Raw genomic sequence first — 288,358 nt, forward strand, 5'->3', positions numbered from 1 at the left:
TTGCTGCAGTTTCTTAGAAGTTTGTTTACGGTTAAGCCAAGGCTGTGCTTCGGAGCGCACTGTGGCCACGTCAGCCAGCGGGGACACGCCACACGCTTCATCAACAGTGCACAGAGGTTGTATTTCCCTGACATTGCCCCGTGGCTCTATTTGCGCTCCAGTGGTGTGAGAAATTTCAAAAGACTGAGCGATGGATAGGACGTCATCTAGAGTCGGATTTGCCAACTGAAGGGCACGTTGCCTAACTTCTTTGTCGGGCGCTGACCGGATAATAGCATCCCGTACCATGGAATCGGTGTAGGATTCTTTGTGAACTTCAGTAACAAATTGAAACTTTCTACTGAGGCCGTGAAGTTCAGCAGCCCAAGCACGATAGGATTGATTCGGTTGTTTTTGACAACGATAAAGGCAACACAAGTGGCTACCACATGCATATGCTTTTGAAAATAGACGGACAGAAGTGAGCACATTTCAGCAAAGGACAAAGATGCAAGATCTTTCAAAGGAGCCAATTGTGACAACAGCCAATAAATCTGAGGTGAAATCCATGAAAGGAACAGACACATACATGTTTGGTCATCCGCGACATGAAGTGCCAAGAAGTGCTGTCGAAGACGTTTTTTGTAATCAGACCAGTCTTCCGCCATCTTGTCGTAAGGAGGAAAAGGAGGCAGAGACAACGACGAGAGATGCCCTGCATTTGATGCTGCAACAAAATCACGAATTGCATTTGTGAGAAGCATTTGCTGTTCTATGAGACCTTGCAATAGTTGCTCTAAAGTAGCCATGGAAACACGTGGGCCAACGATGAAAAAGAAAAATTCACTACCTCATCGCCAGTTGTTATAACTTCAAGTTGAACAAATATATTTCAAGGATGACGCAATACGTGAAAGTCACAGATCAAGTAAACAGAGTAAGACGTGTGTCACTTTAACAGTCAAATCATCACTGAGTCCGAGTCTAGCGGCCACTGGCTGGCTGGCTGCTTAGGTGGCACTGCTGCTGCATGGCTGGCAGACAGCACCACATGTAGAGGATGCGCATAACTGTGTGGCAGCACTTTGAAAGATTGGCTAGTCACAACACTCAAGTTTATGAAACATTTCTGAAAAACAAATATGCATTCTGTAACCCATAGTGAGGATAGCCTCAAGCTTATGGAACATTTCAGTAAAACAAATCTGCATTTGCATATTTACAAAAGAACTAATATGCTAATGTGTCTTCCAGACCCATTTCTTAGAAAAAATAATTGAAAAGAAAGGATCAATTATTTCGTGATATGGTTTGTCTAAAAGTAAGAAATAAAACGGATTAGAGAAACATTTGATACACTTTGTCTCCTTCACATGACTTTGGGCATCATTTTAAGGCATGTCAAATATTTCTTTAATCTGTTTTATTTATTACCTTGAAACAAATCATTTCACAAAACTTTTTATAATTTTTTATTTCTATTTTCAACTTTTATACAAAAAGCATGATCTTATTGGCATCTCATTTGTTTTCCTAGTGTCATATATTCTTGAAATGTTCTGAATTTAGTACTCTGAAGGAAACCATTTTGGCAGTTAAATATCACACCTGTGTAATTTTTTATGTGTAAAGTAGCTAGGCTTCCAGAAAAACTTTTTGGCACTTCATTTGCATTGTTAACAGCAACTGTTTGATACATTTCAGTCTCCCTTTAAATCACTAATTTAGTTTTTCTTAATTGCTGTGATTACTTTAAAGCAATTAAGTGTTTTTTTTACAAAAAAAAAAAGAAAAAAAGAAGAAGAAGAAGAAGAACTCTTATGGGTCAATTTAATGGTCCCATTTATCCTATGAAAATTCAGACAAAAACCGATTGTGTAATTTATAGAGAATCTTGTTTGTGCTCTGCTCAAACATTTGACCAAAAACATCTAGTTTATTTCCTAAATTAAATTTCAGAATATTTTCTATGCAGTTGGAGATAATTCATTCTCTTATTTTTAGAGAATGCTTAATGCATTATAGGGAAGAGGCTGAGGGGTTTATGGCCATTGCAGATATGAAACAATTACAGGATGTCCAAGTTTGAACAATTGTCTTCCTTTACTGGCAGTCTATAAATAATTTTGGGAGTTCCTTTTTCATTGCTTCCATTCTTACTCAAACAATTTCTACTAAAACGCTACCACCACCAGGTGTTGTTCCTTTTCACACTCCATACGTCATTATCCTATCTACATACATGATTGACTGATCAGGCTTTGTAACACTAAACAAAATGGCCTTGCTGTGCTGGTACTGCAAACTACTGAAAGCAAGGGGAAACTACAGCCGTAATTTTAACAAGGGCATGCAGCTTTACTGTATGGTTGAATGATGATGGCATCCTCTTGGGTAAAATATTCTGGAGGTAAAATAGTCCCCCATTCGGAACCATGGGCGGGGACTGCTCAGGAGGATATCATTATCAGGAGAAAGAAAACTGGCGTTCTACGGATCGGAGCGTGGAATGTCAGAACCCTTAATTGGGCAGGTAGGTTAGAAAATTTATGATGGGAAATGGACAGGTTAAAGTTAGATATAGTGGGAATTACTGAAGTTTGGTGACAGGAGGAACAACACTTCTGGTCAGGTGAATACAGGGTTATAAATACAAATTCAAATAGGGGTAATGCAGGAGTAGGTTTAATAATGAATAAAAATGTAGGAGGGCAGGTAAGCTACTGCAAACAGCATAGTGAATGCATTATTGTGGCCAAGATAGACACGAAGCCCGCACTTACCACAGTAGTAGTTCATATCCCTACTAGCTCCGCAGATGACGATGAGATTGAAGAAATGTGCGATGAGATATAAGAAATTATTCATATAGTGAAGGGAGACAAAAACTTAATAGTCATGGGTGACTGGAATTCAATAGTAGGAAAAGGAAGAGAAGGAAATGTAGTCGGTGAATAGGGAATAGGGGTAAGGAATGAAAGAGGAAGCCGCCTGGTAGAACTTTGCACAGAGCATAACTTAATCATAGCTAACACTTGGTTCAAGAATCATGAAAGAAGGTTATCTACATGGAAGAGGCCTGGAGATACTAGAAGGTTTCAGATAGATTATATAATGGTAAGACAGAGCTTTAGGAACCAGGTTTTAAATTGTAAGACATTTCCAGGGGCAGATGTGGACTCTGACCACAATCTGTCAGTTAGAACTGTAGATTAAGACTGAAGAAACTGCAAAACGGTGGGAACTTAAGGAGATAGGACCTGGATAAACTGAATAAACCAGAGGTTGTACAGAGTTTCAAGGAGAGCATAAGGGAACAATTGACAGAAATGGGGGAAAGAAATACAGTAGAAGAAGAATGGGTAGCTTTGAGGGATGAAATAGTGAAGGCAGCAAAGGATCAAGTAGGTAAAAAGATGAGGGCTAGTAGAAATCCTTGGGTAACAGAAGAAATATCGAATTTAATTGATGAAAGGAGAAAATATAAAAATGCAGTAAATGAAGCAGGCAAAAAGGAATAGAAATGTCTCAAAAATGAGATCGACAGGAAGTGCAAAATGGCTAAGCCAGGATGGCTAGAGGACAAATGTAAGGATGTAGAGGCATATATCACTAGGGGTAAGATAGATACTGCCTACAGGAAAATTAAAGAGACCTTTGGAGAACAGAGAACCACTTGTATGAATATCAAAAGTTCAGATGGAAACCCAGTTCTAAGCAAAGAAGGGAAAGCAAAACGGTGGAAGGAGTATATAGAGGGTCTATACAAGGGCAATGTACTTGAGGACAATATTGTGGAAATGAAAGAGGATGTAGATGAAGATGAAATGGGAGATATGATACTGCGTGAAGAGTTTGACAGAGCCCTGAAAGACAAAAGTCGAAACAAGACCCCAGGAGTAGACAACATTCTATTTAGAACTACTGATAGCCTTGGGAGAACCAGCCCTGACAAAACTCTACCATCTGGTGAGCAAGATGTATGAGACAGACAAAATACCCTCAGACTTCAAGAAGAATATAATAATTCCAATCCCAAAGAAAGCAGTTGTTGACTGGTGTGAAAATTAACGAACTATCAGTTTAATAAGTCATGGCCGCAAAATACAAAATGTAGACTGGCAATGGCAACACTCCATACAAATACTTTCAGAAATGACTTCCTGACACTTAAATCTATACTCGATGTTAACAAATTTCTCTTCTTCAGAAACGCTTTCCTTGCCATTGCCAGTCTACATTTTATATCCTCTCTACTTCGACCTTCTGATCTTCCCCGAGGTCGGATTCTACCAGTTTTTCCATTCGTCTGTAAAGAATTTGTGTTAGTATTTTGCAGCTGTGTCTTATTAAACTGATTGTTCGGTAATTTTCACATCTGTCAACACCTGCTTTCTTTGGGATTGGAATTATTATATTCTTCTTGAAGTCTGAGGATATTTCGCCTGTTTCATACATCTTTACAGACGAATGGAAAAACTGGTAGAAGCCGACCTCGGGGAAGATCAGTTTGGATTCTGTAAAAATATTGGAACACATGAGGCAATACTGATCCTATGATGTATCTTAGAAGATAGATTAAGGAAAGGGAAACCTAAGTTTCTAGCATTTGTAGACTTTTGACAATGTTGACTGCAATACTCTCTTTCAAATTCTGAAGGTGGCAGGAGTAAAATACAGGGAGCGAAAGGCTATTTACAATTTGTACAGAAACCAGATGGCAGTTATAAGAGTCAAGGGACATGAAAGGCAAGCAGTGGTTGGAAATGGAGTAAGGCAGGGCTGTAGCCTATCCCCGATGTTATTCAATCTGTATATTGAGCAAGCAGTAAAGGAAACAAAAGAAAAATTCAGATTAGGAATTAAAATCCATGGAGAAGAAATAAAAACTTTGAGGTTTGCTGATGACATTTTAATTCAGAGACAGCAAAAGATCTGGAAGAGCAGTTGAACAGAATGGACAGTGTCTTGAAAGGAGGATACAAGATGAACATCAACAAAAGCAAAACGAGGATAATGGAATGTAGTCAAATTAAATCAGGTGATGCTGAGGGAATTACATTAGGAAATGAGACATTTAAAGTAGTAAAGGAGTTTTGCTATTTGTGGAGCAAAATAACTGATGATGGTCGAAGTAGAGAGGATATAAAATGTAGACTGGCAATGGCAAGGAAAGCGTTTCTGAAGAAGAGAAATTTGTTAACATTGAGTATAGATTTAAATGTCAGGAAGTCGTTTCTGAAAGTATTTGTATGGTGTGTAGCCATATATGAAACTGAAACATGGATGATAAATAGTTTAGACAAGAAGAGAATAGAAGCTTTCGAAATGTGATGCTACAGAAGAATGCTGAAGATGAGATGGGTAGATAACATAACTAATGAGGAGGTATTGAATAGAATTGGTGAGTAGAGAACTTCATGGCACAACTTGACTAGAAGAAGGGATTGGTTGGTAGGACATGTTCTGAGGCATCAAAGGTTCACCAATTTAGTATTTGAGGGCAGCGTGGAGGGTAAAAATTGTAGAGAGAGACCAAGAGATGAATACACTAAGCAGATTCAGAAGGATGTAGGTTGCAGTAGGTACTGGGGGATGAAGAACCTTGCTCAGGATAGAGTAGCATGGAGAGCTGCATCAAACCAGTCTCAGGACTGAAGACCACAACAACAACACATCTACATTTCTGATTCAATTTTTAAACTATGAAAACCTTTGAAGTAATATCCGGTGTACTTTGTCTCCACAATGTACCGGGTGATCAAAAAGTCAGTATAAATTTGAAAACTTAATAAACCATGGAATAATGTAGATAGAGGGGTAAAAATTGACACACAAGCTTGGAATGACATGGGGTTTTATTAGGGGGGGGGGGGGGGGGAAGAGAGAGAAAAAGAGAGAGAGAGAGAGAAAAGAAAAGAAAAAAAAAACAAAAAAAACCAAACAAACAAAGTTCACAAAATGTCCGACAGATGGCGCTGGACAGCAAAACGTCAGTGACTGTGCATGACAATCATGTATAAAAGGAGCTGTAATGAGAGAGAGAATCAGATGCACCAACAGTCATAGCATGTTGACATTACCTGAAAAGGCACTTTTAGTGAAGCTGTATTATCAAAATGGGGAATGTGCTAGTTCAGTGTTGTGATCCTATCGCTGTAGGAAGGGGTTCGAACAGGTAATGGTCCATTGACAAATGCAGCTGTGGCGAGAAAGATTTCGAAGTTTGAAGCCATGGGTTCTTTAGACGATAGTCCCCATAGTGGCTGACCGAGCACAAGGCATAATGCTGCTGAGACAGTTCATGAATAAATGGAGACTGTGGCGGCTTCATCTATGTACGGGGAAGACAGCGCTCATGCAGTCGCACATCGCACCGGCATTCCATACACTACTGTTGGGTTGGCACTTAGGCGTAGCCTTCGATGCTATCCATACAAAATCCATCCCCATCATGAACAGTTACCTGGTGATTTAGTGAAGCGGAGGGCAACTGCGGTGTGGGCGTTTCAAGAGATGGTGGAAAATGACGATTGGTTGAGTAACATGTTGTGGACTGACAAAGCTCATTTCACGCTCCGAGGGTCTGTCAACGCCCACAACTGCAGAATTTGGGGTACCGAAAATCCTAGAACTGTTGTGGAAACTCCATGTACCGTTATCGGGCCTTTTTTCTTCAAGGAAATGCGTGATTCTGGTTTTGTAACTGCTACTGTGATGGGTGAGAGGTACACCGATATGTTACAAAATCACATCATCCCCAGCCTGGCTGATAAACACCTGCTGGAACGTAGGATGTTTATGCAGGATGGCGCTCCACCCCAATTGCTAGATGCGTGAAAGATCTCTTGCGTGCATCGTTTGGTGATGATCATGTGCTCAACCGCCACTTTTGTCATGCTTGGCCTCCCAGGCTCCAGACCTCAGTCCATGCGATTATTGGCCTTGGGGTTACCTGAAGTCGCAAGTGTATCATGATCGACCGACATCTCTAGGGATGCTGAAAGACAACATCCGACGCCAATGCCTCACCATAACTCTGGACATGCTTTACAGTGTTGTTCACAACATTATTCCTCGACTGCAGCTATTGTTGAGGAATGGTGGTGGACATATTGAGCATCTCCTGTAAAGTACTTCATCTTTGCTTTGTCTTACTTTGTTATGCTAATTATTGCTATTGTGATCAGATGAAGTGCCATCTGTCGGACATTTTTTGAACTTTTGTATTTTTTTTTTTTTTTTTTGTTCTAATAAAACCCCATGTCATTCCAAGCGTGTGTGTTAATTTTTACCTCTCTATCTACATTATTCCATGATTTATTCAGTTTTCAAATTTATAGTGAGTTTTTGATCACCTGGTATTTGGTTTTGAATCCTGTGGCTATTAGTGTGGCTGGCTGTGTCAGCCAGTGTGAAATAGGATCAATTCACTATGTGGCTGCCCTTGCTGAAGTTCTCAGTGACAGATATTGGTCTGTCTCTTGAAACAAGACAACAGATAATTTCTTGCCCCAACCTTGTTCAGTCTAAGCTAGCGGTCTCTATCAAAAGACATAAACATTGGCTGTATGAGGAACTCACTTTCCTTCTTGAGGTGGGGACAAATGATTCCAAATTTTGTGTTGTATGAATAATAATAATTACACTATAGTGACAATAACTGGCAGTTGAGTGAACAAACCACAAGTGTTCGTATCAACAGTTTCCAAGAATTTTTTTTTAACAACAATTACTTCCTACAAAAATACTTAAGATAGAAGTACTATTAAGAACAATTTTTTTAAACAGTGCTCAGAAGCATACAAGTAACTGTTGGTACTTTGAGATCTGTAGGATTGGGCAACAAACACAATGTTCATTATGTGTATTGACTGTCAACATTACCAATTTACCTACACAATATTTATTGATACACATTACACGGACATATACAACTTAAACACTTGGCATCTCAAACACTTTGCCCGAGGTCCAGAGATGCTGTTTTTTGTACCGATACTCTTGGGGTGGAAGTCAGTAGAGCTTGTGTCCCCACAGGTCTGCCCCCTCCTCAAGACACAGAGTGCTAAAGATGTATTGTTGTTTGGTTCAGGTCATCTCTAGAGATGCTGTCTATCTTGTACGCATCTAGATGTCTTGGTCGGTGCAGCGGTCTGCCTGTTCACAATGTTGATAGCATCTGAGTATGTGGTACTGGAAGTGCCATCGTTACATCGTCCACTGGCAGTTGTACATGATCCTGTGGTGGGGGTGTAGGCTGATCCTGTGTCCTGTTTTCTGTGTTGTGGTGTGGGGTTGACACATATAAGAAGCTGTCCCTGGATAGCATAGATAACAGTGCAGCGTGCTTTGCCGACCTGTCGGTTTTCATACGAGGCAGATACCACATTCGTCATGTCATGTAGGGACAATGTGATATCTTCTGGAAGGTAGTGTTTGACGTTGACTGTGAAAGAAAAGGGAGTTGTGTCATGGCAAGAGGTCAAAGGGCAGTATTGTTCCCCGGCATCTCCACAAAAGTCCTTGCTGGCTTCAGTCTATTGACAGACACAGTAGTGGGTTTGCTGGCTAGCATGATTTCAAATGTGTTGGGTCCCCATCTTAGTACTTTATACAGTCCACTGTAAGCTGGGTGCAGCACTGGCTTGATGTCATCTGTGCATAGCATTATGCACTTGCAAGTCAAGTCTGTAGGTTTTTGTGCACAAATACAGTGGGTGTTGTGTGGTGCGATGGCAGTGGGATTCTGATGCTGGTATCCATTCTGTGACCCATCACATGAGGTCTTGGAGGGCCTTGTTGCCTTTGTACATTGTCTGTGTGACAAATTCAGCCGAGAGTCTAATCACTTCACTGTAGAGGATCTCCACTAGTGAGGCATCAAGGTCCTCTTTGTGGGCCGTTCTGATACCCAGCAGCAGAATAGGACCTCTGACCATTCATTATTGTGGCACATCAGTGTTATTTTCAGTGTGTGGTGCCACCGTTCCACTAGGCCGTTTGACTGTGGATTATAGGCTGTGGTATGGAATCAGTGGCAGCCACAGAGGCGGCACAGTTCTGTAAACAGAGTTGATTCAAATTGTCTGTCCTGATCAGTTGTTAGCAACTCAGGGCAGCCAAATCTCACTATCCATAGGTCAATGAATGATCTCGCCACAGTCTATGCTGATATGTCCCTGAGCAAAGCAGCCTCCACCCACTGAGTCGTTCAGTCGATGACCATTAGGATATAATGAAATCCATTACATTCAGGTAGTGGCCCCACTAAATCTATATGAGTGTGGCAAAAACAGCCCTTCAGGACAGAGAAGCTCCCTAACAGTGGCTGGTTGTGTCGTCCTGTCTTAGCCCTCTGGCAAGGAATGCACGCTCGTGTCCAAGTGGCACAATCCCTCTTCATACTTGGCCACACATAATGCTCCGAAACTAGTTTCGTGATGGGGTGCTCTCTGGGATGAGCTAAGTTATGAGTAAGTTGAATATTATTCAGTAATTGTTGGCAACAATGAAAGGTCATTTCCTTCCTGTCATGTTGCACCAAACTAGTTTGTCGGTTCCAGGCACTGGGCATTGTCATAGTTGTAATCCATGTCGCCACCTGACAAGAATCGTTCCAGGTCTGGCATTGTCAAAGCTTCACCCTGCATTGCCGGTGGTGAACTGGAGCCGAACTCGCGGCCACAGACTATATGTACCTGGCTCGCCCCATACCTGCTGCATGTGCATTCGCAAGGTTATCGAAATCCAGTTGAGTTGTCATGGCCGCTATGCAGGACAGGTAGTTCGCAACCATATTGTCTATTCCATGCGTATGGTGAATGTCTGTTGTGAACTGTGAGATGTGGTCCAAGTGCCTAAACCTGCGTGATGTGGCTTTGGCAAACAGATTCTTTACTGTGTCAGCTAATGATCGATGATCTGTATAGATAGTAAGTGGTCTCCATCCAATATTGTTGTGGAAGTAGCGCATCACTTCATACATGGCCAGTAGTTCATGGTCAGACCACTTCCTTTGAGACTCTGTCAGTTTCCTTGGGAAAAGACAGTGTCAATCCTGGCACTTCCTCTGTAATACTGCACCTATAATTTGATCGCTCACGTCTTATGTAATGATGAGATGAGCACGCAGTGAAGGTAATGTGAGTGTGATGGTGTAGGCTAGATGAGCTTTAATGTTGTCAAATGCAGTTTGCACCTTGGCTGTCCATGTTAGCTTCCTCTTCTCCAATACATTTTTCCCCCTTAGAGCTTCTGTGATGGGGAGTAGAATTTCAGGTGCATGGGGTAGGTGTCATCAGTAGAAACTCACAATGCTGAGAAATTTATGTAGTGCTTGGTAAGTTGTGGGAGCGGACCAGTTAGTAATGGGCTCAATTTTGTCCTGTGTGAGCCATATGTCTGTTGCATTGACTAGTTGGCTGATGAAAGTGATGCAAGACTGTCACAGTTGTCATTTGTCCTAATTTCCATCCTGTATTGTGACAGCTTGTCATATATTCCATGCAGGTGTCATTCATTCTCCTCTGTGGATTTTGAGAATATAATTAAATTGCCTAAATAGTAGTAACAGTGTGGAACATTGAAAACTGCCTAAATCAGATACATATGAACCCCACTTGTGATGGAAATATATTGGATCTAATGGCAATAAATGGACCTGACCTCTTTGAGGCATCAGTGACGATGACACAGTTGTGGAACAATGATTACCAAAGTACAAAGGACAATAAAAACAAGGAGAAAGATATATATTTTCAGTAAACTAGATGAAAAATCAGTAGTGTCATATCTCAATGAGGAACTTGAAACTTTCAGCACAGGGCAGGAGCACTCTGGCTCAAGTTTAAAAGAATAGTGGCGACTCACTGGATAGATAAGTACCCACTAGAACAGCTCTCATCACAGGAGGAAACCTCCATGATGTACAGTCACTGTAAAGATATTACTAAAGAAACAGAGGTTACTGCATAATAGGTGTAAAACAAAGTGTAGGGCTATAGATAGAGATGTGAATGAAATGCATTTGGCTGTCAAGAGAGCAATGCATGATGCCTTCAATTACTATTGTAGCTGAATACTGTCAATTGAGCTTTCACAGAACCCAAAGAAATTCTGGTCATTTATGAAGACTATTAGTGGCACTAAATTTAATGTCCAGTTGCTAGCAAATGAGACAGGAACTGCAATTGAGGGCAGCAAAGCAAAAGCTGAAATGCTTAACTTCATTTTTAAATGATCCTTTACAAAGGAAAACTTAGGAGAATTGCCCCGATTTAACGTCTTACTACTGAAAAGGTGAATGAAATAAGTATTAATGAGAATAGAATGAAATAAGTATTAATGAGAAACAGCTGAAATTGTTAAAACTGACCAAAGCTATAGGCCTTCATGGAATCCCTGTCAGATTCTATACTGAATTTATGGATGAGTTAGCCCCTCTTGTAACTATAATCTATCACAGATCCCTCAAACAAAAAACCGTGCCCAGTTCGTGGAAAAAGTCACAGGTCACACTTGTCTGTAAGATGGATAGTATAAGTGATTCACAAAACTACCATCCAATATCCTTGACATCAATTTGTTGTAAAATCTTAAAATATGTTCTGAGCCCAAACATAATGAGGCACTGGTATCTTGAACAGAATGACCTTGTCAGTGCCAACCAGCATGTATTTCGAAAACATTGATCATGTGAAACCGAACTTGCACTTTTCTCACATGATATACTGAAAACTTTGGATCAAGGCAATCAGGTAGATGCGATATTTATTTATTTCCATAAAGCATTTGACTCAGTACCATACCTATGCTTACTGTCAAAAGTACACTCATATGGAGTATCAAGCGAAATTAGTGACAGGATTGAGGACATTTTGGTAGGGGGGACATACCATGTTATCTTGAAAGGAGAGTCATTGACAGATGTAGACATAACTTCAGGTGTGCCCCAGGAAAGTGTGTTCGTACCCTTGCTGTTCATGTTGTATATTAATGACCTTGTGGACAATATTAATAGTAAAATCGGGCTTATTGCAGATGTTGCAGTTATCTATGACGAAGTGCTGTCTGAAAGAAGCTGCATAAATATTCAGTCAGATCTTGATAAGATTTCAACATGGTGCAGAGATTGACAACTTGCCCTACATGTTCAGGGATGTAAAATTGTGCACCTCAAAAAATGAAAAAATGTAGTATTCTATGATTATAATATCAATGAGTCACTGTTGGAATTGGTCAACTCATACAAATATCTGGTTGTAACACTTTGTAGGGATATGAAATGGAATGTTCACATAGGTTCAGTCATGAATTTATTGGTAGAATACTGGGGAAGTGCAATCAGTCTACAAAGGAGATTGCTTACAAATCACTCATGTGACTGTTTCTAGAATATTGCTCAAGTGTGTGGGTTCTGTGCCAGATAGAACTAACAGGGGATATTGAATGTATAGAGAGAAGGGCAGCATGAATGGTCACAGGCTTGTTTAACCCATGGGAGAGTGTCACAGAGTTACTGAAGGAACTGGATTGGTAGACCTTTGAAGATAGACATAAACTATCCTGAGAAAGTCTAGGGACACCCCCCCCCCTTATGTATCACTCACATACAGATTGTGAGGATAAGATTAGGATAATTACTGCAAGCACAGAGGCATTCAAACATATGTGAAAGGAACAGGAAGAAGCCCTCTTAACGGGTACAGTTGGAGATACTCTCTACCATGCACTTCATGATGGTTTACAGAGTTTAGATGTAGATGGAGGTCTTAAAGCCTAGGTTCAACCTGAATAATGTGATAACAATACTGTCTTCAGATCCCTTAGCTATCTATGAGTGTGTTCTTTCCTTTGAAAATATATCTTAGTTAGCCTATTAATTTTTTGACTTCTTTAGTACACATCTTCTCTCAGATTAATGCACATTGTTTGAAGCAATGTACCTGTAAATGAATTTTTTTAATAAAATCTGTTAATTATGTATTTCATAAGCCTTTTAGTATGTATTTTCTCTCAGATTAATACCTGTGGAGCAATGTACAGTACCTCTTAAATGTAACCATTACAGCACTGCATCATCTACCATCATATTTCCACTCTGACTTACCCACTATAGTGAGGTTCTTTCTGTATTATGTCCCATCTAAAGGCCCAGTGAAAATACAATACCAAGTTTCTACATGGTGTTTGTGAATGAAAACATGTATGACACCTTACAAACTGCTTCACCCTTTAATGAAACAGCTTTGTGACAGCAAGGTGTGAAATGTGCTGACTGGGGAGAAACCATGTGTGGGGTTCCCCAAGGCTCAGTCTTAGGTCCACTATTGTTCCTCATATATGTAAATGCTCTTCCGTGTAGTATGCTACGAGCAGAAATAGTTATTTTTGCAGATGACACTATAATTGTAATCCATCCAAGCACACATACAGAAACGGAGGAAATGGTGAACAGTATTCTTAAAAGTATCATTGAGTTGTTTTCTGTGAATGGTCTTACTCTCAGTTTTACACAACATATTCAGTTCTGCATATCTAGGGTTACTACACCATTGGTAAGTGTAATACATAGTAAAGAAATGGTAAATAGGGTTGAAAATCCAAAATTCTTAAATGTCCATGTTGAAGAGAATTTAAACTGGAAAAAGCACATTTTTCAATTTCTAAAACAACTTAGATCATTGACATTTGCACTTAGAATTCTTAGAAATTCTGGGGAGAGACAAATCTCTATGTTGACATGTTTTGCATATTTTCATTCAGTAATGACATATGGATTAATGTTCTGGAGTAACTCATATTTAAGAAAGAAAGCCTTCATTCCACAAAATATGGTGCTCAACCGTGATCATCTTGTAGGTATCTGTTTAAGGATTGGGCATTCAGACTACTGCTTCATAGTATATTTATTCCCTCACAAAATTTGTTGTAGGTAATCCACTACAGTTCTAAAGGTACAATGCTGTAAATAATTACAATATCAGAAGGAAAAATGACAGCCAGTATTCCACATTAAGGTTGTCCTTTAGCACAAAGAGGGATACACAATGCTACAAGAAAATTTTTCGTCATTTATCCAGTAATATAAAATGTCTGACAGACAGCAAAGTAAAATTTGGAAACAAACTGAACAAGTTTCTCCTTGTCACCTCATTCTATTCTGTAGATGAAGTTCTGTTATTGTAATATATAAAAGGCTGTGGGTAGGAATTACTAAGTAAAAATATAATAAATAAATAAATAATTATGGCATTTAGCTATATTTACTCCATAATTATTGATTTGGTATGTGAATGTAAAATGACTTATTCCACATCATTATGATTTATGGTACAAAATGATCCGTGGAACACGAAACTAATGACTGCTAAGAAACTCATTGACAATCTAAGCATAGAAATAAAATGCCTGTCAGAAAGCAAAAGTATTTTCATATGTAGTATAGAAATATTTAACCTTAACATCTTCTTCCCCCCCCCCCCCCCCCCCTCCCATGAACCATGGACTTGGTCATTGGTGGGGAGGCTTGCATGCCTCAACGATACACATAGCACCTCACCGTAGGTGCAACCACAACGGAAAGGTATCTGTTGAGAGGCCAGACAAATATGTGGTTCCTGAAGAGAGGTGGCAGCCTTTTCAGTAGTTGCAGAGGCAACAGTCTGGATGATTGACTGATCTCTGATCTGGCCTTATAACACTAACCAACACAGCCTTGCTGTGCTGGTACTGCAAACAGCTGAAAGCAAGGGGAAACTACAGCCATAAATTTTCTCGAGGGCATGCAGCTTTAGTGTATGGTTAAATGAATACGGCATCCTCTTGAGTAAAATATTCCGGAGTTAAAACAGTCCCCCATTTGGATCTCCGGGCGGGGACTACTCAAGAGGACGTTGCTATCAGGAGAAAGAAAACTGGCGTTCTACGGATCGGACTGCGGAATGTCAGATCCATTAATTGGACAGGTAGGTTAGAAAATTTAAAAAGAGAAATAGATAGGTTAAAGTTAGATATAGTGCGAATTACTGAATTTCGGTGGCAGGAGGAACAAGACTTTTGGTCAGGTGAATACAGGGTTATAAATACAAAATCAAATAGGGGTAATGCAGGAGTAGGTTTAATAATGAATTAAAAAGTAGGAGTGAGGATAAGCTACTACAAACAGCACAGTGAACGCATTATTGTGGTCAAAATAGACACGAAACCCAAGCCTACTACAATAGTACAAGTTTATATGCCAACTAGCTCTGCAGATGACGAAGAAATTGATGAAATGTATGATGAGATTAAAAAAAATAATTCAGATAGTGAAGGGAGACAAAATTTAAAAGTGAAGGGTGACTGCAATTTGATAGTAGGAAAAGGGAGAGAAGGAAACATACAAGGTGAATATGGATTGGGGGGGACAAATGAAAGAGGAAGCCTCCTGTAAGAATTTTGCACAGAGCATAACTTAATCATAGCTAACATTTGGTTCAGGAATCATGAAAGAAGGTTGTATACGTGAAAGAGGCATGGAGATACTAGAAGATATAAGATAGATTATATAATGGTAAGACAGAGATTTAGGTTTAAAATTGCAAGACATTTCCAGAGGCAGATGTGGAGTCTGACCACAATCTATCAGTTATGAACTGTAGATTAAAACTGAAGAAACTGCAAAAAGGTGGGAACTTAAGGAGATGGGACCTGGATAAACTGAATAAACCAGAGGTTGTACAGAGCTTCAAGGAGAGCATAAGGGAACAATTGACAGGAATAGGGGAAAGAAATACAGTAGAAGAAGAATGGGTAGCTTTGAGGAATGAAATAGTGAAGGCAGCAGAGGATCAAGTAGGTAAAAAGATGAGGACTAGTAGAAATCCTTGGGCAACAGAAGAAATATTGAATTTAATTGATGAAAGGAGAAAGTATAAAAATGCAGTAAATGAAGCAGGCAAAAAGGAATAGAAACTCTCAAAAATGAGATCGGCAGGAAGTGCAAAATGGCTAAGCTAGGATGGCTAGAGGACAAATGTAAGGATGTAGAGGCATATATCACTAGGGGTAAGATAGATACTGCCTACAGGAAAATTAAAGAGACCTTTGGAGAACAGAACCACTTGCATGAATATCAAGATCTCAGATGGAAACTCAGTTCTAAGCAAAGAAAGGAAAGCAGAAAGGTGGAAGGAGTATATGGAGGGTCTATACAAGAGCAATGTACTTGAGGACAATATTATGGAAGTGGAAGAGGATGTAGATGAAGATGAAATGGGAGATATGATATTGCATGACGAGTTTGACAGAGCACTGAAAGACCTGAGTCGAAACAAGGCCCTGGGAGTAGACAACATTCCATTAGAACTACTGATAGCCTTGGGAGAGCCAGTCCTGACGAAACTCTACCATCTGGTGAGCAAGATGTATGAGACAGGCGAAATACCCTCAGACTTCAAGAAGAATATAATAATTCCAATCCCAAAGAAAGCAGGTGTTGGCAGTTGTGAAAATTACCGAACTATCAGTTTAATAAGTCACAGCTGCAAAAAAATAACGCGAATTCTTTACAGACGAATGGAAAAACTAGTAGAACCCGACCTCAGGGAAGATCAGTTTGGATTCTGTAGAAATATTGGAACACATGAGGCAATACTGACCCTTCAACTTATCTTAGAAGATAGATTAAGGAAAGGTAAACCTATGTTTCTAGCATTTGTAGACTTAGAGAAAGCTTTTGACAATGTTGACTGGAATACTCTCTTTCAAATTCTAAAGGTGGCAGGGGTAAAATACAGGGAGCGAAAGGCTATTTACAATTTGTACAGAAACCAGATGGCAGTTATAAGAGGCGAGGGGCATGAAGGGGAAGCAGTGGTCGGGAAGGGAGTGAGACAGGTTTGTAGCATCTCCCTGATGTTATTCAATCTGTATATTGAACAAGCACTAAAGGAAACAAGAGAAAAATTCAGAATATGTGTTAAAATCCATGGAGAAGAAATAAAAACTTTGAGGTTCACCAATGAGATTGTAATTCTGTCAGAGACAGCAAAGGACTTGTAAGAGCAGTTGAACGGAATGGACAGTGTCTTGAAAGGAGGATGTAAGATGAACGTCAACAAAAGCAAAACGAGGATAATGGAATGTGGTCGAATTAAGTCGGGAAACGCTGAGGGAATTAGATTAGGAAATGAGACACTTAAAGTAGTAAATGAGTTTTGCTATTTGGGAAGCAAAAAACTGATGATGGTCAAAGTAGAGAGGATATAAAATGTAGACTGGCAATGGCAAGGAAAGCGTTTTTGAAGATGAGAAATTTGTTAACATCGAGTATAGGAAGGAAGTCATTCCTGAAAGTATTTGTATGGAATGTAGCCATGTATTGAAGTGAAACATGGGCGATAAATAGTTTTGACAAACAGAGAATAGAAGCTTTCAAAATGTGGTGCTACAGAAGAATGCTGAAGATTAGATGGGTAGATCACATAAATAATGAGGAGGTATTAAATAGAATTGATGAGAAGAGGAGTTTGTGGCACAACTTGACTAGAAGAAGGGATTGGTTGGTAGGACATGTTCTGAGGCATCAAGGGATCACCAATTTAGTATTGGAGTGCAGTGTGGAGGGTAAAAATCGTAGAGGGAGACCAAGAGATGAATACACTGAGCAAATTCAGAAGGATGTAGGTTGCAGTAGGTACTGGGAGATGAAGAAGCTTCCACAGGATAGAGTAGCATGGAGAGCTGCATCAAACCAGTCTCAGGACTGAAGACCACAACAACTTCTTCTGTACAACAGAGGAATTCATGAGCGGAGATAGCCAGTTTCCAAGAACAAAAACTATAAACGGGAAGCTTGTATCCATACAAATATTCTCTTTTATTTGTATTTGTACAGTGCAAGTGTGGTATGTTTTGTCTGTTGACACGTTTCAGTAACATTTGCCATGAATTTTGTCTATGGAGCAAGGAATTAATTTAATATTGCTTTATAATGATAATTTATTTTCGTCTCAAAGATGTGAAATTTATTAGCAAAGCATCCCTCTGTCATGTAATGTGTTTTGCCACATGTGTACTCTGAATCTGTAACAACTGTAGTTGTCAGCTATAGAAGTACTCAGCATACTGTTGGATTATAGTGCTGTTCTGGAAACAAGGTGCATTGATCATCCAAGGTGTGTATCAGTACATATTTCTTTTTGATTATATGTGAGGAGTGTACACTGGTTTTATTCATTTCATGGAGAATAATGAAACGCTTCTGGGCATCAAACATAAATATCTAAATCTTTCTTGTTAATTTGTATATCAAGGGCTGTTATATAATACCGACTGATGTTCGGCACATACATTATTTAGACACCATGGAATAAACTGTACTACTTTTGAAATTCGGTTTTATTTATTGCCTGTTATCGAATTTCACTTTCATATGGGCGTAACAGTATCGACTACTGGGCGTGGTTTAGAATACTCTGAATTGGTCGCCTCTATTCCAGTTTATTGACAACTCTTCAGCATCTCCAACCAATCCAAACTCGAGTTATTTATACACATAAAGTAACAATCAATAGTCAAACTACAACAAGATACATATGTTCGTAGTTTGACAGTGAAAATTAATAATTACATTCACTGGACCATTAAATAAATTAACAGCTTTGGCTGAATAATGAAATGTAAATACTGCTACGAGAAGTGAAATCTAAAACTATTCAGAACTATGAGAAATGACGCTCATATGACTGGGTATCCCATTGTTTATAATTTTGCAAGAGATCGCGCTGTTGAAATTGAGGAAGTCGTTGAAGTCTTTTTTTATGACATTATATGTAATAGAGTTTCTATCTCGAATAGCTATAGTGATTTTTAAATAAAATATTATTTTTAGACAAATCTAGCCTTGTATTGAAATTTAAAAATATGTATATTTCCCTAATAACATCATTTGATTAACGTGGAAGTAACGCCGAGCCGGGTGACTTCCATTTCCTTCCGCTTGGGTATTGGTGATACGAAGTGCGTTTGGTTCTGATTTAACGATTTGTTAAGTGGAAATTGTCACGGAAGTAAGTAATTTTTCGATAGTGCAGTTTTTTGGGATTTATTAAATGTGGTATAACAGTGTGAAAACGATGTAGTAGTGTATACTTATAACGAAATTGTCGTTTTCCGCTTTATTGGATGATATATGGATTGTGTGTGCCTCATCTGTTAAGTCTTACGAAAATATTTTTAAGAGGAATATATATTACCAAACGTTTAAGCTAGTTTTTTTTTTTTAATAAATAAATATTTGTTGGTTTGTTTGCACCTGGAAATGATTGAAATAGTACAAATGTCTCAGCAGGAAGATTATCAATTTACATTATTGTGAGAATAAAATCGATATTACATGACTTATATTTGTCGAAAAAGTAAATGAATTAGGGCATTATTCTGAATTTGGAAGTGTGTATGTTGCAAAGAGTGACGAGTAGCCGGCATTTGCAATTTGTTTTCAGAGCTCATCGTATGAAATATTTACTGCCAAAAGAGGATAAAAAACGGAACAACGCAACACTTCATTAATGATTCTCATAAGGTCAATAACGTGTAAATAAAAAATAAAATGGAAGGTATTAAGCAGTGTTGCTTCGATAACTAAGTACTTGTAGAACTGTAGCAGAAATAGGGCGTGACATTTGTTATTCATTTATTTTTATATGAATATATTATTCTACATGAAACGTAGTGAAAAGCAGATAAATTGTAATGCATGCAGTTGCACACTAGATTTACACGTTCTGAAACTACTAACATTGATAGTACATCAGCTGATAGCGCTCAGCCTATGCCTAATTGCAGTAGAACAAAGAACATAATTCTGTTGTCAGTAATTTGCGGGAGTGGCAAAAGTATGATTTTTGGGTGAAAATTACGAGTAAAGGCAATGCTGCTATTTGTGTGTTTGGTGAAACAGTGTTGGCAGCCCTTGCCTTGGGTTATGACAACATTGCTAGGCTACTGGTTTTAAGTAGCAGGTGAAAGAAAAACAGGCACATGGCATGTCGCTTAGCAATGAATTGGAACTAGTCTGTCATGTCCTAATCAGATCATGAGCTTGTGTAATATTACAGCTAAGAAGCAATGCATTTAGTTAAGCGATACGAATGTTGACAGTGCTTGCTATGAGGTCATTTGGGGATGTAAGAGGGTGTGTCAGCAGTGAGTTGCAGGTAGTCAGTGAGGTCATACTAATGTGATAACTTACTTGACTTGTGTCCAATCACTGTCTTACGAATAACACTTGGATTGTTTAGGAAACGTAGCACAACTGCTTGTCGTAGTAACACATATGTTGATTTCACCAACTTGAAACAGGTTATCACTTTTTAACCTAACCTCAGGTGATGCTATCAGCAAGTCTGCCAACATGGTGTTTATTATAAACAAATAGTACCCGAAAAATATCAAAGCTGTGGTTTGAAAATCTAAGGAAACTGCAATTAGTTTGTGAGGAACATTGAATGATTTTAATTTTGGCATTCAAAATACATTCTCTCTTCCCCACAACTGCATAAAATGGATGTGTTGTCATTCTTTGTGCTGTTTAGGAGAAGTGTCTTGGCTGGCACTACCACTGTTTTCAACTTCAGCTGATTTCTATTGTGCCCATATTTACACTTTGTGCCTTTTTTATGTTTTGACTGTATTCCTGATTTGGTAAATAGTCTGATGTAGCCAATAATGTTACACACACACTGATTTTCATTGAGTAGAGTGTGCACTGGATCTTTGTGGTTTTATAAGATTCATTTAACTTACCTTGCTACCCATTTATTATTCATTCTGGGTAATCTTTTAATACTGTACTGTCTCTTCCCCCCCCCCCCCCCCCTGCCCCCCTCTCTCCCGGGAGTATAATAGCAATTGGTGTCGCCAAGATAATGAAACATGCAGTTTCCCACAATGTGACAGGATACATTATTATTTGGGTTGGGTTCACATTATGCTGGGTTACACTCTGCTACAAAATATGAAGTTTTGTGTATGCAGAGGACATTTGCTGCTTTTGAACATTCATTTTTCCTTCTCCATGTGTTACTGGTCATAGGCAGTACTAGAATTAGAAAAGTTGAGTGTTACCTGTGATGTTAAATTTTTAGTTTCCAATGCTGTTGTTTATTATCAACATTTTATCAGATGTAAACAGACTTAACTATTTTGGGTTTTATTTATTATGACTCAGCAAAACTTGCAGGATGCCTCTTAATTTTTACAGATTGGCCATGTTGCATTAAAATAGCTTCATATAATTTTGGTGAAACATTTTATGTCTCATTCAGTAAAAAGTTTTTCCTCTTCAAATGCATAAATTTCTTTTATTTCCAGGTTGAAGGTTGGCTAATTATTAGAGCGCCTCAGAGTGGCAGAAGTGATTGAATAAAGTGCTGCAGACAGTATTGTTGGATTGTGGTGTTCTGTGCATTTGAGAACTAATTGGTGCACTCATGCCGTCTCGTTCACCGTCACGGCAGCCCAGTGCAAGCACATCACGTGCTTCACGCCGCTCACCTAGCTCTTTTCGAAGTCGAGGTACAGGTCGCTCATCTCCATCCGAAAAACGACGGCGTGTTGAGCCACAGCCGGGAAGCTCCCGTCATGGGGTATCTCCACCCACATCTCGTTCCCGGGAACGCAGGGAGTTCAGACCATCTCCTGAGCTTGGGCACAGGTAAAACTATTGTTCAGTTTTGTCTCAATTCTCTGCTGAATGTTTCGCTAATTGATGATAACTATTTCTCTGTTCTCAATCCATTGTCACTTAGTGTACAGAATATGGTTGTGCAATCATTTCCATATCAAAATTGGATGTGTGGTGAAGGAAACATTATTTATAACTATATGTGGACTGAAAATAGTTATTACCAGTTAAAATTTGTCCATAAAACTGAAATGTCTAGCCTGTTTAACAAATAGAATTGGAAATGATGAATTACTTCTGCACAAGAAGTAAATACAGGTGTCAGTCCATTTGAAATAAGCCAGTGGTTTGGGTTTTTTATATCTCAGATTTTGATAATTTTTTGTACATCTGTAGTAATAGTTTGCATGGAAAAAATTTTTTTGGTGTTTAATTTTAGAGTTATTGGTTTTTAAAATTTCCAAAATTTTTGTTACAGTTTGAAACCCTAGTCACTGTAACTCAGTTTATATCAGTGCTGCATTTTTCCAGATTAAATTATTTTTTAATTTTGAAAAATCGGAATTTCTGTTGGTTTTGAGAAAATAATAAATAAATGTTATGTTGTACGTTATTTGTTAACCCTTAACTGTCCGAATTTTTCAGAATTGGATATTTAAATTTATTTTCAATTTTTTGACTTCTTGTGCATCTAAGTAGTGCATATAAGCTATTATTTGACTTTTCTCTGTCTTAGTTTGTCTGTAACATAATGTGTCCATATGGACATGCTGGGCACTCAAATGCATATTTGAAATATTTTCTGTGATATGTTTTATTAATCAGATTTTTAATACAAGTAAGTCAAAATTTGAACAAAATAATTCTTACAAACCAATTTATAACAGCAGACACAAAATAATTCACAATCATTTGTTCTACTGACTTCAAAGCATTCTAGACACAGTCCATCACATTTCCCACATTTTGAGTGAACAGCGGATGATTTCTGTTTGCAGTGCAAACCTACACATCTTCTCTTCCTCTCAGTTTTCTTGATGTAGTGCTTTATACCATCATATCTGATATCACTTGGAACATGCGATTTGTATCCACACATAGGACTGATAGACGGCCGGCCTGCTTCTTTTACGGTATTCATATATCTTTTTAGGTAAACTTGTACAATTTCTCTTCTGAATTCAGGTTGAGTAGTCCTAGCTCCCGTTCCTTTCTTCAGCTGCCATGCATTATGTACAGATACGTCAATCAGCCAAGAAAGTAAAGCCCAGTACCACTTCTTGTTTCGAATGTTTATTCTGCGCATGGCAATGTTTTCATCCATCCTATCCACTCCTCCCATGTGTTTATTATAGGCTGTGATAATTTGAGGATGTTGTACTTGAACTGCCTTCTTCTCCTTTGTGGAATATCATTTTTACAAATGATACACGTTCAACTCCTTCACAGGTAGAAGCTACGGTAACCACTGAATTGTCCACCCATTTTGTGACTATAACACCATCATCCTTGCAAAGTGAGGATTCAGAATACCCCCTTTCCTTTTTAACTAGCGCTTTCTCTGAGGAAATTGGGCACGATTTCGGAACTTTTTCTCTGATAGTGTCTGTTGCTCCATAGGTATGACAGAACAGAAGAGCCTGTAAATGGGTTGTCAAAGAAAAAGTGGAATGGCAGTAACTATACATCCAGTGTCAAATCATCTATCATCTGAATGAGTGGGGCAGTAGCCTTACCAAACTGTCCTTCATATACTGTATTTGGATTGGGTGATTTTCCTTGATAAAAGGAAAAATTTACCCCATATCCAGAAGTAGTGCATTAACACCATGCTTTATATCCAAATCGTATTGGTTTCCCCCTGATAAATTGCTTTCAAGAGTGTCTCCCAAAATATTTTATCATTGATTCATCGTAAGACAGATGTTGCTGAGGAACAAACAGCTTATTACATTTGTCTCTTAGTATTTCAATAAAGGGTCGAATTTTCCACATCTTGTCCTTTTCATCAAATTTGTTATGGTCGTTAAAGTGCAGAAATCTAAGAATTTGTTCAAAACAATTTCTCTTCATGGCATTGCATACAAAATCGTTTCGTGTGTCTAAATTTGAATCCCAGTATAACTTCTTATTAGGGAGAGGGTTATAACTACTTAGAATGAGGATCCCCAGAAAACACCTCCTTTCTTCACAAGTTATATTAGGATTTGGAAAGTTCTTGAAAAGTGCGTAGTTGTTTGACTCATCAACTAGGAATTGTATCAGATCGTCATCAAAGAATAATTCGAAAATTTCCACTGCATACTTATCAACATACATTTCAAAGCATGGATCAAGAAAAGACTTCATATTTGAAATTACGGCACCAGGAACCCAGGTTTTTTGCATATTTCTGTTCCTGTAATCTATATTTCTGAAATCTGTTTCTGTGTGTGTGTGTGTGTGTGTGTGTGTCTGTTAATCTTATTTCAGCTTCAGCCTGGAGTTGTCTAGGATTGAGATTATCTGCTATTCCTCCTTCATCCTCATCACCCGAATCCTTATCCGTGAGGACTGCTGGATCAGGGGGCGTGATGTAAATTCCATCAGCCTGAGGAGCATTTGAATCCTCAAACAGGCTGTCTAAAACATCCTGCACAGTCAAACCAGGCTCTAAAGATTCTGCCAGACCTCTGTTATGATATAAAAAGAGAAAAAGAAACGAAATCATTTTTGACCCTGCAACTGCCCAGCATGTCCATATGGACACGGCTGAAATAATCACTTCATAAACAGAAAGTGAATCGATGGATAACAACTTTCCTCAAATGAAAATCTCTATAAACACATTTAGATATACTGCAAACAGTTTCACATGCCAGAATGAAGAAGTTCTTTATGAAACATTACTTACATTACATCAACATGCTCCATTGTGGACGTCAAAGCACTCCCTGAAATACAGGCTGTCACAATCACAGTGTAAGTGTTAACACAATGTACATAAAATTCAAACCCTCCCTGAAAACAATATGTAACCGCCAATGCTAAACATAGTTGTAAGCCAACAATGAAGTAAAAACAAAACTAGTCAACAATTGTGTCCATATGGACATGCTGGGAAGTTATGGGTTAATGCATGTACCAGATTTCGTGGTGCTGTCCAAGTGGGAATTAGTCCATAGGGTTTCAGGCTTGTTACTAAGTTGTAATATGTCAGAAACCAAGTAAGGCTGTTAAGTTGTTTACTTTTATTTAGTGACAATGAGTTTATTATATTAGTAGAATTATACACTTTAAGTTTGCACTTGACTTTCCAATGTTAACTGTGAATATATTTTAACATACACAATTACTACACATTCTCAAAGAAGACTACGAATAATGTTCTTAATTATACCTTGATTTTTACCAATGCAATAATGTTAATAAAAAGGGTGTAACTGTTATTTAACAATGTTATTTGAGTGCCTTGCGAAGAGAAACTTTTTGCTCATCCCCAATAAGAAAGATGTTATGGTGATCAACAATCAGTTTTATGAGAGTCAAAGATTTTGTATTGCAGTTTCCTTTCAAATTACATAACCTAATTCTCCCAAGCAGTAACACCAGATTACTGGTGTAACAACATGTTGTTTTCCAATATAATATGAGGCTGTTCAGACCCCTCTGTCTGCTAGTATCTCTGTTCTTCCAGTGGCAGTTGTGGGGTTCAATTTACAAAGTATTGAGGTTTTGCTGCTGTCAGTTTATATGGTCTTATTGGTTATGAGAGAGAGAGCTGGTGCACAGGGATGCGTGAATAAAAGCTTTACTTCTTTTTCATTTGTTGCTGGTTCATATCGAACTACCATTTCTGCCATAGGAATAAACTAAAAGTCCTTTAATCAGTTCAAAGTATTCAACATTTGGATTCACTTGAATTTTATGAACATCAGAGTACTTAAAACAAGAAACAATTTTTGTTTTACCTTTGGCTTACACTGGTCATCAACAAATGACGGCTGATCCTTTCATGTCAGAAATATCCATATACAAGCCCTTTTTTGGGCTGCACGGCCTTCAGTCAACATAGAACGAATAACATCAACCAAAGAAGAACTGTTACAAGAACTTAGCAGACAGCACCAATGTCATGTACTATGCATGCAGGAAACACACAGGAGCTGCGACATGTGTAGACTGAAGACAAACGGAATGTGCCTTGCCATCAAAAGACCAAATGATTAATATGGCAGCACTATCTTCGTTTATCAGGATATCAATATTCTATACAAAGCACTTACAGAGGGAAATATCGAAATTCTTACTATAGAAGAGGTAAATCACCATTTTGTCTCTCTACAAACCACCTGGTGAAAAATTCACAGTTAATAAACCAACAAATTACCAAACTAAACATGTGCAGATTGTTATTGGCAATTTCAACAGCCTTAGTAACATCTGGAGCTGTGGTAATGAAGATGAAAATGGGGCAGTAATACTAGAGTGGGCAGAAATGAATCACCTTACCCTTATCCACAATGTAAAACTACCTGCAAAATTCAACAGTGGAAAGTGGAGGCGAGGGTGCAATTCCCATCTCATATTCGACACCAACAGTGTTAGCCAACAGTATATAAAATCTGTCTGTTCTCTAATTCCAAATTCACAACATAGACCAATCTGCCAGATATTTGCTGCTGTTAGCCCTCAGAAAATCGGAGGAGGTTTAACTTTAGAAAAGCTGACTGGTTGAGATTTGCAGCAGAAAATCCCATTTCGGAGTAGGTTTAACTTTAGAAAGGCTGACTGGTTGAGATTTGCAAATTTATTGCATGCCAAAGTGTCTTCTGTAGGACTAACACCAGAATGGTATGACACTTTCACCACGGACATAAAGAGATGTTCCAAAATACCTACCACTCATGGCTGTTGGAACATCTTACACCCCTGGGCTCACATCAGACTAGGCAGCCTTATTTTCAGAATATAGCAACTTATTTGGAGAAAGCCCTTTCAGTGAAACAACTGTAGAACAGGAAACAAACTCATTTCCTCTGTAAGAGTGTCAAAAAGGGGGAAATGATCAAAACAATATAAAACCTGGATCTGAAAAAAGACAGTCATAAAACTTGAGACTTATGCAACACCTGTGCAATGCTCCAGTTATGACCACTTCACACCAAAATATCACTGCCAACCAAATGGCACATCAGTTACTGCTAATTAGGAAGCCCAGCCATAAATCCAAAAAAACTAAACTATGAAGAACTGAGCAAGAGGAGAACAACAACGTTTCACTCCCATTCACAGTTGATGAGTTACAGAAGGCTATTAAACAGAGTAAAGCTGGTAAGTAGGCTGGCTTTGACGATGTACGGACTGAGGAAATTGAGCACTTTGGATTAGCACCAAAGGAATGGATCCACCAACTCTTAGAGAAGGCTGATATTACACTATCATATTTCTTTGACAAGGATTTAATCAAAGATCTGATCAAATATTCGTCAAATTTGTTCGACAAAGATATTTGATGTGGTGCTAAAAGGGGTGTTATACTGTCGTCATATTTTTCATCAAAGTTCAAGATGGCTGACAACAACAACTTGTTAACAGCAGTTGCATGTACCTCATTGTACATAAATTACTTAAGAATGGATGAGCAAATATTTCAGCCGTGCGGGATTAGCCGGTCTAAGGCGCTGCAGTCATGGACTGTGCAGCTGGTCCCAGCGGAGGTTTGAGTCCTCCCTTGGGTATGGGTGTGTGTCTTTGTCCTTAGGATAATTTAGGTTAAGTAGTGTGTAAGCTTAGAGACTGATGACCTTAGCAGTTAAGTCCCATAAGATTTCACACACATTTGAACAAATATTTCAGTATTTGCTCAGTGGAGTCTCATGCCATATCACAAAACACAATACTCACTTAAGCACTCAAATACCACAGTTCACATTAACTAAAATAATACCTGAAACATGTGAAGCAATTTATAAAGCACTAAAGGACCAATATCTGAAAGCAAATAAATGTTCAATACACTGTATGTGCATTAAGAACTATTTTTATTGTAGATCAAAGTAACAATTACTTTTTTTGTCCCACAACTACAAAATTAATAGACGAAGCGGATGAGGCGCTTTACAATGTGAGGCTTCCTGAGTACAAAAATAGATTAAGAAGACTGGAGAGGTCATGGAAAGAAACATTCCACATGGGAAAAATATATTTAAAAAAAAGATGCTGTGGCTTACCAAACGGGAAAGTGCTGGTTGATAGACACAATAAAAGCGCGCGCGCACACACACACACACACACACACACACACACACACACACACACACACACACACACACACACACAGACAGATCAAGCTTTCGCAACCCACGCTTGCTTCATCAGGAAAGGGTAAGGAGAGGGAAAGACGAAAGGATGTGGGTTTTAAGGGAGAGGGTAAGGAGTCATTCCAATCCCGGGGGCAGAAAGACTTACCTTAGGGGGAAAAAGGGACAGGTATACACTCGTGCGCGCACGCATCCATCCGCACAGTGAAATACATATGTCGATACATATGTTTGCTTTCTCGTGAGAGTAGCTTTAGCGGAGGGAATTAGTTTTCTTTTTTATGTCGTCAGATTTGCACCTGGGCGATATCTCATGGCTAACGAGCTCCGCAATTTTTTTGTACTCAGGGTGCCTTACCTTGTAAAGTGCCTCCTCAGCTTCAAACACTTCTGTTAATTTGGTAGTTGTTAGCAAACAGAATTAAACTTCGCAGCCATGTACACACACACACACACACACACACACACACACACACACACACTACTAGTGACAGAACGCTGCAGTGATGCTAGCACTCCTAGTGGTAGCAGTTCACATTGCAACGAACATAAGACAAGCTACTTTTATGAGCAAATCTACTGCGAGGCCCTAGATTTGATCATATTTATTTGATGACAGGTGAGATTTGACAAATTCCTCTATTACACCATAATATTTCTTTGACATAAATACTTGACATATCAACTATGGCAGAGGACTATGGTCGTGTAATACCAGCCTAAACATATTGATCAATGTCAGATTCCAAAGATATGGCACAAGAGCCGAGTAATTGCTGTACTGAAACCTGGCAAAGAAACAGTCCAAAGAATTGTAGACCAATCACACTACTGTATCTTCTTTACAAACTTCTAGAGAGAATGATAACCATCTCTCACATGTTATTGATCCCTTGCTTTTACCTCAGCAAGGTGGATTCTGTCCTAGTAAAATGTGTACAGAACAATTACTCAGTCTTACATAGTTCATAGAAGATAAATTTGAAGCCTGTAAGGTGATAGGAGTGGTATTCGTGGACTTGCCATCAGCGTATCCGTCAGCCACCAGTTACTATTAAACAAGATCTACAACCTAACCAAGGATTTCAGTCTCATCATGTTAACGCACATTCAGGAGGACGAAAGTTCAAACCCGCGTCCAGCCAACTTGATTTTGGTTTTCCATGATTTTCCTAAATCGCTTCAGGCAAATGCTGGGATTTGACGGATCATGGCCACCCCCCGTTTTTTATTTCCGCTCTGGCAATCCAAAGCACAAACTTTGATTCAATAGAAATCGCCCCAAGGATTGCTCTTGAAGATTTGTCAAAAAGCTACAGAATAAACCAGATTAAATCAAACCCATCAAAGACAAAGTGTGTGCTTTCCATCTGAGAAATAGGGAAACCACCAGCAAGTTAAAGATAGAACAGTCAGGGGTTAAATTGGGACACAGTGACACTCCAAGATACACTTCACAGACCTCTAACAATAAAAAAAAAGCATGAATTTTAGATCAAAAGTATCTGCCAGGAACAACCTACTGAGAAAAGTGGCCAGATCACAGTGGGGCAGTCAAGCTGAAACCATTCGAACTTCTGCAATGGCATTATGCTACTCTGCTGCAGAGATTGTCTGTCCTGTTTGGCAAAAGTCAACACATGCCAAACAGGTGGATATTGTCCTAAACGACACATGCAGAATTATAACAGGCTGCTTGAAGTCAACTCAAGTCGAGTGGTTCTATCACCTTGCAGGAATTGCACCTCCTCCTGTTTGAAGAGAAATAGCAGCAAACAAGGAGTGAACAAAACTGGAGCAGGAAAAAATGCACCACATGCATGGCCAACAACCCTACCCATCATGACTAAGGCAAAATAAAAGTTTCCTCAGAACATTGGAGAAACTAACACCTATTGATGAAGTAGTCACGCTGCTACTTTGGAGGGGTGAGATATACCACCCTTCCAGTTGGAAAAGATGTTCAGATTCTTAACCCTCTGGTCATGATTAGAATTGGCCAATCTGAAAATTCTTGAATAGGCTGAGAGGTCAGGAGTGGGCAGATTAAGAGTTAACCTGGCAAAAAAGGGGATAAAACAAAACCCACTGTGGCTGCAGGGAAGAACAAACTTTCATCATATGCTTCTTGCAAACCAAGTGCAGTTGAGGTACTGTTGGCATACACATAGCAGTAAAATAAAATTTATTTTCATATGTTCCCTTTAGAATTTTCAACAGTCAAACTGCAAATATTTTAAAGGCTATATAAACTTATTAAAATAGTACAAATTTCAGGTCTGTATGTCAAATACCCTTTGAGATATGGCAGGCTGTGGCTAAGCCATGTCTCCACAATATCCTTTCTTTCAGGAGTGCTAGTTTTCTTTCAGGAGTGCTAGTTCTACAAGGTTCGCAGGAGAGCTTCTGTAAAGTTTGGAATGTAGGAGACGAGGTACTGGCAGAAGTAAAGCTGTGAGGACGGGTCGTGAGTTGTGCTTGGGTAGCTCAGTTGGTAGAGCACTTGCCCGCGAAAGGCAAAGGTCCCGAGTTCGAGTCTCAGTCCGGCACACAGTTTTAATCTGCCAGGCAGTTTCATAAGTGTTATTTATTAAAAAAAAAGGATAAAATTGACATTATGTTCTGAAGAATTATTTTTACAAATACTTGAACAAAATTATTTGTAAGATGGCCAAATAAAAAGACCGACACCTAGATTGAAATGTAGAAGAAAAATATATTAGCATTATTTTGGAAAAAAAATTGATTCTGTTTCCCATTGTGTAACAGTGAACCATGGGTGTCCCCCCCCCCCTCCCCTCAAGAATGAAATACAATAATTTAAGTATAATTTCTTTTCATGTTTTGATGAGTTCACTTATAGGTATTGAGTTATTTTGTTAAGAGTATGTAACCACATATTTCACACAGGTTGCATAATAAATGAAATCATAGCAGTTTGTCAAAATATTAGTAACATTTTATTCCACAATAGTGTTAAAAATGTCATATCATATACAAGGGTAGGAATATGTTAATGACCTGCCCTCAGTTCTAAGTGATGACATACGGTGAGCGAGCATGTGTGTTTATGGTCTGATAGTTGTATTTTAACAGTATGTTTTCAGGGAGACTGTGTTAACTGTTTCCAGTTCTGAATGCTTAAGTGACTGCTAATGTATGAAAGATTCAGGGAGAGAAAATGTGGTCATAAGTAGCTTTTGACATGTCTGAATTTTATATATTTTACATATTCAGCTCATCAAATATTTCTTAGTCCTCTAAACCAGCAAGTAACAAGTGATGCTTCAGTGCAGATAATTGAGATCTGGTGTTTGGAATGTGTTAAAAATCCTACATCCAACAAATTGGCTGGTAAGTGGTTTGATTAGAACCAGTTGTCCCTCAAAATCTGTCATCTTGTGGCTCTGAGATGTAAAATGGTAGCAAAGGAATTTGGAACGTTTGAGATGAAAAGTGAAGAACACTGCCTTGAAAATATAGAACAACTTTTAGCTGGAGAACAGTGAAATTAAGAGTGTTTTTTTCATCTGTTAATAGTTTCCTATGATGAGTCCTCAGTGTTATCACAGCTCTGCAGTTGACTATTGTTTTCATCTGCAGCTATTAATAGCTTCAGAGTAAGCTTGTCAAAACACTGCCAGCTGTCACTGCCTCTAGGATAGTGTCTTTCCTACTCTTCTCACTGTCTGCGTTTCATATTGTGGTCTTCCCCCTTGCTTAAATTGGTACACCCACCTGCCCTTCCATTTTAGTTAGGTTTACACTTCTGTGAACCCTTGTTCTAACTGCTAACTCAGTGCTCTCCCTCCATCTTTTTCCCTAACCTTTCTCAACATTCACCGTCCCATGTATCCACTTAAATCTTACGCCTGTATTTGTGTGTGTCATTTATGATTGCAGAATCCATCTGTTGGGTTGCAAAATGTTGTGCGGAAATTAGCAGCTCAACTTTCATCTTCTGTAGATTCCGTAAAACTTGCTGTGATTGGTTCTCAGGGTATGTACAACCCGGGGCAACCGGGAGATCCGGGAAAAATGCAGGAATTTTTTCATTCGGGCGAAAACTGGGAATTTTTTAGAATTCCGGGAATTTATCGTTATTTTAGTTTTCAGTTACATTTTTGTGGTGGTAAGAACCAATATCTAACAAAGAATATTACTGTATCTCGCTACTGCAGAATAATACTGCAGCAATAAAAAATGAACGAGAGGAAAGAAACAAAAGTAACACTTCAGTTGCAAAGGAAATGCACCATATACAAGAACAAAACACAGTGCTCATACAAGCATCTGCCAACCGCAAAATGTGCCAAAGGCTTTAGGAAGACTGCAATGTTTCATAACACCAAATTGCCTCCAATGAGCGTGATGTCACAACTGTTTATATTAGATTTGTTTGAGCGGTTGCGAGTGAGCTTATGCACATGTGCAGTTGAGTTTCTTATGAGTTTTACCTTCTCCCGCTTCTGGCTACTAGTTAGCTATATACCGTTAGCAATAGCAGCAAGAAGCCAGATGCCAGATTTTACTGGTGCGCATAAGCTGCCAGGTTAACGTGTGCGCAACAGTCCTGGAACTAGGCAGGGGCAAACCGAGGTATCTGCCCCGGGTGGCATTTTCAGGGAGGGGAGGGTAAATTCATATTATTGAGGAAAAGACATTGTTTCACAAAGCACCTATCAATTACCCATATGATTTTGAACAGATTCTAAGTTGGTTTCTGAATGAATCATAAGTTGATTTTTGAATGCGTGCGTAGTGTCTCTGTCGAGAATCCCTGTCGCATCTAGAAACAAACTTTCCTGCAGACACAAGGGGGCGGGTCTATATGAGCTTAGCGGAATAAAGCCGAGCGGGTGAATGCCAATCACTGTTTATGTGGGACTGGTTTTGCAGATGATCAGCTAACGACTAACAGGAATAACAGGCAACAAAGATTTATGTATTGTGTTCTCCGTGTAGCCAAGAAAATGAAATTTTGACAGAAAATTTTTGGCCAGACCACTACACTAAGTTCAATTCTGGGAGTAGTGCAGAAAACGCATTGTACGAACACGTAATAACACCTAACCAGAGAATAAATGCGGGATAACTAAACCGGTGATTGTGGCAGGGCTAGTGAAGTCAACCAGAGAATAAGTTTTGACACTGGCAGGAATAGTTACACAATTAGTGATGATGACAAGATTTTGTTAGAACAAGGAAGGAGAAGAATTGGGGACTTTCACAAATTATGGAATAATATGACGATTCCAAACTTATATAAACATTTTGTACTACTACTTTTCAATCTCGTGCTTCAAAAGTTAGAGTGTATGAATGAAATGTGAAACTATTTGCTAACATAAAACCTTCTGCTTGTAGTAGGCCTTATAGGCGTTTGTATTGGTACTTTGTGAATTTTATTCCATTGTGCTATAAAAATGATCATTTTTGCTAAAACAGTCTCGTTTATTTGGTGTGTGTAACAATTGCTGCAATATTAGGCAGGCCTGTTTTGTTTTGTCTAGCAGACGGTGACAAAGTACATGTAATCATATTGAGAAACCACAACAGTCTTCGGTACAATTTGTATTAACAACTTCTGTAGTATTAGACGACATTTCTTTTTTTCATGTAGCAAAACATTGACGAACTTTGATGAGGTAATAGATCCTTTCCCTGAAAGGAAAGTACACCACATAAAGCTGTGGCAAGATAAGAGAGAGAGAGAAAAAAAAGCTAGGAATTAAGGATTGAAAAATGTGTTCTGTCTTGCTTGTCTCTTGTCTTTACTTGTTTTATGTATCCTATATTTAATTTTATGTCACACAAAACAGCTAGTTATTAGCTAATAGGCAGTAAAGACTGCAAATTTTCTGAAGATGTCATGTTCTGCCGGTTACAAATAATCTCATCCAGTATTAATTGTGAGATTTTTTTTAAAGAGGGACAGGATGTCAAACTGGCCAACTGGGAGCAAGAGAGGCACCACAAGACATGTTAATTTCCACTGGCCTGAATATAATTTGATGGCACACGTTTGAATTCCACAGAGCACAAAACAGAGACGTGTGATGGAAGAGTGCTGTGTGAAGAGTTGAGGCACTGCACGTTGGCACACTGAAGACCAAATAACATGTCTTACGTTCCCTTGAACATGTATTTTTGAAAAGTTGATTTTTTAAATTTTTGGCGTCCTACCTCAAACGCTTGAGGGAGGGGGAGCACCACAATCTAATATTGGCGTGGTTCAGAAATATCATAGATCCGGACCTGATGCACAGAGCAGTCTGAGTTGTAGTGGGAAGGTGGATAGTCTCCATGTGGCCCATGTTTACGTTAAGTGATTTTGCTGTTTGCTCTTCGTTTATTGCGCTCATGTCAAATGAAAAGAAAATGGATTTCTGTGGCTGGGAGCTATCAAGTGAATTAAAATACATTCACATAATTATGGAAGGCTAAAATATGTAATTGGTTCCAGATTTTATTTTATTTCCACCTTTCTGACAGTCGAGGACGACTGTTCAATCCCGCGTCCGGCCATCCTGATTTAGGTTTACCGTGATTTCCCTAAATCGCTCCAGGCAAATGCCGGGATGGTTCCTTTCAAAGGGCACGGCCGACTTCCTTCCCCATCCTTCCCTAATCCGATGAGACCGATGACCTCGCTGTCTGGTCTCCTTCCCCGAAACAACCAACCATCTGACAGTCGAGCGTAATCACCTTGCAGAACAATGAAGTTATTTTTGTTGGTTTGTTAAAGAAATTTGACTTTTATTAATCTTTTCTGCTGAGGCAGTCAATTTATTTGAAACAAAGTGTTTAATTCCACACTATTGGTTAGTTTCAACTGTTCGCTCCATTTAAAGTTCATGTTTTCATCTTATTGCACCTGTGGCATTATGCAATAATAGAGAACCAAACATGAATAATACAGTACTGTTACTCCAAGAAAATTTAAATCTAAATCTGGACATATGAATGTGCACTTTAAGCCGAATTATGCATTTTAGTATCGTTCACAAAATTCCAATGCTCTTGGAGTATCCTCTAGTTTGTTTTATGACATAATATAAGATATTTTAATGTTTTGCTCGTATGAATGTACGGGCTTCCTGCGTCATCGTAGCTGCGCAAGCGCGGCGACGCATGTTATCTGGCGCTCTCTGTGGCAACTGCTGAAACGAATCCATTTCTAACAGGTCACAGGAAAATATTCCGAATGGTTGTTTAAAAAGCGTTACTTTCAAAGTAAATTTCCTTTACGCAAGATGAACTCTATGTGCGAATGTCCGATGAATTTGTTAAATCACAGAGCGTTTGACTCTCATTCAAAAATCAAATCTTTGGGGACGACCATTTAGAATATTTTTGAGCCCACAAGATCAGACGTTTCTGTCGTTCTTAAAAATTTTACTGGCACATTTGTGTGTAACAAACTCGAAAAAGATCAACTTCATGAGTGACAGCTTAGCTTCTCTTGCAGCTTATTAATCTTAGAGACCAATATTATATGTGAAAGATTTTCTTTTCATGTAGCGACACTATATATATTAATTTAAACCATTACCTTTTCCTATGTGTGTATTTGTGGTAATTAACAGTGATGCTATTGGATGACTACATCACATGTCCTACACCCTGAATATTCGCTGTCATCGGCTGCCGAGATCGCTTGACGTGAGCTAGGCTTACAAAAGCACATCGTGATCTCGATTTCAATCCTTCGGAAAGTAACATGTGGTGTTTGGTGGAATTCGAATTTATACTTTCGTAATACGAAAATATGCTGTGTAAATGTTGCTGCACATCAGACATCTTTCCAAAACGTCTCTTTTCCCCTGAATTTTGTTTTCTAAAGTGCTGGGAAATTCTATGGTGGTGTATAAAACCACAACTATTGAAAGGGTTGATAAGTCTTATAGTTCCAAGGAAACTGTTACTTAACATGGAAAAAGTGTATTTTCATCTGGGAGAAATTGTAGTTTTAACTGGGAAATCCGTGAAAAACCCGGATCAGTGTGAGAGTGGAGTAGGTTGAACAGCAGTAAAATCCTTACTGTCTGCCTTAGTTTGATACTTCATTTGTGTTACAGGAGTCTGAAAGTATATTTAGTATTGTGCTATTATTTGGTCTAGCAGCGTAATGAAGGTTTGCCTGGCAGTTTATTGTTATGCGAAAGGAAAAATTTCAACACCAAGATGTCGTGTACACTCCACATCTGTAACCCCACAGCTGTGTCTACTTGGGACACACTTGCATTCTCCAGTTCAAAATTTCTGTGTATGGTGGATTTCCAAAGAGGGAGTTGAACACAGTCCAACATCACACTGCATTGCTAATGCGATTATTGTCATCTCCTCTGTGTGCTGTGCATCAGTATAGACGATTGTCAGTGTCATATTTGATGTAATGTGTCGTGTTTGAGTATTACATTCTCCCGCTTCTGGCCACATGAATGTGGCTGTTGGATGTGCAAGCAGTCGCAGCAAGCAGTTACATGATACCGGGAAAAGGGGGCGCCAAAATCATATTCTTCAGGGGAAAAAAACTTGTTTCACAAAGCGCCTAGCATCCAGCGCAAGTTGGTCTATCGATTATTCATATGCTTTTGAAACACATCCCTGTTGGTTTTTGACTACATATTTTAGGTTGATGGTGAAGGCCCATACTCTTTGACAGAGTGTAGGGAACGATGCCGGAGACTCGCACCGCCCTACTAGGCAAGGTCGTAGTGGATGTGGTTTGCCATTGCCTTCCTCTGACCATAATGCAGATGAATGATGATGAAGATGACACAACACCTAGTTGCCTGGAGGCAGGTGGAAAATTTCTGACCCCGCCAGGAATCGAACCCGGGATCCCGTGCTTGGATAGCGAGAATGCTACCATGAGACCACAAGCTGATTTCTGAATGAATCATAAGTTGATTTTGAGTGCGTGTATAGTGTATGTGATGTCAGGAGTATTGTCGTCGCGTCCAGAAATAAACTTTCCACAGACAAAAGAGGACAGGGCTATACGAGCTGAGAGGAGTAAAGCCAAATGGATGAATGCCAATCACTGTCTATGTGGTTGATTGGGTTTGCAAATGATCAGTGTTGTTATGATTACTAGCGAAATCACGGAAATAAACGACTAACAGGAATAACAGGTGAGAAAGATTACGTATTATCTTCTCCGTGTATCCAAGAAAATGAAATTTTGTCAGAACATTTTTGGCCACATTGCTACACTAGCAGCCGCTTGAGCTCTATTCTGGAAGTAACATGGAAAACGTGTTGTATGAACATGTAACAATGCCTAACCGGAGAATAATCGCAGGATAACTAAACTGGTGATCTGGCAGGGTTGGTGAAGTTAATCGGCGGACAAATTTTGACAATTGCAGGAATAGCTACAGAATTGGTGATGACAAGATTGTTTGTTAGAACAAGGAAGGAGAAGAAACGGAGACATCACACAAATAATGGAAGAATAAGATGATTCCAAATTTATATAAAAATTTCATAATACTACTTTTCAATCTCATGTTTGAAAAACTGGTGCGTATGTATGAAATGTGAAACTATTTCCTAACACAAAGCTTTTTGCTTGTAGTAGGTCTAATAGGCATTTGATATTTATATTTCGTGAATTATATTCCGTTGTGTTATAAAAATGACCATTTGTGCCAAAACAGTCTTGTGTATTTGGTGTGTGTTACAAAATTTCTGCAATATCAGCAAGGCCTATTTTGTTTCATCTAGCAGATAGTGACAAAATAGACATAATCAGATCGAGAAACCACACCAGTCTTCGGTTTTGTTTGTGTTAACTGCTTTTTCAGTACTAGATAATGACATTTCGATTTTTCATGTAGCAAAACGTTTGACGAACTTTGGTGAGGTAATAGATTCTTTCGCAGAAAGGAAAGCACGCCATTTGAAGCTGTAGCAAGATTAGAGATAAAAAAGTGCTAGGAGTTAAGGATTGAAGAAATGTGTGCTTGTCTGTTGTCTTTATTGGTCTTATGTATCCTATGTTGAATTTTATGTCACACAAAACAGCAAGTTATTAGCTAATAGGCAATAAAGAGTGCAAATTTTCCGACAAATTTTCCGAAGTGTTCTTGTTCTCCCGATTACAAATGATCCCATCCGCTATTAATTGCGATAGAGGGGCAGGCTTTCAAACCGGCCGACTGGGAGCAGGAGAGGCACAACAGGACATTTCAATTTCCACTGTCCTGAATATAGTTTGATGGCATCCATCACAAAATATACACGTTTCAATTCCACAGAGCGAAATACAGTGATGTGCAGTAGAAGAATGCTTTATGAAGAGGGGAGGCACTGCACTTTGGCACACTTAAGACCAAATAACATGCCTTACATTTCCTTGAACGCATATGTTTTATGTTCTAGATTTTCCAAGAGGATGTGCGCTACAAGATTAACATACTTTCGAAAATTTGATTTTATTTTTTAAATATTGACCCGGTTAGCAAATATCGTAGATTGGGGGCTGATGCGCAGAGCAGTCAGAGTTATAGTGGGAACTCTCCTTGTGACCCAAGTTTACATTCAGTGATTTTGCTGTTCGCCCTTCGTTTACTCTTGCGCCAAATGAAAACAAATTGGATATCTGTGGCTGGGAGCTATCAAGTTAATTAAAATGTATTCACATAATTACGGAAGGCTAAAATATGTTATTAGTTTCAGATTTTATTTTATTTCCACAGTCAAGCATTAATCGCCTTGCAGAACAATGAAGTTAATTTTGTCTGTTTGCTAAAGAAATTTGAATTTTATTAACCTTTTCCGCAGAGGCAGTGAATGTATTTGTAACGACATGTTTAATTCCACAGTACTGGCTAGTTTCAACAGTTCGCTGCATTTCAAGTGCACGTTTTCATTTTCTAGCACGTATGGCACTATACCATAATAAAGAAACAAACATGATATAATACAGTACTGGTGCTCCAAGAAAATTTACATCCCTAAAACCACACTAAAATGCTTAATATCAGGTCGACGTCTACTTCATGGGGAATCTGGACGTATGAATGTGCACATTTTAGTATGGTTCATGAAATTCTGATGCCCTTGGAACATCCTCTGATGTCTCGTTTATTTTATGACATAATGTATGATCTTTCAACGTTTTACCTCGTCATGGTAGCTGTGCCAGTGCGGTGTCGCCTGTTATCTGAGCTCTTTGGCAACTGCTGAAATGAACCTATTTCTAACAGATCGCAAGAAATTATTGCGAATGGTGGTTTGAAAAGTGTTACTTGTAAAGTAAATAGCCTTTTATGTAAGTTGAACTATGTGCGAGGATGTACCATGAATTTCTTAAATCACAGAGCGTTTCACTCTCATTTAAAATAAACTCTTTGATGATGAGCCATTTAGAAGAATTTCGAACCCTGAAGATCAGATGTTTGTCATTATTAAAAATTTTACTGACACATTTGTGTGATATATCTTAAAGTGTAACATGCGCCAAAAAAAATCAACATTAGATGCGAAAACTTAACTTCTCTTGCAACTCATTATATGTGAAAGCTTTTCTTTTCTTGTAGCAACACTATGTATTTTACTTTAAACTATTAACTTTCCCTGCTTCTGTGGTCGTGCTACTTAAGTTACGTTTCCGTTGGTTGACTGCATCATGTGTCCTATGCTTTGAACATCCACCGTCATCGGCTGGCGAGATCACGTGACATGAGATATGACTGGCTTACAAAAGCACATCGCAATCTCGATTTCAATTATTCGAAAAGTAACATGCGGTGTTTGGTGGAATTCCAATGTATACTTTCGTGATATGAAAATATGCAGCTACATGTTGCTGCATATCAAAGATATTTCCAAAATGTGTGTTTTTTTCCCCTGAGTTTAGTTTTCTAAAGTGCTGGAAAATTCCTCACCCATGTATAAAACCATAACCATTCAAAGGATTGATAAGTTTTGTAGTTCCGAGGGAAAATATACGGTCACTTAACACGAAAAAAGTGTGTTTTCACCCTGGAGAAAGGGTATTATTAACTGGGAAATCCGGGAATAATCCGGAATTTTTTTTTTCATGTCCATCTATACACTGTGAGGCTTCCCTCAGATAATCCATAAGGCACGCATACTTATGTGCCAAGATTTACTTAAGCAAGCAAATAGCTTTGCTTGTTGACCCTGTTGCTGTGGTCAACTAACCTCCTCTGTCCAACTCTCTATAATATAACGTGTCTTTATTCAGTCTCAATCACCTTACTGTTTGACCATTATAATGTGGAGATTTTGCCAATGCTATCAGAAGCGAAGAAAATCAGCACTACTAGAAAGATATTCTTTTGTCTCAGAGTGTAGCAAACGTGAAGTTGCCCCTAGACACGAAGTATTATGAAAGGCTTGTATCCACTAGTTGTAACTTCTGTAAGCACTTGCTGAGGTGTTTATATTAGAACGAAAACTTACTCAGGTTGATTTCTTAAAGTCATTGGGACAAGTTTATTTCAGGAGCTTGCTGCAGAAGTGCAGTTACTCTTAAAAACCAGAACAGTAGCCAGTGTTGTTGCATTTTTATTGATCAATAAAAATCACAATGAAACACAAAATTAAAAAAATAAAAATAAATGTTAGTAAGTACGTATTGATGTTACCAACAAACACTATTCATTTAACTAAAATCAGAGGACTTCACTTAGATCAAATACTTAGAGGACATTGTCTGCAAATTTTCAACATCTCTCAGAGCATCGAGTAACATTATACTGAGTGCACTACCCGGAAATTACCTCGAGAAATTAAACAGGTAACCGACTCGTGGAGATAACATCTTGGACCTACTGATAACAAACAGGATAACAAACAGACCCGAACTTTTCGACTCTGTAAGTGCAGAACAGGGAATCAGTGATCATAAGGCCGTTGCAGCATCCCTGAATATGGAAGTAAATAGGAATATAAAAAAAGGGAGGAAGGTTTATCTGTTTAGCAAGAGTAATAGAAGGCAGATTTCAGACTACCTAACAGATCAAAACAAAAATTTCTGTTCTGACACTGACAATGTTGAGTGTTTATGGAAAAAGTTCAAGGCAATCGTAAAACGCGTTTTAGACAGGTACGTGCCGAGTAAAACTGTGAGGGACGGGAAAAACCCACCGTGGTTCAACAACAAAGTTAGGAAACGACTGCGAAAGCAAAGAGAGCTTCACTCCAAGTTTAAACGTAGCCAAAACCTCTCAGACAAACAGAAGCTAAACAATGTCAAAGTTAGAGTAGGAGGGCTATGCGTGAAGCGTCCAGTGAGTTCGAAAGTACAATTCTATGTACCAACTTGACAGAATATCCTAGGAGATTCTGGTCTTACGTTAAATCAGTAAGTGGATCGAAACAGCATATCCAGACACTCCAGGATGATGATGGCATTGAAACAGAGGATGACACGCGTCAAGCTGAAATACTAAACACCTTTTTCCAAAGCGGTTTCACAGAGGAAGACCGCACTGCAGTTCCTTCTCTAAATCCTTGTACATACGAAAAAATGGCTGACATCGAAATAAGTGCCCAAGGAATAGAAAAGCAACTGGAATCACTCAACAGAGGACAGCCCACTGGACCTGACGGGATACCAATTCGATTCTACACAGAGTACGTGAAAGAACTTGCCCTCCTTCTAACAGCCTTGTACCGCAAGTCTCTAGAGGAACGGAAGGTTCCAAATGATTGGAAAAGAGCACAGGTAGTCCCAGTCTTCAAGAAGGGTCGTCGAGCAGATGCGCAAAACTATAGACATCGATCTGTAGAATTTTAGAACATGTTTTTTGCTCGCTTATCATGTCGTTTCTGGAAACCCAGAATCTACTATGTAGGAATCAACAGGGATTCCGGAAACAGTGATCGTGTGAGACCCAACTCGCTTTATTTGTTCATGAGACCCAGAAAATATTAGGTACAGGCTCCCAGGTGGATGCCATTTTCCTTGTCTTCCGGAAGGCATTCGACAGTTCCGCACTGTCGCCTGATAAACAAAGTAAGAGCCTACTGAATATCAGACCAGCTGTGTGGCTGGATTGAAGAGCTTTTAGCAAACACAACACAGCATGTTGTTCTCAATGGAGAGACGTCTACAGACGATAAAGTAACCTCTGGCATGCCACAGGGGAGTGTTATGGGACCATTGCTTTTCACAATATATACAAATGACCTAGTAGGTAGTGTAGGAAGTTCCATGCGGCTTTTCGCGGATGGTGCTGTAGTATACAGAGAAGTTGCGGAATTAGAAAATTGCAGCGAAATGGAGGAAGATCTGCAGTGCATAGGCACTTGGTGCAGGGAGTAACAACTGACTCTTAACATAAACAAATGTAATGTATGCGAATACATAGAAAGAAGGATCCTTTATTGGTTATGATTATATGATAGCGGAACAAACACTGTTAGCAATTACTTCTGTAAAATATCTGTGAATATGCGTGCGGAACAATTTGAAGTGGAATGAACATATAAAATTAATTGTTGGTCAGGCGGGTACAAGGTTGAGATTCATTGGGAGAGTCCTTAGAAAATGTAGTCCATCAACAAAGGAGGTGGCTTACAAAACACTCGTTCGACCTATACTTGAATATTGCTCATCAGTGTGGGGTCCGTAACAGGTCGGGTTGATGGAGGAGATAGAGAAGATCCAAAGAAGAGTGGCACGTTTCGTCACAGGGTTATTTGGTAAGCATGATAGCGTTATGGAGATGTTTAGCAAACTCAAGTGGCAGACTCTGCAAGAGAGGCGCTCTGCATCGCGGTGTAGCTTGCTGTCCAGGTTTCGAGAGGGTGCGTTTCTGGATGAGGTATCGAATATATTGCTTCCCCCTACTTATACCTCCCGAGGAGATCACGAATGTAAAATTAGAGAAATTCGAGCACGCACGGAGGCTTTCCGGCAGTTGTTCTTCCCGCGAACCATACGTGACTGGAACAGAAAAGGGAGGTAATGACAGTGGCATGTAAAGCGCCCTCCACCACACACCGTCGGGTGGCTTGCGGAGTATAAATGTAGATGTAGATGTAGATCTGTTGTATAATCAAGTATTCGATAACAGATTTAATATTTTACCAACAGACTATGCTTTAGTTACTCTTTGAGTTTTGCAACCAATATTTACTACGTCTTTCACAAACTGAAGGCATTTATTTTTATGGTAACATTAAAAATTAGTTAAAATTTAAAGATATCTCTACTGCCATTCAGCTTTCTCTTACGGTGAAACAAATTTATTGGTAAACACATTTCCTTGAATGGTGGTGCCAGTTATGCGTGTTTACAGGTTCCAGTGGTACATTTGTTTTGGCGCATCAGTCTTTTTGTTGTTCTCCTCTTTGACACCGATATTTTCACACCAGCACTGAACACCCACCACGTCTGTAAATCTGAGGAAAAACTTCCATGAAATGGCAAAAGCAGCAATTACTTGCAGGAAGATGCAAGAAATTCAAACAAATTTTCACCCTGCAGCAGAATGTGCATTGATTTGAGGCTTCCAGACATCAAAAATGTGTGCCGGATAGGGATTCGGACTTGCAAACCCAGTCACACAGTTTTGTCAGGAAGTTTCATGAAAGAAACTATTTCCACCAACTTGTGAACTTCTTGAAGTTGACGAAACTAGTAACGTTGGCGCGAGGGGGGGTTTGCAGGTAATGGTAGCTCCTAATATTTCACGCAATTCTCTAAATGTATGGATAGTGCACCATACCACAGGAGGAAGTTCAACAGGGGCTGTCTAATAAACCAAATGTGAAAGTGTATGTCATGAATAAAATCAGTGAGAGCAGAGGCCACAAAGTAGTCCATAATGGCGGCTTGCACAGCCATTCCTAACAGCCACCACATCAATCGTCAACTTGTCATGGACAAACAGTACAGTTGTTTATTGTTAAATATTTAATTAAATTTAGACTACACTGCTACATGTGTGTGATTATATCATCTCTGTTATCGATTTTGTGTTGCTCTGGGCAACTGTGATTTAAATCCAATAGAATTGGCATTGGCCAAAATAAAACACAATTTCAAGGAGAACAGCGTCGCTGATGACATGTCAAAGGAAAGATTCAAAATCTTGTCATGCTGCTTTCCTTTTAATTGCTGCATAGGACTGGCAAGGTCACTGCAGAAATTTTACCAGACAATAGATAACATACACATTAAAATAGACAATCCACCAAACATAACAGACATGGAACACTTCTGGAGCAACATATGGTCACTCGGTACAACATAACAGGCATGCACGGTGGATACAAGCAGAAACAGATACATACAAGATGATACCACAAATGCCTGAAGTGATAATTTTGCAACATGAAGTCACCCAAGCAATTAATTCTACTCACAATTGGAAAGCCCCTGGAAAAGATAAAATAGCAAATTTCTGGCTAAAGAAGTTCACCTCAACACATTCACATCTAACTAAATTATTTAACAGTTACATTGCAGACCCATACACATTCCCTGATACACTTACACATGGAATAACTTATCTGAAACCTAAAGATCAAGCACACACTGCAAACCCAGTCAAATATCGCCCCATAACATGCCTACCAACAATATACAAAATATTAACTTCAGTCATTACACAGAAATTAATGACACATACAACACAGACCAAAATGATAAATGAAGAACAAAAAGGCTGTTGCAAAGGAGCACGAGGATGTAAAGAGCAACTGATAATAGATGCAGAGGTGATATATCAAGCTAAAACTAAACAAAGATCGCTACACTACGCATACATTGATTACCAAAAAGCTTTTGATAGTGTACCCCACTCATGGTTACTACAAATATTGGAAATATACAAAGTAGATCCTAAATTGATACAGTTCCTAAACATAGTAATGAAAAATTGGAAAACCACACTTAATATCCAAACAAATTCAAATAATATCACATCACAGCCAATACAGATTAAGCGTGGAATATACCAAGGAGACTCATTAAGTCCTTTCTGGTTCTGCCTTGCTCTGAACCCACTATCCAACATGCTAAATAATGCAAATTATGGATACAATATTACTGGAACATACCCACACAAAATCACACATTTGCTATACATGGATGATCTAAAACTACTGGCAGCAACAAATCAACAACTCAACCAATTACTAAAGATAACAGAAGTATTCAGCAATGATATAAATATGGCTTTTGGAACAGACAAATGTAAGAAAAATAGCATAGTCAAGGGAAAACACAGTAAACAAGAAGATTACATATTGGATAACCACAGTGACTGCATAGAAGCGATGGAAAAAACAGATGCCTATAAATATCTAGGATGCAGACAAAAAATAGGAATAGATAATACAAATATTAAAGAAGAACTAAAAGAAAAATATAGACAAAGACTAACAAAAATACTGAAAACAGAATTGACAGCAAGAAACAAGACAAAAGCTATAAATACTTATGCTATACCAATATTGACCTACTCATTTGGAGTAGTGAAATGGAGTAACACAGACCTAGAAGCACTCAATACACTTACATGATCGCAATGCCACAAATATAGAATACATCACATACATTCAGCAAGAGAAAGATTCACATTAAGCAAGGAGGAAGGGGATTTATCGACATAAAAAATCTACATTATGGACAGGTAGACATTTTAAGGAAATTCTTTCTAGAACGAGCAGAAACTAGCAAAATACACAAAGCAGTCACTCATATAAATACATCGGCTACACCACTGCAATTTCATAACCACTTCTACAACCCTTTAGATCACATAACATCAACAGATACGAAGAAAGTAAATTGGAAAAAGAAAACACTACATGGCAAGCACCCGTATCATCTAACACAGCCACACATCGATCAAGACGCATCCAACACGTGGCTAAGAAAAGGCAATATACACAGTGAGACGGAAGGATTCATGATTACAATACAGGATCAAACAATAAACACCAGATATTACAGTAAGCATATTATTAAAGATCCCAATACCACAACAGATAGAAACAGTAGATCACATCACAAGCGGGTGTACAGTACTAGCAAATACAGAATACCCCAGAAGACATGACAATGTAGCAAAAATAATATATCAACAGCTTGCCTTACAACATAAACTTATAAAACAACACGTTCCCACATACAAGTATGCACCACAAAATGCACTGGAGAATGATGAATTCAAATTATACTGGAACAGAACCATTATAACAGATAAAACAACACCACATAACAAACCTGACATCATACTCACCAATAAAAAGAAGAAATTAAGTATGCACCACAAAATGCACTGGAGAATGATGAATTCAAATTATACTGGAACAGAACCATTATAACAGATAAAACAACACCACATAACAAACCTGACATCATACTCACCAATAAAAAGAAGAAATTAACACAACTAATCGAAATATCCATACCCAATACAACAAATATACAAAAGAAAACGGAGAAAAAATTGAAAAATACATCCAACTGGCTGAGAAAGTCAAGGACATGTGGCATCAGGATAAAGTTGACATTATACCAATTATACTAATTATACTATCAACTACAGGAGTCATACCACACAATATTCACCAGTACATCAATGCAATACAGCCACATCCAAACTTATATATACAACTACAGAAATCCGTGATTATTGATACATGTTCAATTACCCGAAAGTTTCTAAATGCAATATAACATATACCGTACAGTTAAAAGGAAGTCACACTTGATCAAGGTCCGCGTGACTTTCCATTTTTGACCAGACATAACGCCTGAGAAAAGAAAGAATTATTTTTTTATTATTATTTTGAGCTTTTCCTCATTACAGAGGCTTATCTCCAACATAATAATTTACTTGGAAATTACAATACAAACAATAAACGTTGTTAAACTATACTCTCAAAATATTTCTCCAGGTGTTTCGATCTTGCATGTCCTCTTCCTCTGCGCCCATTCTCCTCATTGTGTGCTGTACATTTTGGAGCCAGGTGGTTACAGGTCGTCCTCTTCTTCTTCTCCCCTCCGGTTCCCACTCCAGTATCAATTTTGGTATTCTGGCTTCCTCCATTCGTCGTACATGCCCGTACCACTGTAATTTCTTCCTATCCATTACGTCATATATTCTTTCTTTTATTTCCATTCTCCTTATTACTTCGGTGTTCCTTATCTTTTCTTTCCTGGAGATTCTTGCCGATCTTCTCCAAAAGTCCATCTCTAGAGCTTGTAATTTTTTAATGTGCTTCATGTTAATTGTCCAGGTCTCCGTTCCATACAGAACCACACTCTCTAATATGGATTTGTATATTAATTTTTTAGTTCTGCTCATTACATTCCTGCTCCATAAGACTGAGTTAAGCATCCCAATGACCCTCCGTCCGCTACTAATTCTTTTATTGATTTCTGACTCTGATTTTCCCTCGATTTCTAAAATGGATCCCAAATAACAGAAAGTGTTTATCTTTTTGATTTTCTTTCCTTCAATGTATAGCTCATCTGAATCATTAGTCAAGTATTCTGTTTTTTGGTAATTAATCTTCAAACCCCAAGTTTTGTATGCTACTGCTAGTGGATTGCACATATAGTTAGCATCCTCCCCATCTTGTGCTACGACTACTTGATCATCAGCAAATAATAAATGATGTATGTAAACTCCATCTCTTATTTCTAATCCCATACTATTACATTTACGAGACCATGTTCTAAGGCTAATATCTATATAGATTTTAAATAATGATGGTGACATGGGACAGCCCTGTAAAAGGCCTTTGCTTGTTCTAAATTTCTGTGAAAGTTTATTACCAACTTTCACTTGGCAAATGTTATCTTTATACATCTGTTGTATTATTTTAATCAAGGAAGGGTTTATGTTTGCCATATGTAGTGCTCTCCAAAGTAATTTTCTTGGAACAGTATCATACGCTTTTTCTAGATCTATGAAAATTAATCCTATACTTTTTGATTTTTCCCTATGTTTCTCCAAAATCTGTCGTAATGTGAAAATATGGTCTATACATGATCTCCCAGCCGTGAATCCACATTGTTCTTCTTGGGTTCTAAAATTTTTTTCCAGTTTGTTTTTAATTACTTTCGCGAAAATTCTCATCAATGTGTTTGTAACACAAATTCCTCGATAGTTTGAACAAATTTTGCGATCCCCTTTCTTAAATATTGTATTGATGTAACCTAGCTTCATTTCGTTGGGTATTGAATCTCCATGTATCATTTTGTTGAAGAGCTGTGTTATCAGTTTCACAATTTTGTCACCACCATATTTCAGACACTCCAGATTGATATTGCCTGGTCCCGGTGATTTACCATTCTTTCCTGTTTTCAATGCCTGAAGTACTTCACTTTCTAAAATATGGATCTCATCTTCATGTCCTTTATCTTCCCCTGTTCCTTCTTCTAGATTTTCTTCTCTGTCCTCATTTAATAATTTTTGGAAATACTCCTCCCATTCCTTTTGTGTTATCAGTTGGAGATTAGTTTTGCTTTTTGTATCCCGTCGAAGCCCTTTCAATACTGACCATGCTTCTTTTGCTCTCCCAAATCCTAATTTGCTATTCAACTTGGCACATGTTCTTTCCCATGCGCTTCATTTTTTGCCATCCTTATTTTTTTCATCACTTCATTCTTCTTTTCCTTGTATATTGACCTTGTTTCCTCTGATTTATCATTCAACCACTGAAGGAACGCATTTCGTTTTTCTCTAACGAGGACCTCTAGTTCCTCTGACCACCACTCTGCTGCACGTTTGTGGTTGCTATCTTTTTTACCCAACACCTCTGTTGCTATGATTTTCACATTAGCTTTTATATAGTCATATATTTCCTCTGTACTTCCTTCAAATGATTCAACCAGTTTCCTTTCCGTCCTGGCCGCAAAGAGTGTTCTGATACTTTCGTCTTGTAGGCTGTCAATATTAAAAGGTAAATTTTCATCTTTCTCAGTCTGGTTCGTTTTATTTATGTTAATAAGAATAATAATAATGTTCCCATTTATGTGCACCTTTGGCTCATGTCCTGATCTAGGGCGCCAAAATGGAGTGTAACTGGAATTTGTAGGTTTGCACTCCAGTATGATCTGTCACCCGATTGCATGTGTGTGCCAACTTTATCTTACGAAATACCTGTGGTTGCCTTTTTGAAGTTAACTGGTTCCCTTTTTGAAGTTAACTGGTTCCCTTTTTGAAGTTAACTGGTTCCCTTTTTGAAGTTAACTGGTTGCCTTTTTGAAGTTAACTGGTTGCCTTTTTGAAGTTAACTGCTTGATTGGATATGCTATGCAGTGCCACTAGACCATGCAGTGAGATAGATGCTAGAAGGGATGTCCAATCTGTTCAAGTTACTGTTTTAAATAAACCATTTTGCCACAACTCTTCTATATACAGTTACTTTTACAAACCCTGGTGATACAGATTGCTAATGTTTTGTTGCTAACGATAGATTGTAACATGTTATGTATAATGCTTTGATATTAGAGAGCGAAACACGGTTCTGAAGTTGTCCTCATTTATTTGGGCATTGACATTCATGCTTACATCTTTTTCTTTGTGACTTCCAAGCACTGTCAGGCTGTGATGCTAAAGCATAAATGGGCCTCCACAGTAATTGGAGATGAGCACTTTCCGATATGCCTTTTCGATGCCCTGAGCTGTTGGTGCACACAGTGGGATTCCATACTTACAAAGCACCTAAACACCATTTTGGGTTTCCATAAACATCTTTCGTTGGCCTAAGACTGAGGTCGCAGTGGCACCGATATCTGTGGATTCTGCCAACGACCGACATTGGCCGAAGACAGTCAGTCTTTTCAGATCAGTATGCCACTGTGTGTGCAGTCAAAATGTAGCTGTTCTTATCGCCAGAATGTACATATTTCGGATGACAGTCTGCAAAATTCCAATCAATTTGTTCTCTTTGGTCAATTGGCCGAAACAGCACGAAACATGGACTCTGAGAAACTGTTAAGGTTGGTTAGAAAAAGGGTTTGTAATTTAGAATCTGTGGACTGAAATTGCAGGTTTATTGGAAACCAAAATTAGGTAAAAATCTTTTAATTTTAATTGTGAAATCAAAAAATAATTTGTTCAAATAAGGAGGATGGCATATCTTACGCTTGAAGTTAGTGTAGTGGATCATTTTTGGATTATGGTAGGTGGACATCAGCTATCTAAAAATTATTGTTACTGTGTGTCGACATTTTTAGCCAGTAGGGTGGTAATTATGGTACATGAAATGTTTTGCAAATATAGTGTGTGTGTGTGTGTTAACTTTTCAGTGCTTCAGGTTTTTTCTGGTATTTTGGTCAATGCAAAAAGTACAAATTTAAAGTTTTTGAGCAGCAACTGTCACCTTAATTTGGAGAAATTTAATACCTTGGATAGCAACTTGTAGAAACTGAGTCATTGAAACCACACACACAATTCTCAAAAAGAAATTGTTTGCACAGTAGAATTTGGAGAGATGGTTTTGGATCATGATGAACCAACATCTACTTTTCTATCAACAAGTGTGGGTTGTATCAGAGCATTGTTTGTAAAGTGCCATTCATACAAATTTCATTGAAACTGGGTCAAAAGTGTTCTCAAAATATATTTATTTCAGGCAAATTGGTAATTGATACTCATTGCTCAACTCTTAGATTTTTTTAACAAAATACAAATAGTCCAGTGGTCTATATCCATTTCTAAATCCAGTTTGTTCTTTTGCGTAATGAAAAATCCATGTTTTTTTCCCTACATATTTGATGACAATTGCAGCATCATCTGTATAATGGAGAGGAAGCTGATAGGTGTAAGTTCCTGTTTTATCTCCCTCCTTGCTTGTGACCTAGAACAAGTAGAATAAGTAGTTTTTGAAAGTTCCTTTCATATTTTTTTCTCTCCAATGAAGTGTTTATGTTGCAACAGCATCACCACCTTCAGGCATATTTTCTTTCCACATACCTTGAATAACTTCACACTTCTCATCTGGCTTTAAATCTAGATTATCATTTGAAAAATTTTTTATGATAAAGTAATTTCCAGACTTAATGATTTCTACACAGATACGTTGAATGGAAAGAAAGAAAGAAAGGGAGGGCATGAAGAACCATTGTTCACTTGAGTACAGAATATCTGATCTTTCTTAGCTACCCTAAACACAAAGCGAAAAGTGAACTTCTCTTTACCTCCTTAAATACTATTTTGTGAGGCGGCATGGTTGTTATCACACCAAACCTGACTGTGGGAGGAATCAGTTGCAAATATCTGCTGGACCATTCTGATTTAGGATTGCCATGGATTGTCTACTATAGATTAACACGATTTCCTTCGAAAAGGATATTGCAGTTTTCTTTCTCCTCCCCCTTTTCCCTTTTCTTGTCCTATCATAACTTATTCTCAGTCCCTGATCGTTTTTTTCATGAGACATTCAACTGCTATATTTCTTCCTTCAGTAATAATCATACTTTTGAGCTACTCTTCTTTTTTAACCAAACAAAGGATTGTACATCAACTCAAACAAAAATATGAATGGTTATATGCAATACTTTTACCGGGACTCGTTGTGGTTCAAATCTGTATGAACCTTATTTGCATTTAGTTTGGTGTGGCTGAGCGGTCCTAGGCGCTTCAGTCCGGAACTGCACAGCTGCGCTACGGTCGTAGGTACGAATCCTGCCTCGGGCATGGATATGTGTGCTGTCCTTAGGTTATTCTAAGTCTATGGGACTGATGACCTCAGATGTTAAGTCCCATAGTGCTTAGAGCCATTTGAACCGTTTGAACCTTATTTGCCAATTCTCACTTAAACAACTCCAAAATACGAAATAATAAATGTGATGAAATCAGTATGTACAATGTAGATTATTTATTTTTAAGACCTTGGTAATTGCTATTTGAGTGTGTAGTGTTAATTCTGTGTTCCTCTTAATGACTGTAGAGTTGAAGAAGATATTTAATTTTTCACTAGCAGGGTATTTCAAAAGTTTTAAGATGACATTTTACAGTATCACGTTTTTTCTCCATTTTTATTTTGGCTCGCCTTCATCTGCATTTCGTAGTTGCACTTAAGCATCCACAGTTATTTGAGATGCATATTTCAGTCTGTCTTCCACTACAGTTTTTACCCTTTATGGCTCCCTGTTATACCACAGAAGTTATTTGCTAATTTCATAGCACATGTGTGACCTTTCTTTTTCACATGTTCCTTTCCTTGTCAATTCTACAGAGAACCGTCTCAACCCCCCCCCCCCCCCCTCCTCCAATTTCTTATTCATCAGTCCACTTTATTTTCAGAAGATTCAGTAATAACACTCCTCAATACTTTTTATTGTTTGTCTGGTTTTCTCACAGTACATTTTTCATTTTCATACAATGTGGTACACCAGACATACATTCTTGAAAATTTATTTATAAAATTAATGCCTTTTTTATATTAGTAAATTTCTTTTCAGGATGAATGCTCTCATTGCCTGTTCTGCCATGCTACTGGCATTTGTGAAGATATCTAGTGCGTTCAAATTCATGTCTATGGAAATATTTGTCTGTTTCTTAATATTTTGTGTGAGATGTTCACAGCTTTTGATTTCTTTGCTAGTTATTGGAGGAAAATTACTGTGTGTGTTGCTTTGTTTGTGTGTTTGTCAATTAAGTTGTCACAGCTCATTAATTGAATAATGAAATAAATTCAAATGAGAGAACCACTGCCTGTTGCAGTTCATTAGTTCCATTTGATTCAGTATTGCAATTAAGAGTACTTCCACAGTGTTTGACTATGGCGTAAGAAACTGTCCATCTGTGTGCCTCAGGTATCAGTGTGTTTTTCCTCTTTCACAGAAGATTAAAGTTGTGTCCTATATAGAAACCAAAAAATTCAATTTTGCATGACTGAAACAGTTATCCTTTAACCTGGAGCATTGTATGTGGGGAGCTATTTGTGCTGACCACATGCCTCTCAGAGATTATAGCTTTGAGTTACGCAAATCCCCCCTGTGGATCCGGGGGTTAGAATAGGCCCGAGGTGTTCCTGCCTGTCGTAAGAGGCGACTGAAAGGACTCTCTCACGTTTAGGCCTTTATGTTATGGTCCCCTGTAGGGTTTGACCTCCATTTTTCAAAATTTTCCCAAAGAGCAAGCCGATTGAGGAAGGGCACCTTACATGGTGCATCATGTTCATCGTGCATTGAGATCTTTAGCCCACTTTCTTGTCGTTGCATTTCAGTCTCGCTCATTCTCCATCTCTTGGGCGAGAACACCTTCTTGGGTGCATTTTCCATGATGCGCTATGCAGTGTCGCTATCTGCGTCGATGATGACCATGGACTTATATGCACCTGATATCTAGGACGGTAGCCAGTCCGTTGTGATGGGGCTGCCATGTACCCCGTTGGTTGTAGCCGCCCTGACCACACGGGGATCACTCTGCTGATGCCTGCGCCGTCAACTCCCCACATATTCCACGGGGTAGATGCCCATCGCCCTGGGGCATCGGGACTCCCGCAATGGCCATTCTGCCAGGTGGCCTTTGCTGCAGCTGGGTGACACCCGTGGGGAGGCCCCCTTGTCGGAGAGGGTGGCATCAGGACGGATGACACGCAATGAAGCTTAGTCCATCATCTCTTCCTGGTGGTGAACCACCAACAGTCTCTAAGCGTTCTGAGCTCAATTCAAGACATAGAAGTACGACCCCAAATCGTTCCCCTCCCTGGCCACACCATGGGAGGAACGTCAGGTTAAGGGTGGCAGCAGATCTTATTCGCCCTGGTACCTTGTATGCCCCCCCCCCCCCCCCCCCCCCCATGAACCATGGACCTTGTCATTGGTGGGGAGGCTTGTGTGCCTCAGCGATACAGATAGCCGTACCGTAGGTACAACCACAACGGAGGGGTATCTGTTGAGAGGCCAGACAAAGGTGTGGTTCCTGAAGAGGGGCAGCAGCCTTTTCAGTAGTTGCAAGGGCAACAGTCTGGATGATTGACTGATCTGGCCTTGTAACAATAACCAAAACGGCCTTGCTGTGCTGGTACTGCGAACGGCTGAAAGCAAGGGGAAACTACGGCCGTAATTTTTCCCGAGGGCATGCAGCTTTACTGTATGATTAAATGATGATGCCTTCCTCTTGGGTAAAATATTCCGGAGGTAAAATAGTCCCCCATTCGGATCTCCGGGCGGGGACTACTCAAGAGGATGTCGTTATCAGGAGAAAGAAAACTGGCGTTCTACGGATTGGAGCGTGGAATGTCAGATCCCTTAATCGGGCAGGTAGGTTAGAAAATTTAAAAAGGGAAATGGATAGGTTAAAGTTAGATATAGTGGGAATTAGTGAAGTTCGGTGGCAGGAGGAACAAGACTTCTGGTCAGGTGACTACAGGGTTATAAACACAAAGTCAAATAGGGGTAATGCAGGAGTAGGTTTAATAATGAATAGGAAAATAGGAATGCGGGTAAGCTACTACAAACAGCATAGTGAACACATTATTGTGGCCAAGATAGATACGAAGCCCACACCTACTACAGTAGTACAAGTTTATATGCCAACTAGCTCTGCAGATGACGAAGAAATTGAAGAAATGTATGATGAAATAAAAGAAATTATTCAGATAGTGAAGGGAGACGAAAATTTAATAGTCATGGGTGACTGGAATTCGAGTGTAGGAAAAGCGAGAGAAGGAAACGTAGTAGGTGAATATGGATTGGGGCTAAGAAATGAAAGAGGAAGCCGCCTGGTAGAATTTTGCACAGAGCACAACTTAATCATAGCTAACACTTGGTTTAAGAATCATGATAGAAGGTTGTATACATGGAAGAACCCTGGAGATACTAAAAGGTATCAGATAGATTATATAATGGTAAGACAGAGATTTAGGAACAAGGTTTTAAATTGTAAGACATTTTCAGGGGGCAGATGTGGACTCTGTCCACAATTTATTGGTTATGACCTGTAGATTAAAACTGAAGAAACTGCAAAAAGGTGGGAATTTAAGGAGATGGGACCTGGATAAACTGAAAGAACCAGAGGTTGTAGAGAGTTTCAGGGAGAGCATAAGGGAACAATTGACAGGAATGGGGGAAAGAAATACAGTAGAAAAAGAATGGGTAGCTTTGAGGGATGAAGTAGTGAAGGCAGCAAAGGATCAAGTAGGTAAAAAGAAGAGGGCTAATAGAAATCCTTGGGTAACAGAATAAATATTGAATTTAATTGATGAAAGGAGAGAATATAAAAATGCAGTAAGTGAAGCAGGCAAAAAGGAATACAAACGTCTCAAAAATGAGATCGACAGGAAGTGCAAAATGGCTAAGCAGGCATGGCTAGAGGACAAATGTAAGGAAGTGGAGGCTTATCTCACTAGGGGTAAGATAGATACTGCTTACAGGAAAATTAAAGAGAACTTTGGAGATAAGAGAACCACTTGTATGAACATCAAGAGCTCAGATGGCAACCCAGTTCTAACCAAAGAAGGGAAAGCAGAAAGGTGGAAGGAGTATATAGAGGGTCTATACAAGGGCGATGCACTTGAGGACAATATTATGGAAATGGAAGAGGATGTAGATGAAGATGAAATGGGAGATACGATACTGCGTGAAGAGTTTGACAGAGCACTGAAAGACCTGAGTCGAAACAAGGCCCCCGGAGTAGACAACATTCCATTGGAACTACTGACGGCCTTGGGAGAGCCAGTCCTGACAAAACTCTACCATCTGGTGAGCAAGATGTATGAAACAGGCGAAATACCCTCAGACTTCAAGAAGAATATAATAATTCCAATCCCAAAGAAAGCAGGTGTTGACAGATGTGAAAATTACCGAACAATCAGTTTAATAAGCCACAGCTGCAAAATACTACCACGAATTCTTTACAGACGAATGGAAAAACTGGTGGAAGCCAACCTCGGGGAAGATCAGTTTGGATTCCGTAGAAATACTGGAACACGTGAGGCAATACTGACCTTACGACTTATCTTAGAAGAAAGATTAAGGAAAGGCAAACCTACGTTCCTAGCATTTGTAGACTTAGAGAAAGCTTTTGACAATGTTGACTGGAATACTCTCTTTCAAATTCTAAAGGTGGCAGGGGTAAAATACAGGGAGCGAAAGGCTATTTACAATTTGCACAGAAACCAGATGGCAGTTATAAGAATCGAGGGGCATGAAAGAGAAGCAGTGGTTGGGAATGGAGTAAGACAGGGTTGTAGCCTCTCTCCGATGCTATTCAATCTGTATATTGAGCAAGCAGTAAAGGAAACAAAAGAAAAATTCGGAGTAGGTATTAAAACCCATGGAGAAGAAATAAAAACTTTGAGGTTCGCCGATGACATTGTAATTCTGTCAGAGACAGCAAAGGACTTGGAAGAGCAGTTGAACGGAATGGACAGTGTCTTGAAAGGAGGATATAAGATGAACATCAACAAAAGCAAAACGAGGATAATGGAATGTAGTCGAATTAAGTCGGGTGATGTTGAGGGTATTAGATTAGGAAATGAGACACTTAAAGTAGTAAAGGAGTTTTGCTATTTGGGGAGCAAAATAACTGATGATGGTCGAAGTAGAGAGGATATAAAATGTAGACTGGCAATGGCAAGGAAAGCGTTTCTGAAGAAGAGAAATTTGTTAACATCGAGTATAGATTTAAGTGTCAGGAAGTCATTTCTGAAAGTATTTGTATGGAGTGTAGCCATGTATGGAAGTGAAACATGGACGGTAAATAGTTTGGACAAGAAGAAAATAGAAGCTTTTGAAATGTGGTGCCACAGAAGAATGCTGAAGGTTAGATGGGTAGATCACATAACTAATGAGGAAGTATTGAATAGGATTGGGGAGAAGAGAAGTTTGTGGCACGACTTGACCAGAAGAAGGGAACGGTTGGTAGGACATGTTCTGAGGCATCAAGGGATCACCAATTTAGTATTGGAGGGCAGCGTGGAGGGTAAAAATCGTAGGGGGAGACCAAGAGATGAATACACTAAGCAGATTCAGAAAGATGTAGGTTGCAGTAGGTACTGGGAGATGAAGAAGCTTGCACACGATAGAGTAGCATGGAGAGCTGCATCAAACCAGTCTCAGGACTGAAGACCACAACAACAACAACCTTGTGTGTTCGAGAGCTGATAGGAAATCTTTCAAGACGATGAAGCCTCAGTTTTTTGTTGAACATTTAGAGGACAATTTTGGGGAGGTGGGGGGATTGTCCAAAATGAGATCTGGGTCAGTCTTGATCAAAACAGCATCCTCTACCCAGTTACTGACGTTACTCACTTGTGACAAGCTGGGCGATGTTTCTGTAAACATCACACCCCATAAGAGCTAAAATATGGTCCAGGGACCTTTATGCAGTTCGACGATATGCGGTGCGCCAATTTAGAGCGGCGAGGTGTACATTTTGTCTGGCATGTCTACCAGGGTCCGAAGGATAATCAGGATGCCACTGGTGCCTTCATCTTGGTCTTTTAGGGTGATACATTGCCTGAGAAGGTGAAGGTGATGGTCTGCCACTGTGATGTAAAGCCCTATATCCCTCTCCTGATGCTGTGCTGTAAGTTCAACCATATGTCTTCCTGCTGTACTTCCAGCATCACATGTTGAGAATGCGGACGCTCATCACATCCCAATACTCCATGTGTCCCACCTCCCAATGTGTCAGCTGTGGAGAGCACCATTCGCCTTGCTAGCCAGACTGCAGTATTCTCCAGAAAGAAAGGAAAATCATGGAGTACAAGACCCTGGACCGACTGACCTAAGAGAAAATTTGAATGCCTGCCTCCTGTATGTATGACATCGCCTCACGCTGCCGCTACAACAGACCTGGCACCATCGGCTCCACCAAACCCAGTCACCTCTCAGAGCTGGAAGACTACACCTGCCCCCTTGAGTGGGGGGGGGGGGGGGGGAGGAGCATTTCTCTTCCTGTTGCTCCCGCACCACCTACTTCGGGAGCAACACCCCCTCAACCATCTGGGACGCCCATCCCCACTTCTAAGCCAGAGAAGCGTAAATCTTCTTTGGCTTCTCTCGCAAGGAAGGAGTCCCTTTGGGTCACTCCCTTCCCAGGTTTCTGCTAGTGGGAAAGAAGACACTCGCCAGTGGCTGAAAAGCTCAAAAGCAGCTGGTAGTAGGGCTTCACGCTCATCCTCAGTCCCGGAGACCGAGCCAGTGAAGTCCTCCCAACCAGGGAAACCAAAGGAGCAGTGAGACAAATCAAAAAAAAAAAAAAGACCCATAAGACCAAGGAAATTGCGGTGGCACCCACACCACTGCTACCTACAAGCTCTGCTTCTGAGGATGGGGTGGAGATTCTGGTATCCGCTGAGGACCTAGATCTCTCCAGACCCTCAGACACATTGGATATAGTCTGCTCAGGCAATAAGTCGGTGGCAGCAGGTGACTTTGAGGCGTAAACTGCCTCATTGAATGTTCCATGCCTTCCCAGTCTCATGATGTCATCCTCCAGTGGAATTGCGGTGCTTTTTTCCACCACCTGGCTGAGCTACGGCAACTGTTAAGCTTTTCACGTGCTATCTGCATTGCCCTTCAGGAAACCTGGTTCCCGGCAATGCGGGCACCTGCCCTCCGCAGCTATAAGGGATATTACGGGAACCGTAGCGACTATAATCGAGTGTCAGGTGGAGTTAGCGTTAATGTCCTAAACTCAGTCTGTAGTGAACCTGTCCCCCTTCAAACCCCTCTTCAAGCTGTGGCTGTCAGAATAATGATGATGCAGGAAATAACTGTCTGCAATGTGTATCTTCCTCCAGATGGTGCTGTACCCCTGAATGTATTAGCTGCAATGATTGATCAGCTCCCTAAACCTTACCTACTTTTGGGAGATTTAATGCCCATAACCCCTTGTGGGGTTGCACTGTGCTTACTGGCTGAAGCAGAGATGCCGAAACTTTACTGTCTCAGTTCGACCTATGCCTCTTAAATACTGGGGCCACCATACATTTCATTGTGGTTCATGGTAGCTACTCGGCCATTGATTTATCAATTTGCAGCCCAGGACTTTCCCCATCTATCCACTGGAGAGCACATGACGACCTGTGTGGTAGTGACCACTTCCCCATCTTCCTGTCACTGCCCCAGTGTCAGGCCCATGGACGTCTGCCCAGGTGGGCTTTAAAACAAGGTGGACAGGAAAACTTTCTGTCACCGTTGAATCTCTGCCACAAGGTAACATCGATGTGATGATTGAGCAGGTGACCACAACAGTTATTTCTGTGGCAGAAAATGTGATCCCTTGCTCTTTATTGTGCCCAAGGCATAAGGCAGTCCATTGGTGGTCTCCGTGACGAGTAACCAATGGCACCGCACACCGTCACGCCGGGTGATACGCCAGTATGTCGATGACGAATACATGCTTCCAATGTGCGTTCACCGCAGTGTCGCCAAACATGGATGCGACCATTGTGATGCTGTAAACAGACCCTGGATTCATCCGAAAAAATGACGTTTTTCCATTCGTGCACCCAGGTTCGTCGTTGAGTACACCATCGCAGGTGCTCCTGTCTGTGATGCAGTGTCAAGAGTAACCGCAGCCATGGTCTCCGAGCTGATTGCAAATGTAGTCTAACTGTTCGTGCAGATGGTTGTTGTCTTGCAAATGTCCCCATCTGTTGACTCAGGGATCGAGACGTGGCTGCATGATCCGTTACAGCCATGCGGATAAGATGCCTGTCATCTCGACTGCTAGTGATACGAGGCCGTTGGGATCCAAAACGGCATTCTGTATTACCCACCTGAACCCACCGATTCCATATTCTGCTAACAACCATTGGATCTCGACCACCGCGAGCAGCAATGTCGCGATATGATAAACCACAATCATGATAGGCTACAATCCGACCTTTATCAAAGTCGGAAACGTGATGGTATGCATTTCTCCTCCTTACACGAGGCATCACAGCAACGTTTCACCAGGCAACACCGGTCAACTGCTGTTTGTATATGAGAAATCGGTTGGAAACTTTCCTCATGTCAGCACTTTGTAGGTGTCACCACCAGCGCCAACCTTGTGTGAATGCTCTGAAAACCTAATCATTTGCATATCACAGCATCTTCTTCCTGTCGGCTAAATTTCGCGTCTGTAGCACGTCATCTTCTTGGTGTAGCAATTTTAATGGCTAGTAGTGTATGAGTGGGGTGTCCGGAGCCCACTCCTGATTTTTATCCGGGTCAATCCATTTCAAATCACCCAGGCGATGTTGCTCAACATTTTTGATTTTCTTGATTTTTTTTAATCACGACTTCCCTATATACAGACATTCACAAAACACTGTTTTAAAAATTTTTTTGTCATAGTTTTTTTCTGCAGCTGTTTTTACAATGGCAGTTGGGCAAATTTTAGTGGAAATCGACATTTGCGGAAAGTTATATTGCCAAGTTATTTTGAAAGATATCAGAATAATTCAAAAACCAGTGTGCTCAGCATGAAATGAACTTCAGGCATAATTTTTTAAAATTTTTCTATCATGCAAGAGAGTCACTCAAACTCTTTCTATAAAGACTCTGGAAAAATTTATCAATCTTCACTTTTTAATGCCTTCAATTTTCATGAAGGAAGAGAGACTCACTAATAATATGTTATCTCTGTGTTGTGTACTTACATAACTACCTGCAGTAAAAGTTGCAGTCCTGAGAATGCACTCCTGTTTTTTCTAGTGCTTTTCAAAAATGGCCAAAACCCTTCTAACGTCAATTTTCACAGGTCAGTATCTAAAAAGGGACTGAATGAAAACAAGTGAACATTTTACAGAATGTTCATTATTCTCATGGGAATATCTCACAAAAAAAATATGACTGAGACTCAACTACATTGAGAGTAATAGAGCAGCAAATTTCAGTAAAAACGCTACCCCTCTACATGCTCGTGCAGTGCCTAGTTAGCAAACAAGGGCTTGAAATTATTACTGTTGACATTGGTCAAATGATGTTTAAATCATTACATACAATAAATGATCAAATATTTCTAATTTAAATAACAATGGGCAGAGATAACAATTGGTAAGAGTTCTAATTCTTAAAATTAATGGTACATTTGTTGTACTACACTTGCATACAGTATACACATAATAATGTTTCTCCATGTATGCAGATTTAAAACTTCAGTTGTAACTGCTTGCCAGCTGCAATTTTCATTAGGGAGTTAAACAAACATGATATTGCATTGCATAGTTTATCAGTTATGTTGTGTGTTCTACCAGACACTGTTGTGAGTTCCAGTGGAGTCAGCTTTCGTACTATTTTATTTGCAGGCGCCCAAGCGGTGTCATTTTTGGAAAGTTGAAAGGCAGTTCTTGGACCAGAAGGGTGAAAGAAATGCACACAACATAACCATCCGACCGCTGTGTCATCCTCGGTGGAGGATCGGGATAGGAGGGGCGTGGGGTCAGCACACCGCTCTCCTGGTCATAAGATGGTATTCTTGACCAAAGCTGCTACTATTCGGTCGAGTAGCTCCTCAATTGTCATCATGAGGCTGAGTGCACCCTGAAAAATGGCAACAGTGCATGGCTGCCTGGATGGTCACCCATCCACGTGCCGACCACGCCCGACAACGCTTAACTTCAGTGATCTCACGGGAACCGGTGTATCCACTGTGGCAAGGCTGTTGCCGTAGTGGAAGACGGAGATTGGAATACATCAAATAAATAATTGAGGAGTATATTGGGTGTGAGTGCTACTTTGGGATGAAGAGGATGGCAGGGGAGAGCAATTTGTGGTGGATCTCATTAAACCACTCCGAAGACTAACAAAATAAACAAATATCTAGCAATTTTTCTTGTTTTCTTCTTTGGACAAAGTGTGGGCTGACACTATTTTCTCTTCCTGCTGTATAATCGGTCTTTATGTTGTACTAAGTGCAGTTGCACTCAGATTGTTTGAGCGTGTAGCTGTGTTACATATGCCGGTGCAGATACTGTTTCACTTTTGCTTGATTTTTTTGTCTGTCAGTATAAGCTTAGACACACAGAGGGCATGATCATGACATAATGGAATGCTGAAACTTGTTGCCCCTGGAAAAAAATTAGGCATGAAAATACAGCTGTTGGTTTATTTATTGCAAGTTATATATTTTATAATAATTTTCACCTGTTTGATATTTTGAAAGATGTGAGAAACTTTCAGTTGATTGGATAGATTTTGGCAAAATTTAGATAGTCAGAAATTGAGATGCAGCTTTCGGCAGTGTTCAGCATCATGAAGTAGGAGGTACTATGAAAAAGGCACCTCTGTGTGAATTATTTGATGGAGGGGTTGGGAGCGGTATACTTCAGTGCACCCTTCATTGATGTACATAATGAGGAATTACTTTCTAGGTATTTGAATACAAATGACATTATGAAAAGAAACAAAGTATATTTGGGTGATGTTCACTGTGTTGTTAATTGGAATATAAGAGACAGCAAAACTTTTCTCACATTTAATTTGTTATTTCTCATTACATTTCCTGTGAGGAACAAATGTAGGTACGCAAAATCAAATGTACAGTAGCTGTTTTGCACTTCTCAGAATAATAGGGTAAAGTCAGGTACCTCAGACTTAGGAAACTGTATTTGAAATGAGATGGATGTTCTGTAGCATGCACATAATTGAAATAGGAGAAACTGAAAAACAAAAGGGGTGAGGGAGGAATACAGCAGAAATGAAACGATGGGTTATATGAATAGACTGAAAAAGGGTGATATCAAGAAATTCAGGTGAAATTTTGTGTTACTGCAAGAAAAGTATAAAACAATTGGCTAAGAAAACAGAGTGCATAAAAGGTTAGCATTGTGGTGTGACTGACAACAAATAACATAGTAGCAGCTAGGGGGAAAACTGTAGTGGTTGATTGTGCTTTATTCTGACTGTAGTGAACTCAGGATATTGAATTAACAACCAATATATATTAACTATATGTGTTGACATTTGGAAATGGAAAGTTGGATAAAATCTGAGACAAATTTGTTTGAATCAGATTTTGATGGCTTTGGCGTGAAGTGTTGCCAGACTTGCCCATCAAAGACAGAGATCCCTCATTTAGCAATGTTTCGGTACAATGCTTTAAAGTAACAGAAAATGTTTGTCATAATGTTAAGCTGTGTAAAACCAGTCTAGGGAATGAGGAAAAAAACGACGGCAACAACACTGTTGATTAATAGCATTGTTAGATGAAACTTCTTGGCAGATTGAAACTTCGTTCCGGACCGGGCCTCGAGCTCGGGACATTGCCTTTCGCAGCGAGTGCTCTACCAACTGAGCTACTCATGCACAGCTTATGACCTGTCCTCACAGTTTCAAGTCAGTGCACACACCACTGCTGAGCAAAAATTTCATTCTGGAAACGTCTCCCAGGCTGTGGTTGAGCCATGTCTCTGCAATATCTTTTCTTCCAGGATTACTAGTCTCGGAAGTTTTGCTGGAGACCTGCAAGTTTGGCAGGTGAGGTACTGGCAGAAATAAGCTATGAGGACACGTTGCGACTTGTGCTTGGGTAGCTCAGTTGGTAGAGCACTTGCCTGCATAAGGCAAAGTGTGCTTGGGTAGCTCAGTTGGTAGAGCACTTGCCTGCATAAGGCAAAGTTTTGAGTTCGAGTCTCGGTCCAGCGCACAGGTTTAATCTGCGAGGAAGTTTTGTATCAGCACACACTTCTCTGCAGAATGAAAATTTCATTCTAGCATTGTTAGATTTCTGTTAACTATTTGTGCCTAGTTTCAGTGGGAGTGGAAGGAGGAGGTGTATCACCGAATGTTCTTGATTATAATTAAATTTTTGTGTATTTGATGATAATTTTACTAAGCATTAAATAAGGTAAATACAAGATAATCTAATTAAAAACACAGTTGATCTTTAGTTTGAAAACATGTCTTGAACTTGCTCAACATGTAGCCATATTTTTCACTGAAAAAGTGTATTATATTTGTAAACCAGTTGACATACATCACACCATAGTAAGAAGTCATAATTTTGACTAACCAACCAGTGAAGAGTGAACGTAATGTAATTCATTTGACTGTCACCAATTGCTTGAATTTCAGTAGCGAAGTCCCAGAGTTTCCCATGAGACATCGGAGTCGCTCTCCACCAATGCGTGGATCCAAAGTGCGTTCATTCTCTCCAGTGCCACCATCAAAGAGAAAAATGTCTCCTTCATCCAAGAGGGAGCGTGTACCTCGAGATGTAGACAGAGAGCGTTCTGGTCGTATGCCCTCAAGGAAACGTACTAGGTAAAAAAAATTAATTTTAATGTATGGCGTGGAATAATTTTAAGATATTGTTCAGCTTCTTAGCGATGTGAGCAACTTCATAGAAGCATACCATTATTAAAGTTCATTCTTGGTCTACCAATATCGCATGTATGTATGAAAGCTTCGTTCTCGAAGCACCAGAAAGGTAACTAAGTGACATAATGAAGAAGGCCGCTGTGGGGTTTGGAGAATAAGGGAGAAGTACAGCCAGAATTCAAGCTGTCAGGATGGGTTGCTCATGCCTGGGTAGTGCAGTTGGTAAGAAAGTTAGCCACTATAGACAATGTTCTGGGTCCAAGATATTATCGGTTTTCTAATATGCCACAGTTGGATCATCCTGGCAGTCATACACAATATTTCAGCTAGAGACTGATTTCTCATTAGTGAGATGTTTTGGGATGATTTTCAGAGTTCGGAGCACGCTCATTTTATCCCTGTTAGTGTTTTTCTCTTCACCATGGGTTTGCAGTCTTTGTGTTGTGCTGTCTTTTATTGAAGTGTACCAACTCTCTCAGACCTTGTATGTAATGTTGAACATTGTGTTCTGGATATGGCCTTCACCGTTATTTAAGTCCATGCTGAGGTAATATGTAGTATTTAGGTTGATGAGGTTCTTTCCGGTTATGATTTTGATGGATTATCTCAGGGCTGCCCTTTGCAGGAGAGAGCTCTGTAGAGCAGAGGAATATTGCTCTTGGTCTGGGAAGCAGGAGTGCTCATTGCTAGAAGACGCTTCATACAGTGACGTGTTGTCAGCTGCATCATTTGGTGCACAGTGGGCTGAAACTCATTATGTTGCTGGTAGTAAATTCGAGACAACTGCAGTTTAATTACTAGTAAATGTTCTGGTGACCAATTAAAGATCTGGAAACCTAAAGCAAAAGGTCAGAAGAACTGATCACACACATTCAACATTTAATGAAGAAGATAATTACAGTGAACTTTATTAGAAATCAGTTAAAATGAAAAACAAACAACTGCGAGTAAAGAAAACTAGGAAAAATAAATTAACAACTACCAAAATGAATTAACTAATCTACAAGGGTGAGTCAAATGAAAACCTTAAATATTTTTTTAAACATAGTTTATTGTGCAGAAGTGGTAGAAAGCTGTACCACTTTTCAACATAATATCCCCTACACTCAATGCAAGTTCTCCAGCACTTAATAAGTGCATAAATTCCTTTAGAAAAAAATTATTTTGGTAGTCCACGCAACCACTCGTGCACTGTGTGGTGTACCTCATCATCAGACCGCAACTTATTTCCTCCGATTGCGTCTTTGAGTGGTCCAAACATATGGAAATCACTTGGGGCAAGGTCTGGTGAGTATGGTGGATGAGGAAGACGCTCAAAACGCAGATCTGTGATTGTTGCAACTGTTGTACGGGCAGTTGTGGGGCCTTCCATTGTGATGTTGCAAAAGGACACCTGCTGACAGCAATCCATGTCGCTTTGATTTGATTGCAGGCCGCAGATGGTGTTTTAGGAGATCTTGTGTATGATGCACTGGTGACAGTGGTCCCTCTAGGCATGTAATGCTCCAAAATGATGCCTTTTTCGTCCCAAAAGAGAGTCGGCATAACGTTCCCTGCTGATGGTTCTGTTTGAAACTTCTTTGGTTTTGGTGATGAAGAATGGCACCATTCCTTGCTTGCTCTCTTCATTTCTGGTTGGTGGAAGTGAACCCAGCTTTCGTTCCCAGTAACCATTCTTGCAAGGAGGCCATCACCTTCTCATTCAAAGTGCCGAAGAAGTTCTTCACAAGCATCAACACATCGTTCTCTCATTTCAGGAGTCGGCTGCCATGGCACCCATCTTGCAGACACTTTGTGGAACTTGAGTATATCATGCACAGTGTGGTGTGCTGACCAATGACTAATCTGTAAACATGCTTCAATGTCACTCAGTGTCACTCGGCGGTTTTCCTTCACTATGGCTTCAACTGATGCAATATTCCGTGGAGTCACAACTAGTTGTGCCTGACCTGGACGAGGAGCATCGTCCACTGAAGTCACACCATTTGCGAACTTCCTACTCCATTCGTAGACTTCCTGCTGTGACAAACAAGCATCACTGTACTGAACCTTCATTCATCGATGAATTTCAATAGGTTTCACACCTTCACTACGCAAAAACTGAATAACAGAATGCTGTTCTTCCCTGGTGCAAGTCAGAAGTGGGACGTCCATCTTTATACTGAAACTGCAATGGTGTGTGTGCATCTGCACTGTGCTGCCACCTACAGGCCATTCTGCACACTGTTTGTAGCACGCTTACCAACTTACAGGATAATGGTGTGAAATTTCGATTTGTTATTACAAATTTAAGGTTTTCATTTGACTCACTTTTGTATGATCATTTTATCCAGCAATGAACTAACTGCTATGCAATACTAAGGAATCATTCAGGCAAACTGCAAGGTATCGTTCTTCAATTCCACCAATACGTCAAACAGCACTAATGCTACAATGTTTGTTTATGAAACAAACCCTGATGAAATTATGAACATAATAAAATTGTTATGCAATAAAATCTCTAGTGGCTATGATGAAGTACCTGACCTCATATTAAAGGTGTGGGCTCCCCATATAGTAAAGCCATTATCAACCATCTACAACCAATCATTAAAAACTGGCATTTTTCCAGATGCTCTCAAAATAGCTAAAGTCTCACAATTACTAAAGAAAGGTTCCTCTGATTTAGTATCCAATTATAGACCATTATCCATATTAAGCATCTTTTCAAAAATCCTGGAAAAACTTTTTTATGACAGGCTTATAAATTTCATAAAAAACCACGCACCAATCAGCATTCAACAACATGGTTTAACACCCAGACAGCAATTTTTGAACTGTTGGACCACATACTGAAATCAGTTGACCAACATAATATAGCTGCAGGTATCTTCTTAGATCTCTCTAAAGCCTTTGACGTACTAGATCATAAAATACTGCTTGCTAAATTGGAAAGAAGAGGAATAAGAGGTGAGGCTCACAACTGGCTATGCTCTTACCTACAAAACCGCAGACAGAAGGTATCACTTCAATACGATATTAATGTACAGAATAAAATAAATAACACAGTTTTCCTCTCGGAGGAAAGAACAATAAGATATGGTGTTCCCCAGGGTTCTGTTCTAGGGCCATTACTTTTCCTCATTTACATAGATGATCTTGTTGAACGTATGAGCCCACAAAAAACTATCCTGTTTGCTGATGATATAAGCATAGTGTTGACTGGATCTAGCCCTGAATCCCTTCAGACAATATCTGATAACTCTATGAAAAAACTTTCTGAGTGGTTTAACAAAAATGGCCTAATTGTTAATAGTGGGAAAACTGTATGTATCAACTTCCATCTAATTCCCAAATCCAGTCAAAAAACTATCCAAGTGAAGTTAAATAATGGTAAAATTGAAAATGTAAATGCAACAAAATTTTTGGGTCTATGGGTCCAACAAAATTTAAAATGGGACACACATATAAACAACTTATCAAAGAAACTCTCATCATTGTGCTATGGACTAAGAATACTAAAATCTACTACAAGTAAATCCACACTAATGCAAGCATACCATGCGCAGTTCCACTCATTGCTCCGCTATGGAATCATCTTTTGGGGAAATTCAACTCACAGTACAAATATATTTAAACTACAAAAAAGAGCACTGAGGATAATCTGTGGCCTCAAAAAGCTGGAATCCTGTGAATGTCAATTTATAAAACTTAATGTTCTAAGCATCCCATCCCTATTCATTCAAGAAACAATCATATTCACCAGGGAATACCTCTCAAGAACAGGAAAATTAATCCAAAACAATGATATACACGCTCATTATACCAGAGGGCAATCTAATATCCATCAAATTTTTTCAAGGACATCATCATACCAAAAATGTATAACTCATCTGGGTGTCGTATTACACAATAAAATTCCAGAACAAATAAAAACTGCTCCAGATCCAATATTTAAAAATAAACTAAAGGCATTTCTGAAAAGCACTATTTCTATTCAGTACAAGAATTCCTGGAAATTAAAAATTATAAAGTTCCTTTGTAAAATACTGTGATTAGAGTAAAACATTCTGTAGGCAAAATAATAACCTAATTTCTACTATACACAACTATGTTTCAGTTTCACTTCCCAAAATTTTTCAACTCGCTTTTTGAATGTACAAGTACACATTCTATTAGTATTAAAACTTAATTCTCTGTGAAATCTCAATGTTAATTTCATGTTTAATGTAGTTTTTAAATGACATTGTCCTTCTGTTGTGTTTCCAGTTGACATTTTCACTATTCTCTAATCTCAGTGATTATTTGTGTAAATTTAAAGTAGCACTACATTGCTTACATGTTTCTTAGTTCCCCATGTAAATTGTTTGTATTCTCTGTATGTGAAGTTGCTATATTCATCAATGAACAATTTTGTGTACATTTTTTAAAATGATATTTGTTAAGAAAAATGACTTGTCCTATGTCATGTGTACTTTGTACAATATGTGATCCACAGTGAAATACGGCAAATGTTATCCCGGCTGACTCCCACAGTTGAAATGCGGCAAATGTTATCCCGGGCGAGACACAAATTGAAAATATGCTCACTATTTTTTATTTACTTAAATTTGCCATATTTCGTGACAGTACCTTTTCCATTAGACGTTTACACGGCGATATAGTCTTGGCTTCAGTTGTCCAAGTATGATTCCACAATGCATCTTTGTTGGTTGCAGAATTGCCGTGGTTCAACGTGTTTCTCTCATTTTGGTGTTTCAAATACAGTTTCTTCAAATGTAGTTTCTTCTTTTTTTTAGTTAATACAAAAATAATAATAACATACTTCAAAATTATTTATGACGGCGACCTTCACATTGTTCTTCCGTCAACACCATGGTCAACACACACCAAGAGTTAGCTGCCGACTGACTACAGTCAAAGACGACTCTAGCGTCAAAGATATTTTACACCACACACAATCTTCCAGTTGTAATCAGTCTCTTTGCTATTCTTCGATACATTTTCTAATAGTAATCAATATGCTTTTACTCTCAAAAACAGAAGTAAATTAACATATAATAAGACAAATTATAATAAATCCTGACAAAAATATAAGAAAACATTTACAATTCGGTATCGACAAATACGGTAAAAAAAAATAACATCTCCCAGATCCATTACAACAGGACAAATAAATAAATACAAATACAATACAAATACAAAAAGTAGGGCATGGAAAATCTTTGGAGAATAGTTTGCTGTTATCGTCTCCTCAATTTCTTTGCTTTTGCTTGGTTAGGACTCTGTGTTTAGAATGATTTTATTGTGAACAATTCAGCCTTGGAACACATTTAGGATGATTATCAGATATGTTTCATCTTTCTTATGTTCTACACCTTTGCACAAGAAAATGAATTGCTCGTAGTTGTACATGGATTTGAAAAAATGTGTGCTGTATGTCTTTGAAGTTTCAGGAAATGTTAACTATGATTGATATCACTTAGTCCTTCTCATCTGATACTTGTCTTTTAATTTGTTCCCACACTGCAGTTCAGTTATTTCCATTATAAATTTCGTTTACTTCAGGTCTATGGTCACAAATTTTTATGTCATCAGACTACTGGTTTCGGTCTATAATGACCATCTTCCGATCTGCAGCAAAATTTGAGTGTGGGGAAGGGGGGGGGGGGGGGGACAAATACAACTAGCAGGTAGTCTACAGCTTAAAACAATAAAATAGACCATGATGAAAAGTATTACTGACACATGTGCAAATGTGCACTTTAAATATGATGAGGCATATCTGTTTTAATAAAAACATGCTCTAATATACTGGAGCCGTAGTGGCATCATCAAATGCTAAACACAAAATCAGCGCCAGGATTGTCAAACGTATATAAATAATAGTATACACAAGTCATCTTATCAGGAGCTCTGCTATTCAAAACAAACTACTGTACAGTAACCACAAAATGTTTATGTTGCAAGTTTCATCAGATGTTGCTACTGTAATTATATACTTGTATTCTTCAACGATAATTATATGGTGTAAAATAAAGGAGATACAATCAGTTAAGTCTGTAATGGGCTGGTAATGCATAAGAGGCATTACAGTAATAAAAAGCAGTGAAATGAAACAGGACAAAAGTTAGATTGTTAAAATGGAAAGAGTTAACAAACAGTAATTGACATATGCTCATATGGTGATATTCTAGGTAATGACGTAAATAATAAACAGCTTTCTGAGTACACAGAATAATATAAAAATTAACGTATAAGTCCATTGCAGACTTTACTGATCGTATCCCCCTTCATTTTACATGGTACAATTATCACTGAAGAATATTTGTACACCTACAGTAACGACTTCTAGCGAACTTGAAACAAACATTTTGTGGCTACTGTACAGCAGTTTGTTTTGAACAGTAGTGCTGCTGGCAAGATGGCACTTCTGTATACTATTATTTATATGTTTGACAATGCTGGCACTGATGTTTTTATAAAATAGGTATGCCTCATCATACTTAAAGCGCACAAATGGACTTGTAGGTCAGTAATACCTTTAATCATGGTCTGTTTTATTATTTTAAGCCATAGACAATCTGCTAGTTGTATTTGAGTTTCTTCCCATATATTGCTGCAGATGTGGAGATAGTCATTATAGACCAAATCGGTTAGTCGGATGACAAAAAAAAATTGTGACCTTAGACATGAAGTAAAGGAAATTTCTTCTATTTTTGGGTCGCTGTTAAATTCGTGACCATGTCACAGCTTGTGAGATTTCCATTATCTTTGTGTGATTTACACAATCAATGTCCACATGGTGAAAAAAATTCCTCTGTGCTCCCTGGTGCAATATAACGTCAAACCTTGTTTCAAATTTGGTTAGCACCTTTTGAAGAATGTCTATATACTCTCCAAGCAGAATGTCCTAATGGTACAGTGGTTATCATCCTTTTACTAATGAGATGTAGGTTGGAGTCAGATTCTCATTGATTTCTGTTGATTTTTTTCTGGTGGGAAGGTCTGGTAGCAGATCCACTCATCCTTGTAAGGCCAAATGAGAAACTACTTAAATATAAAGTTGATGAAGGTGACCTATAACTCAATGAAGATGTGAAGATGTGTCACATTGAAAGCCCTGAACCAGACTGGGTCACCATAAATGGTATTATGGCAGTGGAAGGTGAACCATTTTCTTTCAAAATCTTGTCATTTGAATAAGCAGGAGGAGGCTAGTGCTACTTAATTAATGCCAGAAGTTTGGCTTTCCTTATCTCTACACTTTTTAAAAATCATCTTTTGACCATTTATAGTCTTAAGTTTTGCAGAAATGAACACAGAACAAAATTTGTACCACTTGATGCCTGCATTGATGGCAATGAAATGTTGGCCAAACACTTCTGTTTGGCAATACTTCTAGCACACTGTCAAAATGTCGGTATTTATTCACAGTGCAGTGTGTATGAACCCAATGACAACTATAATTCTGATGCTTCATTTCTTTCTGAAATCTAATTTATTGTGCTGTCTTAGCATGTACAGTATATCCTTTCATTCGCATAAGACGAGCTGTCTATTCTGGCACCTTTTGAAACTAAATCCAGTAAACGGAACAGTGTTTTCAGAGTTTATTAGCTAGTCTGGAAGTGCACTTCTATGCAACAAAAGCTGAAGTTTCTGCAAAAATTGTATTTCTGTATATTGTGATATCACCACACCATTGACTTGCTGATCCTTGTGTTTGTCAGCATTTCCTTGCAAACTCCGTTGCCTTCTCAGTCAGAACTATCTCATCATTCTTCTTCTCATTGTCGGTGATGTTAACATCAAGTGTGTGTCCCATCTGTAAACCACCCCCTTCTCTCTCTCTCTCTCTCTCTCTCTCTCTCTCTCTCTACCCCTCTCCCCTTTATCCCAGCTGACTACTTTGTGCCAGCACCGCAGTCTAGAACCTTCGTGGCAAATTAACTGTGAGCTGAAATGGGACTTGAACAGTTTCAAGTAGTGTAATCATCACAGCATCTTGCACTGCCCAGTATTGAGTGACAAAAGGCAGTTTATGAGGAACCATCCGTCTTAGAAACAGTTCAGATGTACTGAGAGCATTAAGGAACTAGCAGTAATAGTAGTTGCTTTTAGTAATGACAAAATTCATGGTGGGTGTTTTGACATAGTTCATTATTAATTCTGCTTACTGCATGGAGTTCATAATCAATTCTGCTTACTGCATGGAGTTCATAATCAATTCTGCTTACTGCATGGAGTTCATAATCAATTCTGCTTACTGCATGGAGTTCATAATCAATTCTGCTTACTGCATGGAGTTCATAATCAATTCTGCTTACTGCATGGAGTTCATAATCAATTCTGCTTACTGCATGGAGTTCATAATTAATTCTGCTTACTGCATGGAGTTCATAATTAATTCTGCTTACTGCATGGAGTTCATAATTAATTCTGCTTACTGCATGGAGTTCATAATTAATTCTGCTTACTGCATGGAGTTCATAATTAATTCTGCTTACTGCATGGAAACAAAAGAATAAAAATAATGTTATAGAAACACTAATACCTCATAATATTAACATTTATTTCCTTGAGAAAATATGGAGAACAAGGAATGAGTTTTTCTATGTTAATAGGGCTGGCTATTTTGATGTTGCAATTTTCATAAAAGTGATTTTGAGGACTTCTATTTGTCCTCTTGTTTATGCATGCTATAGGCCTTTTTGTCTTTACATTGCAAAATGTAAATTATATTTTGCATCCAAACCGTGGAATATCCAGGATGGAATAACAACTATATGGAAAGGATACATTGCTACTTAACACACAGAGGAGGCATTGACTCGCAGACATGCACAGCAAAAGGGAATAATATAAATATTTCAGCTCAGAAATAAAAAAAACCCTGTCACATTCACACAAAAGTGGTGCACATACCCATAGTCAATGTCTCCGGGCACTAAGACCATCAGGCCTTGTTGTTTTGTAATATTGGCACAGGAGAACATTCTTAGGAGAACTATGAACTGCTCATTCAGTCTTGGCAAAGTGTTACAATATCAGTTACAGGCTGATGAGTGACAAAATTACAGAAACCATTAACATTACCTGGTAAACTCGGTAAGTACAGTCTATTGTCAGAACAGCAGGGTTGTTTATCAATCACTGTGTTTAGGTGCGTTCTCAAATATGGTTTTCTATAAATCAGTTTCTCAATTCCACTTCTGATTGACAATGTCTCCAGTTCAATACCGATTCTGAAAACTCATTTCTGGTTGCTGTATTTCAGCTTCCACAATTGGTTTTCATTCCACGTAAACATTACACTCCATTAAAGTTGTGATTAGAGTGTCAGGTAGGCACTTGCATTTGAAAATGTTGCTTAATACGGATGAAATCATTCTTGTTGAGAAGTGAAAGAAAAAAGAAAGAAAGAAATATTGTTCAGACCATGAAATTATTAATTTTCTGCATTTAATGGATGAGAAGCACTATTTGCACTTATTAAATATAAAGGTACACACACATGCTGCTATATTTATGGACTTAGAAAAAATGAATTTAATATTCTGCTTAGCTTGCTGATTTTAAAGTTGCTGTACTCGTGGTGGCAAAGGTTGTCGTACACACTCAGTGGCTGGTGACATAGTACATGCTTATTCCGTCTGCAGGATTAGGGATGTATCTGTACTCAATAGGAAATGTTTTAGCCTCTCCATGTCTCCAAAATATTTCATAAGTGATCACTTTAAACTTTTCTCCACAACATATATGGTCATCTGGGTGGGTGTAATATGTTAATTGACATGAATAAGATTTTTAATTCCCCCCTCCCCGAACACTCTCATCATTCTTTTCCTTAAGAGTGTGTATGTTGTACTTTGGTCTACTGACCTAACTTGGCGAACGTTAGGTTTTCTCTTTGTTTTCATTTTTGACAGTTTTTAGTTTACTTTCCATTGTCAAGGTGTATTTTCGAAATCGTACAAATAAAATTGGTTTATTTGATTACGTACATGTTATTGAATTATTACTGCTTGTATTATGGAAGACTCCTATACATTGGTTACCCTGGGAGTATGAAGGACTCAGAAACGCCAGTCAGTGTGTAAGGTCAAACAGTGAATTTGCATCAAGACTTCAAATAACTACAGATGGAAAGACAGCTTTTATGAATGCGAAACGAAGTGAAAAAGCAGTTTAGTGACCTCCGTGCTCAAAATGCTACATATGACATTAAGTTCTTCCCACAAGTGGCGAGACAGACTGCAAATATGACAGACAATTCACCTGCCGAAACCAGTGTAATTTCCATGCTATGAATGCAAGTGCAAATTCTGAAATGCCTACCGGAGAAACCAGACTGTGTTTTACTATCTTAGAATTGGTGTTTACAGGAACCTACATTACTATTAATACCACAAAATTTGCTGCGGCACTGCAAAAGCCACCATTAAGCTAATGACAGAAATTTGTGGGGCCCAGCATTAAAATTAGACTGTTGCCAAGGTTGAGAATTAGTGGAGTATGTCAACAGTGCAAAGTTGGCAGACATGAATACGAACTAGTGGGAGGACTTCCAGAAGCAATAGGCCGTTTCTCTCGGGTACACAGAGATCTTGTGGGCCATTTCCACTATCAGAGGGGTACACACACACACACACACACACACACACACACACACACACACACACACACTGATAAAAAAAAGTTGCAGCACTAAAAAATAATTAATGTAGGAATGAAATTTCGGAAATACATTTATCTAGATAACATGTTGTTGTTGTTGTGGTCTTCAGTTCTGAGACTGGTTTGATGCAGCTCTCCATGCCACCTTATCCTGTGCAAGCTTCTTCATCTCCCAGTACCTACTGCAACCTACATCCTTCTGAATCTGCTTAGTGTATTCATCTCTTGGTCTCCCTCTACGATTTTTACCCTCCACGCTGCCCTCCAATACTAAATTGGTGATCCCTTGATGCCTCAGAACATGTCCTACCGACCGATCCCTTCTTCTGGTCAAGTTGTGCCACAAACTTCTCTTCTCCCCAATCCTATTCAGTACTTCCTCATTAGTTATGTGAGCTACCCATCTAATCTTAAGCATTCTTCTGTAGCACCACATTTTGAAAGCTTCTATTCTCCTCTTGTCTAAACTAGTTATTGTCCATGTTTCACTTCCATACATGGCTACACTCCATACAAATACTTTCAGAAATGACTTCCTGACACTTAAATCTATACTCGATGTTAACAAATTTTTCTTCTTCAGAAACGCTTTCCTTGCCATTGCCAGTCTACATTTTATATCCTCTCTACTTCGACCATCATCAGTTATTTTGCTCCCCAAATAGCAAAACTCCTTTACTACTTTAAGTGTCTCATTTCCTAATCTAATTCCCTCAGCATCACCCGACTTAATTCGACTACATTCCATTATCCTCGTTTTGCTTTTGTTGATGTTCATCTTATATCCTCCTTTCAAGACACTGTCCATTCCGTTCAACTGCTCTTCCAAGTCCTTTGCTGTCTCTGACAGAATTACAATGTCATCGGCGAACCTCAAAGTTTTTATTTCTTCTCCATGGATTTTAATACCTACTCCGAATTTTTCTTTTGTTTCCTTTACTGCTTGCTCAATATACAGATTGAATAACATCGGGGAGAGGCTACAACCCTGTCTTACTCCCTTCCCAACAACTGCTTCCCTTTCATGCCCCTCGACTCTTATAACTGCCATCTGGTTTCTGTACAAATTGTAAATAGCCTTTTGCTCCCTGTATTTTACACCTGCCACCTTTAGAATTTGAAAGAGAGTATTCCAGTCAACATTGTCAAAAGCATTTCTCTAAGTCTACAAATGCTAGAAATGTAGGTTTGCCTTTCCTTAATCTTTCTTCTAAGATAAGTCGTAAGGTCAGTATTGCCTCAGGTGTTCCAGTGTTTCTACGGAATCCAAACTGATCTTCCCCGAGGTTGGCTTCCACCAGTTTTTCCATTCGTCTGTAAAGAATTCGTGTTAGTATTTTGCAGCTGTGGCTTATTAAACTGATTGTTCGGTAATTTTCACATCTGTCAACACCTGCTTTCTTTGGGATTGGAATTATTATATTCTTCTTGAAGTCTGAGGGCATTTCGCCTGTTTCATACATCTTGCTCACCAGATGGTAGAGTTTTGACAGGGCTGGCTCTCCCAAGGTCGTCAGTAGTTCCAATGGAATGTTGTCTACTCCGGGGGCCTTGTTCCGACTCAGGTCTTTCAGTGCTCTGTCAAACTCTTCACGCAGTATCATATCTCCCATTTCATCTTCATCTACATCCTCTTCCATTTCCATAATATTGTCCTCAAGTACATCGCCCTTGTATAGACCCTCTAGATACTCCTTCCACCTTTCTGCTTTCCCTTCTTTGCTTAGAACTGGGTTTCCATCTGAGCTCTTGATGTTCATACAAGTGGTTCTCTTATCTCCAAATGTCTCTTTTAATTTTCCTGTAGGCAGTATCTATCTTACCCCTAGTGAGATAAGCCTCTCATCCTTACATTTGTCCTCTAGCCATCCCTGCTTAGCCATTTTGCACATCCTGTTGATCTCATTTTTGAGACGTTTGTATTCCTTTTAGCCTGCCTCATTTACTGCATTTTTATATTTTCTCCTTTCATCAATTAAATTCAATATTTATTCTGTTACCCAAGGATTTCTACTAGCCCTCGTCTTTTTACCTACTTGATCCTCTGCTGCCTTCACTACTTCATCCCTCAAAGCTACCCATTCTTCTTCTACTGTATTTCTTTCCCCCATTCCTGTCAATCGTTCCCTTATGCTCTCCCTGAAACTCTGTACATCATCTGGTTCTTTCAGTTTATCCAGGTCCCATCTCCTTAAATTCCCACCGTTTTGCAGTTTCTTCAGTTTTAATCTACAGCTCATAACCAATAGATTGTGGTCAGAGTCCACATCTGCCCCTGGAAATGTTTTACAATTTAAAACCTGGTTCCTAAATCTCTGTCTTACCATTATATAATCTATCTGAAACCTGTCAGTATCTCCAGGCTTCTTCCATGTATTCACCCTTCTTTTATGATTCTTAAACCAAGTGTTAGCTATGATTATGTTGTGCTCTGTGCAAAATTCTACCAGGTGGCTTCCTCTTTCATTTCTTAGCCCCAATCCATATTCACCTACTACGTTTCCTTCTCTCGCTTTTCCTACACTCGAATTCCAGTCACCCATGACTATTAAATTTTCGTCTCCCTTCACTATCTGAATAATTTCTTTTATTTCATCATACATTTCTTCAATTTCTTCGTCATCTGCAGAGCTAGTTGGCATATAAACTTGTACTTCTGTAGTAAGTGTGGGTTTCGTATCTATCTTGGCCACAACAGTGCGTTCGCTGTGCTGTTCGCAGTAGCTTACCCGCATTCCTATTTTCCTATTCATTATTAAACCTACTCCTGCATTACCCCTATTTGATTTTGTGTTTATAACCCTGTAGTCACTTTGACCAGAAGTCTTGTTCCTCCTGCCACCGAACTTCACTAATTCCCACTATATCTAACTTTAACCTATCCATTTCCCTTTTTAAATTTTCTAACCTACCTGCCCGATTAAGGGATTTGACATTCCACGCTCCGATCCGTAGCATGCCAGTTTTCTTTCTCCTGATAACGACATCCTCTTTAGTAGTCCCCGCCCGGAGATCCGAATGGGGGACTATTTTACCTCCGGAATATTTTACCCAAGAGGACGCCATCATCATTTAATCATACAGTAAAGCTGCATGACCTCGGGAAAAATTACGGCTGTAGTTTCCCCTTGCTTTCAGCCGTTCGCAGTACCAGCACAGCAAGGCCGTTTTGGTTATTGTTACAAGGCCAGATCAGTCAACCAGCCAGACTGTTGCCCCTGCAACTACTGAAAAGGCTGCTGCCCCTCTTCAGGAACCACACGTTTGTCTGGCCTCTCAACAGATACCCCTCCGTTGTGGTTGTACCTACGGTACGGGTATCTGTATCGCTGAGGCACGCAAGCCTCCCCACCAATGGCAAGGTCCATGGTTCATGGGGGGGGGGCTAGGCTAGATAACATATTTAAGTGATTAACATTGCAAGATAACAGGTTATTGTAAGTGTGTGATAAGCCATTGCATATGTGAAATGCTGGTATATTAATAACCGATGTAACCACCAGAATGTTGAAATCAAGCATGCAAATGTGCATGCATTGTGCTGTACAGATGCCGAACCTACATCTTCATCTACATCGATACTCTGCAAGCCACCATACAGTGCGGGGCGGAGAGTATCCTGCACCACTGCTTGTCATTTTCTTTCCTGTTCCATTCGCAAATAGTGGGAGGGAAAAACTTGTCTATTCGTGTGTGTATGAGCCCTAATTTCTTTTATCTTATCTTCGTGGTCCTTAAGCACAATGTATTGTGGCGGCAGTAAAATCGTTCAGCAGTCAGCTTCAGATGCTGATTCTCTAAATTTTCTCAATAGTGTTTCTCGAAAAGAATGTTGCCTTGCCTCCAGGGATTCCCATTTGAGTTCCCGAAGCATCTCTTACGTTTTGTTCGAACCTACTGGTTACAAATGTAGCAGCTTGCCTCTGAACTGCTCTGATGTCTTCCTTCAATCCAACCTGGTATGGGTCCTAAATATTCAAGCAATACTCAAGAGTAGGTCGCACCAGCTTTCTACAGGCAGTCTTCTTTACAGGTGAACCACACTTTCAAAAATTCTGCCAGTAAACTGAGGTTGAACATTCACCTTCTTTACTGCAGATCTCACTTGCTCTTTCCACCCCACACCGCTTTGCAGCTTTACAGCTGGATATTTAAATGACTTGACTGTGTCAAGCAGGATGCTAGTTATAAGGTAACAAAACATTACAGATTTTTCCTATGCATCCACATGAGCTTACATTTTTATACAATTAGGGCTTAACTGCCATTCATCACATTGACTGGAAATTTTGTCTAAGTCATCTTGTATCTTCCTACTATTTGTAACAGTTTGTAGCGTCACTATGGTGCCAACTACTGCTCAAATTGCTGCTGCAGATGCAATACAGTGCACCATAGCCATATGCTGAATATGATGGTCTCTCCCTTCTCGGTAGTGCCATGTGGCTGGCTGCACACTGATTTTCTCACCATACATTCTCGTGACCACCACTGCTAGCAGTCATGTATAATTCTACATCTACATGATTACTCTGCAATTCACATTTAAGTGCTTGGCAGAGGGTTCATCAAACCACAGTCATACTATCTCCCTAACATTCCACTCCCGAACAGCGCGCGGGAAAAAGAACACCTAAACCTTTCTGTTCGAGCTCTGATTTCTCCTATTTTATTTTGATGATCATTCCTACCTATGTAGGTTGGGCTCAACAACATATTTTCGCATTCAGAAGAGAAAGTTGGTGACTGAAATTTCGTAAATAGATCTTGCCGCGACGAAAAACGTCTTTGCTTTAAACATTCCTGTTAAGTATTTCTGCAATATTATAGAAGGAGCATCCAGTTCCTTGTAGCCCTATTGCATGACCTAATTCAAACTCAGTGAGGTGCTGTTAATAGTGTCTTTGTTGCGTTAAAGAGATTCTTGAGTAACATCAACTCACCACGCCCAATCTCAAAGGTAACTGTCACAACCATTGCAGTATGTATTTAAACTAAACCTGATTTGCATCCTGCTTGCATGTGATGTTAAGGAAAGACGCAGCGTGTACCCACTGTAAAAACTGCCATACTGTGAACCTTTCCAAACACTAAAAAGTACAGATCATATGGCACAAGTAATGTGCAATCGCAAACAACTAATGGTGTCATTGGATTTGGTCAAGCCAGCATATTTGCTGACACCAGATGCTCCTTTACACAGGCAGGAAATCTGAGACTCCATTTTCAATGTGGGAGCTGAACAACGCGTACAGTCCCAGTTTACCCGATACTGTGCTACAAAGCCTTTTTCTGTCCATGCGAAAGAACATCTTGAGCAAATTGGTGTTGCAGATATCCAGTTGTTGAACAGAGATGGAGCAAATATTCTCCCTGGAAGAATGGCAGGCTTATTCTGAACTTGGACATGGCAGAGTACAACAAGCATTTAGTTTTAAAATGAGGTTTTAGTGACAGCTTATCAGAGTATCTGGATCACATGTTGGTTTTAACCAATGGATTGAAGCAAGGGGACAATGTTGGGTGTTCCCACATTTTCTCACTAAACTCCCCATTCCAAGCCACTTCTCAGTGTACTATGCTGTGGGCAGTCAAAAATGCACTTGAGCACAGGACACTTGTTGGTAGAGAGAAGTTTCTTGTCTGCACTGACGCTCTTAGTGCTCTGCAGGCTGTTCAGCAAATTTTCCCAGCAGGTAGGATAGTTCTGATGGTCCATGACACTATCCACCTTCTGCATAGACAGAAGAAACAGTTGACCTTCCACTGGGTCCCTGGACACACGGGAATTGAAGAGAATGAAGTAGTTGAGAGACCAATGAAAGCAGCCTGCCAGAAAAATGCCACACCTTAACTTTACATCCCCCTGCAGTCTGTTGTGTCATGTGTGACGAAGTGGGTGTTGGCTGAGAGAGAGATGTAAACACAGTAGTGAATGTCCGTGTTTGCCTTCCGTAAGTTGCTTCATCTAATCTTGGTAAATCTGATATGTGATGCCACTCTCTCGTTAAGAAAACAATTTTTTTTCCAGAGAATATACTATGTGATGAGCTGTCCTATCAGTGGTTGATGTTGGTGCAACATTTCAAAAACATTGTGAAATGTTTTGACCTGATGTTGTATAATGTCCACTGTGAATTGCTCTTAACAATTTGTGAGGTACCTATTTGATAAACATCATAGTTTGAGAGAGATTACACACAAACTCCCGTGTGACTCACTGCAAGTAAACATTTTTTTTACTGTGTGAAAGGCTATTTTTAATACTTTAGTAACATTTTTTTTACAGTGCATCATTATAATTTGTTCACTTTTCGCTACACTTTCACCTAATAAAGATTGCAGTTATAAGAATTTGAGAAATTATGCCACATATGGAATTGTTCAAGTTATTATTCTTCCCACACAGCATTTATGGTTTGAATGGAGAGGTGGGGCAGGGGGACAAGAGTAATGTTGATTAGCAATCTCCACCATAAATGACAGTTTGATTCTTGGTCTATGGCTGCAGCTGTGGATGTGAACAATATACAGCTATTTCCAACAGTGAGCCATTATTTATGTGCACATTACAAAAACAAGAGATTCATATTTTTGTATTCTGAGTCAGGATAAAACTTTGCTAGTTCGGTTTTGAATCTTTGGAAGATGAGTTGTTCAAAGTTGATGACCTAAGCCTTGAATTCCAAAACGTTACTTGAAACTCATCCTTTGTAGATGGAGCAACGCCTTGTAGAGAATCAGTCGTGATACATACATATGTGAAATCAGGCCTGCTTTCTATTTGTAGCAAAAGATTTTTACTTTAGTCAGTTGTTAGCCATTCGGTTATGAAGAAAGTGAGTCTTTTACCAAATGAAGGGTAAAGGGGAATGTGACAAGTGAAAAGTGCTCAGCTGCAGTAAGCCAGAACAGTTGTGTAGAGTATTTGCTGTATTAATTGCCACTGGTCATGTTTGTGCTGTATTAGTTTCAACCTATATTTATGTCACGTAATCAACAACAACTGTACAGTTGCTCAGATTAATGTATGGTTGATGTCCTGTGTGTACCAAACCAAGCGGTGTTCGGCATTGTTTTCTATTGCAGGTCAAAGAGTCCTACAGCAGCTAGTGGTTCCCACACAAGTGCTACACGCATGGTGTCTCCTGCATATGCTGAAGAAGTATCTCCACCACAGTATGCTGGTCCTTCAGACCCGTACGGTGTTGCAGCTGGTGTAGATGTGGAACATGTGACTAGAAATGTTGGTGAAAGGTATGTGTAATATAATACAAATTTTAAGTAAAGAACGACTTTTTTAATCATCAAAGTTGTTGCTTGCCATGTCATATGTTTCTTCGGCATTTGTTGCTGCCTCTCCATAAAATGAAATATTTTATATAATTGAGTATTTATATAGCTTGAAAGTCCCAGAAGGGCTGCATTTATATTAACTGTTGTAGCCAGCTGTTGCCTGTATATCTTGGCTTGACTCTTGGGATTGCTCAGATTCCACCACAGAAGAACTTATTTGTATCAATGGCACTAGGTTCCCAGGTGCGACCTACTGTTAGGTATCATGGACATCGTCTTGTGTTCCTTTCTGTTTCTTAGATAAATGTGAACAAAATGTAATGCTTGGGAAATGAAACTTATTAAGTGGTCATTCTACAACATTAGCCTCTATACTGCTTTAATAAACTTACGAGGTCTCTCATCTGTGGTTAACACTGGTTGATCTTGTTTAAAGAGTAATCATAGCCATTGAAACTCGTGTGATATGTGAATAGCATTTTAGAATTGTCAGGTGATATGGAGAAAGCTATCCCCATGATAAGCAGAGCCTGCCACTCGATGTCAGTTCATAGTGGTGGCAAAGAGCTGACTGGCTTTGGTATTGGATTATTTAGTATAGACCTTCCCAGCATGGCTGTGGAAAATATTTATTGCAATTACAATTCAGAAATTTTGTCATTTTCAAGCATATTGGGATGAAACATTACCACCATATGAAATGCACTGGCATTAAAAATAAATTAACAGGTTGTTAAAATTGAAAAAGGAGTGCTTCCTTGAGATGTTAAAGGGCATAGTTTCCAACAATCTGAGTGTGAATATGTAGAACATAATTTCCAACAGTCTGAATGTGAATATGTATTTTAGGCTAAGTATACTCACGATTCCCCTCACCGTGTGAGCTTTTCACATGGTGGCTACAAAAACAGGTTCCCACTTTTATGTCAATTTGATTCATAATATTCACAGGAATGAATTGCTCATACAGTGAGTAGTTTGTGGAATGCAACATTGAACTTGGGAGTACGAAGATACTAGTATGTAGAGACAGTATCATATGGTTTGCCAGATGTGCATTCAGAATTAAGTGAACAAAGGCAGTTTTCTGCAAAATTACATAAGCACAGTACAACTGATGAGATTGAGATTGTCTCAGAAAGGAAAAAAGAGGTCAAAACTAAATCCCTTCATCCTAAAGTGTTTCTGTGTCTGACAGAATAACTACACAGTTCTGGAATACCAAAGTATGAATCCGCTACTGCACTTAAATTACATTAGGTAAGATCGTATGACATAGTATCAGAGATATCAAACAATTCATGTATTTAGTTATAATAGAAGGAAACATTCCATGTAGGAAAAATATACCTAAAAACAAAGATGATGTGACTTACCAAATGAAAGTGCTGGCAGGTCGACAGACACACAAACGAACACAAACATACACACAAAATTCAAGCTTTTGCAACAAACTGTTGCCTCATCAGGAAAGAGGGAAGGAGAGGGAAAGACGAAAGGATGTGGGTTTTAAGGGAGAGGGTAAGGAGTCATTCCAGTCCCGGGAGCGGAAAGACTTACCTTAGGGGGAAAAAGGGACGGGTATACACTCGCGCGCGCGCGCGCACACACACACACACACCCATCCACACATATACAGACACAAGCAGACATATTTAAAGACAAAGAGTTTGGGCAGAGATGTCAGTCGAGACAGAAGTGCAGAGGCAAAGATGTTGTTGAATGACAGGTGAGGTATGAGTGGCGCAACTTGAAATTAGCGGAGATTGAGGCCTGTATTTAGCTGTTTAAAAATGAACTGTGCAGAGTACTAAAAAACAAACAGGTAGAAGTTTTACCATTAGATTTGGGGAACACTTTAACATCTCCGACAATTGTAGATCTTCATTTGGGAACCGTCTTCAGACTACCAAACAAGACTACTGCAAACTTAAAAATTCCTTAGAAATTCTTCATAGGAGTGGGAATAAAGAGGCAGTTTGATTAATTAGAAGAGATCGAGATTTTGTAGTGCATTTGAGACCAGCCAGAACATATCTTGAATGAACAGACTAACACAAAAAATAGCATATCCTTAAAATTGTTTCTGGAATATCTTATAGGACGATGATGGGGATTTTTGATGTAAGTGGAATTTTGTGCACTAGATACCACCACAAGTCACACTCAATTTTTGTTATCGACCAGTTTCGTTCAATTTTGCAAGAGCATCGTCACAAGTGATGGAATTTACTCTTCAGAGTAATTGGCCGATTACATTGCCAATCTCTGATGTCGGCAACTACTTTGAACTTTGAGTTCCACAGTTTTTGATAATTCTCTTCTTGAACTGAGCGAAACTGGACCATAAAAAATATTGAGTTGCAACTTGTGGCTGCCCTGAAAACTTAATTTCAACAGTCTGAATAAAAAATAATAAAAAAGACTGTTACGTTATGTTGTGACCTTCATACACTGGTTCCCGTTTGTTACCAGTAATCTTTAAAACTGACTTTCCAGTGCCTCACTTGCTCTTAAGTTATCTGTATTTCGATTACTTCCTGCTAGATGGCACAAATCTGTTTTCGTGGCTGCCTCAGCATGTTAGCAGTTCAGTCTGACGGTAGCGGCTATATTATGCCGCTCTTGGTCCTAAGCGACCTTGCGGTTGTCTTTATATTCCATGGAGAATTTTATCTGGTTGGCAATTGTGTTATACTTTGACACTTTAGTTTTTATTCCTATGACATTTCTGTTAGACAAGAGCACTTTTCCTCAGACGTTTTAAACCATGGTGTGATTACATGTAAGTACATTCTGTTTGTATGTAATTTATGGAAGTAATCCTATTAAGTGTATATTATTTCAATCTACGTCATATTTTTTGTTGTTCCACATAACTTTTTATGCTGATGAAGATTGCTCTAGTGCTATCGAAACCATGGTCAATTGACAAAATTCTGTGCAACTGAAGTGGCTGTATATACATTCTGTAATTAAATAGCATACGGTTGCTGGATCACAGCCAATATCATGTTTAAAATTTCAAGAAAATAAAAGTTAGTTCTGAAGTGGAGATTAGTGGCGCTCTAAAATTTTTTAGATATGGATATCAGAAGTGAAAATGGGAAGTATGTATGTGGGATTTTTTGGAAAGATGCTTGTCCTGATGGATTGTAAATATTCATTCAAACTAACCAAGTCAGCATAAAGCACTCCGTCTTCAGGCCACAAGTGGCCCATTGGGACCATCTGACCGCTGGTGTCATCCTCAGTTGAGGATGCGGATAGGAGGGGCGTGTGGTCAGCACACCACTCTCCCGGTCGTTATGATGGTTTTCTTTGACTGGAGCCGCTACTATTTGGTTGAGTAGCTCCTCAATTGGCATCACGAGGCTGAGTGCACCCCAACCAAGTCAGCATGAAAAGCCTTTTTTAATTCTGTTATCAGTTTCTTATTTAAGCTTCCATTATCACAGGCTGAGCAGGAATTAAATACCATTAAATACATTGCAAAGCTGAATAATTATCCACTGTATCATGTAAGTAATAATTACAATATGATTGAAATTATAAGACTATGAGAAGCTATACCTATTGTGAGCAATAAATTAGAAAACAATAGTGTCAGATATGTCTGTTTACTGTATTAAGGTTAAATAAGTACAAGAGTGGCATCAGTTTTTAAAATATTTTCGACCTTGAATAACCTTGGTCGCATTTTAGTAGTGTTGACTGAAGAAATGTTTATTATAAATCAAGAATGGATTGGAATGTTCAGACTGTGATGCCTGTTGTTGGGCAGATGGGACGGCGACTAGTTAGGTACAGTGAACATGAAGCATTGTTAAAGGAAGGATATAGGTGAAAAATGTAACATTGCTGTCCACTTAATTGAAAGTGGAAACAGTGTTGCATCTTTGGCCTTGCATTTGAGGATACTACATAGAGGTTTAGAGGGCTCATTTATGGACCTCCTGGAGGAGATAGAGATTTTTTTCCATCTGAGATATGGCAGTGCTCTGCTCACTGAGCAGATGGCAGTGAGATACACTTGCTTTTTGGAAACTTTTTAAACCCCACCTTCCTGGTGGCAGAGGTAGTTACAATCCAGGAGGCACATGTTTTGCCTAGCATATTCATCTCTATTTAATGCCACTTGATAGCTTATCAAATGAGAACAAAATTTGTGGTTGCAAAATTATTTTGCTTATCCTGTAACTAATGGCATTATCTTGGATAATATTGTTTTTAGTGTAGGTCATCATATGAGAGAGATCTTTGTCACTTTTTCACAACAGCCATGACTCTGTAATTCATGTCTTATCGTGGCTGGTGTTAACGTGTAGTTTTTTGTGTTTTGTACAAGGGAATGCACAATAAAATAAAAATAATAATTGTGACCTACTTATATCAAGCTATAATCATGGTTGGTTATAATAGAAGGAAACATTCCACGAAGGAAAAATATACCTAAAAACAAAGATGATGTGACTTACCAAAAGAAAGTGCTGGCAGGTCGACAGACACACAAACACACACACAAAATTCAAGCTTTCGCAACAAACTGTTGCCTCATCAGGAAAGAGGGAAGGAGAGGGAAAGACGAAAGGATGTGGGTTTTAAGGGAGAGGGTAAGGAGTCATTCCAGTCTCGGGAGCGGAAAGACTTACCTTAGGGGGAAAAAAGGACGGGTATACACTCGCGCGCGCACACACACACATATCCATCCACACATATACAGACACAAGCAGACATATTTAAAGACAAGAGTTGGGGCAGAGATGTCAGTCGAGGCAGAAGTGCAGAGGCAAAGATGTTGTTGAATGACAGGTGAGGTATGAGTGGCGGCAACTTGAAATTAGCGGAGATTGAGGCCTGGTGGATAACGGGAAGAGAGGATATATTGAAGAGCAAGTTCCCATCTCCGGAGTTCGGATAGGTTGGTGTTAGTAGGAAGTATCCAGATAACCCGGACGGTGTAACACTGCGCCAAGATGTGCTGGTCATGCACCAAGGCATGTTTAGCCACAGGGTGATCCTCATTACCAACAAACACTGTCTGCCTGTGTCCATTCATGCGAATGGACAGTTTGTTGCTGGTCATTCCCACATAGAATGCATCACAGTGTAGGCTGGTCAGTTGGTAGATCACGTGGGTGCTTTCACACGTGGCTCTGCCTTTGATTGTGTACACCTTCCGGGTTACAGGACTGGAGTAGGTGGTGGTGGGAGGGTGCATGGGACAGGTTTTACACCGGGGGCGGTTACAAGGGTAGGAGCCAGAGGGTAGGGGAGGGGGTTTGGGGATTTCATAGGGATGAACTAAGAGGTTACGTAGGTTAGGTGGACGGCGGAAAGACACTCTTGGTGGAGTGGGGAGGATTTCATGAAGGATGGATCTCATTTCAGGACAGGATTTGAGGAAGTCGTATCCCTGCTGGAGAGCCACATTCAGAATCTGATCCAGTCCCGGAAAGTATCCTGTCACAAGTGGGGCACTTTTGTGGTTCTTCTGTGGGAGGTTCTGGGTTTGAGAGGATGAGGAAGTGGCTCTGGTTATTTGCTTCTGTACCAGGTCGGGAGGGTAGTTGCGGGATGCGAAAGCTGTTGTCAGGTTGTTGGTGTAATGCTTCAGGGATTCCGGACTGGAGCAGATTCGTTTGCCACGAAGACCTAGGCTGTAGGGAAGGGACCGTTTGATGTGGAATGGGTGGCAGCTGTACAAGCAACAGTACCTCCATTACGACAGCTGCCACCCATTCCACATCAAACGGTCCCTTCCCTACAGCCTAGGTCTTCGTGGCAAACGAATCTGCTCCAGTCCGGAATCCCTGAAGCATTACACCAACAACCTGACAACAGCTTTCGCATCCCGCAACTACCCTCCCAACCTGGTACAGAAGCAAATAACCAGAGCCACTTCCTCATCCTCTCAAACCCAGAACCTCCCACAGAAGAACCACAAAAGTGCCCCACTTTTGACAGGATACTTTCCGGGACTGGATCAGATTCTGAATGTGGCTCTCCAGCAGGGATACGACTTCCTCAAATCCTGCCCTGAAATGAGATCCATCCTTCATGAAATCCTCCCCACTCCACCAAGAGTGTCTTTCCGCCATCCACCTAACCTACGTAACCTCTTAGTTCATCCCTATGAAATCCCCAAACCCCCTCCCCTACCCTCTGGCTCCTACCCTTGTAACTGCCCCCGGTGTAAAACCTGTCCCATGCACCCTCCCACCACCACCTACTCCAGTCCTGTAACCCGGAAGGTGTACACAATCAAAGGCAGAGCCACGTGTGAAAGCACCCACGTGATCTACCAATTGACCTGCCTACACTGTGATGCATTCTATGTGGGAATGACCAGCAACAAACTGTCCATTCTCATGAATGGACACAGGCAGACAGTGTTTGTTGGTAATGAGGATCACCCTGTGGCTAAACATGCCTTGGTGCACGACCAGCACATCTTGGCGCAGTGTTACACCGTCCGGGTTATCTGGATACTTCCTGCTAACACCAACCTATCCGAACTCCGGAGATGGGAACTTGCTCTTCAATATATCCTCTCTTCCCGTTATCCACCAGGCCTCAATCTCCGCTAATTTCAAGTTGCTGCCACTCATACCTCACCTGTCATTCAACAACATCTTTGCCTCTGCACTTCTGCCTCGACTGACATCTCTGCCCAAACTCTTGTCTTTAAATATGTCTGCTTGTGTCTGTATATGTGTGTGTGTGTGTGTGTGTGTGTGTGTGTGTGTGTGTGTGTGTGTGCGCGTGAGTGTATACCCGTCCTTTTTTCCCCCTATGGTAAGTCTTTCCGCTCCCAGGACTGGAATGACTCCTTACCCTCTCCCTTAAAACCCACATCCTTTCGTCTTTCCCTCTCCTTCCCTCTTTCCTGATGAGGCAACAGTTTGTTGCGAAAGCTTGAATTTCGTGTGTATGTTTGTGTGTCTGTCGACCTGCCAGCACTTTCATTTGGTAAGTCACATCATCTTTGTTTTTAGGTATATAATCATGGTTGTGTGTGTGTGTGTGTGTGTGTGTGTGTGTATATATATATATATATATATATCTAAAAACAAAGATGATGTGACTTACCAAATGAAAGTGCTGGCAGGTCGACAGACACACAAACGAACACAAACATACACACAAAATTCAAGCTTTCGCAACAAACTGTTGCCTCATCAGGAAAGAGGGAAGGAGAGGGAAAGACGAAAGGATGTGGGTTTTAAGGGAGAGGGTAAGGAGTCATTCCAGTCCCGGGAGCGGAAAGACTTACCTTAGGGGGAAAAAAGGACGGGTACACACTCGCGCACACACACACATATCCATCCACACATATACAGACACATTGAGCATAAATGTTAAGTCATGTTTCACACCAGGAGCAGTGGGTTCTTCCACTAAGTCATTATATCATTCATACTTTACCTTGTAACCTGTTTTATGCAAAACTGCTGTTTTATTATAATTGCTATTTGTCTAATTTTATTTTAATACAGAAGTTGTTTGAACTACTAGTCATACACAGATATCACCCTCTATGACGTATTCTGTGGCTGATTGTAGAGATCTGTAAACAGCAGCCTCAGTTTTGAATTAAACTGTGTACGTGCTAAGGCCAGGTAATAATGTACATTTACAAGCTTGTTGAGTCTGTACCACTGACTTCATACAGCATGGAGTCTCCAGTCCTCTATAATTGTGGTGTAGATTTCGTATTATGCCTTCCATTGTCGGAGTCCTTTCTATTTCTTAGCACTGATGATAGCACTATTGTAGCTGAAATCTAGATCTGCAATCAAGTGCAGTATTGTAACTGATTGCTAAGTGTTAGCCACATGGCTCATGCTTAAATAGTGTGTGGCGATAATGTATACTTATCACAACATACATATTTCGTTCAGACTTCTGGAAACTATGTTCCAGCATGCCACAACGTAACGTTGGAAAGAGTTCTTAAACATCCCAAGGAAGTACAGTAGACTCACTATATGTGAACATTACACTATGTGATCAAAGGCATCGGGACACCTGGCTCAAAATGACTTAAAAGTTTGTGGCACCCTCCATCGGTAATACTGGAATTCAGTATAGTGTTGGCCCACCCTTAGCCTTGATGATAGCTTCCACTCTTTCAGGCATACCGTCACTCAGGTGCTGGAAGGTTTCTGGCAGAGTGGTAGCCCATTCTTCATGGAGTGCTGCACTGAGGAGAGGTAATGTCGGTCTGTGAGGCCTGGCACGAAGTTGCCATGCAAAACATGACCACACCATAACACCACCACCTCCGAATTTTACTGTTGGCACTACACACACTGGCAGATGACATTTAGCGGGCATTCGCCATACCCACACCCTGCCATCGGATTGCCACATTGTGTGCTGTGATTCATCACTCCACACAACGTCTTTCCACTGTTCCATTCTCCAATGTTTACACTCCTTACACCAAGTGAGGCTTCGTTTGGCATTTACCGGTGTGATGTGTGGCTTCTGAGCAGCCACTCGACCATGAAATCCAAGGTTTCTCACCTCCCGCGTAACTGTCATAGTACTTGCAGTGGATTCTGAAGCAGTTTGGAATTCCTGTGTGATGGTCTGGATAGATGTCTGCCTATTACACATTACAACCGACTTCAACTGTCGGCGGTCTCTGTCAGTCAACAGATGAGGTTGGTCTGTATGCTTTTGTGCTGTACGTGTCCCTTCACATTTCCATTTCACTATCACATCAGAAACAGTGGACCTAGGGATGTTTAGGAGTGTGGAAATCTTGCGTACAGATGAATGACACAAGTGACACCCATTCACCTGACCACGTTTGAAATCCGTGAGCTCCGTGGAGCATCCCATTCTGCTCTCTCATGATGTCTAAAGACTACCGAGGTCACTGATGCGGAGTATCTGGCAGTAGGTGGCAGCACAATGCACCTAATATGAAAGATGTATGTTTTTGGGGGTGTCCAGATACTTTTGATCACATTGTGTATGATGTGTGATTGAGGGAAATGCTGGATTATTGAGTGTGTGTGAAATTTACACACACAGGGACTACACTTAAATTGCAAGGTACATTCTTTTAATAGAAAACTTAGTTCTTGCGTGTATATAATTACAGTAGTATCACTCACTATGAAACGTGTCCCAAATTTTTAGTTGTTGCAATGATGATAATCACGTGATGTTGGTATGCAACCACTTTACAAGCATTACATCTGTACTGCATGTATCTGATTATTGCATAATATACTTCACCACCAGCGTCACGAGAAATCTTCATGCTCTCTACTCCAATGTCCTCTCCGTAATCACTTTCATCATTACTTCTCTCCGCTCTAATTATTTCTTCATCTGTTATAATTTGATCATTCAGCTACTTAGCAACACATTCATTGTCAATTTCTCCTGCTCCTAATTAACTACCTATATTGTTGTACACCGTAATCCATTATTAATTGATTATCCATTATTCATTATTGTGCACATCATTTGTCCTTAGTAGAGTAGAGGTCAGATACGGGCCGGATTACTCAAAAACTGAGCTACTGAGGACCAGTTTTGCAAGATTTGAGCATTGTATTTTATTTCAATTTTAATATTTGGTTACTTTAATTTTAATTCCAGTGTATTTCATATGAGACAATGTTTTATTTCATCATGCTTGAAAATAACAGCTGGTTTAAATAAAATGTAGGCCAATAAATATTTTCAAAGGCTGTAAGCAGAATGATTATATTTAATAATTTTGAAAAGGCTGTGGACCCAGTCCTCATCACAGTGGTGGTAATTGTGGTTGTGAGCAAAAGACTTAATTCTTAATCATGGACTGGACTTCCGTTGCATACATCGGAAATTTGTGACTGATTGTAATTGTTGCCTTGAAAGAGGTTGGGGAGCCTCAGCTGAGTTGAACTTGGGGGAGGGTGGGTTGAAACAGTCATGCAATAAAAATTAGTGATAAGATAAATGTCATGAAGTCATAACTTGATTTTTCTTCTTACATTAGAATTGCATGTGTTTCATATACTACCATTATTTTCCTAAGCATTTTGACCCTGTTATATTATTAAGCATTATTATGCTGTGAAATAGTGTGATCTATTAGAGGAAAGAAAAATTCCATTGTGCATGTAGGCAACAAAACAATCAGTGACCCAGTATATTCTCCACAGTTTGAATTGTGATTATTACTCCCTGTTCCACTTGTTACAACATGATAATGAGTTCTTCTAGTTTATACCAGGTATACGCCAAGTTGATTATATGTGACAAGTCTCAACACACAGTAACAGAGCCTGTGCAGAGTTTGGAAGGGAAACAAAGGGAATGGAAGAAGATGAACCGATGAGAGATGAAGCTTTGAGTTAGCTTGCAAAGTATATTCTCAAGTAGCATAATTGGTAGATTACTGTCCATGAATGGCATGGATTATTGTTTGACTCTGTCTGGCAAACAGTTTAACTTGTCACATATTCATACAATTTGTTTTATCCCATACAGTTCACCTAAAAAGGCTAACGTGACTACTGAGATTAAATGTGTTAATTTCAGTGCTCATTGCACAGTCGGGTTTTTTGAAGAACTGCGAAAGAACTTATTTTTGAAAAGGATAGTTACGTTTTGTAGAAATTTCAAGAAGCAAAACAACAAAGACGTGATTCACATAATTTTACAACTGAGCTAAAGTATGTAGGCAGCAGAGCTGATTCTATAAAGTGAAGGAGACTTTCCTGTAATGAGCAATGAAAACACACACAAAGTGCAGTTAATACCATTTATTCACAAATGTGAAAGGAAACCACTTGAAATAATTGCATAAAAACTAGAAAAAAATATTGAAATGAATTTTGGTAGAAAATCCATGTACTGCTAAAAAAAGATCGGTGAAGTTACATTGTACAAATGAAGAACTTCTGTTATTTTTGGGGTTTCATGCCTCTGTCTGTAATAGCAGAACCCTTATAAGATCACTTTGTTGTCTGCCTGTCTGTTAAGAACCCTATTTCTCAGGAACAGTTAGACATATCAGGTATAAATTTATGTCACATGTTAAGGCCTTTGGTCTATTGACAGTATAAATATTTTAGGCATCTAAGTCCATCAGTCAAAAAATATGGCCATTTATATCACATATTTTTATACTTGAAAACTTGCTCATCAAAACCTGTAGGTTACTTCCCAATCACCTAGAATCATAACATTTGTAAAGATGCACTGTTTCACATTACAAGTAAAGGAAAAATCTGAAAATTGTTAATTCGTGATTATATCATATGAAAAGAGTATTTTTATTGTTTTTTTATTCATTTGTTTGTCTTTCCATATGTTAAGACCCCATTTTCTGTGGAACATTTTTGCGTATCAAGTTCAAATTTATTTTGCATATTAAAATCTATGAACCCTTGGAAGTGTAAAACATTTAACCGTATAAGTCCATTCAATCAAAAGATATGACATAATGGTCACACATTTTGGAACTAGGAAATCCACTCATCAAAACCTGTAGGGTACTTCCTGTTGACGTATAATCATGAAATTGGGCAAGAAGCATGGTTTGACAATAAAAGTTAAGTAAAAACATCTGAAAAAAGTTAAACTGTAATTATATCACATAAAAAATATATTTTAACAAAGAGATAGAGGGGCTGGCCAGTACTTACCTCAGCTCAGTACAGCCGATAGATACACAAAAAACAGAACCGAAAATTTACGTTCCTAGCTTTCGGAACAAATGTTCCTTCATCAGGGAGGAGAGAGGGGAAAGAAAGGGAAGAAGGGAAAGTGGATTCAGTTACTCACAACTCAGGTTATGAAGCAACAGGGAAAGGAAAACAGGGAGGGTAGCAAGGATGGAGGCATCCTTTCCCTGTTGCTTCATAACCTGGGTTGTGAGTAACTGAATCCACTTTCCCTTCTTCCCTTTCTTTCCCCTCTCTCCTCCCTGATGAAGGAACATTTGTTCCGAAAGCTAAGGAACGTAAATTTTCGGTTCTGTTTTTTGTGTATCTATCGGCTGTCCTGAGCTGAGGTAAGTACTGGCCAGCCCCTCTATCTCTTTGTTAGTATTTGTTTCACATCTTTATATGAGATTATCCATTAATCATTTAAAAAATATATTTTTGCCATTAGAACATACATTGCAATCATGATCTGTTAGAAGCCTGATAGATGAACACTACTGCGAGCAAACATAAAATATAAGTTGTAGTCAGGTTTTAGTAAGTAAATAAAAATATTTTATTAAATCTTCTGTATCTACATACAGTATAACCCCCACTTTTACATTCCCAGAATTAGTGTTTTCCCATTGTTTATGACAAATTTTTTTATTGATTCCATCAAATTTCCTATGTTCACAATGTTAATTTACACCCGGTTTTTGCATTGACATATTTATAATTTTCCCATGATTGACACTTTATGGAAAAAAGTTCGTGGAGAAAAAACTGAAATAATTGACACAAAATGTCACTGGCATGACATTTGCCATCAAGTAGCATTTACAAACTTCATGTGGTTAAGCTTCTTGACACCAGAGTGCCCTAAACAGCACATCTGAACCAATTAATGGGTAACAATTCATACTGCATCTCCTGCTGCTTCCAAACTCTATTCAGCATGGTGGCTGATGGGAGTAACGAGGTTTGTTTGAATAAAGGTGCCATGACCAATCACAATCATTTCCAAACTGTCTACTGTGCATGAGCAACTGCGTGATTATTGTGACACATTTGTCCAACCATATTTAGCATGTTTTGTCGTTTGGCCACTTGTAGCATTAGTAGACGCATTTGCTAACTTAACTGAGGAGGCACAGTACCTGATAACCTCAAAAAGGTGTCTACACTACAAGAGATGTAGAACAACACATAAGCAAACACCACACAAAATACTTATGTAAATATTTGCGATTGATGATGAGAATAAATTCTTGAAATGTGTTGCACTAGGCAACAAAAAATACATAACTGGTGCAGTGTTTCATTACTTAAAGATGAATGAGAGCTGCAAGCTTTCCAAAAACATTGATTATGATGCATGAAATTAAGTCAAACATGTCTGTTTCCCAGACAGTTATCAGTTTCAATTTCATCATAGGTTTTTATTAGATAATAAACAAGTCTCTGATGTATTGTGATGCCAATTATGTATGTATATCATATATGTAATGCAAAAAAAAACAAGGGGGAGGGGCGGGGCTGTCCTGTATGTAACTTTTACTGCGTAAAATATTAGATCCCAAATTTTACATTTTCCTGCATTTTACACCATTTTTTAGAAGCATTTGGTAAGTGTAAAAGCAGTGTGCACTGTATACGAACTCAAGTTCCCCTGCTTGCTTCTTTGTGTATGTTCGGGCTAGCCTGAGGAACTACTGTGGAGATTTCTATACAGTCTTTGAATTCTCGGGACTGATATCTTACCAGTATCTACACTGAAAACAGGCAAAGGTCATGGAGAGTCTAGATTCTCAAGACGGATGCTAGTGTTACTCACGCTTTTCCAATATTTTTCCTTCTAAATTCACTTACGAATCTTCACCTTGAAACCTTTGATCTCTGTTTGTAAATACTTGGTTATAGGCATCTATTTATATCATGATGCTTCTGATACATGCAGGTAGTTGAGCAAAATAAATCTGTAGTGTGAGATGGTTTCTTGACTGAAAATTGTAGAAGACTGTAGTGGTGTATTATTGTTTGCAATTTTGCTAATAAATTCAGTGGTAATTTCTGTAATGATGACTTGTGCTTGTTGTACTCATTTCCATTGCATTTTGTCTTATGTGAATTAATTGAGGTCTTTGTGTGTGTGTGTGTGTCTAGATTTAGGGGTTCCAGTTCGGGCAAGTATGAAGAGACTTTTGAAAGACCCGTTTTCCGTGGTCCTGATGGCTCTGCTGGTTATGATATCAATGAATTGAAGAAAGTTGTAATCAATATAAGCAGAGAACTGCCAGTAAACAGGGCACCAGCAGAGCGTGTTGTTATCAATCCAGAAGATGTGGTGTTGGTTCGGCGGCCGGGTATGTTTGAAAGTCTAAGTGTGCTGGCCGCTTATGCAAAGGCGTAATGGAATCATGTTGCTATTAAAATAATATTTATGTTTGTTTTTTGATCTGAGTAAAGTTAACCACTTCTACTTGACATTAAGTACTGGTGATATGATTCTGTATCCCAGTAATTTGGTAGTTACTTCACAGGGCTTTCAATTGGCTTTTTCAGTGCAACTAATTTTGTAAGTTAAAAGTAATTTTGGTGTCATGATTTGACAGTGACATAATGAATAGTTCCTTAATAGCACACTCTGCAAGTAAGGAACAATTTACTTTAATCTTGTTGGGAATAATCATCATACAATATTTCAGATTAGAATGTAGATTCGTCTGGTATGGTAAGACACTTTGTTCTTGTGCAATACTTTATTGATATAAGTATTAAAAAGATATGATGGAATTTGTTTACTGTTGAAAGACAACTTGCAAGATACACTTGATCAGTACATTAATATCTTTTTGTAAGAGTCTGTTAATTAAGCATTTTATTTTTTACAGTGCATTAAGTTGTCTTGCATATTAGTCTACTTTGTTCTTGTTATACTTTCTTAGTATTTTCATTTCATGTTTTGTTTTACTTAAAAAGAAGATACTGATCACTTTCTTCTACTTAGTTCTGTCAAAAATGTCTTTAATCACAAAATCTTTCTTTTGTTTGTTTGTTCTTTTTTTTTTTTAAAAAAAAAGAAAGAAAGAAAACCCAATGTATTTCTTGACATGATACTGATCACTTCCTTCTACTTAGTTCTGTTATGAATGGAAAGGAGACATTAAATTCTTTGTTCCTTTGAAGTTGATTATTTCTTTTCCTGTTCTTTACATCAAATTTTAGTAGACAACAAACTTGTTCATTCATTTGTACTGCTTTCTTCTCTATTTCTTTATCTGATACTTAGTTCAATTGTAACAGCAAAATGCCTGAAACTGAAAAGATATGAGTAGGATACTAGAGCATGTCCTCTAATTGGAGCATTTTTCGCAGTAGTAAAATGTGCAAAGTCACTAATGATTGTCTGTGGGCAGTGAAGAAGAAACAGTGCTTTAAATTGCAGGTTACACGAAGCAATTTGTGTATAAATGAGGAAACATTTTTCATTAGAGAATTTCCGAATTAGGCTGTGCAGCTGTTAGGACTTTGATCTCATATTCAGGAGTATGGAGCTGCTCTGTCTGGCCATGATGATTTGGGTTTTAAAGTGGTTTCCCTGAACTGTTAAGCCAAGTGCCAGGATGGTCCTATCCCTGTAGGCTACCTGTCCTATCGTCTTAAAGCATGTTATATATGCTGTGTGCTATGTTTTGGCTCATTGATTGGCATTGTATTAATTTGACAAAGCCTATGTAGTTGTTAGATGATCCTTTTGTGGATAGATAAATAAATAAATAAATGTGGCCCTTTGATATTGGGAATGAATCAGGAGATAAGTTGAAATTGCCTCTTCCTATTTTTAAAGATACTGTTGCAGTTTCTGTGAGGAGGCTAGTTAAATGAACAACTGTTTTTTCATAATCCTATTTTATTGTGAGATGATTAGAGATGTATATCATGGTATGGTATCTTACTTTCCTTGTTTGTATCTATTTGCTAATCTTTTCACAATCACAACAAGAGTAACCACAAAGGACAGCTTGGAAGTCTGATGGACATGAGTATTTCTGAATTTAGAGAAGAGGAAGACATAATTGCCCTTTAGAAAATTTCTGTCACTGGCATTTAAAACATTGAAACTAGTTAAATTTCATCAGCATTATTTTCTTATAAAGATATCAAGAAACATGGGTGCTATTTTTTATAATTCATTTTTAGGATCAGTGTGATCAATTTCTGCTTGCACAGGTTGCTCTTTAGCAATGTATGCTCAGATGTATTATTTGGAATAATCAATGAGGATCTTCCAGAGAGTACTTTCTTTAGAACAGTGCTATTGCTAATTTATTTAACATTTTCTTTTTTGCTTGGAAACTTGACGTGAGTGCTTAATATCAAGAAAAACTTCATACAAATTTGTTAATTTACTCTCTCATTCTGATTATTCAGAGGTATCTCATGTTCAGATTTGTCTCTTGCTGATTAAATCTATATAAATAAAAACCACTTGCTGGATGTATGAAAAATCATCACTTGAGAATGGCTCGTCCAATTTGGCTGCCCCCCCCCCCCCCCCCCCCCACTCCCTTTTCATTCTCGATACACGAATGTCATCACACTGCGGTCTAATGATCTGTGCATCTGGAGAATGGACAATGTGTTTCTTTCATGGTAGCAAACACAGCGCAGAGAACTGAAAGACTACCATGCCAAAACACTGGGATATTTCACATGGAACACATGATCCATGACATACATTAACACAGTTCATTTGAGCAAAGTTTTTAATACATTTGTTATTGGTTAATGTTCACATTCTGACTTCATTTGAATTTATACAAACTGTCAATGGTGAGTTGTGTGCAACATATTGAGAAGCCTGTCAGTGTTTACATTTGATTGAGGATGACATTCATTGGGATCAAACACTCACTGATGCTGTAATTTTGTGTAATGCACATCAAATTCTATCACTTTTTGCCATCGTCATTTCTGTGTGTTCTTCATCGAACCCGCTTCAGCTGTGGAACAGATACAAAGACAATATGGCTGAAGACCTTCTGAATTGAGCGCATACAACCATAGCAAATCCTGAACTTATATCTTATATAGTGATCCACAACAAGACATCGATTTCTATACAGGATTTGTGCCTGATGATGTCTGGCAAGATGTTGCATGAATTAGTATGCCAGAATCGAATTGCCCCATGCGCGGTGCATTCAGTCAAGAAATTGAACAAGAACTCTTATACAATCGAGATGACAGCAAAAAACCGTGTGTGACACATTGATGATAGCAGTTAGCAACGAATGAGGAGAAATCTTCTTCCTTGATACACCTAGCAGAACTTGCAAAATGTTCCTGATTTAATTGATTTTAACATCAATTCTTGCGCAGTCAAATAGCCCTGGCTGTAGCATCATCTGGTATTGCTGCCACGTTATTAGGACTACGAACAGCTCATTCTGTATTCAAACTGCCATTGAATTTACAAACAATAGGTGAACCAACATGCAAAATGTCAAAAATTCAGCAATGGTGAAAGTACTACAGAATTGCTAAATAATCATTTGAGTTGAGCGTATGTTGGCAATCCATCGAATGTTGAGACATTTGCGCAGTAACCTGGACCTCCTCGGAGGTACGGTTGTTTTGCTGTTCAGTTGTTTTTGCCAAATGCTGCCGGTTATTCAAAGATGAAATAAATTATTGCTTGAAGACATCGGTTTTGTAGAGATCCATGAAAATGTTACAAAATGACGAATTGGCAGAAGTGTTTTCCAGGCAGTTATGAGGCATTGGCAATGGAAAAATTCCATTTGATGCTTCCGTTGGCCTTATTTCATTTTCACCTAATTTTTGTCAGTTCACAACATCGGAAGAAGAATTGATCATGAAAATTTTTCTGAATATTGTTGCAAATTACAAAAACCATGTTTGGTTGAACGAACGAGCCAGTTTGTCAGTGAAGAATGAGAATGTAGATGATCTGAACATAAAATACAGAGTAAAATTGCTGGTCAGTTGCATTCATTTAATACAGTTGATTCCATTACCAATACAGATGAAGTTGTCAGTTAGCCAATTGAATTCCTGAATTCACTTGATTTACCAAGAATGCCACTGCACATTTTGCAGCTCAAGGTCAGCTCGATAATAGCCATGGTAAGCGGATTGAACCAACCAAAACTATACAGTGGAACAAGATTTATGTCAAGAAGCTGATGAAAGTATAATTGAAGTAATGCTAATCAAAGGAAAGTCAAAGGCGAGGATGTTCTATTTCCAAGAATACCTCCAACTGACTTGCAGTTATAATTTTAGCATGTTCAGTTTCCACTTCGTCTTTATTATAAATTGCCAGGCCAGTTGCTTGAAGTATGTGGGCTAAACCTTGAATTGCCATGTTTTTCCCATAGCCAGTTGTACGTGGCATGCTTGAGATTTGGTAAACCATTGGTGCTATTAGTTTTCTCTTTGGACGGAAAGACAAAAAAATCATTTATCACCAAGCATTGCAATGAATGCATTAAAAACAACAACAAATAATTCTCAGAGCAATTAATTCTGGTCTTTTCACTTCAGCAAATTCATAATCTTACTGAAGTTGTTTTGTTTGAAATTCTCTTAAATCCAAGGAAAGATTCGCTTGGATGAATCTGTCCTGACTGACTGACTGATTGTCAGACAGACAGACAGACAACACACAGCCTAAACCACTGGAGCTATAGACATGTTATACAATAAACATTTTCAGTTAAACTGGCTGTGAGGAAGAACATGCCAAGCTGTGATGTGGAAATATGTGGTTTTGTTTTCCTTTTCGCAGTAATTTTTAACAGAAAACAGGAACAGGAAAGTCGTGTTTATGGCTGAGTTTATAATTCTACCTGTTCATAGATTAAAAATATGTGAAACACTGTCATTAAAGCTACATCCTCAAAGATCCAGCAGTTGGAAAGCTCTCTCTCACGCCATGTACTAATAATTCCAACCGATTTACCCATTCCTTTTGACTTGTATTCCTAATAAAGGTTCAGTTTGCAATAACAATAAATAAGGTCAGAGAGAGGGGGGGAGGAGATGGACAGAGAATGGGGGAAGAAATGGTTATAAAGAAGGGGAAGGAGGAGATGACAAAGAGAGGGAGAGGAGGAGAGGGATTGAGAGAGAGAGAGAGGGGGGGGGGTCGAGGGGAGATTAGGATGTGTATCCAATTCACATACATATTTAGCAATTGCAAAGCATTGTTGGGTTCACTAGTAACTTCATAAAAATGTTTATGTATGTGTATGTTCATGTGTATCACAACATGACAGTTGTATCAGCCTAAATGAATTTGTTTTGAATTGCTAAGGTAGGTGATTAAGTGGTGGTATTGTGACTCTACAGATATAGAGTTTGAGTTAATGTTGCAGTTTCTGGCATTTAAGCAACTAGTAATATATGAGATCTTGCATTCTTATGTTACAGTTAAGTTATTCTAGTGTTCATTGCATGCTTGGAAGTGGTACCCTGCTTCTCAGTACTATTGTTTCCTTATAGAAATTTTAATTAAAATGCGAAATTACACGAAACTGTAACAAATCACATACATGAGTATGATGTGGAAGTTGTGATTTTTATGCAGCTTCTTGTTGCTGCTTGTAGGAAGAACATGATATTAGTTACCTGTACACTTTCCTCACTGTATTCTGGTGATCAGTGTCTTCTTGTTCTCATTTTGTCAAACTAATATTTTTTTTTTCTGTTTACAGCATTATCTTAATTCTACTTTTCTGTCTTAGCTTTTGACAGAGCTGTATACATTTTTCAGTGCAAAATTGGTTTGCTTGCCATTTCCTGTTATTTACTGGTATAGTAGAAAGTGCTTCTACCTAAATTACTGACAGTTGTGGTTACTGACAGTTAAGCAAATGTGAAAATTATTCAGGATGATTCATGAAAGAGAAATGAAAGAAAATAAGAATCAGATGATGGAGTGCGTGTCAAAATAATCAGTTTATTATATTCAAGGAATGAACAGAGCAGTGAGATTGAAATTAAGTCATAAAATTTTTCAAGAGCAGACTAAAATTAACAATGGTTACAGGAAGTGGGGGGGGGGGGGGGGGGGAAGTATCACAGATAGGTTAAAAGATAAATATATGGAATATATAAATGAGTTATATTGCTGAAAAGCGAATAAGGTTATTGAGAAATGTATTGCTGTAATAAAAAATGAGTCTGCAACTCTGAGGTAAATTGGAAAATATTTTCTTATTGTTTTATTTATTTTTATTTTATCCCCCCCTCCCTCGAGGAAGGGAATAAAAATATTTGTGCGAAAGATAATGTTTTCTTTTATTGGAAAGTTTTGTTAATAGGGGAAATTAGCAGGGACTGGGGATGGGAGAAAATTATTCTGAATAGACATTGCTGGAGCTTGCATTTCATTGAAGAGAAGGGTGGGTTAGGGAGAAAAATATATTACATTACATATACTTTTGCTGAAATTGTGTATGGGAAGTATTGTGATATTGAAATGATGAACGTTGTAAGAGACGACATTGAGGCTGAAACATGAATGACTTGTTAGGAGTGTACCTACAAAACTGAGAGACATTTCAGCCATAAAGAAAGTGGTTGATATTGTATACTTATTTTGTAAAATGTTTGGAAACTAATCTGTGAAGCACCACCGATACATAATGAGTAGCTTTTTGATCAGTTATTTATTTCATGCTGAAATACTGGAAAAAGCAGTTGTGTTAGTTGTATTAGGCAAAAGATTTCCAAAATCTGTTTTATATGTAGCCAACTGGGAGTATTTTATTCAATGAAATGAACAATATGAATGACAAAAAGGTAACTATTATCTTGAATGTCACAACAAAACAAGAGAAAATAAAGTTAAAGAAGCAAAACTGTTGAAGCATTGTTGAATTATATTTATCAGAGTTCATGAATGAAAAAAAAATTGGTTTTATGTCGAGAGGAAGTCACAAATTTTGAATGAAATTTTATTTCACTAAAATGGTTTGTGCAAAAAATATTATGAATATTACTTTACAGTAGTTAGTAATAGGCAGAGGCAAATACAAGGGGATGATTGCTTTTCAGGATACAATGAATGCCTAAAATTGTTAAATATCAGAGTATAGTTCGGATAACACTTTGCAATGATATTTGATAAAGAATGATGTTACATAAATGGAATATTGAAGGAAAATTGAAAAGTGACAATCAGAAATCAGTACTGCTTTTTAAAAGTCTAAATTTAACTAAGAGTTACAGTGGATATCAGTAAATAAATTTAAAGAAATAGTAATGAAAGAGTAGTTTCATCTTCAACTGAAAGCCGCAGTACACTTACCCAGTTATTAATCAATTGAGACATAGGAGCATTACAAGTTAGCAAACATATTAGGAAATTTTTGAGTGTGTGGATGATTTATGTGTTTCTTAGTAGCAGAAATGTGCATGATAATGTAGAACTCCTTATTTTTCATTTTAAAAGCAGTTTTGGAGTAGGTAAGTGACATTGTTCCCACATTTTGTTAATTCTGTATGTGCTGATTTCACATGTTTTACAGGAGTCTTACAGCATGTTTAGTGTTTTTCTGAGAAAGGCTCCTTTACTTTTTCAGTACTACATTCAAAAAGAAATATTTTCTACATAGGTTGAGATTGAGTGGATGGAGGTTGCAGTCAGCCATTCAGGCATCCAGTAAGCACACGACTGGTGAATGGCCGACATGATAAATTGGTAGGTGTAGTAGTAATGTTCTTAGCAATGCCCTGCGCGCGTCTCAGCTCTGCAAAAATCAACAAGGTCCTTACATCTCGTCTTTTCGATTTATGAAGTGAGGACTTTTACTAGGTCTTTCTGAAAATACATGTCACTGAACTCATTTCAGTCTTCTTCTTTGTCTGAGGATACTTTAGCTTCCATGTTTTATGATTCAAAGTTGCTTTGAATAGTAGGTTTATTGTTGGTAATAGTAGAGTTATCTATGATGCAGAAGTAGCAGGTGCAGTCTGCAAGGTTTAATGGAGTTAATAGAGTGCAGCAGAAGTGAAATTTTGAATTGTGAAATTGTGGAGAGCATTGTGGTGTTTGTGAAGTGTAGTGCAATTGTGCTAAACATATGGAAATAGCCTGACTTTGCGTGTGATTGTCTTACTCCAAACTAAACCTTTATAAAGTATGTTTTAGTTTGATTGATTGATTTTTAAAGTGTGGGAAGTTACACACCGAGTGTGATTTGGAAGGATCAACTTAAAAGAGAGGAAAAAAAATGAATAAAAATGGTACAGTTCTTGTAAACATTTCCAGTAGTTACATGTTATTCTACAACTACTGGAAACCAGAGTTTCCCTGTAGTTTCCTCAGCCATGCCATGAAAAATATTTTAATCAGACGAAGATTACTTTCTATGAAGATGCTGGAGTCTGTTGGAGGGCAAGATTCTTTGGAGTGTATACTTAATTGCTACAATATTAAGAACATACAGGTATTGTGTTTTAAAGTGCTGTGAAGTGTTAGTGAGTAAAAATATCGTTCTTTTTTTACAAGGTAATAGTTGAAGCATAATATTGTTAACTTCACTTTGTGATACTTGAAATGGAAATATCAGACAAATTATGTAATTGATTTGCAAGAAATGTGCTCAAGTTCATGCCAGAATGCAAAGAAAAACGAAATATGCTAAGTGGATGGTCCTAAATTTGTAACAGGCTGGTGTAAATTGAATAGCTCAACAAATAAATAATAGCTTGAAAATTAATCCAGATTTCAACAAAAGATCAGTGTTACAGTTGTTTTGTATTGAAAGTAATCGTATGTTAATGACTGATCGATATAGTCAACAATAAGAGAATAACTAAAACTTTGAGGAAGCAAAGATATTCACATAGTTATTCAAGAGGTGAAATACACAATTTTTTGAGTGATGTTTAGATGCAAGAGACTGAAAAAGCAGGAGAAATCAACGTAGAAATACAGTGGATTCTTGCAAAACAGATTACTGATATTTTTATTTGTGATTTTGTGCAGTGTTACCCTAATTGACAGACGACTACTAACGACAATGACGACAGTGCTACCCTGCCACCGCTAACAACAACAACAACAACAACAACAACAACAGTATTACTACAGTGGCACTCACCTGAAGATGGCCAGAAGACTCTGTGCCGAAATATCATGGCAGGACGTTACTGATATCCGGCAGTTCTACTGTGTTTTTATGGAACAACAACAACAACAACAACAACAACAAAAATTCCCAAAAAAGAAGAGGTTGAAAAGGCGACACCGTCATCATCAGTTCATTATTTTAAATGTTATGGATCACACTCAATTAAAAGATGTTGAAGAACCAGGATATCTTTACAACATGGGTTGTGATGATAGTACTGTGCTTGCAATACCTTCGTACTTCATGATGATCTACAGCAAATGCATTTTGTGGTTACTAGTTTGTGAAAATATACAATGAAAACAGCTTATTCTACGCAATGAAGGAATGAACTGTTACAAGCTTTATATTATGTAATTTAACACTGTTTTAAGTGTGTACATAGGGGTATGGTCATTGTCATGTTAGAAATAAACTAACATTTGTGGATAGTGTGAAAACAATATAAATGCGAGAAATTTGCCACATCCTCTTTGTTGCAATTGAATTTGAAATAGGACTTGCAGAAGTGTCCTGGAAGAGATATCGTATATGGAACAGAAGGCTGTGAACACTAATTTAAAATATTGATCTCCAGGCACAGACAGTTCGCCATTGATAATGGATTTCATCCAGCCAGTCTTTGAAGTATGGGAAGCCGGAGGTTTTTTGTTTCTAAGAAATGGCTGTTGCGATTACATTCCAGGAAGTACAACATGAACTCCATATTCCATGATTGACTGGAAATTATGAAAGAACATGGTTGTAGAAAGTGGAAAATTTTAATGATGATAATGAGTTCCTTCTAATAAAAGATGTGTGCAAATATAACGCAGGCCTAAAAGAAGTATGTTAGGTCTATGAGGAGTTGTTAATGGAGTCAGCTCAAAACTTTTTAAATTTTTGTTGCTTTATATATATTTTGGAGTCTCCTTTAGGACAGTAATAGGAAAGGTTAAGTTCCAACAAGTTTTTAATTCGTGATACTATCAGCAGATTGCAGTCTTGCCTTTTCTAGGATTCTTTTGGAATAGCCATGCTGAAGGAGTTCTGGAACATGTACTTCAGCAGAAAACCCAAGATATTTGGGACAAGAACACAATAGCTTTTGGATGATTTTAGATTTTTCCTCATTGCTGCAGACATAACCGACTCGTACAGAAACGATAGAGACCTGATGCCCCCGCCGCAGGAACAGCACTACCACAGAGGAGAACCATCGCCATCCCGAAGAAATCAGCAGGCGATGGAGTGGGCTTCTGAAGGAAATATGTTCAGCACAAGGAATGAAAGTTCGTACATATTAGGGGCATAAAAAGAATTTGTTAGTGCAATGGTTTGCATGCCTTTACTTTGAACATTGGTGTTAAGATAAATTTATGCTTTCTAAACAATGACGATAAAATTTAGTTTAGTATGAAGGACAGAGGGGCAGAAGTATTGTAAAAATATTCAGTTTAACTGATAAGCCCAATAGGAGGCTCTGAATAGAAGAACAATATGTTGGATAAGATTTAAAGCCTTGATTCTTATGTACAGTAATACACTGTTGATGTAAAATCTTTCAGTCTTCGATTTTAGAACTAATGAGTCAGGAAGGCATACAGTCCATGTGCACTTGGAACTTAACATGTCTAGTAGCATTAATGTAGTTGCCCACAGCTTAAAATTAAGGCTAAGGGCAAACAAGGGACGTGGACGTGGTTCGCATTACTCAGAAGTTTTTGTTGGTCTATGTGCTTTAGAGCAGATCTTATGATCAACAACTTTATCATCTTCAAATGTTTCATTATTGTTTATGCTGCTGAAGTATAACACATATAGACTTATTTGATGCTGCAGTTGATAATACTGATAAACACAATGTGAAGTTTTGGTGTGTGGGCTTGTTTGAGATGTCAAGGAAATTGGTGGGAAAAGTGGTAAATTTCTTGTTTGGATGACTGGGACACCTGAACTGAAGCAAAAAGATGATTTTGAGTAAAGCATGTTCAGATGTAAAAGTTGTGAGTGGAGGTATCTATGTAATGTCTGCATTACCTGGTGAGTGGATGGAAGCTGATTTGAGGCATAAGATAGTTGCAGTTTGTATGAAGAGTTTCAAGTACCTTTGGAACTCTGTGCTGTTGGATATCGTACATGAATTGAATAAAGTTTTTTAAAATTCTAACTGTAGGAAAAAATTAAGGTTGCTGTTGGGAGTCGTCGTGATTCAGTCGTCTACATTTGTACATTTTGCTGTGAGTGCAACTGTACTGTTTTAAAGCGTCAAGAATTAAGAATATTTATATGGAAAAGACTGATAGGTGAAATGCATACTAGGAGCAAGACACAAATTAAAGAAAATATAGTTCTTAGAAAGAGTAATGAGTGGGTATCATGATTACTTGATACCAGAGCATGTAGGCAAAGATTCTAATTGTGAATTTTATGCCAAAGAGAATCAGTGAATTTGGGGATAAAAAGGGTGTAGTTAAGTTTCACAAGGATTTTGTAGTGAACAAAAGAGAGTTTTAAGAATGTTATCTTGCTTCAGACTTTGTATTTTAGTAATGGAACAAAATTTGTGAAATTTTTCAAAACTTACAAGCAACAGTTAACAAAGTTGTTTTAACAATTTTGCCAAGTCTGATTTTTATGAAGACTACAGAAGAATGGAACAGTTTGGATTGCTGTACAGAATAAAACTTGTGGAAATGAGGAACCAACATTATAATTGTGTGGTTACAGAGCTTAGAATTTGGCTGTCACTTCATGTAAAGTATGGTGAAAAATTGAGTTGTTCTGCAACCTGGTGAAGAAAACTTCATTAATGTGAAGGTTGAAGTGCCAGAGAGTGATTAATGTTTAATTTATACTGACATGTGCGTGATGTGAAATAGATGAGAAGTTTGTCTTGTTGTTGCAGTTCTGAAAGTTCAGACATACCTCACATCAAGAAGAATGATTGATTTCCTCGTCTCTCAGTGTGTTTTAGAACTGGGAGTTACAAATGATTGCCAGTATTGAATGAGCAATAAGTTACAGAAGAAATCCTTGGACTGATTGAGAATTAAACCTCTTCTTTTGGATTTGTTGTGTGGCACTTATGCACTAAGCTGCAAAGCTGCACAATATGGATTATATAGATAGCACGAAACAGTGAAATCTTGAGTTTTGATAGGATTATAGAATGGTAATCTGGAAAAGTATGAAGCAAGCATTGAAAGTACTTGTAAACCCGTACATACAAGTGTGTGTTATAGAGTTCTAATAAAATAATACTTAAAAAGTCATAAATATCCTGTGAGAAAGGTAGTGTTGGGATTGAAAGTATTTTGTTAATTTTAAAATGATCGTCTTGTACAATTAGAGCTTGTTGGTTGGAAACCTCATAGAAGTGAATGTTCAGCCAAAAGCATTGAAAAATGTGAATCTGTGAAGCACAGTCAGTTCCCTCAGGAAATCAGTAGTGAGAAAAGAAACAACAACATCGAGATTAATTGTGCTTAGATGGGCGTTAAAAAAGCAAAATGCATGTTGAGCTGTTGACAGACATAAAGTTGATAGAATCTTGTGTACAGAATGATGACTGTTGAGATGTGGATCTGCTCAGTGCTGTTTGGATGCCATTTTGTTGCAAACGAGACTGAAAATTAATGTAATTATGGATCTGAAATTCTGCAGAGATGTTTCTAATCCTAAATATGACCAAGAAACTTTTTAAACTTAATTTATAAGATTGTTGGATGTTGAACACCAGGCAGGCATTCATCGCCCAAGGGCAAATTCTGTATAATAAATGAAGATAGAAAGTAAATACTTCGAAAGAAATGAAAAAATCGGCCATCAAGATATTTGATACTGAGATACTAAATGGAAGAAAATGAAGCTGGTGAAGACAGAAGAAATTGCAGAATAATATGTTTGATAGCATTTGTCTGGAGTACAAATGTGATATTTGGTTTCTCTTCAGATGATTGCGAGATTACTATACACACAAAATAAAACACTGCACACACGTTGCAGTGTTTTCCTTGGTGTTATAAGTAATAACTTACCTAATTTCTTTAATTGCTTGCATTTAGCGAATCATTCAGACATGTGCCTTCAGAACAGTCTGAATTGTGAGAAAAACATTATTGCTATGGATCATCATTTGCATTTTTTTTTTTACAAGATGCTTATTTGAAATTGTGGTGGCTTTGTTTTGTGTGTGTACTGATTGATATGGACCTTGTATTGTACTGTGTTGCATATTATTCAGTTATTAAGAGTCCCTTCTTTCATATTAAGTCATAAGCACACTTTCAGCGTCAGATCAAGTTATTGTTTTATTGGTATATGTTGATGTTTCCTTGTTCATGAGGAGATAAATATGAAAAGAATTTTTTTGCAATAAGCATGTTCAGCTCTTCACAGTGTGCATGTTTTAGTAGTTTCTATACACAAAACATAGTAATTTTACATTCATGAAGTGGAGAGCAGCATGTATGAATGATGATGAATGGTGTTAAGGTGTTAGAAAAATTTTATAGGTAAAAATACTGTGTAGCAACCTCAGTATAAATGTCCCAGATTGTGGATTCATCCTCCTCTTATTGTCTTTCTGAATACTGACTTCCATTTGTTGAGAACCTGTAGAGCAAGTTCTGTAAAAGTGGTACTACAGTTAAATTTGTTTAGACAACAACATATTTGTTTTTGTTGTTACAGAGTATTTTCACACAAAGTTCCTATTCAGTATTTACATTTATTTATGTATGCAAGCGCGGTATGGGCAAAGTTACTTACAGCAGTTCGTATAAACCTTGTAAACAGTGGAGTATTCAGTGCACAGTTATTGGTGGAATGTGTTGGGTAAGATCAAAATTTAATTAAATAACTTGCCATTTTAGTAATTTCGAGGGGAAGTAGCAGTGTAACTTCTGAAGTTAAAGATCTATAACACATAAGGGGCTGAAACTGAAGGATATTTAGAAATGTAGCAAAATCATATTACTCAGCTCTCACAATAAACTGCCATCTTTATTTCTTCAAAAGAGGAGAGTTGGGTGGCTTGGAGAGGGTTGCATTAATCTCGGTGATGGAGTGTACATGAAGGCAGATGTCCTGCTTGGATGTAACAACCAATGAGGAAGGAATTGTCAGTATTTATAATGAAGTACTTTTATGACATATGTTTGGAAGACCAAAGGAAACAAATAGTGATATGAGGGCAGCTGATTGATAAACGCCAAACATGTAGAAAATTGTAACAAAAGATGTTTAACATGAAATGGTATGGAGAAAAGTTGATGCCGCTAGCATTGAAGACAAGTACTGCATATGAAATTAAACTGTAATACACTCAGTATAGAAAAAGGAAATTTTCACAAAATGAATGATAAGAAACGTTAGTGAGTTACAAATCAGAGAGAAGAAGAATCTGAAACATGAAAAATGATCATAATCTAAAAGGGTAAAATTCACCAATTGGAAATATTAACACAAACAAATAGGAAACAAAAATAGTACGCTACATGAATTAGTGAAAGTTGAGAATAGTGAGAACAGTGCAAAATACGACATGTTGATGAATCGAAATGAAGTCGTCAGTCAGTCACTGTGTTTCGCAAGGCAGTATGCCTAGTCTGCGAAAAATAATAATAATAATAATAATTTGCCACTTCATAGCAGATGTTTGCCTTGTACAGTCATGTCACAATTTGATGTACTATGGCAATAATTATTAGGAGTTTGTTGGGGTCCTGTGAAATAGTTTTTTTTTTTTTTTTTTTCTGGCTTGAAATAATTTGAACACTATTTCTCGTTTGCATTGTATTACCAAATGAAACCATTCATTTCCTTTGATAATTCCTGTTTGCTTTTATTGACTGAGTTGACGGATTTGCAAAGTCACTCTACTTGGAAGATTGCTGTAAAAAAGATGTATTTTGAATTTATTTGAAAATTCCTACTTTGGTTTTCGGAAAGGCAAACATGGTGATCAGTCACAACTGAAATTGATTGAAAACAAACTTTCATAATAATGCGTTTTTCTTCTTTTAGGAAAAGAATATGTGTTTTTCACAAAGGAAACTAAGACATTACAGTACAGAGTATTATCAGTGATGCCATATAGGTGCATAAACAATTGGTGATTTTTATCAACTGTTTGCAGCATGGAGTTATATTGCTGTATGTATTAGGGAATGTAATACATTTGAGGTAATTTATTGCCATCGTTGGTGAACACACATTCTTACAATATATTTTCATGTTGGATGTGTGTCTGTATTTGTGTGTGTAAGGTGGAGGTGGGGGCACGAGATGCTTGATTGGTTCCACTGAGAGCAAAAACTGAAGCAAAACCATCAGCTACGGTTGTTAAGAAAGAAATAGTTTGACAAGGCAAGATAAAGGACTTCCCAATTGGTTACTCTTAGAAATATTTGGTGTATTTTAATTATTTTTGTTTTCTTCAGACTTTGTAGGTTGAGTAACTTTAGGCCTTTAGCCCTCTCAGCAATAATGAGTTTTATTGTGTGGGGAAGGGGAACCAGGACAACATGAATAATTCAGAAGTGGAGTTGTCTTCACTGCATAGGGAATGTTTAATCTTTGTAATAGAAAAATAGGGAATTCTCTGTAGTTACGGTTTTCCAGAAAGGGTGTGTGGTGTACTGCATACCAGATAAAGGAGGGAGAAAAAAAGAGGAGGGCCGTCTGTGTATACTGTTACATGAGTAGTAAAATCTTACTAATATCTGGACCGACAAATGCACTGTGAGTTGTAATTTATAATAATCTGAACAGTCTTTCAGGACAGTGATGCAGAAGGAGATGCGAAAATTTTTGTGCAGTTTGTTTATCTGGGTGGTTGCTAGATTTGAATGAAGTTACTCTGAATATTTATGCTTCTGCTTTTTGCTGGAATTGAGTTTAAATCTTGGGTTACTACTTGTTAAAGGGAAAAAGGCAACAGTTGAAAGTGTACGTGGCACCATTATTTAAACACCCTGTTTTACATTTGTGACCATCTGAATATGGACAGCATAACAACATACATTCATCAGAATCCAGGGCAGTCTATATTTTGCTGTTGCTTAAATATACGTAACTGCATGATGCAGAATGTGCAAATATAGAAATAACGTAGGCATACAATAATTGGCACATTTTGAGACCAGAATTACATTGATACGAAATGCGTTGCGGATGGCAGTTGTAAAGTTTTCATGCTTAGGTTAGCTTATTTTGTGATAGTATGGGAGAACCTTGCAGAATCATTCCCACCATCAAACGAAAATGTATAGCTGTTTTAAGTGTGTCCCTTGACGTGCTGTACCTAATGGAATGCTACCGCAGAAGGAATATACTTCAACCCGGGTTTGGAGGATTCTGAATGGGATAACATTTCATAGTTTGAGTTTTGGTAAGTACAACATTTAGATAATTAGTGCTTTTAGAATTTCAATATATGGGAAATCAGAGCTTCAGCATATAACTTTTCTCATTATTGATACATGAAATTTTGAAATGTTGAAATTTCACTTTTATGTCATGACCTGATTGTGGGTAACATATAGGTTTCTTCTAAACAGGGGATACAATTTTATCAAGGATTGGTTCACGTTGTGTAATTTTGTGAGTGACTATATTTAACTCTGTATTCCTGTTGTAAAATTGTGATGTAATATGCAGCTATATAATTGTAAAATATGTATGTTCAAATGTGGTACTAAGATTAATGCTCTCATCTTCCTAGTACCTTAGTTCTGTACCCAAATCTGAAGTGACTCAAAACTCTTTGTACAGTCTTAGTCCTGCTTTCTGTTACCAATACTGCCTCTCATTGTCAGCAAGTAGTATGAATAGTGAATAGTCTCTGTTGATCGTGTAACTTGTTATGAATATCTCTTTCGTTATTTGACTCACTGAAATGAAAGCTATTTTGCTGTAGTGACCTTGCGATTTGTTATAGCTTAGTTTCATTTCATTACATCCCTTTGGATCTGACTGCTGTTGTAAGTTTGTGTGAAAATGTAGATGTCTTCTTCTCTTTAGGCCCAGGTTGGAGAATAACTGAAACTTATTTGTGTGCATAGCAGTTGTCCTGTCTTTTTTTATTTCCTCTGAAGGATATATGACATAGAAAATTGCCATTTTATACACTTTTACTAGCATGGTGCCAGTTCATTATGCTGGATGTGTGTTGATATTGTGGCAATTTATTTTCTTAAAATGTTACTTTTGACTTTTAGAACCACATGGAGAACTAGAGCTTTAGTCTCCCTTGACATTTTTGTGAAAGTAGTTCTGTTGTACACAGTCCCTTACGGTGTTACAGCCACGGACTTCTGTAAATATCATCAATGTTGTTGTCTTGCGAAACTGTGTAAGTGAAGCCTAAATTGTGCTTCAGAAACTTAATTATGGCTTTTGTTAATGTCGGGGTCTTTGATATGCAACATCATCTCTACAAAAAAGAGAAAATTCAGTTTCAGGTTTCAGCACAAAAAGCCAAAACTAGATTATATCAGAATTACGCTGGCAAACTGGTGGTGTGCCTTGTTTGTTGACAGCAGCAGTTCTTTATGGAAATCCTGTTTCCCCAACATCAATTCATGTAACTGACAGGAGAGTGGATAATTTGGTCACGGATTTGATTTACTGCAGGAAGCAAACCTTTTTGCCCTTGCCTTTTCATAGTACTGAGATTGGTTTGGTTTCACCACTTTTTGACTGGAATTGTTGCTGACGATGAAAGTGAGCCTGTAACAAGCTGCAGGAAAGAACTTTTATGAGGATTGAAGTGAGGTTTCATGTCTACAGTGCTGAAGTTGTTTTATAATGGCTCCATTAGTTTTACAAATTTTAATTGTAACAATTTCTCTCACTTTACTATTTGCACCATTGTGAATATTCACTAGAATGGTTATAGAAATAACACAATTTTCAGACTTATTTTACTTTCACACTTTTCATTTGTTCTTTATGATACTTCACTTGCAATGTTTTTACACAATTAGAGTTTACTGAGTGATGGGTAGTAGTTAGAACTCTGCATTCCCATTCAGGAGGATGATGGTTCAAATCCCCGTCTGGCTGTTACGATTTAGGTTTCCATGATTTTCCTGGATTATTTGAGGCAAAAGCTAGGATTGTTCCTTTGAAAAGGTCGTGGCCAGTTTTCTCCCCATCCTTCCCAATTCCGAGCTTGTGCTGTCTCTGTATGACAGAATGTTAAAACAATAGTTGTCTTTCCGTGTGAAATTTCAAATTGATTTGACATCCAGTTTGTTCACAAATAAGTGTTAAATGTAATAATACCTTTATTGTCAAGCAACACATCCTCCATGAGCAATGGAAGCATTCTCCAAAAAAAACACTGAGGCAAACTCTTCCATTCTGAGTTACAAAATGGGCCATCAGATCATTGCCAATGAGTCTTTTTTTTTTTAAAGTAGTCACTGTTTACTTGTAAGAAATTGTGGGTAAGGATTGTCTTTATCACTTTGCTCTTGCTATTAGAATGTCAGTTGAAGCCTGTTTGGAAAAGGCAGGATGGGTGTTATTTCTTTGCTGGAATAAGGTACCAACCTGAACAGAAGGTACAAAGAACTTCAATCCCAGTGTCCTGAATCTCTTGTAGGTAAATTCAGTGTGCGATTTGCAGGGGGGGATGGGGGGGATTTCCCCCTCTCTGCATCAGACCATCCCCCCCTCTGGTTTTAGTTTATGCATCCCAACCTGGGATGTTTGTTTCCCACACACTGGAGTAAAACTTAAGATATAATTTAAATTTGTGGAGCCGAACACTGAAAGTTTTTAATACAGTCTTACTATTAATACTATTAATATGTTTGCTTATTAATTTTGAAAAAGTTTTATGTAGTAGTTATTGTTGTCTTCAGTCCAGAGACTGATTTGATGCAGCTCTCCATGCATGTAGTAGTTAAGAATTTCAAAACGTTTAGAACTAAATCATCATTAACATGTTGTCATTGTTGCTTTTGTCTAAGGTGCGTCATCCGTTTACTTGCGAGCTTGTATCATGATGGACGAAAGTACAATGGTTTCCAATAAAACTTGTTTCATAATATATATACGTTTGTCCTTTGAGGGAGTTGCTTGCGATTATTTTTTTGACATTGTTGAATGAGAAAGTGGGACAGGAGAATGCATTTTCAGCACACTGTTAGCAGCTCTTGAAAAGAGCTAAAAAATCACCTTGTAGGTGTCGCAACAGATGGTGGCTCAACAATGCTTGCACCTTACAAAGGCCTAGCCGCTCTACTGCGTAGTCATTTACATAAGGATTTAACTGTCGTTCATTGTATGAACCACAAAATGAAATTAGCTGTCCACGATGTTATGAATGATGTAGCAGACGTATACCATATACAGGTTTTTTTTAGATTCCCTATATTCTGTGTTTTCTCAAAGTCCCAAAAATCAGACTACTACAAAGTGTTTCACAAGAATTATCCTCGCAGCTATTAAAACTAGGCCACATACGTTGGGTTGCTTCCTCATTTAATGCTTTTCGAGCTTTTCTTGAAAGTCACAGTTCTCTTGTCCATCTCTTTGAAACACTGAGACATGATGGTTCCTGATCAACTCAGGAGAGATCTAAATTTGAAGGTTTACTAAAACATCTCACAAAGTGGCTTTTCTGATAGTGCATACGCGTGAATAGTGAGTTTCGGCATTAACATCTATTTATAAATAACTGTTTATCCATGGGTAACGCCCACTGGTAAAAGCACAAATCGCACACTGGGTAAATTATAGATGTTTTTTACTTGGGGGTGTAGCAAAGAGACTGCATACATGTTATTTTGGTCTTGGAGATATACCTCCCAAGCACTTCGTTCTAATCCCCCTCTCCCAGGCATTTCATGGTTCTTTGAGGTCGTTGTGGTGCCCCTGGGTCTCTGAGCTATTGCAGTCCATTCTTCCTACCCAGGCTGCACTTCCTTCCCTTTGCCCCTACGTCACCATCCTCTCTCCTTCCTTGCTGCCTCTTTCCCCTCGCTTGGTATTCTTAGTTATATCACTCTGGCTATCAACGTGGTTTCCTGTATTTCATGCGGTTTTGTCCCCCTTGTGTTTTCTCTTTCATTCTTCCTTTCTGTCATTTTTAGACCCCTTTGAGGTTTGACCTCCACTTCTAAATTTTCTGTCTGTAGAGTGAGCCATTTGGAGAACAACTCACTTCCTAGCATCTAAAATGTGAATTCCCCTCCCCCTGTCCTTTCCCTTTTCCTTCCCCGTCGTAGCCCCCCCCCCCCTCCCCCCACCAGCAAGTGTAACCAGTCCTTATGGTGGGGCTGTTATGTACCCATCTGGCTGAGCCCCCTGAAAACACAGGGATTACACTTCTGTTACCTGAGCTGTTGCCTCCCCATGTATGCCTAGGAGTGGTTGCTTGTCATTTGGGAGTGTCGGAACTCCCAGCAATGGCCTGTGCTGTGGCTCGTTGGCACCTGTGGGGAGAGCCCCTGGTTGGAGTGGGAGGTATCAGTGCAAGTGCTTTGCGTATGAAATTTATCACGCCAAATATCTGACTGGTCTTCTGTGGCCACCTCTTCGAGTGCTAAAGGATCATTGATTGCTGCCTCTTAAGACCTTGTGGCCTTCCCTTGCCTGGCTACATCCTGGGAGTTGGGCCAGGCTTGTCGGTTTGGGGTGAAAAATTTTCCCTCCTACCCAGTCTGTACGAGGACTGGTGCACATTCACCGCTGCAAAGCTGTTACTTTTTGTGGAAAATGTCGACAAAAGTTGGGTGATATGCATTCTCTGAGTAAGATGCGATCGGGTACCCTGTTGATCAAAGCTGCTTCTGCTGCTGAATCTGCAGATCTTCACGATTGTGATTGTCTTGGCAATGTCTCGGTGTCAGTTACTTCTCACCAGGAAGTCATTTTTTGTAGGGACCAAATCCTTCAAATTGATAAGGAACTCTGGACCAATCAGAAATGACAGGTTGTTCATTTTGTTCAGTATGTGCAGAAAGGTCGTAAGGCAATTGCATCAATATCAGCATCTTTATTCCGGCTTTTGAGAGAGATCCCCACCCAGAGAAGGTCAAGATTGTGTGTTACTGGTGTGACGTGGAGCTGTATGTCCTGCCACCAATGAGGTGCTTTCGGTGCTTGCGTTTTGGGCACATCTTCCCGATGCACGGCAGACCCTCTATATGGTGACTGTAGACACTTACTCGGTGAGGGGAGCCTCCGTATTCTGCTGCCTGTGTTTGTTAATAGTCATGACTGTCACTCTCCATTCTCACTAATTGTGCGTCTTATAAGAAATAGAAGAGGATACAAGAGTGTAAGTCCCAGGATCATTTCTTACACTGAGGCTCGACAAAAATCTGACCGACTTCATCCTGTGTCGATGAGTTCTAATTCTGCCTCTGTAATGTCCTTTTCCCCCTCCTGCATCTACCTTACCCCTCTCCCCTTCCCCCTCCTCCTGTCCCCCCTATTCCGTCTTCCTTACCCAGTCCTATACCCCCTCCCCCCTCCCCTCCCCTGCCACTTCCACTCGCCGGCTGAAGAGATGTCTCCCTTCTTTGGTGCCTGCTGGTGATGGGACTCCCTTCTGGGACACTTCTCCTTGGCATCTCTCAGGCCGGTGGCCTGCTGCCACATCTTGGCCATGGGGGGCACAATCTGTGCACCCCGAGATCACCCACTCTTGGTCCCAGATCTTGCAGAAGCCTGATCTCCCTCTGTGCCCTGTCATCCTCAACCTGTGAAAGAAGAAGAAGAAGAAGAAGAAGAAGAAGAAAGAAACACAAGTCTGAGGACAAAGCCCTCCTGGTGCCCACGTAGGTGCCATCTCCCCCCTTACAACCTGAGTCTGACATCTTATTTATGTATGTCACCCCATCCTCGTTGGTGACTGATGATAGCCTGACAGCGTGATTGCCTCGAAGCCACTTGCCTCCCGTTTGGGTACCCACTTGGCATTTGTTCAGTGGAACTGTAATGGATACTACCATCACATCCTGGACTTGCTATCCCACATTGCCTTTTATTTCTCAGCTTGTATCATTCTCCAGGAATCTCCTCCTCCATGGGTTACCTGCTTTGTCAGAACTGGGTTGGCCCTTTGAGGGCTTCTGGTGGTATCTGCAAGTTATTCCACATGGATATTGTTAGTACATGGATCCCACTTCATGCCCCATTGAAGGCAGTTGCCATCCGGGTCCACTTGACTCTGTGCTCATGTTCGCAATCTCTTTCTCCCTCCTGACAGGCCACCTACATCTGCTGCTCAGAGTGCCTTCCTTCAGCAGCTCCCCCTCCCTTCCTTGTCCTTAGGGATTTCAATGCCAAGCACACTTTGTGGGGCAGTGCTTTTTCATGTAGTTGGGGCAGCTCATTGACCAATTTCTTGTGGACCACGAGCTGTGCCTTGTTAATGATGGTTTCCCTACACACTTTAGTGCCGCACATGGGCACTTTCTATGCCACTGATCTTTCGCTGTCTTTGCCTTCCACTGATCTTTCGCTCTCTTTGCCTTCCACTGATCTTTTGCTCTCTTTGCCTTCCCTACTTCCTTTCTTACACTGGTTGCTGCAGGATGACCTCTGTGAGAGTGACTGCTTCCTGTTGATTCTCTCATTCCCTTCCCGGATTCCAATACCAGATTACTCCACTGTGCTATACAGCATGCTGATTGGCCTCTGTATACTTCCCAGATCATTTTTCCATCTGCTTTTTCTTTTTCAGGTTGCATTGATGAAGTGGCCAGTGATCTGCCCGATAAGATGATCGCCATTGCCATTTCCTTTTGACAGGTCCTCTTTGCTGTGAGCCAGTTCTTTGGTGGAGAATGACCATTGCCATTGCTATCTGTGATTATTGTTGCGCATTGTAATGTCTTAATTGGCACCTGTCCTCCTCCCATTCTCATTACCTTTTAACGTCTTCGTGCCAAAGCCCATTACTTAATCAAACAGAGCCAACAGTTGCGTCGGGAACGCTTAGTCTCCTCTTTAGGTTCTTCTGCCCCTTTTTTACTGACGTGGTCTACTCTCTGCACCCTCGAAGGTTGTCAGTGGCAGTTTTCCATTCTGGGCATTGCCGTTATAAGTGGCCTTTGTACAGATCCATTAGTTCTCATGTAACACCTCGTGACCCATTTTGTGATGGCTTCGGCGTCAACTTCCTATCCTTCTGCCTTCCTCCTCAGGAAGCAGTGAGCTGAAGCTTCTCACTTGTGTTTTACCCCTTGTCAGACAGGAGCCTACAACAAACTTTTACTGAATGGGAGCTGCTGCTGCTCTCTCTTCTTCCTGTGATTCAGCTCCTGGCCCTTATTCTATCTGTAACCAGATCCTTCAAAACTTCAATCCCTCACAACAATAGTATCTCCACCAGATGTTTAACCATATTTGACTCCAAGGCATTTTCCTCTATCCATGGTGAGACAGTATTACGGTTCCTGTACTTAAGCGTGGCAAGAATCCTTTGCCCTTTTGATAGTTACTAGCCAGTCAGCCTGGCCAATATCCCAAATAAGTTACTAGAACGTATGGTGGCTTGTTGGCTCAATTGGGTCTTGAATCCCAGGACCTTTTATCTTCTTGCCATTACAGCTATTGGGAGGGACAGTCTGCAATCAAGTATTGCTTCGATTGGAAATCGCAATTTGGCAGGTCTTTTCTAAGTGCCATCATCTTGTTGCAGTCTTCTCTGATCATTGTAAGGCTTATGACACAGGTTGACGCCATCACACCCTCCTTAAGCTGGATGAGTGGGGTTTTTGGGGCCCCCTCCTGATTTTTATTGGCCGGTTCCTGCCCTACCAGTTATTAAGAGTCTGGGTTGGCACTGTTTTCAGCTCTCTGTGGACCCAGGAGAATGGCGTTGCACAACACTCCATATTACGTGTCCATTTTCTCATCGCTGTTAATGAACTGCTGGCCTCTGCCGTACTGTTGATCAACCCTGCTCTGCATGTGAATAATTTCCATATTTGGACTAGCTTCTTCGCGTGGCCTCTGCGGAACGGCTCCAGGGTGTCATCAGGCACGCTTCCACGTGGACACTCTCACATGGTTTTCAAATCTTTTTCCCTTACATCAAGGGTTCTAACTGTAGTCCCCCAGTACTGTTTCTTGGGTCATCTTTTTTGACAACAAGCTTACTTGGTTACCCCATATCTGTCACCTGAAGGTTGGCTGTTTTTATAAACTTCCTTTCCCTCACCTCTTGGGGCGCGGTTCATTTGACCCTCCTCCGCCTATACCGGGCATTAATTCTGTCTCATCTGGACTGTGGTTGTAAAGTTTATGGACCAGCTGCCCCTTCCACGCTGCTCTTCTTGGACCTGATTCACCATCCTGGTATCCGTTTAGCCACAGGTGCCTTTTGCACTAGCCCCGTTGATAGTCTTCAGTTGATGCTGGGATCCCTTCCCTTCCAGTTCCTGGATTCCTATGCCATTACTATCCACTCTTCACCTGCTCAACCCTCCTAATACCCCCACCCTCCACCCACCTCCCACCCTTGGCTGTGGTTGCCCTGTTAGTTCCTTGGTATTGGATTTGTATGGATCCCTTCTGGAGTCCGAAAGCCTCCACTGCTCCAGTGGGTGGTCCGTTGTTTGTTCTGAATGTTCTTACGGGAATTTCAGGATGCCACTGTTTTTTACACATGACTAAATCCACCGATCATGTGAGATATGTCTTCATGTCTTTTTGTTGGCGTGGAACACCATTTCTTGCCTGCCATGAGTGGGGTATTTACTGCTGAATTGATGGCAATCTATCTAACCCTCTGCTTAATTAAATGGTTATCACTCACCCGAGTTTTGTTATGTACAGACTCAATGAGTTGCCTTCAGGCTATCACTTGTTGTTTTTCCCGCCCTCTCTTGGTCTCTACCATCCATGACCTTCTCGCTGATCTTTGGTATGCTGCTTGTTCGTGACCATGTAGATATGCTGGGTAATGAACTTGTTGATCCTCTGGCTGGGAGAGGAGAGGTGTGGCCACGTATCCCTTGTTCTCCATGATACCTCGGGTCAGATTTGTGGTTTTCCATCAAATTTCTTTTTGCTCAATCATGGACTTACTCAAGGGAGGCTGCATTCCTGTCTAGTGAACGTTTCGCCGTGAAGGAGACTCTCACCATAGGGCGTTCTTCCCTCTGCCTCTACCGGAAGGGATCTACCATCCTCTGCCATCTTCGTGTTGGCATAGTAGGTTGACCCATGGTTTTTTGTTCAGCAATGAGAACCGCCTCCTGCCCCCTTGTAGTTGTGGGGCTCCACTCACGATTATCCAAGTATTCCTGAACTGCCCCGGTCTTTTTGGCCCTTCACACTAAATATCCTCTCCTACATTCCTTGTCTCGGGGTCTTAGCAGAAACCCTTGTATGCTTATGTCTGTTCTTTGTTTTCTTTGTGAAAATGGTTTGTACTCGCATGTATAAGTACTTGAATCTTCGTCTGAAATTAGTCCCTCAGTTAGCTTAGGCATTGATTGTGGAGGCCTTGACTTTGTCTCCACACTGGCCAGATTCTGCCCACCTTTTCCATACATTTTGTCTGGTCTGGTGTCCTGTTTTGTTTTCCCGTTTCTTGTGTCTACTTCCCCTGATTTTGCTCCCATGACATTGTGATAATTTTACTGCATGGTGTGCGTGAGTGCGTGTGGGTTTGTGCATGCGTGTCAGGACGGGTTGGTGCCATTGTTGGTGCCCCACTGTGCATAGCGTTTCTGGGGCACTCTGCTCCCCCCTCCCGCCCACCATTTTCCTGCTGCCCTGATGTCTCGATTTCCTCTTTGTTTCCACATTATTCCTTCCCCTTGACTGGACCGGATTGGACTGTTCCTGTTGTTCCTCCCTTGATTTTTACCATCTTAGATCATGGGACCAATCACCTCACTGTTTGGTCCCTACCCCAAATCAAACAACCAAGGAAGTTTTCAGTATGTGTCATTCTTAACCAATATGCTGACAGAAGAGAGATTCAGTTTTTCATGGGCAGTGATGAAGGTGGGGTAAGCATTGTATAGCTGGATTGCATCTGTTAGAAGATTGATTACTTTAAGTAAATACCAGTGCAAAATGTGATGTTCCTCATTAGACTTGGTTTCATTTTGAGTTTATTGTGGAGGTGGTGATTCAACTTGTGTAACCTTGGTTTACTTCATTTTTTGTGTGTTTCAATTACATTTTCTCAGCTTTGTCATTTGGGTTGAAGGTAGTCTTTTTTGCTGTTTCGGCGTGTGAATATATTTTACCTCTTTGTTCTGTAGCATTCATCTCGATCAACCCATTTGAAAAAATAGGTCTCTGTGTGATATAAGAAGTGCAAGTTATGAAAATGTCTACATGTTCATTTAAAGTCTTGTTGTGTACAGACTATATGGACTTCTCAAACAATACACTGAAATGCTATTACAATTAGGATTGTTAATTTTTCATTACCAGCTACAGTGAGATTTAAATTAGTTGGTATCTGAAGTTGAAGGTCCAAAGTTGCTCTGTAGTCACTTCAGTTATTGTCTGTAGGCAGCCCCCACTCCACTGGTGCTTTAAGAGACTATCTCCAACAAAAATCCACAAAAAATCTAGAATTAATTCATGGTTTAATCTTTATTACATCCCAAAACATGTCAAAAAATAATTTTAATTGGGGTCTTAGTTGTCAGATTTTTTGAAACTGGCGAAATTTCCTGCAGGAAAAGAATTTAAAACGTATGATATGGTATTTCAGAAACTATTGAACACACTGAAATATATTTTGTTTTTAATTGATTACCAAAATACCCAGCTCGGCAACAGATCTTTGCAAAGTTTGTATCACTTTGCTTTGCTGTATATATTCTTATCATCATCATCATCATCATCATCATCATCATCATCATCATCATTAATTTTTTTCAATTTTTAGCTTGTAACAAGTATTAAGTAGTCTCTTATCTCCTACAAAGATCACCTTAAAATATTGAAATGGACGTGTGATATACCTGTAAATCTCCGTAATGCCTGTAAGCATGTCAAAAATCTGTTCTTAATTTTAATTAGGCTTGCAGTTGCACATTTTTCTTTGGCTATGAAATTGTCATAGCAGGAAAAGTTTCCTGCAGAGAATTAGTAGGCAAACTGGCTTAGGAATAGGTAGTGACAACACAGTGATGGTTGACAATGCCAGGCTCCCATTGATACATTGCTGATGGAAGCAGTCCAGCTCGCTCGCTGTCAGATGCCAACTAATTTAAATCAGACTACAGCAGAAAGGAACAAACCACATAGAGGAAATTGAGGGTGCAAAATTTCATTTCTGAGCCATAATGTTAACTAGCAGATGTCCAATTTGGAGAGCATGCTGATTGAAAGTATTGATGTAAATGAACCTGTAATACAATAATAATCTGCAGTTAAGTTTTATTTAGGATTATTCAGTGGGCTTTTATTTTCTAAAGTCCTCCTCCAAGATAAACTGTGTGCTCTCATCACACTGTGTGCTATGAAATTATTGTGTGGTTATACAGACAATTTAAATACACTTTCTGTTGTTGCATTTTTAAACGAATTTTTTCTCAAACTTTTTTTTAATGTGAGACTTCCTGCATGAAGCTACTACGCATTAACAAACCAAAATAAACTTTCTGGAACTGGAATCTCTATTTGCGAGTGAATGTATTTCATTGTAACATACTGTTCACTGAATGTGTACCGCTTTCATTTACAGTTACTCTGTTGGTATTTAATTTTTCAGATTTTTTATAATTGATCTTCTAACAAACTTCTGGTACAAAATTCAGAAAATGGTAATAATCATATTAAAATCCCCTTGGGCTTGCAGCTGCATGAAGTACTTACAGACGTATGAGCTTTAAGCCAAGTACTCTTCAGCTTGTGGATATATAACTGTTTGACCCAACTGTATACCCAAGAAGATTTTATTCAGTCATGTGGTTGAGAGACCATGCATCCATGAACTGTTAATCAGCTTTGAAAAAAAAAAAAAATACTGATATCGAAGAGGGTTGTTCAGTGCAGAGTACGTTCAGAATAATGAAGTTATTGGTTGCATGACATCTACGTTTGGTGAATCATTATGAAGTGTACAGCAGAGAGTGGTTCATATTCTTCTGCACTTAAAGTTTCTTTCATTCCATTCATGGATGGAATGTGGAAAGTCCTTGAGTGCATACTAGTTAAGATTTTTCTGCATTTATGTTTCTCTTCTGGCAGTCAAGTAGGGCTGTGGTAATTTGAAGCATACTCCTTTATATACACTTGATGTACCCTGTTACTCTGACCTGATATGGATCTCACCCACTTGAGCAATACACCAGGATCAACCATACATACATTTTGTAAGCAATCGTTTTCAAAGACCAGTTGCCATTTCTGAGTATCCTACAGTAAAGTTAAGTTTTGCATTTGCTTTACTTACAGTTCAGCTTATTTTATAGTTCCATTTAACCATGCACATTGTTACTCCAAAGGCGTTTTTTGATATGACTGACTGATTCATGCTTCATTTTGTTAAAGATTCTTTTTTGTTTCTTACAGAACTTGCACAGTTTTAAATTTCTCCAACTTAAGAACTAAATATGAGGTGTTTGCACAAGGCAGATATTGTTTCAAGAGAGAAATGATGTTACTGTATTTTTTATCAGATTAAACTTCTTAATATGAAAGTTTGCCACCTGTGAAAAGAGGAACAAAAGCTTGTACATTTGACTGCCATTAGTATACTACATTAATGGTAATGGTTCTATTGTACTTCCCTGGGACACACCAATTCTCATTTCTGTGTCTATAGACAACTTCACCATCCAGGATAATGTATTGCTGTCTGCCTATGGCGAAATTTTCAGTCCAAACAGACTAGTTAAAAACCCACACAGATTTCTTTTGTTCAGTAGACATTGATGTAATGCTGAATTGAAGAATCTAAAGATTTTCTAAAATCTAGGAACACTAATCAACCTTACGACACTGTATATAAATTCAAAGATGCTGTAACTTACCAAACAAGAAAGCACTGGTATGTTGATAGCCACAATAAAACACACACACACACACACACACACACACACACACACACACACACACACACACACAAATATTCAAGCTTTTGCAACCCATGGTTGCTTCATCAGGAAAGAGGGAAGGAGAGGGAAAGACGAAAGGATGTGGGTTTTAAGGGAGAGGGTAAGGAGTCATTCCAATCCTGGGAGCAGAAAGACTTACCTTAGGGGGAAAAGAGGACAGGTATACACTCATGCACACAAACACACATCCATCCGCACATATACAGACGCAGGCAGACACATGTAAATGCAAAGAGGTTGGGCAGAGATGTCAGTCGAGACGGAACTACAGAGGCAAAGATGTTGTTGAATGACAGGTTAGGTATGAGGGGCGGCAACTTGAAATTAGCGGAGGTTGAGGCCTGGTGGGTAACGAGAAGAGAGAATATATTGAAGGGCAAGTTCCCATCTCCGGAGTTCTAATAGGTTGGCGTCAGTGGGAAGTATCCAGATAACCCAGACGGTGTAACACTGCGCCAAGATGTGCTGGCCGTGCACCAAGGCATGTTTAGCCACAGGGTGATCCTCATTACCAACAAACACTGTCTGCTTATGTCTGTTCATGCGAATGGACAGTTTGTTGCTGGTCATTCCCACATAGAAGGCTTCACAGTGTAGGCATGTCAGTTGATAAATCACGTGGGTGCTTTCACATGGGCTTTGCCTTTGGTCGTGTACACCTTCCGAGTTACAGGACTGGAGTAGGTGGTGGTGGGAGGTTACATGGGACAGGTTTTACACCGGGGGCAGTTACAAGGGTAGGAGCCAGAGGGTGGGGAAGGTGGTTTGGGGATTTCATAGGGATGAACCAAGAGGTTACGAAGGTTAGGTGGACGGCGGAAAGACACTCTTGGTGGAGTGGGGAGGATTTCATGATGGATGGATCTTATTGCAGGGCAGGATTTGAGGAAGTCGTATCCCTGCTGGAGAGCCACATTCAGAGTCTGATCCAGTCCCGGAAAGTATCCTGTCACAAGTGGGGCACTTTTGTGGTTCTTCTGTGGGAGGTTCTGGGTTTGAGGGGATGAGGAAGTGGCTCTAGCTATTTGCTTCTGTACCAGGTCAGGAGGGTAGTTGCGGGAATAATTTTCTAGTCCAGTCAGGTTTTAGTAGTACCTTCTCCCGCTTCTGTGGCTGTTGGCTGTGTAAGCAGTCACAGCTAGCAGCTAGATGCTACCGGGAAAAATTTTACTGGAGCGCCCAAGCTGACAGATTCAAGCATGCGCAGCAGGCCCAGATCTAGGAAGGGGGGGAGGGCAAATTCATATTCTTGAGGGGAAAAACCTTATTTCACAAAGCGCCTAGCATCCAGCGCACGTTGGTCTATCAGTTATTCATATTACTTTGAAATGTGTCCCTATCGGTTTTTGAATACATTCTAAATTGATATCTGAATGATTTGTGAATGCATGCGTAGTGTACGTGATGTCTGTCAGGGGATTCCTCTTCGCATTTAGAAATAAACTTTCCTGCAGACAAAAGGGGCTATACGAGTAAAGCCGAACGGATGAAAGCCAACTGTTGTCTGATTACCGTATTTACTCAAATCTAAGCCGCACCTTTTTTTCCGGTTTTTGTAATCCAAAAAACCACCTGCGGCTTAGAATCGAGTGCAAAGCAAGCGTAAATTCTGAAAAAAAGTTGGTGGGTGTCGCCACAACTTACTTCTGCCGACGAATATATGTAGCGCTACACAGGCGTGCATTGTAGGCACAAAGATAAATACTGGCACCAAAACCTCTGCGTCATTTAAAAAAAAAGGGGGGGGAGGGGGTAGAAGACGAGCTGTTTTCTCCGCCCCAAGTTTCGACCACTGCATTTTCATACATTATCCAACGAAGTAAATACAAATTCCGTATTGTTCATCTTCGAATGTAGCAGCATTTCAATGTACTATGAAGATCCAACTGGCAAGACTGTTTGGGATGTTTGTCAATATGGCCAACTCTACATTCTGAATTCTTTCCTACCTTTGGTAGAGATGGTTGCTAATAGGAACTTTTATGAATTGTGAACCACATGCAGTATTCTCTTCACCATAAGAATAATACGCATATAAACATTTTGCCATGTATCTTTTCATGTTTGCTGCTATCTCGTTTAAATCCTGTCTGCTTAATAAACCACGAAACTAAAGTGAGACAACAGCAAACGCGGAAGAATATACATATCATGTCATGTTTATATTCGTATTATTCTTATGCTTAATAGTGATACAGTCAGAAATGAAGCACAGCAGTTGACTAGATTTTTAAATCTAAGATGACTCTAATTTCTGTGTAGAATGTAATGTACTAAAGAGGCCCCTGCAAAGATTTGCAAACGGAGAAAAATTTTCGCTAAACCCTCGTTCAGAACATCTTCTATCATACGCAGACGTACATTTGGTTCTTGTTGATCATTATCAAAGAAAGCAGCAGTGTAAGTAACAACAAATAGCAGTTTCTTGCCATTGTATAGCTAATGACTAATGAAACGATTCCTCTCTCTCTCTCTCTCTCTTTAATTAATTAATTAAAAAAAAAAAACAAAAAAAAACAAAAAAAAAAAACGGCGCTAGCGCGCACAAAACCAAGCCATGTCGCGAGCGGCGACAGGCCGTAAACACGCACTATCAGAATGCGACAAACAATGCATGACACAGTACAGTAATGCATTTCAGCATAGAGTGAACCTATAACAAAGAAAACTGCACTTACCAGATCAAAGAAAAATAAGCAGCCAATTCAAACCAGACGAAGCACGTGGAAAAGGAAGGGTACCCGTGTAAATACGGACGGAGCGACTGACGCATAGCAATGGCTACCTGGTAAAGCTTAACTGCTAAGCTTACGACTCGAACCAAACTACTGTAGCTGTATCGTCATTCATTTGACCTAAATTGTCTCATATTACAATGGACCAACTTTGTTTCGATTTGGAGATGCGGCCTATAATTTTTCTCTCCCCTTGAATTTCGAGTCTCAAATTTCAGGTGTGGCTTAGATTCGGGAAATTTTTTTTCCCCTTGATTTCGAGTCTCATTTTTCAGGTGCGGCTTAGATTCGAGTAAATACGGTATATGGTTGATTGGGTTCGCAAATGTTGAGCATTATTATAATTACTAGCAAAGTCCATAGATTCAGACTACCAGAGTGGAAATAAATGACTAACAGGGATAACAGGTAAGAAAGATTATGTATTATGTACTCGGTGTATCCAAGAAAATGAAATTTTGACAGAAAGTTTTGGCCAGATCGCTATACTAGTAAGGGCCAGTTGTACGGTCCCCAGCTAGCAGCCGCTTTAAGGTCTATTCTGGAAGTAGTGCGGAAAATGCATTGTACGAACACGTAACAACGCCTAACCGGAGAATAAATACGGGACAGAGTTAGTGAAGTTAAAGGACGAATAAGCTTGGACATTGACAGGAATAGTTACAGAATTAGTGATGACAAGACTGTTTGTTAGAACGAGGAAGGAGAAGAAATGGGGACATTACAAAAATTATGGAAGAATTAAGACGATTCCAAATTTGTATAAAAATTTTGTACTATCACTTTTTGATCACATGCTTGAGAAACTGGAGCGCATGAATGAAGTGTGAAAGTATTTCCCAACATAAAGCTTTTTGCTTGTAGTAGGCCTAATAGGCATTTGATATTGGTACTTTGTGAATTATATTCTGTTGTCTTATAAAAATTACTATTCGTACCAAAACAGTCTTGTTTGTTTGTGTATGTTACAATTGCTGCAGTATTAAAAAGGTCTATTTTGTTTTATCTAGAAGATAGTGACAAAATAGACGTAATCATATAGAGAAACCACACCAGTCTTGGGTCCTATTTGTATTAACAGCTTTTTCAGTATTAGCCAACGACATTTCGATTTTTCATGTAGCAAAATTTTTGAAGAACTTTGATGAGGTAATAGTTTCTTTCTCAGAAAGGAAAGTCCGCCATGTAAACCTGAAGCAAGATTAGAGAGAAAAGAAATGTGTACTGTCTTGCTTGTCTTTTGTCTTTGCTGGTTTTATGTATCCTGTATTTAATTTTATGTCACAGAAAGCAGCAAGTTGTTAGCTAATAGGGAGTAAAGAGTGCAAATTTTCTGAAGAGTTCTTGTTTACAAATAATCCCATCCAGTATTAACTGCGAGTGTTTTTTTCCTTCCACCCCCCCTCCCCCGCCCACCCCAGAGAGCGAAATACAATGACGTGCGATAGAAGAATGCTGTGTGAAGAGGCGTGGCACTCCACTTTGGCACACTTAACACCAAATAACATGTCTTATATTTCCTCGAACACACATGTTTCATGCATCAGATTATTCAGAAAGATGTGCGCTACAAAATGAACATATTTTTGAAAGTTTGATTTTTTAAAAAAAATTAACTTCCTATCTCAAACGCTTGTGGGATGGGCGGGGGTGCTACTATCTAGTGTTGCTCCGGTTCGGAAATATCGTAGATCCGAGGCTGATGCGCAGAGCAGTCTGAGATATAGTGGGGAAGTAGGTAGTCTCCACGTGACCCGTGTTTACATTTAGTGATTTTGTTGTTTCCTCTTCGTTTACTGCTCTCACGTCAAATGAAAACAAAACAGATCTCTGTGGCCGAGAGCTATCAAGTGAATTAAAATACATTCACATAATTATGGAAGGCAAAAATATGTTATTAGTTTCAGATTTTATTTTATTTCCACCTTTCTGACGGTCAATCATTAATCACCTTGTAGAACAATGAAGTTATTTTTGTTGGTTTGCTAAAGAAATTTCCTTTTATTAATCTTTTTCGCTGAGGCAGTCAATATATTTGAAATGAAGTATTTAATTCCACACTATTGGCTAGTTTCAACTGTTCGCTGCATTTCAAGTATACGTTTTCATCTTCTAGCACTTATCGCATAATGCCATAATAAAGAACCAAACATGAGATAACACAGTACTGGTACTCCAAGAAAATTTACATCCCGAAAACCACATTGAAAAGCTTCATATCAAGTCGAGGCCTACTTCATTAGGAATTTGGACATGCGAATGTGGACTTTAAATGTGTACATTTTAGTATGGTTCACGAAATTCCGATGCTCTTGGAGTATCCTCTGATGTCTTGTTTCTCTTATGATGTAATGTAAGCTCTTTTAATGTTTTACGTGTATGTATATACAGGCTTGCTACATCACCGTAGCTACGCATGCGTGGTGGCGCCTGTCATCTGGCGCTCTCTGGCAACTGCTGAAACTAACCTATCTCTAAGAGGTCACGGGAAAATATTGAGAATGGTGGTTTGAAAAGCGTTACTTTCAAAGTAAATTTCCTTTTACGCAAGTTGAACAATGTGCGAGAATGTACTGTGAATTTCTTAAATCACAGAGCATTTGACTCTGATTTAAAAATCAACTGAGGACAAGCCATCTACAAGAATTTCGAGCCCAGAAGATCAGACATTTATGTCGTTATTAAAACTTTTACCTCCTCATTTGTGTGATACATCTTAGTGTAATATGCTCATAAAAGACCAACATTATATGTGTAAGCCTAGCTTCTCTTGCAGCATATTAACCTTAGACACAAGTATTATATGTGAAAGCTTTGCTTTTCTTGTAGCAACACTATGTATATTAATTTAAACCGTTAACCGTTAGTGTTTGCGAGTTCGTGCTACTTAACAGTGATGTGGACATTGGCTCACCACATCACGTGTCCTAAGCTCTGAATGTCCGTTGTCATTGGCTGGCGAGATTGAGACATGACCTATGACTGGCTTAAAAAAGTGCATTGCAATCTTGATTTCAATGCTTCTGAAAGTAACATGTGGTGTTTGGTGGAATTCAAATTTATACTTTTGTAATACGAAAATATGCAGTGTACGTGTTGCTGCACATCAAAGATCTTTCAAAACGCGTTTTCTTCCCTGAGTTTCGTTTTATAAAGCGCCGGGAAATTTTACGCCCCTGTATAAAACCATAACCATTCAAAGGATTGGTAAGTTATACAGTTATACCGTCAGTTAACGGGGAGAAAGTGCGTTTTCATCTGGGATAAAGTGTATTTTTAACCGGGAAATGCAGGAGAAATTGGGGAATGGGAATTTTTTTTCCTTGTCCGCGTATACACCCTGCTTAAGTTACCTCACTTTTCTTGCTATTCTGGATTGCAGCTGGATCAACCAATCAGTTTGCCTACTTAGGTTTCATCTTCATTAACACATTTGTTATTTGTACCATACTGCTTCGTATAGTGGGCTTTTCATAGGTGTAGATGGAGGAGGTGGTAAAAAACAAGCTAAATCTATACTCTGCAAATTAATAAAGTGTGGTTGGCAGAGGGATATTTCCCATTGGGGGGAGGAGGAGTGGAGTTATCAATTTGAAGTGTGCCACTAGCCCTGGACTTAAGTGGTGATATACCATTTTCCTCCTCTGGCCATTGAACAGACTTACCCAGCCAGTTATATGGAGACGTATTTTGAACCATAGTGCAATTTGTATTTTTCACATTAACAAACCCTGCCAGTAGGGAAAGAAGTGACAGATAAAAACGAGTGGGAAGATGCCTGCTAAAATTAGTTCAGTCATGTCTTCGGAGTCCCTAAGGGAGTGATATGTAGCAAGTTTTAACGTATTTCTAGAGTCCTCAAATAATACTGTTTCCTGGAAATTTGTGAGAATGTTTTCACAAGATAATTGGTGTCTGCCATCATGTGCCTTATAGAGTTTTCAGCATCTCAGTGATGCTCTTCTGTTAGTAAGACAAATATGTGACCATTTGTACTGTCTTTTGTTATATATGTTCAATATCCTGCACTTAACCAATATTTTGGGATAGGTCATAGACGCTTTGTGAGCAATGCCTGTTGTAGGCATTTCCATTTTTACAGTATACTATCAATGGACTGAAGTCCTCCACCTGCTGTGCCCTAATTTAGCCTTTTCGTACAATTTTGTATTCCCACAAATTTTAACACCCTAGTATTTATACAAGTTGGCTGAACCCTGTTGGTGACTCTTTCATGTTATAGTCATATTTTTTTTGTGCGTGTGTGTTTTTTTTTTTAAAGTGCAGTATATACTTTTTTAATGTTCGAAACAGTTCAAAGTCAATCTTTGCCCCACTTTTTCATCTAACTTTTTCTCTCATAGTCTCCATTGATCTGATTGGTCCATTTTAAGACTCAGTAGTATTTTCAAGTTGTGTTTAGACAAAAAAAGTGTGATGTGAGTCGCTCCTTATTGTCTATTCAACATTAATTTATGGAATTTCACTTTGTGAGCTGGCTTTATAATTACTAGAGTATTTACTGTTATTTAGTTCTCAGCAGCTCTTTACAGATATTTTGATTCAGTTGGATGATTTTGGATTGCGGCAGATGGTTGAGAGTGAGATCTATTTCATTCGGAATAACATTGACATATAAGAGAATCAGGAGACATTATTTAAAAACCACTGGTTGGACTTTGTCATGTGGCCTAATGTGGAAGATCCGTATCTACCTTTTATATTCTATCGTTAAATATACAAATTAAAAACCCCTTACCATAGATCTGGCTGTTTGGGGTAATTTCAGGAACCTGCTGGATGGATTTTGATATGATTTTCACTAATAGACCGATTTATGAGGAAGGTTTATATATATATATATATATATATATATATATATATATATATATATATATATATATATATATATATAAACACCATAGTAGTATATAAACCATTAGTATATATAAACCATTAGTACGAAGCAAACTTTGCCATGCAACATTGGTACAGCATGCTGAATGAGCTACTGCAATTCCAAAGTGTTCTGCCATTCACCACTAGATGACAATGGCATTATTTTCACAGTGACGAGGGAATTGAATTCACAATAGTTCACCCAATTTGCACTCTTATAAACTCTAGAATTGCTGTTGTTTTCAAGATGAGTTTCTACAATATGTGTGTCCTGGATATACATTTAAATTCTTTCAGTGAGGAAATATGCAGGACTCTGCTCTTTGTCGTCTTCTAGATATGTGCGGTTTTTAGAGCACAGTTTGATAAAAGGTAAAACTTTCACACTTCATTCGGAAAAAAAAGTCAGCACAGTGTTGTGAGGAAAACAATCTTCGGTGTTTAAGAAACACATTAATCATGATTAACAGTGTATTAAAATCATCAGGATGAAATCACAGTGTAATGTTGCATTGTGATAAGTTTACATTCTGTTCACTGTTTTTTTTAGCTCTTCATCTATTTTCAGATATTACGGTACTCATATTTTGTGTATGAAGAGAAATTTGGAGATTTGCTGCTTTATGCATTTGTTTGCAGTTTGGCCAGAGATTGGCATCTAGGGGTCAAAACATTCAGAAGTTCCTTATCATTCTTCATGAAATGATGAGGTTGGGATGGGGATGTTCTTAAGCTCTATAATCCACATGCTATTTGTGGAAAACCAAACACTTTCGATCTCGTGTTGTCTATGCGTGCATGCACGCAAGTGAGAGCAACGTTATTAATAGGTATAGAGATAACACAACCTCTTGGTGCTTCCATTTCCGTATAGAGACATTTTGCTTCCAGTATCAAGCTAACAATTTGCAGCATTCTGTCCTGACAATTTATTGCGACATTTGACCAATGAACAGTAAAATTTTATAACTGTTCAGTTGTAGTGGGCATAGGCTTTTGTGGCTGGAATTGGATTCTGAAACAACATTTAAATGTGTAACCATTCATTGATGATGTGTACTAAAAACTGACTGATGTTTCAGTTGTTGATAGCAGGCTGCAGGTCACCGCACTGAAAGTTTCCTGTAACAATGGTCAAAATGTCAGTTATTTTTAAATGGCAAAATCATACGCCTCAAATAATGTTGTTGTTGTTGCTGAGCTTTCCCCCTATTGCTTTAATAACCTATTCTTAACCTTTTCTCGTGTGTGGGTGTGACCTTATACAAATTCTGCATTTATGAATTCTTTGTTGTTGTAAGGACCTACTGTGGATATGAAATATAACAACTCCCTGTTTGTGTGTGTGCGCGCGTGTTCTCATAGTATTTCTGTCTAAAGTTCTGAGGTTGAAAGTGATTCACATAACCACTATCATTGAATTATGTATAAGTCCCAAGTGTTAACATTTATTTGATGATTATGCAACACAGGACAATCTGGTGCCAGTTTATATGTAAGTTTTTTCCCAAGTAGGGTAAAAATAAAACAGAAAAATGTGGTAGTGACATTGCTTTTGACACCTTGCTTGGTTATTGGTCCTTCTATTGGTATTATCTGCCATTATTTTCTTGCAGTGATTGTTAAGTACCAAGAACATTGATCGCTACTATTAAAAGCTCAAATTTGGTTAATGTGAAATTAATATTTAAAGCAGTTCAGTATTACAGATGCTTGATTAAAACTTCTTCAGCACAGCTGTACACACTATTTTGACCAGCTTGGTTATGATGCATGTCATTGACCACTAAATTTCAGCTGCTTTTGTGGTTTTTGTGATTCATATGAATTGTTGTCATTGGAGAGCATGATGCATGGTAGAGCATGAGACAAGCGCACTGTCTTTGCTTTTGCACTGGAATGTGGTGCTAGTGCACCTCAGGGTATTTGCAGGAGTCCCTTGTGGAACTTACTCTCAATTGATTTTGAACTTCAAGCAACTCTTTGCACTACATAGTGTATGAGGTTAGATGCAGGATCATCTTGCTGCATTTACACTTGTATTGGAAGTGCTTTATGGTTTTACTGAGCTGAATGTAACACATTTGTGTCTGGTAAGTTACTTGGATTTTTTAACACTAAATAGAGGAAGTATTGCATTGTTTGCTTATAAGTGTGTGTGTGTGTGTGTGTGTGTGTGTGTGTGTTAGGGATGAGAGAGAGAGAGAGAGAGAGAGAGAGAGAGAGAGAGAGAGGTGGATGAACTGTTGGCATTTGGCATGTTGATTAGCAGTCTTTGATTTAGAAATGCTTATTTGATTGCATACTGAACAAGTCAAAAATTTCTCTCGACTTCCAAGGAAGTATTACCATGAAGTATTGCTGTCTTATCTGCTTGTAAGCAGCTATCTTGTGTTCTCTTTATCTCCTTTTTTTCCACTTGCTTTTTCTTTTGTATCATTGCTTGTAAACACACTTCATTTCAGCTTTGTTTATGGGAGCTGCTTCTTACTTACCTGTGCAATGTCGTAAAAATACTTTGTGCTCACTTGCTGCACACTGCTGTCACATTTATTATGCTTTGGATAATTTCTCTCCTTGTCCTATTGAAACACTCAGTTTATAGATTCTTACTTTCACTGTACATGCTACACTTGGTATCTGCTTTGTTGTTTAGTATTACATACCTTAACATTCACTGCTTCTATTTGCTTCCAAATTTCAAATAAAACTTTATTTGGTATGCAAAAAACATTACCACATTTTTTTAAAATATTGAGTATCCTGAATCTTGGCCACTTCTAGCTTCATGGACTCAATTTTTCATTTTTGAATGTACTGTACATAACTTCAGTTTCTGTCCATAAGTTTATCAGATTATGCCTTTGATGTGGCCTATTTAACAGTCACAAAGTTCAGTATGGGGGGATAGTTATAAGTCTTTGCAGCATTATCCAACTTTATTTGAAATGATAATATTTGTGGTGCTAGGTGAGGGTTCTCGCCCAATTTTTGCACGCGAGGAAATTATGCAGGCGAGCACAGAACGTGCCATCATTCCACCAGTCGATGATCACCGTCGAATTGTGGCAATTCGTGATGTGGATCCACCTCGTATGTCAGGTAGGTTTATAAATATGATTGTGTAGCTACTTAATTCGCAAGATGTGTTTTAGTTAGGAGTTAAACTGTTTTTAATGGACAGTTAATAAAATATCAGTAAGATTCCATTATTGCATGGCAAAATTACAAAAATAGTAAATATAGATTGTGTAAAATAAGTCGCATTACCTAGATTAATTATCTTATAGCATTACTTTTATGCATGTGGGCTGCATACAAAGAAATGGAGTTAATTGATTATACAATGACAAACTGTTATCATAATTTTAGATAACATTGTTGGGATTTAACAGTTATCTCTCAGTTAAATAAACTTGCAAAAAAAAAAAAAACATTTTTGATTGCCAGTCATTTATTAAAAATATGACTGGTTTCTGCCTTTCGTAGTCGGCCATCTTCAGATACTGCACCACTCGGCTGATGATGCCAAAGCTTGGAACAGCTGTGCTGACTCCAGTCGCAGAACTGCTCATCGTTTTGTTACTGGGGTCAGCACAGTTGTTTGATGTGTCGTTGCCATCATCTGGATGGTGCATTATCTGAAGATGGCCTACTACTAGAAACCAAAACTGGTCACGTTCTTAATAAATGACTGTGTGATACAGACTGCATTCTTTTTATTTATTCTTTATACCAAGTTTAGAAACTGTTGTGCAGTGAACAGATGGTTAAAGAAGTAGTGATTATGGTTGCTCACTTTGTTTTCAGTCCCATCTTTTAAGCGCGCGCGCACACACACACACACACACACACACACACACACACACACACACACACAACTGCCATTGTCCTTTGAATCCTGCCAGATGTGAGCCAGGTTTCATCAAGGTAAATAATAGGGCAGTGATTACTTTCTTTCCTGATGTTAAGCATTTTTCTCAGAAAAGTTGCCCTAGCCGCTACAATATTCATCAGAAATGTGCCTTCATCATTTCATATTCTGTACCTGAACCGCAAAGATTTTCAGAATTCTTGCACTAGAATGATGGCCACTTGTGAAAGCAGTCTTGTCATGTGAAACATCTGCGCCTTCTCCCTTGTAGGATGCTAACCACAATTGTAAAACTGCAATACAGTATGGTAGAGAGGGTCTTTCTGGAAATCACCAAAATCGCTGACAGTTCTTCCTCCACTACTATCTTTCCTCACAGATTTATGCTTCATTTCTTGACCAGAAGTTTCAATTGCTCGTGTTTGTGCAGATATTGTGTGTACAGTTCATAGTGAAACACCCTGACTGTGCTGTTGTAGTACGTAGCGTCATCAAGATTTTCTCTATTCTTACATTGCCTTCAATGTCACAAAGAAATTTGTTTGGTTCATGTATGACTGCCTGTCTGTCTTTGGCTCTGTATATCTTTTAAACTCAGTCATCATAACTCCCTAACAAAATTAATACAGGGTGTTTCACAAAGAGTAACCTGATTTCAAAACTTCTTATTTATTGATAAAAACATATTACAGATATGAAATTCATTGTAAAATACTTACAAATCCTTTGTTGTAGCTATGCTATTACAAATGCTTTGTGTATCCACCAAGAGCAACACGAACGCAGTAGCTAAATTCGTCATAAACTGTACACACTGTATCTGCGTTTACAGAAGCTGTGGCGACTGTTGTTCTGTTCTTCACTTCTTCCGTGTTCCAAAGTAAAAAGAGATGAACACAATTTTCTTCACATATCCAGCATTGAGGCATAGTGCAATTGAGAAACTGATATGTGGTGTGGTGCCAATGGGGTGGGGCTTCACCCTGTTGGAAAATGAAGTCATTGTCTTGAAGTTGTGGAAAAAGACAATTCTGCAGCATTTGAAGATAGCTCAGTGCTGGATAAGGCTCACAGGATCCTGAGCAACTGCCCTGCATTCTTTGCCTCCAAGATCCTTGGGCATGATCCCATGTGATTCTTCTTCTTCTTCTTCTTCTTCAGGGGATATGTGAAGGAAAGTGTGTTCATATAAGAAGTGAAGAACAGAATAACAGCCGCCATAACTTCCTGTGAAAGCGGAAACATTGTGTAAAGTTTATGATAAATTGAGCTACCGTCAAGTGTTGGCTATGCTGCTGCTGGTGAACGCACGGAGCATTTGTAATTGCATAGCTAAAACATTTTGGGAGTATCTTGTAATTCATCTCATGTTTGTGGCAAGTTTTTTTGCAATGTGCTTTAAAATCATATCATTCTTTTTGAGACACACTGTACTACGCTATGAAAATCAAGACTCTGTTTGCAAATGTAAAACTCTTTCACACAGCGATCACATGAGCGAATGCTGGGTAGCAGCAAAACATGAATGAACTGCAGAGATGTCACATAAATGCTGTTAAGTATAAGTGTGTGTTTGGTAGTTATTACTTCATAAGATGCCGTCTGGAAGTCATCTGTTGCAGAAACAGTATGTACTGTCATCGACCAAGCTGGATTCCGTACAAGGCTTCTCATTGGCACTTAGAAACCGAGAGAAGATACGGGTCGCGGCAGAACTGATGTACCCGTCCAAGCTGCCAGTTTTGCTGCTCGCTAGTGTAGCACACAATTTTTTATTGCTATCTTTCTTTATTGTTTTTCCATAACTCAGCACTACTGATATGTGACTTGCTGCAGTCATAAGAGATTTTGCAGAATAACTTTGGTTGTATAAATTGTGAGTTTTTATTGCAGGTACTTAACGTATTATGAATTTCGTTCTTTTTCTGGGGCAACAGGAGTGAAAAAATTTGACATAATGTACACATGCCTCCATGTGCATTGTGAAAGGGGAAACGTGTATATATATTTTTAAGTGCCACGCACTTTTTCGTCTCACATTTGAAATAGAGACCCAAAACTTCCAAAAAATACTACACACTAAACACATTTATACACTACTGGCCATTAAAATTGCTATACCACGAAGATGATGTGCTACAGCCGTCAGGGTACTGAAGAAATGACTTCAGCATGTTTGTAGCTGCAAATGCAATTGAATTTCTCCTTCTCCATGACAACGCAAGGCATGACACAAGTATGTGCACGCCAGAGGAGCTCATGAAACTTCAATTGACAATTCTTCCTCATCCAACCTACAGCACGGATCTCGCACCTTCTGATTGCCATCTGTCTGGCCCAGTGAAATGTGCACTCCACGGGAAGCAGTACGTACATCATGGGGAAATTATTGATGCAGCAAGACTTTGGCTCCGAAGTCTACCACTACAGTGGTGCCATGCGAGCATACAGGTCCTCAGGTCCTCCTAATAAGGTGGCGTAAGTTGTCACACTGAGTGGCGATTCTATTGAAAAATAGAGATCTGCAGCCAAAAGAATGGGGAATAATGTGCTGTACTGGAATCCTGAATACCAAACTGCTTTCAAAAACAAAACAAAAAATGTGTTGCATTACTTACTGAACATCCCTCCTAGATCAGTGACAGGGAGAGCCATCATTTATTTGTGTGATCGTTATCTCTAGTAGGCCTATACGCCCTCTGTGGGATTCCTCTAGGTGTGAATGTGAGTATATACACTACTGGCCATTAAAATTGCTACACCACGAAGATGACGTGCTACAGACGCAAAATTTAACCGACAGGAAGAAGATGCTGTGATATGCAAAAGATTAGCTTTTCAGAGCATTCACATAAGGTTGGCACCGGTGGCACAGTTCGGAATGTAGCCTATCACGATTGCAGTTTATCGTATCGCGACATTGCTGCTCGCGTTGGTCGAGATCCAATGACTGTTAGCAGAATATGGAATTGGTGGGTTCAGGAGGGTAATACGGAACGCCGTGCTGGATCCCAACGGCCTCGTATCACTAGCAGTCAAGATGTCAGGCATATTATCCACATGGCTGTAACAGATCATGCAGCCACGTCTCGATCCCTGAATCTACAGATGGGGACGTCTGCATGACAACCAGCATCCGCACGAACAGTTAGACGACATTTGCAGCAGCATGGACTATCAGCTTGGAGACCATGGCTGCGGTTACCCTTGACGCTGCATCACAGACAGCAGCACCTGCGATGGTGTACCCAATGACGAACCTGGGTGTACGAATGATGGTCGCATCTGTGTTTGGCGACATCGCGGGGAACGCACATGGCAGCGTGTATTCGTCATCACCATACTGACGTATCACCCGGCGTGATTGTATGGGGTGCCATTGGTTACATGTCTCGGTCACGTCTCGTTCGCATTGATGGCACTTTGAACAGTGGACGTTACATTTCAGATGTGTTACGACCCATGGCTCTACCCTTAATTTGATCCCTGCGAAACCCTACATTTCAGCGGGATAATTCACGACCACATGTTGCAGGTCCTGTACAGGCCTTTCTGGATACAGAAAATGTTTGACTGCTGCCCTGGCCAGCACATTCTCCAGATCTCTCACAAATTCAAAACGACTGGTCAATGGTGGCCGAGCAAATGGCTCGTCACAATACACCAGTCACTACTCTTGATGAACTGTGGTATCGTGTTGAAGCTGCATGGGCAGCTGTACCTGTACACACCGTCCAAGCTCTGTTTGACTTAATGCCCAGGTGTATCAAGGCCGTTATTACGGCCAGAGGTGGTTGTTCTGGGTACTGATTTCTCAGAATGTATGCACCCAAATTGGTGAAAATGTAATAACATGTCAGTTGTAGCATAATATATTTGTCCAATGAATACCTGTTTACCATCTGCAATTGTTCTTGGTTTAGCAATTTTAAAGGCCAGTAGTGTACTTAATATTTCGTTAAATAAGTTTCTAAACAACAGCTAATGCAAATCCTATTTCCGGCTTCAGACAGCATTACGACGAAAAGAATATGTGATGGGATGCCTTTATGGTGATAGCTAGTGAATTACGATGGAGCTCCACAGTTGTTGATACATCCAGGCAACATGGGGTGATTCTCCTAGGAAGATCATACTTCCATAGCCCCCCCCCTCCCTTCCATCCCCCCTCTCCTGCCCCCCCCCCCTCGAGTTTGTGTGTGTGTGTGTGTGTGTGTGTGTGTGTGTGTGTGTGTGTGTGTGTGTGAGAGAGAGAGAGAGAGAGAGAGAGAGAGAGAATTGATGTAATAGAGTAGATTGTATTCCATTGGATTGCAGGTGGGGAAAGATTTTGAAAATCTGTCATCAAAATTTCCCTTCAGGACAGGCCATGTATAAAATTTGGACAGTGCATTTGTTCACTATTATCAAATATTTCCGTTGTGTACCAAGAACTTTTTGAAACTTTCAATGAACGGTCCTCAGCAGTGGGATAGAAATTTTGAAACCGTCTATATGCTAGTATAGGTTAAGTTCCCAGATACCAAAAGCTCCAGCCATTCTCTATGGTGGGCTGTGTTCGTGAAGAATCAATGGTTAAAAATTTCAGAATTTCATGTGAGCATTACATCTATAAACAAGGAATGGCCTATGGACTGGATGCATAGTGAACTGGTTAAGGTGCAGTCCTTATATGCAAGGGTTATGGGCTCAAATCTCATCAGCTGCTATGAAATTTTTTATTCTTAAATCTTTATCAAAATGACTTTGGCCATTACTTATATTCTTTTAATTGGTTTAAATTATACTTTTTTAAAAATTTCTATTCCTGTCACACCATTTTCCTCATTGTATGCATTTTCCATCTGCTCTCATTTTTCTTCCTATCATATTTTTTCACTTTGGCTCTTTGTTCATGCATTTTATCGTCCTACATTTTCATCCATGTTATTGCAGTCTTATTTCTATTCCTTATTTTCCTTGAATTTCATTTTGATTACCATCCATTATTTTGTTTAAATTTTCGTCTGCATTATTTTGTCCCTAATGGAATAGGAATTTATGTTTTAAATATTTGTATGAGCATTACCACCCAAAATAGGTATATCTTGAATGAAAAATACTTTTTTGATACTGTTGCACATTCAGTATAAATAAATTGGTTTTACCCCCCATAGATCGCCATTTTCAAATGATAATGATAGACAAATGAAACTAATTTAGTTCACTTGCACAAAGATTTAAAGTGTAAAAAGAATGATGGGAAAAAAATTAAACAAACTGAAAAAATTAACACTGTTATTAAGATGATTTCACAAATGAATAAAAATAAAAAAAATTACATTTAAACCAATATCCTGAAAAAAATCAGTCATTTCAGTAAGAATTTGAAAATAAATAATAAAAAAAAAAATTCAGAGCACTTCACAAGATTCGAACCCACAACACTTCGCATGTGGAGACTGTATTGTAATCATTACGCTACACAACAAATTTATTTAATATTTCTTTCTTAAAGCTGTAGAGCACCGCACAAAATTCAGATTATTATTATTATTATTTTTATTTTTTATTTTTTTTATATATATATATTTTTTTTTTTTTTTTTTTATTCGCAAACTAGGGGCCACTAGGCTGAATGGTTGCAGGGTGTGATATCTGGGACCTTAACCTACATCACTGTATATTTGGTTTCAGGAAGTTGATCTTACCATTGGGGACCTTTCCTTGTAAAGTGTGACAATTGGTATATGGAGTCAACCATCAGATTTGTTTCTGCTGATTTAATGATTAATAATATGGATAGCAGAAATGGAAACAAAGTGACTCCAGTGATGCTTTGTTCGTTAGATATTTAATCCCAGTTGTAAGCATCTTTTTATTGAGAGAACAAATTCATCCAATTTAATCTTACAAAAAAATGAGAAATGTGATTTACATTTTGGATGCACTGAGAACTACATACCGTGTGTTCCAGTTGCAAAGACTGAAATATTTTACGTTCAACCAGAAGAGATGGCTGAGTGGGGTCTCATATTTGTGATTAGCTAGTACAGGAATATACAGGAGCTGAGACATACCTGCGTTTATCATCCGTTACATGCTGGACGTCAACACCATATCTTTTCACACCATGTCTTATCAATTATGGTTTTGTGATTTGTGCTATTAAGAAGGGCACTAATCACTAATTTTGTAATATGTGTTAAGTTATTGATCAGTGCCACACACACTGATCTGTGTGGTCATATATAATCTTAGAAATGGTGCAGTTTAGATAAACCCTGTGATGGAAAGAAAAGTGAATGTTGAAATATTTAGGCAGGAAATATTCAGAAACTTCTGTCATCTTATTATATAAGTATATCCACTTTTTGAAACGTTGATTGGTTGACACTGCTTTGATATGCTTAAGGACTGTAATTTTGATAAATATTATTAAGATTCCTGGTATAGAGTAAGGAAAAAAGAGCCCAATGACTTCCTCAGTAGCAAGCACACGCTCAAGATATTTAGAACACTTCTTAGCAGAAAGCAAAGGAATGTTTCAAGGTGTCGCATGACAGTTACATTCATAATTTAACCACTCTGACTTCAGAAATATGTGTTACAGTATTATATCACTTTGGAGTATGACAGTGATCCAGTAAAGATTAAAGAATTCCATTCTTGGCGTAATACCGATTTTCGATAAGTGGTGACTGGTTTCAGTCAGAGATGGATGATTACCATCTTGGAACTTCATATGTGAAAATTTGTTATCGTTGTGACTGTTAATACATAAATTTAGCATGCATCCATTAGGAAATGTTGTATCTACGAGATAAATCCATTTGAGTGTTAAAAGCTAAATATTAATGAACGATGAGCTTTTATATATTTGGATGTTAACAAGGACGACCATATCTTAAAGTAACCAGATACGCTAATATAAATGCACAACAAACTTGCAATTCACATTTGCCTTTCACACTGCTATCTTCTGCTGCACAGCTATCATTCCAACAGATTAAGCATTCGAAACATGCATTGTTTCAGCGTTTATGGTACGTAAGTGTAGTATCCATATTGTAAACGTAGAAACAATCCATGTCTAATAAACTTAATGGAGTTCTGACAATGTGAAATGCACTACCACCAACAACAAAATTGCGGATGGCAGATTGTATTTGAACATAAGCCATATTACAAAACAAATACAGCAGTGTGATAAACCAAATGCACTGCTAGGCAGAACAAAGGAGAACCTACAGTGATGACAGTGTATTGCCACTGAAATGTGTTATGGGTAGAGAGAGAGAGAGAGAGAGAGAGAGAAGCAATGCATTTTACTCAGGGTGGAGTTTTCAAAGAAAAAAACATCTATTATTCAAGTAAACATAAAAGCAAACAGTGATCTTTCTTAGAATAAATCACATGATCATAAATGTCTTAATTTTTGCTCTGTGGTTTTTTAATGATACGTTAACACCCAGCAACAGAATTGTACGGCAGCGAAGGATGTGTGTTTAAGAGTAGAAGGATCAAAAAGCTCTGATCCTGGACAATACTTACAGATTCCAGGAAAATCCCAAACAGCTTTTGGAAAACAGACCGGTACATCAGAGTAGGCACATGCAGTGTGTTCTGATGTAGAAGATGCTATTCCCAGTTACAATACTAGCAATGCCAAATTTATTGCATTTGGCATAAGAAAAAGAGTTTATGGTATGTTGCAGTTAGCACTACTGCTTGTAACAACTTGATTTTGAATACAAAAATGCTGTTCCTTATGCAACTGCATGATTTTCCACAGGAATTTTAATGTGGACACCCTACGGAGAGCAACATGAGTTTAATTGGTAATTAATGGAGGTGTGTATTGCAAGTCCCAGTGGTTTGTCAATTGTGTTCTGAATGTGTACTTTTGTCAGTGGTATATATTTGAGTTGAATACGTGAAACTATGGCAACATTCAGCTAACTAGATGATAAAAAAAATCAAAATTCAAATACGTGCTGTGTAGTATGGATAAAATGCTTAGACATAGCCTGTCGTATGTCTTCTGGCCTGGAAGCAAGAGCTTAACCTGTACGTTTTATGTACTCTCATCGTGCAACAATCCACACTGGTACAACAGTGCGAGTAATTTTATCTTCCTCCACTCCATTCACAGGTGGTTGAAGGAGTACAGTTTGGTGTTCCCCCAAGTACAACATGTGTACTACTTTGCAAAGTTAACTGTCAAGTTACATCTCATTTCCTGCAATCATATGCACACTACAATATGAAGTAGGCCTAATTGCTTCTGTCTATTTAACATGGCATTTTTGACACACACACACACACACACACACACACACACACACACACAGTGTACACCTGAATATTGGAAATTTCAAGGAAAATGTCCAAGTTGCTAATCACTATCACCTAGACGCTTATATCATGGAAGTGCCACGAGAAAGACAATTTATTCTTTCTGACAGGGTCAAGTAACACACTGGCAAAGGAGTTTATATACAGTAATGTCAACTGCCCAATCACACATAAAGTCCTTGTTTGGGTCATATTACTGCATGGCCCTATCATGTAAATTGATACCTTAAAAAAATTAGGAAGATAGTAGTTCTGCTGGTCGCAACGTATAAATGTGTGGATCGTTGTTACATTCAAAAACTAGCATAATATTGTTATGGTAGTCACTAACATGGTATGTCTAGCCAACCTGTACCACATCACAGTACTTCAGTGACATCCGCTGTTGATTGACATGGAGATGTGAATGGAATTTTTTAATGTAGTGTTACATTAGACTATATGAGTATATGTATCAAATCTTTAGTTTTGTGTTCTTATTTAACAATTTTCAGGTGTTTTCAGTATTCAGCTCATCCAGTTCACTAAAATTATTTTTCAAAGCCGTGGTCAGGTGTTAGTATCACACATTATTGGTTGCTCTGCTTAGTAATGCGCGCGCGCACACACACACACACACACACACACACACACACACACACACACACACCTCCCCCCAACATAGGATTACACAGCCAAAAGTTGCCGATAACTGGTACATTGATTTAGGTCTCTACACCTACTAAGGACATCATTCATCAGAATGAAATTTTGATAAACTGTAAAATTACATTGAGAGAGAGCAGTGGTCAGCTATGCTCTAGTGAAAAATAAAATAAAATAAAACGAAACAAGTTCCAGACTTTCATACTTATGCCTAGCTAGGAACATCATCTGATGTTGGCTTTATAATTCCTATGTTTGATAATTATATACGGTTGCTGAGAAACAGCCATGTTATATATATTTCTTTCTAGGGATCTGAAGATGTCATCAGTGACTTAAATAAGGCATCATTCAGTGTAATATCCAATCAAAGACAGAAATAAATTATCCATGCATCAAAAATAAGTTACGTGAATGGTTGTTTATGGACAGTGTAGTTTTATTGATGCTGTTCTATTTATGTGGCATATGGAAAGTAAATTTTTATTTGCTAATGAAATTGGGTGAACATCTGGCATGTGTATTAGGAGATAAGTCAGATGACTGGCTGAGTCAATGAAGAAGTGGTACCCAGTAAACATCCAGAACAATCTTTGAAACCTGTATGCTAGGATTGATCTTTTTGAGTTTAGCTCCGAAAGTTCTCTTGAAAACCTAGATATTCCCTCCTGATTCAGTGGTTGCTCTGGAGATTACTTGCAGTTGTGAGCAGCCCATGGCATTCACCTTTGTCATGTCGCATATGCTTGATAGTACCCTACTATTGTGCAAATTGAAGTAATATTATTTTCTACAAAGTGCGGCCTCATACGATGTCAAAGCATGCAACACTGTGATTTGCTCACATAAAGCCCTTTGCTGTCAGCCAAGTACAGTTATTGAGGGATGATGATTCACTATGTTAAATTCATCTATGTGGCTAGTTAGTTGGCACTTTTCATTTAATGCATGCACCATACTGTTGTGAAGTATGATCATTACATAAATACCCAATTTTGAACATTTTTTGTATTTACATGCCTCCTTCACGGTACCGCAATTGTCGCAAATGGTAGCGTACACTCCTGATATACCACAGACGTTTTAAGACTTCCCTACAAAAAATCTCCTAAGAAAGATTTGTAAGAAGTGTTACATAAGAAATATTTTTTTCTTGTTAAGAACAAACATTCTACAAAGCACATCTGGAAAATAAGATTCCCGGTGTTTACTTTAAAGTAGACACATTTAGGTGGGACAATTTTGCATGTGCAGCAGATCTATGACATGGCAATCAAATGCCAGCCGGACAGGTCCCGCCTGGTGCCAGCACCGCAGCAGCAGTTCCCTGAAATGAAATGGCAGCTCTTCTTTGTTCTCCTGCTGCCTCTGAGGTTTGGTCAGTAATAAGATTCCTTAGTGCATGAAAAATAGCACCCATCAAAACTCACTGTCAGCTCTGATAGGTCTGTGGGCAGAACTTCGTGAGTAAACGGATGTTGTGTTGCTAGTGTAGGCTTTTTTCCCCGAAGGTCATCAAAGTGTCCATGTTGGAGAGCGCAGTGGACGGCCATCACTAATCGTGATCATGTGATTGAGCTAGTATGGCAGCGGATCCTGGAGAACTCTTGCTTCTCGATTATGGAGCCCAGCAGCCCATTTTCTGTAGATATTGCAATCCTTGTTTCATGAAATTGTCACTAAGCACCAGTTGTTCAAGAAAATGTATGCTAGGTGGGTGCCGAAAAACCTGACACTCAAGCACAAAACGAAATGCTTTGGAGCAGCACTGACATTATCCAGTGGTATCATGATGATGGCGACGAGTATCTTGACAGTATCGATACGGGCGATGAGGCTTGGATTTCTCACTTGACCCCAAAACCAAGTAGCAGTCCATGCATTGGTGTCATAGTGGAACTCTGATGAAGATGAAATTAATACAGACTATGTCGGTGCAGGCAGTGATGTGCGTTGTGTTCTGGGACAGGAAGGGCATTTTGCTCATTGTCTTCCTGCCCAGGTGAAACAATGTGGACACTGTAACGTGCCATCCAGAAAGAGGTGTGGAATGGGTGTTGTGCTGACTGATGACAATGCTTGTCTTCATACTGCTCATCGCACAGCAGCTGTTTTGTAGAAGTTCTTCTGGGAGCTGTTTGATGATCCATCATGCAGCCCTGATCGTGCTCCTAGAGATTTCCATCTTTTCTTTCAATTCAAGGAATTCCTGCCCCTCTGTCAGCACTTTGACGATGACGAAGAGCTGAAGATGACTGTCGTGCGCTGGTTCCATTCACAGGAGGCAGACTTCTGTGACACAGGAATACAAAAGCTGATCCCACAATATGACAGGAGGCTCAGTGCTTTTGGTGACCATGTCAAAAAATAGCTGAAACGTTACTGTATATGTTGCTAATAAAGTTTTCATGTAACTGTTTTCTGTTAAAAAAAGAAAAAAATAGGAAAACTTACTTCGTGGGTGCACTTCGCAAATATTTCCAAAGTGTGTTTTCTACTCGAGCTTTGAAGTGTTATTTGTTTATGATTGGCATAAATATTGCTGCTGTATTCTGAGGGAATGTAATTGGGGGGGGGGGGGGGGGAAGCTGTAGGAGATTCAATCTTATAAATTTGGTTTTGCTGTCTAAAGACTACTATCACAGCTAACAATCCACAAAAGTTTGTTGAAACAGGCAAATAAGAGAAGAGACAATTACCTTACACTATACAGCATGTTCGCATGTTCGGCTTATACTAACTTTTGTGAATGTGTTATTGTACTGATAGTAGTGGAGGCCATTTAAGGCACTTCATATATTTGTGTGTCACTAGATATTATCTAGTGAAGTCTAGCCATAAATTCCAGTGGAACATGTTTTGACAAGTAGTTCTCTGTCCACTTATGAATAAATTATATGAGGCGGAACCTAACTAATTTTATTTCCTCTGTATAAGTGTAATAAGTGCATATTTTGTTTTACATGATAATCCTTTAAAGTTTAATGACTCAGTTTTTGTAAGTGTTGTATTGAGTCTGTATTTTCCGTCTATCTTAGTTTTGATCTTTTAGTGTTACCTATTCTTTTATTGGATCTTTAAATAACTAACAGGTTCCCATTCTCGCTATGAGCCACCTTCGCCACCTCCACCACCACGTTACTCAGAAGGCCGATCACGTGATGCATACTATGTACCAGAACATCGTGAGTCTGCAACACCGTTGACATCACATCGTGATTATGGTCGTACTCATCGTGACTATGATCGTCCTTCTACATCTGGGTATGAAAGGGACAGGAGAGATGATCGCTATGAGAGGTAAAAGCAAAGCTTTTTAATTGAGAACTTTATTCTAGGAATTTTCAGTTAGGAGTGGCAGTCAGTGTCAAATCATCAAGTAGATGAACATAACAGAATTCATTGAACAGTGGATGCTTTTGAATTGTAGGAATTTTCAAGATTGATGAATGGAAGTTATTGACAATATTAAGGAAGGTCTTATATCATATGAATGATACATGTGACAGTCAAAGAACAGTCATCATTTGGAATAGAACATAGATACATATTGTTCTTCATTTCAGTCTTAGAAATATGACCCATAAAGGCAGGTGCTGCAACTTTTTTGTAAGTTTGATATTTTAAAATGAGCACTGGTAACTAGGAGTTAAAAGACTTCTGCAACTTTAAGTAAGGGAGAAGACACCATGGAATTCTGAAGTGTTTGGAAAGACAGAATATAGAGAGGTAGTGGGGAACAGGTATATACATATTTTACAACAGAGGAAATGCTTAAAACAGGAACAAATAATAAAAGTAACTTTTAAGCGTAGAAACGGAAATTCAGCAGATAACATGTTTATTGATTGTTTTGCAGTGAACTAAATGGAAATATGAAACACATTCTTTTGGAAGAACAGTAGGATAAGAAGACAAGGGAATGAGCAGGACTGTATTCAACTGTATAATAGTCCAGAAAGCTTAGTTTGAAATCGTGAGATGTTACCACCGAGGAAGAAATTTGTTGTAATGTAGTAGCAACAGAGCTAGCAGTGTCAAATTTCATTAGCCTGAAGAAAGTAGTCGTGTAGCACAGACAGAAGTGGGAAGATTAGAAGATAAAAGGAAAACTCGTATCTGTAACATCAAGAACAAAAATTAACATTGTGGATGAGAAGTGGCTGAACTAAAAGGAGATCAAAAGAGGCAGTGGAATGTTACATAAGTTTGTGTGGGAAAATATACAAAGCATTTCCTGATTGAAGTACATAATAAAAAGATAAACACAGCTAAAAAAGAAAAAGTAATGTGATGCATATACAAGCAGAAAATGCAACTAGATCATTCTATTTGAGAGAGAGAGAGAGAGAGAGAGAGAGAGAGAATTTGTTCATAGTGCAAGGTGATACACACCATGAAAAAGAATTTTAATGGAATTCTCGAATACACGACTCAAAAGAATTAGGTGAACACATGTATCAATGTCCAGTATGTTAAGTCTATTTTGATACTGCTGATACCTATGGCCTTATTGAATAGCCTGAGTCACTGCTTCCAGTATGTATGACAACCAAAGTCTTTTGCCATCTGTTGTATAATGCATTATAGTATCAGGTGACCCCTCAGAAGAAAGTGAGTACTGGAAGTATGTACCTCTAGTGAGGTACACAGACAACAGTTGTAATTTGTGGACATTGTATTGAACCAGGCACATGAAACATGACGTCTAAATGCAAATCAGTGCAAGTAAAGAGGACAGTCTGTTTGATCTGAGGAGGACGGTCTTTCCGATGTGTTGTTGCAGATTACAATGACTGTCTGTCATCCATAATTTGTGGACACTGTACACACAGATAGGTCAATATACATGGCGAGTTAGGCAAGGTCACCAACGCATTATAGCCCTTTGTGAAGACAGATACCTGGCCATCTCTGTGCTGGGTCATCGTGCGGCTGCTGCCATAGGTCTGCAAGAGAATCTCAGAAGGGCCACTGGTGTCACTGTGTCTGATCAGACTAAGGAATAGGTTACAAGAAAGGACCTTATGATCCAGACTTCCTGTTTGGGTATCTGTTTGACACAATATTTTGCATCTTGCCTTCAGTCCTGCCATTCTCATATCAACTAACGAATTTTGTTACTGGCCAAACGTGTTATTCACAGAAGAGTCCAGATTTCCTCTGAAACTAGGTGACAGCTGTGTTAGTGCATGGAGGCACCTTGGTGAGTGGTACCTGCCAAATGTTGTCCAGGAAATTGACAGATTTGGCCAAAGGTCTGTGATGGTGTGGTGAGGCATAGCTGTAGGGATCTCTGTACAGTGAGGCAGTACATTGAACAGATCCTGTGGGACCATGTGGTGGCTGCTGCGCACAGTGGTGGCCTTGAATTCCGTCTCGTGCACAGTAATATCAGGGCCCACCTAGCAGGCATCACCAGGAATGTCTTGCAAAGCCTGGATATTGAAGTAATGCAGGATCCAGCGGTGACTACTGGCCTAAACCCCATGGAGCATGTGTGGGACCTACTTGACAGATGTGTTTGTGGCTGTCCTGGTCCACCGTAGACTTATGGAGAACCCTCAAGGACTCGCAGTGAAGAATGGGAATGGAACCACAGGGTGACCTCCATAGGCTTAAACGGAATATGCCATGAATGTGTCAGATGGTGATAAACACTCATGGAGGGCGTAGAAGTTATTGAAGGTGTCACACAAAGTCCAATGAAAAGCTCCCAATATGACAGGATGAATGATTGTTTTCACCTTCTCAACACTTGTCAGACATTTGAGTTCTTGTTATGTAAGTGAATGAGATGTGATGTTGTTTTGTTGTTTACTTAATTTGGGAAATTTGGTAACTTACCTAGTCCTCAATTGTTTCTCAGTGGAGTATGGGAGAATCCTGAAGCCATTTTTCCCTAATTCTTTTGAGCAGTGTATAAGAAAAGCTTGGATAATGTTCAGAATTAAGAAAACAAGAAGAAATGAAGGGAAGGGCGGTGAGACATTGTTTTTTTTTAAGAAAACAATGGATGTTGACAGGTAAAAGGAGCAGACGTTTAACAAGCTACAGGCGACTCATTGGCTGAAATGGAAGGAGCTGAACCAGAAAATTAACAGATGAGATGGTAATCATAGAAGGAGATGAAGAGAGTCCAAATAATTTGCCCAAAAATCATTAAAACGGGATTCAAGAAAGAAGTTGGAAATTGCATGAAGAGATAATGATCTCCCATATTTCTAATGAAATCACCAGGATTGTATTAAGGAAAAAATTGAATGTAAAATGTAAGGAGCTCAATTTTTATTTTGAAAAAGTTTTGATAGTGGATGCTATTATCACCATGAGGATACTTTTGGGCTCAAAGAAGATATATTTTTTGGTGTACAAACAGATAGGACGCACAGGCGAGTTGAATAAGGAACATTGTAAATGAATAAGGCAGTGTGTGTAGTGATTTCTGCAGCTACAACAAAATGCTGTAATGTATAACATGGTTACCTAAGATTGTAAAGAGCAGATACTCTGCCCATCCCTTATTGTGTACAAATATAAGGTACATTATGTAACAAGAAACTTCATGATATGAGGACAAAGTAAAATTTGTATGTTGTTAAAGAATATTTAAGAAGTGAAAAATCAGTGTGGTATGATAAATAAGCAGAATTGAAGTATGTACAGTTAAATGTGTGGAAGAAATTGGCATGAGAAGAAAAGGAGAGGAACCTAAAGCTATATGCAATAGATAGAAAGTATTAAGTACCTAAGCAGTGCATTGTGTTTACAATTAGGCTTCGTCATAGGTGAAAAAACATGGCAGTCTGTAAATGATTTATTCTAAAATTTACGTTTTATTATGAGAACTGAATCTGCAGTAGAACCAAAAGAAATAAAGTAAAAAATGTTTCAGAATTGTAACAGTTTATGTTATGGGAACATGACCAGTGGAAAAAATTGAGGTAAGGTGGTTAATACGTTCGCTGCGGCTGACACTTTTAAGCATCAACATGAGTCACTAACTCAGTGCTATTAACCCTTAAAAGCATTTCCGTGACAAACTAGCCAGTGTGGATTTTACAGTTCTCTCTCTCTCTCTCTCTCTCTCTCTCTCTCTCTTTCTCTCTGGCATGTGCTTAGTTGTCGGAGAATTGGATTGTTTGAAATGACAGCTAGCTTATCAACAGACACTAGTACCTTCTAATGCTAAAAAGTGTAGGAAGAACGAAAATCTCAGTGCCAATAATTTACTGAACGTATTACAAGACAGTTATTTCGAGTTCGAAGGTAACAGAACGGAGCAAGAAAATGTGCCTAGTGATGACAGCGTGGAAGCAAAGCCTTCAAATATGTTTCATGAGAGTGCAGACTCAGAAGATATGTACTAAGAGAGTGATGAAATTGATGATTATGATCAACCCAAACTGGGAGGCATTAATAAATCATGATGAGCCATGTGATTTACAAAACAGGAGTGTTCACTAATAAATCCCATTAGCACTATAGCTATGGTTTTTTTTGGCTACTACTTACAGAAGAAGAATCTAGTGATGATATGGACAGGTCTAGGATTTGTTGCTGGAAACCTTTTAGTATAGATGAAATACTTGTGGTCTTAAGTATTGCGTTATGTATGGATAATGGAAAACCACTAGATTCCAAGGTAATTGGAAGAAAGATCCTCTGTTTCAAAATATAACAGCAGCTATGAGCATGAGCAGACACAAATGTGCGATCATCTTACACTCATTACATTTTGCTAAAAATCCACAAGCAGGACACCTAAAACCAGATGATTGATTATGTAAAATACAACCTATACTAAATTATTTTAACAATAGAATGTGTAGAGTTTTTTAATCCAGAAAGAGACCTATCTGTAGATGAATTGATCATTCTTTGAAGAGGAGATCATCCTTCAGACAATATACATGAAATAAAAAAGGCATAAATACAGCATCAAAATGTACAGGCTAAACCATCCAGATGGTTTTGTAAATGAGAGTGCTATGTACGTGGGGATGCTTGTCAGTTTGAGAAGAAACCATATTTACTTAGACAGTTACTACTACATTTTCAGGTTAGCTTAAACCTTATTCTATCTGAAAATGTGTTGCACTGGAACACTGAGGTTAAATAGGAGGAACGGTCTTGAAGTGGTATTATCTGAAAAACAAGGCAACACTATTGCTCACCATTTGCAATGCGTGACGATTGGAAAATGGAAGGATAGAGCAGATGATGTTTACATTTTCATGGAATTACAGAACACAGTGGTACAAGTTATGAATTAACGCCAGCAAACAATCTCGAAGTCACTGCCAATACAATGCAAATATTTCTGGGACTGATAGGCAGGATCAGATGCTGTCATATTATTCTATTCTTCCACTTAATTGACAGTCTATTTACTTCCTCTTATTAATAGCCTACTTCTCAGTTTGTACATCGAAACTCGGAAAGTAAAATAATAAAGAGGTACTTTCTCCACTGTGATTTCGAAGATATGTGGGAAAGAGAACTCATAGTAAAACACACAATGTGCAAAAGCAGAAACCAACTGAAGGGGTAAAGCAAATCATGAAGAAGAGGTGTAGAAAGTGTGTTAAACAGGGCAAGTGTGGTGACATGCCACATGAGTGTTCCGACTATTCAAACAATATTGGATACTGCCTAAACTGCTGTATAACAGCATTTTGTTTAGCAAAGGCCGTTGTCAATATTCCCAAAGAGAGCTATTTTGTTTCTACAAACAATGCCAGATTATCTTTAGTTTTTTCATTTTATTAGTTTTTCAGTGTTCTCATTGCCAGTTTTTTTTTCTGCTTTTCCAAAGATGTGCATTTGCCTTGTTGTTTGAATTTTCTTTTCGTTGAGAATAAATGAGAGGAGCCATTGAAATTATTTTATATAATGGTCATGACAGTTACAAGCTTATCACAGGATCCAAATGTGAGTGATGCTTGTATGTGTTAACTGTCAATATTTCAGATATGGAACAAAAACTTCAAAATTTTGCTTCAGTAAGATTTTGGCTCGCGGTAAATGCTCCCTTAAAGTTTCTGCCTTGAAGGTTAGTGGCTCGTATTTGATACCGCAGCGAACGTGTTAAATCTGTGTAAAGTACAGAACACACGATGAAACACAAAATAAGAAATTGAAATGTAAAGATATAAATTGATGAAGTTGTACAGTTAAATGGGTAGAGAAAATTAATATTCTTCAATGGAAGTGTTGAATTTCGGATAGGCACACTACTACTTCAACATTGTAGCTCAGCCTGTGAAATTGTATTTTTCATCAGTAAGAACAGGAGATGGGGATCCTTCCAGCAGGAAAAATAAGCTACAGATAATTGAAGTGAAGATGGATGTGCCTGTGAAGAAATTAAATGAATGTGGACTAGAATGTTGTGCTTAAAGAGGGTAAGATGGGTTTAAAACGAGAAGACATTTTTTCCTCTTACCCAGCTGCACCTGGCAACAGGAGATAATTGTGAAATGATTTAGAACTTTCGAACGAAGTTGTTGCAAATGAACTTTTTGGCAAACAGAGGCAGTTTTATTAATTTAGTAGCTGATTTGCTTTTGATATTAGGTTCCTATAAGATTGAATTACATGTTAAGTTGTCCTTTGTTCATATAGAGTTTGGATAGCAATTTCTTTCTCAGAAACTTGTGAGAGAAGGGAATGGTAATTGAGCAAGGCTCCATTTACTGAGAGCTGACAAATTTTTGTAGATTTTGAAAAAGAAACCTATTTCTTGCAAATTATTTGCAGTGTGTTGTAAGATTTTGAGCACAGTTGCATTGAAATTCACGGTCCCAGTTGATAATTTTTCATGTTACTGCTTTTGAAACTTATTGTTAACATTAATTTGTTTTTACCCAGACGCGGCGGTGATGACTTACGTCATGAGTTAGATCTCCGCCGACGTGACGACCGCTATCCCAGTCATGGGGAGGTAGTGCGCACATACGAACGTGGACGAGACTATCGTGGAGATTCCAGCAGGTTTGTCATAGAGACTGCATTTGTCATGCTTGTTACAGTAGTTCCACTTTTATTATGTAGGTGGTGATTAAGTATTCATCACTTTGATATTAGAATTTCTTGAAGTAATTGTCATGAACTGCAAAATTCCTATTAAGTTAGGGAGTGTTGAAGTCTTTATTGTTGTGTGCCTTCTTTTATTTGAAATACAGTGTATGTCCTATGTGACATTGTTACCATCTACAGTTCACAAGCAGTTATAGATATCAGTTATTTGGCTCGAAGGCAATGCATTCTCTCTACCATTGATATGCTCTCAACACTTTTACTTACAGAGATACTGTTCCTCAAATTACACTAACAAGGAGAGGGGAGAGTGGTGTGGGTGCAGGGGTGGGATTGACTTTCTGAAACTGTGTGGTGAGGGTGATCATGGTCCCAAGTATCACACCCTCCAGCCGTCCAACCTAGTGAGTCTTTGTTGACAAGTTATAAACAAAAAAGAATTTTACAGGATACTGTAGATCACTGCTGTCCAACTTTCTTATGTGCCTAGACGTATTTAACTTGTGTCTTACCGTATTTACTCGAATCTAAGTCGCACTCGAACCTAAGCCGCACCTGAGAAATGAAACTCGAAATCAAGGAAAAAAATTTTCCCGAGCCTAAGCCGCACCTGAAATTTGAGACTCGAAATTGAAGGCGAGAGAAAAGTTTTAGGCCGCACATCCAACTCGAAACAAAGTTGGTCCATTGTAATATGAAACACAATTTAGGTCGAATGAATGACGATACAGCTACAGTTGTTTGGTTCGAGTCGTAAGCTTAGCAGTTAGCTTTACCAGGTAGCCATTGCTATGCGTCAGGCGCTCCGTCTGTATTTATACGGGTACCCTTCCTTTTTCGCGTGCTTCGTCTGGTTTGAATTGATTGCTTATTTTTCTTTGATCTGATAAGTGCCGTTCTCTTTGTTATAGGTGTTAACGTCACTCTAAGCTGAAAATGCATTACTGTGCTGTATCATGCATTGTTTGTCACATTCTGATAATGAGTGTTTACGACCTGTCGCCGCTCGCGTCATGGCTTGCTCTTGTGCACGCTACCGCAGCTTTTTTTAAGGAATCGTCTTATTGGCGAAACAATGGCAAGAGACTGCTATTTGCTGTTACTTACAATACTGCTTTCTTTGATAATGATCAACAAGAACCAAATAATAGACTGCATATGATAGAAGATGTTCTGAACGAGAGTTTAGCGGAAATTTTTCTCCATTTGAAAATCTTTGCAGACGCCTCTTTAGTACATTAAATTCTGCACAGAACTTAGAGCATCTTAGATTTAAAAATCTAGTCAATTGCCGTGCTTCATTCCTGACTGTATCATTATTAGGCATAAGAATAATACAAATATAAACATGACATGATATTTATATTCTTCCGCCTTTGCTGTTGTCTCACTCTAGTTTCGTAGTTTATTAGGCAGACAGGATTTAAATGAGATAGCAAACACGAAAGAATACATGGCAAAATGTTTATATTCGTATTATTCTTATGGTAAAGAGAATACTGCATGTGATTCACAATTCATAATAGTTCCTATTAGCAACCATCTCTCCTCACAGGTAGGAAAGAAATTCAGAAATCAGAATGTAGAGTTGGCCATATTGACAAACATCCTAAACAGTCTTGCCAGTCAGATTTTCGTAGTACATTGAAATTCTGCTGCATTCGAAGATGAACAAAATGGAATTTATATTTACTTCGGTGGATAATGTATGAAAATGCAGTGGTCGAAACTCGTGGCGGAGAAAAAAAAGCTCGTCTTCCAACTTTTTAATTTATTTACTGACGCAGAGGTTTTGGTGCCAGTATTTATCTTTGTGCCTACAAAGCACGCCTGCGTAGCGCTACATATATTCGACAGCAGAAGTTAGTTGTGGCGGCACCTACCAACATTTTTCAGAACTTCCGCTTACTTTGCACTCGATTCTAAGCCGCAGGCGGTTTTTTGGATTACAAAAACCGGAAAAAAAGTGCGGCTTAGATTAGAGTAAATACAGTAAGTTGGTACAGGTGCCGCCTCCACCGCAATCGCTATTTATTACTACCGCTACTACTATTACTACTACTACAACAAATGTGTAATGCTGTTGAAGTATTTCAAAGGATCATAATTCAGATTGTTTTATTTTACTATGTACATAATTAATTTACATGTTGGCTGTAAGTTCAGAAAAAAAAAAAAAAAATCTGGCCCCCAAGGGGACCCACAGTTCCTCTTGTGGATATGGGTGGGGCGCAAACAGGGCCCTGAACTATTGCAGTCTCCTTCCTTTTTCCAGACTGCATTACCGTCCCTGTTCCTCTCCTTCCATGTCCTTACTCCTTTCTCCCTGCCCCCTCCTTGCCCTCTTGGTGGACTTCTTTATAATGACCTGGCTATCCTCCTGGCTATGTTTCGATATGTGCTATTGTTTAGTTTGCTGTCTCATCTCATTTTCGGCGCTTTTGGTCCCCTTGGGGTTTGACCTCCATTTCCCATGTTTTCCGTTCAGTGTGAGCCATTGGGGATAAACTCCCAACCTTGTTCCCAGGGTGCAGGCTCCTCTCCCCCCTCCCCTCCCCTCCCTTTTCCCCTTGCACCCTGGCCCCCGTCCTGCTAGGTCACCTGCACGGTAGGCAGTCCGTGTGGTGGGACTGTTAAGTACCAACCTGGCTGAACCCCCTGACAGCCAAGGGATCACCCTGTTAGCACCTGAGCTGTTGATGCCTCGTGTATGCCAAGGAGTCGATGCTTATCACTTAGAGGCATCAGAACTGGTTTGAGTGGGTGGTACTAAGGCGGACGCCTTGCACATGAAGCGGCAAAAGCTTCAACATCCTGCCCATTCTGTGACTGTCCCTAAGAGTGATAGAAGACATGACACTCCTTCGGCCTTCCCCTCCCTGGCCACTCCCTGGGAAGAGGGTCAAGCTCACTGGCTTGGGTTGAAACCTTTCCCTCAGTACCTGGTTTGCACTAGGACAGAAGGCGAAAGTTTTGCCTCGACTGAGCCATTGTTTTTCGTGGAGATGATTGAAGATAAGTATAGCGAAGTGGAATCCATGAGTAAAATGCAGTCCAGTTCTTTGCTCATAAAGACATCCTCTGCTGCCCAATCTGAAGCCATAAAGACATCTTCTGCTGCCCAATCTGAAGCCCTGCGTGCTTGTGACCATCTCGGTGACATCCCAGTATCCGTCGTACCTCACCAATCTTTGAAATCGGTACAGGGCATCATTTTCCACCAGAATCTTCTTCCCCACAAACTGACGAGGAGCTCCGTGCAAACTTCGAATGGTGAGTCTGATTTATCCGCCGTGTATAGCGAGGCCCTACAAACAATCGCACCGATACAGGCGTCTTTATCCTGGCCTTCGAGGGGGGTGGGGGGGGGTACCCTCCCAGAGAAGGTCAAGGTGATTGTGTATCGGTGTGACGTAAAACCTTACATTCCACCACTGACGAGTTGCTTTAAATGCTTATGGTTTGGACACGTATTCCGCAGCACCAATGATCCCTCTGCAGTGACTGTGGGTGCCCCCTCCATGAGGGGAGTGCCTGTGCTCCCCTGCCAGTGTGTGTAAATTGTAATGCGCAGCACCCTCCATGCTCGCCAGCATGTCCGGTGTATGTGAAAGAATGACGGATTCAGGAGTACAAGACCTTCATCGACTTAGCTACACTGAGGTTTGTCGAAAGTATGACCGACTCCATCCCATGCCTATAAACTTCTACTTTTGTTTCAGTTACGTCCATTCCCCCTCCTACCCCCTCCTCTTCCCAGCCCCGCCCCATTCACCTTCCACCTCACCCTCACTCTCCACTCCCCTCCCCCTCCTCATCAGCACCCATACCCACCCCTTCAGGTGCTGTTCCCCCTTCCCCGCTGGAGAAGTGTTCCCCTTTTTTGGCAGCTGCTGCTACTGGAGCTCTCTCCCAGGACTCCTCTTCCCGGCACCCCCCTGAAAGGCGATCTACAGCTCCACATCGGCCGCGCGATCCGCGGCCAGTTGGTGCCAAGATTGCCAGGTGTAATTTCATGCCTGACCTCACTGCAGTCTGCCCTTCTCTTCCTTCACAAGAGAAGTAGAAACACAAGAACAAGGGCAAGGCCCCTTTGGTACCTCCTGAGGTACTGCCTTCCCCTCCTCCAGCCAATGAACCAACTGTGTCTGACCCCACCTATACGAACATTACCCCATCCTTATTGGTGATGGATGGTGACTCGGCGGCGGGACCGGCTCTGGTCCATTCGCTTCCCATTTGGAGCCCAGCTTGAAGATCCTCCAGTGGAATTGTAATGGCTATTTGCGTCACCTCCCGGAGTTGCAACCCCTTCTTTCCTCCTACTGCTGCTTGCATTGCTCTCCAGGAGACTCATTTTGTCAATTCTTACTCACCCACCCTCTGTGGTTCCACGCTTTCTGTCAAAACCAAATTGGCCCCTTGCAGGATTCTGGTGGTGTTTGCACCTTGGTCCGCAAGGAAATTGTTAGTAAATGGGTTCCCCTCCATACCACTCTGAAAGCAATTGCTGTCAGGGTCCATCTTGCCACTCCAATCACAATCTGTAATCTCTACCTCCCATCTGACAGGCTTCCCACATCCCTTGCCCTAACCACCCTTCCTCAGCAACTCCCTTCTCCCTTCCTGCTTCTAGGGGACTTTAATGGCCACAATGCTCTTTGGGGTAGTCACACGCTACTGCCCTGGGCAGGAAAAGTTGAAGCTGTTGTGGCAGGGCTTGACCTCTGTCTCCTAAACACAAGCACTCCCACACACTTTAGTGTTGGACACGGCACTTTCTCTGCCATTGACCTCTTCGTCTGCAGTCCTGGCCTTCTTCCCTCCATTCAGTGGGATGTCCACGATGACTTATGTGACAGCAATCATTACCCGATAGTTTGACCATCCTTCAATATATCTCGCTCCGTCACCCTCCCAGGTGGGCCTTTTCTAAAGCTGATTGGGGAGCCTTCTCCTCTGCTACCATTCCTCCTGTACTACCACACAATAGTATTGATGAGTCTACACAGACTTTTGACTGCCGCCATTCTTTCCACAGCTGTTTCAGCCAATCTTCTTCCTTGGGTTCTCCCTGTTGGAACATGGTCCCTTGGTGGACTCTGGAAATTGTTGCGACCATAAAAGACCGCCAACGTGCTCTTCAATGCTTCAAGCGACACCCTTCTACTGCTCTCCTTCTGGTCTTTAAATGATTCTGTGCCCGGGCCTGTTAACTAATGAAATTTCAGAAACGGATTTACTGGGAACGATATGTGACTGCCATAGGGCCGCACACCCCCTCTTCATAAGTCTGCGTGAAACTCAGGCGAATTTTTGGCCGTCGTCCTCCCACTGGCGTTGCAGGGATTTCTGTGCACGGTGTTGTCCTTACCCATCCGGACTTTGTCACAGAGCTTGTCGCACAACTCTTTGCCCAAGCCTCTGCATCGACTCAGTATCCGCCCATGCTCCTCGTCCGGAAATTGCGCTCAGAGTGACTGCCTTTGTCTTTCATTCCTTGCTGGTTGGAACCATATAATGCCCCATTTAGCGAGTGGGAATTCGCCAGCGCCTTCACCCTTTGTCCCGACATGGCTCCTGGACCGGATCGGATACATAACCAAATGCTCCAACACTTATTGTCTGTGGAGTGGGAGGTATTTCCTACCAAGTGGCAGCAAAGCATTGTTATTCCGGTGTTGAAATCTAGGAAGCCACCTCCTCAGTTAGATAGCTGCCATCCAAATAGCCTTACCAACACTCTCTGCAAGCTCCTTGAATGCCTGGTGAGTTGGCAGCTGTTTTGTATCCTTGAATCCCGCGATCTTTTGTCATCAACTCAAGGTGGTTTTTGCTGTGGCCGCTCTACAGTGGATAACTTGGTCCACCTAGAGTCTGCCATCCGATCGGCTTTTGCCCATCGGCAATACCTCATTGCAGTCTTCTTTGACCTGCATAAAGCCTATGATACCAGCTGGCACCACCACATCCTCATCACCCCTCACAAATGGGGCCTTCATGACGCTCTTCCCGTTTTTGTCCATAACTTCCTTTCTTGTTGCTCTTTCCGGGTCCAAGTTGGTTCCTCCTACAGCACTTCCCATCAGCAAGAAAATGAGGTTCCACAGGGTTCCGTGCTGAGCGTCCCTTTGTTTCTTGTCACCATTAATGGATTGGTGGCGGCTGTTGGGCTGACAGTGTCCCCCTCTTTGTATGCTGAAGATTTTTGTATCTAGATCGCTTCCTCCGTCATGGGTGCTGCCGAACGCCATCTACAGGGGGCAATTTATCGCGCGCAATCTTGGGCTCTCTCCCATGGCTTTCAGTTTTTGGTGTCCAAGTCATGTCGTGCATTTCTGCCGTCGCTGTACAGTCCATCCCCATCCGGACCTGTTCCTCAATGGTCAATCCCTCGAGGTGGTGGACACCCATCACTTCTTGGCTCTGGTCTTTGATACACGGTTGACGTGGCTCTCTCATCTTCGCCAGCTGAAGAGGAGGTGCTGGTCGCATCTCAGTGTTCTTAGATGTGTGTGCGATACCACCTGGGGTGCAGACCACTCTATTCTCCTGCGATTGTGCAAAGCGCTGGTCCAGTCTCGCTTAGACTACGGGAGTCCTGTCTATGGTTCTGTGTCACCTTCGACATTGCAGATACTAGACCCCCATCCACCATCGTGGGGTACAACTTGCGACTGGTGCCTTCCGGACTAGCCCTGTGATTAGCCTTCTTGCAGGGGCTGTGATTCCACTACTGTGAGTTTTGCACCAATAACAGCTGATATCTTATGCGCTCCGCATTCACTGCACCCCAAAGCACTCTAATTATGGTCTCCTTTATCCAGACACAAAGATCAACCTCCCGTGGCAAGGGCCACGATGTGGGATTACCATGGCTGCCCGCATTCAGTCACTTTTTTCTGAGCTCCAGCACTTCCCTTTACCGCATCTTTTCTCTGCTCATGCACGTACCCCTCCGTGGTGCATCTCTCGGCTGCAGCTCTTGTCTTGATTTCTCCATCAATTCAAAGGATTCTGTCCCTCCGGAGGCCCTTCGCCACCAGTTCTACTGTCTCCTCAGTTCATTCCAGGGTTCATAAGTGATTTATACTGATGGCTCCATGGTTGCTGGTCACACTGGTTTTGCTTACACCTATGTGACACTCACGGAACTTCGTTTGTTGCAGATGGCTGTAGTGTTTTTACTGCAGAATTGGTAGCCATCTTGCACACACTGGACCATGTCCGCTTCTGCTCAGGACTGTCCTTCACTATCTGTAATGACTCCTTGAGCAGTTTGCAAGATATTGGCCAGTGTTTTCCTTACCACCTGTTGGTCACAGCTATCCAGGACTCCCGTTCTCTCCTTGATCAACTTGGATGTTCAGTGGTTTTTATTTGGAGCCCAGGCCACGTTGGGATCCCTGGCAATGAACTTGCCGATCGACTGGCTAAATTGGCTACTAACGAGTCTTCTTTTGCTGTTGGCATTCTGGAAATAGATATTAACTTGGCATTACGTCATCAGGTTTTGGGGACCTTGGAATGCAGAATGGCACACTCTTTCTTCGCCGAACGAGTTCAGGGCGATAAAGGTGGCGGTCCTCCTTATGGGCCTCTCGTAAGGCCTCTTGTCATCCTTTGCCGGCTCCGCATCGGCCATACTTGGCTTACTCAAGGTTATCTCCTCCGTTGTGAGGACCCCCCTCCCTGTCGTTGTGGGTTAATGTTTACTGTGGTTCACCTCTTATTGGACTGTCCTGACTTAGCTGCCCTGTGACAGACTTCCTGACTCCCTACCCCTGGCATTAGCTGACATTGCCTCAGCAGCTGATCTAGTTTTAAGATTTTTTCGTGATGGGGGTTTTTATTGCTTTATTTAATGGTGGGACCTTCAACCTTATCGGTGGGTGGAGGGGATGGCAGGCTGTGTTGCTCCCCCCTTCTCCCCGATTGGACTGGCTTCGACTGGGCTTGGTGGTTCACCCCCACCCTCTGCTTTCCCACTCCTTTCTTTATGGGGTCTGTTTTATCTTGAGTGTCCATCTTGTCTACCTGTGCTTCTTTCTTCATGCTCCTGTCATTAGTCACTTTCTTTCCCTCCTCTCTTCTTCCTTCCTTCTCTGTCAATAATTTAATTTATAATTTTATGGCCATGGTAGTTTCCTCTCACAGTGTTGGTTTTTATTGGTTTTAGTTATTCCAAGGACAGAGAGACTTATGACTGTGTAGTTTGGTCCCTTTCTCAAATCCAACCAATCAGAAAAATCTGGTGCTTAGCTGGAACAAGCTGGTTAATGCGTTATCTAGATGGGAGTCTGTCAGGCTGGATCAGTATTTATTCTTGATGATGCTCATTGACGAAAATGTAACCTTGCAAAGATTAGTCCTCACCCCCATCCCAGGGACTCATGGCTCTTTCATGAGTTTGTGCATGGTGAACGTGGAGCCCCGAGCTATTGCTGCCCTTTCTCCTCTCCAGGGCTGCAGTCACTTCTTTTGCCTCCACCTTCCTGTTCTCATTTCCCCTCTCTATCCTTGCTTATGTCAGCCTGGCTAGCCTCCTGGTTTCTGCTATCCTTTATGGTTTTGTTCCTCTTAGTAATCCCCCCCCATGTTTTTGGTCCCTCTTTGGAGTTTGACGTGCTCTTCTAAATTTTGTCTCCATAGTGAGAGAGAGCTGGGGAATAACACCTTACTTAACATCTCTGGTGTGTTGCCGTGCTTTTCCATCTTTTAATTGGTACCATTGTCTTTTTAACACTACACAGTCAGCACTGTAGTCAGTCCATGTGATGGGGTCATTATGTATCCTTTTGGTTGAGCCGATGACAACACGAACACGCTTCAGATACCTGAGCTGTTACCTCCCCATGTCTGCCAAGAAGTGGTTGCTTGTTGTCATGGAGCATCAGAACTCCCAGCAATGACCATTGTGCCAGATGCCTCGTGCTGTGGCTGGGTGGTGCCCACAGGGAGAGCCCCTAATTGGAGTGGGTGATAACAGGGTGGAAGCTTTGCAAGTGAATGTATTAAGCTCCAAAAAACTTTGTTATTTTACAGCCTTCTCTTTAGTTGGGAATGGATCCTTTAATTGTCCTTCTGTTCCCTTCCTATCCCCTGGTAGGAGGCCAGGCTTGCTGGTTTGTAGTGAACTCATTTCCCCACTACCTGATCTGCACTGGCGGGAACACTTTCATTGCCACCAGGCCCTTATTTTTCATAGAAATTATTGAAGATAAGTTGACGAAGTGGTCTCTCTGAGTCAGAAGCAGTTGGGTTCACTATTGATCAAAACTTCAGCCCTTTGTACCTGTAACAATCTTGGTGACATGCCTGTGTCCATTACTTCTCACCAGTCTTTGAATATGGTTCAGGTTGTCATTTTTCATAGGGACTTCATTCTCCAAAGTGATGAGGAACTCCGGGCCAATCTGGAACAGCAGGGCTTTGATTTTGTTTGGCATGTTCAGAAAGGTCGTAAGGAAAGTAGCATTGATACTGGCGCCTTTATTCTAGCTTTTTATCCCAGGGATGATCAAGGTTATGGTTTATTAGTACGACGTGAAGCTGTACATCCTGCCACCTGTGTTTGCGTTTCAGGCAGTCGTCCCCCTCTTTCAGTTCCAGATCTCGCTGAGGCCTGCTTTCTCTACAGGCTGCCTCGATGTACAAAAGAGAAGAAGAAGAAATGTACGAAAGTCCTGGGGCAAGGCCCTTCCAGTGCCCCCAGAGATGCTGACTTCCCCAACCTGAGGCTGACCTCTTGTTTATGGATGTTGCCCCTTATTTGTTGGTGTTGGTTAGTGACTGGCAGTGTGACTAGCGTTGGCCTGTTCGCCTCCATTTGGATCCCTGTCCTGTGCTTATTCAATGGAATTGTAATGGGTATTACTGTCACCTTATGGAGCTGCAGTCCCTTATTTTCTTTCACTCAGCAACTTATCATACTAAAGGAATCCCATTTTACTGATACTCCCTTATTGACCTTATGTGGGTTCTGTGCTTTTTTCGAACCAGTTCTGCCCTTTGATGGCTTCTGATAGTGTTTGCACATAGGTATGTATGGATGTTGTTAGTAAGTCGATCCTCTCCGTACGTATTGGAAGCGGTTGCAGTCTGGTTGGACTTGCAGTCTGCATTCTAGGTTTGTAATCCCTATGCTCCTCCTGATTGCTCACCAACGCCCACTGATGTAACTGCCATCCTTCAGCAACTCCCCCCCCCCACCCCACCCCAGTCTAATGCGGCATTTTCCTTCCTCCTTTCCTAGTGTGAATCTTCCATCCTTTGCCATCTTCTTGTTGGCCATGCCAGGTTGACCCATGGCTTTTTACTCATAATAAGTCCCCTCCCTTGGAAGTTGCAAGTCTCCTCTTTTGTTGGACTGCCCGCACTTTTTGGCTCTTCGCACTAAATACGCCCTTCCTCGTTACTTGTCTTGGACATTAGTAGATGCCCCCACATGGTTATGTCCATCCTTGGTTTTCTTTGCAAACATGGTTTGTCCTCCCAGATTTAAGTACTTCACTTTCCTTCCAGAATTACTCTGTTAGCATCACACTGGTTTGCAAGGCCTTTGGTCTTACCTCCATGCTGGCTAACCCCCCCCCCCCCCCCTATGTTTTGTCTGGTCTTTTGTGCCAAACATAGCATCTCTGGTGTACTCCCTGCTCTCCCCCCCACCCCAAAAGTTAACAAAAGGACTAACAACCCACTAATTACAAATACAACAGAATTACAAATACAACAGAATTAAAAATAACACAAATTAAATACACTGGAAATTATGTAAAAAATATAGAAGTACCACATTCTACCGCAATACAAAAATGGCTCTGAGCACTATGGGACTTAACAGCTATGGTCATCAGTCCCCTATCGCAATACAGTGACATGGTTGTGTTCTGGAGGCAACAGCTAGCTAATATGAAAGCAATCCCCCCCAAAAAAGGGAATACATCTGTCAGCTGCGCACACCATCATATGAATTGGTGAATCAAGTACTCTTATAGTGAGGGCAACAGGTGTGAAACACACACACACACACACACACACACACACACACACACAAATATCTCCTTGCCAGTTACAGACGGACCACCAGTGGCAAGATTATTTAAGTAAGTTACTGTGTGTGATCAACAGATTTGGGTGGAAATAATATTAAATAAATGGGATGGGGTGGGGTGTTAACATTGTCATTGGGGAAAAGAGCTTTGTGCCTAATAGGGGATGTTAGTCTCTGCCCAGTCCCTGTCACAGATGTCAGGTTGACTAAATTTTTGGAGATGATCTAACACCATTTTTATACTTAATCATATGAAACGTTTAGAAAATGCGAGTTAAGAATAATTTGTTACCTTGTAAGCTTTTGTGCAAATAGAAGTACTGTGTTGATCTTTAAGACACTTTGATACTTACTATATGTCTCTAGGTATTTCAATCATGTTACTTAGTTGTTGTCATTATTATTCTGCTGGTAAATACACAATTACTATAACAGTAGGGACCATGACCGTGGGGAGCTAAGTCACTCACGTCACCATCGCCGTGGAAGCAGAGATCGTAGTGATGAACGTATGGATCGTATGGAACGTATGGATCGTATGGAACGCATGGAACGTATGGAACGTCGGCCGATGATGCCTCAGCCTTCTCCACCTGGTAGCAGTGAGCGACGAAGAGGTGAGTTGTCATATTTAAACAAATGTATTGGAAATATATACAGTGGAACCCGTCTTTTACGTGTTTCAGCTTAGTTTAAAAAGTAATGTAAATTTTGGGAAAATGTAGATGGTAGGAAATTTTTTCTAAGCCTGTACATTATAAAACATCAGTGCAATTGTATTCGTAAGGACCATTAATTTGAAATGCTTTTTCTTACATAAGTTTTACATTTCATGAACACATTTGTAGTTCTTATCCACCAAAAAGTCCAGAATTATAGTTTGTTCCAATTTCTTGAGGTGAATTTTCTTCTAGGTTTGGAATATATTTCAAAGTTTTGATGTCTGCATCAGAAATTTAGAAGTCCAAACGTGATTAGTAGGCTTGACATATATATTTATCACATACATGTATATGACACCAAACTGTACACAAGAAGTATGTATAACTTCAAATCATAAAATTTGCTACATCATCTGCTAAGAAAAAATATGTGAAATATGGGATAGCAGTTCACAATGGGTGATGATGTTTAATTACATAAGATCGTTGCTCTAATGAGGGAATTATGTTTCATAAACGTTCATGATATTACCTTATTACCTGTATGCAGATATGCTGCAGCATAATGATCTGTATACACAGTATAGAGCCAGATATGAAGTTAAAATTTAGCTTTGCTGTCAGATCCCAGTATAACCAATGCTTCAAAAAGATAGATGTATTCTGAAAGAATTATCAACCACTTCAGAAATCGCTATGGGTCTATAGCGATTTCTGAAGTGGTGGCTAGGATGTGACCCATAGCGATTTCTGAAGTGGTGTCTAGAATGTGACCCAATAGCACCATTTAAATAGCTGTGAGTGAAATGAGCATCAGGAATAGTTAACACAATATTAACGTCCATACAATTTTGATAATTCTTTCAAAACTTTACGACGTACACTGCTTGACAACATCTGCCTGCAAATTGCTTATTGCACTTTCCATAGTGAAATTCCATGTGATCCATACATTTTTTGCAAAAGGTGCTCCGTTCGTTACAATTTAAATCTAGTTCGTGTATTGTGCAGAAGGATACTGTACCTCCTGTTTATCAGTGCCAACTTTGTTTATTTAGACTAACACTGAAGTTTCATCCCAACCCAGAACAATACTACATAAAAAATAGTGTTATTGACAGTGTTAGGAAACAAAGACCTAGCAGCATGCATTCTTCGTGTTTTTAACGACTTCTACCCCAAGAACATTAACCGTGTAATGTTTGTAAACGCTGGTTGAAAGCCAAAACTTCGCTACAGTCATTTTATGTCAGTGATACTTCTGCCGGTAAAACATTGCACTTGACAGTTCGCATCATGTCAAGTTAGATGAACTATACTGCAATAGTGATGTTGCAACAGCAGCCTCTATACACACAGCAGACGGTACAGATTTCCGTTCCTCCCCATAAACGTCAGCTACTGAGCAATAACAATTCCTCTTTGAGTTGCCACCACAGTGACAACAAATAAGCAACAAAGTAATACTGTAGATATAAGTATAACAAAGTACTCGCTTTTGATAACGGAGCAAAGAAATACAGGAAATAAGCATTTGATGACCAATTATCTTGAAAACAGTTTGATACATAGTTTACAAAATAAAGAGTAACAGACGTAGTAACTTCTCGCTCTAGATTTTACTATGACATTGATGCAATAAATAACCAATATTCATAGCTTTTCACTCACCAATTTACGGTGACAGTGGCGCAATTCCATCCAGCTCCCCCAATCATCACTGTTGTTGGAATTGACACCAAAACCATCTTCATCATTGTCATCATCAAGACAGATCATTAGCTGTATGTGATCACTAATGATACCTTCCATTGTCTGTGTTGCTTGAGTAAGTTTTCAATGTGCTCAACCTTTTTTCTCCAAGAGGCTGCATCCACAGTCACAAGAGCTTCACGCAACAGCCACCTCTGTTATTGTAAAGGGCCTATTATTGTTCCTTATATATGTCTCCACATCACTCCATACTAACACTATTTGTTTCAAATTGCAGTGGTACGGTGACAGCCATTTTGCAGTATGATGCTTCTCCTTGGCAATTTTGCCTACTACATAAGTAAGCGTCATAGGCTTATTTTCTTTAACAAATGATATAACAAAAGCTTCGTCATTCTCATATCTGCAGCAATATTTTGTGCCTGTAACCATTGCACCATAACCTCTTTGCAGTCGTTTGTTGTCGGAGCTTTGTTCAGTATCACTGAATGATATGGAGCATTGCCCAGTGCAATTGTTGTAGGGGCAGAAAACTATCTTAATAGGTTTCTGAGCCGCTTAAGAAATCGTGTGTGTTCCATATTTTCATGGTAATCATATGTCTTTTTTGACCGAAAAACAAGAAGTGCATCAGGAACTAAACCACTGGAGGAACCTCCGTGGACCACAATTAATCTTGCTCCTCTTCGTGTTGGCTATTGGCAGATACTGTTCGTAGTGTCATCGGTCAAGCATTTACTGACAGCTTCCATGGCATTAACCACCGTTTCGTCTAGTCATATTATGGAATGAATGCCCTTGTCCACAATTTTGTTGAAGAATATGGATGGAGTCATTACAATATGCCCCATTTCTAAGAGAAATTTCCATTGATCTACTGCTTTTTAATGGAAACCCATACTTCTCAGCACAATTTTCAGTGAAATTTTCCTGTCCCTGAAAAGTTCACCTTTTTTTAAAGACACTAGCAACTTTGCCATGGTAGGAAACTCTTTCCTGCTGTAGTAAGCTTAAATATGCCTCCTCTGGAAAGAATCTGTTGGTGATGGGGTGAGGCTGCTGTTTCCGGGAGTCGCTAAAAATAAATTATCTCATCCGGATGCCTCGGAATCGTTATAGCTCAAGTCTACATCTCTCAACTTTAGCAGTAACACTCCCTTACTTATTACTGTTCTTGCAGTAAGTCTGAGAGTTTTCGATGTGTGTTCCACTACTTTATTAGCAGGAACTGAGGGCTCTCCATGAATACTTATGTATTCTTTCTCCTGCTCACAAAACTCAAGAGCTCTACGTAATAACTCCAGTGTCTAGCTGTTTAGTGGCACACCTTGATGCAGCGGATTGTTACCAGGTGAATGAGCTCTTTTCCATGACATTTTTCATGTAAGAGAATTTTCTGAAGCACAGAACAATGCAAGCACACAGTAGAAACCAACCACAATGCGCGTTGTTTACATACACACAAAACGAAGCCGGCAATGCGGGAGCTTTTACATCACGAATGAAAGTGATTACTGCACTGGGATTGGTTTGTGTCGCAAGCCTGGTGCTTCTCGCTTCTTATTCTTCACTTTTCAAACTGTTGTGCTGCCAACCTGAAACGCATATGTCAAGTGCAAAGTTTCACTAGCCTTGGTATATACCATTTTTTTGTTTCTTTTTCTCCTTGAATGTTGTTTCTTTAAGCATAAATGGCACAAACGTATAATTATGATAAAGCAAAATCAGGAGTGAAGTAACGTTGTGAACATAGAAAATTTGAAAGGCTCTGGAAAAAGATGTTGCAGATAGTGAGGGAACTTTAATTTCAAGGTTGACAGTATGTGTTACTTTACAAAGGCTATAGTTTTTTCGTCGGACAAGAGAAAATTGCTCTTGTTATGTTATTGCTCTTACCACTTCTTATTATGCTGTCCGTTTATTGTGCCCAAGTAATGAATGTGGATTGCTTTGAGCAGGAACAATGATTGAAGATTATGATCGTGGTAGACGTGGAGAGATGCGCCGAAGCCCCAGTCCATTGCCTCCACCACCTCATGGAAGTCGCCATGAGCACCATTTACCTCCACCGGAGCGTTTTCATGCTGAACATCCCCCACCACCAGAACGCTTTCACCCTATGAAGCCATGGGAAATTGATCCAGAGTATGTTCCTAAAGGTCGCTCTTACTTTGAAGTGAGTATTTTCTGGTATTGTTTCACTGATTACCATGCTACTTGAAGAGCTTCCAAATTGGTAAATGTAAAATTATGTGATTGTAATGGTGTATGTCATTATTATAAACTCCAAAGCAAAAATAAGTTGCTGTGGTTTGAAAATGTTTTCATATGAGTAAACCTGCATATGAATCTTGTTCTCATTAGTTTTTGTAGTGGTTTTTCCATTTTACTTGACACTATTGATACTATTTTGTAACTGCCACACACAGTTCAGTAATAGAAACATTAGCTTGGAGAGTAAAAGTGTTTTACACAGATTTCACTCTTGCAAGTATGGAAAACAAAATAAATAATTAAATTTCCATTTATTTATCAACATCATTTCTATTCCAGGCTTGCAGTAAGTTACTTTTGCTATCTCTTAGAATCACTCCATGTTTCATATGTTTTGAAGTTTCTAATTTTTTAGTAGTGATTTTAGTTCTTTGTTTTCCCTGTATGCCCTTGGAAGTTCATCTATTATTTTATATTTCTTACTAGGTTTTCCAGAATGCTGTAACTTCTGTTCTTGAGAATATTGACAGAATGGAGTTCATTCATTTTTCTTTATGAATGTAATTTGAACTAGTGACTAGATTATAGAAAGAATAGATGGCTACTCACCACTGAGTTGTAAAACAGGCACAACAAAAGGACTGGTAAATGTTTTGAGTTTTTGGTCTCAAGGCCTTTTCTAAAGTAGAAAATACACACATTCACACAAGCAGTATACACAAACCTGTGACCACTATCTCAGGGCACTGATGTCAAGGCCGAAAGCTCAGATGTATAAAGGACTTTTTGTTGTACCTGTCTGCTACTCGGCATCTCCTTTATCTGGTGAGTAGCAGTCTCTCCTATCCATAATATTGTCATTATTCCAGCCTGGATTTCCCATTGTTTAATTTGAACTAGTGTTATAAATGATCTTATGAGAATGTATTGGTCAGTGACATTGATTCTGTGCACACCATGTAATTGTTTTCCACGAGAAACTGAAGCTGTTACAGATATCTGCAGTTATGGATAAAACGTGTATCCATGTATACTGCATGTTAACTGCTTGTGACCTCACAAGATTTTATTCAGTTATCTGTAAATAACTAAATGATTAATGGAAAATCTCAGTACTTACCTCAGCTTAGGACAGCCGATAGATACACAAAAAACAGAACCGAAAATTTACGTTCCTTAGCTTTCGGAACAAATGTTCCTTCATCAGGGAGGAGAGAGGGGAAAGAAAGGGAAGAAGGGAAAGTAGATTCAGTTACCCACAACCCAGGTTATGAAGCAACAGGGAAAGTAAAACAGGGAGGGTAGGAAGGATGGAGGCATGGTTGTCAGAGGGAAGCTTCCCTCCCTGTTTTCCTTTCCCTGTTGCTTCATAACCTGGGTTGTGAGTAACTGAATCTACTTTCCCTTCTTCCCTTTCTTTCCCCTCTCTCCTCCCTGATGAAGGAACATGTGTTCCGAAAGCTAGGGACGTAAATTTTCAGTTCTGTTTTTTGTGTATCTATAGGCTGTACTGAGCTGAAGTAAGTACTGGCCAGCCCCTCTATCTCTTTGTTAGTATCTGTAAATAACGTAGGAGATAAGGAACATTGCATTATTCATCCAGTAATTGCCCAAAATATTAAACCATTTAATATTACTGACGAGGAACTGTGTTGCGAGATTTTAATTTTACGAGTTGTTGTCACCTTTACCTTGTCATCTTATGTATGCTTCACGACCCTTAACCCTGTCACACCTATTTTTATTTACTTTGTGTAATTCTGTGATGTGTAGTGTTCATCTTATTTAAAATAGTCAGTTTTGTTACTGCACTGTGTCAAGGTTGAAATAAAATGCAGCCAAATGTCAGTGTGAAAGACGCAGTGTTTCCTCAGGAAACAATTAACATGCTTTGTGTCGCATGAACAAATTTTGAGTGACAGGAACAGGAAGCGAGTATATAATTAACCAGCTCTCTCTCTCTCTCTCTCTCTCTCTCTCTCTCTCTCTCTCTCTCTCTCACACACACACACACACACACACACACACACACACATGCGCGTGCGTGCGCTCAAACAAACAAATCCGAAATGCAAGAAGTAAATCAGAATTAGCTTAAATTTTTGATGTGCCTCCCATTTTGCATCAAAAATGCGCGAATACCTTATTGTTCATTTTTTTGTCATTGAAAATTTGTAATAATATTTCGTTCCTCCCAAATAACTTCAGTTTACTACGTGTGTAAGCATTTCCTCTTCCAATTTGAATATTGTATGCAAATCTTTGTTTTAATTTACAATTACTATTACTAATTTAAGAAAATGGTAATAGTGGGTGTGTCATAAAGCATTATTGATAAATGTTTTGTATTGAACATTATAGCACGATAATCGTGATGAAATGATGCGTCCTCCACATCGTGGCCGTGGAATGCCAAATATGCGTGGTGGGCCAATGCGTGGCAGAGGTATGATGCGTGGTCGTCCATTTTCAAGAGGCCCGATGCGTGGATTCATGGGTGGACGAGCTACTGGTCGACGAGGATCTTATGTACCACGTAAGTTTTAACCTATTGCAACTGATATCTGATTGCCACCCCTTGTTTAGGGAGATCATATTTGCGTACACTCTTTCATCACTAAAAAAAGTTTATCGTTTTAATTTTTGACTGTAGGTCATATTTTGAAAGCTTTGTTGTTATATGAGCTGCAAGAACTGACACTTGGTTTCTGTATATAAATTTTTATGAAATTTTTTCCACATGCCTTAGAGGCGTCATTCAGAAGACTTCCATTACAATTGATTGGCAGTAGATTGTCTTTTGTTCAAAAATGCCTTTCTTTGTTTTTTAAATTCCACGAAACATGTTTTACATTTAATTGAAAATGTGTTTGCTTTCTTTCCACAATTTGTTTGAAGTAGGCCTATAATACGCTGCTTTTTGTTAGATAATTCACATTTGTTGTGTATTATGACTGAAACATTATGAAAGTCTCTAGAATGTGACCACCCCTGTGTTTAACATCTGTTAAGTTTGAAACAAAAGACTTGTCCATAGAGTGATTTATTAATGTATTTACATGAAAATTACAGAAGTTGCAGGAAGATATTGATATTTCAATAATTTTTTTGGGAGTGTTGCCATATGTATTGACTTAGTTTGTGATCCCCCATCCTCTCTACAACTCGCATTTTGTTTCTTGTCATTTATGAATCAATATTCCGTTTCTCCTTTCAGCTCCCTGTCTAGTAATTCTAGTGGGCAAGCTTATCTTCATTTTCGTGTCTAATGAATGTAAAATAGCATAATACTTCACGACAATATGATTCACAAAAAAGGATTAAAAATACATGACATTTTGCATCTCAATTTTGTCGTGCTTTTCTTTTCAGACTACCTGCACGCACGCGCGCGCGCACACACACACACACACACACACAATGTGTTTGACCCCCCCTACTCCATTTCTACCTGCTGTAATATGCACATTCCCTCTCTTGTGCATCTGTGCCTTTTTACATGTCTGATCTGATGGAGAATTGAGAATTCAGTAGTTGAACTACAGTAACCAGTACTTATTTTGTGTCTACTAACTATGTCTTCTATATAGTGAATTGTATCATAAAAACTTTATCTTTTGTTAAGGATTTTTGCAATATTATGTTCAGCTAGTTACATTCCATTAAAGTGGATTACATTTTGTTTTGTAAATCATTCTGGAATTATTTTCAGCTGCATGCCATGGTAAAACCAGGCATTGGCTGTTATCAGTTGAATATGCATCTTTTCTCTTACATTGAAAAACATGAACAAACAATGAACATGAAAAGTGATTTGTGCTGTAGTTGAGCTTGTCAATTTTCCTTGTCGAGAAGGACAAACATCCCACAATCAGGACTCCAATCTTCCATGGAGATAATTTTATATCATGGAGACTGAATTGCTAATGACTAGAACACATTGTGTTTTTCCAGCTTCGATATTGTTAAAAACTTTATCCACTGTAAACTATCATTGCTGTAGAGAGTACAGTGGCAGGTGGGTCACTATTTTCTTGAAATATCTTCATCAGCTATCAAAACAGTCACTCTTTCAGTGCTAAATTCCTTCACCATTGTATGAAATCAGCCTTTTATTGTTCATTTTCTTGTTTTCAGAGACCTAGCTACACAGTTTTCATTTTTGTATAGCTCTTCTCAGAATAAACAAAACATTGAAATTGAACATTAAACTGTCTTTGCTACACCATGAAGCATTATCCTCAAGCTTGTTACACTGAAATGAGAACTGACAACTTAGTGGACTGTTGTTTTCATCATTGTTTTGAAGACCTTTCAGCAAACCTTGTTTCTAATAAAAGTTTTGCAGATAAATAACACATCTCATTGCTCAATAAATTTGCATGACATGAAATATGAAAATAATCACTCAATTCATTACTTTCATTTTGGAATTAGAGACTAGACTTTGCAGATATGTGTGTACAGTGACGCTGCTTTTCACTGTTATCATAATAAATTATTTTGCTTTTTAAATGTATTGCTTTTGTTAATATAATGCCGTTGTTAAATTATGCAGTACTTGATTGTTCATATGCATACTGTTACTCCTGTTCTCAGTTAGTGGCTAATAACCATGAACTATGATATAAAACAGTAAGTGCAGTGGCCCTATAGTCCTCCACAAGCACTAGAAAGCATAATACAGGACATGCCTGTCTTCCCCTTTTTCCATACATTATTGGCATATCTAATATAGAAGTTTTTTATTGACTGTGCACAGCTGAGCTTTCTGTAATTAATTTAAATTTTATGTAATGTAAAACATGTAATACCATTATTTTTAGTTTTTACTCGTATGTGACACTTTGTAATTATGCAATCAGAAATTTTTATATTATGTATGAGTCTGGAGTAGTATTTGCCGTTTATGTTAGAATACAAGTGAATGATCACAGAATTATCCGAGAGTAAGAGATGACAGAAGCAATGTTCTTTTGCACTATGAGGCATATGTAATGGCTCAACAAATAAAATGCCACCACAGCCTAAGCTAGAGAGGTTACTTGTTTGTGCACAACTTAAAATCTGTTGTGGGGCTTAAATGAAGACATGAGTCATAAGACCAGATACACAACTCTTAATGCTTAGGTAGTCTGCTTGTTACATGATGATGAATGGTGTGAATACTTTGGAAATCATTTTTTTAAACAATAGGTCTTACAATGAGTGATGATATTTTTACAGAGGAACTAGAAGTTGAATTGGGTCATCTTACCATTAATGCCACTTTTATAAGGCCACTTCATGATAATCATGTGTTAACTCTTGCTGCTTTGAAAGATTGACTATTATCTGATCGTATGTACTGGCAGATTTGTCATTAAATGCTTTGAAGCAGTTTCGGTGCACATCATGTTTTGAAGTTGCCTTGCACTGCTTAGCTGTGGCATCTTTATTTCTTTACAAACTCCCAAAATTATCTTCATTTGCCTGTCACTACTTTTATCAATAATATGTTAATTCTCATCTCTCAACCCGAATTCTTCTTCTTCTTTGTCGTCTTGTTCTTCTTCCTCCTCCTCCCTTCTAGCTCATTTTAAGTTACCTTTGTAAGGACTTCTGTAATATGGTATGTAATCATTTCATTGTGATTAGTTGACTAAAACAAAAGTGATAATAATAAAAGTGTCTGTTTTAATGTCACATCCTCCACTACTTGTGCAAGTATAGTATTTTGGCTCAGTTCAGTGTCGGAAACATTTTTTTGTTGTCTTCATCTCAAAGTTGTGAGGAAGAACTTAGGCTTGACGTCACCCTGTAGTCAAACTAACTGCTTGTTATTGACTAATTATAACAGGTGACATCCCGTATCTGTTTGTAGTAGTGCAGTTTTTCAGCTCATATCAAAAGAAAATAATTTTTGCACTCTGGGAGAAATATAACAGTATAAAATATGAAGCGATAAGAGATTTCATGCTTCGCCCCAGGAATAATTTGGCTCTATTGTGAGCCAAAATAATCTTTCATCTTGAATATGTTTTAATGTAACCAACAGTGCTTCTGGGGCTAGAGGAAAATATTTACCTGTGATTGGTTTCACAGATTTTTTTGTGACTGAATTGCAAGCAAATTATCTTTATAGAGTTGCATTGTGATAAGGCCCAACATAAAAGGTGGATCAGCATTATATGTTGTTGCAGAAATCATAGGTACTCTGCTGGAATACCATACTGTTTATTGAATGAACCAGATCTTCACTTGCATGTTTGTTCACAGTTGTGCAGTACACTTGTATGCTTGAAAGTCTGTGATTACGAATTGTGTTCACTCTCTGTTGGAGCCATTGGAGGATTGTATTTAAGGTAATTTCATTGGCTGGGTGCCACTTTGTGTTTGCAGAAAGGTATAATAGTGATATGACTTGTACAGTTGTTCATCGTACTCTCATATCCTACTGCATGTTCTTGCAGAAATAATTGAAACTGGTGCAGAATTACAAAATACACGTTTCAGTAAGCATTCTTGTTGATATGTCCCTTTGAGGTGACGTAATTTTGTTAATGGAAGTTGAGTTAATGGAAGTTGACCCTGAAGTGGGAACGTTTATTTGAAATGAGCCTTTATTGCTGTTCATTTATGCACTACTCCGGGTCAGTTACCCTCGTTGTGGAAGAAAAATTGCCATACTGTAAACATCAAAAACAGAGTCATCGCTGAAAAACGACTGGCTGTTAGAGGCTGCATTTGAAATTCATGGCACTGTTCTTCAGTTCTTTTATGTACTGTCTAGTTTTTCATGATCAACTAGAGTATTAATCAGTTTCAGTTTTATTTGAATCATTCTGCAGATTTTCAAATGTTGCAGTGTCTTAGAAATTTTTGAGTATGGTATTAAGACACAAGTCTTAAAAATACATTTGATTTGTATCCTATTGCTCATAATCAGCACAAACAGAAACAGATGGCTTATGTATGCCCTGCTGGAAAGAAGAATGATTTTTCATCTTGCTTCAATGTTGACTAAACTATTGACTTGCTTGGTGCAGCAACATCATAAAGCTTAATTTACCCACTTCATGAGAGTCGTGCACTCCCAACTTCTATCAGAATAATATTTAGTTGATACTAGACAACTCTGGTTCTATTGTATAGAATATTTTATTATGAAATACTATAAAATAAGAAAGTGAGTTGTTCAGATCCACATTCTGTGAATGATAGTGTTCTGGAGGAATAGGGATCTTTAAGATGATGAAAATGTGTATTAGACAACAATATTTAAAAAAAAGTGAACCTAAATAATATTGAATTCTGACACTAACATCCGAAGATGTAGTCATGTAATAATTGTAAACTGAAATTGAAAAAAAAGGTGATAGTTATCTGAGAAAGTTTTGAAGTTTAGGCGAAGGATTATTTCTTTTGTGTTAGGGAAACACTCAGATATTATTATGTGGGCAACAAGAAAAGTACACATTATGTCTTGTGCCCTCATGTTTGTGGTCTGAGTTGATTTGAGTTGTTAAACGCTTGTTACAGGAGGCTTTTACAGTATGTACTGATGTCGGGCCCCCGCGGTCCCCCGAGCTCGCCCGGCCATCGGGGGTCGTGGCAAGTCTGTTAAGGAGCAGACTCCAAAGTCAGATGATTAAATAGCTTTTTTTTTGTATTATGACATGGACAGTCCAAATTTTAGTATTTGACCCAGTAATGTGCTTTGTTGGTCAGATTTCAATTTGAAAAAGAGGAGGACATAACAGCTTCATCATTTTACAAAAGAAGAGTCATCAATAGTTGCTGTTCTGTGGCCATGTCTCAGTTTGTGAGTATTTATGCCAGCCTGGTGGGTACAGTTATCTGGCATAATGCAGTGTCCTTCTTGCCGAGGTACACAGATTTTTCAGTTTGGCATTTACATCAACAGTTCCAGTTTCTTCTATAGTGTCTTTCTCGCTGGATTTGGATAGATACAAGAGGCACAAGGTAATAATTAAAATGACATTTCAGTATGCATGTGTGTGTGTGTGTGTGGGTGAATGCATGCATTTATATAGAAAGTCTTGGTCTGAATGAGGGCTGAAGTGTGGCACCTTGCTCTGCTTACAGGATTTAAGCGGAGCTCACCACATTGGGAGCACGATCTGTTTGACAACGCCGAAAATGGCAACGGCAAGAACAGCTCAAGAAAATGACATTAGAAAGCTTTGCCACCTGCCGCGAGTTGAACGTCGTGGGCATAAAATAATGGTGTCTTTGCATGTGATACCTAAATTAGTGAATCTGTATGGAGGCTGTGTGCCTACTTGTCATCTGATGCAGTTAACGTATCCCTTAAGGAGCTTTGTATGTTTTGTGGTAACTGTGAACATATGAAACATAGAATAGTTTGGCGATTGTCAGACATATGGTGCTCCTGTAAGCAGTGTATGACGTTTAAGTGTATATTTAAAAAGAAAATGTTATCTGAAAGTTGTTCCACCCCCTTCATAGATTGCTTGTGTGTGCTTTCGAGTGGCAGAAAAAGATGGTTTTGAGGTATGGATGTTGCTGTGATCATGTTTCATATATTGATGTATTCCTATGCAAACAAAATACATGTATTTTTCTGTGTAAAACCAAGTTAGTAGTTTATTTGTATAAACCTGTGCGTGCGTGTGTGTGTGTGTGTGTGTGTGTGTGTGTGTGTGTGTGTGTGTGTGTGTGTGTAAGGGGGGGGGGGGAGAGAGAGAGAGAGAGAGAGAGGGAGAGAGAGAGAGAGAGAGAGAGAGAGATAAATGTTCTGCTATTATCTTACCGTACAATTTTTATTCGATGTATAGTAGAATTTTCCTTTAATGTAAGAAGGAAATATTTCTGTTCAAATATTATCTGTGCTAAATGTGAAATATTTTCTGTGGAAATCAGAAAAAGGTGTTTATATAATACATGTATTTTACTGTTTACTGTGCTTAATAGTTTGGTGTTGTAGTGCAGTAATTGTATTTGTAATGATCCTTTCATTTCCATATGATTATCCAACTGCTGGAAAATATGTATATATAATAATCACTTGTATTATGTTCCTGTTATTCTCACATTTCAGTGACTCTTATAAATTTATTTTAAGCAGTTACTTCTGCATTCTGGTATTGTTTTTAGTGTTCAGTATTCCATTGCAGGAATATAATTTCTTTTTTGTTGTTAAGAACTAATTTTGTATAAATACCATTGTCAATTCATATGTAAGAGAGTCACTTGAATAATAAAGAAATTCTGTTTGTAATTCGAGCCCAATTTGTCTGATGTTTTCACGTAACACGATGTATTCTTATTCATCAAAATTGGTTTACCTAATGAGGTTTTAAGCATCTTTTGTCGTTGCTCCCACATGCCGGCGCGCGCACCCACCCACACACACACACACACACACACACACACACACACACACAGAGAGAGAGAGAGAGAGAGAGAGAGAGAGAGAGAGAGAGAGAGAGGGGGGGGGGGGGGGGGGGGCAACTGAAGTACGTGTAAGGCTTTTTTTTTTTTTGTTGTATGTCTGGAAAAGTATGGACTCTCTACTATATAATTTTGAAGACATGGCATGATCAGCTGGTTGTTCACATATTACTTGTAGGAAATCCAAGAATGTCTAGTTTGATTTGTTGGGAGCTTTAACCATACTGAATAGTATATGACTAGCTTCTTTGAATGTCTTCACTTTTTAGTTTCCTTCGAGGGCTATCATCTATCGGAGTTCGGAATTTCCACCCTCCCACCATCTCTGAAATGTGAGCATCATTGAAAAATGTTGAATGGTAGTGTACCTGAAATGGTGGAAATCATAGGTGTGTTCATCAAGGGGTGACTCTTAGCAGTCATCTTGTCTTCATCTTATTTATGAAGTCACTGTTTCTGCAGTATCGATAAATTCGTGGACACCACCTTAAAGTCTTCTACAATTTAACACACAAGCTACATTACGCTAGTTATGTAATTGAAAAGTACAATTATCAGTGTCAGCTTCATTAAGGAAATATTGTTTGAAAATTTTCCGAAGGCTTAGATTTGCATTTCACCATACAGTTGAGGTGCAGGAAATAGTATTTTGTCCTATACTGTGAATGAATCAAACTGTATAGACCATCAATTTATTTTATTTTGTTGTATTAAAAATTGCTGGCTATAATGCAGTACTGGTGGACTGAGGTAAAACCTTTCAACTACCAACAATGACCAAGTGGTATTCTTCTCCAGTATTACAGCATTGTTGTTGTAGTAGTAGTAGTAGTAGTAGTAGTAGTAGTCTTAGTCCCCATTCATTCTGGCTGTTAAAAATACAGAAGTCAGGTGAAAAAAAATTGTTTTAATACATAAGTTTGTGGAGCAAGGATTTTGGAGAAAAATAGGGAAAGGTTGGATTATCATTGGATCCAAGTCCAAACTGTCAGCTTCATTATGCGATAGACACAGACCTTGTATTAAGGCTAACTATAGTGTGGGACATCGTTTATGGCCTCTGGGCTGGGAATGTGCACTAGGCAGCTGCGCAACTAGTTTGTTTCGCAAACCGGCATGGGACCTCATTTTTAAAGTATACTCATTCTTCAAACACGTGGCAGCGTCAGGCAAGCCAGTCTGCGGCATTATCAAGGTGCAAGAACACACTGCAGCAGCCTCTGGTGATAATGGTGTATGAACTGTAAGACGAATTGTGCAGGATGCCAAGCTGTCTAGCAGGCAACTGGAGAAATGGAGTTTCGGTCTCCAATGAGGAAACATAGTGTGCCAAAGCGGTTAACAGGAATCGAGGGCTTCGATCTAGGTGTTTTACATTGGAAGATTTTTCAGTTTTATGAAACAGAAAAGTTCTCCAAGGTAGTGAAATTGATCACTGTTATGCGTGAAGTTACTGGATTGAAGGAAGTGCAAGGTCAGTTCAAAGAACATTGAAGAACAGCGGGTTTAAATATGTAAAATCTAATAAAGGACAGGAACTTTAATGCAGCAAAGAGGTATAACTGCTGCTAGGATGACATTTCTAAGAAAAATTAATGAAGTCAGAGCAGAAGCAACATCAACTGTATATTACTTGGACGAGACTTGGGTAAATAAACACCACACTAGAAATTTTATTTCGCAAATAACAGAGGAACAAGGCAGCTTGAGAGTTCCAGTGTGAAAAGAAGGGCGTCATATGTTGCACTGGTTCTGCTGCTACTGGATTTTTGCCTCAAAGTAAACTTGTATTCCAATCAAAATTAGAAACCAACTGTGACTACCATTATGAATGGAGAAACAATTTCGAGAAAGGCTTCAGAATCAGCTGTTGCGTTAGTTGCATCCAGGCTCTGTCATTGTTATGGAAAATAAAAGCTGTCACTCTGTTATTCTCAACACAAGAAAAAGTGATATACTTTCATGACTTTGAAGTAATAAGATACAACATACTGAAGGCAAACAAGAGCAGATCTGTTAGAGCTCGTTTAGATTTCAAAAGGCAGCAGTAAGAAATATGAAATTGATTCAATGGCTCTGCAACATGGGCATGGGGCGATTGCTATTGCCATTACAATGCAGTAGAACTGGTGTGAGCACAGGTGAAGAGAGATATTACAGATAAAAATACTACATGTAAAGTAGCTGGCACTAAAACTGATCCATGGAGCAACAGACAAAATCTCTGTTGCTGTTTGGGAAGCATGCGAACATTACATTGACAAGCTGCAAGAAAAAGAAGATTACTGGAAAGTTGTTGGTATGGATTTGTTAATTGTCAGGCTGGCACCCACATCTAGTAACTTCAGTTCTGAAGGCAGTGACTGCAAAACATGAGTTAAAAGGTATATAATGGAATGTAGATTTATTTTGTAATTTTCATATAACATTTACTTTGTCAGGCTGTCTGTGCAGTAGAAAGTAGTTAAGAGCATAATCTGTTGTGTAATGAAAATTTTATTTTACTGATCTCACTGTTCTGACTACAATAAAATGCTGTTCATCTTGCTGTTGATATTTTAGAATGATTCTTTTGTCATTCCATTAATAAAGTAAGTGGCAACAGGTGGTGTAATCCATTTTTTAATGAGCAATCAATTATACAATGATGGAAAAAGAAATTGCAACACCAAGGAGGAGTAGCATGACAAAATGAAATTTGGTAGGTGTGTTTCTACGCCTGGAGGATGACGTCTATTCAAATTTTGTGTCAATAGCTTTAGAGTGGCACTATAAGTGCCACTGTGGGGATGCAAATCAGTCCTGCTATAAATACACACTGTGATGGTTGTGAATGTTAGGAGTTGATGTTAGTCAAGAATCACTTTAAGACATTGAATGAGGTCATGTAATAGGGCTATGAGAAGCTGGATGCTCCATCTGCAATATTGCAGAAATACTTGTCAGGAATATAGCCATTATACGTGAGTGCTGGCAATGGTGGTCATGAGAATGTATGGTCGCGAGAAGACCAGGTTGCGGACTGCCTCGTAGCACTACCATGAGGGAAGACCGTCATATTCGGCATATGGCTGTGGCGCATTGTATTGTATCTGCAGCAGCAATTGGCACTACAGTGCCACAGCGAACTGTTACAAATTGGTTACTTCAAGGACAGCTCTGAACCAGAGCTTGCATTCCACTGACATTGGTGACTTCAGTGAGAGCTTATTGGAGTGCAGGGTGGAAGTCTGTTGTTCCTGATGAAAGCTGGTTGTGCCTCTGTGCCAGTGATGGCTGTGTGTTGGTTAGGAGGAGGCCAGTTGAGGGCCTGCAACCAACCTATTTGTGTGCTAGACACACTGGGCCTACATCTGGAGTTATTGTCTGGGTTACTCTCATGCTTATCTCTCCTGACCTGAAGGCAAAATTTTTGCGTCCATCTGGTGATTTAACTTGGTTTGCTGTTATTCACGAACATCATTCCAGGAGGTATTTTTCAAAAAGGATTAATGCTCACTCATATACTTCTGTAATAATACAACATACTCTACATAGTGTTGACATATTGCCTTTGCCTGCTAGATCACCAGATCTGTTGCCAGTTGAGCAGATACAGGGCATCATCAGAGTGTCCTCCACAACTAGCATTAACTCTCCCTGGATTGACTGACCAAAATTTAGCGGCGTGGAACCCCCTCTTACAGACTGATATGTAGCGCGTGTACAAAGCAATGCGTGCATGTTTTCATGCTTGCCTTCAACATTCTGGCGGTTATGGCATTTATTAATGTACCAGCATTTCACATATTGGCTTATCTCGTGATTTCATTAACCTATGATCTTGCATTATTAATTGAATTAATATGTTACCCACACAAATATATTCCCAATGTCATTACTCTACATTAATTATCTTTTGATGTTGCAGTTTTTTCCCTTCAGTGTAGAGTAACATTCTGCAATGTGATAATCTGTATCACTGGTTTCTCGTCATGACATTATTGCTGTAATTTATATCTCATACTTATTAGATCCACATGGTAAATTTATCACGAAACAATTTGTAGTGTGTGGTGAATCAGACTGTAGTGAGGTAGGTTAAACTTCCGCTGTTACAGCTGACCATAACTTTAAAGTTCCTGTCTATGCAAGCTTAGTTGACAATGCAGCATTCTTTGTGAACTGTGTAACAGAGGCCGTTAACATTGTCAGTCTGTAGTTTGTGACAGTTAATATTAGTTTTTATCTATGTTGTAAACCTTTTTTCACAAGTTCATACTTAAAATGACAGGTGTGCAAATGTGACTAAGAAATGTCACTGCCTAAGAGGTGACAGCAGTAACATACACCTCAACCTCTGTTCTATGAGGTAGGATGGATTTCATGTCCTAACATAGACATACGTGTAGTTGGATTTTAGGTATCCACAAGATTGTTTTCTTTGTTAGTGAACATTAAGTTGAACACCCAATTTGTGGCGTTTATATGACGTTGTGTAACAGTCATCTCGACTACTTTTCTGATGATTCTTCAAAGTGCATACAGTGAAATTGGTGGCATTCAACCATATTTTTGCCTTATACACAGCTCAACAACACATTTTGAGAGACTAAAGGTGTTTTGGGAAAATACTGTTTAATTCTACAAATTATTACTATAAAAACATAACATCCTTTGCCTCTCATCCATAATGTACAGTATTAAAAAAATCAAAGTGCTTTTTGCCATAAGGCTAATATGTATAATGCTTTAGTGAAGTAGCTGGATAGATCCAAAGTGTCACCTCTGAAAAGGATTAAACACCAATAGGAGGTAAAGAAATTAAAAAATTACTAACCTCTGGCCTGGAAAAAAAATTGAGAGAAGATGAAGTACTTACATTCTATACTTAGATTGCCAGCTATCCGTATTGCCCAAGGTACTGTGATTGTGATTGTTCAGAAGTCCTTGAAGAAATAATGTGAACACTTATCATTGGAAATGAAGCATATTTATGTTCTTGTTTCTACTTCTGGTGTGAAACTACATTACTGAATGTTAAAAAGATATTTTTTTTATGTATTTACCAGTTTTGTCATTGAGAACTAATCAAAATGCATTACTTCTGAAAGAGCTTATGTTAAACGACATTTGTCCAGTAGAACATAAAAACTACATTTAATCCATCACAAAAGTCCTCATATATACCAGATGGAAGACGAGCACAACAGAAAAATTGCTACACAAGCTTTCAGCCAAAAGGTTTTCTAAAGTAGAAAACACACACACACACACACACACACACACACACACACACACAAGACCTGGTTGAGTGTACTTAATGCCTCTTTCTTGGTTGCCAGCATATGCAAATGCAGTCTGTTGTCGTACTTGTCTGTATATTTGTATAAAAAAAATTACTTCAACAGCTGGTTTACACACAATTTCTCTCTCTCTCTCTCTCTCTCTCTCTCGTAGGAAAATACCATGTGCACTATGTGCTTTGTAGCTATTTATACCCCTGCCATTAGCAAACCTACTTGATTAGAAATTTGATAATTTTTTGTTATAGATAAATCTTTCTGAGATCAGCAACAGAATAAAATTTGCACAGATTTTCTCAGCAAGGCAAACTGTAAGATTCCATTCTGAAATCTAAAGCTGTGTTGGAAGACATCCAGAGCCCTGGTAAGGGACACACATCCTTCCACTGCTAGCCCAAAAATATTTTTTTTTTATTTGTTTCTGAAGCCTGCTAATGTGTAGCATGGATAGATGTCATCAGCAAGCTGCAAGAATGACACAATGAAGTCTTTGAGTGTATCAATGACTGCTAAGGATAGTTCTTGTACACTCTACCTCTTTTGTAGTTTCATGCAAATGTGAATGTTTGAGAAAGGTCTACACAAATCTTTGTGTTTATATTTAGGAAATATTTTGTGAAATTACTGAGGCATGCTCAGTTTATGTTTTGGGGGTCTGGTTTTTGATAGTGGTACACAGTTCAGTATTATCTAAAATATTTGTATGAAAGATATATTTAGAATAAATTATAACACACAACTTTGTTAATCATCATGAAACTGAACTGTGTCCATATTTGTTCCTGACTTAATCATGAGCAAAGTTAGTAAAAGTAATGGTCTGTAGTAGGGAAAATGGCTGAAATGTTACACTTGGTGGAATGAAGATGCTAGGGTATCTTGTCAGATGATTCTGTGACATCGGAAACAGTGAAATTCTGCGAGCTTTGCCAGTGCAGATAACCCCATACTGTTACAAAACATTGTTATGGTACAACAGCCAATATTGCACATGAGCTGACTTTTTCAACACTGTGGAGCTGGCACAGAGAGGCCAGGTGGCTTATAGACATCATGATGCTGAAGAGTGTAACTCTTTCTGGTAGCAGCCTGTGAAATTGCTGCACAGCATAATGATGTCCACTAGTACATCTTAGATTCTAGGCAAAAATTGTACTTCTTGATATGTTTAACAGGTTATGAACAAGGATCATCCCAAATTCATGGAGGGAAATCAGTATAGCAAAAAATAACTTTAACTGAGGTAGTGTATTACAATTGTAAAACTTGACTTTTTCTCTCTTCATATTGTGAGGTCACAATTATGATCCATGGCACATGCAAGTAAATACACTGATCATCATTCTCAAACCATTAAAGACTCGTACAAAGTCAACTGTGCACCTTAGTATTACATGAAACAACTTTTTAGGAAAGATTTTTAAGAGAATGAGCAACCACCTTAGATATTTCGTGGTTGTGCAGAGATCTCATTTACTATTGTTTTCTGGAGGTGTTAATGAAACAGATCATATCTGCACAGGCAACATTGTGTAATGATTTTCTTCCCTCTGGAGTAGGCTTATGTGGAGATGCAGTACACATGCAAACTATGATCCCTGTCCAACAGTTCGGATCGCATTAGGCAAGGCATGGGTGATTTCCTTCCCCAGTCTTGTCTAATCCAAACTTGTGCTTTCTCTCTAGTGAGCTTACTGTCAACAGGATGTTAATCTTCCTTGCTTCTTCCTTCAATTTGGGTGAGTGTGGTTTTGTGTGGTGCTGTGACTGCACTAGTCACGCAGTAACCCAATGCTCTTGTAGCTGTGATAATGGATGTAATTTAGGCTGTGTGTTGTAATTAAAAGTCCCATCAAGTATGAAAGCTGCTGTTTAATAACATTACTAGGGGCAGAAAAATCAGCAGTGTGGATATGTATCAAAAATTTGTGTTAGATATGTATTATACGACTGTCGATATGATGGAAAATCTAGGATGGAATACAACAATATTATGAAAGGATAGTTGCTACTCACCGTATAGCAGAGAAGCTGAGGTCGGAGATAGGCACAACAAAAAGATGGTCAGAACATAAGCTACTCCCCCCCCCCCACACACACACACACAGAGAGAGAGAGACAGAGATAGAGAGACAGAGACAGAGAGACAGAGACAGAGATAGAGAGACAGAGAGAGAGAGAGAGAGAGAGAGAGAGAGGCGAAACTTGCACACATGACCAGTCTCTGGCTGCTGTACCCAGACCGCAAGCAGCAGCACATTATCGGAGAAGCAACCGGTGGTGGGCGTAAGGAGGTGGCGGGAGCTGGGAGGGATAGCTGAGTAGGAGTAAAATGCTGCTTGTGGAAACATACAGGGATGAGATGGGGAGAGGGTAGGGCAGCTAGTTGCAGTTGGGAGTTTAGATGGTCGGCAGGGTGGGGGGTAGCCGGCTGGAAAGGAGAGAAGTAAAAGGTCTGTGGGTGTCTTGGTGGGATAGAGGACTGTGCAATGACTAATGAAGATTGAAGCCAGGAGGGTCACCGGAATGTAGGATATACTGCAGGTAGAGCTCCCACCGTGCAGTTCAGAAAAACTGGTGTTGGCCAGGAAGGATCCTGCCCATCAACACCAGGTTATCTGAGCTGTAAGGTAGTAACTGATGACTGTATTATTGACACTGTAACTTAAACTACCAATGAGAACGTGAAAGATGACGACGACAATGCTCCCTGCCGCCGTTGGATAAGCAGCTGCAGCAGCAAGTCGTATACTCCTAGCTCACTCATTTGTTACATAGTTTAATTCTTAATTTCTTTGCGTGTTTTTGGTACTTGCATTGTTTAATTCATAAATTTCGGGCGTATTATAGTATTTGAGAGTTGTAGCATCGCGTTTTAGTACCTGAATAGTGTAAATTCGCGTAGTCGTCTGTCAACTGTTTTTGTTTTGAACGGCCAGTGTCGGTTGGTCACAGTCAGTGTGCTCCCTGCCGCCGTTGGATAAGCAGCTGCAGCAGCAAGTCGTATACTCCTAGCTCACTCATTTGTTACATAGTTTAATTCTTAATTTCTTTGCGTGTTTTTGGTACTTGCATTGTTTAATTCATAAATTTCGGGCGTATTATAGTATTTGAGAGTTGTAGCATCACGTTTTAGTACTCGAATAGTGTTAAATCGCGTAGTCTCCTTCCGCCGCCGAGCAGTGTGTCAGCAGTGCACAAGTGGCAGCATTACTGCATTTACTAGGCAATCTTGTATTTTAATAACCGCTTCAATTTTGTGTCGTTTTGTTTGCGCTCTCTGTAGATTAGATCAGACGTTCTTTGCACAGTTTTTAGCATGGATAGGGACTGCAACTGCTGTGTTCGGATGCAGGCTGAGTTGGCATCCCTTCGCTCCCAGCTTCAGGCAGTGTTGGCTTCGGTCACACAGCTTGAGGCTGTTGCCAATGGGCATCACTGTGGGGGTCCGGATGGGGGTTTGTCGGGGACGGCCAGCTCGTCCCACGCATCCCCCGATCGGACTACGACTGTGGTTGCCCGGGATACTGCCCGCATTGAGGCTGGTCCCTCACCTGTGGTAGAGTGGGAGGTCGTCTCAAGGTGTGGCAGGGGGCGAAAGACATTCCGGAGGGCTGAACGGAAGGCCTCTCCAGTTTGTCTGACGAACCGGTTTCAGGCTCTGTCTCAGGCTGATACTGATCTTCAGCCTGACATGGCTGCTTGTCCTGTTCCAGAGGTTGCCCCTCAGTCTGCAAGATCCGGGCAGTCGCAGAGGGTGGGCTTACTGGTAGTTGGGAGCTCCAACGTCAGGCGCGTAATGGGGCCCCTTAGGGATATGGCAGCAAGGGAGGGGAAGAAAACCAAAGTGCACTCCGTGTGCATACCGGGGGGAGTCATTCCAGATGTGGAAAGGGTCCTTCCGGATGCCATGAAGGGTACAGGGTGCACCCATCTGCAGGTGGTCGCTCATGTCGGCACCAATGATGTGTGTCGCTATGGATCGGAGGAAATCCTCTCTGGCTTCCGGCGGCTATCTGATTTGGTGAAGACTGCCAGTCTCGCTAGCGGGATGAAAGCAGAGCTCACCATCTGCAGCATCGTCGACAGGACTGACTGCGGACCTTTGGTACAGAGCCGAGTGGAGGGTCTGAATCAGAGGTTGAGACGGTTCTGCGACCATGTGGGCTGCAGATTCCTCGACTTGCGCCATAGGGTGGTGGGGTTTCGGGTTCCGCTGGATAGGTCAGGAGTCCACTACACGCAACAAGCGGCTACACGGGTAGCAGGGGTTGTGTGGCGTGGGCTGGGCGGTTTTTTAGGTTAGATGGCCTCGGGCAAGTGCAGAAAGGGCAACAGCCTCAACGGGTGCGGGGCAAAGTCAGGACATGCGGGGACCAAGCAGCAATCGGTATTGTAATTGTAAACTGTCGAAGCTGCGTTGGTAAAGTACCGGAACTTCAAGCGCTGATAGAAAGCACCGAAGCTGAAATCGTTATAGGTACAGAAAGCTGGCTGAAGCCAGAGATAAATTCTGCCGAAATTTTTACAAAGGCACAGACGGTGTTTAGAAAGGATAGATTGCATGCAACCGGTGGCGGAGTGTTCGTCGCTGTTAGTAGTAGTTTATCCTGTAGTGAAGTAGAAGTGGATAGTTCCTGTGAATTATTATGGGTGGAGGTTACACTCAACAACCGAGCAAGGTTAATAATTGGCTCCTTTTACCGACCCCCCGACTCAGCAGCATTAGTGGCAGAACAACTGAGAGAAAATTTGGAATACATTTCACATAAATTTTCTCAGCATGTTATGGTCTTAGGTGGAGATTTCAATTTACCAGATATAGACTGGGACACTCAGATGTTTAGGACGGGTGGTAGGGACAGAGCATCGAGTGACATTATACTGAGTGCACTATCCGAAAATTACCTCGAGCAATTAAACAGAGAACCGACTCGTGGAGATAACATCTTGGACCTACTGATAACAAACAGACCCGAACTTTTCGACTCTGTAAGTGCAGAACAGGGAATCAGTGATCATAAGGCCGTTGCAGCATCCCTGAATATGGAAGTTAATAGGAATATAAAAAAAGGGAGGAAGGTTTATCTGTTTAGCAAGAGTAATAGAAGGCAGATTTCAGACTACCTAACAGATCAAAACGAAAATTTCTGTTCCGACACTGACAATGTTGAGTGTTTATGGAAAAAGTTCAAGGCAATCGTTAAATGCGTTTTAGACAGGTACGTGCCGAGCAAAACTGTGAGGGACGGGAAAAACCCACCGTGGTACAACAACAAAGTTAGGAAACTACTGCGAAAGCAAAGAGAGCTTCACTCCAAGTTTAAACGCAGCCAAAACCTCTCAGACAAACAGAAGCTAAACGATGTCAAAGTTAGCGTAAGGAGGGCTATGCGTGAAGCGTTCAGTGAATTCGAAAGTAAAATACTAGGTACCGACTTGACAGAAAATCCTAGGAAGTTCTGGTCTTACGTTAAATCAGTAAGTGGCTCGAAACATCATGTCCAGACACTCTGGGATGATGATGGCATTGAAACAGAGGATGACAAGCGTAAAGCTGAAATACTAAACACCTTTTTCCAAAGCTGTTTCACAGAGGAAGACCGCACTGCAGTTCCTTCTCTAAATCCTCGCACCAACGAAAAAATGGCTGACATTGAAATAAGTGTCCAAGGAATAGAAAAGCAACTGGAATCACTCAACAGAGGAAAGTCCACTGGACCTGACGGGATACCAATTCGATTCTACACAGAGTACGCGAAAGAACTTGCCCCCCTTCTAACAGCCGTGTACCGCAAGTCTCTAGAGGAACAGAAGGTTCCAAATGATTGGAAGAGAGCACAGGTGGTCCCGGTCTTCAAGAAGGGTCGTCGAGCAGATGCGCAAAACTATAGACCTATCTCTCTGACGTCGATCTGTTGTAGAATTTTAGAACATGTCTTTTGCTCGAGTATCATGTCGTTTTTGGAAACTCAGAATCTACTATGTAGGAATCAACATGGATTCCGGAAACAGCGATCGTGTGAAACCCAACTCGCATTATTTGTTCATGAAACCCAGAAAATATTAGATACAGGCTCCCAGGTGGATGCCGTTTTCCTTGACTTCCGGAAGGCGTTCGATACAGTTCCGCACTGTCGTCTGATAAACAAAGTAAGAGCCTACGGAGTATCGGACCAGCTGTGTGGCTGGATTGAAGAGTTTTTAGCAAACAGAACACAGCATGTTGTTCTCAATGGAGAGACATCTACAGACGTTAAAGTAACCTCTGGCGTGCCACAGGGGAGTGTTATGGGACCATTGCTTTTCACAATATATATAAATGACCTAGTAGATAGTGTCGGAAGTTCCATGCGGCTTTTCGCGGATGATGCTGTAGTATACAGAGAAGTTGCAGCATTAGAAAATTGTAGCGAAATGCAGGAAGATCTGCAGCGGATAGGCACTTGGTGCAGGGAGTTGCAACTGACCCTTAACATAGACAAATGTAATGTATTGCGAATACATAGAAAGAAGGATCCTTTATTGTATGATTATATGATAGCAGAACAAACACTGGTAGCAGTTACTTCTGTAAAATATCTGGGAGTATGCGTGCGGAACGATTTGAAGTGGAATGATCATATAAAATTAATTGTTGGTAAGGCGGGTACCAGGTTGAGATTCATTGGGAGAGTCCTTAGAAAATGTAGTCCATCAACAAAGGAGGTGGCTTACAAAACACTCGTTCGACCTATACTTGAGTATTGCTCATCAGTGTGGGATCCGTACCAGATCGGGTTGACGGAGGAGATAGAGAAGATCCAAAGAAGAGCGGCGCGTTTCGTCACAGGGTTATTTGGTAACCGTGATAGCGTTACGGAGATGTTTAACAAACTCAAGTGGCAGACTCTGCAAGAGAGGCGCTCTGCATCGCGGTGTAGCTTGCTCGCCAGGTTTCGAGAGGGTGCGTTTCTGGATGAGGTATCGAATATATTGCTTCCCCCTACTTATACCTCCCGAGGAGATCACGAATGTAAAATTAGAGAGATTAGAGCGCGCACAGAGGCTTTCAGACAGTCGTTCTTCCCGCGAACCATACGCGACTGGAACAGGAAAGGGAGATAATGACAGTGGCACGTAAAGTGCCCTCCGCCACACACCGTTGGGTGGCTTGCGGAGTATAAATGTAGATGTAGATGGCTCGGGTATCACAGAAATGCTAAAAATGCATTTGATTAAGCTCTTCAATAAATCGAACAAAGCCCTATGTCTACGTGGCTTAGGAAATGGTGGAACACTACAGCAAAAGCGAGGTATGTCATCTACTAAGCAAAAGGACCTCACAGACTTTTTTAAAAAAAGGGTGTATGATATCTCGTATTTAAAACAGTTAAGTGCAAATCAGTTGTGTTTCAGTGTCTAACAAGGTATATACAGATTTTATACTTTCACTCACAGTAACAGTACCTTACAGCACTACTAGAAATTACACTTTCAATGAAGATTTCTTTAATGTGTCAACTTTTTCGTTTTGTTACTGTTTTAACATGGAACAATATTTCAGTTGAAAATTAAAATTGTACCATACTGCGTTGCGATGTTGTGGGTCAGCAAGTGTGTTCCTCTTGTAATCCGGCCTGTTGCATTCCAACCATGCTTCTGGTTCTGTAAATGGATTGGCGAACTCCTACTTCTTTACTTTTTCTCCTGTCCGTCTCATTTTCATTTGACTGCTCCCTACAAGTATGTCATTGATTCTTTTGGAGGGAATATTCCTGAAGAATTAGGTAAGTATCTTGGATCAGATGAGTTATAATGGAAAGGAAATTCAAAACTTTGATGAATATGTGTGTTGAGATTTGTGTTCAACAGTTTTAAAGTTTCTTCATTCTGAAGAAATTATAAACTTTATGAACTTAATAAATGAATGTTATTAGAAATAAACTAGGTAATATGGCAATGAAAAAAAAATGAAGAATTAAACAAACTAGAAGACAGATAAATTAATCTACTTTCAGCAGTGCTCATCTGATATTCAAAAAATATCAGAAGCTTGTGTTAGGTTGGGTAGTTTACTAAGACAGTCTGGGAACTGTGTTAGACATACTGCTACATGGTGTAATGGTTAACACATCTCCATATACTCTGTTCATCACAAGAATAAACCTGATGTGAACATTACACCATGTGTTCTTCCGGGCTTGACTGAATCTCATCGGATTTCGTTTCACGAGGAGGGGAAGCCAAGCTTTGTCCAGTATAGTCTAGTGCGATCATAAGGATATGTCTCATGCTGTGTTACACACACATAGTAGACTAGTGATAATGCAGGACAGCAGTTTTAGCAGCACATGTAATCTGGCCGGCCAGCTGGTCCAACTAACCTGCAATGATGCGAGCAGTTGCAGTCCAGACGTAAAAAGAGACAACCAGAGAAACAGGGTAGCTTCGAATGTCATTTAAATTTGAAAAAGAACAAAATAATATTCGGCAGAACTCTGGCAGTACTGCATGCATCTTTGGTGACAAGACTGATAGTGTGAAATGCTCTCGTTCTGCGAGGTAATGGGTGAGTTGTGGTGCCCTGATAGTGTTCTAAGATAAGAGTTGGCGTAGCCGCCTGGCAGGCCGCGGCCGTGTGGTGCGAAGCATCGGCTGGAGCAAGAGGGGCAGCCCCAGCGCGTGGTCCAGGCCGACCGCGTGGCTGGGAATTTCATGTTGACATGGTGTCGAGGACTGTGCTTTGTGTCGATGAAGGAGATATGTACGCCAAGAGTGCCAAAGATGGCGGACTTCGTGAAACCATAATGGCACACATTTCACAGTTCATGTAGAAATTAATAATAGCCGGAGGAATCATGATACCTTAAAAAGAAATGTGTACATTACCATTATTTACATGACGATTCTGAAGGTGTAAACATATTTTCAATAAATCTATTAGTTAAAAGTTTAGTATCTGATGGTAAATTATACAAGTAACACCCAGCAACGAATTTCCAAAATCTAAACGGTTCATCCGATTTTGTCGATCAACACGTCTTCCTATTAGTGGAAACCTAAATTGGTATGAACTACAGGCATGTTACTTGAGTAGTACATGAGTTATTGGAGGTCAAAGTGGCCTATTACTATTGATTGTGTCAGGCCATAAGTACTCCACAGTTCAACGAAAAAACGGTAGCAGCATGCTTATTAATGTGTTTATTCATCTACGTCTTTGTTTATATCTGATATATACTATTCATGAAGAAATTGGTCAAATATTTACTGTGTTTTAGAAAGCACAGACACATTAGGCTACTGGCCTACTTTTGCTTGCTATTCCTTTGATATATGTTTATTTAATTTGATTATGTATTTAATAATGTTAGAGCGTGTTTGTGGTCCAGCCGTAGGAATATTTATTTAATTTCAAGTTATGTAAATGTAAATCCAGTGTTTCGTATGTGTTTCAATAGGTTTGTGAGTGTACGTTGACTTGGAGGCATGGAGGAAGTGCTCTAGCCAATCACAGCACTCGTTACTAAGAGAGACGTATGTAGGTTGGGGGGGAGCATCGTTTCCGGGGAGGACATGAGGTAGTTCTGATCAGTGCGGTGTGAGGGACGGTCGCACAGGACACGGTAAGTTCTGTATGCAACGGACACACTGTCGCGAAAAGACTTTGACGGTGGAGCAGTTTGCGCGTGGGCGTGGGAGATTGAAATACTTCATAGCGCCGACTTGTCAACTTGGGAGATCTCTCTGGTTTCTGCAGTGAAGATGTAGTATGTGTTTAGAAGTGAATATCTCGCGAGCTATGTTGTCGTTCATAACTAAGTACGTACAGTAGGAATCTATTGTTTCCCTGTTATTCAACTTATATTTTATTTAATTGCTGGACCATCGACACCATTAGGTGTTTTGCGGAAATATACTGCATTCTCAAATGTACTTCTACTATCGTACTCATCATTTAAAGTCGTTAAGACAGTACCTGCAGTCAAAATTCGCATTTGCCGAGTGGTAGGAACCTTCGACCATTCGATTCATGTGTCTATTCACATTGTATACCGTAGACTGAGCAGTATTTGGCTTGTAATGTGGCAACTATGTATCCCAACCCCTAGACAACGAAACCAGCCAAAACTTTTAATATTTCAGCGCTGAGTCAGTGGGTACACCACCTCATTTCATTCATTATTGTTTGAAATCCTGCAATGCTGAACATATTAAGTTTTTTTTTTTTTTTTTGGGAAATATGCAGATGTGAGGCAGTAACTCCTACCTACCACCTTCCACACATTACAATAATAGAAATTCCTCTGCAGAATAGATAGAGTTGTCAAGGGGAAACTTTTATCAGTTTCTTTCAAACCTTAATTTGCTGTCTGTCAAAATATTTTATATAATTGGGTAAGTGGTCAAACATTTTAGTTGCAGCTTTATGCCCCCCCTTTTTGTGCTAAAGACAACCATATTGTGGAGTAACGTGTGGAGTAATAAATGTCATTTTACCGTCTTGTATTCTAATTATGTATATCACTGTTGCTATTCAACTGAAGCGGATTGTTACAACAAATGTCACAATGAAAAAGAATATACTGAATAACAGTAGGTAGAATGCCAAACTCTTTAAAAAGATGTCTGCAAGATGATCTTGGGTGAGCACCAAATATTATACTTACTGCATCATTTTGAGCAGTCAAGACTTTTTTTTTTCTTAAAGATGAGTTACCCCAAAACATTATACTACGTGACATTATTGAATGGAAATTTGCAAACTATGTCAATTTACTAATTTGTCTTTCCCCTAAATTTCCAGTGATTCAAAGTTCAAATCTGGCTTGACAAATTTTTTTTGTCAGTTCCAATAGAGCCATTTTCCACTTTAAATACCCAACACATTTCGAAGTTTCCAGCCTATTTATTATTTCCTCACCATATGTTACACTTATCATTTTTGTAGTACCTGTAAAATTGAGGACCCATGTTAGTGGGATTTATGCTGGGATTTATGAATGAGAATCCCACTGCATAATCATTCCTTATATATATAGAATGGCTATAGTGTTACCGGCTTCATGGAGTTTTCCTGAAATGCTATTTATTTGCACATCCTAGCATTTAGTTTGACATTTCTTAATTTTCGCATTCATGGTATTGCAGTTTTAAGGGCCAACAGTATTCTTTTAACTCACGTTGGAATCTCGCCTTGTGATTATGCTGCGGAGCAATCTACGCAGGCGAATGAGTTGCCTATGTTCATGCGTTTGCGTTTGTTGCTGTCATATGATCCCAAAGCCACGACTGTGTTGCTTGCTGGACAACTCTTTAATATGTTGTCACAAATTTTGGGCAGAGCCTAACTCGTGAAGCAAATACATGACTAATTTTCAAAAATTTGAGTCCATAGTTCACAAATATAGAAGCTACAGGAAGCTAAAGGTGTACATGCTTTATGTGTTGGCCAGCTAATGGTATGTGGCATGGGTTTGCAGTTGTCTCCTGCAAAGCAACCTGTGCGTACAATTTGTGCTTAAGGCAGAGCGGTAGTACATGTTAAATATCTCCCAGTATCCTATGGTTGTTTCAGATGGTAAAATTAAGTCGGTAACCTTAGAATTGCTCTTATCTGCACTTGATACATCCTTGTAGCTGCAACATTAGTAAGTGGGTTCGTTAGTGCAGATAACTGTGTGGTATTCGTCAAGCAAATTTTAAAGGCAAGCTTAGTGGCCTATATCTGCTCGGGTTGTAAATTGATCCAGTTCTGTTTCCAGGGCTCTCAGGTGTCGAGCCAGATGTGATCATTGAAGTCCCAAGATACTTCGGCAAAAAACCTATCCCGGCCATCATCAGGTGGTTCTGATGGAATGGTCTGTCTCCCACTCTCTTTCTCGTCTGATACTTTCCCCTCTTTGGCGAAGTGTGTTGGGGAGTTTGTAGTCTTTTGGCTTTTACTCCACGTGTTTACTTGTGTGTGAGATTATTTCTGTGATTTTTGGTTGTCTGCGTAATGTGATGAATGTTCTGTGTTTGTCTGGTACTTGCCTCAGTTTGGCGAGATGAGTGATATTATGGGAGCGGGAGGCAGAATTAGGGATTGGACATGGGGATTTTTCCTTCGACTTAGTCATCAAAGATTGTCATTGGGCATTTGTGCTTGTCGCAGGACATGTCATACCAACCTGATCTAGAAGAGCTTTCATAGAAGACCCTTGCCTGATCTTGGAAACACTCTTTCAGGAGTGGGATTTCAGATGCGTCATGCAGATCGTCGGTGGGGAATCCCAGGGGTAGATGCAGTGCCGTCCTGAGGATGCAGTTCTGCAGCCTGTGGAGTTTGTCCAGGTGCTACTTCGCCACATAGCCCCAGACAGGGCGTGCATACTCCATTACTGGCTGTATAACTGCCTACAGAGCAGGGAAGGGAGCTGGTTGTATTGAGGACTGTGTATAGGATGGACATTCTGGCACAGACCCTGTGGACCTGTTCTATGTGGGGTTTCCACATAAGAGGGGAGTTAAAGGTTATGCCAAGATACTGCTCCAGTGGGGTTGGGTTCCATTTAGGCGGGGGGGGGGGGGGTCGTTGAGGAGGTCCACACCTGCCAAACCTCTGAGTGATCAGCATTGCCTTTGTCTTCTCAGAGTTGATGGTGATGCACCAGCAATGGGCCCAAGTTTCTGTGTCATCTAAAACCCTTTGTAGCCTTCGGATGACCAGGCCCTTGTTTGCATTACATGTATAGAAGGCTGTGTCATCTGCGTATTGTGTGGTGTGCACCAGGGGGATATTGGTGTGTCCACAGTGTACAAACTGTACAATACGTCCCCAGAACCGATCCCTGCGACACCCGAGCACGAATATACCTTTTGGTGGAGGTGGTTGTTTCTACTTTGACAGAGAAAGTTCTATTCGTGAGAGAGCTTTTAATCTGCTTAACTATTCTCTTGCCTTGTGTGTACAACTTGTAGAGTAGCCCTCTCTGCCATACTGAGTTGAAGGCTTTGGCTATGTCTAGTAGCACTATCCTACAGTAACCTCTGCGGTTGAAGTCCTCTGTGACTGTTTTGACCACTCTCATGATCTGTTGTGGGGCAGTGGTTCTGCCGGAATCCAAATTGGAAATCCGACAGAAGTTCCTCTCTGGTAATATATTCCTGTATGGGTATTAACAGGAGACGCTCATAGATCTTTCTGGGAGTTGGCAAGAGGCTAATTGGCCTGTAGTGCTGTGGGAATAGAGGGTCTTTCCCTGGTTTGTGTATCGCTGCCACTTGAGAAACTGCTTTTCAAAGGAGTCGGCAAGGGCGTTGGCCTTTTCAGTATGGCTGTAGGCTAGACCCCGTTCGCCGTGCAGTGGCGGCATCCTTGCGTGTCTTTTGGTGAATTGCTTGGTTGCTTGCCATAGTGTGTGACTGTCCACTTTGAGAGCTATGAGGCAGTTTTGCCATTGTTGGTTTCCGTGCTCATTGAGCGCTACCTTCAGCTCTCTCTGTAGATGATTGAGAAGCCTCCTGGTGGCCTGATTTCTGGTGATCTTCCACTCTTTTGGCACTCTGTTCTTGTGTCGAATTTGAGCTTGCAAGCATTCCGGGAGCTGTATTTGCATGGGCAGCCCTACCCTTTTAGGATGGGTGGCCTCTTCCACTGCCTGCAGGATAGTACCTCTTAGGTCTTGTAGCGCTTGTTGTACTGTTTCGGCTGTAGGTGGCGGAGAGTGAGCGATATCCGAGGTGACAGTTTTCTCAGTATCGCTTCCAGTCTGTGGATTTTATGGGATGACTGGTACCGTGGGAATGCTACCCATTCTCCTGCATCTACCTCTAAGATGACAGGGTTGTGGTCGGAGGACATTCTGTTGACTTTTCCCTCAGCCACAACCCCTGTGATCCTCCTAGTGAGAGCTATGTCTAATATTATGGGCCTACCTCCATTTCTAGGAAAGTGAGTGGGCCTTACTGGACCCCATGTTTCAAAGTGGTTGTTGTGTGCTAGTTGTTGCAGTTTGGCACCTGCTCTTGAGGTTATTCCAGAGTTCCAGTCTAGATGTTTGGCATTGAAGTTGCTTCCAATTAGGAGTTTGCCCTCAATTTGGACTAAAGCTGCTATATCTCCCTCATGAATCTCGCCATTTGGGGAGTCGGTAGATTGCAACTACTGTTGGGGTCCAGTGGTGGTAGTTACTTCTACTGCTAGTGCTTCGATTTTATTGGTAGCTGGTATGTATACCTGGTGGTGGGGGATCTCTCTTTTTATGTGTACAGCCACTCCTCCGCCTTGGGTTGACCTGTCTACACGGTAACTATTGTAATTGGGAACTGTCAGTTTGATTCCCAGCGAATTACTTCACGAGTTCTCTGAACTCTACCACTTGATTCACAATCCCGTCTGCGTTAAAGGCGCACATGTCAGGCCTTAGATATTTGGTTGTCTATCTGTGATGGGGTTTTGCTGCTACTGGTGAAGTATTGGAGGGGAGTGACTGCTGGACTACTGCCTGAAGGGCAACGAGGATCTGCAGATTTTGCCTCTGGGCCTCCCTGACCTCCTCCATCATCCCCATGATGAGGTTCATGGTCTGGATCATCATGCCTAGTAGTTGATTCGGGTAGGGGGGGGGGAGGGGGTTGGGGAACTGCTGGGGAGAGGTCTGCACTCTTCTGTTGCAGCTTTCTCTGTTGTTGTTTTGTCTTTCCCAAAGTTCTTGTGTTTGTGGTTGATGAGGTGACAGTGCTACCCTTTCGTGGCTTCTTTGTGGGGAAACCACATCAGCATATGTTGCCCTTGGAGTGTCGGGTCTTGGTTTTGTTTTTGTGTGTGGGGGGTGGCCTATGCGCTTTTTGCCTGCTGTGTATTTTATGGACCTCACAACTTGGCAACCCACTGTGTGGTTTTTGCCACACAGCACACACAACTTACTTGTGGATCCGTGGATTTCAGTGTACAGGACTTCATGTTGGGGACCTCGGCGCAGTGTGTGTTAATGTGGTTTAGTCCCTGACCCCTGAAGCACTGTAAAAGATGGTTTCGCAGGACAGAGCAGATCAGGTTGTGGTAAGGGGCCCAAATCAGTTGCTGCTAGTTGCACAAACATGCAAACTTTATTTGCTAAAAACATTTAATCACACGTGCCCTTAAAAGAATTCAGAAACAATATGGCTGAAGGCCAGAACACAAGTTACTAAAATTGCATTAAGGAATACACACTGCTGAAAGCCTTAGTTACAAGATAGAAGAACTGAGGGCTTAAGGCCTAGATAACAAGAACTCAGTAAGAAAATTTTAAAAAGTTTTTAAATAAAGACCTTTCAAATTTTATTTTAAGTAGGCTGAAGGCCTCATCTCACAATATTTCATATAAATTCGGCTGAACGTCACATACTAAACGTAGAACAACTCGAGGTTTAAGGCCTGGGTTAGAAAATTAAGATAGAAAATTTTGAAATCTTAAAAAGGCTTCTTTTTTTTTTTTTTTTTTTTTACTTCAGACGGCTGAAGGCCATATCTTAAAATATTTCACATAAGGTTCAGCTGAAGGCCATATACTGAACACTAAAACAAACTAAATTAATACATGGCTGAAGGATTGCACAGTACCTGAATCTAAAGAAAATAACAATCCTAAACAACAGAACAATGGTGCTCAGAAGTGTTCCAAGAGTTGGCCTGGGGAGGAAACTAACAACAGTTTAGGTGAGACAGGCAGCCAAGCGTAACACTTAAAAAATCAGGTGGCAGCACGACCTAGGGACAGCTGACAAACCAACCAAAAACCTAATCAATTCCCTTCCACCCGACCAACGGCACTGCAACAGTAAATATCAGAGAGGACGAAGATCCCAGCAGCCCTACGTCTTTTTAATTGGTGTCTAAACACAGTCAAGGCACAATAACCACTCAAAGACGAAAAATGAAAATCACCAAAGCTGTCGAACTACAGGCCGTGCCGGACAGCATCAACACTGCAAGGAAACATACTGCTGGAAAACTACACTAACGACCAGGGCAGGTAACAGGGACAAAACGCCTACAAGGCAGAAGATACCACTGGTGCACTTCACTAATAAGATACAATCATTTCAATAGTTAAACACTGTACAGATTTCACATAAGGCTGCAAAATTTGCCGACTCCAGGACACCATGTGTTGCTGCTTGTGGGAATGGCCCAGGAAGCAACAACTGGCAAAGAGATGTCACAGCAGGTGAGGTTTTGCAACTGGTTAACTGATTACTCAACGCCAGTATCCAAATTTGGTGGACGACGAACTTTGCAGCTCTCTCAGTTAGTGCCTCACAACTCCGACCACGTGTGCACACCACCAGTGGCCCTGACCACAGACCCTGGAGACTTAGCCACTGCTCTCTTGCAACCAACCGACTGACTACTCCAGTACGCAGACAGCATTCATCTGCTCAGTGGAAATCACGGAAGCTATACAGAGTTCCATGTAAACACTTGCATCAAGAACTCTGACAATCCTAAAACCAATCACTGTGGAACAACAGGGAGAAAATGACAAGTCGATACACAGTTTGTTTCCATAAGCCGTCGGCGGCCAAATACACGTCGTCCGATGAGACGAACGACCGACCAAGGTCGTCCCAACTCAAATTATGCGTGGCGGAAAATGACAGACGAGTCTTGGCTGTCCGGAGCTGACTGCAGCTGCAACTCGACTCAACTCGATGTCTGGAACTCGGACACATGACATGGCACACTGGCTCTGACCCAACCATGCAGAGGTAACTCTCGCCCATTGGCCATGACATCTCTGCAGGTGGGACGGACCCACGTCCAGCAAGATGACCAACTGACGAGGCCAAGAAATGGTCAAAAGACCAAATACACGTTGTCCAATGAGACTACCAAGCGACGGTCGTTCCTGCTCCAGTCTCCTTCCGTCAGACAGCTCGTGTGTGGCCAGCAGTTGGCAAGTACTGGCTGTCCGCACCTCACTGGCTCTCCATCCCCGAGTGAACTCCCGACAGACAGTGACCCGGAAATACTAATGGCCGCTCCAGAGATTGCATGGCAGTTCACTTATTGGTAAGCGCTGCTGCTCCCACTCATGGGCAAGCAAACCAGCAATTTAGTGTCGCCAAAAAAATTGAATAAGAAAGAGGCGACAGAACCAAAAAAACAAGATGACAAGCAATAAGTGGCACGACCGCGAGCCACTCACGGTTCACACTGCACTGTCTTGTTTTTGTGGTGGAGTGGCTCGGTGGTGACAGGCGCAGCCAGAACCATTTTTATCTCCCTTTTCTTCTGGGGGATATCTGGAAGTGTGACCTGGAATAAAGGCCACTTGATTTCAACTTTGCCCATGTGCTGAACAGAATCCCTAGCAGCCATTGTGGAAGGACACAAGATCCTTTCAGACTGCCGCCGGGGCACTCCACGGGATTATGCATCTCCACAACCCAGCGCGACGCCAGGGACGGTGCAGACCTGGGTCGGCGCCCGCAAATGGATTGTCCGCGGCCGCAATCGAAATGCTGGCGCTTGCAGTCGGAATGTTGGCGGCTACAATCGGACTGTCGACACAGGGAATCGAAGCCCAACTGACAGACATAAATAACACTGACAGCGATGAACTTCGATTCAATATGGCGTAAAAGGCTACTATACAAGTTATACACGCAGGGGTTCCCCAGGAACGTAGTCAGGTTAATCCAAACCTATCTCATGAACAGAACTTTCTCTGTCAAGGTAGAAATAGCCACCTCCACCAAAAGACATATTCGTGCCTGGGTGCCACAGGGATCGGTCCTGGGGCCTGTTTTGTAGAGTCTGTTCACTGTGGAAACCTCCACAGCCCCCCCCCCCCCCTGCTGCACACCGTGCACTAGGTTGACGACGCAGTCTTTTACACTCGTAATGCAAATAAGGACCTGGTCGCTTGTGGGCTACAAAGGGTTTTAGATGACACAGAAACCTGGGCCCGTCGCTGGTGCTTCACCATCAACCGTGAAAAGACGCAGGCTATGCTGATCACCCAGAGGCTCGGGAGATGTGGGGCCCCACTTCACCTACACCAACATGGATCCCAACTCCCCTGGCCCAGATCCATCAAGTATCTCAGCGTAACCTTGGACTCGAAACTAGCGCGGGAGCCCCTCATAGACGAGGTCCACAGTAAGGTCTGCACCAGAATGTCATCCTATACTCAGTCCTCAATGCAACTAGCTCCCTTCCCTGCTCTGTAGGAGTAAATGTCTAACAGGCCCTTATACAGCAAGTAATGGAGTATGCATGCACTGTCTGGGGATATGCGGCAAGCAGCATCTGGACAAACTCCAGAGGCCCTCAGAGCTGCACTCTCAGGAGGACAATGCATCTACCCTTGGGATTCCCCACCGACGACATGCACGCCGTTGCCAAAATTCCCCTCCTCAAAGAAAGATTCCAAGCTCTGGCAAGGGCCTTCTATGAGAGCTCCTCCAGATCTGGAAAAACGCCCTATGACGATCTTTGACGACTAAGTCGAAGAGAAAAATCCTAAAATCTCCAAGTCCTAACACCAGTGCATAATCCTTAAAATACCCATCCAAGAAACGCACGCACACACACACACACACACACACACACACACACACACACACACAATGTGAAGTGAAAGCTAGCAGGCTACCAACTCTTCCATACACTTCCCTAAGGACAAGAAAGTAAAAGGTGAGAGAGTGGAAAAGGAAAGAGACCTCCACACTGCCGCCCACACCCTACTCTCCATCTCCACAGGCCCAACATCGAGTGGCAGTCCAATGTAAAGTACCTCGGGGTGGTTATGGACCAACGCCTCACATGGCGTAGTCAGCTAGAAGCCCTGAGGATAAAAGGAAGTCAAAGGCTCCAAGTAACCCTTTCTAAGCAGAGAGAGCAGCCCAATCGCTCTATTGTAGAGCCAGGCAATTCCGGACTGTGCTGATAAGTTCCCTTGGTAACAACAACCCAAGAGAATTTAGGATCAAAACCTCCAAATCACTACTAACATGAAAATTTACAAACCCACTACCGAATCGCAGATAACTCAGGAAAATAACACACTTCTCTCACAAACGACAGGACCCCACAAAAAAGCCAGGACCATTACCCTTCTCCTCCAAAAGGCAGAAGCAAATGTCGCAAAGTCAAAACACTTCACTAAATTCAGCCTTCATGTAAGGCTTATAGTATGAGGAGAGAGAGAGAGAGAGAGAGAGAGAGAGCGCGAGCGCACTCGGAGTCACAGTCGAGCGTGGAGCGTCATTCCGCTGACTTGATCACTTGCAGCCATAGGCCCCCACTGGTAAGGGCGTAAAACAGGCGTTTCTCCGGTTTTCCTTTTATCAAAGCTTTGGCGGGTGCTCATGTCGAGATCTGCTGTGTAGCATTACGGGGGACAGGATACATCACTCGGCACCACCCAACAGCAGAATTATTGTGTCATCTTGTGTTTGTCGGAATGTCGAGCTTGAGTGGCGCGTTGGGGTCACGGCAGCCAACGACACGATGCGTGTTCCATTGTTGTCGCGGGCCACGCTGCCCGCCTTTTAGAGCATCTCAGCTGCCGCAGAGCCTGGCTTTGCCCCTCCCAAGCATAGGGAAAACATAAGCCAGGACCTGGAAGCAGGCTGTCGAACCAAAGAGAGCTTCATCGCCGCTTCTGTCCAGAACTCCATGTCTGCCATAATGTTATTAGGGCCAGCAAGGCAACCGGGAAACTCAACGGTGCCAACAAAGGTTGCAACTGGCAATCCCCTGGCAGCAACTCCCCTTTATGCTCCGGACATGGTGACGTCCACACATAATGTGACTACACAGAGAACATAAACAAGTAACTACATTGTCAGTATTTGCGATCGCCTCCCTCCCTCGCTCCCCTCTTGTCAGCCTGCTCCTGCTTGCCAACGCCCAAAACCGACTTGACCAACACATCCTCTTTCTAAATGATGGCAAGAAGAAGTCCTGTTAACCGACCAAAATCCTCCCCAAACCCACTCCCAATTCCTTAAATCCCCTCAACTCAAGTACACGTCTATGAAGCAGCGGCATGCAAAGAAGGACCACAAGGACAGACACAGGAAGAGCACAAATCCTAAACCCCAGCACCTGTTGTCATCCCGGAAGGGAACCACGAAACGGGGAGGAAGTCTTTGTGCTGGCGAGAAAAACCTTTCACCAGCCGAGACTTCCACCTACTTGAGAGGTGGAACCCACCCCGAACAGGTTTCAGATAGTGGTCGATGTGCCAGAGGAACCACAGGAAACAACAACACAAAATCACACATCACACCACCTCCCACTGCTCGTTGCAGAGTTTTCTCGAAACTACACAGAACTCCACGACATGATCAAAACACAAATCAAGGTGGATAGCTTCAAAGCAAAACCAACAGGGGGGGACAAAATCAAAATTACACTACACAACATAGAAAACTACAACACCATAAAAAAGGCCCTCAGTGACAAAAATATACTGCACTACATGTTCCCCACCACCAAGACATGAAACAAAAACATCGTTATTAGGGACCTCCCCAGACGGCTTTCCACCCCCACCCCCCAGGCAGTCAAGAGAGACCTGACTGCTCAGGGATTTATTGTAAAAACTGTTCAGCAGATGGGCAAAAATGGGACAGAGCGCAAGTGGCCATTGTTCTATGTCACTCTGACAAACATACCTCAGAACAAGTGTGAGATAAAGGCTATTCTGGCAGTTCCTGTCACCACTGAGCTGCTCCGCTGCATGAACAAGGTGGTGCAATGCTTCAGGTGTCAGGGATTGGCTCACATAGCCGCTCATTGCCAGATGCCTGTGCGCTGCAGAAAATGCGCCGAACCCCATGACACCCCATGAAACACATGGACTCACAGACAAGGTGCGTGCTGTGTGGGAAAAACCGCACAGCAGGGTACCAAGGCTGTGAGGTTTACATCAAATACACATAGAAGGTAAACAGTGCGAAGACCGCACCCCCCACACGAAAAAGAAACACCACGACCCCATCAAACCACACAGAGAGACAAAGCAGGGCAACACACACAGACTAAACTTGGGTAAAACCAAGGCCCAAGACACCAAGGGCAACATACACGGAAGTGGTTTCTCCACCAAAAGCCACGGAAACGTCGAGAAATCGGTGCAAGCCCATTCACCGCAACACCAGACACACACGCAGGAACGACACCAGGAAAAACTCAACAACAACCAGGTCCACCAAGACAGAGGAAGTTCTAGGGAACCCCGCACTCCCCCCCCCCCCTCGGATCAGTTGTTATGCATTACGGTACAGACCATTAACCTCGTCATGGAGTTAAGGAATTCAGGGAGGCGCAGAGGCAGAACACTCAGATCCTGATTGCCCTTCAGGCAGTAGTCCAGCAGTCGCTCCCCTCTGCAACATCCTCAGTAGTTTCAAAACCCCATCATGAATAGATGACCAAATACCCAAGCCCAGACAATGTGCGTCTTTACTGCAGACAGCATTGTTAATCAAGTGATCGAGTTCAGAGAACTCATAGAGGAGTTCTCCATCGACATATGCATGATGGGGGAAAGACACCTAAAACGGGCATAAAGGCGACAGTTCCCAACTACATTAGCGACCACAAAGACAGGCCAACCCAAGGTGGAGGAGTGGCCATATACATAAAAAGAGGGATTCCCCACCACCAGGTTTACTTACCAGCTACCAATAAAATCGTAGCAGTGGCGGTGGAAATAAGCACTGCCATCGGACCCCTAACAATTGTTGCAATCTACCAACCCCCACAACATGAGATAGATGAGGGAGGCATAGCTGCTCTAGGGCACATTGAAGGCAAACTACTAATAGGAGGCGACTTCAATGCCATACACCTTCAGAGCAGGCGCCAAACTGCAACAACTAACGTGTGACCATCACTTCGAAACACGGGGTTCAGTTGAGCCTACACATTTTCCAAAAAAATGGAGGTAGGCCCTCACTAGGAGGATCACAGGGTTTGTGGCCGCAAAGGCAATCAACAGAATGTCCTCAGACCACAACACAGTGATTCTAGAGGTCGATGTGGGACAATTGGTAGCACTCCCACAGTACCAGTCATCTCACAAACGCACAGACTGGGAGCGGTACCGAGAAACTGTCGCCTCTGATATCGCTCGCGCTCCGCCACCTACTGCCGAAGCAGTAGAACAAGCGCTACAAGACGTAACAGGTACCATCTTGCAGGCAGCAGAAAATGCCATTCTCCCACAAAGGTATGGCCTTTGGGTTACGGCTCGGGAGTCTGGGCGCACAGTCTCACGCGGGTCGTGCCCGCCATGATAGTGAGAAGAGTCCAGAGAAATATGATATTAAGATCAGTAGGGGCCTACAGGACATCACCAGGGGGAGCTCTGTTAGTTATAATAGGGCTCTGCCCGCTGGATATTAAAATTAGAGAACAAGCGGCATGGTATTGGGCGAAAAAAGGAGATGGGGAAAAAATAACAGATATAATGGGTGTAAGAGTAGACGATAAGAGGGAGATAAGGAATAGAGGGGAGGAACTGTGGCAGAGGAATTGGGAGGAAGATGAAACGGGGAGAAGAACATTCGAGTTCTTACCTAATGTTAGAGAACGTGGGACCATGAAGTATTTCGAACCCACACGAGGACTAATCCACTTTCTCACTGGTCATGGACCCTATCCGACATACTTATGTCGGTTTGGGAAAAGGGCAACCCCTGAGTGTGACTGTGGCGCGGCGGAAGGAACTCCCGAACATGTGGTTTTCGAATGCCCTCTCTTCAATGACGTGGCGGAAACATATAGAGACAGACTTCCACATAACGAGACATACGACCTTCTAAGACAGGAAGACACTTTTCATACCCTGAATGCTCTGGCAGAAGAGGTATCACGAAAAGTTTTAATAGAGTACCTAAGGGATCTAGGGTAAATACCAAATTCTCAACCAACCAACCGATTAAGACATGATCCCAATCCCATACCGCCTGTGCGTGGAATGGCCGACTTCCATCAGTTGGAAACCGCCACGTACGGGATTAGGGGGAGGGGATCAACCATACCGATTACGACAAAGCACCAACTAAGACGTAGGTTAAGTTAGTAGAGTAGGATTTAGATTAGAATACTAACATAGGAAGCTGCAGCGATTACTAACCTTGGCCGGCCCAGTGCCAGGGGCACGCTCCTCGGGGTTAGCTCGGGGAGCCTGGCCACTCCAAGTAGGTTTATACTTACTGGCACACCTGTGACGCTGCAGTTAGTAGTCATTTCTAGATTAGAAGTAGGTAAATTAAACTGCTCATTGCTACCGTAGGAAATTAACACTAGCTCAGGAACATAAAAAGTAGTAGTTCACTAATAGAAATTGTAGGCAAATTAAACTCCATTGTCACTGTAGGAATTCAACATTAGTTTAAGAACTTAGAAGTAGCTCACTAACACTAATTGTAACATTAGCTGCAAAAATATTTCAGACTTATGTAATAATTATTATGGCCCACTAATCATGTCAGGAGGTGGGCTAATAATGTATAATTAATATTGTTGTTAATAAAGATAATTAAAAAAAAAAAAGGTATGGCCTGACCACACAAGTTCAACTCCTGGAACATTTGCTAGGCCAAATCCGACACAAGAACAGAGTTGCAAAAGAGTGGAAATCACCAGAAATCAGGCCACCAGGAGGCTGCTCAATCGTCTACAGAGAGAGCTGAAGGTAGCGCTCAATGAGCACAGAAACCAGCAATGGCAAAACTGCCTCACAGCTCTCAAAGTAGACATTCACACACTATGGCAAGCAACCAAGCAATTCACCAGAAGATGCACTAGGATGCCACCACTGCTCGGCGAGTGGGGTCTGGCCTACAGCCATGCTAAAAGGCCAACGCCCTCGCCGAACCCTTTGAGAAGCAGTTTCAAGCGGCAGAACCCCAGGATGACGAACATGAGGACGTAGTCCGTCGTCAACTGGCTTTCTTCCTCAATGCTGAGGAGAAACCAGAGGACAATCCACAGTTTTCGCCCCGAGAGACGTGGCAAAAGTAATTAGGTCCCTCCCTACAAAAAAGGCGACAGGAGACAACAGTGTCACCAACCAGGTAGTTAAAAATCTTCCACCCTCGGCTATCGAACACCTCGCAGACGAGATTAGTCATACCCGCGAGTTTCCAGCATACTGGAAACATGCGGAAGTGGTCGCGATACACAAACCAGAGACAGACCCTTTATTACTGCAGCACTACAGGCCGATTAGCCTCTTGCCAACTCTCAGCAGGCTCTATGAGCGCCTCTTGCTAATACCCATATGAGATCACATAATCAATGAGCGAATTCTTCCGGATCTTCAATTCGGATTCCGACCGAAGCACTCTACACTACAGCAGCTCATGAGACTGGTGGAAGAATCCACAGAGGGCCTCAATCACAGAGGCTACTGCGGGATAGTGCTATTTGATGTAGCTAAAGCCTTCGACTTAGTATGGCACAAGGGCTATTATACAAGTTATAGACATAGGGGTTCCCTGGGAGCATAGTTAGGTTAATCCAAAGTTATCTCATGAACAGAACTTTCTCTGTCAAGGTAGGAACAGCTATCTCCACCAAAAGGCGTATTCGTACTGGGGTGACACAGGGATCGGTCCTGGGGCCTGTTTTGCACAGCCTGTATACTGCAGACACCCCCACAGCCCACCTGGTGCACACTGCATAGTATGCTGACGACACAGCCTTTTACATTCGTAATACGAATAAGGATCTGGTCTTTTGTAGGCTACAAAGGGTTTTAGATGACACAGAAACCTGGGCCCATCGCTGGTGCATCACGATCAATCCTGAAAAGACACAGGCTATGCTGACCACCTGGAGGCTCGAGAGAAGCAGAGCCCCTCAAGGCCCCCCTGTCCCCCCTCTTCACCTACACCAACATGGATCCCAACTCCCCTGGCGCAGATCTGCCAAGTATCTCAGTGTAACCTTGGACTCGAGACTAACATGGAAGCCCCACATCGACGAGGTACATAGGAAGGTCTGTGCCAGAATGTCCATCCTGTACCCAATCCTCAATACAATCAACTCCCTCTCCTGCTCGATAGGGGTGAATGCATGCTCGATAGGGGATGAATGTATACCAATCACTCATACGTTCAGTAATGGAATATGCATGTCCTGCCTGGGGGTATACGGCGAAGCAGCACCTGGACAACCTCTAGAGGCTACAGAACCACGCCCTCAGGAGGGCTCTGCATCTAACCCATCGGTTCCAACAGACGACTTGCACGCCACTGCTGAAATCCCCCCCCCCCCCTCAATGAAAGATTCCAAGATCTGGCAAGGGCTTTCAATGAGAGCTCTTCCATATTTGGAAATAACCTTATCCACTCCCTAGGTTGGTATGACATGTCCCGCGATAAGCCCAAACGCCCTATGACGTTCTTCGACGACCAAGTCAAAGAGAAAAATTCGAAAATGTCCGAGTCCTAATACCAATCCTTAATCCTTAAAACACCCAATATCTCGCCTACTTCAGGCAAGTACAAGACACAACCAGAAAACCATCACAATACACAGACAGACAAAACTATCCAAGATAATCACACACACACAAACACACACACACACACACACACACACACACAAGCACAAGCACACAATATGGAGTAAAAGCCAACAGGCTACAGACTCCTCCATACACTTCCCCAAGGAGGGGAATGTAAAAGGTGAGAGAGAGACAGAAAGAGAGAGAGAGAGAGAGAGAGAGAGAGAGAGTGAGCGAGCAGACAGACCATTCCATCAGAACGACCTAATGGAAAGGTTATTCGCCAAAATATCGTGGGAGTTCAACGATTGCATCTGGCTGGACACCCGAGTGCCCTGGAAATAACACGTATGCCAGGAAAGCCTCCAGTCACATTGATCCAGTTCTGTAAATGATTAGACGGTTTAGATTCAACCCATCTATTGAATGGAAATTGTAGACTGGGTAATAGCTGGATCAGTGAGAAATGTGACAGTTTCCTTGCATGGCAGGGGCTGGGGAGCTGTTTCGGAGTTGGATCTAAAACCACGGAGAGGTATTTGAGGCGGCAACTCCGATAAGATTGCGCAATTTTAAACTTTACTGGCATATACACCGATGGAAAAAATCGCAACACAAAAAAATAATTAAAGTAGATTAACGTAATTTCGGGAATACATTTGTCTACGTAACATATTAAGTGATTAACATTGCAAGATCACAATTTATAGTAAGCGCGCTTTGCAATTGTGATATGTTGATACATTAATAACCGGTGTAATTGTCAGAATGTTGAATGAAAGCATGCAAACGTGCATGCATTTTATTGTACAGGTGCCGAATGTCAGTTTGTAGGATGGAGTTCCATGCCTGTTGCTCTTCGTCGGTCAACACAGGAGCGTTTAATGCTGGTTGTGGAAAACGCTAGAGTTGTCGTCCGATGATGTCCCATATGTACTCTGCTGGAGACAGACCTGGTGATCTGGCAGGCCAAGACAACATGTCGACACACTGTAGAGCATGTTAGGTTGCTACAATGGTATATGAAATAGCCTTATCCTGTTGGAAAACATCTCCTGGAATGCTGTTCATGAATGGTAACACAACAGGTCGAATCACTAGACTGACATAAAATGTTGCATTCAGGGTGCGAGAGATAACCAAGAGAGTGCTCCTGGTGTCTTACGAAATTGTACCCCAGACCATAACTCCAAGTATAAGTCCAATGTGTCTAGCATGCAGACAGGTTGGTTGAAGGCCCTCAATTGGCCTCCTCCTAATCAACACACGGCCACCACTGGCACCAAACGAGAACGAGTTTTCATGAGAAAACATACAGACCTCCACCCTGCCCTCCAACGAGGTCTCATTTGACAGCACTGAAGTGGCAAACGCTGGTGGTTTGGAGTCAGTGGAATGCATGTTACAGGACATCTGTCCCGGAGCTGTCCTTGAAGTAACTGTTCGTTGTGTCACTGTGGTGACAACTGTAGGTCAGATTGCTGCTGCAGATGCAGTAGGATGCGCCAGAGCCGTATGCCAAACACGATGGGCTTCCCTCTTGGTAGTGCCACGTGGTCGTCCGGAGACCAGTCTTCATGCGACAATACATTCCGGTGGCACCACTGCCAACAGTCATGTACAGCGACTTCATTCCTGCCAGGTCCTTACGTAATATCGCAGAAGGAACATTCAGCTTCGTGCAGCCCTATTACACGATCTCGTTCAAACCCAGTGAAGTGCTGATAGTGGCGTCTTTGTTGCCTTAAAGCATTATTGACTGCCGGCCGCGGTGGTCTAGCGGTTATGGCGCTGCAGTCCGGAACCGCGGGACTGCTACGGTCACAGGTTTGAATCCTGCCTCGGGCATGGGTGTGTGTGATGTCCTTAGGTTAGTTAGGTTTAAGTAGTTCTAAGTTCTAGGGGACTTATGACCTAAGATGTTGAGTCCCATAGTGCTCAGAGCCATTTTAACCATTCTTGACTAACATCAACTCACCACGTCCTATCTTATACGTAACTAACGCTCGCGACCGCTAGAGCGTGTATTTAAAGCAAACCTGATTTGCATCCTCATAGAGGCGCTACCAGCGCCAGTCTTAAGCGACAGGCACGAAATTTGAATATACAACGTCTTTCAGGTGCAGAAACACGCATACCAACTTTCGTTTATGTCGCGCAACTCCATCTTGGGTTTACGTTTTCTTCTGTCAGTGTAGTTTGTGCGATAAAATTTCGGGTGAACTGTCGGATGTCAGCAACTTGCTGCCACAATATTTCAGCGTCATCATCAGGTGCATGGCCTGCACCTGAATGGCAGCGGGAAGTACAGAGTAAGCTGAGGTGGGCCACAAGCACACAAGACTAAATGCCTATGATAATTGGTGTCGGAGGCGCATATTTTTTTAAAAAAAGTTGGATTAGGGTTGTAGAATGGTAGTCTTAAAAGAAATTAGTACAGAGCAGATCCATAAGATATGTAACAGTTCCTAGAAATGTAAAATTAGTTTGTTTCGTCAGAATATTAAGGCGCTGAAAAACAAGATATAGTGTAACCTCCCCACAAAATTTTTCCTTCACTTTTGTAACCTCCCTACAAAATTCATTCTTTCACATTTGTAACCTCCCTACAAAATTCTTTGCCATTTTTACCTCCCCACAAAATTTCGTTACCGTTTTTGTGTAACCTCAAAACAGAAAAATTCCTAAACCTCTCAATTAAATTGTTGCTCACTTATAACTTTTCAATAATTGACTGTGAATTTAACCTGGTAAATTTTGGACGTCAGCAGTGCTGCGTCATGGTCCTGGAAGATCATTATGAATCAAAAGAGAAAAATTCTTACCCCAATGAAGTCGCCGGATAACGCATATATATCTGCTCTTACAATAATTTTATTTTTAATCACAGCCCTGTGCAATGCTGGCCGATAGATTTGTCATTTATGAAAGGAAGCAACTGATTTTTCTTTTGCAACAATCGGAATGATCATGGATTGGAGAAATTAGTAAATTCTTTAAATTGAAATGAATGCTTGTTGAAAATTACTTTATATGAGAAAGATTATTATTAGGACATTTTTAAAACATTTACATGGGAGTTCAGATAACATTACTAGATATGTGCGAGGCTGCTTTTTACCTTATACAATAATACTCAGGCTCCGGCATCGCTGCACCGCGACCGGCCCAGCCAACACGATACACTATACCAGACCAGAGCTGCTACAGCTACAGCTACACAGTTCCTACTCAGTCAACACTGCTCTCTGGTATCTGCTCGGACCTCTTACATAACCCTCCACTGGGGGGGCAAAAATTTGGCAGCGATGGTGAGTCAATTGGACTTGCCATGAGCAACAAATTTTTCTATAATCTACTTAATCAACTAAGTTTACAGTCACAGAGTATATAGCTATATATAAGTGCGGAACATGAAATAAAATAGAGTGCACATACACTGAGTACAGAACATATCAAGAAATCACAAAATGTATACGCAATGAGTACAAAACATATTAACAAATGACATAAAGTGCACACGCACTGTATATATTTTTACCATTTTACAAGAACTAGGATACGCAATGAGTACAAAACATATTAAGAAATGAGATGAAGTGCACACGCACTGTATATATTTTTACCATTTTACAAGAACTAGGAAAGGAAAGGGAAGGATTGCATCATGGTTGTAGCACAGTAGGTTGCACGTAGCTGCACTGAAAGTCCATATCTTTCTACAGACGCACAACACCAAGTGAGACAATCTGAAGTTCTCTTCCCTGAAGTATTAATCAGTGTAGCCAAGACACTGAAATGTTATATTAATATTCAATGTATTAATTTGGTAGTACATTAGGTACACCAAACAGTGGGACCATAATAACATCTCCATCGTTCGAGGTGGTGGACAGCATGATGTGTCAACACCACACTCTTGTAGAATCCATACTCTTTCACCAACGTAGAATTAGTGCAAAATCCAAACATAGTGCTCCATGATCACGAGGATGGACAGGACAAACGGATATTGCAGTAATTTCTGGTAATTAGGTCAAAAGGTGAAGGACATTAAGTCTTATGCTAGTCATCATTGAGAATTACACTAGTCTATCAACCGATTTGAGTAATTGTTGGCGCTCATTGCTTAGTTACTAAACATTTCTGTACTATGTATGGAGTATTACATAACATTATTGATAAGTCATTTGATTACAGTAAATATTGGCACTCATTGGCCAGTTATAAGCCATTTTTATGCATTATTCATAAGTGATCATTCAAAGCAAGAGTTAATTAATGGCATAGCATTTACATAATTCATCCAATTATAGTAATCATTGGCATTCATTGACCAGTTACTAAACATGTAGCAAGTATTGAATATTACAAAACACTATTCATAACTCATCTGATTGTGGTAATTATTAGCACTCATTGGTCAGTTACAAACCATTTCTTATGCATTATTCAGAAGTCATCATTCAAAACAGGAGCTAATGAGTGTAGCATCAGGCTACTGGTTTTCATATATGATATCATGTAAGTGACATAAGACAAATTTAAAATATAAGAAACAGTGGCATTCATTGGCCAGTTACTTAACATATAGCAAGTATTGAATATTGTAAAACATTTTTCATAACTCATCTGATTGCGGTAATTATTGGCACTCACTGGCCAGTTACAGAGTAGTCATATAGTTTTATAAAACGTTATTCAGTATTATTCAGAAGTCATCATTCAAAATGAGAGTTAATTATTGGCATAGCATTTATAGAGTACAACAAAAATATGATTTACAGAAATTATTGGCATAGAATATATGCGTTATTACAAAACATTATTCAGTATTACTCAGAACTTATCATCCAAGTGACATAGGACATATTTAAAGTGTAACACACTGTAACTATTACTCAAGTTCTGTAGTCCAATAATACATAGATATAATGGATTAATACATCTGGGAAATTTGCATTATATTTAGAACTAGAAATATCTCTTTAACTGGTAGCATTATTTGGGACTAGTAATACATTTTTTTTTGTGCTAGCAATGCATTGCGTTGAGATCGATAATTAATTGCTGGGGCATGAAAATATTAGCTTTTGACTTATTGCTGGAAATGAGGATTAATAACATCATTCGTCATGAGTCAGCTGTAGCAAGGTTATGAAACAAGAAGAGTATATGTGATCACATTCATGAATGATACACACAAATGAGTAAAATAAAATGCAAGTACTAGAACAAGTTTAATGGCTAACTGCTTATAGCACATTAATTTCATGAATAGCTTCTCCTGAAAAAATACAAAATGGATTATTCAGCTGAACGAAGAAACGCATTTTATGCTGAAAAGTAGTGAACTTCGAATTAACAGGTAATGAAATGTGTACTCAATATGTATGTACTCTAGCTGTCTTTTACAAAACATTCAGTCATTATACCATGTGACATAAGACATACTGTCAAAACTAACTGCAACAAATACTTAAATAACTACATAGCAACTCTTAACTAATAGTAAATATATAAACTTCATCATTATTCTCATCTGCAAGGAAAAACTTCATTATTCATGTTACCATAACTTCATTACTATCATCACCTGCAAAGAAAAACTTCATTATTCATATTAGCATAATCTTCATATAATTATTCATCACCATTCATTATCATCTGCAAAAAAGACACTTCATTATTCATATTACCATTTACTTCATACAACTATTCATAGTATAGAGTTTCTTATTTCTAGCATATTTCATCACTAAAACTAAGATGTGTAGTTCTGTCTGACAGCCTGCATCATTCGCCTCGTATTCTGAAAGAAAAATAATTAGTTAAGACTGCTATCATACGATGTGTATAGTATATTCTTGTTAATGTTTGTTAATTCTGATCCATTTACTCTTCGTGACAAGATATTGCATTTTCTTTCGTTCATTCCGAAGGTGAAATTCCCATTTCATAGTAATCCACTGTGGTTTGTTTAAGTTATTTCTTTTACACGTTATTGCTTTCTGAAAATGATGAATAAGGGTTAATATCTTGCATTTAAATCATATACTCATTAAATAAAAACTTGTTTCTAGTGATATAATTAAGCATACAGCATAGCATGACAAAACGTATTATGTCAAAAACATAGACAGTTTTCAAGTGCAAAAAAAAAAAAAATGTACACAGCGTATCATAATGTAATAGCAAAAAAATGTAAAATAGTCACGATGTTGAGATATCATAAGGAAAAATGTCAAAGTCAACTGGTGTTTGTTATATCTTAAAGATTTCGTAGTGCATACAAACAAAACAGGAAAACAATCATACATACACGAAAAATGGAAAATGTGCACGGTCTGATATGTAACGACAAGAAAAGCGACCTGCTAACCTTACCTTGTCGGGCACTTTCCAAGAAAAAATATGATAATCATCAGTAAGTAATCACATAGATAGAATTGCATAATTGGTCATAAAATATGTAAGTTTATCTGGAAAAATGTGCATGGTCTGATGTGTAACGACAAGAAAAGCAACCTGCTAATCTTACCTTGCCGGGCACTTGCCAAGAAAAAATATGATAATCATCAGTAAGTAATCACATGGATAGAATTGCATAATTGGTCATAAAATATGTAAGTTTATCTGGAAAAATGTGCGCAGTCTGATGTTTAACGACAAGAAAAGCGACCTGCTAACCTTACCTTGCCGGGCACTTGCCAGGAAAAAAATATGATAATCATCAGTAAGTGTTCGTATAAATATAATTGCATAAGTGGTCATATAAAAAATCAGGAAATGGCATTAAAGTGTGATAAATCATAAAGTATGTTCATTCAATAAAGGGTTTAATATTGGAGATATGGTGATTGCCCTTGCTTTTTCTGGTTCTCAAAGTTTCGACGTGTACTACATTGGGGTGAGGAATGCTGCGAATTCGATATGGACCTGCGTATAGAAGCTCAAATTTACTGCATCTACTCTTTCCTCTGTTGGATAAATAGTGTGTATGTACTAATATCTTCTGTCCAACGTGAAGGTCACGGCGTGTACAAACCTGTTTTTGCTGTCTTCTCCGGCGCTCTGCGGCACGTTTGATGTTGTTGAGTGCAACGTCAATTATTTCATGGTGGCGTGGTCGACGAGATGTAGGAAAGGATACTAATTCTTTAATTTTGTTGGGTGGTTCAACATTTTTCAATATAACAGTCGGAGATAGCATAGTAGATTCATTTGGTATGGAGTTAATTACATCCTGGAATGAGAGTATATGTGTGTCCCAATCAATATGTCTTTTATGGCAGTATATTCTACACAGTTTACCAATTTCTTTCATTAGACGTTCACAAGGGTTCGAAGAAGCGTGTGCTTGGATATATAGATCGGAGAAATGTTTTTTGCTTGTAACATACGTGTCCATATCGCAGATCGAAATTGTGGTCCATTGTCAGAAATTACTTTCAATACATGTCCTACATGAAATAGAAAATGTTTTACAAATGCTTTCGAAACAGATTTAGCAGTAACTTTGCGTAACGGAGTGAAGGTAACAAATTCCGAAGTGAGTTCAACAGCGACAAAGATGTAGCAAAAACCTCCATTAGATCTGGGAATCGGACCAAAAATGTCTACAGCGACCATGTGTCTCAATTTAACGGGTACAATGGGATGTAACGGAGGAATATGTGAAGTCGTGTCTGACTTAGCTTTCTGGCAGATTTTACATGACGCTAAAACTCGTCGAATACGTTTCTCCATGTTCGCAAAATAACAGTTCTGTCTCAGTATAAGAAAACATTTTCTGGCTCCGTAATGTGCGTAACTTAAATGAGTATACCAAATTAATTTGTTAACAAGTTCGTCAGGAATGCATAGTAATCAGTTGTTGCTGTCAGGGTGAGAGCGGCGAAACAGAATGCTATTGCATACAGTGTAATGGTTTCTAATGGTAACATATTCCTATCTTGCCAAAGGTGTTTAATTTCTTTCCATACGTTGTCTTTACGCTGCTCTTGTGCTATGTCTCGTAATGACGCCGAAATGAAATTTTCAAATGCAACTTGTTGAATATACATGACGCTAAAATTTACTTGGCAGAAGTTGGTTGCGATGTCTTGCTGATTGTTGCTGAGAGAACGGCACAGTGCGTCTGCTACAATATTTTGCGTACCGGGAATATGAACAATTGTAAAATTAAATTCCTGTAAATAAAGTTTCCATCTGCTTAATCTGTCGTGTGTAAATTTAGCGGAAAGTAAAAACTGGATAGCTCTATGATCTGTGTAAACGGTAGTGTGTCTTCCATAAAGAAAATGCCTAAATCTCGTAAATGCCCATACAACACATAATGTTTCAAGTTCTGTAACAGAATAATTGCGCTCAGCATATGACAGAATGCGACTCGCAAAGGCGATGTTTTTAATTACTTTAGTATGGTCTTCTTCAATTTCCTGAAAAATGTGTACGCCTAAAGCGGTGTTAGAACTGTCGGTGGCAATGGAAAAATTTCTAGTAAGATCTGGGTGTTATAAAAGAGCTGCATTCAACAAGGCATGTTTCAAATTAACAAACTCAGACTGCGCTTGGCTATCCCAGGACCAAATAGTGTTTTTACCTGTCAATTGACATAATCTAGGGGTGTCTAAAGCAGAGTAATGAATAAATTTACGAAAAAGTTAATTAATCCCAGAAAGCTGCGTAATTGTTTCTTCGTCGTAGGTACAGTAATGTCACGTAAAGCTTGAAGTTTTTCCGGGTCAGGCGCAATGCCTTCTGCTGAAATTACATGTCCAAGAAATTTTATAGAAGTTTTGCCAAAGTGCGATTTGCTAAGATTAACTGTGAGTCCTTGTGCACGAAAAGTTTGCAACAGTTGTTCAAGAATCAGATTGTGTTCAGACCAGTTAGCTTCTGCAATAAGAATGTCGTCTACATACGTTGTGATTCTGTCTTTTAGTTCTGTCGGAAGTATAGTATTCAAACCGCGAATAAACGCTGCTGAAGAAATAGTTAAACCGAACGGTAATTTACAAAATTGATAACAGTCACCAAAACAGAGAAAAGCTGTGTACTTTCTGCAGTTCGAGGAGGAGGAGGAGGATATTAGTGTTTAACGTCCCGTCGACAACGAGGTCGTTAGAGACGGAGCGCAAGCTCGGGTGAAGGTAGGATGGGGAAGGAAATCGGCCGTGCCCTTTCAAAGGAACCATCCCGGCATTGGCCTGAAGCGATTTAGGGAAATCACGGAAAACCTAAATCAGGATGGCCGGAGACGGGATTGAACCGTCGTCCTCCCGAATGCGAGTCCAGTGTGCTAACCACTGCGCCACCTCGCTCGGTTTCTGCAGTACGGATGGAGCTGCAGTTCGGATGGAGCTGAATTTTCCAAAATCCCGATTTCAAATCTAACGTGGAATAAATAGCAGTACCATGAAATTTCTGTAGAAGTTCTTCTAGTGTTTGAGGGCGATCTGTTTCATTAATAATAATGTCATTGATGTGGCGCGAATCAAGTACGAGCCGAAGTGATCCATCCTTTTTCTTAACAATATGGAGCGGGTTTATGTACGGACTAACTGTCGGTTCAATAATACCTTGGTCAAGCATAGCTTGCAATTCTTTCTTAACTTGTTCTCTGTGAATATACGGAATGGGATAATGTTTGGCTTTAAATGTATCGTGCTGTTTAACTTGAAATTCATACATAAAACCGGACATAGTACCAGGGATGTTGTCAAAAACTGGAGCTTGCTGTAAAAGAATTTTGCGTAGCTCTGTACGTTCGTCGTCTGTATTTGCACTGCTCTGTTTAACTCTATCAGAAATCATTTGCATAACGTCATAGTAGGCTTCGTCTGGTGTGTTGTAGTTGTGAACATACCTATCTGTGAACAATGTGGAATTACAGTCTATGTTACGTGATGCAGAAATGACCTCTGTACGATTAATTGTTTGTTCTTCTGCAGATAAAGAGTGCTGAAATTCTAATGCCAGTTGTACATTTTCATCCTTTAACATTAAATACGAATTTCGAAAGTCAATAATTGTGTCGTGTTGTATCAGAAAATTCGTACCTAAAGTAAGGTCTGTTGTCAATAAGGGAACAATCCAAAAATTTGAGTGAAACGTATGACCTGCAATACAAAATGATAAGTGTGTCTGTAATTTTACATCTACTCCTTTACCAGATACTGCACCTTTTACTTTAGTTTTGCCTAATGGTAACGTAGGATAGGTATTCTCTTTGTTACAGTCGTTGAAAGTTTCCTCATTTATAACTGACATAGGTGATCCAGAACCTATTACTGCTGAAAATTTGGATGATCCAATCTTTACTTCAATGACAGGGTGGGAAATGGTTTTTTGAATAACTGGTTTTTCCTGCAAAAGAGTCTCTCGGATGTCGTCAAAAGTAATAACATTTTCGTCAACAAGATTCTCTGTGTCAAAAGTATTGCTTGCGTTGCTGGAAGATTCATTCTGCACTGTATCTAGTCAAATTCTTTCTGACGTACTGTTAGTTTCGGGAGGATGCTGTGGCATTTCAACTATTTGTACTGTTCTGTTATTTCTTCCTGACGTATTACGTTCGGGATGATACCGACTGTCTGGTTCATTCATGATAATCTGTTGTTGTGGTTGATTTTGCTGCTGGTAAGACCGGCTATTATTAAACGTAAGCTGAAAATTGTGCTTGGTTGACCTTGCTGACTACATTGTTGGTTAGGTATGCTAACCGGCTGGTTTTGTTGCTGTTGTAGGGAAAAGCCTCTATTGTTACCAAAATGTGGTTCCTGTTGCCGATAATTTTGACTATACTGATAATTAAAATTTTGTCTGCTATTGAAGTTCTGGTGGTTGTCGTTTCTGGAGCGTCTATTACCTTTGCTATTGAAATAGCGTGGCTGATCGTAATTACTGTATGTTGGTTGGCTTTGGTTATGATGTGAAAAATTTTTGTTTATGAAAGAATAGTCTGATTGCTGAACTTCCAAAAGCTGTAACAGATCTCTGAATGCCGAAATATTTTCTTTCTGCTGACCTGTTAAAAGTGATACTCTTAATGATCGTGGTAATTTAGAAATACATAATTGGATAAGTGCAGATTCACTGTATGGCTCACTTAAGTACTGGTTTTGTTGGACCATGTGTTCAAAAAATTGCGTCACAGTGGAAAAATTTGAGTTCTCATAATTCGGTAAATTAATTAATTGATCCTCGATTCCGCGGTGTGTCGTCTTCGACCAATACGCTGACAGAAAAGCATTCTGAAATTCTTCTACCGAGTAGCATTGTCTCGCGATCGGTCTCATACGAGTTGCCGGTTCGCCTTCCAAAAAACTGCAAATAAATTCAGGTTTGTGTGTTACGGGCCAAGTTGGTGGAAAAGCAAAGCTAAATTGTTGTATCAAATCCAAGGGGTGAATCTGTGTTCTGTCATTTTTAAATACTTTAAATTTTCTCACGGATAGAAAGTGCTTGTAATCAAAATCTTCATCTCTGAATGTCTGAACAGGTTCAGGATTGTGTGCTAGTCTGTTTGTCTGTGACTGTTCGGAATCTAAGTCACGTACTCTCTGTAAATTACCTAAATTATACTGGTTGTGTGAGTCTGACAAATGTTCGGAAAATGGCGTATGCTGTGATGTGTTAAACGCTGAAATATTTTTCATCTCTGTCACTTCTTGCTGTAAAGTTGACAATTTTCTACGTAATGTATTATTGGACGAACCTACCTCACTGATCGTCTACTGTAAATTATGGAATTCGGGTGTTTCATTAAGCGAAACTGGTGACGTATCGTCTGATTTGGTGTCATTATTATTTTCGATAACGTCAATACGACTGGCCAATTCATCATATTTTTCAGTCAGTGCTTTTACCTGACCATCGTTTTTATTGTCACAAGCATTAATTTGTTTTTGTATTTTACGTGTGGTTTTGCTCAATTTTTTAACGTCTGCTTTGATGGCATCGGGATCCTGTATTAGTTCCAACTTTTCAAGTCTGTTGGTCATTGTCTGAAAGTCTAATGTGTGTGTGTCAGTTTTTATTTTAAGATCGGAGATTTCATTATGCAATCCGGTGTTCAACTGTTTGATTTCGTCTGATACTGTAGCAATATTATTATCTACGTATGTTTTTGCTTTTGTAAACAATTTACGCTTATCTTCCTGTCTCTCTGCAGTAATTGCTTCCATGACTTGTTGCTTTACTTTATTCTGTTCCAGTGTAAATTTACTGTAACGCGTTTCACTGTTTTGTAGGTGGTGATTAAAACGTTCATCAATTTGGCTGTTCTGTTGGTCAAATTTCGCTTCTACTTTCGCACCCAGCGTGCGTGAAAGTTCTGCTGACATTAATTTAAACTCATCGCGTAACTGTGTTGCGTTTTCAGAACATTGTTTAGCGACTGCACTAATTTCATCTCTAAGTAATTTAGTTGTGGCTGCATGTGTATTACTTAATTCTTGTGACACAGATCTAATTTCTTCACTACTGTTCCTAGCACAAGCCTTAATTTCCTCACGTAATTGTTCTTTAGTATCGTGACATTGCACGGCAACGGCTGTAATCTGTTCACTAAGCTGTTTGAAATTGTTGTCTTGTTTTTCATTCAACTGTTTAGAATTGTTGTCTAGTTTTTCATTAAGTTGTTTGGAATTGCTGTCTAGTTTTTCATTAAGTTGTTTGTTCGATTCGTTAAGGTTGTCGTATTTTTCATTAATTTGCTGTTTGAGATTTTCATTAAGTTGTAGCAATAATGCCATAAATCGATCCATGCCAAAATTAGCTGCTGTATTCTGTGTGCTGTGTGATGGTGTATCTGCATATGTCACGTTTTGTGTACCGGCAACCATTTGGTCGTTGTCTGATTCACAAAAAGGTTCGCCAATCGGATGTGCACTGTTGGTCACTACATCGGAATCAAATAGATTTGACGTGGTTTGTGTATATTGTTCACCTTCGTTAGCAATATTTATCTGTTCATTGTGTAAATTTTGCAAATCAGGTGTGGTAAACTGGGCAGCGTTCATTGTAACGGAAAGTGCCGCGTCATCAATTGTCGTTAAATTAACAGAGGACACAATTGAATTTGTTTGCTCATCATTAGCATTAAAATCATTACTAGTGATCGGCACGCACTGATTATCTGTAATTAGAGGACTATCGCTATTAACTGAGTGTCGCAAGTATTATCGGTCAAATTATTTGAGTCGGCTCTTTCACTCATTGCACATCGCGATGTACTGTTAACAATTTTTCGCGGCATTTTTCACAAATCAAAATTAAGCACAAAAATGAAACAAAGACGAAGCAAAATTAGAACAAACAATTACAACAAAGAGCAATAAATTGCCGATGATCTGTGAAATAAAGAGTGACAAATTAATAAATGCGTTGCGCCAGATGCAAACTACATTTAAGTAATAAGAGCAGATATATGACTACTTTTCAGAAATTCACAAAGAAAATACGATCCTGGCAGGTTGTCGCCAAGTGTAACCTCCCCACAAAATTCATTCTTTCACGTTTGTAACCTCCCTACAAAATTCTTTGCCATTTTTATAGTCCCACAAAATTTCGTTACCATTTTAGTGTAACCTCAAAACAGAAAAATTCCTAAACCTCTCAATTAAATTGTCGCTCGCTTATAACTTTTCAACAATTTGACTGTGAATTTAACCTGGTAAATTTTGGACGGCAGCAGTGCTGCGTCATGGCCCTGAAAGATCATTCTGAATATTCTTACCTGAATGAAGTCGCCGGATAACGCATATATATATATATATTTTTTTTTATCACAGCCCTGTGCAATGCTGGCCGATAGATTTGTCATTTATGAAAGGAAGCAACTGATTTTTCTTTTGCAACAATCGGAATGATCATGGATTGGAGAAATTAGTAAATTCTTTAAATTGAAATGAATGCTTGTTGAAAATTACTTTATATGAGAAAGATTATTATTAGGGCATTTTTAAAACATTTACATGGGTGTTCAGATAACATTACTAGATATGCGCGAGGCTGCTTTTTACCTTATACAATAACACTTAGGCTCCGGCATCGCTGCACCGCGACCGGCCCAGCCAACACGATACACTATACCAGACCAGAGCAGACTGTAGAGTAGCCACTAGCAACAACTTACTGCTACAGCTACTCAGTTCCTACTCAGTCAACACTGCTCTCTGGTCAGCGATTCTCTTATACCTTGCATATCGCAGGCAGCGCATGAGCAATACATCGAAATTACATCTGCTCGGACCTCTTACAATATGAACTTCTTGTATGCCTAAAAGAAGTGGAAAATTCTGAGGTGATAGATGTTCTGTGTGTCTCGGAACACCAAGTAACTATGGGTACAGCGAAGTTAAACATAAGGGATTGCAGACTAACGTGATTTTTGTATAGAATGAACTTGGGAAAAGGAGGATTTGCAACATATGTAAAAGTTGGTTACAAAGCAAAAAATATTAATACTGACAGAGCCTAGAAGCATGTATGTGTGAGTTGTTTCTGCAAAATACTTCTGTAATTCTAACAGTCTACAGATCCCCTCTAGGAAGCTTTCAGCTATTTGTGAGAAATATAAATGCATTCTTGACCTACCTGTCAGACAAGAAGAAACAATCAGTAGTTTGTAGAGATTTCAATGTAGACTTTTCCAAAGAGTCTGAAAAAAAAATTTAACTGGACTAATTAATTCACTGTTTCGGACTGGTTTCACTGGTAAGTTCTCATCTCGTATGCAGAAGAGTAGCAGGGCCCTGTCATACCTTTTTTATAGATAGTGCCCAGCCTGAAAAATTAATGTGTACCATACTGTTAAAGAACTATCTGTTCATGATTCACAGTTAACGGAAATAAACAATGTAGCACCTTACAGCTCATGTTCATATAAAACTGTCGCGCTTATTAATGAGAATAGGGGTGTGATGTTTTCATAACGAACTGAAAGAGGCAGCATGGGAAGGAATGTATATAGAAAGTAATGCTAATGTCAAAATCAACCCATCCCGTAGCAAATTTGTTATAATATTTGAAAGTAGCTTTCCTAAAAAGTTATCCAGAAAGTCCATTGAGAAAACAAGTAGGCCATGGATAACTAGAGAGATTAAAGTTTCATGTAAGAGGAAAACGGAAATTCATAGATGCCAGAATAGATCAAGATCCGACGTTGCTTACGTTCTATAAAAATACTATAATATTTTAAGGAAAATGATTAAAACGTCCAGAAATACACACGTCCCGATTTAAAATAATAATGCATATAATAAATTTTAAACTCTATGGGACATTGTGGAATGAGATACGGGACAACCAGTCGTTGTAAAATATATACTAAAATTGAACTAAGTGGCAATGTTGTGACTGATAATTCACAAGCTGCAAGCCTTTTTATAATCGTGGCAGCAAAAATGAAGTAAAATAGTTCAGTTAAAGAAGCAAGATAATGTATTAAAAACGTCCTTCCACAAAGCTTGAAGTAACTAGAAGTAGGATGAACATCCTTCACGTAAATTAATAGGATTCTAGAAACTCTACTAAACAAAAGCTCGTGGTTGGTAGAATTTCCAACGCAATTTCGTCATTCTAACTTAATAAGTAATGTCCTCCTCCACAGCGAAAATGTCATCGCGGCTGACTGCTTTGCGGAGGGCTCGGGTTCGATTGTCAGTACTGCCTGGGATTTTTTCCTTGGCGGGAGGACTGGAAGGGTTGCACTCAGCCTTATGATGTAGATTGAGGAGCTGCTTCACAGAGTAGTAGCGTCTTCAGGTCACGAAAACTGGCAACAGCAAGGAGGGACGGCATGGTGAACTTGTGATCCTCCCTAACGTGCGAAACACCGGTTGGAGTTATTATTTTATCCACTGTCGCCTGACTTCGTATCTGCATATGTCAAATGCCATCCCATTCCCATCGAGCAGAATGTCTGATAAACCCGGGTCTGGAAACCACGTCTATAGGAATAAATCTGACCCGCGCCATTCAATTTGAGGTCTGGCATTTAAAATAAATGGTTCAAATGGCTCTGAGCACTATGGGAGGTCACCAGTCCTCTAGAACTTAGAACTACTTAAACCTAACGACACACATCCATGCCCGAGGCAGGATTCGAACCTGCTGACCGTAGCGGTCGCGCGGTTCCAGACTGTAGCGCCTAGAACCGCTCAGTCACAACGGCCGACTTGGCATTTAACACAATTTACTCCTGGTCCTAAGTATTTGTAATAGTTTAGAAAACATCGTTCTTGTGAAAAGAACCCACGAAGTGTTGAGTGCTACTGACAAGGGATTTAAAATCGATTCCATATTTCTACATTTCCAGAAGGTTTCGATCACTGTACCACACAAGCGGCTTGTAGTGAAATTGTGTGCTTATGGAATATCGTCTCGAGCTGTGTGACTTTATTCGTGATTTCCTGTTAGAGAGTTCGCAGCTTGTAGTAACTGACGGAAAGTCATCGAGTAAAACAGAAATGATTTCTGGCGTTCCCCAAGGAAGTGTTATAGGCCCCCTGCTGTTCCTTATCTTTATAAAAGATTTAGGAGACAATTTGAGCAGCCATCTTAGGTTCTTAGCAGATGATGCTGTTGTTTATTGACTAGTAAAAGTCATCAAAAGACCAAATCAAATTGCAAAACGATTTATTAAAAGATATCTATATGGATCAAAAATTGGCAATTGACTCTAAATAACAAAAAGTGTGAGGTCATCCACACGAGTGCTAAAGGGAGTCTGTTAAACTCCGGGTATCTGATAAATCAGTCAAATATAAAGGCCTTAACTTCAACTAAATTACAATTACGAACAATGTACAGGGGTCGCCAGAAAAATGTATACACACTTTAACCATCGAAAGGTATTACTTATGTATTTATTTTACATTCAATAATTGATCACACATATTGTACAACCTTCAGTTTAGCACATGGTTACTTTAAATGTTCAAAATGTTCACCGTTGGCGGCTATACACATAACAGAACAACGAGCGGTCGCCGCAAATACGTCAGTCAATGTTACAGTGGAGATCGTTGCACATGTCGCTCTAATCTCCTGGCGAAGTTCCTCCAGCATCCGTCGATAGACGTTATCTTTCAGTTCCCCACAAGTAAAAGTCCGTAGGTGTTAGATCTCGCGACTGTGGAAGGAACTCAATGGGCCTTCTTCGTCCAATCCAGTGCCCTGGGAAATTGTCATCCAGGGAAGCTACGGCTAGGTGGCAGTGTGGTAGCGCCCCAGCCTGTTAGTAGAAGACCTCTTCATCGGCTCCATAATGTGCACGTATGCCTGGCAAAATTGATGTGTTTAACATTTCCAGGTACACTTCTCCAGTGACAGTAGCGTCAAAGAAAAAGGGTCCTACTAAGCCCCTAGATGATAGTCCACACCACGCGTGGACCCCAGCATAAACAAGCGGATTTTCCCGTGCCCAATACACACTGTTATGCCGATTCACGGTTCCATTAAGTTTAAATTGTGTCTCGTCACTCCAGACTACCTTCGTCCCAAATTGTTCATCATCAGTTACCATTTGCTGATACCATTCGCAAAGTTGCATTCGGTGATCAGGATCGTCATCATTAATCACATGCAGTAATAGTGGAATGCAAACTTTCCACTTTTCAGCTTTCAGAATTCTTCGTATACTTGTACTGCTAACCCCACTTCACGTGCACATTGCGTAGCACACTTCTGTGGAGACTTAACAAATGTTTCCAACACGAGAGCCGACGAAGCAGTACACTGTCTTCCTGATTTTCCTTTGTGTGCCGATCGATGTCGCCGAGCGGTTCTAGGCGCTTCAGTCCGGAACCGCGCTGCTGCTACGGTCGCAGGTTCGAATCCTGCCTCGGGCATGGATGTGTGCGATGTCCTTAGGTTAGTTAGATTTAATTAGTTCTAAGTCTAGGGGACTGATGATCTCAGATGTTAAGTCCCATAGTGCTTAGAGCCGTTTTTTTCCCTTTGTGAATATCACAAATTGTTCCATGCAATTCCACACTTGTCAGTGATGCCTTTAATTGTTAGGCGGGTGGGGGGTTCTGTTTCAAACTCCCACCTCCACTGATGTTGCACTTCAACGGCAGTATCAATCTTGAAAAACCGCTTCACAATACATTTTCTTGCTCGGATGTCAAGCGTGGTCCAGCCATCTTGTTTTCTCAATGCCGAGATGAAAGTACAAACATCTGTTGAGCTAAAGACCATACTACAACAGACTCGTAACTCAAAACGAACAACAATATCGATATCTTGATAGAGCCTGTCAAAGAGTGTATACATTTTTCTGGCGGACTCTCTATATTGGAAAGAAGACGTAGAAAATATTATGGGGAAGGCTAACCAAAGACTGCGTTTTATTGGCAGAACACTTAGAAAATGTAACAGATCTACAGAAGAGACTGCCTACACTAAACTTGTTATTTTCTTTTAGAATACTGCTTCGTGGCCTGGGATCCTTGTCTACATCTACATCATATTCCATATTCCACTTCCCCCCCCCCCCCCCCCCCCACTCTCTGTTCCACTCGCGGATCGCGCGAGGGAAAAACGACTGTCTGAACGCATCAGTACGAGCTCTAGTTTCCCTTATTTGCATGGTGATCATTACGCGATTTGAAAGTTGGTGGTAATAATATATGCTCTACATCCTCGGCGAAGATCGGATTTCGGAATTTAGTGAGCAGCCCCTTCTGTTTAGCGCGTCGTCTGTCTGCAAGTTTGTCCCACCTCAAACTATCTGTGAGATCTGTAACGCTCTCGCGATGGCTAAATGTACCAGTCACGAACCTTGCCGCTCTTCTTTGGACCTGCTCAATCTCTTGAATGAAACCCAACTGGTAAGGGTCCCATACAGACGAACAATACTCTTAAGACTGGACGAACTAACGTATTGTAAGCAATTTCCTTTGTTGAAGGACTGCATCGCTACAGGATTCTACCGATAAGCCGCAATCTAGAGTTCACCTTGCCTGTTACTTCTGTAATCTGATCATTCCATTTGAGATCATTTCGAATAGTCACACCCAGATACTTGACGGATGTTACCGCTTCCAAAGACTGGGCATTTATTTTGTACTCTTACATTAATGGGGACTTTCGCCTTGCTATACGCAGTAGATGACACTAATATTGAGAGATAACTGCCAGTCATTACACCTCGCATTTATTTTCTACAAATCCAAAAATGGTTCAAATGGCTCTGAGCACTACGGGACTTAACATCTTAGGTCATCAGTCCCCTAGAACTTAGAACTACTTAAACCTAACTAACCTAAGGACATCACACACATCCATGCCCGAGGCAGGATTCGAACCTGCGACCGTAGCAGTCCCGCGGTTCCGGACTGCAGCGCCTAGAACCGCATGACCACCGCGGCCGGCTCTACAAATGCTCTTTGATTTGTTCACAACTTTCGTGTGATACTACTTTCCTGTAGACTACAGCACCATCGGGAAAGAGTCTAAGGCCGCTGTCAATACCATCAACCAGATCGTTCATGTAAATCGTAAAAAGCAGAGGACCTATTACACTGCCCTGGGGCACACCCGAACTTACGTTTGTTTCTGTTGAAGTCACCCAGTTCAGGACGTTAGAAAAATTTCTATCCAACCGCATATGTCATTGGATAGACCATAACCGTGCACTTTTTGGAGCAAGCGACAGTGCGGAACTGAGTCGAACGCCTTTCGAGAGTCGAGAAATACGGTATCAACCTGGGAGCCAGTATCTAGAGCCTGTTGTATATCATGCACAAAGTCTTGCATGACCGCTGTTTCCTAAAACCGTGCTGGTTTCTGCAGATGAGCTTCTCAGAGTCTAGAAAGGTCATTATGTCTGAACACAAAATATATTCCATGATTCTACAACAAATCGATGTCAGTAAAATTGGCTGGTAATTATGTGAATCCGATTTTCTCCCCTTTTTATAGATTGCTATGACCTGGGCCTTCTTCCAGTCCCGTGGAACTTTCCGCTGTTCCAATGATCTCTGATGGATGATGGATAAGAATGGTGCTATATTTTTAGCATAGTAAATATATAATCTTAACTGTTTTATAACTGTTTTATAAGCCCAGATACGCTAAACAGATAGGATTAACGGAGTACACCGAGAAAGTTCAAAGAAGAGCAGCACGTTTTGTACTACCGAGAAACAGGGGGAAGTGTCACCGATATGATACAGGATTTGGGGTGGACATCATTAAATCTTGTCACGAAATTTCAGTCACCAACTTTCTCCTCCGAATGCGAAAATATTTTGTAGACGCTGACCTACATAGGGAGGAACGTCATCATAATAAAGTGAGGGAAATCCGAGTTCGCACGGGAAGATATAGGTGTTCGTTTTTTCTGCGCGCTGTTTGAGATTGGAGTAATGGAGAACTACTGTGAAGGTAGTTCCATGAACCCACTGGCACGCACTTACGTGTGATTTGAAGAGTATCCATGTAGGTGTAGATGTAGATGTAGATGCATCTGAATGGCATGAATTTAAATTTAGTACTTTTTCATAACGCTTCTGACTTGCGTGATCTGAACTTGGTGCTGCGTTCATAACGTACAAATTTCGAGAATGGATGGAGCTACTAGTACTAGTACTTCAAACAGGATGTTACTTTTAATGAATAACATTTATCCTCACCAGATGAAAATATACATTGAATATTATTGCAACAGGTTGAAAGGTCTCTGTTGGATTCCTTTCATGTTAATTTCTTAAATCTGTTGTCATTTACGGTATAAATTCTTCTTCTAAATTTACTGTGGTGTTGCTGACTATCTGGGAGGAGACTGAGTAATGGAACGTGCTACTTTTACACATAAACAAGAACGATCTGTCACACTACTACACTTTAAAACACAGTTTATATGTAATTCACGTCCCACAGTCTCATACGGAACCTACATCTGCTTTCTTTTATATACTGTATATGATAAGATACTGTCAACCCCCTTCCCTTCTGTGTGAGAGGATGAATGAGCAAATGTATTTCTAGTTGCATGCTTTAGGGTAGCAGACAAGCCTGTCTGCTAGAGAACAGTAGGACCAACGTCGGAACAGGTAGCTACGCTTTCTAAAAGCAAAGAGGTTTCTATCCTTAGTATGGTCCTGTCTGTCCCTTGTCATGTTGGTATAGGAAGCTGCCCCTCTGGCCACTTCCGTTTGTAGTGGGGAGCCACCCTCAGGAAGGGACCGAGTCAGTCTGTCCGTGGAGAGCGTCTGAAGTGGTAAGATCTCCGGCTAAGCACGTGTCTGCTAAGTCCGTAGGACAATGGATTTCTTAAGTTCAGCCTAACTGAAAATTTAATCACCTTTATTTCAGGTTTAGCTCTAAAATATCTAATGTTATCTTAAATTGCAACGCAGTGTAATTCGCGTGTGAAGTTCAGATTATTTTCCGGTACTACTTTGTGAGTAAAGTGGAACCACGTGTTGATCAGTAACTCTAACTAAGATCATCAATCTTAAATGCGAATGTGCGTGAGATTATAACGTCTCGTCTTGACAATATTTTGCAATATAGCAACTTTTCTTTACGTTCAACCCACGTGGGGTGTACTTTGTGAGACCAGTACCACGTGCTTATACAATTGTTTGACCCATCAGGTTAATAGTAAGACTTTAGTAACCAGTTCGAGGTTTTTCTTTTGTAAATTGCTTTTCGATTTAATTTATTTTAATAATCAAAATTATTGTGGAGTTACACTCTTTGAGTAAACCAAGTTGACCACGTGAAGCATGTGGTGTAATCATCAAAGTAGCCCTCAGCTATTCTTTTCGGGAAGATTTCACAGAGAGTTAGTATGAATTTAGTATACCAGTGTGTGGTAATTACATGACGGACATGATTGTGCTACGAACGTAACTTCTTTGGGTGAAAATTGAATCGGTTGGTTGTGGTTAATTTCTTCTTGCATATGTTTCAACGTTCTTCATGTGTTATTTTATGAATGCAGTGTTGTATGCAGTCTCGCAATCTTGGCCCCATATTTGATGTGTTCCGTAAGATTACAAACTCACATTTTCACAGTCCTAAATAAGGCACCAGCTTAGTTATGACTCACGTTTAATATGCTGAAATTTCAATGATCAATGTTAAAATAAATTTCCAAATATAGACTGATTTATTTCTTTTTATTTAAATTCTCTTTTATATATATATATATATATATATATATATATATATATATATATATATATATATATATATATATATCACCGGTTGCCGTATGACTATTAAAAGATTATAATTAATGTTAGTCTGGTTGGGAATTTGGTGAGCTAGACAGGATACCTGGTGAAACAGTTGCGCAGTAATGCAAGGTTAACTTCCTCAGATAGCTCACAGCTTTTAAACCACTTTTATTGTCGATCAGCACCGCTTTCAAAGAAAATTAAAGCAACAACGTTATACAAGGCGAGCCTGTTCTGTGATTCCGCTAGACTCTGGAATCTCTGAAACGTTAGATTGCGAGAGTTGTATAATCTTATTTTTTTTCCCTGCAGCGCTGAAACAACGTCTGCGTTGTTTCTGAGCAGACTTTCAAAAGATTCACGTCGTTGTTGAGCAGCGTTGGGTTGTTTGTCTTGTTTTGTTTTCTATATTTGTGTGTTTTATATGTATGCGTTTTTTTTTCTCACTTGTAAATTGCACTGACTTCGATCAAAGATATAAATCTGATGTGCGTGTGAAAAAGTGCGTACTATATTAGGTACCTTTCGTGTGACTGTCGTAATTTTTGCGGGATACATTTATTCTGATTAGTGTGTTGCGTACCGGGCATAAATTGAACTAATGCAGACTCGTAACCAAGCTAAAAGTAGGCGGTCCAACAACTTAAGCAACATGGACCATGGGGATAATTTGATTTCGAATATTAACACGCCAGACGGTTCCGAAAATGCAATGGGGAATACTTCAGAGGAAATACAAAACAGGACGAACGGGCTCACATCAGAGCCAGAAATTAGTTTGCCTCCAACTAACCAAATTGATTTGGCAGAACTTATGAAAGCCTTATTGCAACAAAATAAAGAAAACGCAGAGAAATTTGAAAAATCGATCCGAGAGCTAGGCGAACAAATGACGCAGAAATCTGAAAAATCGATCCGAGAGCTAGGCGAACAAATGGGGCAGAAATATGAAAAATCGATCCGCGAGCTAGGCGAACAAATGATGCAGAAATCAGAAAAATCGTTCCGAGAACAAAAAGAATCAACCGAAAAATCGATCTGTGAGCTAGGCGAAAAACTAATCCAGCAGACAAATAAAGTTGACAAGTCGATGCAGAGAGTGTCCGATGATATCTCACGAAGAATAAACAATCTGGCAAGTGAAATAAAAAGTGATATTATGAAAGAATTAGGCCGTACATTTGAACAAATCGATGATCGTCTGCAAGCCTTAGAACAGGGCAAGCGGAGTCGCGATGCGGATTCGAAAGAGAGCGAAGAACAGCTACTTAGGAATTTCCAAGCGCTGAGAGAAGAATGCCAAAGAGAACACCAGCAGGTACTCTCGAGGGTCCAGGAGGCGGAAACGCATTGTCCAGCGTCCATTAGCAACACAGTAGCGGGCAACAGTCAAGCGATACACGCACTCGAACAGCAAGTAGAACAATTGAAGCAGACTGGGGCGGAGGACAACAGACAAATACATGATAAGATTGCGGCATTAGCGGACAACGTAGGCACGATGAAGGTGACGGAAAGCGAGAACAATACTACACCGGTAGCGGTCGCAGAGACCGAAGAAGTGCGTTCGCTTCTTAGATTTCAGAAGGGACAGTTCAAAGTGAACAGGCGGCACAAAGCTATAACAGGCGAATTACAAGAACGCGTGGCGCATCTGGAAAACCGCATGGCATGTGATTACGAACTTGCCAATAGCACTAAAAATAGCCGTACGAACAGTGCAGAGAGGGACTCCGGCCACGAGGGAGATTTTGACGACAGGGAAGAATATATTTTGAGGGGCAGACATGAGAAAAATAGAAACATTCAAGGGCCTCGCCGAGAGGAAATGCGGGGATTTGATTTCAAACATTTCCGTACGGTGAGAAAGTTTGAGATATTTCGAAATTCACAAAAAGGAATACATCCACGAGCATGGCTCGAGCAATTTGAGTTCTGTCTTCCCCCCGACTGGGAAAGTTCACATAAGATAGAATATATGTGTGGCTATTTGGAAGGCGAACCGGCGATTCGCATGAGGTCGGCAGCGCGTCACTGCAACTCCACTCGGGAGTTTCGACAAGCCTTTCTGTCCGCCTATTGGTCGGAAGCGGCACAAGATAGGGTCAAGCATGGCATAATTATGCAGCCAAATTTGAACCAGTCTGGTTTCGGCAGCCCAGCACGCCTATTCGACCACATGCTGCAGGCAAATCAATTTCTATACGACCCATACGGGCCTGCAGAACTAATTAGGATATGCATCACCAAATTGCCGATGCACTTGCGCCACGTCGTTCTTGCGAGACGATGCAAAGAGGACGTGGAAACGTTTAAGACACTTCTCCAAGAGTTGGAATATAATACAGCAGAATGCCCACCTAATCAGGCACAAAGTTATTACGGGGCACAGCAGTGCGATCGCAGTCGTGGCCGTAGCACTAATCAACGGCGTGACTGGTCGTCGCGACGCGAACGGAACAATAATCGGGACCGGCCGTATAGAAACTGGGGTAACAGTCGCGAACACAGGTGGAACAACGGAAATGATCGAGGACGTGGACAAGATCGTGAACGCTACAGGTACGGCAACCAGAATCGATACTACGATGAATACGGTGGGAATAGGACTGTAGACGGAGCACCTCATGATGTTGAAGTTCGGCCGGCTAACCCTAGACAAAATCCAGCAAATGGAAATGAACAAAACCGGCAATGACAAACGATCAGCGCAGAAGGCGCCCAATCGGAACAAATGAGCGACATGGCAAATGAGTAGAAAGGACAGTGAGGAGTAGAGAGGACGGTGAAGAGAAACAATTGATTAGTTTACATTTGTGATAAATGCATTTTGAATAATATGTTGCTAAAAATAATGATAAAGATGTTTCTATGTGATTGATTGAAATGATGTTTTTAATTTTTTTTTCTTTCCTTGTGCAATTAGGATTTAGGTTGGTTCAAATGTGAAGATAAAAGGTTTCTTTGTGAACGAGTGAAATGCTGTTTATGTTTTTTTGTGTAAATTGAAAATAGTCGCTCCTGGGAGAAGCAAGATCTGTGTTGAATTAATGCAAAACTCAGGGGAATATCCGATCTGTGGGTATTATGGGTCTGGCAAACCAAGGTCCCCAGCTGTTAGTAGCCTTGTTTCCGATTTTCTGCTTTCAGTGCTACTATCTATCTATTACTATTCTATATCTGTCAGTATAAATGAGGAGATCTTACTATAGTATGCGTGTTGTATAAATATTTTAAGATAGGAGAACTCTGAGAAAGGAATGAGTAAGTTTGGAATCTTGAAAACAGGATGCGATAATACGATTGTTTAACAAATGGCTTCCCAATATACGCTAATATGTTAATATTGATGATATATGTCTTTTTTGTTCTTTATAGCTGAGTACGTAAAGTGCTGTCTGTGGATTTCGTAAGTAGATTGATTCCCTTCAAGGTGAAAGAAGAGTTGTGGTTTGTGTAATTTACGTGGCCTGAAATATTATTGTGGTAGTCAAATACGAGCAGTTTTTCAGCAAATAGAGAATGGAACAGAAATATGGATTCTTTTTGTAGTCTTGATTGATGTTGAGCCAAAGCCTGAAAAATTATTCTGCGTTAATACTTGTCCTAGAAAAGCGACGTTTATGTGTTTTGCTGATGCTGTGAGCATTACAGCTTACTGTTTTCGCTGGTGCGAGATGCACTGCAGCTTATATGATTTGTACTGAGGAAATTTTCCTCTTGAAGGTAGAGGAAGATTAAATAATTTTGATTATGGGGCCGAAGGAAAGCTTGGTTTAAGGTAATAAGGATGAAGCAAAACATTTGTCATTTAAACTACAGGAGGATTCGGATCTTTTGTATCTGTTGTAAGTTCAATATGTTAAGATGAAACTGTTTTACAGAATAGAGGAGACCACAATTTTGCCATTCATGAGAAATGAATCCAGAATAACCACCACAGGCGAAATAACTGATTTGGAAGCGAAAGGTAACTTAAAGAAGGAACGAAATCGCAGCAAAATGGGTAAGAAAATGTAGTATAACCTGTATGATGCAGATATTTTTACCGTTCTCAGAGTCATCTGTGTGATTAATTCTTGTGATAACATAATTTTAGATGAAATTGTCTTACTGTTTTATGTATAAACACATGAGTATGATAGATGTGTAACTGCGAGTCTCTTATCAAGTGTGTCAACTGGTATAAATGTTTTTGCGTGTAAATAACCAATGTTGTTTTTACTACGTATGTTTAAGGAAAGTTTCTCCATATTTATCATGTGACAAGACATATGCCACGAGCGTCAGGAAGAGGACGAATTAGAACAATGTTGTAGTGGTATAAACACGGTGTTGAAGTAGCATTGAAGTAGCTTGTTGGATTAACTAGTAGTGGATAGAAGTAGAATTTTGAGTAATGCATGTTTATGGGTAGTTAGTTTGTAGAATAGACAATAGGTGTGCATGAGTGTGTGTAAATAACATGTGAACCCTATGCTGTCCTGACCTATACTTGCACAAGGCATAATCCTATTCATTTTAGTGAATTAATAAGTAGCATTTGATTTATTAAAACGTAAGTGAACCACATTAGTGATGTGGATTTAGATATTATATTGTCAGTTCATTTAAATTTAATTTTTATACTGTCAAGCCATTTCACTTTTATTTTTTTTTATATTGTCAAGTCATTTAACTTTTATTTTTTTTGTCGATTCATATAATTTTTTTATTTAAAAAAAAGAATAAGTCTCACTTTTGTTCTTAAAAAATTGTGAAAGACAATACTAAGCGGTATTATGTATGGCATTTTGTAATCACATAACTATGATGAACAATTTCTGTGAATGCAGTTGAGAACGTGAAAGCGAACCGGCTAAACTCTTACAAGACAGCGGGAGCAGCGAGGAGGAGGGCTAGTTGTAAACTAGTGGGTTTCCCAGCAGGAAACGCTGTCAACTGGGCCACTTCGGGAGCGCAGTCAACAACAAAAGAAGGGCACGCGACAAACACTTTCCCTTGCATCTGGAGCTAATGGGCGGCAGCCCCAGTCGTGGAGGCGATGACCTGAGATGGGCGAGCAGTCCACCGCGCGAAAATCCATCTGCTGGCAACGCACCACACGCACGCGACTGTGGTGAGACGGGCGCAGTGAAACGACAGAAGACAGGGGATAAAGGGGCGTGGAGCCTTTTGACAGGTACTGTCCAGAGAAACTGGCAGACTTCAACGACGCCTATCAACATTTCCTGACGGATGCCCACTGTCAAGCGACAGTAAATCGTAGTTCGATGTTCTCTGGTGTGCTAAGGGTGGCACAAAGAAGAGCCACTAAGTGTCATCCTTGCCGAGGAATATCAAACCGGCGAGCCAATTGAGGATAGCTCAAGAATGTAACAACACAAGGGGCGTGGAGCCTTTTGACAGGTACTGTCCAGAGAAAATGGCAGACTTCAACGACGCCTATCAACATTTCCTGACGGATGCCCACTGTCAAGCAACAGTAAATCATAGTTCGATGTTCTCTGGTCGCTAAGGGTACCACCAAGAAGAGCCATTAAGTGTCATCCTTGCCCAGGAATATCAAACCGGCGAGCCAAGAGGATAGCTCAAGAGTGTAACAACACAAGGGGCGTGGAGCCTTTTGACAGGTACTGTCCAGAGAAAATGGCAGACTTCAATGACGCCAATCAACATTTCCTGACGGATGCCCACTGTCAAGCGACAGTAAATCATAGTTCGATGTTCTCTAGTCGCTAAGGGTGGCACAAAGAAGAGCCATTAAGTGTCATCCTTGCCAAGGAATATCAAACTGGCGAGCCAATAGAGGATAACTCAAGAATGTAACAACACAAGGGACGTGGAGCCTTTTGACACATACTGTCCAGAGAAACTGGCAGACTTCAACGACGCTTATCAACATTTCCTGACGGATGCCCACTGTCAAGCGACAGTAAATCATAGTTCGATGTTCTCTGGTCGCTAAGGGTGGCACAAAGAAGAGCCATTAAGTGTCATCCTTGGCCAGGAATATCAACCTGGCGTGTCAAACGAGTATACCGCACGAATTTGACAACACAAACATGGAACAAAATCGAGATGTACGTGACACAGGCCACCAAGAGAAACTTCATGAGAGGGCAGAGACGGCGAGATTGCACACAACAGATGGACAAAATAATTCCTAGTGACAGCTGCGGCGATGACCCCCCTCCCCCTCCCCTTATATTGTGCCTCGGAACAATGGAACTACTGAGTGTGTCAGTGCACAGTGATTATACAGTTCTTAGTTCAATGCATATACGTGTGTTTCTGTCAGAGAAACTTTGACTCGTGTGTTTTTGCAGGAGTTCGATTTATTGGTGTTTATTAGACTGGCTCTTGTATTTTGCAGGTGTTCTATTTATTGTTTTTTTTAGACTTTGACTCTTCTATTTTGCAGGTGTTTTATTTATTGGTGTTTTTTTAGACGTTGACTACTGTACTTTCAGAGCTGTTTTATTGATCAATGTTTGTTCTTGTGTGATGTATTAGATTTGTGATATTTTGTTTCATAAATTCATGCCTGTGGCATTGCTTCGTTTATCAGTCAGATACTATTCACTCTCATTGGACTGTGATCGATTAGCCTTTGCATGGGGCATATTTATTGTGAGGAACCCCTTAAGGGCAATAATTAATTGTAGTTTCAGTATAATGACACAGTGGTCATTGTTTGCTAACTAACTGAAATATAGTAGAGTGATTAAATTAGTGCCACAAAGTTATTTTAATTCTACAAATTATTAGTTTTATAAGATATAGAATTTTTTTGCGATAACCACTTTGTAAAACATGTGTTTTCTCTTATCATTTTTTTGCTTTTGCAGATTGTGCATTGTAATGTTCTGTGTTATAATACTGATGTTATTTTTATGTACTTTTTTGATTGCTGTGGCACCTTTGCTATTTTCATAAATTTTGCTTGTTAATAAACAGTCATACATTTTCCTGTGATCAGTTGGCTCTTGCAATGAGCAAATACTGGTGAACTCCATAAGGGTAACAACCAGAAATTGTTTTCATATTAATGACACAGGAACCATTATTTTTACTTGCTGACCGAATTAGGTCTTTACTATCTTTTAAATAGGTGTCACAAATTGTGTTCTTTTTCTGTTTGAAATTGGTAGATTTTAAAGATTTGTTGAAATTATTGTGTTTTAGCAACTAGCTGGTGACCTTTTGTCTTTTCTTTACACTTTTGGTTTAAGTAGGGTGTGAGAAGCCTGCTTGGGAATGTCCTAGCATGGCCAGAAAATTCCCTGCACAGTCTTTTCCCGGAGCGTTGGGGTTATGAAAGGTCTCTGTTGGATTCCTTTCATGTTAATTTCTTAAATCTGTTGTCATTTACGGCATAAATTCCTCTTCTAAATTTACTGTGGTGTTGCTGACTATCTGGGAGGAGACTGAGTAGTGGAACGTGTTACTTTTACACATAAACAAGAACGATCTGCCACACTACTACACTTTAAAACACAGTTTATATGTAATTCATGTCACACAGTCTCATACGGAACCTACATCCGCTTTCTTTTATATACTGTATATGATAAGATACTGTCAACCCCCTTCCCTTCTGTGTGAGAGGATGAATGAGCAAATGTATTTCTAGTTGCATGCTTCAGGGTAGCAGACAAGCCTGTCTGCTAGAGAACAGTAGGACCAACGTCGGAACAGGTAGCTACGCTTTCTAAAAGCAAAGAGGTTTCTATCCTTAGTATGATCCTGTCCGTCTCTTGTCATGCTGGTATAGGAAGCTGCCCCTCTGGCCACTTCCGTTTGTAGTGGGGAGCCACCCTCAGGAAGGGACCGAGTCAGTCTGTCCGTGGAGAGCGTCTGAAGTGGTAAGATCTCCGGCTAAGCACGTGTCTGCTAAGTCCGTAGGACAATGGATTTCTTAAGTTCATCCTAACTGAAAATTTAATCACCTTTATTTCAGGTTTAGCTCTAAAATATCTAATGTTATCTTAAATTGCAACGCAGTGTAATTCGCGTGTGAAGTTCAGATTATTTTCCGGTACTACTTTGTGAGTAAAGTGGAACCACGTGTTGATCAGTAACTCTAACTAAGATCATCAATCTTAAATGCGAATGTGCGTGAGATTATAACGTCTCGTCTTGACAATATTTTGCAATATAGCAACTTTTCTTTACGTTCAACCCACGTGGGGTGTACTTTGTGAGACCAGTACCACGTGCTTATACAATTGTTTGACCCATCAGGTTAATAGTAAGACTTTAGTAACCAGTTCGAGGTTTTTCTTTTGTAAATTGCTTTTCGATTTAATTTATTTTAATAATCAAAATTATTGTGGAGTTACACTCTTTGAGTAAACCAAGTTGACCACGTGAAGCATGTGGTGTAATCATCAAAGTAGCCCTCAGCTATTCTTTTCGGGAAGATTTCACAGAGAGTTAGTATGAATTTAGTATACCAGTGTGTGGTAATTACATGCCGGACAGGATTGTGCTACGAACGTAACTTCTTTGGGTGAAAATTGAATCGGTTGGTTGTGGTTAATTTCTTCTTGCATATGTTTCAACGTTCTTCATGTGTTATTTTATGAATGCAGTGTTGTATGCAGTCTCGCAATCTTGGCTCCATATCTGATGTGTTCCGTAAGATTACAAACTCACATTTTCACAGTCCTAAATAAGGCACCAGCTTAGTTATGACTCACGTTTAATATGCTGAAATTTCAATGATCAATGTTAAAATAAATTTCCAAATATAGACTGATTTATTTCTTTTTATTTAAATTCTCTTTTTTATATATATATCACCGGTTGCCGTATGACTATTAAAAGATTATAATTAATGTTAGTCTGTTTGGGAATTTGGTGAGCTAGACAGGATACCTGGTGAAACAGTTGCGCGGATCGGTTATAACCGGTTTCTAACCTCTAGATAAGTGAAGAACTTCCAGAGTTAGATTACCCAATAGGGCTCCTTGGTGCCCCACTTCCTCTCCCCCGGGAAACCATCGGTAGTTGAGCAAGGACACTCAGAGGAACCACCCAGGTAATTTTGTGACGTGTTCAATGTCACAAAGGAGAACCCCGAGCCCTTCCTCTCCTCCCCATCTCCTTCCTCTGGATCAATGAGGATACTGCACCTACCATACCTTCATCTTTCATAACTGGGACACTTGAAAGGGTGCGATTCACTGTGTAGCTGAGCGGCTTAGGGAGAGGATCAGACTGTGTTTATTTGTTAATAACAAATTACATTAAGTCACTTCACTTGAGTTCTATTTGTTAATACAAATTTAAAAAATACGTCATTCGAGGCATCAGTAGAGACCACACCAAGGTATATATATAAAGGATTTGCCATAACGTCATTATTTTTGTCAATAAGTACGTTTCTACCACTATTACGTCACACACACTAATAATGAAGTGGTGGCTTAACAATGATGCGTAGATCAGGACCATGTTGAATTGTGGTTGGCTGAGCGTCATGACGTCGACATGACGCGACGTTGTGACAGGAAGTTGCGTCGTAATGACACGACGCAATGCTATGTTGAAGTAACGTTGACATTTCACGGAACTGGGTGAAATGCGTAAAATTGTGGAAAATATGGAATATGAGCGCCTTACATAACTGTCTGGGTGTGGTGTCTGCTGGTGTCTCAAACGACGAAATATTAAATTGTTATTAACATATTCAGCTCGACTGACGTAATTTGTTATTAAGAACTAGACATATTCTACATCCTCTCTCTCTCTCTCTCTCTCTCTCTCCATATATATATATTTTCCACAGTTTAACGTATTTTTCACCCTTTTCACCCATTTTCTTATTTTTCCAGGTTTTCCACAGTTTTACGTATTTTGCCCAATGACAAAAGATCCACATCCTATTCCCGACATCCTGACATCAGATGCTCTCAGACGATCACAATGCAGTATATGCCCGAATTAGTTACCACTGCTTTTGAAGCACACCACCCCAGCTCCATCTTTTACGACTGGGACACCTGAATGGGCACCATAGGAAGAGGATGTAGACTATGTCTAGTTGTTAATAACAAATTACGTCAGTCGAGCTGAATATGTTAATAACAATTTAATATTTCGTCGTTTGAGACACCAGCAGACACCACACCCAGACAGTTATGTAAGGCGCTCATATTCCATATTTTCCACAATTTTACGCATTTCACTCAGTTCCGTGAAATGTCAACGTTACTTCAACATAGCATTGCGTCGTGTCATTACGACGCAACTTCCTGTCACAACGTCGCGTCATGTCGACGTCATGACGCTCAGCCAACCACAATTCAGCATGGTCCTGATCTACGCATCATTGTTAAGCCACCACTTCATTATTAGTGTGTGTGACGTAACAGTGGTAGAAACGAACTCATTGACAAAAATAATGACGTTATGGCAAATTCTTTAAACACTACCGATTTCTAACCAAAGACATTGTACAAGAAATAGCACTCTGCAACAGATAAACCACCACTACGTCACTAGACTGTGAGAAGTCATAGCAAATTTCTCATGGCTCTAACCAGAGGTACTGCATGTGTGTAGCACAGCGCTACAAAATGACAATGATGTGTGGATCTATAGCCGCGGACACCGATACTTGGTGTATGGTCACGGGCACACTACCACCCAACCCAGAAAATTGGCAAGAAAGTTGCATAATAATAGGCGTGATCATCTCAAGCCTGGTGGCTGACAATGCTGCTGTATCAGTTCAGGCCCAAGGATCTCCCACCTGCAGTAAATACGGAAAACAGTTTCCAACACATCCGTGGAAATATGGATGACTGCTACAAAAATTCACCTACATTACGAGGACCCCCCGCCGGCATTCGCTGGAATTTCTCGACCAGTTGTGGACACCAGGTCGTAAACGAGAGAGCTCCCCATTTTGACCCAGCAATGTATATCTGATCATTTCCAATCTAGTGGCTCGCACAAAAGACACTCAGTCATTCAGGGAGAGGGATAGCATCCAATCAAGCAAGTCATAACTCGCAGACACCCACACACGCACCAGACGAAATCTGTAGGTTTGTTAGCATATGCTAACAGTTTAACCGCCAAGCACTTCCATCCTCACCCCCTCCCCCACCCTTCTCTTTAGACCAATAATAAACAAGATAACCCCTCTCACACAACCATCATGCTTTTAAAACTAGCGTGGACGAACCCATTTTAAGCCAGGCAGCAGTGGGGTGAATACACATAATTATTATTACAATAATGAAGAAAAAGCCTACAGTGTTTTTGATTCGCGGTGACGGTACAAGACTCGTAAGTACAATCCTGCAAGAATGCTGACTGAGGATTGTGGACTAGATCTTAGGCAAAAAGTTTTGCATCACCCCGGTTTTCAGAACTCCTGAAGATAGACGTTGGCTGTGGATATTGTACCACAGACACAGCCCCTTTGACTGTCCAGAGATGTCACTAAACCCGCCCGAAAATGTAAACAACCATGCATGAGCAGCGGGTATTAGACGGAGGGAGTTCGACAGCCGGTCAGTTCCAGTCATTCCACCAGGAAGGAGGTACACAGCTCTTTCAGTCTGTAGTTCAACCATGCCTAGACGGTCAATACCGCGGTTCGATCGCGTCCGCATTGTTACTTTCTGCCAGGAAGGGCTGCTCTCAACAAGGGAAGTGTCCAGGCGACTCGAAGTGAAACAAAGCGATGTTGTTCGGACATGGAGGAGATACAGAGAGGCAGGAACCGCCGATTAAATGCCCGCTCAGGCCGCTCAAGAGCTACTACTGCAGTGGATGGCCGCTACCTTCGGATTATGGCTCGGAGGAACCCTGACAGCAACGCCACCTTGTTGAATAATGCTTCACGTGCAGCCACGTCGTGTTACGACGCAAACTGTGTGCAATAGGCTGCGTGATGCGCACCTTCACTCCCGACATCCATGACTACGTCCATCTTTGCAACCACGACACCATGCAGCGCGGTACAGATGGGCCCAACAACATGCCGAATGGACCGCTCAGAATTGGCATCACGTTCTCTTCACCGATGAGTGTCGCATATGCCTTTAACTAGACTATCGTCGGAGACGTGTTTGTAGGCAACCCGGTCAGTCTGAACGTCTTAGACACACTGTCCAGCGAGTGCGAGGTGGAGGTTCCCTGCTGTATTGGGGTCGCGTTATGTGGGGCCGACGTACACCGCTGGTGGTCATGGAAGGCGCCGTAACTGCTGTACGATACGTGAATGTCATCCTCCGACCGACAGTGAAACCATATCGGCAGCATATTGGCGAGGCATTCGTCTTCATGGACGACAATTTGCGTCCCCATCGTGCACATCTTGTGAATGACTTCCTTCAGGACGCGCGGTTTGAGGCGTCATGTCACGGACTGCGCAGCCCCTCCCGCCGGAGGTTCGAGTACTCCCTCGGGCATGGGTGTGTGTGTTGTTCTTAGCATAAGTTAGTTTAAGTAGTGTGTAAGTCTAGGGACCGATGACCTCAGCAGTTTGGTCCCTTAGGAATTCACACACTTTTGAACATTTTTGAACTTCCTTCAGGGTAACGACATCGCTCGACTAGAGTGGCCAGCATGTTCTCCAGCCATGACACCTATCGAACATGCCTGGGACAGAGTGAAAAGGGCTGTTTATGGACAATCTGACCCTATATATACCTTTTTTAGATTGAGGTCAGCTGATAGGTATACCTACTTAAAGGAAGTCCCTCTAACTAAGGGCTCACCTTCAGAGGACGTCATGTTTCGAAGCAGAGAAGGAATTAGCATATTTCATCAAAATATAACAGGTATTAGAGATAAAGTTAGTGAACTGCTTATAGATGTTGACTCTGAAATTATTGGTATATAAGAGCACCACCTAAATAATTTGACAATTCAGAGGCTTCCTTTACCAGGATACAGATTAGCTGGCCGTTTTTCAAGTAGTTCCTTGCAGGGTGGGGGAGTGGTTATGTACGTAAGAAACAGTATTTCATTTGAGTCCATAGACGTATCACGACACTGCACTGAACAGCTATTTGAAAGTTGTGCAGCATTAGTTGAATGTAGTGAAACTAAACTTCTAATTGTTGTTGTTCATAGGTCCCCTGACTCTGTCTTCAGAGCATTTCTGTTCGAGCTAGAGAGGGTTCTTGATTCACTTTGTAGGAAGTACCAGAAATTAGTTCTATATGATGACTTCAATATAAATTTTGTGTATGATGGTGGAAGAAAAAAGGATGTTGGTAGATCTCCTAAACTCATATGATCAGATGAAGACTGTGTTTTTTCCAGCTAGGGTGCAGGGGAACAGTAGCACAGCCATAGACAGTATTTTTATTCATTCTTCATTACTAGATGGGCATTCAGTTAATGAAAGGGTGAATGGTCTTTCAGACCATGATGCACAAATTTTAACACTAAAAGGTTTTTATACTCGAACAAATGTCACATAATTACAAATTATGTAGGAAAGTTAATCCAACAGCAATAGAGAGTTTTTTAAACCTTGTCAAGGAACAAGAGTGGCAGGATGTTTATAGGGCCGATAACATAATATGATAAATATAATGCTTTCCTTAACACATTTTTCATGCTCTTTGAGAGTTGCTTTCCATTAGAACGTTCTAAACGGGGTACCAGCAGTAATATGCAGCCCAGGTGACTGGCTAGTGGGATAAGGATATAATGTACAACAAAACGGGAATTATCCAAAATGTTAGAAGTAGTCACAATCAAGCTACAGTAGCCCATTACAAACAGTATTGTAAGGAGCTTAAAAATGTTATTAGGAAGGCAAAGAGTATGTGGTATGCAAATAGAATAGCTAATTCACAGGATAAAATTAAAACGACACGGTCAGTTGTGAAGGAAGTGTCTGGTCAACAGCACAAGGTCGACGATATAAAACCAGTTCGTAATAAAAATATTTCTGTTACTGATAAATCAGATATATGTACAGTATTTAAAAATCATTTTCTGAGCATTGCTGGTGAATTGGATGGATATGATGGATATGATGGAGTGCTTAGCAGAATATTACTGTGCTGCACATATTAGCCCTGTATTTAGCCATATTTGTAATTTTTCCTTTAGGAATGGTCAGTTTCCTGAACGACTAAAGTACTCAGTAATAAAGCCGCTTTATGAAAAGGGAGGAAAGGATAATGTAGACAATTTTAGACCTATTTCTGTGCCATCAGTGTTTGCTAAAGTTATTGAAAAGGCTGTGTATGTAAGGATAATTGATCATTTTATATCACACGATTTGTTATCAAAAGTACAGTTCGGCTTCAGAAGTTGTTTAACAACTGAAAATGCTATATTCTCTTTTCTCTGTGAAGTGCTGGATGGGTTAAACATAAGGTTTCGAACGCTAGGTATATTTTTTGATTTAACTAAGGCATTTGATTGTGTTGATCACAAAATATTGCTCCAGAAATTGGGCCATTACAGAATACGGGGAGTAGCTCACAATTGGTTCACCTCTTACTTTAGCAACAGACAGCAAAAGGTCATTATTCACAATGTTGAGAATGGCTGTGATGTGGGATCTGAGTGGGATATAGTCAAGTGGCGGGGTGGGTGGGGGGGTGGGTGCGGGGGGCGGGGGATGCCCCAGGGATCAGCCTTGGGGCCACTCCTGTTCCTTATTTATATAAATGATATGCCCTCTAGTATTATGGGTAACTCTAAAATATTTCTATTTGCTGACTACACTAGCTTGTTAGTAAAATATGTTGTGCGCAACATTGGCCCAGTTTCAAATAGTGCAGTTCATGACCTAAGTTCATGGCTTGTAGAAAATAACTAACTCTAAATCACAGTAAGACTCAATTTTTACAGTTTCTAACACACAATTCAGCAAAACCTGACGTTTTAATTTCACAGAATGGGCACTGATTTGTGAAACTGAACAGTTCAGATAGATAATAAACTGTCGTGGAAAGCCCACGTTCAGGATCTTGTTCAAAGACTTAACGCTGCCATTTTTACGATTTGAATGGTATGTGAAGTGAGTGATCGTTCGACACGACAATTAGTCTACTTTGCTTATTTTCATTCGCTTATGTCGTATGGTATTATGTTTTGGGTTAACTCTTCCCATTCTAAAAGGATATTTTTGGCTCAGAAACGGGCGGTTCGGGCAATAAGTGGTGTAATTTCACGAACCTATTGTCGACCCCTGTTCACGAGTCTGGGTATTTTGACATTGGCCTCTCAATATATACATATTCCTTACTGTCACTTCTTGTTAACAATATTAGCTTATTCCCAAGAATAATCAGCTTTCACTCAGTTAATATTTGGTAGAAATCAAACCTGCGTCTGGATCGGACTTCCTTAACTCTTGTGCAGAAAGGTGTGCAGTATACTGCTCTACCCATTCTCAGTAAGCTACCCCTCGAATTCAAAAATCTCAGCAGTAATCTACGCGCTTTCAAATCGAAACTGAGGAGTTTCCTCATGGATTATTCCTTCTATTCTGTCGAGAAGTTCCTTGAAAAATTAAGCTGGTTCTTGTTGTATTGTTGATTACGTTTACTTAAACTTATGGATTGGCTTTTTTTCGTGTTCATAAACATTTTGTTTTTATCTGTTATTACTTTTATGTTGTAATTTCATGTAGTGACACATTCCAGGACCTTGGAGATTTGCTCCTGAATTTTGTCCTACGGAATCTGACGTGTAAATAAAATAAAATATCCTCACCACACACAAATGAGGCTGTGCAATGGCCACAGTGCATCAAAAATAATCTGTTTATACATGCAAAGTCATACACTCTCTCACCACATGATAAAAAAGCGACCTCAGAGATCGAGCACCGTCTGTTGATAAACCGATTCTTCAGTGTCCAAATTGGAAACAGCAAAAGCACAATGACTGCTGGAAGAAACAGGTTGCACGTACCTGGTAACTGCAGAATTACCACCATTTATTTCTGATTCTTGCGAGCCCAAAAGGCCCCAGGCAGCTGAGAGGTGTAATCGGAACAATACTCTCAGTGTAAACGTATCAAATGAAACGTCTAGTTCTGGAACCCATAGCCTCGAAGTGCAGATGGCAACCGCTGCAAAAGCGGTCTACGCCAAGTGATAGAAGTAGGGAGTCAACATTGCTGGAGAGTTCGCTGCATCATCTGTCGATAAACCGATTGTCCAAAGATGAAGTAACCTACCACCAACGTGATCCAAATTGCGACCAACACACGAAAAATGACTACTGGAAAAACAGGCTGCACATAATTGATAACAGTGCATCCATCGTCTTATTTTGGACAGATGCTGCGCGTTTCTGTCGATGCTACTGACCCAGGGCCAATTCCTGGAATACGGTGATATTCATCACCTCTTCCACTAGCCTCAAATCAAGAGTCGTCTCATTGGCTGCAAGTAACCTTGGGGGGGGGGGGGGGAATCATCCAACGCAAACTGATAAATTGGTGGATGGGGGCGGGGAGGGGGGTGGGGGGGGGGAGATCACTGACCTGTGAGTCTGTGCAATTAATGGCCAGAAAATTTCTCATCCCCCAACTGTGATCAGGGCGTGCGCGAGACTGTTCCCACAATGTAGCCATTACGAAACGATATCTGAGCAGTCCACACACAACAGCGAAGGGGTCTGTAATCTCCAGATGCTAGTTTGATAATGCTACCGGTGTGTCACTGTCTAAGCAGACAGAGGAATATGTATGAATGAAAACGTTCTAATATTGTTTTTGTTACACGTTTGTGGGCTGTTGAACTTACTCATACGGACTTATTGTTAACAAAAAAGCATTAATTAGTAGCTATAACACCTCAAACGTTTACTGGTTACAGCAATATGATCAGATGCTGAACGTTAAGATTTTACCACGAATTCATCTCTCTCCCAGCTCACACATATCGTTAGAATTTCGACAACGTCCCAACTACGACAGTTGTCGTTGACTAATCGTAAATTGGCTAATATCGGAGTCAAGTTCCGAGCCTGATACTTCTGGGAGGAGCAATAGCAGAATTTATCTGCACAGCGAGATTTTACCAACTCGAGTGTACTAAAAAATGGTTCTGAGACATATATGCAACAACTTGTGTCATGTAAACGTAGGCTTCCGCAGCCGTTGTTGTCAACTATAAAATTACGACGTTTCGCCCCCTTCCTCAGGGTGTATTGCTAACTGCAACAAACAGAAGTTAGCAATACACCCTGAGGAAGGCGCCTTGCAACAGTCGCCGAAACGTCGGAATTTTATAGTTGACAATGCGGCCTCAGACCCAGAAGAATTTTATTAACTTGTGTCATGTTTGCCATTGAGATGTAATCCATTAAAAAATGCGTTCTCGCATCACATGTAGTGTTAAATTTTTGTCACAAGACAGACTCACATGCTGTTAACCATGAAGAAGAAAAAAAGAGTTATGATCAAACCATGAGTTTCATAAAGTTGCTGACACACGTCATAGAGTGAATCTTTTTGTTGTTTTCGGAAATGCTCTAACACGACTCTTATTAAGTAGAAGACTTCACCAAACACCAATAACGTAATGGTGGACCTGTTATTGGTAGGATCAATCAACACTCTAAAATTACATGAACTCAAATTGGCCAGTGCTTGTTTTTCGTGAGAATAATATTGACAACTGACATACACAGTCAATGTTAGGTAAGAGAAAAAAGAACTTGTACAGATACGCGCTTTCCTATCTCTCTAGCTCTGGTTTTGTGAGTGTCACATGGTAGCATATGGAATATGTGTGTATGTGTTCTCTAAACAAATTGGAAGGAGACGTCGTGATTGAGTGAACCTCCTATAATCGAGATAGAGTTCGAATATTCATTAAAAAAACACGATGTAACATATCTGGGGAGATCATGTTTTTTGTATTCATAGCTCCCAATGCATAATAAGTGCTGTTTCCCAGGCTTGATTCTACAGGAAGTAACAAGGCAACGAAAATTCCACCATTCAAAAACAGCTACCAATATCTCTGTTTTGCGTAACTGATTCCCCTGTGAAAACTATAAGCACACAGCACATAGTTTTATAAGCTATTATAGGTCCTGGTTTCTTTTTTAAATATAGTATCGAGGTATTACATACTGCCATTACCGAATAAGCCATTAAAACTACAGTCTTCCTCATCGTGTAGACACACAGCTAAAAATAAATATTTATGTGTTTCCGTTTTAGGAATCACAACAGCAAAAAGACGTCATGATCAACAACATCTAATCTACTATCACTCCCCCAGTTGACAAGGTGTAGAACGATCGTAGATCTACATAGATGAGATCTTCAGTGGCCTTTACGTAACAGGAAGGTATAATTTGCTCAGTATCGTTCCCAGCAAAACAACCAGGACTCACTGTTGCATTACCTGAAGCACTGTCACTAAATTTTTTCACATGCTTAACAAACACAAAAGATCTCTGGGGAGGGTAGTGCATTTGACAACGAAAATAACCGCAAATAACAAACATAATTATTAACTGTAGTAGCAAAAAACTTCCAGGTAAAGTCTATGATTGGAACACTTCCAGTGACACAGTCTTCTAAATGTAATTGAACTCGTGGTATATTGTGTACACCGTGATATTAATACCCCAGGGCCACGGGAAGGGAGGGAGATTTGGGGTCCAATAACGACAAGTAACAGGCAAAGTGCTACTCTGCACAATAAAAACGCATACTTATCGGTGTAAATATATTACGTCTATCAAAAAAAATGCGAGCTGCGGCTCCAAAGCCTGACAGTTTCATGGAAGATTGTGATAATGCAACCCTGACATGGAGGATCGCTATAATATATGAACGACACTGGTATCGTTTCAGGTAGAAATAAGACGTGATTTTTGATTAAATAAAATGCATAATCTAGACTTAGGTCTTCAGTCCAGCATTTACGCTCCCTCCATAGTAGTAGCAGCCACCTCAAAATACATTATCTTTTTGTATGAGCACACACCAACAGAACGACTTTACGTAATCGATTACCGCGTTAAATAATTGAAATTATAGACAGATGGATAATATTCTGCATACGTCAAACACAGTTGGTCGATTACCTATATTGATAACAAAAACATATGAATAAAGACACCAGATGACAGCTGCTTTAGAGCTTATATTTTTAAAAATTAATAACATATTATAAAGGCACATTTGCATGCCGAGCGTGAGTTTCCTCGGAAACGCGAGATATTAATTAAATAAATAATCAGTGACAAATAAATAAAGCCTATGGCACACAACTGCAGCGCTGTGTCGCTGATAAAACAAAAGCACAATTACGTTACTCATATGTTTGATTAAGAAAAGAGAGCTCTGGTTGAAGTGGTGCGAGAAGCACGTATTTTATTTTATTGTCTGGCACACCGCCATATTTCATGTTATAGAAAATTACTGCGAGTTGCAACCACACTAGGCACTCGATTCTGTAAAGAATTTATATTTATAAAAGTAAGTAGGATTATGAACTGTAGGCTTATTCATTGAATATATCTGATTTAACTAACAGTGTAACTTTTTTATGTTTAGTAGACAATCACCTCTGTACGACGTTTTGGCATGGCTGGCAAATTAATGTAATATTGAGATTTAGATTATGAGTCCGCACCTACCGCAGCAGTCTTTGGAAACGATTTAACTACGAAGTCCGATTATTTCAATTTTATTTCACGGTCTACTACGAGTAACATTGCCTTTACGAAAAAGCCATTGTCAAGCGTCTGATACCGAATAATTATCCAGATAAGCAAATATCAATTACAATTACAATCACCATCATACAGAATAATTAACATTAAAATAATTAATATTTTATTTGATTTTATTTTATTTATTTTATATTGGCGACTGCGTGTCGGACTTGTTATTTTGTCATTTGTTACATTGTTCTCTTTGTTTCATGTAAAAAATCAACTTTCTGGACCTGGACGTCAATGTATGAGAGATAACAAAATTTGAAGACATTGCAATTCTGAAATTTTGCCGGAAGACGCAAAGAAGCTTCCAGCAAAATAAGGTAAGACGCAGCATCCTTGCATTGGCAGGCTTGACCAGACGTATAATTCAGTGTATTAGCTTTTCAGTAAATTCTGTAGTGTTTCTTTTCCGCATAACAGTTTCAGTGATAAATTTCATTCTCAGTACTTTTCCCTAAACAATAACGTATGCAACAATACCAATACACGAGTGTACAATATGGCCGACTTCTGTACGATACGTAGTAACATGGACAGCAGCCATTACCAATAATCTCAAATTCAGTTTATATTTTTAAATTAATAGACAGCCATTGTTGCTACGAGCGATTCATGCTCAACTGCATTTTATTTTAAAATCAGTGTCAAATATTTTCTTGAAACATATATCACGTGTGGCATGGTAATAACTAGAAAACAATACGCAAAAATGGAACAGCAAGGACGTACTATTCAGACGCAATCCGACTCGGACGTGAGACAAGTGTTAGAAAATGACTTTACGACAGCAACCGGTAGTGACGATTCATCAAACATTGACGCAAGTGTTGACGAAAATTTTGACAATAGGCCGTCCACCACAAAAATTTCAAAGTCTCAATCAGAGCCCATGTTAATGCATGACGTCACGTCTAATGACGCGGCGGGGGCAGAGACCTTGCAAACGGTAAACATTGCCGACATGTTACAAATGTTAATCAAACAGAACGCCGAAAACATGGCAACCTTAAAGACACAAAATGACGCAATTAAATCTGACCTCATAGCACTCAAGACAGGTAATGACACTTTATGTAAACGTGTGGAACTTATAGACGCCACACTGACCAAACAGATGACTGAACTCAGTACTAAATTTTCCCAGCTTAATACGAGACAAGAAAAGACTACAACTGACGTAGCACTTTTACAGACACAAATAAAAAACCTTAATGTCACGTGTGAAGTTCTTACTGAACAAATTCAAACATATCCTTCACTACATGACAACCTTGAAAAACGAATTACTGACGTACAGAATAAATTTGACAATGTTGAACAACACCTGACTGACATCTTACAATCTGATGCCACAGCTCATTTTGAAAATATTAATAAAGAATTTAATGATTGGGTAGTGAACAAAGACAAACATTTTGATACATGCTTACGTGAAAATTTACCAACAATTGTGCACGACTCCGTAGCGCAATACATTACTAATAACAAACAGCTGATCAGTGACGCAGTACAATCCGTCACTGCACCCATGGGACAATTCACCGATCGACCACAGTCTGAATGTAACGAAAATATCAGTCAAAATGTACAGTTCAGAAACCAATATACATTCGAGTATGATACACACATTCCGCACACGACAAATACACAAGAACAAAACGCACCACGACTACAACACATACCACGATGTGCAAACACAAACACAAGCTATTATCATGGTAAACCACAGCAACATTATCGTAATTACTCGCCAGCTGGACATAGCAGTAATTACAGTGGGACAAATCCATATCATAATGCAAAGGAAGACGAAAGCTTAATGAAACACAGGCAATTTCAGATTTTTATCCCAGAAAAACGAACCATTCATCCGGTGATTTTTCTTAAATCTTTTAGTAACGCATTTCCACGCACTTGGAGTGACCGGAAAAAGTTTTCATATATTGTCGGTTACATCCAAGGCAATGCAGCTGTCTGGGCATACAGTCAAGCTGACGTATGTACCACGTACAGTGAGTTTGAGCGTGCTTTTCTGAACAAATTCTGGTCGCAATCCGTCCAGGAGCGACTCAGAAGACAAATTTTAGAACCTGAAACTTTTAACAGTAAAAATGGCAACTTACGCAGATATTTTGAAAAATACTTGAACATGGGACACTTTTTAGACGAACCAGTCGCAACGCGTGATATACTCCGTGCGTTGAAGGCCAAATTGCCTTTCAACATTAAAGAAAAACTCCTACATATCCCGGATGACGATTCAGATTATTTTTTAACAGCTTTAGATTCGGTTGACATGTTACTTGAAGACCAGCGCTTCGCGCGGCAAAACAGCAGCCACAATGTTTACACTAGTGGTATGCAAAACATGCAGGCTTGCCAACACAATTCTGGCGCGCCCACAGTTGGATACGCGGTACAACAAAAACAGCAAACTCACATGCCGTCTCAGTACGGAAATCAAAATCAACACGCGTATTCCAATACAAACAATAGTTACAACAGTAATAACACTTCATGCGGCAATCCATACAAAAGGCACCGCGGTAATAACTGCAACGGTAACAACGGATACAAAGGTAATAACAAAAACACAAACAGAAATAGAAATAATAATAACTACGAGCCAAGACAGCATCAAGGTTGGACTCGTAACGATCAGTACTTTCATTCAAACTCTGCTTTACCACAGCAGCCACCAGGACAAAATTGGAGCATACCTTACGACCGACAGGTAAGTTATAATGCGCAACAGCAACAACAACCGCAAAAGTTTGGAGATCATAATAGGCAATATCCGAATGTGAATATAATAGAAATGACACCTGATGCACAACCTCAATCTGTGTCAGTACCTAGTACAAATGCTAATCCAACAAACTAGAAACAGTCACTACTTTGCCCCAGGTCGTGGCTGAAGAATTCTTGGGGGGCGGCTTCAATGTTAATCAGTTATTTGACACCACACTTGAACAACAGAATAATGATATGCCGAGTAATTCTAAACAAAAACTACCTGTTTTATTTATAAGATACAACCACAATAACAATATATCAGATGAACTTTTACAAGACAGTACACAATGTCGTTTAAACACAAATGAAATTGTTTTAGCATCCACTACTGGTGTAGTAGGTGGGATTCCAACTACTATTGTCCTAGATACAGGTGTAGCTGTGAGCGTTTTATCTTTTAATTTTTATAAAAAGATGTGTGAATTGGAACCTGTGCCTGAGTTTCCTGCCCAAAACTGTAAAATAACTACTGCACTAGGTAATAAGTCATGTAGGGTTACGAAGCAAGTTTTTGTAAACGTTAAAATAGGTAATGGAACTGTACAATGGCCATTCCTGGTTGTACAAAACCTTGTGACTAATTGCATATTAGGAATAGATATTATGAGCGAGAAGGACTGCATTATAGACTTCTCCAAAGGTAAATGTATTTTAAATGATAAAAGCAGGGTAATTATTATTGATTTGGACAGGAGAACTCTAAAGCATGACAAACACTGTACAGGGTACAAGGTTCAGTTAGTACTTGACAAAGACATTCAAGACATGCAAACACACTCATCTGACGCAGAGCTAATGGACTTGAAAACATTGCTTGATCATAAGATAAGTGAAGCTACAGCTCTCAGTGTACATGAACGTATAAAACTACAGGAAGTGTTATCCAAATATTTACAAGTTTTTACCAAACGATTAGGTGTTATCAACACGTATGTGTACAAGATTGAAGTTAAGCCTCACAAGATCTTCTACCACAAGACATATAACGTACCGTTATCTCAACGACCTGCTGTGTGGCAAGAATTAAAACAAATGTTAGACTGGAAGGTCATTGAACCATCCACCTCACCTTACTGTAGTCCTCTACTTGTTGTCAAAAAATCAAATGGAAGCATTAGGTTAGTGTTAGACGCACGAGCTATTAATGAAATAATTTTACCGGTTCACACAAAACCTGAAAATTTAGAAGAGCAATTACAGAAATTTCTAGATGCAAAATATTTTTCCACAATAGATCTCGCTAATTCGTTTTGGCAGGTGGGTATCACTCCTGATTCTCGGAAATATACTGCATTTATGTTCGGGGGGCGAACCTATCAGTTTTGTGTTCTACCCTTCGGACTGAATGTCAGCTCTGGGGTATTCATTACAGCCCTGGATACCGTGCTAGGCGACGATTTAGTTGAGACAGTCACACACTATGTAGATGATATACTGATAGCTACACAATCCTGGAATGAACACGTTGACACACTTCAAAGAATGTTAGAAAAATTTGCACAAGCTGGAGTCACAGCCAACCTAAGAAAATCAAAATTTGGTTGCAGTGAGATAAAATATTTAGGACATATCATTAATTCACAGGGCATACGTCCTGATCCCAGTAAATTAGATGCTATCAGAAACTTTCCTAGCCCTTGAACTAAAAAGCAGTTAAAATCATTCCTTGGGCTATGTTCATTTTTCAGACGTTTTTTGCCACAACCACTTTTGAACAGTAAACATCTGCTAAATCTACTCAGAAAGAATCAAGTTTGGATCTGGTCGGAACAGTGCCAGAATGACTTTAATACAATTAAACATGCTTTAGTGAATGCTAACATATTGAGCCATCCAGATTTCAATTTAGATTTTTGTATGACTTGTGACGCTTCACGTACTGGCTTGGGCTGTTGCTTATTTCAAGTTGTAAAGAATAAAGAAAAGGAACAGATAAGAATTATTGGGTTTGCAAGTCGTACTTTAACTGAATGTGAGCGTACATACTCGACTACTGAGTTAGAAACACTTTCCATAGTATGGGCATTCAAGAAATTCAATTATTATTTATTTGGAAAACATACAGTAATTTACACCGATCACCAGGCCCTGACATTTTTGTTAACTTGTAAACTTGTACATCCTAGACTATCACGATGGGCAGTTACACTTCAGAACTACTCTTTTGAAATTAAGTACATAAGAGGTAAGGACAACACCATTGCGGACACTTTGTCTAGACTTCCACAAGGTATGAATGATACCAACAGTGACTTAGAAAATATAAATGACTACAGGATTCTCTTAATGCAAGACAAGCAGTATCACCAATATTATATTGATATGTGCAGAAACATGGCTGAATTACAAAAATCTGATCCTCACTGGTATAAGATAATAACATTACTGGTAGAAAAACAAAATCATCCTTCGACTAAGTATTACAAGTTACACAATGATGTGCTATTTTATCGACGACATCCAAATGCTACTAACTGGTGTGTATGCATTCCCGAAGAGTCTGAACGTAATTTAATTTGGCACACACACTTAGTTTGGGGTCATTATGGGACGAAAAAGTGTTTGGCAAAGCTCAGCACATACTGTTATTTTAGCAATATGAGAAGAAAAATTTACAGGGAACTGAAAACATGTGTCATATGTCAAAAATCAAAACCTCAGAATTTATCCACAAAAACAGATTTACATTCTATTTTACCTAGTAAACCCCTGGAAATTCTGTGTACTGACATCAGTGGACCGCATCCAGCAAGCTCTGGAGGCGTCAAATATATCTTAGCTTTTTACGATGTATTTTCAAAACATGTAAAACTTTATGCTTTAAAATCCGCCACTGCAAGTGCTATAATACGAAGATTCTCAAGTGATTACCTGACGCACGTGGGAAAACCTAAAGCAATTCTGTCAGATAATGCAGCATACTACTCTGGGTACAAATGGAGAAATTTCTTGAAGGACAATAACATTAAAAGTATATTTATTTCGAGGTTTAGTCCACAATGTAACGCGACTGAGAGACTTTTCCGAGAATTAAATCGATTCATGAGGACCTATATTTCATCAAAACATACTAATTGGGTGTCCTACCTAAGTCTTTTCGAAGACGTACACAATAACTTAAATATTTACGATACAAATTACACACCTAACGAGATCATGTTCAATTGCAAACAGAACGATCAGTGGATAGAACCATTACCTAAGTTGTCAGACAAGGAAATCACACCTGAACAGAAAATAAAAGAAGTATTGACTACATTGACACATCACGCACAAATACGAAACAAACATCACAGAAACATAATAAAAAGAAAACAAAAAATTCGAGGTAGGAATGCTTGTACTACTTCGTACTCATCATAAATCTGTTGCACTCAAACGACGCAACGCTAAGTGGCGTCTGCTATATGAAGGACCTTATATAATTGTTAACATACCGCACCCTGGTGCGTATCTGTTACAACATCGTAGAACTAACAAAATTATTGGGCTATACGCACACCGAGATCTTAGAGCATTTCATGCTGAATAATGTCAAAGTCATACCCATCAAAACATTGCTAAGCAACTCGTTACAACGCAGATAATAAGTAGTATAGAAATTTTCATTTCAGCGTTCCAGAGTCGCAGTTGAAGACAGAAGAACTTTTCTTTCAACGCCGCGGCTCCACCGAGAAGACTGAATATTAAAGTAAAATTTATGATTACGTAGCAGTGAATGATATATTAATTTTTCACGGAACATTTGTGACTGTAGGTACCACTGACTTGGTATGACACCTGACGAACTGACAGACGTCATCTGTGAAGCGATCTTTTACTTTGAGAAATAGATTAGACGCACATCTCTCAACACGAAAAGCATCTACCAGTAGTCAAGGCCACACAGACACTCTACACACACGCACAAAACGCGAGGAATCGAACATTTTCTCTCTCTTACTATTTTGAATATTTATTGAGTAGTGAAAACGCCTGGTCTTGCCTACTGATGTAATGAATGTTGTGTCTAACCTATCTTAATTTCAGGTGACATCACAAAACCGATAAAGAGGACGTAAATATCTGCAATTCATGTAATCAAATGTGACACAATGTAATAACCTATAGCGATGTAATGATGATGTAAACATGTTTATGTGCAACTGTATTATGTTTATACTAAGAAAATATGTGACGTGTGTATGTATAATTACTTATTTTTTTTAACTGATGTATCATGTAAAAATTTGAACAAAACGAGTGCCAAAAAAGACATTGCATAGTGAACCTCTGTTCACGGACATTAACGAACATTACTAACTCTGCAACTACGCAGAAACCTATGTGAAGGAAACGGTTAACGCCATTCATTATGCATCGTACCTATGTAAACGCGATGAACGATTTCCTTGATTAATAACTACGAACATTTAGGTGAGCTATATTTAGCAAAAAACTGAATATGTGAAGTGCATAATTCGTGGATCGTCTAGTGACATTACTACAGTACCTAACTTCAAGATGTTAACTGGATTAAATGGACACAAAGTGCCTGTCCAGAAAACAACACGACGGGTGGAAGAATTTTGGTTGGAACTTCAGGGAATGAAATGTTCTCGAAATGTGACGGACACTCTTACCTGGACTGTCCAAGGATCGACGCCAGCTATGTGCCGTCCGAGGTTCTACAACCAAGCTTCCACGGAATGTAAAAAACGAACTGCACGTGGACCAATTACTCGGCGGGTCACGTCTGATCTGTAATAAGCAATGCTTTTACTCACAACGAACTGCATCACAACGACTATAATGAAAATAGGAAATGGACACGCTTATGTATTAATCACGTTGTTATACAACGATGTTACTGTGATCAAAAAACTTTACCACGACGATACTAACCTGTAAAAAAATTATTGTGCAGCAGATGAATATGAACTGTGATAACGACACGATGTGTATAGGTCAACGCACCTGAAACATACGGACATTTTTCTTTGAAGTATTTCAAAACAATACTATGTAACTAAGAACATTCAACAATCTAAGTTGTATTGTGTTATAACGAATATTGTAAATTTAAAACTAAGTTACCTGTCATAGAATGTAGTCTTCTTATGTAATCTTGGTTGAATATTTTCTTGGTGCAACGACTGAGAAACGCGCGCACACGAACAATATGATCTGCAATACTGTGCCGCGTGATCTAACTGTACGACATAACGGCAGTCACACAGACGCTTCTGCGCATGCGCGCACTCTATCTGCCAACATAAGAACTTTTACGGCGCACCCGCGTCATTCAAAGTTTGTATATAATGTGTATAATGTGTAGGTCATGTAAATAGTTGTAGATAACTTAGATTTTCTTGTGCCTTTAGGTGAATTGCTCGCCTGCAGGTGTGTCCTTTCGCCTCGCAATTCAGGGGGCAATATAAAGGCACATTTGCATGCCGAGCGTGAGTTTCCTCGGAAACGCGAGATATTAATTAAATAAATAATCAGTGACAAATAAATAAAGCCTATGGCACACAACTGCAGCGCTGTGTCGCTGATAAAACAAAAGCACAATTACGTTACTCATATGTTTGATTAAGAAAAGAGAGCTCTGGTTGAAGTGGTGCGAGAAGCACGTATTTTATTTTATTGTCTGGCACACCGCCATATTTCATGTTATAGAAAATTACTGCGAGTTGCAACCACACTAGGCACTCGATTCTGTAAAGAATTTATATTTATAAAAGTAAGTAGGATTATGAACTGTAGGCTTATTCATTGAATATATCTGATTTAACTAACAGTGTAACTTTTTTATGTTTAGTAGACAATCACCTCTGTACGACGTTTTGGCATGGCTGGCAAATTAATGTAATATTGAGATTTAGATTATGAGTCCGCACCTACCGCAGCAGTCTTTGGAAACGATTTAACTACGAAGTCCGATTATTTCAATTTTATTTCACGGTCTACTACGAGTAACATTGCCTTTACGAAAAAGCCATTGTCAAGCGTCTGATACCGAATAATTATCCAGATAAGCAAATATCAATTACAATTACAATCACCATCATACAGAATAATTAACATTAAAATAATTAATATTTTATTTGATTTTATTTTATTTATTTTATAATATGACGGACAAATGCATAACAATGGGCAGCTACAGGAGGTTTAGGCAGGTACAAATATATACCTATCTGGACGACCCTGACGATTCATCTGCAAGATAGCTATGAAATACTGCAGAACATCGTAGTGAGTAAGAGAGACAAAACACCAGTCGGACTGACAGTATCTCAGGGCTCCCCTCTTTCTCTCCAGCATGCTCTATTGCATACATGTTGCTAGCAGCAAATTTCCCGCAACCGATACCGTGAGAGAGAACAATCGAAAAAGAGCTTCAATGTACGATAAATGGGTTTAAAAATTAGACAAACGCCAAGCAGTAGTATTATGAGCTCATATAAGTCATGCAGATAAAAATTATGAAATCCATGTTGTCCGCAGAGCCACAGTTTATCATTAAGCGGCAACCTTTTCATGGTTTCATTGATAATAACTTCAATATGAGACCTGTCTCACCCTTCAGTGCAGATCTCCGTCAGTTTAGAGGCTGATGGTGTTGTGGTTCTAATAGATCATTCATCCATGTAGCTTTCTAGACCTCTACAGACACTTTGATCAAATGCGTATGTCACATTTCGACTACACTCTAATTATAAATGCAGATATCCTGTTTGACCAAAACTTAACCAGACTTTTTATCTATTTTTTGATATTTTCCACCTTTTTGGATATTTATCCATTTTTCCATACGTAAATTTACAAGTGTATGTATGCCCTAATGGCTTACATAATCAGGTGTGGCTTGCTATTTTTTTATGTTATACAACTTTGAAGCAAAGTCCCAGCCCAGCGAGGGTATCTACTTATTCCTCCAAATGTCCACACTATGTGGCAAAGCCAACACCAAAGTACACACGCGCACGTGCATAGATTGTTGTTGGGGTAGAGTTTCCAGTTATCTGTTGTAAATAGACACACACATAACGAAGTTACACTATTTTGTGTGTTGGCTTCCAGCAGGGGTTCCCGCCACTGCTGAAGGGTAATTTTCGGTATGGATTCACCCAGCGCTACATCCAAGAATATTATTCAGGCTGGATCCAGCATACGGTTCATCTGGGGATATTGTTTGGGGTGATGCCATCTGCACAAAGTCTGGGAATCTCTTGGGGTGAATCTATCTACACAATAAATACTGGATAATGTCTGGTATGGATCCACCCACACATCATCCAGGATTGTGTCCAAAAGATAGATTCTCCAACGTTAGGTATGAGGCACTGCCGCCCATGCTGTCCCTGGCGCCGCAGCCGCAGCCGCAGACACCTACGGTGTCTGTGTAGGCAGGGAGTGGGGACCCCTGCAGGAAGCGAACACACGAAATAGCATAACAGTAATAAATGTGTGTGTATGTTTGTTTGTTTACAACACAATAACAAACACTCAAACCCCACAGAAATCCATGTATGTGTGTGTGTGTGTGTTTTAGTGCTGGTTTTGACAATTAGTGTTGACATTTGGGGGGATAAATAGACACCCTGGCGGGGTTGGTCCTCTGCATCAAAGTTGGATGGTTTTAGAAAGCAGTAAGCCACACCTAATTATGTAAGTCATGAGGACTTCTATACACTTGTACATTTACTTATGAAAAAATGGATAGATACCAAAAGACGTGGAAAATGTCAAAATTACGTAATAAATCCAGATAAGATGTGACCAAATCGGATTTCTGCATTTATACTTAGAGTGTAGTCGAAATGTAACTTAAGTACCAGGTCAAAGTGTCTGTAGTGGTCTCTTGGATACTTCCCTTAAAAGCTACATGGATGAGTGATCTGTTAGAATCACAGCACCATCGGCCTCCAAAGTGAAGGAGATCTGCACTGAAGTTGGGACAGATTTCATCGTGGGCCCCTTGGAATAACTCCTAAAGTATGATAGTAGCTGAAAAGTTTGTGGGATGAAAGTTGCTTGGGACAACGGGGCCATAATATGACGTTGGTTTTTTGTTGCAAGGTGGGGTCGCGTCAGAGATATGAAGGGCTACTTTGTTTTTCAAAATGGGATGCTATAGTTTGGTACTTTTTGTCTGATAGCGGCTATCGAGACAAATCCAATGATGTGTAACAGTACGGTCTTTGAAGTCAACGAAGGTCAAAAAGGTGCCGTGAACTCCATTTACACAAGTTTTTCCAAGTGATGACCATTGGTATCAGTGCAGTGCTGCAATCTTCTTATCATGAATTGAGCGGTATCGTGGATTCGGCACTTATCGAAGCACATGCTCTGACAATTCTCTCTCGTATATCGTGCAAATAGTAAATATTTGCCGAATACGGAGTATCCATCTAACGTACCATTGACATATAAACACCATTCGACGGTTTCGCAATACAACACTAATTGGAATGGTAATACTAGTATCGTCGAATCAAGCGAATGTGAATGATGTATTCCTTTGAATTTCTCATTCACGGAGAATACCAACGAAATTCAGTGAGGGCTAGAGACTTACACGCTGAAAGATATCTCCAACGTACTCACCCTACACGTCATACATTTAAATATGTTTATGATAAATTGACAACAACTGGATCTTTAACGCATCGGTAAAATATCCTGCAAAGGAAAGTTACTGACGAGGAAACGGAAATTGGTACTCTTGCCACTGTGGTTCGAGATTCTTGTGTTAGTTCGCGTCAGATCCCAAGGGAATCTGGCATCAGCCAGAGTAGTGTCGTTCGTGTTCTGCATCGCCATAAATATCATCCTTACCATATCAGTCTCCACCAAGAATTAAATGGTAAGGATTGTATGCGTCGCACTGAATTCTGCCAGTGGGCTCAATTTAAGATTCAGAGGGATGACACATTTATTAATTTGATTTTATTTACTGACAAGGCTACACTCACGAACTATGGAAATGTTAATTTGCGTAACATACATCACTGGGCAACTGAAAATACATGTTGGCTGCGGCAAGTTGCACACCAAAAACCGTGGTCGGTGAATGTACGGTGTGGGATTCTGGAGGACAGAATTATAGGCCCCTATTTCATCGAAGGAAATCTTAATGGTAGGAAGAACACCACATTCCTGCAAGAAACATTCGGTCTTTTATTGGAAGAAACACCTTTAGGAACAATGAACAGAATGTGGTATCAACACGATGGGTGTCCGGCATATTTTTCGCTGATGGCTAGAAATGAGTTGCAGAGACAATTCCCAAATCGTTGGGTTGGACGTGGAGGAGATGTGTCTTGGCCGGCTCGTTCGCCAGACTTGGCGCCTCTGGATTTTGTCTTGTGGGGATGCGTAAAAGACATTGTTTATAAAGACATTCCAACTACACCTGAAGATATGCGGGAGGGAATTGTCAGAGCAAGTACTTCGATAAGTGCCGATGTGATAAGGAATACCACTCAATCCATGATAAGAAGATTGCAGCACTGCATTGATACCAGTGGTCATCACTTAGAACACCTTCTGTAAATGGACGTTCATGCCTCCTTTGTGGCCTTTGTTGACCTTCAATGACCTTATTGTTACACGTAGCATCCCAATCACAAAGTTGACTTTCATTTCCTTGAAGCGACTCCACCTAGTAACAAAAAACCAACGTCATATTATGGCTCCAGTTGTCCCACAAATTTTCGGAATTATCCTTGGTGGCTATAGTTAGTGACTCACCCCGTATAGCCCGCATCTCGTGGTCGTGCGGTAGCGTTCTCGCTTCCCACGCCCGGGTTCCCGGGTTCGATTCCCGGCGGGGTCAGGGATTTTCTCTGCCTCGTGATGGCTGGGTGTTGTGTGCTGTCCTTAGGTTAGTTAGGTTTAAGTAGTTCTAAGTTCTAGGGGACTTATGACCACAGCAGTTGAGTCCCATAGTGCTCAGAGCCATTTGAACCATTTTTTTCACCCCGTATAACTCGACTTGGCTGTGATGACTTGGTGGTTACTGCAGAATTGTTTTCTGCGTCCCTGACACGATTTATATCCCCTTCAATGGTAGTGCTGCCATCTACCGCCTGAGTTGTTATTGCACGTTGACGTCGTACACAGGCGTTGGTCACATTAGGTGTCTGGACCGTACGTATACTGCGCATGTAGAGCGTCAGTCACTGTGAGAAACAGCGCGTGTAAATGTTTCTCTTTTGTGCTAAAATTATGTTCTGTTGTGTGAACCACGCTGCTTGTTAACAGTCTTGTGACGACAAAACGTTGAAATAAGAATGTGGAAGTTAAAAGTCAGCATATGCTTCAGTCTTTTGCAACCAAAACCCCGGATGAAATGTACTACAATCAAAATTTTTATTGGACGTCGTCCCCTAGAGGCTGACTCAAAATAAGTACTCATCTAATCTTGGAACATTAAATGGACATGGCAATATTAGTGACGCTCACTAGAAATGCACGCATGAGGTATTGGCAGCCTATTGAATGGATTTTTTAGAACGTCCACCGACACTTTCAAGTCCATTTTGTGGACAGCTTTACTAAAGGAACATTTGGAAAAGGAATTCAGTATTTCTACTTTTTCCTTGTTACTTTCACTTTCGCTAGGAAGAAATTCAATCCAACATGTCGAAGCCTACCCTGAAATTTTTCAGGCAGGAAGAATACACCGAAAGATTTGCACTGCTAATATTTTTCAAAAAGTGTTAAGGTTACTAATTTTTGCTCCACGGAGAAACGCTTTCAACAGCGGTTTGTACAGCCGCTAGCGTGCGAAACAGCGAATAAGTGAACTCAGCCGTGACAAGAAGACGTAGCGTAACGTAGCGTGAAGTCCAAAGTGCACACATGTGAATTTTAAGCTCTTGAACCATACCAAAAATGTCTCAAATCATTAGTTTTCCAAACAACTTGCAATTCATATCGAGAACTTAACTGTTGTAGGTGCAATTGTTGCGCGAGTGACTGGGAGAGGAAAGATAATCAAGGCAGTGTATGATGTAACATTACAGACGACTTCCATCAATTGTGACTTTAATTTGTTGACATGAAATATTATATAACAGTTTCCGTAGCACAGTTATTTTAATAATTTTTGAATAATGTGTATTTTGCTAAAATGAAACATTTCCTTGTCTATTGCCTGCAGTCACAAAAATGCGAAGTGTCTATTGGATGACGAAACCAAACATTTTGCTTACACCAGGCCCACCTGATAGAAGAAAAGCTAATACATTCAGGCTTCTCATAGAAACTGTCTTATTTAGAAAGGCCTGGAATGGAGTACGAAATGATCGTGGCTGTTCTGTTTATTGTGCAGCTGACCAGGAATACTTCATCAAATTTGTGGAATGTGGTGATGCAAACTTACATGCAGAAATAACAAGTTTAACAATACTGTTGCGCTAATAAAACTGGAATGACAAAGAGCTACCGGAAATTACATTTTCGTACAATTATCTGAGAAAAGGTTTTTACTGTTGAAATTTTTTCATCCAGCGGCTGAAACACACTATTAGTTCCGGGTGGAATCCGTATTATATTGACAGTCTTTTCATCGTTCTCATAAATAGGTGTCGTTATGTCCAGGCCAAGAGTATAACAAAAGCAATTCTCTGCAAATGGTAGTAAGACGTTTAGGATGGAACATTACAAATTATTTTGTACCATTTTACCACATTCTGATATGTCGATTACAAGATTTTTGCAAGTAAACAGTCCTTTTTTTAAATTTTTGGTCCTAATTTGACTATGTTCATAAAGACAGAGATAAAGCCGCAGAAACATTGGCATTGTTGTATGCAGATGTGCCAGCCTTCACTGACTGCACGATCGACTGTTGTTTTCATTCTGAATGATAAGTGCGGTTTGCAGGAAATCTGACTGGGTTTATATACTCCTTTTATAGGACAATAGGAAACTTAATCTTCATGTTTTGTGCGAGTTTCCGTATAGTATTACCTATGACATCTCCTCTGTACGTTTATTTGAGGTAAAATTCATAATTTTGTGACTTCCTTTTCCGGACAATTTTCTGAAGCTGTTTAATCAGGTCAAAGAAGCCTGGAAATCAATGTTCATTGCGAGCACCCTGTCTCGTTGATCATTCTTTCACACTTCTGCGAGTTTTGTTTTGGTGCGTATTCGTCATTTCGTGAAAATCTTTCTTCCACTTAACACTATTCCCGTTCGGATCTTAAGAAACGAAGTCGACATTGCACACCTGCAATGGCACAGACGTTTCATGAGTGATATTTTGCTATAGATGGACATGATTTTTATACGCAAACCAGGAATCAAGGAAAAGCAAGTTATTTGGACTGGCAGTTGGGCAAAAACAGTGCTCATGCCGTAGTAGTCCTCTTACGTCCATTTTCCCACTCTTGCTTGCTGTGATATAAATACTCACTACAGCCCTTGCAAGATCACGCACACGAGAAAGAATCAGGGGGGCAGAGCACCTCGAACTTCTCATAGCACAATAAATAACTTTCTGGCCAATTTACCAACCAGATTAACACTTGCCATAGCTGTATGCGAATGCATTAAGGCTTTTATGTTAGCTGGTCTTGATACAACTCTCTTGGTGACTCTAATTACCAGGGTTCCCTTCATATGCATTTTCTCTTCAAATCCAGATTGGTCGGAGCTTAAAACAAATTCCTTATTGAATGATGGGATAAGTTTGTGTATGTCATCTACAAATTTTCGGGCGGATTCCACCTTTTGCTTTGCATCGTCAAGTTGACACATTGTTTGAAATTTCGTTATCTTACAATTCTGTAGAGCTGTCTGAAGTTAAGCAACCATCCTCTGCTTCCCTTGAAATCACTGCAGTCTCTGTTGCGCGCAATCTGATGTGCATAATGTAGCAGGTCACTATCATGCACATATTGTAAATTGTATCGAGCATCCTTGATACGCGCAAACAACAGTTTTTGTAACAAGTGCGCCTTGTCCTCTGTTGAAAATCCGTAGTTTTTCTTATCCACTACACGGTCATATTGCTGCGGACTTCCTCTAAATTCCTTCATATTGTTTTTTTACTGTACTGCGAATGATCCATGTGTGTGATTATGTTTAATACCCGCACTTTGGACAACGATTGTCCTTTACTAAGCTTCACTGGAGACGGGATCTGTGGCCCTCTGTTCGAGAAGGACGATTAATTACATTGCTCGGCATGTTTCAGTATCACTTTCACTTGCTAAGCACGTATCGCCATCATTGTACTCCTCATGTACATTGTCCGCTCAGTCGAGCTATACTACACCACACATTCCACTGACTAATCTTACAGAATCGCTAATATTTAATTTGCCACTTCTTTCTCACTCTGCGAAATTCCTTGGGTGTCTTTTCTGAAGGAAAGTCAGCTTCGGCAATTGATGCTGTACTTATAACTCAATATTTGATTTGTTCATCGTTGGCAGTGCTCTGCTTTGTATCAACGCCACTAGCACTGTAGCACTTACGAGTTACTCGCTGAATAAGCAGTTCGGCTACGCTCCGTAGCCTCACCATTGGATACCTGCAGTCCCACCTCCTGTTGCCATTAGCAGCCTAGACAACATGTGGGGACCAGAATACTGTGAACATCATTGGCCTTTTATGATGTCGCACTTACGAGGTTCCTTGTGAGCTATGTCTTGCTTCTTCCAATGTTCGGACGTTTTCTAACGAAATGTCGACGTTATTGGAATGAATGTCCAAGATGTTAACTAATAGGTAACATATGTGTAGGTCTTCAGGAGAAGGTGATTTTGGTTGCGTATCATGTTTTTTGTATTTAATCATTGCAAGGTTGAAATATTAATTTGATTCCGTATTACTATGAAACTCTGGAAACTGCGAAGACAGATGCTATTAGCAAGCATATACGAAAAAATCACGAAGAAAATTCAGTTTTACATCCATTGTTAACTCTCAGCGATACTGCAAATGCAGCTGCTAATTATTATGGATATTAACTGTGTCGCAAATTCGAGCGAATAGCAACTGAATAGTTATGTCAGGGAAATCACCCACGGAAACTGAAATTCGCTCTACAAATTACGATCGTATGGTGCCGTATTATCTGTTTATCGATGTGACGTCAACCAAGGACATGTGTCGGGCGTCTTAACAAGCGCTGTCTGCTACAGGTACGGCGAGCTACAATTTGACAAGTTTCAACATTAAAAAAAGTACTTGGGTTGTGTCTTAGCAGATAAAATTTTGACGTTGCACTGAGGTGACAAAAGCCATAGGATAGCGATACACACATATACAGATGCTGGTAGTATCGCGAACATAAAGACAAAAAGGGCAGTGCAGTGGCGCAGCTGTCAATTGTTCTCAGGTGATTCATTTGAAAAGTTTCCGACTAATTATGTCCCCACGACGGGAATTAACAGACTTTGAGCACAAAATGAAAGTTGGAGCTAGTGGCGAGGGACATTCCACTTCGGAACTCTAGGGAATTCAATATTCCGAGATCCACAGTGTCAGGAGTGTGCCGACAATACCACATTTCAGACATTACCTCTCGCGACAGGCAACTCAGTGGCCAACGACTTTCACTTATCTGCCGAGAGCAGCGGCGTTTGCGTAGTTGTCAGCGCTAACAGTCAAACAACACTGCGTGAAATAACAGCAGAAATTAATATCAGACATACGATGTACGTATTCGTTAGGAGAGTGCTGCGGCGTTGATGGGCTATAGCAGCAGACGACCGATGCCGGTGACTTTGCAAACAGCACGACATCGCCTGCAGCGCATTTCTTGGGCTCATGACGATATCGGTTGGACCCTAGATGACTGATGAACCATGCCTTGCTCAGAAGAGTCCCAATTTCATTTGGGAAGAGCAGACGGTAGGTTTCGAGTGTGGCGCAGTTCCCATGAAGAAATGGACCCAAACTGTCAACAAGGCACTGTGCAAGCTAGTGGTGGCTCCATAATGGTGTGGGATGTGTTTACATGAAATGGACTGAGATCTCTGGTCCAACTCAACCGATCATTGACTAGAAATGGTATTTTCGGCTACTTGGAGATCATTTGCAGCCATTCACGAAGTCACGTTCCCATGACAATACAAATGGTTCAAATGGCTCTGAGCACTATGGGACTCAACATCTCAGGTCATCAGTCCCCTAGAACTTAGAACTACTTAAACCTAACTAAGCTAAGGACATCACACATATCCATGCCCGAGGCAGGATTCGAACCTGCGACCGTAGCGGTCGCGCGGTTCCACACCGAAGCGCCTAGAACCGCTCGGCCACACGGGCCGGCCATGACAATACACCCTGTTACCGGGCCACAATTCCATTACAGTAATATTTGTTCTATAGATCATGAATACAACATTTCGTAATGATGCGGGACGTGTCAGTTCAGTTGTTTGCCATTAGTTTGAAGAATGTTCTGGACAATTCGAACGAATGACTTAGCCACCTATGGAAATTTATGGCTCATAAGTGAGAGGTCAGTCTCCCTCTTTCCAAGCAATGATCTGCTGTTATGGTTAACTGGATTTGGCCTGTTAATTTTGAATGGGATGCCCTTCCTGTCGCCACCCCGACCCCCAACTCCCACGGGACGGAATTTGTGTGCCCCAACTGTCTGCGTCGAGTGTAAGCCATCGAATAGTGCGAATGTGTTAAGATGTCTGTGAGCCATGTAACTGAACTGGAACGTGGGGACCAGCCCAGTATTCACCTATCGGGATGTGGAAAATCGCCTAAAAACCACATCCAGGCTGGCCGGCATACCGGCCCTCGTCGTTAAATTGCCGCGCGGATTCGATCCGGGGCCGGCGCGCCTACCTGAGTCCAGGAAACAGCGCCCTAGCGCTCTCGGCTAACCTGGCGAGTATAAACGATAGGTCAGTGCGTGCACAAAATCCTGCCCCAGCGACTTTTTCGCAATTATGGGCGGCTACAGAGGCAGTATGGCTCAGTATCTCTGCAGGGACTTCCAACGACTTGTTGAGTCCAGGCTATGTCGAGTCCATGCACTACGACGGGCAAAAGGAGGTCCGACACGATATTTGGATGTATCCCACAACTTTTGCCACCTCATGTTGTTTGGGTGTATTCTTCCAGTACAAAAAATTTCAGGGCAAGTTTCGACTTGTCGGATTGGGCAATTACCTTGTCGGTTCCTGTTGTAGGAATGTGGGACACAGTTTTGTGTAAGGCCCTGTACAGCTTAGTTACGCGTTGCCGCGGAGAGCTCTGGGCTGTCGGCTGTGACCAGCGGCACTCGGTGCGAGTTACGGGAGGCCGCAGTACTTGCCGGCCTACCCACCTGTCGCCAGCGTGCTGGAAACCTCACGCCACGCACCCGCTTCCCACCCGTCACTGTACATCACGCTAATTAACTTTATGAACGGACGGCCCATCCACAGCTGGGAAAGCGTGCCCGTCACTGTCCTACTACCGGACCGCCATCTGGGGTGACGAGAAACTACATCTACTTTTTATTGCGATGACAATAAACTGAAGAACCAAAGAAACTGGCACACCTGCCTAATATGGGGTAGGCCCCCGCGAGCACGGTCAAGTGCCGCAACACGACGTGGCGTGGTCTCGACTAATGTATGATGTAGTGCTTGAGGGACCTGACACTATGAATCTTGCGGGGCTGTTCATAAATCCGTAAGAGTACGAGGGGGTGCAGATATATTCTGAACAGCACATTACAAGGGATGCCAGATATGCTCAATAATGTTCATGTCTGGGGAGTTTGGTGGCCAGCCACTCAGAAGAGTGTTCCTGGAGCCACTCTGTAGCAATTCTGGACATGTGTGGTGTCGCATTGTCCTACAGAAATTTCCCAAGCCCGTTGGAATGCAAAATGGACATGAATGGATGCAGGTGATCAGACAGGATGCTTACGTACGTGTCGCCTGTCAGGGTCCTGTCTAGACGTATCAGGAATCCCATATCACTCCAACCGCACACGACCCACACCATTACAGAACCTCCAGCAACTTGAAGAGTCCACTGGTGACATGCAGGGTCTATGGGTTCATGAGATTGTCTCCGTACCCGTACACGTCCATCCACTCGATACAATTTGAAACGAGACTCGTCCGACCAGGCAACATGCTTCCAGTCATCGACAGTCCAATGTCGGTGTTGACGGGTCCGGGCGAGGTGTAAAGCTTGGTGTCGTGCAGTCGTCAAGGGTACATGAGTGGGTATTCGGCTCTGAAAGCCCATATCGACGATGTTTCGTTGAATGGCTCGCACGCTGACACTTGTTGATGACCCAGCATTGAAATCTGGAGAAATTTGCGGAAGGATTGCACTTCTGTCACTTCGAAAAACTCTCTTCAGTCGTAATTAGTCCAGTTCTTGAAGGATCTTTTTCCGGTCGTAGCATTGTCGGAGATTTGGTGTTTTACCGGATTCCTGATATTCACGGCACACTCGTGAAATGGTCGTACGAGAAAATCCCCACTTCATCGTTAACTCGGAGATGCTGTGTCCCAGGACTCGTGTGCCGACTGTGAGGTAACGGACGAGTTGTGGCGCCCTGGAAATATTATATGTTCGGAGTTGGGGCGGCCACACAGGACGCTCGTCAAAGCCGGGGCCCGGCAGCAAGCACGTGGTGCCGAACGTTAGCCGGACGAGCCCCCAATTACGGGCTTTCAAATATAATGGAACTGAAATGAGGTGTGGTAGCCCTCAACTACGCACCCACAGAGTCAGAGTTGAAATATTAAAAGTCTTGTCTGGTTTGGTTGTCTAGGGGCTGGGATACGTAGTTGCTTCAATACAGGCCGAATACTGCTGAGTCTACAGTGTACGATAAGAATACACACTTGAATCGAATGGTCGAAGGTTTCTATCACTCGGAAATTGCGAATTATAAATTTATATGTTACATTCATAATTCGCAATTGCGGATTGATAGAAACCTTCGACCATTCGATTCAAGTGTGTATTTTTATCGTATACTGTAGACTCAGCAGTATTTGGCCTGTAATGTGGCAACTACGTATCCCAGCCTCTAGACAACGAAACCAGCCAAAGCTTTTAAAATTTCAACTCTGAGTCTGTGGGTGTGTAGTTGAGGGCCACCACACCTCATTTCAATTTCATTATATTTGGAAGCCCACAATTAATGTTCAAACTCGCTTACATTTTGATAACCTGCCATCGTAGCAGCAGTAATCGATCTAACACATGCGCCAGATACTTGTTGTCTTATACTGGCGCTGCCGACCGCAGCGCCGTATTCTGATTGTTTACATATCTCTGCATTTGAGTGTGGACGCCTATAACAGTTTCTTTGACGCTTAGGTTTAAGTAGTTCTAAGTTCTAGGCGACGGAAGACCTCAGAAGTTAAGTCGCATAGTGCTCAGAGCCATTTGAACCATCTTATCCGCATGGCTGTAACGGATCGTGCAGCCACGTCTCGATCCCTGAGTCGACAGATGGGGACGTTTGCAAGACAACAACCATCTGCATGAACAGTTCGACGACGTTTGCAGCAGCATGGACTACCAGCTCGGAGACCGTGGCTGCGGTTGCCCTTGACGCTGCATCACAGACAGGAGCGCCTGCGATGGTGTACTTAGTGACGAACCTGGGTGCACGAATGGCAAAACGTCATTTTTTCGGATGAATCCAGGTTCTGTTTACAGTATCACGATGGTCGCGTCCGTATTTGGCACTATCGCGGTGAACGCACATTGGAAGCGTGTATTCGTCATCGCCATACTGGCGTATCACCCGACGTGATGGTATGGGGTGCCATTGGAAACACGTCTCGGTCACCTCTTGTTCGCATTCACGGTACTTTGAACAGCGGACGTTACATTTCAGATGTGATACTACCCGTGGCTCTACCCTTCATTCGATCCCTGCGAAACCCTAGATTTCAGCAGGATAATGCACAACTGCATGTTGCAGGTGCTGTACGGGCCTTTCTGGATACAGAAAATGTTCGACTGGTGCCCTGGCCGGCACATTCTCCAGATCTCTCATCAATTGAAAACGGCTGGTCAATGGTGGCCGAGCAACTGGCTCGTCTCAATACACCAGTCACTACTCTTAATGAACTGTGGCATCGTGTTGAAGCTGCATGGGCAGCTGTACCTGTACACGCCATCCAAACCCTGTTTGACTCAATGCCCAGGCGTATCAAGGATACTGGTTTCTCAGTATGTATGCACCCAAATTGCGTGGAAATGTAATCACATGTCAGCTCTACTTTAATATATTTGTCCAATGAATACCCGTTTATTATCTGCATTTCTTCTTGGTGTAGCAATTTTAACGGCCATTATAATTATTGTATGCATACCATTTCTATGTTTACTCAATCAATGTTTAATTTTAAAGCCTATAATTATTTTATTATTTTCTTCCTTCCTGTACAATTGTAATATCGTATGTTCTCTCTTGCTGTGTAACTGTAATTGGTGTTTATATAATATCTTCCCTTGCTTTAAACTCTATAGTAGTGGACAGTATAAAATATAAAGGGGTTTTAATCGCAACAACAGCCACTGATTTCTTTCAAGGAATGTATCACGCCTGTGAACCCCACTGCAATTAAAATGCTGATTCTGAACTAATACGCCTATGTGGCGGAGCAGAATTTAAATCCTATTGACGAAGATTTTTTTTTCTTTTATGGGGGAGGGGATCAGGTGTACTCCATTTCCCCTCACTTGATACGCTCCTTGGCCAGAAAATTACACTACTGACCATTAAAATTGCTACGCGAAGAAGAAATGCACATGATAAACGGGTATTCATTGGACAAATATATTAAAGTAGAGATGACATGTGATTACATTTCCACGCAATTTGGGTGCATAGATACTGAGAAATCAGTACCCAGTTCAACCACCTGTGGCCGTAATAACGGCCTTGATACGCCTGGGCATTGAGTCAAACAGAGTTTGGATGGCGTGTACAGTGCATGGGGGCTTTCTTAATTATTAATGAAAATATTTTTTTTAGTAGCTGTTAGTCCGATTACGCAAGTCTCGTAAACGGCTGGCCCTGACTAGTTTTAGTACGCAATCTGACTGCTTAGAATGACAACAAAGAATGTAAGAAAATTTTCGTTAACACAGTTAATTAATTAAGTCCCCAGCAACTATAAAATCTACGAAGCCAACATAGCACAAGTGTAGCTGTTCTGTGTGTGGAAGTATGACTCAACGTACACATCTGGCACGGTTCTTCTTCAGCAAGACAAGAAATTTTAAATACCATTTATACTGACGTGATAAAAGAAAATTAGAAGTACTATAATTGTGCAAGAAAACCAAAATTACACTCTAATACAAGAACACACGCCAGATGCTTTGTTGACTGAACCTGTACTGACATACTTTTCAGGACACTCCAATAATAAAACAACATAATACTTATTACCTTCATATATATTGACGAAAAGCACTCAGATCATTATGCTATCTCTCCCATCAAATAACTGCATAAAACATGGGACAACACTCTCCACTACCACATCTCACTCTGACTTCACGACAAGCAGTGTCCACCACAACTTCTCGGCAAGCACTGCCTGCCGCTACGTCTCAATAATCACTGCCAGTGGAGGCGGCGGAACAATACTCTCTGGCGCGATTTTTGGCGCTGTGGCTCAGTGTAGCCACCTTTCAACAGGTACAGCTGCCCATGCAGCTTCAACACGATACCACAGTTCATCAGGAGTAGTGACTGGCGTATTGAGACGAGCCAGTTGCTCGGCCACCATTGACCAGACGTTTTCAATTGGTGAGAGATCTGGGGAATGTGCTGGCCAGGGAGGCAGTCGAACATTTTCTGTATCCAGAAAGGCCCGTACAGCACCTGCAGCATGCGGTTGTGCATTGTCTTGCTGAAATCTAGGGTTTCGCAGGGATCGAATGAAGGATAGAGCCTCGGGTCGTAACATATCTGAAATGTAACGTCCACTGTTCAAAGTGCCGTAATGCGAACGAGAGGTGACCGAGACGTGTAACCAGTGGCACCCCATACCATAACGCCGGGTGATACGCCAGTATGGCGATGACGAATACACGCTCCCAGTGTGCGTTCACCGCGATGTTCGCCAAACACGGATGCGACCATCATGATGCTGTAAACAGAACCTGGACTCATCCGAAAAAATGACGTTTTGCCATTCGTGCACCCAGGTTCGTCGTTGAGTACACCATCGCAGGCGCTCCTGTCTGTGATGCAGCGTCAACGGTAACCGCAGCCATGGGCTCCGAGCTGATAGTCCATGCTGCTGCAAACGTCGTCGAACTGTTCGTGCAGATGGTTGTTGTCTTGCAAACGTCCCCATCTGTTGACTCAGGGGTCGAGACGTGACTGCACGATCCGTTACAGCCACGCGGAAAAGATGCCTGTCATCTCGACTGCTAGTGATACGAGGACGTCGGGATCCGGCACGGCGCTCCGTATTACTCTACTGAACCCACCGATTCCATATTCTGCTAACAGTCATTGGATCTCGACCAACGCGAGCAGCAGTGTCGCGATACGATAAACCGCAATCGCGATAGGCTACAATCCGACCTTTATCAAAGTCGGAAGCGTGTTGGTACGCATTTCTCCTCCTTACACGAGGCATCACAACAACGTTTCACCAGGCAACGCCTTTTTTTTTCTTTATTGTATTTCAATTCCCCATCGGGGCGGGCTGGCAGCAGCATATGCGCTGCTCTTCAGCCGAAAGACATAGAACAAACAATAGAAGACATTTAAAAAGAACAAAGGGGAGAATATGGTGAACATAGATATAAAAAAGGGGGATCATCATGGAAGGCAATAGACAAAAAACGGGGTGACCGTAAAATGGAGATAAAAAACTGTTAAAACTGTTTAAATGTAGCACACACAAAAAGCCACACACTGCGACAATTAAAAGAACACCAGGCACAGTATGACTGGAGCATGAAAGGTATCGACGGATGGTGTAGCACATAACAAACACTGATGGCGAACCTCAAGGCAGTACACAATTAAAATCACACCTCTCGATCCACAGGAGTAACAGCACTAAACACAACACTGATGTGGCACACTGACGATGACAAGACAGAGGATCTGCCAGGCGCAAGGAGATGAGGGAAACTGGAAGAAGGGAGGGAGGGGAAGAGATGGGGGAGATGAGTGGGGGGCGCGCTGAAGAGGGCCAGGTAGGGAGGGACGTGGGAAGGAAAGAGGCAAGTATGGGATGCAGGGTCTCAGGGGGAGGGGGAGGGAAGGAGGAAAATCCGCTCTGGGAGAAGGAGGAAAGAGGAAAAAAGGGAGCCGTGGGGAGGGGGGGGGGAACAAGGCCAGGTTATAGTTGGAAGGAAGGGTAGATGTCACGGCGAAGTTCGTCATCCGGGAGGGGGAGGCGTTGGAAATTGCCCTGATGAAGGAGATGGAGGGTGTGGAGGTGGAGAGAGGGAGGGATACAACGATAGAGGCGTGGCAACGGGTGTGGGGTGGAGAGGAAGGAGGAAACCAGAGGGTGGGGGGGATCAAGCCTGCGGACAATGTAAAGGATGCGGAGATGTTGGAGGAACAGGAGGAGGTGGGGGAAGGGGATCAGTTCATACAGGAGCCGTGTGGGGGAAGGAAGGCGGATACGGAAGGCAAGGCGGAGCGCATGGCGTTCAAGGATTTGGAGGGCCTTGTAAAAGCGGGTGGGGACGGAGATCCAGGCAATGCTGGCATAACAGAGGATAGGACGGATCAGGGATTTGTAGGTGTGGAGGATGGTAGAAGGATGCAATCCCCATGTCCGGCCAGACAGGAGTTTCAGAAGGCGGAGGCGGGAATGGGCTTTCTGCTGGATGGTCTGGAGATGAGGGGTCCAGGTGAGGTGTTGGTTGAGGGTGAGGCCAAGGTTTTTAAGGATGGGGGTGAGCTGGATTGGACGACCATAAAGGGTGAGGTAGAAATCATGGAGGCGAAAGGAGCGAGTGGTGCGGCCTATGATGATAGCCTGGGTTTTGGAGGGGTTGAGATGGAGGAACCACTGGTTACACCAAGTGGTGAACTGGTTAAGGTGGGTTTGGAGGATACATTGAGACCGTTGAAGGGTAGGATAGAGAGCCAGGAAGGCAGTGTCATCAGCATACTGGAGAAGGTGGACTGGTGGGGGTGGCTTGGGCATATCAGCTGTGTACAAGAGATAAAGGAGAGGGGAGAGGACAGAACCCTGGGGGACGCCAGCTGTGGGATAAAAGATACAGGAGTTGGTGTTGTGGAGGGTGACATAGGAAGGATGGTGCGAGAGGAAGGAAGCGACTAGACAGACAAAATTGATAGGCAAGGCGTAGGTTTGGAGTTTAAAGAGGAGACCGGGATGCCATACACGGTCATAGGCATTTTGGAGGTCAAGGGAAACAAAAATGGCGGAGCGACGGGAGTTGAGCTGGAGGGACAGAAGGTGAACAAGGTTGAGGAGTTGGTATTCAGCAGAGAAGGAGGGTCAGAAGCCACACTGGGTAAGGGGGAGGAGGCGGTGTTGAGCAAGGTGCTGATGGATACGGCGGGAGAGGATGGATTCAAGGACCTTACGGAAGATGGAGGTGAGGCAGATGGGAGGATAGTAAGAGGTGGCAGAAGGAGGTTTGTTGGGTTTGAGGAATAAGAGGATGCGGGAGGTCTTCCACAGGTCAGGGTAGAAGCCAGTAGAGAGGATGACATTATAGAGATGGGTGAGGACAATCAGGAAGGAATAGGGGCTTTCTCGAAGGTGCTGGTAGGTGACACAGTCGTGACCAGGGGCCGTGTTGCGTTTGGACCGGAGGATAAGTTTAATGTCTTGTGCTGTGATGGGAGTGTTTATGTTGGAGGGAGGGCAACTGCCCCAAGTACTGGAGACTAGGAGCAAGTGGAGCGACCGAGGTATCGGCATGTTCCATGATGGTGGGGAAAAGAGAATAATCAAAGTGGGGATCATCAGGGATGGAGAAGACCTTGGAAAGGTGGGAAGCGATGTGGTTGGCCTTACTGAGGTTGTCAGGAAGGGGGCGATCGTGATGGAGAAGCGGATAGTGGGGAGTGGAAAGGGAACCAGTAAGGCGATGGAAGGTGGACCAGTACTTGGAGGAGTTGATAGGGAGGGTGGTGTTGAGTCGTGTGCAGGTCTGGCGCCAGTCTCGGCGTGTCGTTGCTGTAATAAGGTTCCGTACATGTCGCTGTATTTGCCAGTGGCGTTGAAGTGTATCCCTGTCACGAGTGCGCAGGAAGGAGCGATAGAGGCGGCGGGATTCACGGAGGAGGAGGACAGCCCACGGAGGGAGAGTGGGACGGTGTGGGTGGATGATTTTAGCAGGAACATGGGCCTCCACGGCGTCAGGAATTACCTTCTGAAGGAAGGACGAGGCGTGGATGATGTCGTCAGGATGGCGATAGGTAAGAGGGTGGCTTTCGACCTGGGTGGAGATGGAGTCCCGGTAGGCATCCCAGTTGGCACGGTGATAGTCATGGATGACCTTGGGAGGGGGTCAGGCAACGCCAGTTTTTTTTTTTTCTTTATTGTAATTTTAGCACCTCATACAGGCGGGCTGTCAGCAGCATAGTACGCCGCTCTTCAGCCTGAAGTGGTACAATCATATGACAAAGAGGCGACATAGACAATACAATGAAAATGGCGGGCAAAAAAAAAGTAGAGACAAAAAACAAGAAACATGAAGCCGTTCACGCTGGATGATAAAAACACTAACACTTGTTGGCACAGCACACAGAACACGGATGACGGCGACGGAACATGTGAACAGTGGAGTTGTAACTGCGAAACACAAAACGAAGCACACACATGAGACACTGATGGCGATGATCTCCGGCGCGCGAATGTTCACTGAACGTGTGCGAGTCTGGGGACCTGCCAAGAGAGGAGGTGGAGGAAGGGGAGTGGGAGAGGGAGAGGGGAGAGCAGAGGTGTCATGGGCAGGGGAGAGTCGGGGAGGGAGGAAGGGGGAGGGGAAGCCTGGGGGAAGAGGGGCGGAGGAAGGGGGATGGGGGAGAAAGGAAAGAGAAGGGAGGGAGGGTGCCTAAAGGAAAGGAAACAGGAAGTGGGGGAGGATCAAAGTTGATAGGAGGGGTAAATGGAAGGGAGGAGGACATCATCAGGGAGGGGGAGCTGGCGGAAGCCACCTCGGGAGAGGGTAAGTAGGGTGGAGAGATGGAGACCGGGTGGGATGTGGGAATACAGGCGCGGCAGCGGAAGGGGGTGGGAGAGGATCGGGGAGATGAGCGGGTGAGGAGGATCGAGTTTACGGGAGGTGTACAGGATCCATATCCTTTCAAGGAAAAGGAGAAGGTGGGGGAAGAGGATGTGATCGTAGAGGATCCGCGTGGGGGAGGGGAGACGGATGCGATAGGCGAGGCGGAGAGCATGGCGTTCAAGGATTTGGAGGGATTTGTAAAAGGTAGGGGGGGCGGAGATCCAAGCTGGATGGGCATAACAAAGGATAGGGCGGATGAGGGATTTATAGTTGTGGAGGATGGTGGAGGGGTCCAGACCTCACGTACGGCCGGAGAGGAGCTTGAGGAGACTGAGGCGGGAGCGTGCCTTGGCTTGGATTGTCCGGAGGTGGGGAGTCCAGGAGAGGCGACGGTCGAGGGTGACGCCAAGGTACTTAAGGGTGGGAGTGAGGGTGATAGGACGGCCATAGATGGTGAGATAGAAATCAAGGAGGCGGAAGGAAGAGGTGGTTTTGCCTACAATGATCGCCTGGGTTTTGGAGGGATTGACCTTGAGCAACCACTGGTTGCACCAAGCGGTGAACCGGTGACGATGGGATTGGAGAAGGCGTTGGGAGCGCTGCAGGGTGGGGGCAAGGGCAAGGAAGGCGGTGTCATCGGCAAACTGGAGAAGGTGGACGGGGGTGACGGCTGCGGCATGTCCGCCGTGTACAAAAGGTACAGAAGGGGGAGAGGACGGAGCCTTGGGGCACACCGGCAGAGGGGAAGAAGGTGTAGGAATCTGTGTTATGGATGGTGACATAGGAAGGACGGCGGGAGAGAAAGGAGCCGATCAGGCGGACGTAGTTGATGGGAAGGGCGAAGGTTTGGAGCTTGAAGAGGAGACCGGAATGCCATACACGGTCATAAGCTCGATCGAGGTCCAGGGAGAGGAAGATTGCAGAGCGACGGGAATTAAGCTGGTCAGAAAGGAGATGAGTGAGGTGAAGGAGAAGGTCGTCGGAAGAGAAGGACAGCCGAAAGCCACACTGGGTAACGGGAAGGAGGCGGTGCTGGCAGAGATGCTGGTGGATGCGTCGGGTGAGGATAGATTCCAGGACCTTGCTGAAGACTGAGGTAAGGCTGATGGGACGGTAGGAGGAGACGGCGGACGGCGGTTTGCCAGGTTTTAGGAACATGAGGATACGGGAGGTTTTCCACAGGTCAGGGTAGTAACCGGTGGACAGGACTACATTGTAGAGCCTGGCCAGGGTGGAGAGGAAAGAAACAGGAGCTTCACGAAGGTGACGGTAGGTGACACGATCGTGACCAGGAGCAGTGGTGCGTTTTGTGCGGAGTGTAGCAATGAGATCCTGTGTAGTGATAGGGGCATTGAGTTCTGTGTGTGCAATGTTGTCCAAGTACTGGAAACCAGGAGCGAGGGGAGGGACAGAGGTGTCAGTTCGATCGCGGACATCCGGGAAGAGGGAGTAATCGAACTGGGGATCATCGGGGATGGAAAATACATCGGAGAGGTAGGAGGCAAAGTGATTGGCCTTACTGAGGGTGTCAGGGAAGGGGTGATCATCATGGAGAAGAGGATAGTAGGGGGAGGGTTTAGTTCCGGTAAGGCGACGGAAGGCTGACCTGAACTTGGACGAGTTGATAGGTAGGGTAGTATTTAAATGGGTGCATGTCTGTCGCCAATCCCGGCGCTTCTTAGCCACGAGCAAATTACGAATGTGTCGCTGGAGTTGCCGGTGGCATCGTAGTGTGTCTGGGTCATGCGTGTGGAGGAAGGCACGGTAGAGACGGCGGGATTCACGGAGGAGGAGGACGGCCTGTGGGGGTCAGGTAGGTCGGTGGGGGTGGATGGCGACAGTAGGAACATGGGCCTCCACGGCCTCAGACAAGGTCTGCCGGAGAAAGGAGGCAGCATGGGTGACATCATCGGGGTAGTGGTAGGTGAAAGGGTGGCTATCGACCTGGGTGGAGAGGGTATCCCGGTAGGCAGTCCAGTTGGCACTGGAATAGTCATGGACGTACTTAGGGGGAGGGTCATTACGAGGGTCGGGCCGGGGGCGACGTCCATCTGAAACGGTGAGGAGGACAGGGAGATGGTCACTACCAATAGGCTCCAGGACATCCACCGTTATGCGACTAAGGAGGTTGGGGGAGGAGAGAATAACATCGGGAGTGGAGTTGGATTCGGGACGGGTGTGCTGGGGGATGGGGATGAGGTCGCCTTGAAGGGTGGAGAGGAAGCGATGCCACCGCCGTAACTGGGCAGCGGAACGACTATGGATGTTGAGGTCGGCGGCGATCACGTAGGAGGAGAAGGTATGGTCGATATGGGAGAGAAAGTCGAAGGGAATAGGAGCGTTGGGGCGGACATAGATGATGGCGCAGGTAACGGTAAGGCCGGGGAAGAAGAGACTAAGGATCAGGTGTTTGGTGGGGTCGGGAAGGAGAGGTTGGAGCCGAATGGGGATCTGGCGGTGGTGCCCAATGGCAACTCCGCCACGCGCAATCGGGAGGGGATTATCAGAGCGGTGGAGGAGGTAGGGCGAAGTGTGGACTGTGTGGTGGGGTTGCAGGAAGGCTTCATTGAGGAGGAAGGCATCCACGCGGTGGGTGGCAAGAGTGTGCAGGAAGAGGTTCTTGTTGGCGGGAAGGGAGCGTATGTTGTTGAAAAGGATACGGTGCTGTCGCACCATGATAGGGATTTAAACGAGGGTGTCAAGACGGGAGAAGGTGAAATGGGCCTGGTTGTTGGAGTAGGTGGCGTACATTTTGAGCTGGAAAACGGAACGGGCGGCGAGGGAGATCTGTTGGAGGGTGTGCGGGCGCTGAAAAGGATGGACATTCTGAAGGACGATGGTGAGGAATCTGATGATGTCCTCAGCGGTAGGGGGTGGGCGAAGGGAGTTGCCGGGAGGGGTGGGGGCGTCCAGAGGGCGGACGGGAATGGTGAGTTCGGGAGTGGTAGGAGGGGGTCGGGCCTTACACTTCTGGGAGTAGGTGGGATGAGGAAGGTTACAGGTATTACAGGAGGGGGGGGACTGGAGATTGGGGCACTGCCGTAAAAAGTGGGCTTGCCTACAGTGCGGGCAGGTGGGGGCCTCGCGGCACTCAGATGTTGGGTGCGCATTATACCGCAAGCACCTTTGGCAGCGGAGGGATTGAGGAGGGGAATGGGAGGGGTCGACTTTGTAACGTTGGTTAAAAAGGAGGGCACCCTCCTTCAGGAGACGGTCTATGGAGGGGGCGTGCTCAGAAAAAACTCGCATAAGGCGGGTGGGGCCAGCAGCATTGTGGATGCGACGAACTGCATGCACCTCCAGATGGGGATGGGTCTGAAGCTCCGCCAACACCTCCTCCTCCGTGATCGCCAGACGGAGCCGAGTGATCACGGCGGTGAGGGTCGGTGGGCGACGCGGGGGTTGGGGTTGGCGTGAGAGAGGGGGGAAGGAGCAGGGGTCAGGGAGGCATGAGGGCCAAAGCGGGTGACAGGGATGCGGGAAAGGAGGTCTGTGTGGAGGGTAGGGCTGGGGGAGGAAATGAGCACCGAATCACGGCGAGGAGTGAGGAGGGAGATGGGGGCACCAGGACAATGCTGGCGATGGAAGAGGGTGAGGTTCCGGGCTTCAAGGAGGGAGGGATCAGGACAGGAGAGGAGGTAGCGGTAGGAGGAGGGGGTAGAGGAGGAGGATGAGGGGGCAGGGACGGGCGGGGAGACATCCATGGCATCATGGGTGGGGGAAGGGGGACGAGGCGGAGCCTTTTTGGGAGTAGAGGAGGCAGGGGTGCCACTGGGGCGCTTGACGGCGGCGGAGGAGGTGTGAGGGATGGGAACAACTGGAATGTGGCGGGGAGTGGCAGGTCCCGGGGCTGGAAGCGGCGCTGGAGACGGTGAGGGCGATGGCGAAGGTGACAGTGAAGACGATGACGAGGACGATGACGATGACGATGACGAAGGGGAGAGTGGAGCGTGGGCCGTAGCCCGCCGGGCGACCACCCTGGCGGGGGCCACAGAAACGGCAGGAGCAGAGGGAGGGAGTGGAGGGAAGGGATCAGAGGAGGCGTGGGAGGGAGGAGCTGGGGATGGGGCGATAAATAGGGAGGGAGATGAGAGAGTGAGGAGTGGTGGGATTGACTGAGGGGGGAGTGAAGTGGCACACCACGTGATAATGGTGGCAGCAGCGGAGGGGGAGGTGTAGATAATGGCAGTGTTGGTGGCTGTAGAAGAGGTGGTGGGGGTTGACATTATGATAAGGGGGGGAAAAAAACCACAGTACGAGACAAAGGAGCAAACGAGAGACGGGCAGGGCGACGAGAGGCACAGAGGAGAAAGGGATGGAGAAGGACGAAGGAGACTGGGGGCTAAGCCCCACTCTGCTGCCGCTGGTTGGCTGGCTGGCCGGCTGGCTGGCAGGGACGCCTCTGCTGCTGCTGCTGCTGCTGCTGCTGGCGGCTGGTGGTGGAGACAGCTAGGACCACTGCTGGCCGCTAGCTGCGACCGCTGGCGGCGGGGACCGGTGGCGGCGGGGACCGCTGGTAGCCGCTGGATGCTGGCCGGGGCCGGCGAAGACCGCTGCGTGTCGCTGGCGGGGACGCCGCTGGCTGCTGGCGTAGACCGCTGCTGGCTGCTGGCGGTGACCGCTGCTGGCGAGAACCGACGCTGGCTGGACCGCTGCACGTTGACGGGCTGGCTGGCTGGCTGGCTGGCACCTGGAACACCTATCACTTCGATTGGTACCGTGAAAGCACAAATCGAAGGGCGGTATTCTAACGAATTACCGCCGGAGATCGCAACGCCAGTCAATTGCTGTTTATATATGAGAAATCGGTTGGAAACTTTCTTCATGTCAGCACGTTGTAGGTGTCGCCACCGGCGCCAACCTTGTGTGAATGCTCTGAAAAGCTAATCATTTGCATATCACAGCATCTTCTTCCTGTCGGTTAAATTTCGCGTCTGTAGCACGTCATCTTCGTGGTGTAGCATTTTGATGGCCAGTAGTGTACAATGCACATGATCATGTGTGTTCAGTAAATCTACTAAAAGTCACCTTTCCTATTACGATCTCGACCAATATCTCGTGCAAAGGACTAATAATATAAAAGGAATTACCTTTCAAATCAACCTGTGATGAACGTTCAGGGTGTAATTAAGGTGACTGTATTAATAATTCAGTATTAATGAAATTAATTAATTAAAATATCTTTTACTTGCATGTAATTTACGCGTTTCGAACCAGGATGACCTACTGTGACGTTTGCAGTAACACACACCAATACATGATGAAATGACAAGGACGAAAAACGATCTTTGCAAATAAGCACGTATCAGGTCTGATAAATGAGTTAAATGAAACAATCACCCACAAGGAGAATTATGAACCACACATTTTCCTGTCTTACAATAAACGTCAATATAATTTACTGTGACGCCACACAATGAACTGTAAATATGTATTGGAATAACTCACCGATAACCAAACAATCTAATACACCGGTATTTATTGTGCCGTATATAAAACAAACCAGAAAAAATACAAATAAAATTAAGACGAGAGCTTAGTTTCTGTCTCAGTGTACACTGTTCAAATACCTTACGGGAAGGCAGCCAGGTGACGTCGTCGACAACTGCAGATATTTTGACAGGAGCGCACCCTGCCAGTTTCAACTACACCAAGTTAGCGCTGTGCAGGCTAATTTGTGTGTGTCCTTTACGAAGTCTCTTTGAAAACTGAGATATTAAATTCGCTTGCACAGCGCTTACTAGTAGCAGTTTAGCCTTTAAAATGGCACATGTGCTCCTGTTGAACTATCTGCGGTTGTCGACGAAGTCACCCAGCTGCATTCCCGTAATTTATTTAAATATAAGATGTTACCACACCTACATGCTATATACAATCGAAATTTATATGAATTTCTAGGAAGATTTTGGTTGTAACGGAAAGACATTCCAGTGCACTGGAGTCTGCCAGATATCGATCTCTTAAGTGCAATGATTCTTTTGTGAAATAAATGAACAGAGACTTCAGATGCTTCACAATTACATGGCTGATAGTGGCCGTGCTCACGTGAAATCCACCTAAAGGAATAGTTAAACTCGTGAGAGCTGCGTCTTCCTACATATAGAGACGTGTGAGGATCACGAAAATGTTACCCGCATCCCCAAGTCAATTTCCCGTATGCACTGTGATTAAACACCGTACGGCACTTCAACCCGTTCGGTACGCTGGAACTATGACGGGAGGCTATCGTCTGCTCTGATATTTTCGTCTGCTGAAGTCGGAGCTCGTTACTGTTATTCCGTACACCAAGAACGTAGATGCCGATCATGACAATATTTCAGCAAAATGTAGTCAGTCGTATTCTCGATACCCGTAATAAGTTCCTTCAGATAAAACGCCTTCGGAATTTGGATAATGATTGGGGGAAGTGGGAACCAAACTACTATGCAAGAAGGATTCTGGATCCTCCGGGTTTTGAAAAGTACCATGAGACTTTCGGAAAAATATCATTCACACTCCCGAAGGTAGCAGCGTTAGGTGAGTGCGAGAACTACCGCACAATCAGCTTATTTTTATGCATATAAGTTGCTGACAAGCATAATATACAGATGAATGGAGGAGAATATTGAGGATCACTTAGATGACGATCATTTCGTCCTTGGGAGAGGCCGGGAGACCAAAGAGACAGGTTTGACGTTGCGTCTGATAATGGAATGAAAACATAAGAAAAATCAAGACATGTTCAGTGAATTTATCGACCTACAAAATGAAAACGCTAAATTCTGAGAAAAATAGGAGGGTAAGCTATAGGAAAAGACGATTAATTTAAAATATGTACAAAAATCAACAGGAAACTACAAGAATGAAAGACCCAAAACGAAGTTCTCGGATTATAAGGGTGTAAGACAAGGGAGACAAAAACGGAAATAAAGGTTCAAGAATGAGTTTAAAATTCATGGTGAAAGGAACTCAGTGATATGATTCGCTGATGACACTGTCCTCAGTGTGAGTGAGAAATACGGGATGTGTTGTATGGAATGAACAGTCGAATGAGTCCAGAATATGGATTGAGAGAAAACTAGAGAAAGACACAAGGAATGAGCTGTAGCAAAAATGAGA

At 40.6% G+C, this 288,358-nt stretch overlaps 1 protein-coding gene across 5 annotated transcripts; it reads left to right on the plus strand.

Annotated features, from left to right (window-relative positions):
- The first annotated feature begins 18,940 nt into the window (after nucleotides 1-18,940).
- Nucleotides 18,941-180,384, plus strand: LOC126162780 (serine/arginine repetitive matrix protein 1-like). 5 transcript variants are annotated; one of them, XM_049919492.1, is made up of 12 exons: nucleotides 18,941-19,034; nucleotides 21,340-21,682; nucleotides 63,932-64,120; nucleotides 81,926-82,093; nucleotides 95,959-96,158; nucleotides 135,613-135,744; nucleotides 148,591-148,798; nucleotides 155,372-155,494; nucleotides 167,031-167,209; nucleotides 170,926-171,143; nucleotides 173,543-173,717; nucleotides 179,270-180,384. In XM_049919492.1, exons 2-12 carry the CDS (start codon nucleotides 21,459-21,461, stop codon nucleotides 179,353-179,355), a joined length of 1,902 nt encoding a protein of 633 aa, XP_049775449.1. In that variant the 5' UTR covers nucleotides 18,941-19,034; nucleotides 21,340-21,458; the 3' UTR covers nucleotides 179,356-180,384. The 5 variants fall into 5 exon arrangements, with proteins under 5 accessions (XP_049775449.1, XP_049775450.1, XP_049775448.1 ...); XM_049919493.1 differs by having other exon boundaries at nucleotides 167,028-167,209; nucleotides 178,892-180,383; XM_049919491.1 differs by having other exon boundaries at nucleotides 63,935-64,120; nucleotides 167,028-167,209; nucleotides 179,270-180,383.
- The last annotated feature ends 107,974 nt before the right edge of the window (nucleotides 180,385-288,358 follow it).

This window comes from Schistocerca cancellata, chromosome 2 (assembly GCF_023864275.1).
Source record: "Schistocerca cancellata isolate TAMUIC-IGC-003103 chromosome 2, iqSchCanc2.1, whole genome shotgun sequence".
NCBI lineage: Eukaryota > Metazoa > Arthropoda > Insecta > Orthoptera > Acrididae > Schistocerca > Schistocerca cancellata.

Coding starts and splice junctions, on each gene's coding strand:
- LOC126162780 (XM_049919490.1), top strand. CDS start 21,459: ATGCCGTCTCGTTCACCGTCACGGCAGCCCAGTGCAAGCACATCACGT. Junction 135,745..148,590: donor GGATCCACCTCGTATGTCAG/GTAGGTTTATAA, acceptor AATAACTAACAG/GTTCCCATTCTCGCTATGAG. Junction 171,144..173,542: donor AAGGTCGCTCTTACTTTGAA/GTGAGTATTTTC, acceptor TGAACATTATAG/CACGATAATCGTGATGAAAT.